General features: G+C 50.3%; 1 protein-coding gene across 1 annotated transcript; it reads right to left on the bottom strand.

Moving 5' to 3' along the window:
• Positions 1-47211: 47211 nt before the first annotated feature.
• LOC144817672 (uncharacterized) lies at positions 47212-254600 on the bottom strand. The gene is made up of 11 exons (XM_078674402.1): positions 254533-254600; positions 216737-216822; positions 180999-181154; positions 174834-175074; positions 135703-136424; positions 120581-126045; positions 114969-115188; positions 112654-112925; positions 81009-81245; positions 58245-58351; positions 47212-51822 (listed from the first exon to the last, which is right to left on the bottom strand). The coding sequence occupies exons 3-11, from the start codon at positions 181086-181088 to the stop codon at positions 51593-51595; spliced, it is 7584 nt and encodes a 2527-aa protein (XP_078530528.1). The 5' UTR covers positions 181089-181154; positions 216737-216822; positions 254533-254600; the 3' UTR covers positions 47212-51592.
• Positions 254601-288358: the final 33758 nt, after the last annotated feature.

The following is a 288358-nucleotide window of genomic DNA, read 5'->3' as shown; positions in this document are numbered from 1 at the left end:
TAACGTGCACACTGTAAAATGTGGCAACATAGGTTTACATAGGCCTAATACTCGTTGCTTTCACGAGAACTGGAAACTGGCATACTAGAGTTGGACACAACTATAATTGTGTCTTTAATCGATCACAGGGGGATACATGCATATCGATCATGCACATATAGCATAATATGGGGAACACGTAGGCACATATAACATGGCAAAATTTACTTTTCCACAGGACCAGGAGCGGTGTAGTCCGGATGCGGGCTTTGGTGCTCCCCGATTGGTATGAGCAAACAAAGAGTAACTGTGGGTCAAAAAACAATCTGTCGGCTAACCATGTATCTAACACAAAACAGGAAGAAAAAAGAGACTGTATCTAAAGATGTAATACAGGGTCAACAGGATACTTTCCAGATGTGAAATATACCCATCAGTTATCGACCGATACCGCCCTTGTCATCATCTGGGACCCTTCACACCAGGAAGAGTAAACTTTGCAACCACTTGTGAGTTTGGTCAGAATGTGGGTGCCCCTAGTGGGCTATGGGTATGTTGGCGTGTACTGATAACTGAAAAGCAGTGCGTGAATATAAGTGAGGGTGAAAAAAGGTGCGAAAAGGACTAAAATTGGAGAGACAGGAGGAAAGTAAGTTTAATGAGTACCTCTCAGCTTCCAAAAGATAAAATCAGTGCGAGAATATAGTAGTTTCAACAAATAGCTACTATATATATCAAAAGGTCAACATGTTTCTGCAGTCTGTGGACCCAAGTAGGTGTCCGCTGATTTCATCAGGACCAGAGGTCGCTACTGCTTAAAAAATGGTGAATAACAAATAAAGTGGTAAAATATATCACCTGGGTATCCTAGGTGTAATCATTGTCCTAGCTGCTGGTGTTTGTCCAAAAATAGGAGAGCAGTTGAGTTAGATACATAGAGAGACAAACAGAAACAAAGCAGATAAATAAATATTGGCGTTAGACAAATAAAGTGTCAAGCATAGCCAATACTAGGAGTCAAAGAATATTCATAGCACCTCTCGTGTCAAACAAATGTACTCCAGATAACTCATCGTGAGTCAAACATCCTGCTTACCCATTTGGTAGGAGAAAAATGCTCCGCCTCACCTGGCTGCGGCTCAGGTAAACAGAGCACCGCTCTAATAAGAGAGTACAAGAAAGAGAGAGTTAAAAGGACCGGTCAGTAATCTAGTGTTTGTTTATTGTTTCAATTAATTAAAATTGTTAACAAATGAAAAAAGGCTGGTTGGAGAACACTCCGTCCAGACACTGTTTGAGCATAGATAAAACAGGATCATTTCATTTAACGGAACTGTTAGTAATATATAAGACATAATCATTTCTTTAAAACATCTGGTAGTTACTAATTTAAGAAAAAAAGAAAAAAAGGAATCGCAAGTTTACAACAACAGTTTGTCTCTAGTCTTTGACTGAGTCATTGTGTAATAGTTCTTTCACCTTGTGGGCAAATTTCACTAATCTTGCTAGTACCATTGGGATCTCCAGCTTAAAGAGAAGTTTCATGGCATCAAAACAGGTGTGTATCCCATATTTTAAAAACAAGGGTTTCAGTAAAGTGCGATGTGCATAATTCATACGGTGACATATACAGACCATGTGGGCCATGGATTCCTCATACTGGTGTCACAATCTGCAAGTAGTGACAACCTCTAATGTTTTCCAATGGCTGTTGATGTCTTTTATCGGTAGTACCATCAATCTCACTGACAGAATTTGCTTTAAAATTGACTTATTCAGGGCAGAATCAAGGTAAGGCTGGCTCAGTTTATCGTGGAAGGAACTGGCTAATAGCCTGATGTTGCTGCTGGAGGACTCCAGTTCCTTCAGGTCCTCTTCCTTGGATAGCAATCTAACTTGTTTCTTTAGAATGTTTTTTAAGGTTCCGGGTTGATAAATAAAATCCTGCCAGTTGGACAAGTCTAGGTGCAATTCAGTGCAAGCAGTTAGAAGGCCGTTGGCCCACGAGTTGTTACTTTTCACAAAGATTTCCTTCAAGATTGCCTTCATTGTGCTTGAGGGGGCACCACAAACCCATCTGTTGTACCGAACAAACGATCCCCAATGTTCATAGCGCTGTTTGTTTAGCCCAAATTCAAGGCGTACCAAGGTGTTCCGGGCATGGGCATGTATATGGAAGATCTGTTTAAATGCCCAGCAATTGGCGCGTTCCATGATGTTGATTGATGCCGCGGGAAATGCTAGTTGGCCGTATGTAATCGAGGGGAGTAACTTGGCTCTTATAACTTTTCTAATGGGTCCCGTTGTCGAACTGCTTAGTTAGGAATTGTTGGACAGGCCACATGAAGGGCTCGCTCCCTCCCCGCAGGACAGGGCCCGGGCCACCGTCAGCACCATTGCCCGGCCCAGCCGCCATCTTGGACACGGCACCACGCGGCCGCGCGGCCTCAGTCCGACCCCAACCCTGGGCCTGGCCAGGCCCCGACATCCCGGCACCACCCGCCACCCAGGAGGTGAACGGACCACTTGGCAGGTCAATGGGAGTAAGAAGTGTCGATGGCTCTCCCCCGCCAGGTGCCGAGCACCCCAAGCCCCCTCGGGCGCTGGCTCCACCCCCCTGCTGGGTGTCTGGACTCCCTCATCCCAGACCTCCCGACCTCCAAGAGCGAGGGTCCGGACATCAAAGGGGGCCAGACCTATAACTGAGGCCGCCCCAGGACAGGAAGGCAGTTGTATCCTGGAGTCGAGAGACACCGCGACGAACTCATCCTTGACGGACTGCTGGCGCTGCCACAGCCCTGCCTTGCGAACTATTGTCCTGCCTGCTGGCGCTGCCGCGGCCCTCTGCAACCTTCATCCCCGTGGGACCTGCTGGCGCTGCCGCGGTCCGTTGTAACCTTCATCCTCGTGGGACCTGCTGGCGCTGCCGCGGCCCGTTGCAACCTGCATTCTTGTGGGACCTGCTGGCGCTGCCGCGGCCCGTTGTAACCTTCATCCTCGTGGGACCTGCTGGCGCTGCCGCGGCCCGTTGCAACCTGCATCCTCGTGGGACCTGCTGGCGCTGCCGCGGCCCGTTGTAACCTTCATCCTCGTTGGGTCCTGCTGGCGCTGCCGCGGCCCGTTGCCGCCTACGACCTCTTCGGGACCTGCCGGCGCTGCCGCGGTCTGACCCATCCGAACACCGAGCTCGAGGATTGTGAGCTATCACCGTTACACCTCCGTACCCGTGGGTACCAAGACTGTCCCGCTACCCCCTTCCCTTACTAGAGACTAGAATTGAGAGGACCATCGTGTCCCGTTCGCCTTGTATCATACCCCTCTACTACAAGAATTGCCTATAAAAGGTGTTACCCTGATCTTTGTGTGGTGTCCATCTGTGGGGGGGAAGTTACCTGTCTGTGCGATCACTGTGCTCGGCCGACCCTCCAGGTCCCCGTCTAACATTGGTGGCTAGCGGCACGATCCGAACCGACGCGTACCGTACAGACAGTAACTCACCCTACGACTAAAACCACAATGACGACCAAAGAGAGCGGATCGGCGGAGAAGTTCCAGATGGAAAGGCTGGAAGAATACAACCACCGAGAGCTCAAACAATTTTGCATGGACTTAGGCATTGCTACCACCGGGCTAAGCACAAAAGAAGACTTCAAAAACGCCCTAGAGGCCTGGACAGAGACAAATACCGCAACCCCCCGGGACCCCGCAGCCCCGGAAGTCAACACCACCCGGACGGAAGAACGGAGAACAGGCCCTTCCCGTGAAGAGATCCAAGAGCGGGAAAAAAATAGGTTACACGAGTTAGACTTGGCACGACTCAGATTAGACGGAGAGTTGAAACTGGCGGAACAAAAAATAAACTTAGAACACTTACGGCTCAGAGAAGAGCGAGAGGAAAAACAGAGACAGAGAGATCTCGAAGAAAAAAGACTGGCATACGAGCACGAGTGCAAACTAGCAGAGATAGAAATACGCAAACTGAACAAAAACCTAGGGGTGCCCGAGCAACCGCACTCCCCGGGTCCTACCGAGCAGAAGGTCCACATCCCCAAGGATGTGGTCCGAGAATATCACCGGAACGACGACATACAGCAGTGGTTCAAGGCCTATGAGATTGCCATGACCGCCCACCGGGTCGCTCGAAGTGACTGGGGAGCCGGTCTATGGGGGAGATTCATCAACGAGGGTCGTGATGCCCTGCTGCAGCTTCCGGACCATCAAATGACGTCCTATGACCATATGAAGGCCGCCCTCCTCAGTCGATATGGGCTTACACCCGAAATGTACCGCCAGAGGTTCCGCAACTGCACCCGGATCCCAGGTACAACGTGGTTGGAATACGTGAACTATTTCAGCCGAGCCTTCGAGGGGTGGATCAAGGGTAACAACGTAACCACTTACGAACAACTCTTCAATCTCATTGTGTGGGAGCACCTCTCCAACAACTGCTTCGTCGAGCTCAGGCAGCACCTCCTCGACAGTAAATTGACTGAACCCCGGCAGCTCGCCACCGAGGCTGACCGGTGGGAGAGCACCCGAGTGGCCCGGAGTGGGCCGAATGAGCAGAACAGAACCAACCAAGGTCATCATCGTCCCCGAGGAGGAGGAGGAGGCCCGGGCCGGGGCAGAGACGCCGTCCCGGCCGCGCCCACTAACGCCACCCCGGCCCCAGCAGGCCGGGGAAACCCCCCGATGCACCCGGGGTTCCGAGCCAACGTGACGTGTCATCGATGCCAACGAGTCGGCCACTATGCCAGTGACCCGACCTGCCCGAAGAACCAGGTCCCCGGGCCCCGCCAGATGGCGGCCGCCGCCCTGGGAGAAGAGCAAGTCTCCGAAGACACTGAGACCTATGAGTCGGAACAGTTCGAGTGGGAACCCGCCGCCATGACCCTGGCATGCCTGTGGGGAAGAGACATGGTCCCGCGGACTCCCCTGCCCGCCAACACTCGGAAGTACAGCCAATGGGTGAGCATCAATGGGCGCAAGGCCGAGGCCCTGCGTGACACCGGGGCCAGTGTGACGGCCGTCCGTTGTCACCTGGTGACCCCAGAACAAATCCTACCAAACGTACTTTGCCCCGTCCGATCGGCAGATAACTCGGAGAGCCTGTGTCGGATGGCCTGCGTCCCCTTCGAATGGGGAGGAGTGTCCGGCATGCTGAAAGTAACTGTCCGCGACGATGCCCCCGTGGACTGCCTCCTGGGGAACGATCTCGAGAGCTCCCCGTGGGCCGCTGTGGAAAGAAGAGAGCATCTGGGAATGTTGGGTCTCCCGGACTGGGCGTGCGTAACCACCCGGTCCATGGCCACCCCCACCATCCCTAGACCAGAAGAGCCAGAATGGGCAGCACCTCCGCCCTCGATCACTCCAGAAGAAGACTTCCTCCAGACCGACCACCCGGACCCCACCACAGAGGGGTCCACACAGCCCCCCGAGCTTCCCGACCTGGCTCAGTGGCGTCAAGAAGGGGGGCCCACCCAGGAACAATTCCGGCAGGAGCAAAAGACCTGCCCCTCCCTCGAGGGATTGCGACAGCAAGCGCTCGCCCAGAGCCAAGGAGACACCACCGGGGCCCACTGGGTTTATTGGGACAATGATCTCTTGTACAGCGAGCAGAAAATCGCAGAACTGGGGGCCGGGCGAGTGCTGGTGGTGCCCCTCAACTTCAGAGACTTCCTGTTGAACCTAGCCCATGATGTCCCCCTGGCTGGGCACCTGGGCCAAGACAAGACCTACCACCGCCTGGTGACTCACTTTTTTTGGCCCAAAATGAGAAATGACGTCTCCAACCATTGCCGGTCCTGCCCGACCTGCCAGGCCAGCGGGAAGAGCGGCCGCAAACTCAAGGCACCCCTACAACCATTCCCCGTGGTGACCACCCCGTTCGAAAGGGTGGGAATAGACATTGTGGTGCCCCTGGACCCCCGAACCGCACAGGGGCATCGCTTCATCCTGGTCCTGGTGGACCACGCTACCCGCTATCCTGAGGCGGTCCCCCTTCGTACTATAACAGCCCCAGTAGTGGGTCGAGCCTTGATGGGGATCTTCTCTCGAGTGGGCTTCCCCCGGGAAGTCGTCAGCGACAGGGGTACGAACTTTATTTCAAAGTATATGAAATCCCTCTGGCAGCAGTGCGGAGTCACTTACCGATTCACCACCCCCTATTACCCCCAGGGGAACGGACTGGTCGAGCGGTTCAACCGCACCCTCAAGGGGATGATCATGGGGCTGGAAGAACCCCTACGCCGCCAGTGGGACGTGCTACTACCGTGCCTCCTCTTCGCCTACCGAGAAGTCCCCCAGAAGTCCCTCGGCTTCAGCCCCTTCGAACTCCTGTACGGACACCCCGTTCGCGGGCCTCTCAGCCTAGTGAAGGAGGAATGGGAAATGGCCCCCCTAAAGACCCCTCCGGACGTCTACAAATACCTCCTGACCCTCCGCAACCAGACCCGGAAATTCAGGGAGATCGCTAAAGCCAATCTGGAGGCCAGTCAAGAGGACATGAAGAAGTGGTACGACCAACATGCCTCCTCCATCGAGTTTGAACCGGGTCAGCAGGTATGGGTGATGTCCCCCATCGAACCGTGTGCCTTGCAAGACAAATGGACGGGGCCCTTCAAGGTGATCGAGCGCAGGAGTCCCGTCACCTATCTCATCGACCTGGGGTCCCCCCGGAACCCCCTCCGGGTCCTCCACGCCAACAGGCTCAAACCCCACTTCATGCGCTCAGAGCTCAGCCTGCTGATGGCTACCGACAGTGGCACCGAAGGAGACTCCGAGCCCCTCCCTGACCTACTGAGGACTCGGGAAAGAGATGGCTCGGTGGACGGGGTCCGACTCTCCGAGGCCCTGACCCCAGAGCAGCGTCAAGATTGCCGGGCCCTCCTGCTGCCGTTCGCAAACCTGTTCTCCCTCGCACCCGGAGTCACCTCCTGGTGCCTGCACGACGTGGACACGGGGGACAGTCCTCCTGTCCGACACCGGGCGTACCGAGCACCGGATCGGGTACGTACATGCATCCAAGAAGAAGTCTCCAAGATGCTCGCCCTCGGGGTCATCGAGCCTTCGGACAGTCCCTGGGCCAGCCCGGTCGTCCTGGTCCCCAAGGCCGCGGCACCGGGCACCACGCCGGAGCTCCGATTCTGCATCGACTATCGGGGGCTGAACGCGGTCACCCGAACCGACGCTCACCCTATCCCCCGAGCAGATGAACTCGTCGACCGCATGGGGGCAGCCCGCTACCTAAGCATCTTTGACCTGACAGCGGGCTACTGGCAGATCGGCCTCACCCCCAGGGCCCAAGAACGTTCCGCTTTCTCTACCCCGGACGGGCACTACCATTTCAGAGTGATGCCCTTCGGCATGAAGAACGCTCCAGCCACCTTTCAGAGACTGGTGAACCAGGTATTGGCGGGCCTCGAAGAATTTAGCGCTGCCTACCTGGACGACATCGCGGTATACAGCCGCCACTGGGCAGACCACCTCCACCACCTCAGAGCGGTCCTGCAGGCCCTCCAACAGGCCGGCCTCACCATAAAGGCCAGCAAGTGCCAAATCGGCCAGGGGTCCGTGACCTACCTCGGACACCAAGTGGGGAGCGGTCTGGTGGCCTCCCTCCAACTCAAGGTAGCTGCCATCCAGTCCTGGCAACCCCCCGAAACACAAACAGAGGTCCGAGCCTTCCTGGGGCTCACCGGATACTACCGGCGGTTTGTGAGGGACTATGGCAGCATTGTGGGGCCCCTCACGGAACTCACGTCTAAGAACAACCCAAAACGAGTCAACTGGACTCCCGACTGTCAAGCGGCCTTCGAGACGCTGAAGACCGCCATGTGCACCGCTCCGGTGCTCCAGGCCCCCGACTACAGCCGCGAGTTCATCGTGCAGACCGATGCCTCCGACCATGGTATTGGGGCCGTTCTCTCCCAACTGAACCCCGAAGGAGTGGACCAACCAGTGGCCTTCATCAGCAGACGCCTACTGCCCCGAGAACAGCGCTGGAGCACCATTGAGCGAGAGGCCTTCGCAGTGGTATGGGCCCTCAAGAAGCTCCGGCCGTACCTCTTCGGAACCCATTTCCGGGTACAGACGGATCATCGGCCCCTGCAATGGCTCATGCAGATGCGGGGGGAGAACCCCAAACTATTGCGATGGTCCATCTCCCTGCAGGGGATGGACTTCACTGTGGAGCATCGCCCTGGCCAAGACCACGCCAACGCGGATGGCCTGTCCCGCTTTTTCCGCCTCGACGAGGACAGTCCCCAAGAAGATGGGTGACTCTCCCCGTCTTCAGCTGGGGGGGACGCATGTTGGACAGGCCACATGAAGGGCTCGCTCCCTCCCCGCAGGACAGGGCCCGGGCCACCGTCAGCACCATTGCCCGGCCCAGCCGCCATCTTGGACACGGCACCACGCGGCCGCGCGGCCTCAGTCCGACCCCAACCCTGGGCCTGGCCAGGCCCCGACATCCCGGCACCACCCGCCACCCAGGAGGTGAACGGACCACTTGGCAGGTCAATGGGAGTAAGAAGTGTCGATGGCTCTCCCCCGCCAGGTGCCGAGCACCCCCAGCCCCCTCGGGCGCTGGCTCCACCCCCCTGCTGGGTGTCTGGACTCCCTCATCCCAGACCTCCCGACCTCCAAGAGCGAGGGTCCGGACATCAAAGGGGGCCAGACCTATAACTGAGGCCGCCCCAGGACAGGAAGGCAGTTGTATCCTGGAGTCGAGAGACACCGCGACGAACTCATCCTTGACGGACTGCTGGCGCTGCCACAGCCCTGCCTTGCGAACTATTGTCCTGCCTGCTGGCGCTGCCGCGGCCCTCTGCAACCTTCATCCCCGTGGGACCTGCTGGCGCTGCCGCGGTCCGTTGTAACCTTCATCCTCGTGGGACCTGCTGGCGCTGCCGCGGCCCGTTGCAACCTGCATTCTCGTGGGACCTGCTGGCGCTGCCGCGGCCCGTTGTAACCTTCATCCTCGTGGGACCTGCTGGCGCTGCCGCGGCCCGTTGCAACCTGCATCCTCGTGGGACCTGCTGGCGCTGCCGCGGCCCGTTGTAACCTTCATCCTCGTTGGGTCCTGCTGGCGCTGCCGCGGCCCGTTGCCGCCTACGACCTCTTCGGGACCTGCCAGCGCTGCCGCGGTCTGACCCATCCGAACACCGAGCTCGAGGATTGTGAGCTATCACCGTTACACCTCCGTACCCGTGGGTACCAAGACTGTCCCGCTACCCCCTTCCCTTACTAGAGACTAGAATTGAGAGGACCATCGTGTCCCGTTCGCCTTGTATCATACCCCTCTACTACAAGAATTGCCTATAAAAGGTGTTACCCTGATCTTTGTGTGGTGTCCATCTGTGGGGGGGAAGTTACCTGTCTGTGCGATCACTGTGCTCGGCCGACCCTCCAGGTCCCCGTCTAACAGGAATTCAGTTTGCAGAGGGCATATGTCACTGCTTTGACATTTGCTTCAATCGATGCAGTGTGTGCTGCGGACTTCCCACTGCTCCTGATCCAAACCCCTAAGTAATTGTATTTAGTTGTTGTTTCTATTTTCAGGTTACCCATTCTCCACAGTTTTTTTTGTATATTTGTATACTTCCCAAAGATTACAACCTTTGATTTCCCTACATTTGCTCTTAGGTCCATTTCATTGTTATAGATGTTTAATGCATCCAGTATTCGTTGCATGCCTGTTTTGTTATGGTCCATAAGCACCATGTCGTCTGCATACTGCAGTAAAAACAGTCTGGTAGACCCAATTTTCGGAGATAACAAATTGCCTTTGGAAATTGTTTTGCCGAGGTACGCAGTATAGAGGTCAGTAATCACTGACTTCAAATAATCACTAAATCAAGAGAGCAACCCCGGGTTCATTGGAAAGAATGTAAACATATTCCTGGCTTATTTACTTGTTTCTATCGGGTCGAGAGTGTAGTATGACCCTGGTAGTCGCCTCATTAGCATACATAGTAGCTTCATTAGCATTCATAAAGAGCAAGGATCTTCTTATCACAATACCCGTGTGCTCCCATCTGCACGCAGTCTGTTTTGGCTGCCCGTTATAGAAAAAATCTCACATGGCGAAATTCTCCATTAGAATGACATCCTTGGTGTGCACTGACGTTAAGCCAAACTAAGCAAAACCTACTCGTGTGTTACAAAACTTGCCGTGCGACCCTTACTCTTGTTTAGAAGCCTGCGCTCATAGCGGCCAACCTCACCGGCCACCGGCTGCCGAAACCCACAGTGCTCGTACGTCTACAGAACGATTCTACCCAAACCAACCTACGCGTGTATGCTTACCTGACCGTCGGTACTCCGGGTGTCTCTCTGGGCCGTCTCGGGGAGGTACCGGGTCAGTCAATTGCGCCATTTTTGTTTGGATTTGAAAGCGGCTGTGCGTGTCGATTCTTGGAATCGTGGTCTTGAGATTCTCTACAGGTTGTATGTACCTAAAAAGATTAAAGTTTTAGGGCAATAAAATCACAGGAGGTACTCTCAGCAATGGCATCAAAATAGTTAGTATTGCCAAAAATTGCACGTGCGGCTACTATCTACGATCTGATAATTATCATGTAGTATTAGATAGGCCCTGCATTTGTACTGGCTGTGTGGAAAAGATGTATATGTGCACTCTTTCAGACACTTGACCCAGAGTCTGCTGGTCATCGGTTGCGAAAAAGAAGAAACATTACGACGGTGGCTACAGTCCATCGTATGGTTAGTGTGGCCGACAAAAAGCGACTCATATGCTTTAATGTAAATTCTTCGGTAGTCACAACCTTTTCCAAAATGGCACTTGCGACTACTATCTCCAATCTGATCTTTATAATATTAAGTGGGCACGGCATTTATAAAGGTTGTGTAGAGAAGATGCGTATGCACACTGTTCAAACACTTGGCACCGAGTCTGCTGGTCATCTACTGAAAAAATTAACATTGCGATGACTGCTACAGTACATCGCATAGTTACTGTGGCCGAAAAAAGCACGTGCAGTCACCACGTGTACTATGGTGTAAATTCTTTGGTAGTCACGATCTTTGCGATGGCTTTAAACAAATTTGTTACGCACTGCTCGGACATAGGCATACAGCATCTGTAGGCCATCTATTTACAAATGATCATCCTTATGAATGTTGAATGCCTCTATATTTAGCTTAATGTAAACAAGGGTCCCCACCAATATATGTCAACTTCAAGACAAGTCAATAATGCCCGGAGATGCAGGTGTCATACTCTAAAAGGGCCTTCATGGATATCTATAGCTAGTCAATGAGATGTATTTTGCTACACAGTGATGATGCCCGATCAAATGAAACAGGTCCCTCATGGATTGAGGAACATCCATTTCAATGTTAAGTGTAGGGCTAGTGTGATAGACGCCCCTACTGTTAAATGTTGAGTTTATTGGGAATTCTGGGATAAGAACAAAAGGGACCCATATTGCTCTATGTCTCATGGACGGGAGAGTTCTCAAACTGGAAGTGTTCTACAGACTGATTCTCATGTAGGGGTCTCTATAAGGACATCCAAGGAATGACCTCATTTAGACCATCCTTGTCTGTGTTTAATTTGTAGACCCATTTTTGTTCTTTCTTTAATAGATATTTGCCGACGTCTACTATCTGCGCAGGAATCAAGGGTTGCTCGATCACGGTCCAAGTGAAGTCCGTAGGTGCATGACCCACCTCTAGAAAGTGGTTCGTGAGGCGGGTCGCCTGTTTCCGGCACCTGATGGTACTTTTGTGCTCGGAAATGCGAATTTTCACCTTTCTTGTCGTCATGCCTACGTACTTGAGATGGCACGGGCAGGTTATCAAGTATATGAAATTTTGGCTATTACAGTTGGTGAAACGTCTCTGTTGCCACGGACGATCACTGCCAATATCGATACTCATGGAGTGGGAAGTCTGTGGGCAAGCCGCACATCTACCACAGGGATGGTGCCCCTCCACTGCTGGCAAATCCTAGAGTATTTCAACTGTGCGTGCAACCCTAGACTTTGGTCTCGTATGTACAAGCTGATCTTTGAGATTCGGGCCGCGCTTGAAAGCAAATAGCGGCAAAGGTAAGCTGTCAGTTCTTGTATTCAAAATAGCCCAATGTTTCTTTATAATCTTTTGTATACTGTTGGATTGAGTACAAAAGGTATTGACACAGGTGATCAGCTCATTCTTCTCTTTAGGGATTGGTTGTTCCAATAGGCACTCCCGGTTGTTGTTGGATGCTCTCTTTAAGGACCGTTGGATCAATTTCTTCGGGTATTTCCTCGCTCCCCTATTGGCCCCATCACTTATACACTTTGATCAAGTGAAGAATCAATACTAAGATGCTCGTCAAGATTGACAGAAGCCTGATAATAAGTTTAAGACTTTATATAAGAAATCGATGAGCCGAGGACATGGGATCTGCCATCAATGGTTAGCAGCCAAGTGGACAATCCATAAGTACAAAGAACTCAGTAAAGTTCTATATGCAATCCGGCATAGGTTCGACTTCTAAACGTTGTGAATAAGAACATCCGGGTGCGGAGAAATACCCGTCCTTTTACAGGACTTTAGACAGACGTTCATACCTTCGACACAAGTAGATGGTTCACAGGATACGCACCAATGAAGAAACAATTACTACAGAATGCATTTGTGGATTCCCTCATGGCGGCATTGTGTTGGGTTTTAGTGGTTCACACAGTTTATTGAAACATACCAATGGATTAATTCCTGGTGCAATAGCCTGGCAGAGCTGGAAAGTCCTGGGTTAAGTGCAGCTCGGGAAAGTTCTCTGGAAACGCTTTCTGTCAATCAGAGTAAAGCACCCAATGTATTTATTTAGAACGAAAAACAACAGCAGTAGCAGTCACGTGGTGTGGTGTTCATGATAGATACATTAGAGATTTAAATAGATTGTCGTGAAATGTAGTAAATGAGAACTTGGTCTATTTGCATGCACTTAACCGATGTTTTATTATTTTCATTATCTCTGCTAAATATTTGATAAAGTTTGTGAATGGCTATAAAAGAACCTCACCAGAATGCATAGAAACCTTTTCAAATCCAATTTATGAGCAGAATCTTTAGAAAGGACATAGGCCTTGTTTCGTTGTGGCAGTGATGATAGGTCTTGGATGCGCCTTTTACCAGCCATTTTTCTTGCCTTTACTTACACAGATGGGAAGGAATCTGACCAGAGCGGGCTCGGGGCTGCTCTGATTTTTCCAGCTAGTTGTAGCAGACGCCTCAGGGAGCTTAAGAAAGCCTGCAATCCGTGGAGCAGCCATGTTTTAGTCAGGCCAGCCAGGGGTGTAAAGAGGAGGAGGCCATCTTAAGGTCAGGCCTGCACTTCAACATGGCACATGCATTTAAAGGCCTGTGATGTTTTGCACTGTGCACAAATCTATTCATTTGAATCTAGAATCGACAAAGCATTAAATCTGACACAAAAAATGATTATTCTTGGAGATTTGAGATATCAATAAACCCTCACGCAGTGCAGTGGAATAACTGCTAATAGGTAAAAGATACACCCAACAGCTGTCAAGCCAGACCTAAAACAGTAGAAAACGCATGAGACAAGCAAAGGTACACCTGGAAGCCATATAGAGCTTTGTGAATCCAAAGTACAGAGGCAGCATAGTGGGTCCAGGTGCCTGTGCGAGGTGCACGCATTAAATAAATACATAAAATAAATAAATATCAGGGCAGTAAAACATGACATCCACTCACACTGCTAGGTGAGGAGTTGGGGTCAGCACCCACCATGGTACAGGCCTAGGGCCAGGGTCTGTCTCCCAGCTTTCTGTTTATAATTCAGACAGCTAGGCGCGGCCTGGTTATCTGTCCCGGGCTCGACTGAAACCAGGACACATTCCTCCTGGCCTCCAGGACAGCAGGGCTTTGCTCCCAGGGCCACTAACCTTTATATGGCTTTAGAGAGGCTCTTGTTTCCTGCTCAGTGTGGCTGTAGTGAAATGAAATGAAATGAAAAGGAGACTTATAGAGAGCAAAACATTCACCCAAAGGTATCAAGGCGCTAGCTCAGCACAAAACAGATAAGACCAGTAGAGACAGCCTCAAAGATTAAAAAGCCACGTCTTTAATGCCTTCCTAAATGGCAACAAGTGAGTTTCATTCTTAAGATGCACGAGAATAGTGTACCAAAGTCTGGTTGTACTGCCCAGAAAACTCCTCACCAACCCCAGACGCACTTTTTAAACCTGGAAACCACCAAGTTGTGAGAGTGAGCCGAGCGGAGCTGGCGGGCAGAACATAAGGCTGCAAATTATTTTTAAAAACTGCTGGCCCAATATCGTGAGTGGCTTTGAACGCAGTGCAGAGAGCCTTAACCTCAATCCGCCTTTTCACTGGCAGCCAGTGAAGCTTTGTTAGCGCCGTAGAGACCGATTTAAGTTTTTGGATATTCAACAGGAGGCGCGCTGCAGCATTTTGCACAATCTGTAACTTATTGAGGCAATTTTTGCGGAGGTTCATAAAGAGCCTGTTAGAATAGTCGGCTCTGGATAAAACAAGTGCCGAAACCACACATTTTCTCAAGTCAACTGGAATGAATAGGAGAATCCTTCTCAGTATTTTTAAAGTGTAGAAGGAAGCAGAAGTGACCTGATTGACATGTCCTTCAAAGGAGAGCATAGAGTCAAACGTAACACCCACGTTTTTGACCTTATTTCTTGGGTTGGGGAGCGGACCCAGTGCACACCTGTAGAGGCTGGAAGAGTAGACAGGCTTGAAGCCAAGACCAGCAGGCCCCTTCTAGCAGCTTCTTGGCAGATAAAACTCCCTACATCGTTCCCTGAAATTATACAAAAGGTAGAGAGTGCAGAGAAGAAAGAGCCGGTCAGCGGACCCTCAGCCAAAAATCTGCACGCAAAACAGGCTCATCATTGGAAGGCCTGGGCTTCACCTGGAAGCCGACCATAAACTCCACACGACAAACCACAGCTCCCTTGAACATCAACACATCAGGCCCTTCAGAGATCCCAAATCCCCCTTCAGATGCCAGAGAGCTAGAAAGTGGTGAATCACCTGGTACTTAAATGAAATGCGTCACCCGCCCCTCTGGCCTTCCTTGCACTCACCGTTGTGAGAGCAGATTTTTTCACATGTAATGCATATAGTGTGAGAATGTGGGCTTTTAGCTAAAGTAAGGACAATTCAGGTCCATTTTACGATGACGCTGCAGTTTAACACGCGACTCTAGCTTCCAATTTCTTCTGTGTCGTAATAAAGACTTGTGGACTTTCACAAGCTGTGAAAATATTTCCAGTAACTGCAGGAGAGTAGGATCTGCCTCTTTTGGTTACTCCCACCTTTTTGCTGATGTTTCAGTTTTCGACTTAGACTGACTGGGATCCTGCCATCCAGGACCCCAGCCTATCTATTTTCTCCTCTAAATTGATTGCACGTACTTTAGGTACACTCCAGATTGGATACTAAAAGTATTTAGTTACATATAATACATCAAAATTGAAGGAGTAAGTCCTACTGAACTTGCAGTTGGGTAAGTCAAGGGTGTAGGACACTCTTTCTCAAACTCAAGAGAGTTTAGTCTCCACTAGGTTAGGTAGGTGCCCACACCACATAACACTAGTACGTCTTCTAGAGAAGATGCCAGTGGCTCTTTGTCAACCAGATATGATAGTCTCTCATTTCAAGAATTGAGAAATATGAGCTTAATTCACAGAACTAACTTAAGACAAAATCCTAAACTTACTACTTTTGGTATTCTCAGAAGTTAGGATTTTGTCTTAAGTTTGTCTTAAGACAGACTTAAGACAGACTTAAGACAAAATCCTAACTTAAGAATGTCTTAAGTCTGTCTTAAGACAAACTTAAGACAACATCCTAACTTCTGTGAATACCAAAAGTAGTAAGTTTAGGATTTTGTCTTAAGTTAGTTCTGTGAATCGGGCCCTTAGTGCACATCTAGGAAACTGAAGACAGGGAGAAGTGCCAGCACTCAACGCCTCATGGAGATACTGATGCTAGATGACCTCAGAAAGACCCCCGGGTCCGATGAGGTAGGTTGAGGGGCTGGAGCAGTGGATGAGGATAGAGCAGGAAGTGAACACTTCTTTGATCTAGAATCAAACACTGGCCAGGGGGACCAAGATGATTCCAACCTGGAAAATCCAACTTTTTCTTTAGGTGGAGGAGAAGGCCCCATTGACCCTCTCTTTTCCCCACCAGGAAGAGTACAACGTTTGCCTAGAAAATCAAGATCTCCCTCTGAGGAGTCTAATCATTCAGGTACTTCTGAAGGGACCTCTGTCTCGCATAAAAGGGACTCCTCTTATGATGAGAAGTGCCAATTACTAGAGATTGAGAGAATCAAACTCAGGCTCAAGAAAGAGCAATTGGCTTTAGACAGGGAATCCCTAGAACTCCAGAGAGTTTCCAGAAGGTTGGGACTAGAGTCCCACGGTGGCAGCAACAGTGTCCCTAGAACTAGAGAGTATTCTCATGATCATTGGAACCTGAACCAGATAGTCCCTCCCTATCAGAGTGGGGATGACATCCAAAAATGGATGACTGCACGAGAGAGGGCCTGTAAAGTACAGAGGGTCCCTCAGGAGCAATGGGCAGCCATCTTGTGGCTCTATATTTGCTGACAAAGGTAGAGACAAGCTCCTCACTGTAAGAGAAGAGGATGCTTATACAGTACTGAAGAGTGCTCTGATAGATGGGTTTGCCCGAACCACTGAACAATACAGAATTAAGTTCAGAGACACCCAAAAGACACAGACTCAAGACTGGGCTGACTTTGTAGATTGTGCTACTAAGGCTCTGGAAGGCTGCTTACTTGGCAGTAAGGTGTGTGGTTTTAAAGGATTATACAATTTAATTATGAGAGAGCAGATCCTTAATAGTTGTCAAAAATCAGCCGTTGCATCGGTACCTGGTGGACTCTGATCTGACCTCTCCCCAAGAATTGGGAAAGAAGGCAGACAAATGGGTCAGAACCAGGGTGAGGCAGATATCTCAGAACCAAGGTGGTGACTCCAAGAAGCAAGATTCTAAAACCTCAGATAAGGGTGAGGAAAAGGGTAAAGACCAAAAGTCTTCACAAGGACCCCGCAAGTCTTCATCTGGGGGGAATCACAATCCAACAAGGCTAAAGGAAAAAAGAAATCTTGGTGTTATGTCTGTAAAGAGAACACCCATTGGACAAAAGATGCTGATTGTCCAAGGGCCAAGGAACCTACTCCAGCCACCACTGCCCCTAAGGCAACTGTTCCCCCTAGTTCAGTTCATAGTGGTGGTACACAGAATAAGGGTGTAGTAGGGTTAACCCTTAGGATCTGAGATAGACTCTGGCCTAGTCAGAATTCCAACTCCGACTGTGATAGTCTGTGATGGAGGCATGGATATTGCCTCCTTATTTGTCAGTCCCCGTAATCTGGGCAAATACAGACCGCAGCCTTTGATCAATGGTAAGGAGGCCTTGGTATTCAGGGACACAGGAGCAAGTGTCACAATGGTGACAAAAGATCTTGTGGCTCCTGAACAGATCATGCTTGGTGAGATGAACCAAGTGACCAATGCTCGCAATGTCAGAACAAACCATTCCTTGGCAGCTGTGAATTTCTCCTGGTTAGGGGTAACTGGCCCTAAGAAGGTTGTGTTAAGTGCAGACCTCCCTGTAGAATGCTTATTGGGCAATGATTTGGAAACTTCAGCTTGGGCTGAAGTGGAACTCAGGACACATGCAGACATGCTGAGCATCACTGCAGATGTGTTTGCCATCACTAGGTCACAGGCAAAAATGTCTTCCACTGAACAGGCCCTGGATCCTGGAAGAATGGACCAGGTGCCCTCCAAGAAAAAGAGCAGTAGGGGTAAGGCAGTGTCTCCCCTGCCTCAGAATGCAGACCAGTCTCTTGTGGGAGATGATCTTAGTTCTGAAGAAGGAACTGTCCCAGATGAGCTTGAGCCTGATCAGGTTGAGTTCTTGGGGACCGGTGGCTCTTCCAGGGCAGATCTGAGCCAGGAGCAGCTGAGCTGCCTCTCTCTTGAACCCCTCAGACAGCAAGCTGCTGCTGAGACTGATGGGAGTGCCAGTGGGTATACCACAGGATCTACTGGGATGATGGACTCTTATACTCAGAGGGTAGAGATCCCACACCTGGTGCCACCAGGAGGTTGGTCATACCTCTGAAGGAAGTTTAGGGGCTTCCTATTGACACTGGCACATGATATCCCATTAGCAGGACACTTAGGCCAAAACAAGACCTAGGACAGACTTGTTCCTCACTTTCATTGGCCATACATGCCAGAGGACACAAAGGAGCTGTGTCGCCCCTGTATCACCTGTCAAGCAAGTGGCAAGGCAGGTGGTACTACAAAGGCCCCCCTGATACCATTACCTATGGTGGGGGTTCCCTTTGAGAGAGTTGGGATTGACATTATTGGTCCCACGGATCCTCAAACTGCATCTGGGCACAGAATTATACTAGTGGTGGTGGACCATGCCACTAGGCATACAGAAGCAATTCCACTTAGGACTACCACAGCTCCTGTTGGAGCTAGAGCCCTTCTGGGAATATTTTCCAGAGTAGGTTTCCCTAAGGAGGTAGTATCCGATAAAGATGCAAACTTCATGTCTGGTTACTTGACTGCTATGTGGAAGGAGTGTGGAGTAAATTACAAATGTACAAAGAAGAGCAAACCGCTGCACTCCAATACAGGTAAATTAATGTTCCAATATTAATCAAGGTAAAATAATTTCTAGGTGCTCAGAAAAACACCTTCCGGTTCCATAAGGTGTGAACACAAATAGTACATGAGAAGTCTTACTGAGAGTAAGAAACTGTCCTGAGCACTCTTAAGGCACCAAAGCGTACGTAGTTGTAAAGGTAAATCACATGAAGCTCATAGATTTTTAGGAAATGCTTTATTCCTTTGATAAATCCAAAGAGATGTTCAAAGTAACAAAAGACTCGTTGTGACGTATTTTAAATCCATTTTTCAAGCTGATCCATTGTAAATTCATGGAGTAACATTAACACAAGGTAAAATGGAAGACCCCAATGCATTTCGTGCTATATCAGCACTTCTTCAGGGGGATATAATTCTAAAAAGAAAAGAAAAGACAGAACACTTTGTAGGTCGCTGTAATAGCAGGAACTCTTGAGAATACACAAATGTGCCAAGTAAAAAGAAAAAGAAAAGAAAAGGAACCTCAATATCAAAAACACTCCATGTGAAAACGCGGTGAAAAGTGGACCAAAATAAATGCTAGTGTAAACAAGGAAAATAATAGGTGAAAGGTGTAGACAACAAGACCAAAGTTTGATCAAGATTCTTCAATATAACCGAAAAAATTTTGTGCAAAATAGTGATGAAAAAGAACCAGAAGTGCGCCGATATGCGAGTAAAAACAAGCCCCAAGAATAACACCCAGTGACATAAGTAATCCGTCACCGTAGACCAACGAGACAATATGAGTAAAGCTTACCCATCACCGAAGAAACGAGCGTGTACGAGGGAACATGTCTGGTAGCTCGGGACACAACCCGGAAGACGCCAGTGAAGAACTGACACCCGTTATCAAGAAAAAAGGTAAAAATAGAAGTAGGACCAAAAGCGGATCCGACAAACAGCAAGTCACACAGGATAGCGAGAGGGAGAAAATAGACAGAGGACTAAGATGAAAAAGCGGGCCCTGGAGGTGAAAGAAAATAGACAGAGAAAAACACCACGACAAGCAAAGCTGAAAGAAAAAAAGAAACCCACCCAAAACACGAGGAAAAAACGAACGAAAATGAATAAGATAAATGTACCACCCCTTATCACCCACAATGCAACGGGTTATTTGAGAGATCCAACAAAACTCTCAAGGGCATGATTAAAGGTCTCCCTGAAAAGCTCAGGCGTAAATGGGACATCCTTTTGCCCTGCCTTCTCTTTACCTACAGAGAGGTTCCTCAGAAGAGGGTTGGGTACAGCCCATTGGAACTTCTGTTTGGACATCCAGTTAGGGATCCTTTATGTCTAGTGAAGGAGGGATGGGAGTTACCTCTCAACCCCCCTGAACAGGATAGTGTGCACTTTGTACTTGGTCTCCGCTCCAGGATGGCTGAGTACATGAAGAAGGCATCCAAAAACCTTAAGGCTAGCCAGGAATTGCAAAAGGCTTGGCATGACCAAAAGGCTGTTGTGACTGTTTATCAGCCAGGACAGAAAGTATGGGTGTTGGAGCCTGTGGCCCCAGCAGCCCTCCAAGACAAGTGGAGTAGCCCTCATACAATCACTGAGCCAAAGGGAGAGTATACCCATCTGGTGGACCTTGGAACTCCCAGGAGCCCCCCATAGGGTGCTTCATGTAAACAGGTTCAAACCATATGTTGACAGAGCAGACATGGGCTTGGTCATGGCTACTGATGAGGGACAGGCGGAAGAGTCCCTACTCTGGGCCCTCTGCGTGCATGCTTGGCCGCACTGTACCCCCATAGAGGCCCTATGGAATGAGTCCTTTGCTACTCACAGTGTTTCTCTGTAGCGTGGTCCCTGCATGCATATAGTGAACATTCCATGTGCATCCCCAGGCCTGGAATATCTGGCTGAGCTCAGAGTCCCTTCTCTGGGCCCTCTGCGTGCATGCTTGGCCCCACTATAGCCCCATAGAGGCCCTTGGAATGAGTCCATCCCCACTCACAGTGTTTCTCTGTAGCGTGGTCCCTGCATGCATACAGTGAACATTCCATGTGCATCCACAGGCCTGGCACGTCTGGCTGAGCTCAGAGTCCCTTCTCTGGGCCCTCTGCGTGCATGCTTGCTCTCACAGAACCCTGATGATTGTTCAGTTGATGGAGTTACCTTGGCAGGCAGCCTTACTGTCCAGCAACAAACTGATTACAGACAAGTTTTCCAACAGTTCAGACATATGTTTTCTCTGACTCCAAGTCAGACCACCTGGTGCAATCATGAAGTGGACACTGGGGACAGTCTGCCTGTTAAAGATAAGATTTAGAGGCAACTTGACCTGGTCAGGAACTGTATCAGGACTGAAGTCCAGAAGATGTTGGATTTGGTAGTCATTGAACCCTCAGATAGCCCTTAGGCTAGTCCAGTAGTCTTGGTGGCTAAACCTCACACCCATAATGGTAAGAGAGAGATGAGGTTTTGTGTTGACTACAGGGGTCTCAATGCAGTCACTAGGACGGATGCCCATCCAATCCCAAGGGCAGATGTACAGATTGACACTTTGGCCTCTGTCAAATATCTCAGTACATTTGGCCTGACTGCTGGCTACTGGCAAATCAGACTAGCTGAGGATGCCAAGCCGAAAACAGCATTTTAAACTCCCAGTGGTCATTATCAATTTCTTTGTGATGCCCTTTGTTTTGAAGAATGCACCTGCCACATTTTAGAGGCTGGTGAATGAAGTTGTAACAGGCCTGGAAGCCCATAGTGAAGCATATCTAGATGATATTGCTATCTTTAGCTCCACCTGGGAGGATCACCTGGTCCACCTCAGAAATGTACTTGTGGCCCTGGAGAAGGTAGGTCTCACTATTACGGCCACAAAGTGCCAGATAGGGCAGAGCCAAGTTGTATACCTGTGCCATCTTGTAGGTGGAGGCCAAGTTCAACCACTGGAGAGCAAAACAATTTGCTCCTGCTCTGGTGTGAAATTGGACAAAGGACATGGGTGTAGCCACCCCCCTGTCCTGACCCACCCATAGGTTGGGTCCTCAGAGTTTGTCCAACCCCTTCCTTGGGTATAAAGCAGGAAACCTGACTACAGGACTTTAGATTTTACCTGGACTGAACTCTGCTACAGAAACCAAGTGCTTCGACGATCTACACTATGCCTGATGACTGAAGAATCTCCCTTGGAGTAAAGGAGTTACTACCCTGCAGCAGCCCACACCTTAATGCATCTGACCAATTTGCATCTCCTAAGCTTCTGAGGACTCTGAAGATTTCTGCAACACAGGAGGTGGGTTTCCGAGCATCTCTGAGGCTGATCTGCTCTCTCAGTAATCCTGAGACCAGTATCCCTCGTGGGGACCGTGCAACACGAACTCCTGTGCACCGTGTACTTTTGCAGCAGCATATGCTTTTTGAAGACCCCTGAGGCTGTGCTTTGGGCTACGTGTAGTCCTGACCCGAGCAGTATTTCCACTAAAGATTTACGGCCTCCACTCCATGAGTGCTCCGTGGGCCTGTACTTCATGATTCAGCTCGAGGTCCCTTCGCGATCCCTGGTCCGTTGGCCTCTGGGTCCTACCGAGGGTAACTTTGATTTCCCGTGGGCTGCCCTGGTTGCTCCAGATGTGCCCTGACACCCCATAGCTTGGGGAGTCTCCTGGACCATGCTTGCCCTTACCGTAGCTTGTTGCCTCTGCCCACGTGGGTTACATTTGCCAAGGCTTGTTGGTGTTCCATCCATACACTGACCACTCACCACTCGACATCCTTTGTGGGATAGCTCACCTCCGTTGGTCATCACCGACGTCTCCTGCTTCCTGTGGCTGCAGAGTCATGCATTGTTAGAATTGGGGGTCTCTGGTTGGCACAGGTATGCACTTGTGACAAGCAGGGACCCTCTCCTCTAAGTCAGGGCAAAGGACTTACTCTCTGAAATAACCCCTGCTCACCCTCTAGGCGGCGTGGCGTGAGCAGACAAGGCTAAACTCCAGAGCACATACGGTTAAGCACTTAGTGTAACACACACAATAGATCATCAACCCACCACACAGGGACACAAGACTGTAGATTTGTAAAAATATATTCCTTTATATATATACTCTCAAGCAGGCTTGTAAATACAGTGTTTAACAGTTTCAGTAGGATTCCAGTTACTCTTAAAATGCCACAGTTCTTGAATATAATGGACAGTACTTAGAATGCTTTCAATCACTCTCAAAAACGGCTTCCTCGTATTTCAAAATGGTTCAAGTTATTTTTAAACGATGCCACAGTAGTTAACAGTACTTAAAATTGGCCCCACAATGATCTGGGCAATGTGTGCAGCGTGCCGACTCCGTTCATTGGAGCTGGTATGCCGTGTAGCGCTGTAGTACGTCCCGTAGTGTAACTGGCAGAAGGGCCTGGCTAACCCTCACGCGTCTCGCATATCACACGTACGGCGTGGGTGAGGGAACGAGGCGTACGGGTGGCTGTGCGGCTCGTACTGTGCTGTGAGACGGGTTTGAGGAGTCTCACAGTATGGCACAGACAGCGTTGGGGCAAACAGCGGACACAAGAGGGGCGTGACTCATGGACTCCGTGTCCAGAGCGCGGCGCACCTCACACGCACACAGTACCTTTGTCCTTGGGGGTAGTGCGAGGCGAACGGCTGCGGGGGTCAATCCTCTGATGTCACGGTGCCGTCCCGGGGGCGAGGCGAGCGGCGGCTCGGGCTCCTGGGTTGGCGATGCGTTGTGGGGGGGGTCGATGAGCATGCGGCGTACGCTTCTACCCTGGAGGGGGAGCGGCCAGCTGTGTTACGGCGGTACAAGCAGGGCACTGATCAGGAGGCTTTAGAGAACCCAGGCAGAGTCCATCATTGCTGTGTGCGCTACGGCGCAGGCCAGTAGATCACGGTGCTTGGGAGGACAGGTCTCTTCCGACGTTGCGAGCTTCGACACGGATCATGCCACAGACACGGTGCTCAGGCCGGCGGGGGGCTGGTCCTTACTGTGCGAGTGTGGCGGGGCTGGGCTGAAGACGCGCTTTCAGCGAGGACGGAGGGGCACAGGTTCTCAGGGTACGAGGTGCCAATTCACCACGCACTTCGCTCCTTGTTGATCAGGGCTGCAGGGATAAGCAGTACAGCTAGCAGTTCTTCCTTCAAGGGGGTAGCGCCCACTGGTCCTGGGGCGCAGTTCAGGGGGCAAGTTCACCAGCAAGCCCTTGGAGATTGTTTCAAATGCACTAGTTGAATTTCAAAAGTCTCTCAGTCTTTTCTTCCTCTCTCCTTCTTGCAGCAAGGCAACCACCACAGGCCAGTCTCTCAGGATTAGAGACAGTAATCCTCCATGCAGCTTTTCCAGGTCCTTCTCTTCAGGCAGAGCTTCTTCTTGGCAAAACAGGATCTAGTTTCTTAGGAGCAGGGCTCCTTCTTTTATACACCATTTCTTTTGTTCTTGCAGGCCAGGGGGGCCTTTGCCTAATCCAGTCAGTCTCTGAGCACTTTGTTTTCCAGGCTCTGGTTTCTTCTTTCAGAGTGTGGGGCAGGGACAGCAGACGCTCCGCTGGAGGTGGAGCCAGCATTGTGATGACTAGTACAGTCAGGAGCACTTTGTTTACAGTCTTCCCTCTTCCTGGACCAGGTGTCGGGCAGAGTCATCAGTCGCTCCCCAGGGGGCGGAGCCAGCATTGTGGTGGCAGAGCACAGCCCTATTCAGAGTCAAGGGGCACTCCCACCACTCTGGTGTAATCCCTCTATTCACCACCTGTCATCCTCAGCCCTGTCACTCACAGAACCCAGACAGCAGATACACATCCTGGCAGAGGCGGGCTGAAATGGTCAGGCAAGCAAATGCTAACTTTCTAAAAGTAGCATTTGCAAACACAGGATATTAAAATAAACTTTACTACCATAAGTATTTTATTATATTGAGTTCAGGCATACTAAACTTGACCTTCTACCATCGTCCCTGAGCCTGCTGGGATTATAGTGTGTAATAATTCCAGCAGCCCATTCTGGCCTATGAGAACAGGTAGCCTTACAATAGTGAAAAACGAAAATGGCTGCAATTCACTACTAGGACATGCCACACACATCAGGGCATGTCCTACCTTATGTTTACAAAGCACCCTGCCCCTGGGCCTGCCATAGGGGTGACTCACATGAAGTAAAGGGAAGGTTTAGGGGCTGGCAAGTGGGTGCACTTGCCCAGCCAGCATGGCATTACCAGACTGCACGCAGGTTCTGCAGTGGCAGACCCTAGACACATTTTACCAGGCTGCTTCTGTGGGTGGTGCAACCAGCGCTGCAGTCCCACTAGCAGTATTGGTATTTACAAGCCCTGGCACTCCTGGTGCACTTTACTGGGGACTGACAATAAATCCAATGAGCCAATCATGGAAATCAATTACAGGTACACTGTATATTGGGAGCACTTGCCCTGCGGCATGGATTAGCCGTGGCGCAGTGCCCTGAGCAGCGAACACCAGCAAAACATCTGAGGCGCATCAGCAAAAAGTGGAAGGGAGACTCACGCCAAGGTGCCAGGTCTAACATGCATCCTATCCTCACACCTGTAGCCATCGGTGGGCATTCGTCTACCGAGCCCCTGGTCACCCTGAAGTGACCCAGACTCTGTCCCCTCTGCTTTCAGGCTCTTCTCCCCTCGGATCCAGGCTTGTATTCCACCGGAAGGGTTTCCAACACCACTTGACACCTATGCACCCAGCTCCTCTGGGATAGGTAACACGGGTACCTCGGTGCTCACAAGGGTGCTGGCCTTAGAACCTTCTATGTGCCAAAGAGTTTGCTTGAAGTCCTCTCCGAAGTGTCCTTAAACTGTTATTTTCCAGCCGCGACTTTCCCATAGAGTTGTACGGAGCTCGAGTCTGTGGTCTCACAATGCACCCGTTCTCCGTGGTCTCCCTGTGTCACTACTTTGGGTGGTTACTTGAGGTCCCAGCGATTCTACGTGCTCTAGGTGTATATTGAAGTCGTTGTTGTTATACCATTTTTTTAGTATATGGTTCAGCCTCCCCCTGGAGCCCGCTGTGAATTGTGCTATTTACTGTTGTTTTATTGATTAAGTATTGTGTGCCTTGTGCTCTAATCTCATAAAGAGGTTAGTAGAGAGTATTTAGAAATAAATACTTATATATTATATAGACCTGGTGTGGTTCTCCTTTCATTTGATTATGCAGGAGGTTCTGATCTGGTAAAACAAGCTGCTTTACATTCCTTCAAGACTTAGCCTGAAGGCTGCTTTCCACAGCTACCACTAGGATAGCTTTCTATATAGGTTCTCTTTAAACCTAATCACTATAATGGTTGTTTGGACTGGTACAGGGTGCCCACTTGAACTAGTGAATAGCATATACCAGACCAACTTCTCACAGTAACTATCTGAGCAGAGTGAACCTTCTCAAAGACAGAACACCTATCACCACCTGAGTAACATACTATTGAACATTTCACGACAAGAGCAAATGCTGTGAACACTAGAACGTCATGTATTAGTGTTAAAATCTAGATTGCGGCGTAAACATTATCGGCGCCATCTTGCCCCCTTTTCAGGCTCATCTGTGCGCGTAAGTAGCAGCCATTTTGAATGCCATGGCCTCTCTGCCCACTGCCGATAGCCAGCGCGTCTCTCTCTCTCCCTCTCTGACCTCGCAAGCATCCCCCGCGCACTGACAGCCCCCGCTCTCACATGCTTGGGCCATAAACCACCCCTTCAGCTCGGCCCTGCCTCAGAACCACATACCGTACCCGGCTAACACCTCCCTCCGTCCCTTTCATGATCCCACATCCTTTGATGAACCACCTTCCTCTGTGCCCGATTGTATCGGCCTGATCCCAGGCCATCACCTAGCCCTGCGGATACAGTTTATTGCCCCTTACAGTAGGAAGCTGTCCCTCTTCAAAGGATCTATGTATGATCAAAGCCCCCACCCCATGAGATCCGATCAGCCGCACACATTCCGGGAATCGGCGGAATATCCAGCTGCGCGATAGTCATCACCTACTGAGATCGGGGTGGGGACTTCTACAAATGTGTGTGGAAACGGGCTTGAAGCGGGGATTCCGAGGATATCTTTCCGTACTTCAAAGTATTGACAAGAACATGTTTCATACAATAAAACCATAAACCTGTGTATAAGAGGCCAGGCCTCAGAGTTGCGGTTAGAGCACCTCGAGAAGATACCCTGTTGTCTGTTTTGATGTGTTCTGCTCCGTCGGAATAAACCTCTGTTTCCTGCCTTCCAGTGTCCAGCGTCTGCCTCTTTGTTTGATAATTTCGAGTGGTATGAGAGGCGACTAACGCCAGGCAATACTTAAATATTATCAGTTGAAATCTGCCTACCCTTTTACAATTGGCGTCCCAAACGTGGGGCCCATCAGCGACACGTGGATCCAGTGGGGGAGGTCCTGACGACAGAGTGAACGACTGCAACGATCGGGAAGTGCACCTGCCCGATAGACCCTCGTCTGGCAGCCGATCATCCGAACTTCACCAGTTCCGAGCAGACCTCTCTCGAGTGCTCTACGGTCCTGACTGGGAACCATCAGGAGTGCCGCGGCAATTACGGAGAATAGAGGACGATCGGGCGCTGGAAGCGGAAGACGAGAAACTGTCCTTGCGGTCCGGGTAAGGTCGTGTAACACGACAAATTGCGAAACGATTGTTTGATTGTTTGAAAATACTAGTATTGCTCATTGATTGTTTTTGAGATATTCTCTGCCTGCAAACGGGGAAGAATAGAAATATTCTCTCTTCCTTTGCAGATAGTGAAGGATAGGTAACGCGGACCTTTGTCCCCCTTTGTAATCTGTCGTACCTATTTTTCTCCCCACTGATTGATTGATTGTCCGAACATTGATTGTTCGAAGTTGGTTCTTTTTGAGATATTCTCTGTTTGCAAATAACGTAGAATAGAAATATTCTGTCTAGTCTTTGCAAGTAGTGAAAGGATAGGTAGTGCGGACCTTTGTCCCCCTTTGTGATCTGTCATGCCTATCTTCTCCCCACTGATTGGTAGTTGGTTCAGCCGGACCGCTTATTAGAGATGAACCATCCAGCTCCACTGGAAGGCACCCCTAATAAGGACATGTTCACTAAATATGGACTAGTCGCCATAGCCTATAGTAAGCTATGGCATAAATATACAAGAAAGGATCAGGAAAGTCAGTGGCCACTGATAGGATCATTTGATGACGATAAAATAAACGTGCTGGAAACCGCCCTTCGTAACAATAAGACAACGCCCACTATGCTTGACAGCCTCGGCATGTGGCGCAAAGAAGCAGAGCAACGGAAAAAGAGAAACAAAGTCAGATTAGAGAAAGAGCTACGAAAAGCAGCTCACCTAGCTGCTAGAAGGTTAGAGGAAGAGATAAAGGAGAGAGAGGAAGCCAAACAGAAGCAAGAGTCCGAAACATCGGGCCAATGTCCCGTTAGAACACCCTCTACGCTCTACCCTGAGTTACCCTCGAAACAACGAGCGAACGATGATTTATTACTAGGCCCCCCAATCATCTATATGCCTCCTCCATACGCCCCTTCCCAAACCTTAGTACAACACCCGCAGCCCCCAAGTACAGGTGAAAATAGTGCCAGGACCTCGGTCCTCACGACCTCCGCGCCGGCCGGGCCCCTTGTACTCAACAAAGCGCAAACAGTAACACTAGATGACCCTGAAACTAGAAGGAAAGATTCCACTAGAATGAACCGATTAAGCAAAGATGAACGAGTAGGGATCGATAAGATAGTGAAGACACTGGTGGAACGAAAAGAGAGTGAGGAATACGTAACGGATATGTACAATTCGTATGCCAATAGCCACAGACGACACTTTGTTGTGCGATTTTGTTATCACACCCTCAATGCCTATGAGGATCGATACCAAGACAAAGGTCCTGAGAGCTTAACGACTCTGTATAGGAAAGTTGACATTGGGGATGAAGGCGAGTGTGATGTGGCGAACCTCTTCACGCGTACGCTTGAAGTCTTCCGCCACCTCACTGAACAGAGACTAGAAACTAGCGATACGACTCCTGTAGCGACCGAACCCCAAACAGAAAAAGCTAACACAATGATGCCTATAAAGGAGGCCGCCCCCTACTGGGTTCCCCCAAGAGGACAGGGAAACGCATGATGACATTAACCACCAAGATGCGAGAGGGAGAGTAGTTTATAACTGGGTCTACCAACCATGGGATCGGCAAGACATCCTGACTTTCCGAAAATACTTGCCTGATTTACGAAAGAACCCCACTGCCTTTTATACTGAATTAGGCACTGCCTTGGGTTCGACGATTATGAACCTAGCAGACATCGATTTGTTTTTCGGGCTATGTCTGCCAGCTGAGATTTGAAAGCAAATCCGGAAAGTCGACCACCTTGAGCTGTTCGGACATCCCTGGTCACAACTCAATGGCATAGATAGACAACGAGAGCCCGGACAGAAACCTTTAAAAACCATTCTAGACCTCCCGGACAAGATCGTCCAGAAATTGAAAACCCTGATCCCAGAAAAGAAGGTGGACTGGTCGATAGTAACAGCCTGCCGCCAGAAACCCCAGGAAGACGTATCAGAATACTTCTCCCGGTTTGAGACGGTGTTCTCAGATTACAGTGGCCAGGACATGACCACTGCAACCGGACATCATCTGTTTGTCCAGAATTATGTCAAAGGTCTGTCGCAGGAAGTCTCACAGAAACTACAGACTAGTGAGAGTAGTTGGGCGGCCTCCAAACCTGCGGCTATCCTTCAGATGGCCCAGTACTACGAACATCAAAAGAATGAGAACGATAGGGTGACTGAGAAAAAGAAAAAGGACCTAAAAGAAAGGGTGATGATTGCACAGTTGCAAGGGGTGACAATAGGAAGGGAACAGTACAAAGGTAGTTACCAATCCGATTCTCCTAGAAACCCACCCCCTAGAGACCGTACATCCGCACCCTACGCTGGGCGTAAAGACATCGATGAGAACCAGTGTGCGTTTTGCAAAGGATTTGGTCATTGGAAATCCCAGTGCCCGGTTCTGCAAGAAGCGAACAAAAATAGGGACACAAGAGACGTAGCGGGTGGGCCAAGAAATAGAGGACAGGGACGAGGGTACACGAACAACACCAATACCGACAGGCCTGGCAGACCGAACACGTTCGACCGTCCCCGACAGAACAAGTACCAACAGTCTGACTGCGACGACACCCGCGACTTCGCATAGGACTGCCAAGGGCAAGGGAGGGATCCAGTCGAGCTCCATGTTGACCAGCAAGGTCCTTATGTCACCGCTAAGGTCCTGGGTACGAAGTCTCCATTTCTGGTAGACACTGGCGCAACACGTAGCGCGTTATCTGAACGACTGATTCCAAGGGCACCCTTGTCTGGCTCACATGTAACATCAATAGGTTTTGATGGAACGCCCTCCACTAACCCCTTGTCCACACTGATCTCCTTTGACTTGGAAAATAACACCACTGACACAACGTTTTTGCTCTCATCCAACACCCCCGATGCCATTATGGGACTTGACTTATTGAAACATTTCCGAGCTACTATTAGGTGTTCACAAGATGGGGTTCGAGTCATTCTGTACGACAACCCGACTCTGCTCAGATCCTGTCCCACTCCATGCATGTTTTCCATCACTGATGCTGACTTGTCCCTACTCGACACTCTACCTCTGTACCTGTGGGCAAAAACTGACTCGGACGTAGGACGCATGATGATTGACCCTGTGCATATAACTGTTCGACAGAACGCAGTGCTCCCAATACTTCCACAATATCGGATATCGCCCGAGGGCGAGAAGGCATTGGTAAAGATCATCCAGTCCCTGATAGATGCAGGAGTGGTAGAGGAAGTAGTTAGCAATGTGTGCAACCGCCCTATCCTACCCATTGTAAAGAAGCAGGGTGAGGGAGATGAGAAAGCGTACCGCTTTATCATCGACCTACGAGAGGTCAACAAAGTAGTTGTACCTCAGTACCCCGTAGTCTCAGACATCACCACCATTCTGACTCTGATTCCTTCCACTGCCACCACCTTCACGGTAATCGACCTCAAGAACGCATTCTTCTCCACCCCGATCCACCCAGACAGCCGCTACCTTTTCGGCTTCACCTTAAAATCCCGCTCATATAGATTTTGTAGAGCACCCCAAGGCTACACTGAAAGTCCCAGCATCTACAGCAAGGCCCTCAAGAGACAGCTGGACGCAGTCCAGTTACCGGATGGAGTGGTGTTGATACAGTACGTCGATGATATCCTTTTGGCGGCCGACACCACTCCACTTGCAGTCACAGCCACCATCCAACTCCTGCACTTCCTCGCGGAAAATGGCCACAAGGTCTCCAAAAAGAAGTTGCAATTCTGCCAACCCCAGGTCACTTACCTAGGCCATCTCTTGTCCAAAGACGGGAGGAAACTTACACCAGATCGAATTCAGACCATCCTAGAAACCCCTGTCCCTAAGACACAGAAACAAGTCCGCTCCCTAGTAGACCTCACCTCCTTCTGTCGACAGTGGTTACCAAATTTCTGCCTCATTGTGAAACCACTACTTTCCCTGCTGGCCAAAGATGTCCCCTTCCCGCTCCCTTGGACCCCCGAATGCCAGTCCTCCTTCAAAGAACTACGAGACGCCCTTTGTTCTGCACCAGTCCTAGGAACCCCTGATTACACAAAGCCCTTCTCCCTCTACACTCACGAAAGGGAGGGGTGCGCTTTGTCTGTCCTGACTCAGTCCATTGGCCCCAAGCAACGCTCATGTGCCTACTTCTCTGCCACTCTTGACCCCGTAGCCAGAGCTTTGCCTGCCTGCCTTCGAGCTGTAGCTGCCGCTGCTATCTCTATCCGACAGAGTGAGGGGATCGTGCTCTCGAACTCCCTTATGGTGTTAGTGCCCCATGCGGTTGATACCCTCCTAAACCAGACTAAGACGCAGCATCTGACTAGTGCATGACTGACTGGGTACGAACTGACTCTGCTTGCACCCCACATCACACTGAAAAGATGTACCACGCTGAATCCAGCCACTTTGTTGCCCCTACCTGAGAACGACCCCAATGTGTCCCCTATACATGACTGTGTGACCCTCACGGACGAACAGACCAGGAGTAGGGTTGACCTCGGGGACACTGCTTTTCCAGATCCTGACGGAGAGCTATGGGTAGATGGCTCCTGTATCAAACTCCCCGATGGCACCACCTCAGCTGCTTATGCAGTTACCACAGCCCGAACTGTAGTTGAGACCGCCCGCATCACACAACGATCTGCACAGGCAGCGGAACTGATTTCCCTCACACGAGCATGTATCCTAGCAGCCGGGACGACAGCGAATATTTACACAGACAGCCAGTATGCCTTCGGGGTGGTTCATCATTTCGGGCTCTTGTGGAAGGAGAGGGGATTCCTGACCTCACACGGCACACCCATCCTACACGGAGATCTAGTCTCCGCTCTGACTGAAGCGGTCCTCCTTCCCAAACAACTTGCTGTAATCAAATGCCAGGCACACAAAAAGGTGACGGACATCATTGGGCAGGGGAAAGCACTGGCCGACATCACTGACCGGACCACAGCTGAGAATAGGACAACAACACGCATGTATGTGACCAGGTCACAAGCAGAAAAATGGAAGGACGCTAGGGAAACTATTAGGGACATCCAGATGGCCAGCTCACCCCACGAACTGACTGAATGGGCACGGGTGGGACTGAAAGACGATGAAGGCTGCTGGCGGACAAAAGACACGAACAAATGGTTGCTACCCAACTCATACCTGATCCCCATACTGACCATGACACACTCCCCTGCACACATAGGATCTGCCCCTATGGCCGAACTTGTCTCCGAGGTTTGGCACAATGACAAGATCACAGACTCGGCTAAACGCCTAGTCCAACAATGTCTGATATGCCTGCAACACAACCCTGGGAAAGGAACTGTTGTACCCCGGGGAGGGTTTGGGGTCCCCAATCATCCATTTGAAGTCCTACAAATGGACTACATCCAACTAGAAAGATGCCAAGGTCTGAAATATGTACTTGTTGTCGTGTGCACATTTAGCAAGTGGGTGGAAGCCTATCCAACTTGCGACAACACTGCCATTGCTACTGCAAAAGTATTACTGAAGGAATTCTTCCCTCGCTACGGCCTTTGTCGAATTTTATGGAGCGACAATGGCCCCCACTTCATAGCCGAAGTCATCCAACTCATCTTGAAGGGGTTCGGTGTCAAACAAAGATTTCATGCAGTCTTCCACCCCCAATCTGCCGGACTGGTTGAGCGACATAATGCCACGTTGAAGCTCAAACTAGCTAAGATAGGGGCTACTACAGGACTGAAATGGCCAGACGCTCTCCCACTGGCATTGCTATCAATGCGTTCCACCCCCACCAAACACCATTTGACCCCTTACAAGGTCGTTTTCGGCCGACCTATGAGCGTCTGGTCTGCACCGAAACCAACATCCATTCACGACGTCCCGGACGTCCTAATGTCTGACTATTTGTACAATCTGACTAAGACGCTGTCTGTTATCCATCAACAGGTGCTGCAGGCCATCCCCGATGCTTCCAGGGGTCCCGGACACGACCTCCAACCTGGAGATGTCGTGCTAGTCCGAAACTTCCAGTGTGCAAAGTCTGGAACCTCGGTGGACGGGCCCCTGGCAAGTCTTGATCACCACCCGAACAGCTCTTCGAGTGGAAGGGAAGAAACACTGGCTGCATGCACATCATTGTAAGAAGATCTCCTCAACCCTGACGACAACCGAAGACGTGGCCACCCAAAAAGAGCTCCTGAACAAAGACCGACCATCCCTGAGCTGTTACCCTGATACAGAGACACTTGAACTGGCGGAATTCCCCGATCCCACTGTGCCATCGAGAGAAGGGTATAACCTGCGACGAAAGGAGGGAGCTTCGGCTAAGCAGACCACTGCCTAAGTTACAATTCTCAGAGCGGCGGCCTAACACTACTAAGGCTGCCAGGAGAGAAGCCAAACGAAGTCTGTGGTTCTGCCCGCTACCGAGCCCCTTGAAGATGATGGAAGCACCCGACACGAAGGTGATGGAAGCAACCGGACATCCGAAGACCCACTACAGAAGCCCAAAGACTGACAGGTTACACAGCTCAAAGACTATTGCCCTCTTTATCGCCCTTCTCTTTTGCCTCCTCCTCATGACTACCCTCTGGATCGTGGAAGAGAGCGCACCAGCTCATAAGACATTTCTAACTACTGTGCAGCCTACCACCATGAAAGAACACTACCTGGTCTCTCTTTCACCTCAACTCCGAGAAAGACGTAAGGAGTTCTGGAACAACTCCTTCGTGCAGTTGCTGCACCAACACAACCTTGCTGCCAATGCCACAAATTGCTGGATCTGTGGGTTGATACCACATGCCACTGGACATTCCATCCCCTTCATCCCTTCACCTTTCTCTGTCCATTGTTCCTGCCTTGCTTGGCTGATCCTCTTGCAAGAGAGTTACAGGGATAATGCCACTTCCAGAAAAACTACGTCGCACTTTTATCATGGGGTCTGGCTAAACAAAACAGGAAGAACTGCTGCTCCCTTTTGCCCTCTGACATCCAATGCCTCTGTTCACATGGACATCCCTGCCAAAGAACGGATTGAAATGCAGGTGTTCAACAACCCAGCCAGACCCACCTTCTCTTACCTCCAAAAACGAGCAGCTGCCACCCTGACTGTAGCCCTGTCTGTCGTCAACATCTCGGGCCTTGTATGCATCGAAGGCCTTGGGACACAGTTGGTGGGCCACAGCACTTGCCGCATCACCAGAACTTTGGACTCAACTGATCCACGCTCTTTTGTCACCTCTCCGAACATGTACTTTGTCTGTGGTACAAAAGCCTACACTTGGCTCCCAAAGGGCTGGGGAAGTACCTGCTACATTGCCTTCATCCTTCCTCCAACCTATGAGGCCCCAGCAAACCATCACCGACAAAAGCGAGCGAGAGACATTGAGCAAGCTGACTCCACCGGAGCACAGTTCCTGGATGAAATAAAGGGACTTGTTCCACTCTGGGGTCCGATGGCGAACAGCCGTGCCATCCGACATTTGACCCAGGCAGTCGAAACGACAATGAACATTACAGCTGGTATCCTCACAAACAATACAGCCGAGATTCAGGCAGTCCGCCTGGTGGCCCTTCAGAACCGTCTTGTCCTAGACGTTGTTCTAGCGGATCGTGGAGGAGCATGCCGTATCATTGGGTCCAGCTGCTGCACCTACATACCAGACAATTCGCCCTCAGTCTACAAAGCCATTGAACACCTCCACAGACTTTCCTCAGAAGTTCATCAGGAACAAGAAGAATGGTCGCTTGGGAGTTGGTTCTGGAGTACTGTAAAGGACTGGGGGTGGAGGTTGTTTATGATCATATTGATACCGATTGTCGTAATATGTGGATTCTGCCTGGGTGTTCAATGCTTGCCACCCCTGTGCTCACTTTTTGCTAACTGTATCTGCCCTAAGACTCTGAACTTTGAAGCTGAACGCATGAAAGCTTTGTATGATGTATAGATCCATAACATGATGGGGATAGACATAGATTGACAAGCTGGCTAGATATGTTGAAAAGGGAGGACTGTTAAAATCTAGATTGCGGCGTAAACATTATCGGCGCCATCTTGCCCCCTTTTCAGGCTCATCTGTGCGCGTAAGTAGCAGCCATTTTGAATGCCACGGCCTCTCTGCCCACTGCCGATAGCCAGCGCGTCTCTCTCTCTCCCTCTCTGACCTCGCAAGCATCCCCCGCGCACTGACAGCCCCGCTCTCACATGCTTGGGCCATAAACCACCCCTTCAGCTCGGCCCAGCCTCAGAACCACATCCCGTACCCGGCTAACACCTCACTCCGTCCCTTTCATGATCCCACATCCTTTGATGAACCACCTTCCTCTGTGCCCGATTGTTCGGCCCGATCCCAGGCCATCACCTAGCCCTGCGGATACAGTTTATTGCCCCTTACAGTAGGAAGCTGTCCCTCTTCAAAGGATCTATGTATGATCAAAGCCCCCACCCCATGAGATCCGATCAGCCACACACATTCCGGGAATCGGCGGAATATCCAGCTGTGCGATAGTCATCACCTACTGAGATCGGGGTGGGGACTTCTACTAATGTGTGTGGGAAAGGGGCTTGAAGCGGGGATTCCGAGGATATCTTTCCGTACTTAAAAGTATTGACAAGAACATGTTTCATACAATAAAGCCATAAACCTGTGTATAAGAGGCTAGGCCTCAGAGATGCGGTTAGAGCACCTCGAGAAGATACCCTGTTGTCTGTTTTGATGTGTTCTGCTCCGTCGGAATAAACCTCTGTTTCCTGCCTTCCAGTGTCCAGCGCCTGCCTCTTTGTTTGATAATTTCGAGTGGTATGAGAGGCGACTAACGCCGGGCAATACTTAAATATTGTCAGTTGAAATCTGCCTACCCTTTTACATTAGAACAGTGAGAAAATGTTCAAATGCTTTTCTTCACCAGTTGTTTCTCTTTGCTTTATTTCTCCTGGTTGTGAGAGTCTGAACCATGTACTAATCCAGTGAATGTATGAAGCTTTTGTCTAAAGCCTACAAAAGTGTGGAATTTCTCTATGTTGGAGGGAAACCCTTCCCACTCTCTGAAGGCGAATCTATGCTTTGCATTGCCTAAAATCTGCTGAGTTTTATTGTATGTCCTATTGAATCTAGTGCATATATATTTCGCTTTGATGGCCCAGCTTGAGCATGTCTGAATTTTAATTCATTTAAGTAAATCTTAAAACTAAGATCCTTGTCCGTTAGTGTTTACCAGAAATGCTTTATTATTGATATAGCCACAGAAAGGCGGGTCCAGCTGGTAGCATCAAAGCCCGGAGGGATTCCACCGCTCCCATTCCAGAGTCAGAAGTGCTTACTTTGAACCGGTGCATTCCAGTGTTCGGCACTGACACCAGCTTCTCATCACTGGTGTAGGAGAGTAGGGTCTGCTTCATATGGTCACCTCCACTTTTTGCTGTGATTTTCTTTTTTTTCGACTTTAGATAGGCTGTGGTCCGGATTAGCAGGGCCACCGCCAATGTGTTCTCTCTCTAAATTGATACCATGTACTTTAGGTACATAGCAGATTGGGTATTGGGTCACCTTGGTGAGCCCCTGTAGAGTGTACCCTAGTTACCCAGGGCAAAGGTGCATCCAAGGCCTACCAGCATGTATTATGCCACTCCTGGCTGGCCATCCAAACTGACACCACAGGCTGATCACTCAGCTTGGGTAAGGTGGCGTAATCACTCCTTACTTAGATGTAGTATATCTATATCTACCTTATATATAGACACATATACACCTATAAGTCACTCCTATGGCAGGCCTTGACAATCCTGAAGGCAGAGTGCTTGGTTTTATGTATGAGGGTGCCCTAGCATGAGCTGAGCCCCTCTGCAGCTTTCTGAACCATGTCCTTATAGCTGTTCTATGATATAGCCATACAATATACTCTTAAGTGCATTATAATTCTCGCGGTTAATGCTACCTTTCGTTTGACTTTATCAAAACATGTTGTGTAAGGTGTCATACGCTTTGGAATACTACCTCCTTCCCACGAGTTCCGGTGAAGGGGGTAGCATTCCACCCTTCTAGGACACAAGACATGTATGTTACTGCTTTACCCGGTTAAAGCTAAACAGAGCCTCAGCATCACAAAATGGATGCTGCTGCCACAGACACGAGTCTGACCACCTGCAGCTGGGGGAAACTCCAGCAAGGGAGGCCTGGACAATAGGTTTCCTGTCGAGGGAGGTGCCAGCACCTCCCCAGACAGCCTGTAGTGTATTGGGGCAGGGTGGGTTGAATGGAAAGATGCTTTTCCAGACACTGCCTGGGGCACACAAGCTGCTCCATGCATAGCCCGGTTCAAACCAGTTGCCGGGGCACTCCAGCCCTGCTCTGGCACGAAACTGGACAAAGGGAATGGGGTTTAACCATCACCTTGCCAGTTTGTTTGTCGATGATCCTGCCGGAACCCTAAGACTCAGCGACTCAGGACTGGACTTCTATACTTCTCAGATCCCGACGCACACCTCCAGCAAAGCTGAGACCCGTGGCGGACACGAGAGACGTGGGACTGGACTCCCTGCAAATCCTGCATTTTCCTAGCTGCTCGACTTCTGAGGTACCCTTGCAGTTGTGCATTGGGGTATGAGAAGCGCCAGACCGGAGCGCTATTTGCATCAAAGCTCAGCCCTCAACACTTCGCGAGTGCTGCATGGGGCCTGCTTCTGCATTTCGCGTCGTCCCGATTGTTAGCCCTCTGAAGACTTCTTTTTGAATTTACACCACTGACCTGGTTGCTCCAGGCCTGCCCTAGCTTCCCTGCAAAGGAGAAGCTCCCCAGACCTTGTTGGTCTGACTCAAAACCAATCTTCAAATCCTGCATGGGTTGCGTTTGCCAAGGCTTGTTGGGTCCAATCCAAATATTGACACCGCTGTCAACCAGATCTGTTGTGGGGCAGCTCGAATCCAGCTCCTGGTTGTTGTCGACACTACCTTATCCTCGTGGCTGCAGAGACAAGCTTCACCTTTTTCCCCTGAAATCACTCAACATCGCCTGCTTCCTTCCTGGTTCCTTCCTGGTCACTGGCTAGTGACCCAGACTTTGTCCCCTCTGCTTTCAGGTTCTTCAGATCTCCGATCCACCCTTGGATTCACCCAGACACTTTTCCTCTGGTCGCCTGCAGCACTTCTTTGCAGATCTCCACAGAAAACATCAACGAAACCCAACACAAAAAGACACCTATGCACCCGGCTTCCCTGGGTGAGGTAACACGAGTACTCCGGTGCTCCCGTGGGAATTGACTATCCAAGTGTCCTAGTCTAAAGTGGTTTTGTCGTAGTCCATCTGGAAGTGCCCTAAATCTATAACTTTGTAACTTTTACGTTCCCATTGTAACTCAATGACAACTCACGACTGTGTTTGGACACTGCACACGTCTCCCGTGGGCCTCCTACTTCCTAACCCTTGGTTGTTTAGTGTAGCCCCAGTGATTCCATAGGCTCTAGGCCTATTCCCTCTTTCTGTAGTGGCTCTTATACCACTATTATAATATATGGTTTGTGAGGCCCCTCGGGCAAAACTGTATTCGTGCAACTTATCGTATGCTATTTAAGTAACTTGTGATGTACTTTGACCTCTGACCTCATAAAGAGTGGAGAGGGGTTGTGTTAGAAATAAATACATATATATTTGATATATACCTTGTGTGGTGTCCTTTCATTTGGTATTCAAGGTATTATAATTGATCAAAACAAACAGCTTCACATGCCACTAGGATAGCTTGTCTATAAGGTTGCCTTTAAAACCACCATCAATAAGGGTCGTTTAGACTGGTGCAAGGTGCCACTAGAATAGTGGACATCATATGCCAGGCTAAATTCTCACAAAAATTACCTAGTGACCAATGCAAGCAATGTCACTACCATCTATATTATGGCAATGGAGGCTTTCTCCTGGAGAGGGGTAGCTGGCCTCAAAAGGGTTGTTGTTAGCTCAGACCTCCCTGTAGAATGTTTGCTTGGCAATGACCTGGAGTCTTCAGTCTGGTCTGAAGTGGAGTATAGGACTCATGCAGAGATGTTAGGTATATCAGCACATGTCCTTGCTGTGACCAGGTCACAGGTCAAACATTGCAACACTGAACAGACTCTGGATCCTGAAATTGTGGACCAGTTGCCTACCAGGAGGAGAAGCAGTAGGGTTAAGGCAGTGCCTTCCCCCTTGCCTCAGAACGAGGATCAGCCTTCCAAGGAAGCTGAATGTAATATCCAATAAGGAACTGTCCTAGAAGAGCTTGAGCCTGATCAGGTTGAGTTTTTTGGGACAGGGGTAACTTCAAGGGCAGATCTGAGGCAGGCACAGCTGGACTGCCTTCTCTTGAACCCCTCAGACAGCAAGCTGCTGCTGAGGCCGCTGGGAATGCTAATGGAACCCATAGAGTCTACTGGGATGAAGGGCTCCTGTATGAGGCTAGAGACCCCAAGCCTGGTGCTTCCAGGAGGTTGGCCATACCTCTTGCATTCAGGGGCTTCCTTTTGACACTAGCCCATGATATTCCCCTAGCAGAACATCTTGGCCAGAACAAGTCTTGGGACCGGCTTGTCCCTCACTTTCACTGGCCCCACATGAGAGAAGACACAAAGGAGTTTTGTCGCTCCTGTGTCACCTGCCAAGCTAGTGGCAAATCAGGTGGCACCACTAAGGCCCCCCTTATACCACTACCTGTGGTGGGGGGGTCCCTTTGAAAGAGTAGGGATTGACATTGTTGGACCAATGGATCCCCAAACAGCATCTGTGCACAGGTTTATTCTGGTGGTAGTGGATCATGCCACCAGGTACCCAGAAGCTATTCCCCTAAGGACCACAAAAGCACCTTTTGTGGCAAGAGCCCTCCTGGGAGTTTTCTCAAGAGTGGGTTTTCTGAAGGAGGTTGTCTCAGACAGATGTGCAAACTTTATGTCTGGATATCTGACTGCTATGTGGAAGGAGTGTGGAGTGAACTACAAGTTCACCACACCCTATAATCCACAATGCAATGGTCTAGTTGAGAGATTTAACAAGACCTTAAAGGGCATGTTTGAGGGTCTCCCTGAAAAGCTCAGGCGAAGATGGGACATCCTTTTACCCTGCCTTCTGTTTGCTTACAGAGAGGTCCCACAAAAGGGGGTTGGTTACAGCCCTTTTGAAATTCTTTTTGGGCACTGTTAGGATTAGATGTTGCTTTAAGGAATATGGAGTGTATGACATCACAGTTGGTGATGTAGCAATCCAATGTACAAGGATTCAGTTGAACTGGTTTCCTGTTGATGGTTGTACTAAATAAATCTTCTCTTCACAACATTTGATATTCCTTGAATTCTATCACTGGCAACGATGGAAGCTTGATTGGGGACAAGCTCTTTAACCATCAACTCCCCTGTGATCTCACATCGGGATTATATTGGATTTGGATTACTTTACATTTACAACGACTTCATGAATGGATTTGAAACCTTTGAATAATATGGTGAATCTCAACTTTTATCATATTTAACTGTCTCTATAATGGACTTCGGATTTATTATTCATCTTAAGTGGAATGGTTCTGCCATTGCGCTACTAAGTGGAAGCTGACGGCGTTGTAGCGAGAGTACATTTTTCGTGTATGCCTTGGATCGGATGTTCCATGTATGTACTTTCATTTTTCTATCCAATTTGTGTATTGTGTCACCATTCAGAACATCACTCAACTGCATGGATAGTGGTTTGGTCTTAACCCACACATTGTTGTCATTTGAACTTACCGCGTGCAGGATTCATACAACGCCACGACTTCTTCGTCTCGCTCCGTCTCTCGAGCGAGTTCTCCACACTGGCACGACGCAGATTGCTTATCGCGCTTACCCATTGAATCTGAACATGATTTAGACATTGTGGCAAGTGTGAATTGGATTGTTGAACCATCAGTGTCCAGGGAAGAGTGGTTGTCGTGTGTCAAGAATGACAGCTTTTTTACTTCTCTCAAACGTTTTATTTCCAGGGGTTGGCCTGAGTATAAAGATCTTGATTGTGATTTGAAATCTTACTGGACAGTGAGAGATGACCTTACTTGTTGGCAGGACAACTTGATGAGAAGTGACAGAGTAGTTCCACCTTGTGATCTGAGAAGTAGGATTGTCAACCTGGCTCACGAGGGGCATTTAGGTAGAAGTCTTACCAAGGCACGAGTCAGGGAAAAATACTGGTGGCCTGGCCTGGACCATATGGTTGAGTCTGTAGTCAAAGATTGTCATCTATGCTCTGTCAATGATAAGTCCCGCACCATTAATCACTCTCCTCTTTCACCTGTTGAAATTCCTGATGCAGTTTGGACCAAAGTTGGTTTAGCTACAGCAGGTCCGTTTGAAGTGATGCCATATCATGAAAGATTTGTGTTACTTTTGGTGGATTACACATCAAAATGGGTTGTCTCGAAGTGCTTAGGAGTGGTCAACTCCAGAGGTGGGATTGAGTTTTTGAAGGATGTGTTTGTGTCAGAAGACAGTCCCAAGTATTTGGTCACAGATAACGGGGTGCAATTTACCAGTAATGAAATGGATGTTTTCTTAAAGTTCTTGGGATTGTTCATCAGAAGACAGCTTTGTATTCACCTCAGGCCAATGGGCTTTCAGAAAGGATGAATAGAGTAGTGAAAAGTTGTGCTCAACGAGCATTGGAATCCAGATCTACGTTTAGTAGTGTTTTGAGGGAAACTTGGTGGGCACATCGCACAGTTCCTAATGCAATCATGCAAAAGTCACCTTTTGAGGCTCTGAGAGGAAGGGTGGCAAATTCTAAACTTAATCCAGTTTGGCTTCCAGTGAACTACAGAGATGATAATGTGTGTGAAAAGGGGGTCAGGAGAGAGGTGTTGTCTCAATATCAAAATAAATACAAACAAAGGTATGATGAAAGGATGTCTGTCAGAGTAAATAAATGGAATTTAGGTGATCAAGTGTTGGTGAAAAAACCAAAACTGGGTCACAAAGGTGTTTCTAGTTTCTGTGGTCCTTTCATCATTGTTGCTATAAGAAAGAATGCTGTAACTTTAGATAATGGTTGCACCTGGAACATGTCTAGGTTAACCGAGTTCATGGAATCAAAAAATGATCCTACAGTCACTTCATCATATTTAGACTTGAATCCCAGCCTTGCTGATAAGAGATACAAACAACTGCCTAGAAAGTGCAAAGAATTTGGGCCAGATGTAGGACGGCAAATACCGGTCGGTAACGGACGATTTCGGCCGTTACCGACCGGTATTTGGAGTTTCAGACGTAGGGGGCACAAATATTACCGATTCTGTAAATTTGGGATGTAGGTGGCACTGAAAACAGTACCACAGGCCCTTAAGAATTTGTTATTTACCATCAAATACTATTTGATGTTAAATATCGAATTCCTGTGTACATGCACATCTGTGCATGTACACCTGTGCCATGTGACACACATACATGCCCTTAGGGGCACACAAGCCTGAATCCGGGGTGCAACAGGGTGTCAAAGTGACACCCTGTCCCCCTTGTGAAATCGGTAATTTTACCGAATCGGTATTTACCGATTCGGTAATAGCCATTGGTTCCTATGGGCCTCAAGGCCCTTAGGAATCAATGGCAATTACCGAATCGGTAAATACCGATTCGGTAATTACCGAATGTTACCGATTTGGTAATTATTTCGGTAAAATACCTACATAGCATTTACCGATTTGTAAATACCGAATCGGTAAAATTCGGTATTTACGAATCGGTAAATTCTAATTACCTACATCGGGCCCCTAGTTCTGTATTGATATGTATATTTTTCGTTTCAAATTGCTTTCTTTTCTCCTTAGTTATTGCGTAGTGTCTGAAGACTAAACATAGTTTATGTTAATAATTACTATGTGAGGGGGATGTGTTATGATTCGATGTTGCTTTACGGAATATGGAGTGCATGACATCACAGTTGGTGATGTAGCAATCCAATGTACAAGGATTCAGTTGAACTAATTTCCTGTTGATGGTTGTACTAAATAAATCTTCTTTTCACAACATTGGATATTTCTTGAATTCTATCAGGCACCCTGTAAGAGGACCCCTTTGTCTGGTGAAGGAAGGATGGGAGTTACCTCTCAAAGCTCTAAAGCAAGACATTGTGGACTATGTACTTGGTCTCCGCTCCAGGATGGCTGAGTATATGAAAAAGGCATCCACCAAAAACCTTGAGGCTAGCCAGGAATTACAAAAAGTCTGGCATGACCAAAAGGCTGTGCTGACTGTTTATCAGCCAGGGCAGAAAGTGTGGGTGCTGGAGCCAGTGTATGACATTGTTCTGCATTCTGTCCATCAATTGTTGTTTTTGCATTTGTCACCCCAAGTGGGATGGGTATGCTCAGACGTGAGTCCCATGCTCTCCACACCACTTTAGTCAAGATATCCAGGCTGATGACGGCTGATAGCCAGAAACCGGTCCTTGGATGCTTGATACCGGTCCAGGAAAGACATGGCTTGGCAGTTCGGGCTGGACTGTTCCCTTGAGGCACAGGGTCAGAGCTGATTTGCATATGGCCATGTCTGACCTGGGGTGGTGTAGAGTGCAAAAAACGATGGATTTAGGCCCAGATCTCTGTACTGGGGTGAATGTATGACATTGTTCTGCATTCTGTCCATCAATTGGTGTTTTTGCATTTGTCACCCCAAGTGGGATGGGTATGCTCAGACAGAGTCCCATGCTCTCCACACCACTGGAGTCAACCTATCCAGGCTGATGACAGCTGATAGCCAGAAACCGGTCCTTGGATGCTTGATTCCGGTCCAGGAAAGACATGGCTTGGCAGTTCGGGCTGGACTGTTCCCATGAGGCACAGGGTCAAGGCTGATTTGCATATGGCCATGTCGGACCTGGGGTGGTGTGGAGTGCAAAAACGATGGATTTAGGCCCAGATCTCTGTACTGGGGTGAATGTATGACGTTGTTCTGCATTCTGTCCGTCAATTGTTGTTTTTGCAGGAGCCAGTGGCCCCAGCAGCTCTCCAAGACAAGTGGTCTGGACCCCACACTATTGTTGAAAAGAAGGGAGAGGTAACCTACTTGATTGATCTTGGAACTCCCAGGAGCCCCCACAGGGTGCTTCATGTCAACAGACTGAAACCATATGTTGACATGGCTGACATGGGCTTGCTCATGGCTACTGATGAAGGACATAAGGAAGAGAGTGACCCTCTCCCAGACCTGCTCTCTCAGAACCGTGATGATGGGTCAGTTGATGGTGTAGCCTTGGCAGGCAGCCTCAGCAGCAAGCAAAGGGACTGCAGACAAGTTCTGCAGTCCTACAGACATATGTTTTCACTGACTCCAAGTCAGACTACCTGGTGCACCCATGAGGTGGACACTGGGGACAGTCTACCAGTTAAAAGTACGATTTACCGGCAACCTGACCATGTCAGGGACTGTATCAGGACAGAGGTCCAAAAGATGTTGGAGCTGGGAGTTATTGAGCCCTCAGAGAGCCTTTGGGCCAGTCCAGTAGTCCTAGTGCCTAAACCTCACACCCAAGCTGGTAAGAGAGAGATGAGATTTTGCGTGGATTACAGAGTTCTCAATGCTGTCACTAGGACAGATGCCCACCCAATACCTAGGGCAGATGAGCTCATTGACAGATTGGCATCTGCCAAGTTTTTGAGTACATTTGACCTGACAGCTGGCTACTGGCAGATCAGACTAGCTGATGATGCAAAAGCCAAAACAGCATTTTCAACCCCAGGAGGACATTATCAGTTTGTGGTAATGCCCTTTGGTCTGAAAAAATGCACCTGCCACATTTTCAAAGGTTGGTGAACCAAGTCCTCACAGGCCTGGGTGACTACTGTGCAGCATATCTAGATGATATTGCTGTCTTTAGCTCCACCTGGGAAGATCACCTGATCCACCTGAAAAATATTTTGGAGGCCCTGCAAAAGGCAGGCCTAACTATCAAGGCTACCAAGTGCCAGATAGGGCAGAGTAAGGTTGTGTAACTGGGCCACCTTGTAGGTGGGGTCAGGTTCAACCATTGGAGAGCAAGATCCAGACCATAAAGGACTGGACTGCTCCCACCACCCAGACACAGGTCAGAGCTTTCTTGGGCCTGACTGGGTACTACAGAAATTTTGTCAAGAGCTATGGGTCCATTGTGACTCCCCTTAATTACTTAACTTCCAAGAAAATGCAAAAGAAAGTTCAGTGGACAGTAAGCTGTCAAAAGGCATTTGATGACCTGAAGCAGGCCATGTGCACTGCACCTATTCTGCAAAGTCCAGACTACTCCAAGGAATTCATTGTTCAAACAGATGCTTCTGAGTTGGGGGTAGGTGCTGTTCTTTCACAACTGAATGAAGATGGTCAAGACCAGCCAATAGCTTTTATTAGCAGAAGGCTGTCTCCTAGAGAGAAACGTTGGTCAGCTATTGAGAGGGAGGCCTTTGCTGTGGTTTGGGCCCTGAAGAAGCTGAGGCCATATGTGTTTGGTACTCACTTCAAGATTCAGACAGACCATAAGCCCCTCTTGTGGCTAAATCAGATGAAGGGTGAAAATCCCAAACTACTCAGGTGGTCCATTTCCCTACAGGGGATGGACTTTACAGTGGAACATAGACTTGGGAGTGACCATGCCAATGCAGATGGACTCTCCAGATACTTTCACTTAGAACATCAAGACTCAACTGGTTAAGGTTAGTTTAATGTCCCTGCGTTTGGGGGGGAGGGGTTGTGTAGGAGAATAGGGTCTGCTTCCTATGTTCACCCCCACTTTTTGCTGTGATTTTCTGTTTTTCGACTTTAGACTGGCTGGGGCCCTGCTAATCAGGACCACAGCCAGCTGTTCTCTCTCTAAATTGATACCATGCACTTTAGGTATATACCAGATTGATTACTGGGTCACCCTTGTGAGCCCCTGTACAGTGTAGCATAGGTACCCAGGGCATGGGTGCATCCAAGGCTTACCAGGGACTGCAGCATGTATTATGCCACCCCTGGCTGGCCCTCCAATCTGACACCACAGGCTGATCACTCAGCTTGGGTAAGGTGGTGTAATCACCCCTTACTTAGATAAAGTATATCTATATCTACCTTATATATTGACACATTTGCACCTATAAGTCACTCCTATGGCAGGGCTTGACAATCCTGAAGGCAGAGTGCTTGGTTTTATGTGAGATGGTGCTCTAGCATGAGCTGAGCCCTTCTACAGCTTTCGGAACCATCTCCTTATAACTGTTCTATGATATAGCCATACCATAACCTCTTAAGTGCATTATAATCCTCGAGGTTAATGCTAACGTTGGTTTGGCTTTATCAAAACATGTCATGTAAGGTGTCAAACACTTTGGATTACTACCCACCCGCCAGTTCTAGTGGCGGGGGTAGCATTCCACCCTTCTAGAGGGAGAAGACATGTAGTTACTGCTAACCCCGGTTAAAGTAAAACAGAACCTCCGCATCACAAAATGGATGCTGCTGCCACAGACACGAGTCTGACCTCCTGCGGCTGGACGAAACTCTGGCAGAGGAGGCCTGGACAATAGGTTTCCTGTCAAGGGAGGATCACTAGCCAATTTTTTGTAGCTGATCCCATCTCCAAGTTGTTTCATGATCTCCTCTTTATATTTAATCACATCTTGGACAATGATGGCGCCCCCCTTGTCCGCCGGTTTAATGATTACATCTCGGTAGTTTTTGGGATATGTTTTGTATAAACAATGATAAGGTTTTCAGTACTTTGTGAATAAAAACATCGTACTTTGGATTCATTTCTGTTTTTTATCTGTGTTGTAATTTTTCTATCTTTCCTATATTCCTTCCTTCTCCCAGTCCGGGACCCCTCTATTTATAACAAGTATCTACCCAGGTCCCAGTGACTTTGTCTGGGTTAAAGTGTTAGAAGTGCATTCAATTAGAAATTGGTTGCATCGCTTGAGGCACACTGAAGATTATGTTCAATAAGTTAAAAAATACATTTCTTGTGCAAGATTTCAAATTGTCAAGTTCATTTATTTCTTTTTCTTTTTCACTTTTTTCAAATAATCATTCCATATTTATCGATACGAGTATTCGTTACACAACTGATTAATGTAAACTCCTATGCATTTCGGGCAATGGACCTTCATCCGGGAGCATGTCTACAAATGAAAAAACAATAAGGCTCATTCAGTCTGTTTTGTTCATAAATGTGTACATAAAACAATAGTATCAACAATGGTGATAGAAAGGTGAAAGCATAACAAAGTGTGATAAACGTGCATGGGGATGTGACACTCGTGCTGTGCAAAGTTACAACGGGTTCCGATCCGGAAAAAAACTTACTGGTTCGACGAATCAGGGTGTCGAATATCTAAACGTAAAATGGAGGTAAGGTTAATCTAATGTTCGGGCAAGCTGGAGAACAGCTGTGGGAACTGTCAAGGTATGGTACTCATGGATAAAGGTGAAGCGTGAAAACGCGGGTTATTTCGGTTTGGTCTGCTCGCGATCAGCTGAGCTACCTGATAATCGGTGCAGCAGTGGAGTCTAGACTGTAATTCAAATAAGATAGTGTTCCAGCTGGAAGTCATAGGGTATTCGCGAAGCCCCAAGTCGTCTTTGCTGGTCCGCGCCACACTCTCTGCCCGCGCCCAAAGAATGAGAGAAGCAGACCAGGCCCACATGGGTGGAGACTCATGAGATTTCCACCTCCTGGTGATAGGACTTTTGGCCGTTATAAAGCCTGGCTCCAGGAACCTTGACATAGCTGTGCTGTTTCTACTCTGCTGATACAAGCCCAGTATGCATATCTCCCAGGTATGTATGCCCTGGCGTCCGTACAAGCAGTGAGGTGAGATGTTTAATATTTAGTAGCACTACTCTACCAGGTATTGTCACAGGCAGTGTGCGCCATACCCACCAGGTAACATTAATACTACACGTTGAATACATTGCTTTCTCTCACTACCCAGTTGGTCATTTTCTTCCCACTTGTAGTATCCAACAGCCTGCAGTCAGCGAGCATCTGACAGGGACCTTACTAACGATAGGATTGGACCCCAGACATTAACTCAAAGCATTTTCAACACTGGGACCGTTAGCTGTGTTCCCTTGTAATGTTGTTATTATAGGGTGTGTGTTCATCCTGTGCCCTGGGCATCCCCACATTTTGGAGACTGCTACTGGTGGTAACTGACTCTGACTGACCCTGGTCTCTGCCTAACCTGGCCTAGGGCCAGTGCTATGTTGAAAACACACTTAGAATACAGTGGAAGAGGTGTGGCGCCGCGGCCAGGGCGACTGACGCTGGAATCTGGGGATCACGGTTCGATCCCCGGCTCCGGTGGCAGGTTAGCCCAGCACCATGTGACTCTGGGCAATAGCTTGCTTAATCTTCCCGACGGCCCCCAGCGCCTAGAGACCCTTACGGGTGATTGTGCGCCTTACAAATGTGGATTTATTTAAAAATACCTACATACACTAGGGTATACTATAAGTTAGGGAACCCATATGATTGGCATGCCCTCCCCAATATGCCCTAGCACATAATAGGGGAGGGGGGTAAAAACAAGTTTTAAGTCCCCGGTTTATATAGGGCATGGCAGTTTAGAGGCCAGCAGCACGGCTGAGGCCTGAGGCCAGCTTAAAAGCAGCCCAGGGTGGCAGGACTGCTTTTAACATGCAAATTATGCCCAATCTCAACTTTGGTGTTTAAGGCACTTCACAATTAATAAACTACAATGTGTTTGTGTATTAGATACCCCCGGGTCTCCCCTAGGTGTCCCAGGGGTGGGGGGTCCGATATTTATAAGGAGGGTCCTTATAAAATGTTTTTATATGCCCTGCCGTTAGTGATATTCCACATGTCGTTTCCCCGATTGCAGTACAGTGCTTCCCAAAATCAACTTTTGTGCTCGGAGCACTGAGAAATGAGGATCTGCAATATTTCCGGATATTCAGAACCCCTAAAGTCTCTCCTAGGTGTTTCAAGGGCGGGAGTCCTGTGGACATAGGTAGCGTCCTTAAAAAGAGGTTTTATAAGGCCTGAGTTTGGAGAAATTGGCCAGTTCATTTTCCCCATTGAAGATCCCCAGCTACATTGGTTAAAATGGCAAGAAGTTATTAGCTAATAATTCCTGCTGGCAGAATCATAAACTATAGTTTAAGGACTTCCTGGAAGGGTATTGATCAATCTCGCAATAATCTATTCTTGAATTTCTCCTAAAATGTACAGACAAGAAGTAATAAGACTTTCTTGCCTGTCATCCAAAATTCAGCCTTCCAGCGAGCTGTCCTGATTGGTCAGAATAAAGGCGATTAGCCAGACTGCTTTGATGAGATGATGAGTAGCCTAGGGGGTCAGGGGTCAGGGAGCCATACTGGGTTCTGCTGCATAGGAATGCCAGAGCAATGGGAAGGGGTCGTAAAGCATCCTCTTCAAAGAGGGGAGGGGACCGACAGTGTAAGTCGGGTCCAGTAACAGCCCCACCCTTTGAACCCAGCCAGATGGTCAGATTAAGAAAGGAATGAGCAGATTTAATGGGGTGGGGCAGTACGGAGATGGACAATCCGGAAGGAGGGCTTAGCCAGCTCTGGTCTCTCTGCTGGAAAATCAGCCATTTTGAATTTTGGAGAAATGGTGCTCTCTGGGAGAAAATAGTGCCACACTTTGGGGGATGTGGTCAAACCCTGGGGTGTTGCCCGAAACCTCATTGGACAGGAGTGGCCTCCTGCTTGACCCAGAGAACTTATAATACGTATCTGAGAGGGGTAGAGCCTCTCAGGTCTGCTGCTTGAAACTCAAGGAAGAAGAAGGGTCCATGCTGAGAAGTTTGATTTGCACCAACCAGGCGCTGCTCTCTGAAGACTGCTCCAGCTGCATAATCTGGAACTACAGCCCTGTGGACTACCTTGCTTCAACAGGACTAACGAGTGGACTCCCTGCAAGCTACAGGTCAAAAGAGCTCACCTGGAACATCACCACCAAGAATCCTCAGCCTGGAGTACTACCAGTTGATTTGTCAGTGTTTTATCCAAGTGGATTGTGGGAACTGAAGTCCCAAACTTTCAAGGACAATCTTGGAGCTTTTAGACACTTGGAGTACGTTTTGGACACTTTGGAACCCTTTGGATAACTTTAGGAAGAAGTTACAGAAGCTTGGAGAACTTTAGAGCAACTTTGGAAAAGCGCTACATAAGTGGACCGCCTCAACCTGGCCAGCCAAGCCAGCGACCCCAACCTTGAGCCACTTGTCCAGGTTTGTCCCACTGAAAAGCTCTGGTGGTCCAACTTCCAAAGTTTGACTGGGAGTAAGCTGCAACCCAAGCTGGTGAACCATCACTGAAGCCGGCCTGGAGAAGAGCATTGAGGGACCCCTGAAGGAAAAGCTCTGTAAAAGTTTTTAAGTCCAAACATAGGAGAGGTGACCAGGACCAACCGCGAGAGTCAAGCAGCCCACCTTCAACAGCGCACCCGCCTGGATCTCTGATTTATCCTTCTGGAAAGCCCCAAAGATCTGACTTCCATAAGTTTGACCATGTAGCTCGTCGCAAGGCAAGCCAGGAAACACTCACCAATTCGGGACTGGCTGAGAGCCTTGAGGAACTCTGGGAAGAAAATCTCCAGAAAAGTTTCTAAGTCAGAAGGTAAAAAGTTTGACCGAAAACTACTGCGAGGGACAGCCACACAGGGCTCCATCAAGATCAACCTGAAACTTTTACTTTGTACTGGGGTAGCGCAACCAAAAGTCTCAATATGCGCTATAGGTTTCTATGTGCTATATAGTGCCAAATATTTAAAAACTCATATATTTGGTTTCCTTTAATAGATTGTTTTCATTTTTGTGTCATTTTAAAGATAAACATATTTCCTGTTTCTATAAATTTGTGTTGGAATTTTATTGTGTGTTGTGTCTTAATTATTTACTGAATTGGTGTATTTAAATGCTTTACATACCTGTCTTTGAAGTTAAGCTTGCCTGCTCGCAGCCAAGCTACCAAGGGTTGAGCATGGGAGTCATTTTCTAAGACCTATTATGAGCCATAGACAGTGTTTGTGACCCTGTTGCCAGTGGCTGATAGACATCTGCTACTATTATTAATCCACTTTCCAACAGTGTGTGAACGATCATACATGTCTTCTCACTCTGCCCTACTTCATGCTCCCCTGGTTCCCACACATCTTACAGCAACTCTTGGTCTCATAAGGTTCACATCACCTACACCACCTCTGCTCTATCACCTTGTTGATGGTGAAGAATACACAGGTCGAAACAAGAACACCAGTAAAGGCCACCTCTACCTTCCTGGATACCTTGCAGAGGAAAGTGTTCTAGATCTGTGCCACATCCCCAAGCAGTCTCTCCTGAGATGGGGTTTCGGGGAGACAGTCTTACTCCTGGCGGAGACACTCCAGGATCTGCTGGTATTCAGGCGTGCCGTTCTGCAAGTACGACTCTTGCGCGATCCAGGATTCGAGTGCCTGCCGCTGCGTATCCTGAAGGACATTCAGCTCCCAGTAGATGTTCAGTAGCTGGTAGAAGCCCATCTGGTAGTAGGCTTTGGTGCCTTCATCCGACATGGATCTTGCAGATGAGAGCTTTACACCTGGAAACTTCAGGGCTGTGAATAAAAAAACACAGAAGCTATTGCTTGATGTCCCATAAGCTTCAACATCTGCATCAATGCTATTCCTTCATGTAATGCACTTTAGCATCAGCACTTGCGACCCTCTAACACATGAGTAGATACGGGATAGTTAATGATTCGTTAATGATTCACATATGATGTCATCGCAAACCAGGGGCTCCACTACACAAATGAACAAATGCATCAGTATTGGTGCTAAACACATCACATGCTTCGATATCTGGAGAACCTACCTTTGAAACCAATCAATGAAAGGGTTGAGACAGCAGAGCTAATGCTTCCTGTGTCATGGGTTGTGGTATCTGCATCCAGAAAGCAACCCAGGGGACATCACAGGCACCGACTGTTAAAGATTGCAGGAATCGCTGCTAGCATGAGCTTAAATCCATTTTGCTCTTGGCAGTCATCTTAGTTATCCATGTGCTCGCCATGTGCTTTCTCCCTCTTCCAGAGCCCTGCACATGCTCAGAGAGGCCTAGCTGATAGAATGCACGTGCCTCTAATGTAGAACTGTCAGGCTATTCTTACTGATGTATTCAGTTTAGTCTCCCCTCCCACTTTGTTGAGCAAGCAAATTTTGTATACCCATATTAGTCAATAACCATTATTGTATGTGCCACGACCTACCCTTGGTTTTATGCTGACTATGTAACAAAATGCATATTTAAGACCCCAGTTCTCTGTCCTCCTTAGACTGTCTCAAACAGCGGCCTGAATGTACTGTGTGACGCAATCTCCCTCATCTGAGGTTAATACATGAATTATTTTTATATTACAGCTTCTGTGCCAATTTCTTCTGTGTCGGTTTAAAGGACCAGGTGTTTCAGTGAACCCCTAAGAAGGTTTCTATTTCTTCAAATGGCGCTCAACGTGGACCTCATCAGTGAAGCGGCAATCCAAGGGAGTGGTCTTGATGGGAGACATGAATGTACTGAGGAGGACAGAACAGGACTCTACTGAGGAGGTACCCTGGGCACGGAGATTCTCTGTCTCTGCAACTCATTATATTTATGGTCTCCCTGAATTGATTCTCCAAGTGTTTTGCCGCTCCCGACTGAGAACTTCTTTGTATTCTAAAACGACCGTAGGTCACTCAGAACTTGGCAGTGAGAGCCTGGAAATTTGTGCTTGGTAAAGTCATCGACATTTGATTTACTTGTATTGTTTGTCCAAACTCTTGGACTTGTTTGGATATATGTAAATTGCAATTTTTGTAGGCAGGTAATGAGGAGATTTTTCTCTAAATCTTGATAACTTGAAGGGCACACATTGTGTTAAGTGCCACTTTGTGTATAATATTGTATATGCTGCAATATTCTTGCCATGCCTGTTCTTAGCACACTTCGTAGAATGTGTTGCTTTCTTGGAAGGTACCAATGTGAATCTCGAATGAACTCAGCCGGTTCCCCTAGAGGGGATACCTAAAAAGGTTTAGGTATATTAAAAAAGATATTTCTTCCTTGGTGACTAAATATGTCCATAAAAAGGATCCTGGTCTGTGCACTTAGTAACATTCATAAGTTGTGATATGCAGAGCATTTTTTTTTGTGTTCTGCCAGCCAAAACTAGCAAACTTGGTGTATTTTGGCTTCTTGAACATGGAACAGTCTATCAGCTGTTTTTGCGCAGTCTTTTGCACTTTTTGAGAGCTTTTTTTGTAAATATGACATACAATTAGTATTTACAAACTGTTTGGTTTGAGTACAGTCTGTGGAAAGTCTCTTGGTTTTGTTCTAAGTGTTGATTTGTGGGTTAATTATGTGTTTCAATGTCTATGTGGTTTGTGGTTTGACACTGGTGATACTTGTGTGAGTGAGTAGCGATTGTGTTCTTTATGTCAGAATGGCTAGCCTTAAGCACGCTGTGTTGTGTGTTATGAATGTGTGGCCCCTTGTTGGAAATGTTTGGAATGAGCTCAATGTGGTTTGTTGTCGTCATTTGTGTTCTGTAGATGTCATTGGGGAAATTACACTTTCACATTTTTTTTTACTATATGGAAAACATGTTTATTAAAAAATATTCCACTAAAATCAATTTTTGGTCTCTATAATGTCTAATAATCATACTGTGAACTCCTAGCATCAAAATTGAATTTAAGCAGCACTTTACCACAATGGGGAATAAAATGTGAAATTTCACTTTACCCTGGCGTACAAAAACTCATTTTATAAGGGTATACCTTACACATTTCTGATCCCCCATCCCTGGGATATCTAGAGGACACCCTGATGGTCTCTAATATGCCAAAACATTGTAGGTTATTCATTTTTAAGTGCCCCTAGTACCAAAGTCAAATTTGGGTAAAAGTTACTTTTCAAAAGCTGTCTTCTCACTCTTTTGAGCTTGTCTAAACTACTTAGGAAATGGCCATGAGCAATGTAATTGGCTATTCAGTAGTACTGTTTCAAAATTGTTAGCATTATTAAAAAATACACCATGTTACTGCCCATCCTGTCTCATGAAATTATGAAAGGATGAGTAGTCTAGATTGCTGTTCCCTTACTTGACCTTTAAGGGGAACTATATGTTATTCTCATGCTACATACAGTTTTGCAAGGGCATTGTTAGTGTTTTATTAGTTAGTCTGTGTAAATGAGCTGACAGCCCTTATTAGAGCTGGTGAATAGGGTTTTTTACTTTGAAAATGATGTTGCATAGTCCAGATTGTGAAAAGTAGAATGCACAAGGTTCATAATGTCAGGAAAGACGCCCATGTGAGCCTCAGCCAACCTTTTTGAAGGAAAATATTCTTTTATAGGAGTTTGTTTGTCACAACATATTCTTCTGAAACAATGTATGTACCCACTATTTCGAAGTTTTAAAAAAAGTTCTTTAGGTAATAAGAAAACCTGTTAATTAGCAGTTTTAGATTTTCCTGATGTGCCTATAACATGAAAGCATGACCCTAAGTGTAAAATGTAGGTGCCTTTATGAAGAGAAATAATTTTAGAAGTGTCTGCAGTCCTGTACAAGTAGTGAAAGGTTATAACTTATGAAACACAAGTACTAATATATGGGGCGCCCCAAGACTAGGACGTATTCTGAGACTATCCTCTCTGTTGATAGACCATTTCTGTGCCTTGTCTAAAGACCTTTTGGCATGTCCATCAATTGATATTTGCTGCCTTACAACCATTGCCAGAGGGGCCCGGACATCAGATTCAGCCTGGGTAGTCAGCACCAGTCCAGCGTGAAGCCAAGGTGAAGGTAACCAGCACAGGCGTTGCTGGCAACTAGGACCTCAGTGAAGGCGGAAGCACTGGGATGTGAAGTGTGTACCCCTGCCAGTGTCTTCGGCGAAAGACGGCGTCACAAAATCAGAAAGGAGAAATCGTGGCTCAAGTTTTTATTGCCCAGCTGAGAGTCACAGACAGACCAGAACGGCAATGAGGCTTTGCTTGAGGTGACCCCTTTTGAAACAAGGGTTGCTTCAGAGATCCTAGCATCAGGCCTCTGAATCCTGGTCCCAAAGTAAATGCAAGTCTACGCCTTTGTTTATTGATCAAGAGATACCTGGGCATACAGAGTATAATCTGTGGTAAGCATGGGCCAAAAATTCGTTCCGCTAGCGGAATTTGCGGATTTTTTTTTCTTGTTCGCGCTTCAAAAATACAATCTCGCTTGCGCACCATTGACTTACCATGATTCTGCGTTCGCTGATGAGTTTACCTCCCTGTTTGCGTGCGCTGTGAGATTTTGTTAGCTGACCGAACGACGCCGCAATTGCGAACACGTCATTGCGACCCGATACATGAAATTGCGAACGCGGACACGTCATTGAGACCCGAAACAGGAAATTGCAAACGCGAACACGACATTGCGACCTGAAACAGGAAAAAGGCATCGCGAGCAGGCTGGTTAAGTGGAAACATTAATTCGAGAAAAAGGGGTGACCCTGTGTCCCTCAGAACCTTGGTAATTAATGATTAATCTAAGAATGGTTCTGTCGGGTGAGAAACGTGACTAATTCAGATTACTGTTATTGTAATAGAAATGAAGAACCCCCTATTAGACAACACAGTTTTGGGGCCTCGCAATTAATGAAAAAAGGCCCAGCGTCTTATGCGTTGTATTTTTGTATTTATCAGAATTGGATTCATTAAATAAATATTTCAAACAATTCATACAACGACTGTCAGAGTGAATATAAAGTGCAAAAATAGTGACAATAGTGAATAGTGGTCACATAGTGAAGTAATATGTGCAATGAAGAGTCAAAATCTGTACAATAAATCTATACATATATACACAATTCTCTTGTCTTTGTTAGCGGCCATGTATTGATGAGTGTCTAGAGATTCACAAAGTTTCTTTAAGTTTGTGCGGAATCTTAGAGGTAATGGGCCTTTGCAGGATGTTGACGTTTCGTGGTAAATCGCCTGTTAGGATGGGGCACACAGTGGCCTTGTAATCCGCTTCCTAGTATTGAAGGGAAAGTATCACCGGCACGTAGTTCCTTGGATACGCTGCCATCTGCCAGCTGATCGGGCTCTGTCTGAAAGTGACTTTGTTTCTATTACAGTAACAGTAATCTGAATTAGTCATGTTTCTCACCCGACAGAACCATTCTTCGGTTAAATGGAAACAACATGTTCGCGACCGTTGCGACCGCATGCGCTAGTTCCCGTTCCCGAACAAGTAAAAAAATCTCGTGAACTCGCAAAAAATAATAATTTGCAAGCTCACGGAATTTGGCGGATTTTGCGAATTGCGATTATGAATTTGCGCTAATTCCCGTATCACAAATTCGCAAATTCCGCCCATGCTTAATATGTGGCCCCAACAAAAGAGCAGTGCGCCAGCGGAGCAATGCAGGAGTTAGGGAAAGACTTGAGTTCAGGGTACAGGTGCTGTGTCTCTGGTGCCTGTTAGATTGAAGTGAAGAAAACTGGTGCACTGCCTGAGACACTGGACAGGATACCTTAGGGCATTTGCCCCAGAAGGTGATTGCCCTATCCTGAATGAAAGACTTTTTCTTCTCAAACTGGGCCGTGTTTTCCTGAGGGACGAGTTGTGCAGTTCCACCATGGGAACAACAAGAGCCTGCCTGTGAGGCTCAAAACGGACACAGGGAGAAGACTCCCCTCTGGCTGGTTGTACAGCGGCTTAAATTTTCCAAGGACTTCTGTTGGTTAGTAATGTACCCCTTTGGTCGTCCCTTTTTTGAGGAAGAACAGCCCTTTGCCGCTCCTCGTCCTAATTCCTATGGTTCCGTTTGGTCTCCTGGATCCCTGGAGTGAGGATTGTTTTTGTAATAATCATTGTATTTTTTAAAATATTTTCCTTAAGGACAAGAGAAACATTTTGCTAAACAATTGATAAATTCTTCTTTGCCCTCCTTCTAAAGTATATTAATTGATATTCTAGCCCTTTGCTTTTTTGCTTGGGGTTGAGAAATATTGATGGTTATGTTCATAATAATAGCCATTATTCTCTCCTGCTATCTGTATGTTAATGATGACCCAATGCTCTGTACCCTTTGTACTCCTGCTTATACCTTATATATACCTGCTTAATGAAATGTTAAAATGTAAATGCCCACCTAGCAATGGATTAGGATATTGATGAATTTATGAGAACAATTGTGCAAAATATTTTCTATGTTCCTTCCAGATCATAGGAATGTCTTTAGCTCATGCTAAAAGGAGCGACTGTTAAAGATTGCAGGAATCGCTGCTAGCATGAGCTTAAAGTCATTTTGTTCTTGGCAGCCATCTTAGTTATCCAAGGTCTTTGCCATGTGCTTTCTCCCTCTTCCAGAGCCTTGCACCTGCTCAGAAAGGCCTAGATGGTAGAATGCCCCTGCTCCTAGTGTAGAACTGTCAGGCTATTCTTACTGATGTGTTCAGTTTAGTCTCCCCTCCCACTTTGTTGAGCAAGCAAATTTTGTATACCCATATTAGTCAATAACCATGATTGTATGTGCCACGACCTACCCTTGGTTTTATGCTGACTATGTAACCGTAAGCATATATAAGGCCCCCGTTCTCTGTGATCCTTACACTGTCTCATACAGCGGCCTGAGAGTACTGTGTGACGCAACCTCCCTCATTTGAGGTTAATAAATGCATTGTTTTTATATTACAGATTCCGTGCCAATTTCTTCTTTGTTGGTTCCATCCTTAGCGCCCCTCACTGTTGCTACCTGTGGGTGAATCTCTCCATCACATACCTGCATCCTGCCTGAGTTTCCATCTTTAACGTCCATCACTGATGCTACCTGTGTGTGATTCTCTCCATCACCTACCTGCATCCTGCCTGAGGTTCCATCCTTAGCGTCCATCACTGATGCTACCTGTGTGTGAATCTCTCCATCACATACCTGCCTCCTGCCTGAGGCTCCATCTTTAGTGTCCATCACTGACGCTACCTGTGTGATTCTCTCCATCACATACCTGCATCCTGACTGAGGTTCTCCGATGCCAGTGGATGAGCAGCGATCATGGACAGCTTCAGAACCTTCTCCCAGTCTCCACTCAAGATCTCCTTTGTAATCATCTCTCTGTAAATCACAAGGACACATTGTGAGATCAGGCTTCCTTCTTTTAATATTCTTGTTCCATGGTATTCATTTTTTTTTATATTATTATTTTTATTGATGAGACCATACATTGACAATAGAGATTCAATTTTGACAGCAAATTTGGTCAATGATAAAAAATTGATAAACAGAAATTATTTCAATACATAGTCCTTCGGTACCACAAAACATTCCTAGAGATTGAAAGTATTTGGAAATCGAACATGAAACAAGAAAGATAAGCGCAAAAACAAGAAATTACAAACAGAACAGAAATATGTAAGCAGATGGCTGTTTTCCCATTAACCAACCCATTCCAGGACCGGTGCCCAAATCCTAGTTGCCAATTGTCGCCACCTCCCCCCTTTACAGGAGAAAACGGAAAATTCAAGCTTATGGATAGCTAGCAATCTTGCTCGCCACTGCATAAAGGTTGGAGCTTCCGAGGAGAGCCACTGAGATGTTATGCACAGGCGAACCTGCGACATGGCTATAAATGTAAGGGCTGATTTACATAGAGAATTCCTGCCTGTTGAAATATTACCAACATCTACCCAAAAATATCACTAATGCCGGGGTCAATACCACAGTGATCTTAAGTATAGAATTAATAAAACGCTCAATGTCTGCTAAGAACCCGGCAAGGGATGGGCAGGAATAGAACATGTGTATTATATCGGCAGCCAACCATCCGCAGCGAGCACAGGCATTGCCCTTTGTAGCCCCCCACTTTGCAATCTTAGCGGGCGTATAGTATAAATCTAACATAGCCATATAGCTTTGCATCTTGAGTGAACCTGATATCATGGCCTGACTGGCAAGTTCTAGCACAGGGGTTAAATCAATACCTGTCCTTCCAAGTTTCGATTCCCCCTTAGCACTTTGGATGTTCAGATCGTCCGGCAGGGTGGATAATATATATTGATAAAGCGTCCCTATTTTACTTTTCTTCATAATCAGTTCAATAATAGGTACTTTATCCAAAATGCCTGGTGTTTTCTTTTGATATTTATAAATAAAACTTTGAATCTGTAAATATTTAAAGAAATCGCGTGGGGATAGCTTAAATTTATTCCTGATTTCACTATAAGGTAAGACTTGTCCGTCCACCACTATATCAACCAGCCCATGAACACGCTGCCTTTGCCAACATTACATTATATGGTTTTGGAAAATACTAGGAAACACTCGGGTAGCTTTAAAAGACGTATACAGATTTAAATTTGAAATAGACAGTTTCCTCTTCATTATCCGCCATATAGCAGATGCAGCAATCATAACTTTGAAACGCGTTCGCTTATAATAGCTGGGCTCCAAGACCTCAAGTAGAATACCCTTTGCAGCAGATCCCAGCCCTAACTCAAAAATAGTAGGGCGATTACATAATGGGACATTCGCTTTATCGCCACAAATCAGCACACCCATTACTTGTAGCATTGCTGCCCAGTAATACATAACCAGACTGGGAACCGGCCAGCCCCCACGATCACGAGGAAGACACATCCATTTAGCTGTGCGACGTGAGCGTCTGTATCCCCATATAAACCTGTAGCACACCCTATCTGCCTTAGTCAAGCTCTTTTGCGAGAATAACAAAGGGATAGTCCTAAATAAATATAAAACGTAGGAAGAATTAGCATTTTAATAACATTACAGCGTCCATATAAAGATAAATGTAGACTATCAAGTCGCTCTAATTTAGTGTTCACTGAATCCATTGCTGATAGGATGTTTAGATCTGGAATAGTATCCACTGCGGGGGTTATACGCACTCCTAAGTACGTAGCTTCAGAGACAACTGGGGCGTCAGAAGTTAACATATCAGGCGTCTGAACCACCTGCGTCTTTGAAACGTTGAGCTTATAGCCCGATACTGCTCCGAAATGGCCAGCGAGCACCTTAAGTTCCCTAAGTGCAGAAGCGGCATCCGCTGTTATCACGACTATATCATCTGCATAGGCTAATAACTTATATGAAATATTACCAGCTCTTATCGGTAGAATATTCTGATTAGCCTCAATTTTAGAAAGAAAAGGGTCAATATACAAGGCAAACAGCAGGGGTGAACAAGGGCATCCCTGCCGCGTGCCCCTAGTAATAGCAAAAAAATCAGTCTGCTGTCCGGAGATGCGTAGTTGTGCTCTTGGAGAGATATACATTGCGCGAATTGCCTGTACAAATTCAGCCGGAAATCCCTTCCATTTAAGTATGTCCCAGAGAAACCCCCAGGAGACCCTGTCGAACGCCATCTCGGCATCCAACAGGATCAACCCGAGGGGGAAGTTCGTGACATTGGCCCAATCTAATAAAGCAATGGAACGCCTGACATGATCTGCTGTGTCCCATCCCGGAATAAAGCCATTCTGATGTATGGAGACCAACGGGGTAATCACTTGCGCGAGTCGATTTGCCATTATTTTTTAGAATATTTTTGAATCATTATTAATTAGCGAGATCGGCCTGAATGACGATGGTAATAACTCAGGTTTACCTTTTTTTTTAAAACAAAACTATAGTTGCATTTTGCCATGACTCAGGTACTATACCCTGCTGGGCAGCTCTTAGTACCACAAGAAAAAACTGACCAATTTCAGTTAAAAAAACGTATAGAATTCTAATGGAACAGCGTCTGGGCCACTGGCCTTACCATTAGCCAAAGATTTTACAGCAAGCTCGACCTCCTCCCATTGAATGGGTGCGGCCAGTAACCCAGCCTGTTCATCAGTAATAGTGGCAGACTCAGTGACTACTAAAAAGTCTTCCACAACCCTATCTATATTTGAACTAGAGATATCTTCCCTATAAAGAGAAGAGAAAAAATCCAAAAACACCTCATTGACCTTCTCCTGGGTATCATATATTGTTCCTTGTTCATCTTGTATTTTTACAACCTGACTCTGTATGCTGCGCTGACGAAGTCTCTTAGCAAGGACCCTGCCAGAATTCTCCCCGAACTCGTATAGCTCTGTACGATGCTGAAGATACTTTAATGCTAGGTCCTGACCAAGAGACTCGAGCAGCCGAGCTTTCAAGATTGCTACTTTTTGTTGACTGAGCTCTATGGCACGTCGATTCTTAATATTTAGGATAAGATCAATTTCAGCCTCCCTGAGCTCTTTCATGCGAGTGCGCATGCGTTCTTGCTCTAACTTCCACCTATAGGAGGAGAAGCTTTTAGTCTCACCCCGTAATCCGGATTTCAGAGTATCCCAAACTGTTTGATCTGTAGTCGTCCCCCTATTAATATTCAGAAATTGGACAACCCATTTTTTAATATGTAGACAATATTCCTCCTCAAATAATAGATTCCTCTCAAACGTCCATTCCCTGGGAGGTTTTCTAATTCGAGGCCAAGGACATTCGGCAATCAAGGGATTATGATCGGAAAGAAGCCGCGGCGGGCAAAAAATTACAGAAGAAGCTGCCAGCAGTTTTGAGAGAAAAACAAAATCTAATCTAACATTTTTTTAATGAGGTATAGAATAAAACGTAAATCCATCTTCAGTTTTATTGTGTAAAAACCATAGATCCTCAAGGCCATGTTCCTGTAGAAGAGCCTGAAGAGCTTTAAATACTTTTGGCTTTCTCCCAAAATAATTATAACCTCTAGCTAAATCAAAATCGCTTAAGATATTAATATTTATGTCTCCACAGAAGAAAAGTGGGCTGGGCCATGCTGCCAATTCTACATCTAAGTATTTGAATACGTCAGGATCGTCTAAATTCGATCCATAAACATTACAAATCGTTTAAGGTTTGCCACCTATACACAGTTCAGCTATGGCCCACCTTCCCATTCTATCCCCGAGCACCCTTTTACATATGCCTACACCACGCCTTATAAATATGGCTACCCCTCTAATCATAGAGGTCTGTTTAGAGCAGACTAAGGTCTCGAACCCAAAGAGCCTGAGACATTCCCGCTTCCCCCATGGTACATGTGTCTCCTGTATACATAATATGTCCAGTCGCATAGAGTTAACAATTTTGGAGAACAATGACTGCTTTTTAGGGTCATTGAGGCCACATACATTCCAAGTACCTATAGCAAGTTTATCCTGCCCTATCTAATTTTAGAAAAATCAAACGAAGATTAGCTTTCCTCAGCCTTAATAATGTGCTGTGATACCTACAGACCGTCAAAGAAGGAAAATGACCTGCCAATATTGCAATGTTAGTCTCAAATTTTTCTGATTTTAGAAATTCCAAACCCTCCCACCCCCCCACCCTGTCCTTCCCTACAACGCCCACCCCCCCCCCATATCCCCACCACCCAAAATGAGGCTTAAGGACACTGTCCTCAGCGATGTCGAGGTGCTACAACCGTTCCCCCACCCCATCAAATTCCCTACCAGACTCATGTGTTACTCTCTTTCCTCTCTATAAAACAGATTATCTTTAGCAAGTTTACCTTAAATATTTAGGCACCCTGTTCATAGACCATGTCAGTGAAGCTGGAAATTAGAGAGCTACATGATTACAGGGACGCAAAACCAATAGATTGCCTGAGACATAAATCATAAAGCAGAAAAAAGACGAAGCTTCCCTTAGAGTGCCTATAAATCCCCTGCACTACCTATACAAAGCTAAATATACATTGAATTACGTTGTCATCTTCATTAGAACAAAATAAAGACCAACAAATAAACAAGAGAGCAAAGTGCCTTATTGTGGCATTGTGCGTTCGTAAAGGAATACTTATCCTTAGGTAAAAATATGCACCTATTAATGCTTCAATGAATAACCATAACAGTGAATTAGTCATTCCCACCACCCTATTAACCTGGTGCAATTAAGCCAAGCTTTACGAAATCCCTATATCAGGACCCAAAAGAATGTAGCTTATTTCTTAACATCTTTCTCAAGGTCCTTTAAATAATCCTGCGCCATCCTAGCAGATGTAAAGAACCGTGTTTGACCATTTCTAGTGACTTTTGGTTTAGAGGGATTCAGCAAGAAAACCTGGGCACCAGTTGATTGAAAGGGAGCGATTCATTTCTGCATTTGCCATCGTTCATTAACAGTCCTTGGACAAAAATCCGGGCAGACAAAGAAGTCGCACCCCATACCAGATCGTTTTTTCTCCGGCCTTGCCAGATCGTAAAGAGCCTCTCGCAGCAAATAGTTATTCAGACAGATTAGTATTGCCCTTGGGTATAAGTTCTGGTCACCTTGTCTCCCACGCTGTCGCAACACAAACGGAAACCCATGGGCTCGAATTACCTCCTTTTTTCCAGTTCCACAAGGCCAGCTCTGGAAAAGCTTCCTTAAACAACTGGACCACAAACTTGCGAGGATCTGTCCCCTCCTTCGATTCTGCAATTCCTAACACGCGTAAATTGTTACAACGTGCTCTATTTTCTAGGTCCGTCAGCTTCCAGTCCACATCGGCCCTAGATTTTTGTATAGACTCTACAACTGTTTGTTGTTTCGCTAAAGTATCTTCCACAGAGGACACTCTCTCCTCTACTTCAACCACACGTGACGTTACTTCAGAGCAAGTTTTTAGTAGGCGCCGTACAGTATTCTGCAATTTTTTTACAGCTCCTTGCGTTCGCTGACCCTCAGTTTTTGTTTCACTACGGTGAGTTATTACAGTCTTGTAGATCAGGCCAAGCATAATTGAGTCCTCATCGAGCTTTTCCTCCAGATTGATCTGTGTCAGAGGCTGGATTCGCGCACGCTGTGCTCCTTCACTATTATCCGTTATTTTCTTCACCGTGTCCTGAGAAGGAGAAAGTTCGAATTCATCTCCTTCCTCATCATCTGGGAGGTCCCCCCAGTCTCCAAGATTGCTGGCACTGTCCAGTTCAAGTTCCTTATCAGAAAGGGTCGTTAGGTCTGACATTGAATAGAATTTGCCATCCGACTCAGATTCAAGGCCTTTATCGGTTCCCTGAACCGGTAGTTCACAATTAATTCTAGGCTGAGGGGCGGTAACATCGATTGCCCTTGCTGATGTGACTACTCCTAGAGGAGCCGAGTTGACCTTTGTAGCTTCAAAAACCTCTTTCCTGCCAGTACCCGCTGTAGGAGTACTGCTGAGGGTTTCCACATTATTTTTCTCCATACATTCCACTGTCTCTTTTCGACTTGGCGCCCAGTCTTTTGTCAAAGATAGCTGCGACAGTCTTTTGCTTAACCGGTGTCTCTTGGCTCTGGTGGACTGCTGAGTCTCGATACTGAGACTATATGGCTCCCATGGCCCCTTGCCCCCCCTTGCACTAATATCTGTGAATCAGCGACTAATCCGGGCTGATGTTTCTCAGTCTGTGCGCTAACATTTTCAATGCCAGCCGCTCCACTACCGGAATTGCCAATGTTATACGTAATAGCCTCCTTACTGGTTGCCCCTAAGGTTTTGGAGCCCGCATCAGAAACATTCTGTTCACCGCCCGTTGTAGTCACGACCAATGTTTCAACGTTCACACCGCCTTTATTCCTCGCACCGCCCCTTCCCTTCGGCGCCATCCTTGCCACAAGGAAAAACAGAGTCTAATTCGAGTTTTTGCAGGTTTTAAAACAGTTGAAAAGGGGAGTACTTTCAAGCGAGAGTCAATAAATGTTTTTCCCCCAATAGAAGCAGGCTCTCTTTTTCTCCCTTTACCTGAGACGTCTTCGGGAAGAACAATACAGTCGCACCACAGGTCCGTTGTAAAGGATCTTTCCAGTAAATCGAGGAGCTATACCGTGCTGCGCCGGTACCACTTCCGAAATGAGCCGCCCAGAGCTTCAGCCCGCCTCACAACCCGCAACTCAGGAACTGAGCCAGGCACCGGCTTGGATGACTCTCAAGCAGCCAGGGTAACAAAGAGGGGCTGCGGCAGGAGAAAGATGAGAAAAAGCGAGAAAGGCGAGTAAATATCCACCTCGCTCGATCCTGCGCGGTCACAGGCTCAATGCTCCGCTCCACTCCCGCTCCGACAATTACTCTCAGCTGGATCCGATGCCGTGAAACCACGGCCGCCAAGCTGGTCTCCTTCACCGCAGACGTATTCTCGAACGTATTCTCCGAAGCTGCCACAGGTCTTCGGCTAGACGGAGAAATAGCACCACTGTAGCGTCTAAAACAGGTCAGTTGCCACAAATTAGACACTGCTCTCGTTCTGTTGTTCGGCGGGGGAATCACCGATGGTAGGAATTTTGATCGGGGTCATCAGAGGAGCACCTCACTCGGCCAGAGTAGCGGCCGCCATCGTGCCTCGGCATCCATGGTATTCAAAGGTGGATGTTTGCCACATTCAAGCACTAAAGAGACTATGAGCAAAGTGCAGGTCACTGTAAAGTGACGTGAATATGGGGTGCATTTAACATGACTGCAGTGTTTGTGCTTTACAAATAGCAGTATGCCTTGGAGTAGAAATGCAAGCTCGAGAGATTTGGTGACCAGCTGGGGGACACATTCCTAGCTCAAATCCATAATGGCAGAGAATCAAAAAATGATGTCATGGAATGCAGCGTAGGGTAATGACCAGTAGTTCTGATCAATTCAAACATTTCCAGGGATCATATTTTGCTTTCCTGCAGTCAGTGAGGGAGACTGGCCCTCTGTACAGTGTACTCAAGCCAAGCTCACTGTGTAGAGACCAAGAATCCCCTGGAAGCGGTACAGTGGTAAAACAGAGAGTACGAACGCTTTATTTTGTGGTAGTGCGGGCGAGCAGTTATGCTTATCACAGGGTCATGCGAAGCATTGTTGTCACACACAGAGGCAGGAAGCAGGACACACACAAGAATAAATCTGAGACCAATGTTGTATAAAAATAACACACATGCTTAAATGTTTTTGAGAAGCTAGACTTCAGATCGAAGATATACACTCAGCGGTCAACACCGTCAAATATTTACCATCGCAGACAGTGCAGGAAGCAATGGAGCGGGGTTCTATATATTGTGTTCATTGGACCACCAACGCGTCACTGTCGCGGTCAGCAGCAGCAGGTCACTGTAATTTTATGTGAGCACCACCAACCCAGCGGCCGCAGTTGCTGGGATGAAGGTGCACGCTTGGTTAGGGGAGTACCACCTATGCAGTAGCCCATGTGGTCTCTGGAAGGAGGATTCCACTGAGGAGTTTCGAATGACCACGCTACCTGAAGTGGTTGGAGGTCTTGTTCACTGGCAAGATGAAGACCTTAAAGGGTCCATTGTTCGGGTACAGCAGGAGTCGATGTACCCCTGTAGAAGGAGTAGTAGAAGCCTTGGGTGTTAAAGGTCAGAGTTGATCAACATTGGTCAGGCCCCAGGTGAGTTGCAGAGCAGACCGTCGCGGAGGGGAGGCGGTTGTGCCAAGGTTGTTGCTTCCACCCTTGAAGCCACCATCAGGAGGGTACGGGCTCTCAGGAGCGGGGCTGTTGGCACCACCATTCGCTGTGGTGAGAGGATCCCTTGAGGTGATGGAGGCACGCTACAAGTTCCTTTACAGTATTGATTCACCACGACACAAGTACTGGTCCTCAACCACCGTGGTTCTTTAACCGGCGGTTGCCGGGGACTAGACCCTGTAGCTCAAAGGAAGGTTTCTTGGCAATTGGAGAAGGCTCGAAGGTCGATGGGGTTTCTTGGATGCCTCGCAGTTTGTGGGAAGGGCAGCCGGCCCAGTTGTAGAGTCTTGGTTGCAGCTGGCAGGATTTCGCCGGTTTCTTGCCACAGCAAGGCTCAGTTGCCTTTTTCCACGATGATTGAAAAATACCTTCAGTTATGGCCCGGTTCATCACTTCGAGGAAATGGGGCATCAGGACTTCCCTACAGTCTTTCAGGGTCTTGAGGGGGCAGGGGTCCAAGGGAGATCCAGAATTAATCTTATTCAGAAGCAAATCGGCCTGCTGGAAAGTAAGAAGGGGGAAGTTGGACAGCCTACTTTGGGGTTCCTTTGGTATCCATTCTGTAGGAGACGAGGCCAGAGTAAGAGGAGATCCCAGCAGATCCCTTTGTGATTCAAGAGTGGCATGGATATCAGCTATTTTAGAGTGAAAGAATAGCGAGATCTTATAACACAACTCTTGGGAGCCTACAATAGGGTCAGGTGTTTGCAAAGTACAAAGGGAATCAACAATCCTGAACAATTCTCTGGGGGATGTAAGGGAGGCCGTTAGATTAGAAAAATGGGCCTGCTTTTCCTTAATTATCTTTGCTTTATATTCTCTAAGGAGAAGTTTATGTTTTTCCCTTTCCCTGATGTCCCAACTCGTTCGCCAAAGTCTCTCCTGTTTCCTACAGCCCTGCCAAAGGAGCCTGAGTGTTTCTGAAAACCAGGGGGCCGAGGGTCTCTTTCTAGCGGAATAACGAGACGTGGCCGGGGCCAGAGAATCCACTGCTCTAGCAATGGCGTTGGAAAGCTCCAGCGCAGCGGCACTGACGTCCCCTGTAGGAGAAATCCTTGTGTTAGCCATAAGGGGGGGCCAGGGAGTCATTGGAAATGCTCCTGAAATTCCGCTTGAGCTCCCTTTTCCCGGTGTGATGGGGCTTAATGGGGAAGGAAGGGGATTTTAATACTAGGGGGACAGCCAGGTGATCAGACCACACAAGAGAGATGGGGGGGCCTGTTGTTAGTCTGGGGTCGTTGGAGAAAACCCCATCCAGAGTGTGACCAGCTAGATGGGTAGGGCTGTCCACCAGTTGTAGAAGACCGCATGCTGCCAGAAAGTCCACCAGGGGGAGAGTATCACTAGACCCTAGATCCTCTAAGTGGAAGTTCAAATCTCCCATAACGGTCAGTTGGGATCTACCAAAATAGGGTTCTAATATTTTAAGTAAATTATGACAGAAACCAGCTCTGGGGCCCGGAGGTCTATAAATCAGAAGACCCGAAAAAGAGACAGCGGGAGAAGAGGTTATAGAGAAATAGATGGCCTGAAAGAATCCGAGGGGGAGGAAAGAGTTGAGACACGACAGATGGAAGAGGCCCTGTACAGAATACCCAGACCTCCTCCTCTGCGACCAACTCTATTCATCCTAGCTAACGCGTAGCCTTGTGGGATGGTGTTGACGAGCTCAGGGCCAGAAGAGTCAGAGGCCCATGTTTCTGTGATGAAGACCCATGTGGGCTTCCTAGCAGAGACAAAATCACTGAAAGCAATGTTGTTCTTAACCAATGATCTGGAATTAATAAGGAACCCCCGCTCCAAGATTGCATTGGGCGCGATAGAAGTTTTAGCGGGCGGCCGCAGTGCGAAAATGTCATGGATTTTGGACTCAGTATAAGCGGTGTAGCAACAGCAGCCCAGAGATCCAAGGAAAGCCTCTGGGGGGAGCTTATGATGGTAGGTGAGTTTGGAAGGCTTAAGTGCAGCTAAGTCCTGGTGAGAAAAAGTCAGACTTACTGGAAGACCAGCAGTAAATACAGTATCCTCCCTAGCCCCCATCGCGTCCTCAGCGCGGACAGGAGCAGACGGGCTGGACTTAGGCGCGACTTCGGCGCGCGCCCGCTGTTCGCGACCGCTGTTCGCGGAGAACGACATCCGGGTTAAATAGCGGTGGACCTATGAGCCAAAGCCCGCGTGACCCCATGCAGCCAGTCAGGGCAGGGGAAGCAGATTTTTGCCGGCGCCCTCCACAACAAGCGGGAGGTCCCGTGGTGGAACGGGGCGCTGGCAGAGGCGGCGTAGGGGAGGTAAGGAGCAGCTTTTCGTAAAATAAAGAACAAGGTTTTAACAGTTTTTAGCAGTTAGTTAAAATTCCTTGCAAACATATTAATCATGCAGCAAGGATGTTTAAAAGCGTCTCAGCCTTACAACACAAAAGCATTAAATACGGGGCTTCTTAATCATGCACCCGGCACCATCAACTAAAAGTGTGTGAAACCTTTTGCTGACTGACTGTGTACAACAAATGCTTAACACTGTCCTCTGATACTGCCTTACTGCCCGACCAAGCTACCACAGATAGAGAGTAAGGTATTGTCTACTTGTACCTCTGCCTACCTTTTGGGTTCCACTGGACTCTGCACACTGTGCCTCACTTTGGTATAGTAAATACAGAGCCAGCTTCCTACACAGTGCAGGATTACAAGGATCGCTGCGTGGATCCTTCGTTCTGCCTCAGCCCCGGGTGAGGTCTCCAAATCGATACCAAGCAAACATTCAACTGGGAGTTTCAGAGAGACTGCTACTTTTTTCTTACCAGCAATCCTCCCAGTCAAAATACACCATCGTCATGTGATAGTTTGTCATCACATTGTCAGCGTTGGTGACTGTTTAGGACCTTCCAGGCATGTATTGATCGGGGAACACTAAATTCTGACCCACCATGGTGACGCTGGCAGCAGTTTCTCTCAACCCTTCCATGCTAACCCTGTTAACAAAAGGCTGCAGTCTGTATTTTTGCTTGTGTTTGGGCTAGACAGCAAGAGTGCTAAGTCCACTTTCGTACTAAAGTCACCTCTTCGGGTTCTCTAGCATCGCCAGTTGTTCCCAAGGTCCCATTAGCAGATTGGCAACTGCAGGTGGGCTAGAGGTTTGCCGGGATCTCCAGTTTGATGCCCTTCTGACCTACAGTCACATTTAAACATGGGTGTGCATTTTTCAACAACTAAACCTATTTAATGTGAACAAACAAAATGGGTACAAATCAATATAACAACACACAATGACCGAGGTAGATAGATGATGTACAAAAGTTAAGACCTCAGGGTCAAATGTGTGAACATCTATTCCAAAATACTTTTGTGATGGAAAATGAGTCTGAAATAACATAAAACAATTCCTAAGGAAATGAATCACTGTGGAAGTAGATGAGCCGGTTGACGTTTCGGCCTTGGTGGCATAAATGTCCGTTAGACCATCGTCAGGACGTTGAGTAAAGAGTTATAATTGACCCTTATGTCTGGTCAAACAATACGTTTGTTGAACCAGGCGAATCACAAAGATTAAAAACTTCCAGGTAACTAACACCGGAATAATGGCTGAGACTCCAAGCCAAATGAAGTAATATTGCTAACGCAATCCGTAAGGATTTGCTGAAGGTGACAATCACTATAATCGAGCGATATTCAAAGGGCGTTGCTCCTCTCCCGAACAGCTGTCGCTGCAGACAGCGTCAGTGTCTTAACTTTTGTACATCATCTATCTACCTCAATCATTGTGTGTTGTTATATTGCTTTGTATCCTTTTTGTTTGTTCATGTTAAAAAGGTTATTTTTTGGAAAATGCACACACTTGTTTAAATTGTTCATCTTAGATTCATCATGATATGAAAGAGCCAATTTGAGTATTGATTGTTCATCAGTCAACCACCTTTAGGGGCCTGACAATAGAGTTATCCAGTTAATTGGTGCCTATTTAGTTTTTTAAATCAAATCCATATATCAGACGTCTCCTCCTCCTAGCACTGCTCCATATATCAGACGTCTCCTCCTCCTAGCACTGCTCCATATATCAGACGTCTCCTCCTCTATGGACTGTTCCTATTATAAGATGTCTACTTGCCTGAGCCTGTTCCTAACTGTAGATGTTTCCTCTACCTAGCAGTGTAACTAATATCAGATGTCTCCTACTCCCCTCAGCCTCTTTCTAATATTAGACGTCTCCTCCTCATACCACTGTGCATCTCCTAATATAAGATAACATCTCCTCATCCTTGCACTGGTCCTAATATCAGACGTCTCCTCCCCTGAGACTGATCATAATAAAAGGCTCTTCCTCCTAGCACTGTTCCGTATACCAGACGTCTCCTCCTCATAGCACTGGTCTTAATATCAGACATCTCCTCTACCCAGCACTGTTCCATATATCAGACATCTTCTCTTCCCAGCACTGTTCCATATACCAGATCTCCTCTTCCTATCACTGTTCCATATACCAGACGTCTCCTCTTCCCAGCACTGTTCCATATACCAGACGCCTCCTCTTCCTAGCACTGTTCCATATGCCAGACGTCTCCTCTTCCTAGCACTGTTCCATATACCAGACGTCTCCTCCTCATAGCACTGCTCCTAGTATCAAACGCCTCCTCCTCATAGCACTGATCCTAATATCAGACGTTTCCTCGTCATAGCACTGTTCCATATACCAGACGTCTCCTCTTCCTATCACTGTTCCATATACCAGACGTCTCCTCTTCCTATCACTGTTCCATATACCAGACGTCTCCTCTTCCCAGCACTGTTCCATATACCAGACGTCTCCTCTTCCTAGCACTGTTCCATATACCAGACGTCTCCTCTTCCCAGCACTGTTCCATATACCAGACGTCTCCTCTTCCTATCACTGTTCCATATACCAGACGTCTCCTTTTCCTATCACTGTTCCATATACCAGACGTCTCCTCTTCCTATCACTGTTCCATATACCAGACGTCTCCTCTTCCCAGCACTGTTCCATATACCAGACGTCTCCTCTTCCTAGCACTGTTCCATATACCAGACATCTCCTCTTCCCAGCACTGTTCCATATACCAGACGTCTCCTCTTCCTATCACTGTTCCATATACCAGACGTCTCCTCTTCCTATCACTGTTCCATATACCAGACGTCTCCTCTTCCCAGCACTGTTCCATATACCAGACGTCTCCTCTTCCTAGCACTGTTCCATATACCAGACGTCTCCTCTTCCCAGCACTGTTCCATATACCAGACGTCTCCTCTTCCTATCACTGTTCCATATACCAGACGTCTCCTTTTCCTATCACTGTTCCATATACCAGACGTCTCCTCTTCCTATCACTGTTCCATATAACAGACGTCTCCTCTTCCCAGCACTGTTCCATATACCAGACGTCTCCTCTTCCTAGCACTGTTCCATATACCAGACGTCTCCTCTTCCTAGCACTGTTCCATATACCAGACGTCTCCTCTTCACAGCACTGTTCCATATACCAGACGTCTCCTCTTCCTAGCACTGTTCCATATACCAGACGTCTCCTCTTCACAGCACTGTTCCATATACCAGACGTCTCCTCTTCCTAGCACTGTTCCATATACCAGACGTCTCCTCTTCACAGCACTGTTCCATATACCAGACGTCTCCTCTTCCTAGCACTGTTCCATATACCAGACGTCTCCTCCTCATAGCACTGTTCCTAATGTCAGACGTCTCCTCCCCATAGCAATGCTCCTAGTATCAGACGTCTCCTCCTCGCACTGTTCCTAATATCAGACGTGTCCTCCTCCTAGTACTGTTTATAGTATCAGATGTCTCCTCACCCGAGCCTATTCCTAATATTAAAACACACAAGATGATGGACGGAATGTTGCACAATGGCAAAACATTCACCCCCACTCACAGATCTGGGTTTAATCCATCACCGTTCTTTAGCCCACTCTGCCACCCCAGTTCAGACATGGCCATGTGCAAATCAGTCTTGACCCTGTGCCTCACGGGAACAGTCCAGACCGAACTGCCAAGCCATGTCTTCCCTGATGGATTTAGGCCCAGATCTCTGTACTGGGGTGAATGAATGACAATGTTCTGCATTCTGTCCATCAACTGTTGTTTTTGCATTTGTCACCCCGAGTGGGATGGGTATGCTCAGACGTGAGTCTCGTGTTCTCCATGCCACTGGAATTAAGCTATCCAGGCTGATGAGGGCTGATAGCCAGAAACCGGCCGTAGGATGCTTTTTTCCAGTCCAGTTCGGGCTGGACTGTTCCCATGGGGCAAAGGGTCAAGACTGATTTGCATATGGCTGGGTTCAAACTGGAATGGCATGGTGAGCATAAAACGATGGATTTAGGACCAAATATTTGTACTGGGGTGAATGAATGACATTGTTCTGCATTCTGTCCATCAACTGTTGCTTTTGCATTTGGTCCTAATAGTAGACGTCTCCTCCTCATAGCATCATTCCTAATTTCAGATGTCTCCTCCTCATAGCACTGTTCCTAATATTAGACGTTTCCTCCTCATAACACTGTTCCTAATATCAGACGTCTCCTCTTCCTAGCACTGCTCCATATATCAGACATCTCCTCCTCGCAGTGTTCTTTTTTTTAAAATATATTTCTATTAATACCTGGTACAATACAATAAACAAATCAATACAATAGAAATTCATATGCTTAATAAATCAATTATGCACAGATTTAAGCAATGTAAAATCAGCAGAAATACATGTTATAAGGATTACTGGCTTTTTGTACTAGACTCAAGGGGAAAATTCATATTTGAACAATAGAGTAAGCTAACGACAAGTCTCCCTCCAGTCCTTAAGGGGGGCCCAGGTGTTTAGTCCCAGCTCCCTCACCCTCCTACCTCTCCGAATATACAGAGAGGATTCGATGTTATGAATTCCCAGGAGCCTGGCTAACCACAGCTGGAAGGAAGGTGCCAGGCTATCCTTCCATCCTGCCGCCAGCAACATACGTGGGACTGCCACACATATAAACACAAAGGCTTCCTCCTCCTTCTTAAGGCCCAGATTGCTATCAATTCCAGTTATCCTGAGGGTAGGGGATAGGTGGATCTTAACACCTAGCAGCCCCTGCCAAAACTTCTCGATCTCAACACAGATTCCCTTTAGTTTTTCAAATTGATAAAACATATGCACCAAGTTGACCGGCCCTTCCTGACACCTTGGCCATTTGTCATCCTCCCTTTTGACCCATTGAAAAAACTTGGCAGGTGTATAATACAGATTAAAAAGGGTTTTGTAATGTTGTGCTCGTAAATTCGTGGACCAAAACAATTTGCCCGCTAGTTGCATTGCTTTATCTAAATCGACATCCGGATCCCCTAATTTCGCCATCCACGAGGTCTCACATTTATCCATATCATCATGAATCGATTCCATTAGTGACCTATAAATCATTTTAATTCCAGTTCCGCCTCCTAGTAGGTAATCAATCATATTTATTCTGCCCCCTGGGTGGATGCGAGTCTAATTCCCATAAGCGTTTGGCAGATTTGTAAATACTTAAAACCATGATTGGGAGGGACTTCAAATTTGCGTTGGATACCATCAAAACTCATCAGGTTATCTGCATCGAAGATATCCCCAATTCTTTTGGCTCCTTGTTGCTCCCACACTCTTCCCTTCCTATCATTGCTATATTGCGGAAATATGCTAGAGTTCTAGAGGGGCGTATAATAGTTAATTTTCGGGATTGCCATTGTTTTCTGTACAGCTTTCCACACTCTCCAGATACCATCCATTACCTTATATCGAGTTTTACTATAGTAATGTCTATCCGTCCTAAGTAGCAAAAGGCCATAAGCCTCTTTACCCAGGAGCAATTCAAAGATAGATGGGGGATTGGCACTGTTCCATGTACCACACGTCTCCTCCTAGCACTGTTGCTAATACCAGACGTCTCCTCCTGCTGCATATAACAGACATCTACTCCTCGTATCCTGCTCCATATATCAAGCGTCTCCTCCTCATAGCACTGTTCCTAATATCAGACGTCTTCTCCTCCTCAGACTGTTCCTAATATCAGACGTGTCCTCCTCCTAGCACTGTTCCTAATACCAGACGTGTCCTCCTCCTTGCACTGTTCCTAATACCAGACGTGTCCTCCTCCTTGCACTGTTCCTAATACCAGACGCCTCCTCCTCCTCGCACTGTTCCTAATACCAGACGCCTCCTCCTCCTCGCACTGTTCCTAATACCAGACGCCTCCTCCTCCTCGCACTGTTCCTAATACCAGACGCCTCCTCCTCCTCGCACTGTTCCTAATACCAGACGCCTCCTCCTCCATGCACTGATCCTAATATCAGACGTCTCCTCCTCCTCGCACTGTTCCTAATATCAGACGTCTCCTCCTCCTTGCACTGTTCCTAATACCAGACGTGTCCTCCTCCTAGCACTGCTCCTAGTATCAGGCGTCTCCTCCTCCTTGCACTGTTTCTAATATCAGACGTCTCCTCCTCCTCGCACTGTTCCTAATATCAGACGTCTCCTCCACGACTGTTGCTAATACCAGACGTCTCCTCCTCCTCGCACTGTTTCTAATACCAGACGCCTCCTCCTCCTCACACTGTTCCTAATACCAGACGCCTCCTCCTCCTCGCACTGTTCCTAATACCAGACGCCTCCTCCTCCTCGCACTGTTCCTAATACCAGACGCCTCCTCCTCCATGCACTGTTCCTAATATCAGACGTCTCCTCCTCCTTGCACTGTTCCTAATACCAGACGTGTCCTCCTCCTAGCACTGCTCCTAGTATCAGGCGTCTCCTCCTCCTTGCACTGTTTCTAATATCAGACGTCTCCTCCTCCTCGCACTGTTCCTAATATCAGACGTTTCCTCCACGACTGTTGCTAATACCAGACGTCTCCTCCTCCTCGCACTGTTTCTAATATCAGACGTCTCCTCCTCCTTGCACTGTTCCTAATATCAGACGTCTCCTCCTCCTCGCACTGTTTCTAATATCAGACGTCTCCTCCTCCTCGCACTGTTTCTAATATCAGACGTCTCCTCCTCCTTGCACTGTTCTTAATATCAGACGTCTCCTCCTGCTCGCCTGCTCCATATATCAGACGTCTCCTCCTCCTGGCACTGTTTCTAATATCAGACGTCTCCTCCTCCTTGCACTGTTCTTAATATCAGACGTCTCCTCCTCCTTGCACTGTTCCTAATATCAGACGTCTCCTCCTCCTCGCACTGTTTCTAATATCAGACGTCTCCTCCTCCTCGCACTGTTTCTAATATCAGACGTCTCCTCCTCCTTGCACTGTTCCTAATATCAGACGTCTCCTCCTCCTCGCACTGTTTCTAATATCAGACGTCTCCTCCTCCTTGCACTGTTCTTAATATCAGACGTCTCCTCCTGCTCGCCTGCTCCATATATCAGACGTCTCCTCCTCCTCGCACTGTTTCTAATATCAGACGTCTCCTCCTCCTTGCACTGTTCTTAATATCAGACGTCTCCTCCTGCTCGCCTGCTCCATATATCAGACGTCTCCTCCTCCTTGCACTGTTTCTAATATCAGACGTCTCCTCCTCCTCGCACTGTTCCTAATATCAGACGTCTCCTCCTCCTCGCACTGTTCCTAATATCAGACGTCTCCTCCTCCTCGCACTGTTTCTAATATCAGACGTCTCCTCCTCCATGCACTGTTCTTAATACCAGACGTGTCCTCCTCCTAGCACTGCTCCTAGTATCAGGCGTCTCCTCCTCCTTGCACTGTTTCTAATATCAGACGTCTCCTCCTCCTCGCACTGTTTCTAATATCAGACGTCTCCTCCTCCTAGCACTGTTTCTAATACCAGACGTCTCCTCCTCCTTGCACTGTTTCTAATATCAGACGTCTCCTCCTCCTTGCACTGTTCCTAATACCAGACGCCTCCTCCTCCTCGCACTGTTCCTAATACCAGACGCCTCCTCCTCCTCGCACTGTTCCTAATACCAGACGCCTCCTCCTCCTCGCACTGTTCCTAATACCAGACGTCTCCTCCTCCATGCACTGTTCCTAATATCAGACGTCTCCTCCTCCTTGCACTGTTCCTAATACCAGACGTGTCCTCCTCCTAGCACTGCTCCTAGTATCAGGCGTCTCCTCCTCCTTGCACTGTTTCTAATATCAGGCGTCTCCTCCTCCTTGCACTGTTCTTAATATCAGACGTCTCCTCCTGCTCGCCTGCTCCATATATCAGACGTCTCCTCCTCCTCGCACTGTTTCTAATATCAGACGTCTCCTCCTCCTTGCACTGTTCTTAATATCAGACGTCTCCTCCTGCTCGCCTGCTCCATATATCAGACGTCTCCTCCTCCTTGCACTGTTTCTAATATCAGACGTCTCCTCCTCCTCGCACTGTTCCTAATATCAGACGTCTCCTCCTCCTCGCACTGTTCCTAATATCAGACGTCTCCTCCTCCTCGCACTGTTCCTAATATCAGACGTCTCCTCCTCCTCGCACTGTTCCTAATATCAGACGTCTCCTCCTCCTCGCACTGTTCCTAATATCAGACGTCTCCTCCTCCTCGCACTGTTTCTAATATCAGACGTCTCCTCCTCCTCGCACTGTTCCTAATATCAGACGTCTCCTCCTCCTCGCACTGTTTCTAATATCAGACGTCTTCTCCTCCTCAGACTGTTCCTAATATCAGACGTGTCCTCCTCCTAGCACTGTTCCTAATACCAGACGTGTCCTCCTCCTTGCACTGTTCCTAATACCAGACGCCTCCTCCTCCTCGCACTGTTCCTAATACCAGACGCCTCCTCCTCCTCGCACTGTTCCTAATACCAGACGCCTCCTCCTCCTCGCACTGTTCCTAATACCAGACGCCTCCTCCTCCATGCACTGTTCCTAATATCAGACGTCTCCTCCTCCTTGCACTGTTCCTAATACCAGACGTGTCCTCCTCCTAGCACTGCTCCTAGTATCAGGCGTCTCCTCCTCCTTGCACTGTTTCTAATATCAGACGTCTCCTCCTCCTCGCACTGTTCCTAATATCAGACGTCTCCTCCACGACTGTTGCTAATACCAGACGTCTCCTACTCCATGCACTGTTCTTAATACCAGACGTGTCCTCCTCCTCGCACTGTTTCTAATATCAGACGTCTCCTCCTCCTCGCACTGTTTCTAATATCAGACGTCTCCTCCTCCTCGCACTGTTTCTAATATCAGACGTCTCCTCCTCCTTGCACTGTTCTTAATATCAGACGTCTCCTCCTGCTCGCCTGCTCCATATATCAGACGTCTCCTCCTCCTGGCACTGTTTCTAATATCAGACGTCTCCTCCTCCTTGCACTGTTCTTAATATCAGACGTCTCCTCCTCCTTGCACTGTTCCTAATATCAGACGTCTCCTCCTCCTCGCACTGTTTCTAATATCAGACGTCTCCTCCTCCTTGCACTGTTCTTAATATCAGACGTCTCCTCCTGCTCGCCTGCTCCATATATCAGACATCTCCTCCTCCTCGCACTGTGTCTAATATCAGACGTCTCCTCCTCCTTGCACTGTTCTTAATATCAGACGTCTCCTCCTGCTCGCCTGCTCCATATATCAGACGTCTCCTCCTCCTTGCACTGTTTCTAATATCAGACGTCTCCTCCTCCTCGCACTGTTCCTAATATCAGACGTCTCCTCCTCCTCGCACTGTTCCTAATATCAGACGTCTCCTCCTCCTCGCACTGTTCCTAATATCAGACGTCTCCTCCTCCTCGCACTGTTTCTAATATCAGACGTCTCCTCCTCCATGCACTGTTCTTAATATCAGACGTCTCCTCCTCTATGCACTGTTCCTAATATCAGACGTCTCCTCCTCCATGCACTGTTCCTAATACCAGACGTCTCCTCCTCTATGCACTGTTCCTAATATCAGACGTCTCCTCCTCCTCGCACTGTTTCTAATACCAGACGTCTCCTCCTCCTTGCACTGTTCTTAATATCAGACGTCTCCTCCTGCTCGCCTGCTCCATATATCAGACGTCTCCTCCTCCTTGCACTGTTCCTAATACCAGACGCCTCCTCCTCCTCGCACTGTTCCTAATACCAGACGCCTCCTCCTCCATGCACTGTTCCTAATACCAGACGCCTCCTCCTCCTCGCACTGTTCCTAATACCAGACGCCTCCTCCTCCTCGCACTGTTCCTAATACCAGACGTCTCCTCCTCCATGCACTGTTCCTAATATCAGACGTCTCCTCCTCCTTGCACTGTTCCTAATACCAGACGTGTCCTCCTCCTAGCACTGCTCCTAGTATCAGGCGTCTCCTCCTCCTTGCACTGTTTCTAATATCAGACGTCTCCTCCTCCTCGCACTGTTCCTAATATCAGACGTCTCCTCCACGACTGTTGCTAATACCAGACGTGTCCTCCTCCTCGCACTGCTCCTAGTATCAGGCGTCTCCTCCTCCTTGCACTGTTTCTAATATCAGACGTCTCCTCCTCCTCGCACTGTTCCTAATATCAGACGTCTCCTCCACGACTGTTGCTAATACCAGACGTCTCCTCCTCCTCGCACTGTTTCTAATATCAGACGTCTCCTCCTCCTCGCACTGTTCTTAATATCAGACGTCTCCTCCTCCTTGCACTGTTCCTAATATCAGACGTCTCCTCCTCCTCGCACTGTTTCTAATATCAGACGTCTCCTCCTCCTCGCACTGTTTCTAATATCAGACGTCTCCTCCTCCTTGCACTGTTCTTAATATCAGACGTCTCCTCCTGCTCGCCTGCTCCATATATCAGACGTCTCCTCCTCCTGGCACTGTTTCTAATATCAGACGTCTCCTCCTCCTTGCACTGTTCTTAATATCAGACGTCTCCTCCTCCTTGCACTGTTCCTAATATCAGACGTCTCCTCCTCCTCGCACTGTTTCTAATATCAGACGTCTCCTCCTCCTCGCACTGTTTCTAATATCAGACGTCTCCTCCTCCTTGCACTGTTCTTAATATCAGACGTCTCCTCCTGCTCGCCTGCTCCATATATCAGACGTCTCCTCCTCCTCGCACTGTTTCTAATATCAGACGTCTCCTCCTCCTTGCACTGTTCTTAATATCAGACGTCTCCTCCTGCTCGCCTGCTCCATATATCAGACGTCTCCTCCTCCTTGCACTGTTTCTAATATCAGACGTCTCCTCCTCCTCGCACTGTTCCTAATATCAGACGTCTCCTCCTCCTCGCACTGTTCCTAATATCAGACGTCTCCTCCTCCTCGCACTGTTTCTAATATCAGACGTCTCCTCCTCCTCGCACTGTTTCTAATACCAGACGTCTCCTCCTCCTCGCACTGTTCCTAATATCAGACGTCTCCTCCTCCTCGCACTGTTTCTAATATCAGACGCCTCCTCCTCCTCGCACTGTTTCTAATACCAGACGTCTCCTCCTCCTCGCACTGTTCCTAATATCAGACGTCTCCTCCTCCTCGCACTGTTCCTAGTATCAGACGTCTCCTCCTCCTCCTCGCACTGTCCCTAATACCAGACGTGTCCTCCTCCACGACTGTTGCTAATACCAGACGTCTCCTCCTCCTCGCACTGTTCCTAATACCAGACGTCTCCTCCTCCTTGCACTGTTTCTAATACCAGACGTCTCCTCCTCCTCGCACTGTTCTTAATACCAGACGTCTCCTCCTCCTTGCACTGTTCCTAATATCAGACGTCTCCTCCTCCTCGGACTGTTCCTAATATCAGACGTCTCCTCCTCCTCCTCGCACTGTCCCTAATACCAGACGTGTCCTCCTCCACGACTGTTGCTAATACCAGACGTCTCCTCCTCCTCGCACTGTTCCTAATATCAGACGTCTCCTCCTCCTCGCACTGTTTCTAATATCAGACGTCTCCTCCTCCTTGCACTGTTCCTAATATCAGACGTCTCCTCCTCCTCGCACTGTTTCTAATATCAGACGTCTCCTCCTCCTCGCACTGTTTCTAATATCAGACGTCTCCTCCTCCTCGCACTGTTTCTAATATCAGACGTCTCCTCCTCCTTGCACTGTTCTTAATATCAGACGTCTCCTCCTGCTCGCCTGCTCCATATATCAGACGTCTCTTCCTCCTAGCACTGCCCATATACCCCACATCTCCTCCTAATCTCACTGCTCCACATATCCGGCGTCACCTCCTCCTATGCTGCTCCATATACCAGAAGTCTCTTCCTCCTAGCACTGCTCCCAATAGTAGGCTTGTTTGTTAAAGTTCCAAACATACACAGAATTCCTTCCTTACAGTTCAGCACACTCATAACTGCGCCCTCTTTGAGTGAGACATTGCAAGCGTTGGTGCTCCACGTTTGTTAAAAGGTGGAAGATAAACACTCACCTGGTCCTAGCAGCTGGTCTGCTGTAAGCGTTGGCCAGCGATGCCCAGCAATGGTCATACAACACGTTGACCGCTAGCAGTGTGCTTCCAGTGCTGTCCTGCAGAGCGCGCACTATCAGAGGGTTCTGACTGCTGGTTGAACGCTGTGCTGCCTGCAGTATCGAAGCCTTTGGAGGGATGTACTGGGCTTCCACCAGGAGCTGGTCATTGTCCCCTTGGACGGTGGATGCTGGTAATCTGTATCGGGCATAGAAATATTCAGCTTATTTCAAGTTCTGGAGAGTTCATGAAGCTGTAGAGAAGGTAAGCAAGCACAGCTGTAAGGAAGAACAGCAGGGGTTCAGCACCAATGCAAGCACTGTCGTAAGGAAGAACAGCAGGGGTTCAGCACTAATGCAAGCACAGCTCTAAGGAAGAACAGCAGGGGTACAGCACCAATGCAAGCACAGCCGTAAGGAAGAACAGCAGGGGTTCAGCACCAATGCAAGCACTGTCGTAAGGAAGAACAGCAGGGGTACAGCACCAATGCAAGCACAGCTGTAAGGAAGAACAGCAGGGGTTCAGCACCAATGCAAGCACAGCTGTAATGAAGAACAGCCGGGGTTCAGCACAAATGCAAGCACAGCTGTAATGAAGAACAGCAGGGGTTCAGCACCAATGCAAGCACAGCTGCAAGGAAGAACAGAAGGGGTTTAGCACCAATGCAAGCACAGCTGTAAGGAAGAACAGCAGGGGTTCAGCGCCAATGCAAGCACAGCTGTAAGGAAGAACAGCAGGGGTACAGCAACAATGCAAGCACAGGCGTAAGGAAGAGCAGCAGGGGTTCAGCACCAATGCAAGCACAGCTGTAAGGAAGAACAGCAGGGGTTCAGCAACAATGCAAGCACAGGCGTAAGGAAGAGCAGCAGGGGTTCAGCACCAATGCAAGCACAGCTGTAAGGAAGAACAGCAGGGGTACAGCACCAATGCAAGCACAGGCGTAAGGAAGAGCAGCAGGGGCTCAGCACCAATGCAAGCACAGCTGTAAGGAAGAAAAGCAGGGGTTCAGCACCAATGCAATCACAGCCGTAAGGAAGAACAGCAGGGGTAAGCACCAATGCAAGCACAGCTGTAAGGAAGAACAGCAGGGGTTCAGCACCAATGCAAGCACAGCTCTAAGGAAGAACAGCAGGGGTACAGCACCAATGCAAGCACAGCTGTAAGGAAGAACAGCAGGGTTTCAGCACCAATGCAAGCACTGTCGTAAGGAAGAACAGCAGGGGTACAGCACCAATGCAAGCACAGCTGTAAGGAAGAACAGCAGGGGTTCAGCACCAATGAAAGCACAGCTGTAAGGAAGAACAGCAGGGTTTCAGCACCAATTCAAGCACTGTCGTAAGGAAGAACAGCAGGGGTACAGCACCAATGCAAGCACAGCTGTAAGGAAGAACAGCAGGGGTTCAGCACCAATGCAAGCACAGCTGTAATGAAGAACAGCCGGGGTTCAGCACAAATGCAAGCACAGCTGTAATGAAGAACAGCAGGGGTTCAGCACCAATGCAAGCACAGCTGCAAGGAAGAACAGAAGGGGTTTAGCGCCAATGCAAGCACAGCTGTAAGGAAGAACAGCAGGGGTACAGCAACAATGCAAGCACAGGCGTAAGGAAGAGCAGCAGGGGTTCAGCACCAATGCAAGCACAGCTGTAAGGAAGAACAGCAGGGGTTCAGCAACAATGCAAGCACAGGCGTAAGGAAGAGCAGCAGGGGTTCAGCACCAATGCAAGTACAGCTGTAAGGAAGAACAGCAGGGGTACAGCACCAATGCAAGCACAGGTGTAAGGAAGAGCAGCAGGGGCTCAGCACCAATGCAAGCACAGCTGTAAGGAAGAAAAGCAGGGGTTCAGCACCAATGCAATCACAGCCGTAAGGAAGAACAGCAGGGGTAAGCACCAATGCAAGCACAGCTGTAAGGAAGAACAGCAGGGGTTCAGCACCAATGCAAGCACAGCTCTAAGGAAGAACAGCAGGGGTACAGCACCAATGCAAGCACAGCTGTAAGGAAGAACAGCAGGGGTACAGCACCAATGCAAGCACAGGAGTAAGGAAGAGCAGCAGGGGCTCAGCACCAATGCAAGCACAGCTGTAAGGAATAAAAGCAGGGGTTCAGCACCAATGCAAGCACAGCCGTAAGGAAGAACAGCAGGGGTTAGCACCAATGCAAGCACAGCCGTAAGGAAGAAGAGCAGGGGTTCAGCACCAATGCAAGCACAGCCGTAAGGAAGAACAGCAGGGGTTAGCACCAATGCAAGCACAGGCTGTAAGGAAGAACAGCAGGGGCTCAGCACCAATGCAAGCACAGCTGTAAGGAAGAAAAGCAGTGGTTCAGCACCAATGCAAGCACAGCCGTAAGGAAGAACAGCAGGGGTTAGCACCGATGCAAGCACAGCTGTAAGGAAGAACAGCAGGGGTTCAGCACCAATGCAAGCACAGCTCTAAGGAAGAACAGCAGGGGTACAGCACCAATGCAAGCACAGCTGTAAGGAAGAACAGCAGGGGTACAGCACCAATGCAAGCACAGGCGTAAGGAAGAGCAGCAGGGGCTCAGCACCAATGCAAGCACAGCCGTAAGGAAGAACAGCAGGGGTTAGCACCAATGCAAGCACAGCCATAAGGAAGAACAGCAGGGGTTAGCACCAATTCAAGCACAGCCGGTAGGAAGAGCAGCAGGGGTTCAGCAACAATGCAAGCACAGCCGTAAGGAAGAACAGCAGGGGTTAGCACCAATGCAAGCACAGCCGTAAGGAAGAACAGCAGGGGCTCAGCACCAATGCAAGCACAGCTGTAAGGAAGAAAAGCAGGGGTTCAGCACCAATGCAAGCACAGCCGTAAGGAAGAACAGCAGGGGTTAGCACTGATGCAAGCACAGCTGTAAGGAAGAACAGCAGGGGTTCAGCACCAATGCAAGCACAGCTCTAAGGAAGAACAGCAGGGGTACAGCACAAATGCAAGCACAGCCGTAAGGAAGAACAGCAGGGGTTCAGCACCAATGCATGCACAGCCGTAAGGAAGAACAGCAGGGGTTAGCACCAATGCAAGCACAGCCGTAAGGAAGAACAGCAGGGGTACAGCACCAATGCAAGCACAGGCGTAAGGAAGAGCAGCAGGGGCTCAGCACCAATGCAAGCACAGCTGTAAGGAAGAAAAGCAGGGGTTCAGCACCAATGCAATCACAGCCGTGAGGAAGAACAGCAGGGGTAAGCACCAATGCAAGCACAGCTGTAAGGAAGAACAGCAGGGGTTCAGCACCAATGCAAGCACAGCTCTAAGGAAGAACAGCAGGGGTACAGCACCAATGCAAGCACAGCTGTAAGGAAGAACAGCAGGGGTACAGCACCAATGCAAGCACAGGCGTAAGGAAGAGCAGCAGGGGCTCAGCACCAATGCAAGCACAGCTGTAAGGAATAAAAGCAGGGGTTCAGCACCAATGCAAGCACAGCCGTAAGGAAGAACAGCAGGGGTTAGCACCAATGCAAGCACAGCCGTAAGGAAGAAGAGCAGGGGTTCAGCACCAATGCAAACACAGCCGTAAGGAAGAACAGCAGGGGTTAGCACCAATGCAAGCACAGCTGTAAGGAAGAAAAGCAGGGGTTCAGCACCAATGCAAGCACAGCCGTAAGGAAGAACAGCAGGGGTTAGCACCAATGCAAGCACAGCCGTAAGGAAGAACAGCAGGGGTTCAGCACCAATGCATGCACAGTCGTAAGGAAGAACAGCAGGGGTTAGCACCAATGCAAGCACAGCCGTAAGGAAGAACAGCAGGGGTACAGCACCAATGCAAGCACAGGCGTAAGGAAGAGCAGCAGGGGTACAGCACCAATGCAAGCACAGGCGTAAGGAAGAGCAGCAGGGGTTCAGCACCAATGCAAGCACAGCCGTAAGGAAGAAGAGCAGGGGTTCAGCACCAATGCAAGCACAGCCGTAAGGAGGAACAGCAGGGGTTAGCACCAATACAAGCACAGCCGTAAGGAAGAACAGCAGGGGCTCAGCACCAATGCAAGCACAGCTGTAAGGAAGAAAAGCAGGGGTTCAGCACCAATGCAAGCACAGCCGTAAGGAAGAACAGCAGGGGTTAGCACCGATGCAAGCACAGCTGTAAGGAAGAACAGCAGGGGTTCAGCACCAATGCAAGCACAGCTCTAAGGAAGAACAGCAGGGGTACAGCACCAATGCAAGCACAGCTGTAAGGAAGAACAGCAGGGGTACAGCACCAATGCAAGCACAGGCGTAAGGAAGAGCAGCAGGGGCTCAGCACCAATGCAAGCACAGCCGTAAGGAAGAACAGCAGGGATTAGCACCAATGCAAGCACAGCCGTAAGGAAGAACAGCAGGGGTTAGCACCAATTCAAGCACAGCCGGTAGGAAGAGCAGCAGGGGTTCAGCAACAATGCAAGCACAGCCGTAAGGAAGAACAGCAGGGGTTAGCACCAATGCAAGCACAGCCGTAAGGAAGAACAGCAGGGGCTCAGCACCAATGCAAGCACAGCTGTAAGGAAGAAAAGCAGGGGTTCAGCACCAATGCAAGCACAGCCGTAAGGAAGAACAGCAGGGGTTAGCACCGATGCAAGCACAGCTGTAAGGAAGAACAGCAGGGGTTCAGCACCAATGCAAGCACAGCTCTAAGGTAGAACAGCAGGGGTACAGCACCAATGCAAGCACAGCTGTAAGGAAGAACAGCAGGGGCTCAGCACCAACGCAAGCACAGCCGTAAGGAAGAACAGCAGGGGTTAGCACCAATGCAAGCACAGCCGTAAGGAAGAACAGCAGGGGTACAGCACCAATGCAAGCACAGGCGTAAGGAAGAGCAGCAGGGGCTCAGCACCAATGCAAGCACAGCTGTAAGGAAGAAAAGCAGGGGTTCAGCACCAATGCAATCACAGCCGTAAGGAAGAACAGCAGGGGTAAGCACCAATGCAAGCACAGCTGTAAGGAAGAACAGCAGGGGTTCAGCACCAATGCAAGCACAGCTCTAAGGAAGAACAGCAGGGGTACAGCACCAATGCAAGCACAGCTGTAAGGAAGAACAGCAGGGGTACAGCACCAATGCAAGCACAGGCGTAAGGAAGAGCAGCAGGGGCTCAGCACCAATGCAAGCACAGCTGTAAGGAATAAAAGCAGGGGTTCAGCACCAATGCAAGCACAGCCGTAAGGAAGAACAGCAGGGGTTAGCACCAATGCAAGCACAGCCGTAAGGAAGAAGAGCAGGGGTTCAGCACCAATGCAAGCACAGCCGTAAGGAAGAACAGCAGGGGTTAGCACCAATGCAAGCACAGCCGTAAGAAAGAAAAGCAGGGGTTCAGCACCAATGCAAGCACAGCCGTAAGGAAGAACAGCAGGGGTTAGCACCAATGCAAGCACAGCCGTAAGGAAGAACTGCAGGGGTTCAGCACCAATGCATGCACAGCCGTAAGGAAGAACAGCAGGGGTTAGCACCAATGCAAGCACAGCCGTAAGGAAGAACAGCAGGGGTACAGCACCAATGCAAGCACAGGCGTAAGGAAGAGCAGCAGGGGCTCAGCACCAATGCAAGCACAGCTGTAAGGAAGAAAAGCAGGGGTTCAGCACCAATGCAATCACAGCCGTAAGGAAGAACAGCAGGGGTATGCACCAATGCAAGCACAGCTGTAAGGAAGAACAGCAGGGGTTCAGCACCAATGCAAGCACAGCTCTAAGGAAGAACAGCAGGGGTACAGCACCAATGCAAGCACAGGCGTAAGGAAGAGCAGCAGGGGCTCAGCACCAATGCAAGCACAGCTGTAAGGAATAAAAGCAGGGGTTCAGCACCAATGCAAGCACAGCCGTAAGGAAGAACAGCAGGGGTTAGCACCAATGCAAGCACAGCCGTAAGGAAGAAGAGCAGGGGTTCAGCACCAATGCAAGCACAGCCGTAAGGAAGAACAGCAGGGGTTAGCACCAATGCAAGCACAGCCGTAAGGAAGAACAGCAGGGGTTCAGCACCAATGCATGCACAGCCGTAAGGAAGAACAGCAGGGGCTCAGCACCAATGCAAGCACAGCTGTAAGGAAGAACAGCAGGGGTTAGCACCAATGCAAGCACAGCCGTAAGGAAGAACAGCAGGGGTTCAGCACCAATGCAAGCACAGCCGTAAGGAAGAACAGCAGGGGTTCAGCACCAATGCAAGCAAGAAAAAAGGTTCCACTCCCCTCCAGTCGAGTAGTAAAGTACAGTCATATTAGGGATGCAGTGGGCCCCTCACAGCTGAAGGCCCTGGTGCCACTGCACCAGCTGCACTAGTGTTAGCCATGCCACTGCACAAGAGGCATCAGAAGAACAAAGCAGGTATTTACCTTTTGCAAGGTGTTGGTAGACTACTGATAGTGTTAAGATCTGGGGTGCCCTCTCCGGAGACGTAGAGGTTTGGAATCTCTAACTCCCCGGTGCAAGTATTAGTAATCCAGTTGGACTGTGACTCACACTCATCCCACTGATCAATACTATGCGGACGGTGTTTTCTGGTCAATTATCCCACTAGATTAGTTCAGGGACACAGTGGAACTCCAAGCCCTCTTTAATAAATGAATAACACACTCAAAATAGTACTATGAAACGAGGTGAACTTCAAAAAGTCCATTGCATTAAATATGAACATTACCCACTCAGAATGAGAAAATAAATGTAGTAATGTCTGAGAAGGACATCAAAAACAATATGAACATTTCTAACATGGTTAGCAACTTCCTAGCTTCTTACCACCCTATGGCTACTATTAAAATGTATGCTACATTTTAGGAGATGCAGAAAATATATATAGAGTATAAGGTGGTTCCCGCAGCATCCCTTCTCAGTAGGAAATAAGTGTTTAGATGTTCTCTATCACAGCCCCTGCCACAGAAGGACAGGCAGTGCAAGGCTGAAGGTTACTTCTCTGCAGCAATCCAGGAGCAGCGCCCGACTAAGGCTGACTGTCACAGCAAACCGGTGTGACCTCTGGATCAATATCACTGTCGCAAAGCCTCGATAATTAATGATTAATACCAAGGTTGTTATACTATCTGATTGCTGATTTTATCTCATAAAACAGTATTTTAGAGATGCCAAAGTCTCAACAGCACAAACCAAATATGGTGATAGAATTCACACCCTGAGGACACTAGACAGAGTAAGATACCTTCCCCCAACATAGTGCAGACTACTCTCTCTGATTCGACTAGCAAGATGAAGTGTGCACTCATCAACTGCAGATCCGCTACCACACATGCTCCTGACATTTACGACCTCATCCTCGCGAATGATCTAGACATTATTGTCCTTACCGAAACATGGCTAAATAGTTCCTCCTCTCCCACCCTAGACCTACAGGTCCCTCCCAGTCACAACGGAATCCGCCTTGATAGAAACGTGAAACACGGTGGCGGGCTAGCTTGCATCTATCGAAACACAATCTCAGTCAATCAAGCATACTCCATCTCTTTATCCTCCTGCGAATATCTCTGTTTCAACATCTCCGATGACAAGCGCCTCACCAGCAAACTACACATAATTTACCACCCCACGGGTGATAATCAGACGTTCATCGATGAGTTAATGGATGTCATTGATGAAGCAAAGCTTTGCATATTTTGCGGCTTGCCGAAATCAAGAACCTCGTTTATGTGTAACAAGGTAACCCGTGTATGTTTTACTAACATTTATATTTAGTTTGGAGAAAGACCGTGAAGCTTGCACATGTGTTTTACTAAAATAATTACTCGTGTCCCCTAAAATGGCCGCCGCTTGTATTTTAGTTACTGCGCATGCGTCAGCCACACTCACGTGCCCTGACGCGTCTGCAGAAGTGGAGGGAAAGTTATGCGCATGCGTAATTCATAGCTGTGCTTATCATGTGGTACTGCTCGTGCCACTGCTCTTGTGTCCGTCTCAATGTAGCTAACATTTAATTGCATAAGTTTATTTCTTGATGATGAGTTAAAAGTACCAACCCTGTGATGTGTTTTCCATAATGACATTATTATGTATTAATTTGTTTTCGCTTACTTTTCATGTACCGCGGGAAATGGGGGTCTGAATGAGAGGAGAGCCATATTGGAGGTCCCTTCTGCGCCTGTGCGACATTCGGCAGCACGAGGGACCTTGGCTGATGGAACATAGCCAGCTGGCAGTGATGGGCGAGATGCTCCTGAGAAAGTCACCTCTGCCCTGCGAGAACAGCGAATGTGGCTCCTTATATGATACATTGTAATGTTGCGCTACTGTTAGCTCATGGGAACCCCAAATCTGCTAGGCGGTACCCAAATATGTAAATGAAGGCTTCAAATCGTGTATTGTGATTGGTGTGTTACCCAAATCCTACCTTAGGACCAATCGAAATTGAGGGATTCTGACACTTTGCAACATTGGGGGGTGGTACACTGTCCCAAAACTGTATATCTACCCTGGGTTCACCTAGTGAACCGTCCGACTTGTCTGGTTTAGCTGACCTGTCACTGACCCAACGCACTCAATAGGTGACTGAAGATACAGAGCGCTGCGGAGCACTCTGTCCGAATTTGACCATAGACTAAGGTTCTACTGAACCTTAAAGTGCTGGCAAAGCACTTAGCTGGGAGTTCGCTGACTCAATCGGGGTCTTGATCGATAGCTGCAGAGCGGGTGGAGCGCAGGCGTTGCTTCCGAACTGTGGGTTCCGGTCCTGTCCTGAAGAGGGTCCTGTCCTGAGGGTTTGCTGTCCTGTCCTGAGGGTCCTGTCCTGATTCCTATTCCGAGGGTATCCTGTCCTGTCCTGGGTGTCCATTCTGCACCTGCTGTCCTTTGAGGGGTATCCTTCCTTGAGGGTTTCCTGTCCTTAACTGACCCGTGGCCAGGGTTTGGTTTCCACACCTTTTCTAGGTAAATATCACTCTGAACCTCTTGAAATTCTTGCACCTTCTGAATTTCTAACTTTTGCTTAAATAAAGTCAACATTGCATATGTTATATTTCCATGCCTTTCCGCAACTATTGAACAGTCATTTATAATTTTGCAAAGTTATTCCTATGTCTTCTCAATTGTTAGAAATTATATTTTGCATAGCAGTGTGTCATTTCCTGATATGGTCTAGAACTTCGTTGCCTAGGTTGTTCAAAGGCCCTTTCACCTTAAGTGAAGCGTGTTATTCATTATAAGTTCTTCTATAGTCACACACACTTAGTCTATCACTGTCTAGATAATACTGACTTATATAGTATCTTTTCTCGTTACATTTTATTAGTACCTTGATGATTACTCTGTCATTATTTCTTTCTGCCTATGTGATTTACGTTATCTTGGTTATTGATTGCCTTATTTTGCTGTATCTCATGCAAGAAAATATTGAACTTTAGATAAACATTTTAAAACTTCCAGTTGTCCGTGGTCATTTAAACAGTATTTGAATGTTATTGGTTGGGTTTGTATTTTGCTGCCTTTCCTTTACAGCTAGCTCCCTGATTCATTGTGGTCATTAGGCACCCGCATCGGTGGATGGTAAGTCGGGTGCACCGAAATTTGGTAGCAGGGAACACACACACACCAACTTGATAGAGCTCGTGAAGTCACCTGATCGATGTATATGGTGGTTTGAAAAGTATATGGGCCCTGAAGCCGGAAACGGCGAAAACTGTTGGTCGGGTGGCCTCGCGCGCTCTGTCAGTTTTCTGGTAGCTAGAGGATGGTTAGGGACTAGCTAAAGGTTAGGCAGGATTAGTTGGACTAGTTAAGTCGGAAGCTGCTATTATATTAATGCTGCTAAAAGAGCGGCTGTTCTGAGGGAACTGATCACTCTCTTGTGAATACGCTGCTGAAATTTATGAATTACTGTATTACCATTATTCTTGTTCTTATATTGTTATATGTACTAATCCATGCAATTGTCAATCGTCTAGTTTCTTGTTGTCCGAACTCCCCGGGGAATTGAAAGGGCAAGTGGTGAATAGAATCCATTGTCCTGAGGTCACAGGTTCGAGGAAAGTTAGGTGCAGGTTAGGATAACCGGGAAGCACTAACTAGGGTTTTCTGAATACATGTGTGAATAAATGACAGTAACGGGGTTCATTGGCAAAATTCCCATAGTGGCGTAACCTAGTAAGGGTCACATCGGAAGAGTAGCAGGTTCCTCGGAGCTAGCGTGAAAGCAGAGGGGTCCGCTGAGAAACCTTAAACTCGGAACATATCCCGGAAAGAAGTGGATGAGTTTAGGGGAATAACAGGTTCACCGATGCTAGAGTGAAGGGTAGGCGGAAGAGATCTGCCCGCAGCGCGTGAAAAGTAAATGGAAGTAGTTTACTTGCTGTAAAAGAATTCTTACTCTATCTAGACACTTGAGCACTGTGGCGAATGTGTATTCGTTGTAAAATAACCAAGCACTGAGCACTTTAAAAGAAAGAAAGTTTCCGTTACCTTGTGAAGGGAGGGAGTCAGTCGCGAAGCGCCTCTGACGTCACTCTGTGCCGCGCTGGGATTGGTAGAAGCAGCGGGCGGGTAGCGGAGCTGAAAATTGTAAAGGAGGGGTGAGCGCCAGAGCGTGGGAACTGTCTCACGAAGGGGCCGCGCACCCATTGGCGGAGCTTATTTTGTGTCGCGCACCCATTGGTTGCACGAATTTTCTGAAGAGTATTCTGATTGGAGGTAGTTTGTAAACAAAGTTAGCGCAGAAGTCGTATGTGGCACTCGCGGACTACAGAGACGCGACCTGATCCAAGGCATCTAGGGTTTGAAAGGGATCAGTGGAAGGCTAACAGATACGATATTATGTACGGAACCAAGAGAAAAATGTCCCTTGTAAGTAAGGTGAAAAATTATTTTAAAACGGACAAACCGATTAAATCTAGGGAAGGTGTTCTTGTCCCAGCACCCAATACTCCCGCCTCATTCATGATGTTTGACAGAGGGTACAATACCTGTGTGTGGCTGGAGAATTGGGTGAAGTACACAAAAGATGACGGAGTATTGGCTTTTCCGTTAGATGGTACTTTCAATGGTAGGATCTTATTTAATTTAAGAACCCGAATGAATGAACTGCATCCCAGACCGAGACTAACGCAGTATGAGGCATTAGAGGAATGGGAGATTGAGGCTTTTGAAAGAGAAAGACCCCGAATGGACAAGGGTTTGACCAAGTGGTACCCCAGGCAGAAACAGGAATCCAGGGATAAAAGGATGAAACAGTGGAGGCAGAGCATGATTGTTGAGGGTCTGTTTCCCATGATGCCGGCATGTCATAACATTGGAGCGGGTGAGAAAAGCACTGAAAAATGTAAGCATTGGGGGGCCCTGGGGGATTCAGATGATGAACTAATAGATGACATCTGTACCAGAAGTCCGCCACCTTACAATGAGGGAACCCGACCTTCCAGTGTAGGAGATGTTCCCCGACGCCACTTCCTAAAGGAAGAAGACAGGTCCCTGGGACTGGGAGGGGGTGGTCAAGTATTACCCTATCCTGAGAAACCCGAACTGGCGGAAACAAGGGATATATATCCCAAAGTGCCCGCAAGTCAGGAAGAAAAATATCCACGTACGAAAACTTTTTTCCCCAGACCCTTGTATGAAAGCGAAGAGAAACCCTCGAATTCAGGACTGCCTTTTGTTCAACCTCCATATAGGGAAGAGCGCAGGTCCTTTAATACTGGAACTTTATTCCCGAAACCAAATTATGGGGGAGGACCAAGTGAAACGCATCCTACTGCCCCGAGTTTTACTCCTCCATTGACCCCACAGATATTACATGACACAACTTTAAGAAGGGTACTAGTGGAAAAAGAGCAAGAGGCTCTAGCTAGACAAAGAACAGAGATAATTCAGAAAATTTCTCAGATAAATACCAGTCCTGAGGCATTGACTATTCCAGTAACTATTGGACCGGTGGTCCCGTTATACGGAAATGGTAAGGGAAATCCGATTACTCCAGTCATGACCCCAGTCATGGCAACCCCGAGACAGGAACCGATCATCATAGATGATCAGTCCAGTGAATGCGAGTCTGAAGTTGCGTTTTTGGAATTGCCAAACAAACAGACTGGAAAGGGAATACAGCAGAGGTATAACCCTTTTAATACAAAGGAAATTAAATTAGAGACAGCAACCGGTACTAGGAATGTCTCTCTGGTAACTCCGGATGAAATTGAGAGTTGGAGCCGTGAATTAGAGAAGCAGACTCCGCAAACAAAGCCTTTAGACCTCTACAAGCTGAGGGTTGAAATAGAAGAATTAATGGCAGGAAATGTGGGGTTGGATCGTTTGAATACCTACTCTGAGGAAGAATTGTCGTTCATATGCAAAAGCTTTACTAGGAACACCAGAGTGCTCCATGAAAAACTGACCGAAACAGCAGTTAGTATGGGGGTAGATATCTCAAAATCCAAGCCCTTACAGAAACCGTACAGAGCAGACTTCTCAGACAAAGATATAGAACACCTGAATGTGGCAGGGAAGAAGTTGCAGATTAAAGAATTAATGGGGGTACTGCAGAAATGGGGAGATGTGGAAAAATGGAGAAGCAGGTGGGCGAAAAAGAGGGAAGAGGTCCGCTCCCGACAAGTGACTCCCGAGTTTGCTTTAAGAGAGGTAGAAAAACCTGAGCAGTTATGCCCCATGCGCGAAGTTCCAGGGGGGAAATATGTGCATGTCCCCTGGTCTAGGCAGGATATTGTGTCCTTCACGAACGATTTTCCAAAATTACGAGAGAAACCAGTTGACTGGTACCGGCAGGTGGAGAGGTTCGTGAAGGTACAGAAATGTCTGTGGAAAGACCTGGATGGGTTTTTCGACATTGTGGTTCCAGTAGATTTATGGACCCAGTGTAAAATAAACATAAATTGGCCCAGTGAAGAGTATCCCAGAAACAAGGAAACAGGGGAGCCATCAAAGGAAGTCATGCGAAAATATGAGCAGGTAATTCAGCACTTGAAAGAAAAGGTGCCCGCAAAGGAAACTGATTGGACAAAAATAGATAGAACAACACAGGAAAGGGACGAGACAGTGCACTCCTTCTATGAGAGGTTATTGCAGGTATTTAAAACATACAGTGGTATTGACAACATCGACCTGAAGGATATGACGCACTTTATTTACAGGTTTGTAAATGGTTTAAGACCTGAAATTTGTCAGTGGATAAAAGATAATAAAATCTGTTGGCATACTAAGAAAATGGATGAGGTCCTGCGGTACGCTAAGTACTGCGAGGATGAGATGGCAGAAAAGAAAAAGGCCCTTAAGGAAAAGGTTATGTGGGCTCAGGTGAAGCTCGCAGAACAGCAGGAAAAACAATTGAGTAACATGGTTAAAAATGCTGAGAACAAAGGTCCTGGGGGAGGGGGTGGAGGAAAGCCCCGGCCCAAATTTAGCAGGGAAGAGGCTATGAAAAAATTTCCCTGCCATCAGTGCGGCGAAATTGGACACTGGCGAAACGAGTGTCCCCAATTAGTCGATGTTAATGAGACAACTCCTGATTTAATTCCACAGACGCAGAAAGAAAGACCAAGAAAGACTCAACCCCAGGTAAAAACAGTTCAGGTGCCTCGAGCACCCAAACAGGTATACAGGGGAAGACAGGCAGAAAATGAAGAGATAGAGGTTTGGGAAAGCGGGGAGAACAGAAATACAGCAACTTCGCAGTATCTGCTGAATGATACCTTCCTTTGTAATGATCGGGACTGACGGGGCCTGAGAGGGGAGGACGAGGAGTGCGTACTTGGCGCTTCCTTGCCGGTAGACCAGTCTGGACCATATATTGAAGGAAAGGTTGACGGAAATGATGTCACCTTTCTGTTGGACACTGGCGCTACCCGTTCTACTGTAAGAACAGTGGACGTTCCAAACCTACCCCTCTCGGGAGAAAATATCCAAGTAGTAGGTGTATCTAATCAATTGATTAGTACTCCTGTTACCGAACCAATGGAGATTTCAATTGGAAATTTTAAACAGATGCATAGATTTGTCGTCTGTGACACCAGTCCAGTAAATTTACTGGGACGTGATTTGCTGTGCAAAATGAACTGTACCATCTTTTGCACACCAAAAGGTGTTGAAATACAGACCCCAGATGAAGACGGCATTTATAAATTATTGTTGCTTAGACCTGACTCAGAAATTAAAAGATTGACCCTGCAGGACTTGCCCCAAGAACTACAGGAAGCCGTAAAGCCAGAGGTGTGGGATTTCACTGGAAAGGATGTGGGGTTGATGAAAGATGTGGACCCCATACAAATAGCCATCAAAGACAATGCAGTATATCCTAACACTAGGCCCTACCGAATGAATGCTGAGGTGAAAGCAGGTGTCACTCTGGAAATACAAAAATTATTGGAAGGAAACATCATACAGGAAGTGATGAGCAGCCCATGCAACTCACCGATTATGGGCATCAAAAAGCCTAGTGGCAAGTATAGGGTAGTGCAGGACCTGAGAAAGGTTAACAAAATTGTAGTTCCTTGTTGCCCTATTGTCCCGAACCCTGCAGTAATTCTGTACCAGATTCCTTGGGATGCTGAGTGGTTCACTGTGATTGATTTGTGTCATGCATTCTTTTCGATACCCCTGCACCCCGACAGCAAATTTCTTTTCTCATTTGCTTTCGAGGGTCACGTGTATTGTTGGAACAGGGTCCCTCAAGGGTATACAGAGAGCCCCTCTATCTTTAATCAGATCTTGAAAAAATGTCTAGAGACTTTAATCTTACCTGGGAACTCTGTGTTAGTGCAGTACATAGACGACCTTCTAGTGGCGTCTAAAAGTCACCGGGACTGTGTGGTTGACACCATTGCCCTCCTAAATCATCTGTGTGAAAAAGGGCATAAAGTGGCCCCTGACAAACTACAGTTCTGTGCAAAATCAGTGAAATATCTAGGACACCAGATAGAAAAGGGTGTCAGAAAAGTCACATCAGAAAGAGTGAGAATAATTCAAAAGATGCAGTTGCCCCGTACTCAAAAAGAAGTCAGAATGTTCCTGGGTGTATTAGGGTACTGCAGGCAGTGGATTCTGGGATTTGCAGCCTTAGCCAGGCCCTTGATAAAAATGACCACGAGAGGAATGCCAGATGTTGTACAGTGGGACGATGAAAGTCTAATGGCTTTCACAAGATTGAAAAACTGTCTGTGTACAGCCCCTGCGTTGGGAATGCCAGATTATTCCAAAGAGTTTGCACTATTCTGTGACACTCGCGATAATTGCGCATTGTCAGTCCTGACTCAAGAACATGGCACAATCAGGAGGCCTGTGGCCTATTTCTCTGCCACACTGGACCCAGTAGCTGCTGGGTTACCAGGCTGTCTGAAAGCAGTAGCTGCTACCTGTGCAAGTTTGGAACAGAGTGAGTCCATTGTCATGGGACATCCTGTGACCGTGTATGTTTCACATGGAGTGGTAATCTTATTGACCAGAACTAAAACACAGTATCTCACCCCTAGTCGGCTGACTAAATACGAGAGGATTCTTGTGGGTGCAGCAAATGTGAGCATTGTTAGGTGCGGTATTCTGAACCCTGCCACCTTACTCCCTGACCCCTTGGAAATGGAAGGTGGCGATGATGATGAACATGATTGTATTGATCTGACAGAGTTCAGTACCAAGCCACGCCCAGACATAAAAGAAGTACCATTGCCTGAGCATGATAAAGAACTATTTGTGGATGGTTCCTGCCTAAGACATGAATTAGGAGGCTTGAGTGCTGCTTATGCAGTAGTGTCTTTCACAAAAATTGAACAAGCAGGTTACCTATATAACATCAAGTCTGCACAAGTAGCCGAATTGATAGCCATGATAATGGCTTGCAAAATTGGGAAGGACTTACGCATAACAGTGTATACTGACAGCCAGTACTGTTATGGCGTTGTGCATGACTTTGGCCAATTATGGCTGCAGAGGGAATTCATGACTTCCTCAGGTACTCCCATTCGGAATGCAAAAGTTGTTCATGACCTTTTAGAGGCCATCCAGTTACCCAAAGAACTGGCAGTGGTAAAATGTACTGCTCATCAAAGGAGCATGGACAGAGTATCTCTGGGAAACGATTATGCTGATCGAGTGGCTCAATGGTGTGCCAAAGATCGGTATATTGTAAATCCAAAACGAGGGGGGCCAGGAACCAGCTGCCATCTTCAGGTGTTTGAGGAAGTGCCTACATGGGATGAGGTGAGAGAGTGGCAGGAGTCGGCTCCTTGGCAAGAAAGAGAAAAATGGAAGGAGGATGGCTGTAGACCGAGGCGTGTGGATGGTGTGATTTTGGGCCCAACTGGTATGCCGGTGTTACCCCGACACTTGCTTGGCACAATGGCAAGATTAATACATGAAGGATCACACATTGGTAGGGATGCCATGATTCTGGTATTTCAACAGACTTGGTACAGCAAGAAGTTCAGGAAGGTAGCAGAGTCCCTCTGCCAGAGGTGCCTGTCATGTCAACAGATGAACCCAGGCAAGAGGACAATGGTTGAACTGAGCAAGATTGGGAGGTCAGGGGGTCCCTTTATAAAAATACAGATTGATTTCATCACCATGCCCCATTGTGAAGGAAAGCGATATGTCCTTGTCATTGTGTGCGTATTTTCGAAATGGGTAGAAGCTTACCCTACTCCCAAAAGTGACGCACTGACAGTAGCGAAGTGTTTACTAAAAGAACTGATACCTAGGTTCGGAATACCATGCATTGTTGAATCAGATAAGGGTGGACATTTCCAGAATGACATACTGGCTGAACTCTGTAAGGCCTTTGGAATAAGGCAGAAACTCCATTGTGCATACCACCCAGAGGCTTCTGGAATAGTGGAACAAGTAAATGGAACTATCAAAAACAGACTAGCAAAGCTGACAGATGCTACTGGCATGAACTGGGTGAAGGCCCTGCCCCTGGTCCTGATGGGACTGAGAAGTGTTCCAGACCGCAAGACAGGCCTAAGTCCCCATGAAATCATTATGGGAAGAGTGATGAGACAAGCATGGGTGCCAGGAAGCAAACTGTTGAGTATTACTGATGATTTGGTGCTTGAATACTGCAGAAGATTGGGTGACCAAGTGCGTTCTATCTCTCGCCAGATTGGAGACGACGGCATCCTCAATCCAACGACTCCTCTCCACAACTTGGTTCCAGGAGACTGGGTCAAAATAAAGAAGCACACTCGATCAAGCTGTCTGGCACCAAGGTGGGGAAAGAAACGCCAAGTAATCCTGGTGACAACCACTGCAGTGAAAGTCGCAGGTGTTCCCCAGTGGATCCACGCCGGACACACCCAGAAGGTATTGCCAGACAAAGGATTTGAAGAACCAGGGCAACCAGCAGAGGACCCTGAAGAAGTCAGACCAGTAGCAACTGACAACGAGCAGCCCAGCACCAGTCAGGTTGCAGGAACAGCAGACGTTGGCCCAGGAGTAGTTGACTGCGAACTGCCAAGAAACCAGCCTGCTGAAGAGGTCCAGGAAACTGAGCCAGGAGTAGCTGAAGACGAGCTGCCAAGCATATGGCCAGAAGAATGGATACCGATGATTGATCTGACCGAAGATCCTATCAGAACAAGAGAACGACTTAGTGAAGGTAGAGAGTGGACTAGTCAGGAAAAGCAAGGCACAGGTGAAGAACCTCAGCCACTTGAGATTCAAATCAAAACTGAGGAAGGAGAAGGTCAGACAGGGACAGAGCACGTGATTGATACAGATCCAGTGAATAAGACTGAACAAATACCCGATACTGAACAAGTACCCGATACTGAACAAGTACCCGATACTGAACAAGTGCAGGATACAGAGCAAGTGTTTGATACTCCTCCGCTAACTCCTGATGTGGATAAGGGACAGACTAGACATAGAGTAATAGTTCGAGCAGAAGAAAATCAAGAGATCGAAGTGCTTGAACAGGATCAGATAGGGTTAGAAAAACGGGTTCAGGAAACAGAAACAGAAACAGAAACAGAGACAATTGAAAGCCAAAAACAAAATATTCCTGAACAAGGCCAGATTAGCAACCAGGCAGAAAAATTTGATGCTAGCCCTGGAACTAGTCAGATAAGGGAAGTAGAAGAAGAAAGTGGAGAAGAATTACCACAAGATAAAGAGAACAAGAGAATAAGAAAAGAAAGTGAAGTCAAAGTACCGACTAAGAGACTAAAGAAAAGAAACAACCTTGAGCCTAGGTTTGTAAAAAGACTGAGACTAAGGATAAAGACAGTGGAAGAAAAACGTGCAGAAGCAAGAAGAAGTGCTCGAATAGCAGAACAAGAAGAAGACTCTTCCAAAAGAAGGAGTGAGCGAATAAAAAGACAAAACAAAAAGTACAAGTCTCCTGAATGGACACTGGTTTTGGAAGAACTTGAAGATCTTGATATAACTGACGTGAGCGACGGAGAACCTGTCCCAGAGTACTCAGCTGAAGAGGAAGACGAACCACCGTGAATTTGCACAAAGTAAGCTAGTTGTGTAAAAAAAAAGTAAAAAAGAGGGGTGAGAACACTCCTACTGAGCTAAAATGTCTGATTCAACAGTGAATGGTAGTCCTAGTTGCAGCCGTTTTAAGACGTGTTGCAAGGTGTGTATATGTAGTGTAGTAGTACTGATAGTTATCTGGATAGGATTAACAATTTTCATTCCCTTTGCTGTAAGTAAAGATACTAACATTGTCCCTACTGAAGTTGTAAATACTGACAATGAGGAGCTGACAACACAGAGTGTAGAAAGACATGAGAGAGCATTGAGACAAACTAAACGAGACTTAGAAGCATCAGATGAGAAAGGACTACATTACCATGGAATGAAAAACAGGACACATTTGAATGTTTTCGCAAACTTGTTAATACACTATGTAGAAACTATGGAAATTGAAGATTGCTATGTCTGCATGAAGCTACCTACTTCGGTGGCTGAAGGCGTGACATACCATCATCTGCCATTGACATATGGAATTTCCTGTAGCATTTTAGCTAGTTTATTTTACAAAAGGGGACCGTTACAGTATTATTACTCTAACAATGACGTGATCTTTTCTGAACTTCCTATACGTGGGAACTTGAATCCTGTACATACCAAAACTGACACCATAAGATATATGGGAGACTATTTTCTGACTATAGGTAACATTGACATAGCAGACGCACACAGAGATAACTTGACTTGTTCTTTGCGTGAGCAGGAAAAGATGTTCCTGAACATGGCAGAGAAAAGGAGAATTAAAATTCAGAAGAAGGCTAATGACGAAAGTCAGAAAAAGCCAAAGTGGGCAGAAAACATGGAAGGCACCTCATCTGGTGGAGCGGGTCCTGCTCTGTTGCTGGATTTTGAAAAGAAAGGCAAGCTATGTCTTCACCGCGAGAAGACTAGCTATTATAATAATGTTTTCATTGGTTCCAGTGAATGCGAACATAATTACAAGGTAATTGGAGGTTGGGGTTTTAAAAATGGGTCAGAGCCTGTGTTTCCTGGAATTTATTATATTTGTGGGGACAAGGCTTATTTCAAATTGCCGGATCACTGGTATGGGAGCTGCTACTTTGGCATTGTTTTCCCGAAAATATACCATGTGAATGGAAAAGCTGGAAGCAATGAAGATACTAATGGCTTAGTGCGTAGTAAAAGAGAAAGTATAGGTGAAATTATGGGTAGTATTTTCAGTGCACTGATACCTGGAGTGGGAGTGGTTCTGAACACTCACAGAATTTGCAAATTGTCTACTATAGTAGATGTGCTGTCTACTGAAACAGCTCATGGATTTCTGCTGGTCAATACCGAAATGGTTGCGATCAGATCAATGGTTTTACAAAATCGACTTGCTCTTGACACCTTATTAGCGAAAGAGGGCGGAGTCTGCCGGATGTTGAAGGCGCAACATTGTTGCACTTATATTCCAGATAAAAGTGTACAGATCAAAAGATATGTGAAAAACATTACTAATTTGGCAAAGGAACTCAAACCACTCGAGGTTGATAGTGCCTGGAAGAGACTGGTAGATGGTCTCTCAAATGTAGGTCATTGGCTTGCTAGCATAGGTAAAAGCTTATTATTCAAAATTCTGATGCCAATTGGTATTATAGGTCTTATTATACTTTCCATTTTCTTATGCTGTAAATACCGCAAGCGCACCAAAAAGCACGAGGTAAATGCAAGAGGAGTGAAACGAAGTGTGGATGAGATTGAATTAGAAGAAGTGAATGATCAGATATACAAAAAGGTGAAAACTTCTCACCCTGCTAAAACTGAAAGAGAAAAGTTAGAGCGGTTGCTGGAAGAAATAGAACTTTATAAAGTGTGAAAGAAAGTTGGCATCTGGTTCCAGTATAATTTGTGATGATAGTAGATATCATCAAAGAGGGGATTGATGAAGCAAAGCTTTGCATATTTTGCGGCTTGCCGAAATCAAGAACCTCGTTTATGTGTAACAAGGTAACCCGTGTATGTTTTACTAACATTTATATTTAGTTTGGAGAAAGACCGTGAAGCTTGCACATGTGTTTTACTAAAATAATTACTCGTGTCCCCTAAAATGGCCGCCGCTTGTATTTTAGTTACTGCGCATGCGTCAGCCACACTCACGTGCCCTGACGCGTCTGCAGAAGTGGAGGGAAAGTTATGCGCATGCGTAATTCATAGCTGTGCTTATCATGTGGTACTGCTCGTGCCACTGCTCTTGTGTCCGTCTCAATGTAGCTAACATTTAATTGCATAAGTTTATTTCTTGATGATGAGTTAAAAGTACCAACCCTGTGATGTGTTTTCCATAATGACATTATTATGTATTAATTTGTTTTCGCTTACTTTTCATGTACCGCGGGAAATGGGGGTCTGAATGAGAGGAGAGCCATATTGGAGGTCCCTTCTGCGCCTGTGCGACATTCGGCAGCACGAGGGACCTTGGCTGATGGAACATAGCCAGCTGGCAGTGATGGGCGAGATGCTCCTGAGAAAGTCACCTCTGCCCTGCGAGAACAGCGAATGTGGCTCCTTATATGATACATTGTAATGTTGCGCTACTGTTAGCTCATGGGAACCCCAAATCTGCTAGGCGGTACCCAAATATGTAAATGAAGGCTTCAAATCGTGTATTGTGATTGGTGTGTTACCCAAATCCTACCTTAGGACCAATCGAAATTGAGGGATTCTGACACTTTGCAACATTGGGGGGTGGTACACTGTCCCAAAACTGTATATCTACCCTGGGTTCACCTAGTGAACCGTCCGACTTGTCTGGTTTAGCTGACCTGTCACTGACCCAACGCACTCAATAGGTGACTGAAGATACAGAGCGCTGCGGAGCACTCTGTCCGAATTTGACCATAGACTAAGGTTCTACTGAACCTTAAAGTCCTGGCAAAGCACTTAGCTGGGAGTTCGCTGACTCAATCGGGGTCTTGATCGATAGCTGCAGAGCGGGTGGAGCGCAGGCGTTGCTTCCGAACTGTGGGTTCCGGTCCTGTCCTGAAGAGGGTCCTGTCCTGAGGGTTTGCTGTCCTGTCCTGAGGGTCCTGTCCTGATTCCTATTCCGAGGGTATCCTGTCCTGTCCTGGGTGTCCATTCTGCACCTGCTGTCCTTTGAGGGGTATCCTTCCTTGAGGGTTTCCTGTCCTTAACTGACCCGTGGCCAGGGTTTGGTTTCCACACCTTTTCTAGGTAAATATCACTCTGAACCTCTTGAAATTCTTGCACCTTCTGAATTTCTAACTTTTGCTTAAATAAAGTCAACATTGCATATGTTATATTTCCATGCCTTTCCGCAACTATTGAACAGTCATTTATAATTTTGCAAAGTTATTCCTATGTCTTCTCAATTGTTAGAAATTATATTTTGCATAGCAGTGTGTCATTTCCTGATATGGTCTAGAACTTCGTTGCCTAGGTTGTTCAAAGGCCCTTTCACCTTAAGTGAAGCGTGTTATTCATTATAAGTTCTTCTATAGTCACACACACTTAGTCTATCACTGTCTAGATAATACTGACTTATATAGTATCTTTTCTCGTTACATTTTATTAGTACCTTGATGATTACTCTGTCATTATTTCTTTCTGCCTATGTGATTTACGTTATCTTGGTTATTGATTGCCTTATTTTGCTGTATCTCATGCAAGAAAATATTGAACTTTAGATAAACATTTTAAAACTTCCAGTTGTCCGTGGTCATTTAAACAGTATTTGAATGTTATTGGTTGGGTTTGTATTTTGCTGCCTTTCCTTTACAGCTAGCTCCCTGATTCATTGTGGTCATTAGGCACCCGCATCGGTGGATGGTAAGTCGGGTGCACCGAAATTTGGTAGCAGGGAACACACACACACCAACTTGATAGAGCTCGTGAAGTCACCTGATCGATGTATATGGTGGTTTGAAAAGTATATGGGCCCTGAAGCCGGAAACGGCGAAAACTGTTGGTCGGGTGGCCTCGCGCGCTCTATCATCATTACAGCCAACGACAACTCACAAGTGCCACAGATTTTCCCGGGAGACTTCAATCTCCATTGGAACAACTCAAGTGATCATGGTGTAAGCTGTCTTAAATCTTTTCTGTCAGATCAGGATAAGTCCCAATTCTGGGACTGTCGAACCCACAACAAGGGAGAGACATTAGACCTCGTCACAGCGAAAACTAACACTGTATCATTAGAATCCATCACCCCATATGGCTGGACGGACCATTACAGCATTTTCTTCTCCATCAGTATTGAGGTAATTCCAAAAAAGGGCCAACCCACAAAAACAAAACAATGGAAAATGGATATAAAAAATATCAACCCCATCTCCCTGCTAAACCGATGCAACTCCTCCCTGATCCCCACAACAGACATGGTTGACGTCCATGACCTCACAGTCTTTTACAATTCCACTATGCTTCAAATTCTTTACTTTACAGCACCCCTTCAAGAAAAAAATGTTTCCTCCAAAATCTCCAAACCATGGTTCAATGAGAACCTGAACTCTGATCGGCGCAAGCTAAGCTCAGCTGAGTGACTTTGGAAATCAGCACCCTCCACTGATCACCTATATCACCTTAGAGTGCTGAGGAGCCCATACAACAGGTAGATCCTAAAGGCTAAGGCAGACTTTTTCAAAACCCAGCTGAATCAAGCCATTAACCACCCCATGAAATTATTCGAAATCGTCAAACAACATGCAAGCAACACGCCTAATTCTATGGAACTAAGCGATTCGGCTACACCTAACTGCGATGAGCTTGCCAATTTCATCCTAGAAAAGACAAAATCCATTGAACTCGACATCCAGTCTAGAAGGTCCTTACACAAACTATTGCTCATGATACTAAATTTAACTTCTCAGATCAAGGTCCATTTTGGTACTCCGATGGAAATCCCATAAAACAATGCCTTTTGGCACACCTTCTCGCCCATCCCTGAACAAGAAATGTATAACACTCTTCTAGCGATTGACCCCTCCAATCACTTCTCTGACCCCTTACCTCCTTCTTTATTCAAAATGGTAAATACCTCTATTCTACCCCTATGGTCAAAGATTGTAAACACCTGTCTGATATAAGGCTCCATAGCGGACAGTCTTAAATTAGGGCAGGTGACACCTATACTAAAGGAATCCGACTCCCTCTCCTCAGATCTCAACGACTACCGCCCTATATCCAACATCCCCACTTTGGTGAAATTGCTGGAAAAATGTCTACGAATTCAGTTACGGAACCACATCGAGAATTACAACCTCCTACAAAAACACCGTTCCGGCTTCCGTCAAGGTCACAGCACTGAATCTGCACTCACCCACATAATGGACGACATACTAAAAATGCTAGACCACAACGAATCATGCCTATTGATACTTCTTGACTTATCCTCTTCTATCGATACGGTTAAGTACGACAACCTATTGTCCCTACTGGAACGAAGGATGGACCTTACGGGTCCAGTGTTATGTTGGTTTACCTCATTCCTAAATAACAGAACACAAAGAATCAAGATGAAGCATTCACTCTCTCAGCCCCCCAGGGTCACCGTAGGGGTTCCACAGGGCTCCGCACTCTCGCCCATTCTTTTTAATGTACTCATGGAGCTCCTGGCAAACGCGTTGAACTCTGCGAACATTCTATATCACCTGTATGCCGACGACACCCAACTGTACATGAAAATCTCCCCACCAACTCCGCCCAGGCTTAATGAGGACAAGGGTGGCATGAGGGGGGTGATTCCTGCCTAAAAGAAATCCAGGGTATGAGGAGAGATTCCCGCTGGTACATGTATAAGCACTGGCCTGGGACAGCACTGCTGGTACCCAGGGAGGGAAGGAAGGGTTCACCACGGGCTGTCTAGATAAGGGGAGTCAACTGCAACGTAGCATATATCAAACACAGAGTAGTGTGCCCATTTCAATGCCTCATGGTGAGCAGAACCTCCACGGCGAAGGCATGCCACAGGCCAAATTAGAAGGGGCTGGAGCAAAATGAGCCAATTCGACCCCATTATTATTTTGTTTTTTTCTGGTGTTTAAATACTACTGTTCATTCCACTGTTTAGTCTCCTTATTCCAGTATTAGTTTTTATTGTACACTGCGTATTGCCCGCTTTTCACACAGCGAAGGGGTTAATGAAAGGCACAGCAGGGCCATGCCGTCAACACACTGAAGTCACACAAAAAGCAAGCCCGTCTGCACTCGCTCGCGCCTGGACTGCCCTCAGCGCTAGAACCACTGGCTCTTCCATCACTCAAAGATACACCATAGCTGAGCTCTGGAGCATGGACTCCGCAGCAACAACTGCAGCAGCACCTCACCGAAATCTAAGGTAGGACCTTCTATCTTTTATCACTGTCTCTTCTCTTTTTGAGTTCCTAAAAGATGTAATGAAGAAACTGCAAAGCCTCGAGAGGGGTATGAGGCACTAAATGAATGATACGATTCTAGCACAGAATTTCTTCTCCATGCCTCTTTGCTCCCACTGTCCTTACTCTGACGGCAGTGTGCATGCCCATGGAGTAGGAAGGGTGCTTGGTAAGGTTGGTACATCCCTGGGATTGTGTTGAGACGGTGGATGCTGCAGCCTTTCCAGGTGGGAATCAAAACCTACTGTGTATGATAAACTCCTTACAGATCTGAATCAAGATCTGTTTTAAATCCTTCTGCTCGTCCAAAAGAAACCAGGAGGAGGCCCTCCTAGCCTCAGGGCAATGACCATCGAGCGTGAGAGGGATCCCCGCATGCGTGACTCTTACCAGAGAGTCTGTACTCCTAACTTGGGGCGGAGACCATGTCTGCCCTGTTCTCTGTGGATGACACAGTGTGATGAGATCTGAAGCCGGCTGGTCTGCAGAGGCTTCTGGATGCTTCCTCACATGACTGATAGGAGATGACCTGAAGATGAATCAATCAATCAATCAATCAATCAGCCATTTGTATAGCGCACTACTCACCCGGGAGGGTCTCAAGGCGCTTGGGGGGAGGGGTATGCTACTGCTCGAACAGCCAGGTCTTGAGTTGTTTCCTGAAGGCGAGATGGTCCTGGGTCAGCCGAAGGTGGATGGGGAGGGAATCCGGCCCACGTTAAGGTCATGGCTTGTTCCAAATGAAGAAGGTGGCCCATGAAGTTTAAGTGGTGGTTGGGAGGCGTTCAAGTGGAGGTGGCAAATGAATACAGATACCTAGCCTTACTATTTAGGCATCATTTAAATGTTAAATCTCATGTCACCCTTCAGGAACCGCAGACGTCTAGTTCCGGTGTGCCTTAAAGACTTAATGTCAGGGTCAGTGAATAGCGCCTTGAGGCTTGAGTTGGGCCTGTAGGAAGGTGGATATCTGACTATGGTTACCCCCAACCTTTTTGCCTAGTGTTTTGCTGGTTTTTGACTTAGTTGGCCTGGGATCCTGCTATTCAGGACCCCAGGCTTCCTGCTCTCTCTGTTAAAATGGACTCCATGTACCCTAGGTACATATCTAATTGAATACTGGGTCACCTTATCAGTCCCTGTACAGTGTACCTTAGGTACCCAGGGCATAGGTGTACCCAGGGCCTACCAGGGGCTGCAGCATGTATTATGCCACCCCTGGCTGGCCACCCAAATCTGACACAACTGGCTGCTAAGACAGCTGGGGCAAGGTGGTGTAATCAGCCTTTGCTGTAGATATAGTATACCTATATCTAACCCCAAAATGGACACATATACTCCTATAAGTCACTCCTATGGCGGCCTTATCAATCCTGAAGGCAGAGTGCTTGGAATTATGTGAGATGGTGCTCTAGCATGAGCTGAGCCTGTCTGCAGCTTCGGAACCAAGTCCTTTAGCTGTTTCCATGATAACGCTATACCATATACTCTTAGGTGCATTATAATCCTCGCGGTTAAATGCTAACTCTGGTATAACATTATCAAAACATGTGGAGTAAGGTGTCATACGAATTGGAATACTACCCCCTCGCCAGTTTTGGCGACGGGGGTAGCATTCCACCCTTTTAGAGGGACACGACATGTATGTAACTGTGAACCCCGGTTATAGTTAACTCGAGCCTCAGCATCACAAAATGGATGCTGCCACCACAGACACATGTCTGACCTCCTGCTGCTGGGAGTCCTTCCAGAGTGGGATGCCTGGACAAAGGGTTTCCTGCCTTGGGAGGTGCTAGCACCACCCCAGACAGGATTTTGTGTATTGGGTAGGACAGGCCTGAAAGGAATGAGACATGCCTGGGGCACACAAGGTGCCCTGTGCATACACCGGTTCAAACCAGTTGCTGGGGCACTCCAGCCCCAGGTCTGGCGCGAAACCGGACAAAGGATAGGGGGTGTAACCACCCCCCTTCCTAGTCCCACCCATGGGAGGCACCTAGTCACTAGTGCAGCCCCCTTTAGGAGAATAAAGGTAGGAGCTGGTCCCATTCCAAATTAGATTAATCCTGACAACTTTACAAGAAGAAACTCTGGACTTCGACGTTCTGCTCCACAGAAGACTGAAGAATCTCTCTTGTGGGCAAGGAGTGTCCACCCTGCAACTGCAGGCACCATCAAGCGTCCTAGCGGTTCACTTTGTCGTCCTTCCTGCCGGATCCAGACTTCAGAGCCCGACGAGACCCGGACTTCCAGACCTCTCCGACCTCTACCTACATCTGCAGCACAGCTGAGATCCATGGATGCGACGAGTCACGTGGGACCGGCCATCTTGAAGAAACTGCACTTCGCTTCCAGCACGGCTTCAGAGGCATCCTCGAGAAAGTGCTTTGGGGATTGAGAAGCCCCAGCCCCGAGCAGCTCCTGCACCGAAGACCAGCCCTCCAGCATCCACGAGATCTGCGTGGGGCCCTTTTGCTTGATTGCTGCTCGACGCATTGTCTGGTCACTTGCCGGCTGGCTAGTGGCCTCCTAGACGACGATCCTTGAAATCTTCACTGCTGGTCTGGTTGCTCCAGACTTGCCCTTGCTTCCTTCCAAAAGAGGAGCACCCCGGACTCTCCTGGTCCGCACCAGACGCCTTTTCCACCCACCGGGATCTAATGAAAATGACAAAGGACTGAAACGAAGATCACTAAAAGTCTGATACTAAATTTACTAAAAAAATAAAGGGGGAACAAACGCGAAAATTCCGTTTTAGACTAATACACACAAAAATAAGATGCAGACTATCACATAATTACCTATAGAAATATATATTGCCTACACAACCATGTGAGAGTCCCTAATATGAACCCTGGTTGATATGGACATCAAGGTGATAAAGATGTGTTATAAAACCAAAGGAACAGATAGGCAGTTTATGGAAACTATGTCTGACCAATGGTCATGGCATTGAAACAAACAGTTACAGTGACTAATGCAAAGACCAGAGAAATGTATGATTGTGGGAGTGGAGCCCAAGGGCCATTTATCTGGTGTTATATTTGATTGTATTCTCCCACGGGATTTCATTGTTTAGTCCTTTGGTATTTGCTGCCAGAGTGAAGATCCCAAAAACTTCCTGTTTTTTTCGATAATCCTGTTTTGTTATAGATATCATTATCCAGGTTTTTCATGATGAACCAGCGTATATCATTAGGTTTGTGTTGACAATCCAGGTAGTGTTTCACTAGCGGTGCGTTAATTTTAGAGGTATGAATGGCTGACCGGTGTTCAGTAAGGCGGATACAAAATGATCTAGCAGTCTCGCCAACATAACCTAGCCCGCAAGGGCATACCAAAAGATAAATAACGTTTTTGGTTTTACAGTTTGAAAACTTGCGGGACGGATGGTGTATCCCTGATATATGAAACTCGTGCCGACAATAGCCATATCACAGGCTTTACAGGTGTTACATTTGTATGTGCCTGTGATAGGTGAAATGCCATCAATGGTTTTTTGTACGAAAGGGGTACCCTCAATGCATCTGGAGTGAGTTACATGGTTTTTAACGTTCTTATTCCTTCTATGAGCAAAAATCGGTTTAGGCATTTTTTGATTTTGCTCTAGATTGCTATTCAGAATGTGCCAGTTTGAATTAACAATCCGGTGCACCGTGTTGTTCATAGTAGAATGCCTGGTTATGCAAACTAATTGGTTTTTGCTCACCTTTAATTTAGGTTGAAGAAGGGATTCACGGTCGTAGAATCGAGCGCGTTTCAGCGATTCGCGAACAAGTCTATGAGCGTAGCCTCGTGCAAGGAATTTGGCTTTTAAAATGCCTGCTTGATTGTCAAAATCCCGGATACTCGAACGGTTCTGTCGAAGACGGAGGAATTGGCTAAAGGGAATACCTTCTTTTTGTGTCCTAGGGTGATAGCTGTCGAAATGAAGTAGAGTGTTCCGTGCTGTAGATTTAACAAACAAATCTACTTGAAGGGCTCCTTCTTTGTGTCTAATTAACCGCATGCGTGCTGCGGTCATTTTTGCGCTGTGCGGCTGTTTTCGATTTACCGCGTTACATGACGAGCTGAGCTCGTCATGAGTATGCGAGCTGCGCAACTCATGACGAGCTCAGCTCGTCATGAGCATCGAAGGGGTTAAAATGTCTAGGAACTCTACTTGATCTCTACTGGTGTGCGAGGTGAAGTGAAGATTGCTATCGCACACAGCATACACGAACAGATGGCTGTGTGAAAATTGCGCAGGGTAGTAATTAGTAGGATAATTTACAGTTTCCAAGCTCAAATGATAAGGTGATGGCCATCTACCATCAACCAAATAGCGTGAAAGAAATCCACCACTATAAGCAACAACAATCTGGTATATCCTGAGCTAAATCCCACAACAATCAATATTCTTAATAAATCAAAGTCGACGCAGTCTTCTTGTATTCTTCATTTATTTTTCTTATTCAATGATGATCTTCACACTCGAGCCTAGCCAACACATGTTTCGTCTTTTGTGGTAACAACCACAGACTTCGTCAGGGCTAATTCTTTCAAGAAGTAAAGTTAAGCCAATAGGCAGACTTTAAAATCATTAAATAGGGAGCATTCCAGTTGTCGCGATTTTGCACTATGTCGAATTAACGGAGAAGGTGGATGGCCTTTCCTAGTCTCGTTCTATCAATAGAGAGTCAACATCGAACTGGTAAATATAGTGTATCCAGCGCGCACGTGTGAATCGGCGACGCCGATTCACACGTACACGCTGGATACACTATATTCACCGGTTCGATGCTATCGCACACATTGAACCAGTCTAGAAATTCAGTGATTTCCTGTTCTGTATCAGTCCAGATGAAAAAAATATAATCGATATAGCGTGACCACATATGGATGGATTAAAAAAATGCGGCCACTTCATTATGCATGTGTATCTTCTCAAATTGTGCCATGAAAATGTTCACTACAGAGGGAGCCACAGAGGCTCCCATGCTAACGCCCTTCGTCTGCTTGTATAAGCTTTTACCAAATTGAAAAGTATTCTCCAGTAAAACTAATTGTATACATTGCAGAAGAAAGGTTTTAGGGCAGGGAAGCTGGTATTCGTCAATGAACCAGTCATTGTGTTATGTATGCACTCACGCTCACTGTTTTTAAACAAAATTTTATTTTCTTGTATTAAATAAATATATTTTTTATATTCTTTTTGTCTGTCAGTATATTGAGGCTCTTTGTTTATCGATCTCCTTTGCGTAACCTAATTTTTGACAGGTATGTTGTTTCCTAGGAATTATTATTATTAAAATACTCCTCGTTTTGGGACAGTGAATTACTTTGTTACATGACCTAATTGAAGAGGGAAAGAAGGAGCCACATATCACCGAGCTGTCAAGAGTACACACCTCTACATCCACCGTCGCCTTGAGTGCATTGAAGGCTGGTGGGGCTGGGAAGGAAACCACTGTTAGAGGTCTCTTTGTGACCACAGAGTCAAGGAAGGAGATTTTGCATCACTACTTAAACATCTGGCAGCGAGAAGCTCCATGTTACTCGTTACCAGTGAAAAGATACAGCTGTTTCTGGGATGTGATAGTATGGACGGGGTCTGGACACCGCAGGCAGGTCCTGGACAGCTGGGCTGCAAGCTCCCTTAGAGCCTAGATGCAGCCTCAACTTGCTGGCACTAGTCCTTTGCCTCACACCACACTGAGGATTCCCCTTGGAACGAAAATACCTACCCTTCCAGACCATACGCAAACTGGGCAAAAAAATAATAAATTATACAAAATGACCACAATTATACAAAACTATATAATTTACTTAAATATAAACAATATTTTGAATGCCTAGATCCACAATGCAAATGACTTTCAGATGGTGATGTCAGTGGAGGTACCTATAAACTCACTTTCAGACCCAGACATGAAGACAAGGTTATTTCCACTGCCCACTAACACCCTACACATGTGAAAAGTCACACGCGTGTTCTCAATGTTCTATGAAGGATCTATTTGATAAATCATTCTTTCATCACCCACCTTGAATACTCATCAGCGGTGCCCACCACTGCCCACTAACACCCTACACATGTGAAAAGTCACACGCGTGTTTTCAATAGTCTATGAAGGATCTATTTGATAAATCATTCTTTTATCACCCACCTTGAATACTCATCAGCAGTGCCCACCACTGCCCCGTAACACCCTACACATGTGAAAAGTCACACGCGTGTTTTCAATATTCTATGAAGGATCTATTTGATAAATCATTCTTTCATCACCCACCTTGAATACTCATCAGCGGTGCCCACCAATGCCCACTAACACCCTACACATGTGAAAAGTCACACGCGTGTTTTCAATATTCTATGAAGGATCTATTTGATAAATCATTCTTTCATCACACACCTTGAATACTCATCAGCGGTGCCCACCACTGCCCACTAACACCCTACACCTGTGAAAAGTCACACGCGTGTTTTCAATATTCTATGAAGGATCTGTCTGATCAATCATTCTTTCATCACCCACCTTGAATACTCATCAGCGGTGCCCACCACTGCCCACTAACACCCTACACATGTGAAAAGTCACACGCGTGTTCTCAATCTTCTATGAAGGATCTATTTGATAAATCATTCTTTCATCACCCACCTTGAATACTCATCAGCGGTGCCCACCACTGCCCACTAACACCCTACACATGTGAAAAGTCACACGCGTGTTCTCAATCTTCTATGAAGGATCTATTTGATAAATCATTCTTTCATCACCCACCTTGAATACTCATCAGCGGTGCACACCAATGCCCACTAACACCCTACACATGTGAAAAGTCACACGCGTGTTCTCAATCTTCTATGAAGGATCTATTTGATAAATCATTCTTTCATCACCCACCTTGAATACTCATCAGCGGTGCCCAGCATGTGCATCAACACGATGTCTTGTTCATCTGAGCTCATCCTGCTCAGGCAGTTCTTGCTCTTTTCTTGGGATATGGCGCTATTCTTTCGGTTGCCACCGGAAGTGCCTTGTCCGATGTCTTCCACCATGCCCCCAGCAGGTGCGTCTGCTGCCTGGATTGTGTACCTCCCTGCGGTGGTGTAGAGCTTCTCAAACTCCAGCTGCTGCTTCACCAGGCGTCCATATCGATCCAGGTTCTCAGACACCTGCCACAAGTTGGAACAAGTAGGAGACAGGAGTCAAGTGACATGTAGAACTTGACCTCCGCCAGATCTAGGTGAGAGTAGATACATAGCTTCAATCTCTTATTCTAACCTTCCTGGGGGCATCAAGGTTTTGAGCTCCCTCATCAGTGGAGCATAAGGAAAGGCAGCACGACTGTGGCACGCCCTTCGCGTCAGAGGCTTGTAGCTTGTACTGTACACCCAGCCCAGCAACAGCCTCATTTCCAGGTACCTAGCCTCTGCTGTACAGCCTGACACATGTGTGAAGAAACTACTTCGGAATGCTATCCTTCTAACACTTCATCCCAGACCTGGCACATCTGAAGACTTAGGCACAGGTTCCTCAATCTAAGGAGTCTGGACCCTGGATCCACTCGCGGATCGCGGACTAAAGGAACAAGGACGATGTACATGTCCGGCAGGTCTAGCTCAATAGAGACTGGTAGGAAGTGCTCTCCAGACTGACCGAACCATCACCCTGAAGGAGAAATACAGAATAAAACCAAACAGGTACAAAAGAGACGAGGACAAAAGCAATAGGAGATCTGGGCTGGGTAAACAGAAGAGGTGAGGGGGGGCTGGGTCAACAGAAGATAAAGGGGGAGCTATGTCAAAAGAAGAGGTGACTGGAGAGCGAGGAGAACAGAAGAGGTGAGAGTAGAGGGTGGCTAGATCAACAGATGAGGTGACAGGAGGAGAGGCTGGATCAACAGAAGAGGTGAACAGAGGGGGGGTAGGACCACAGAAGAGGTGACAGGAGAGGGGGGCTAGGACCACAGAAGAGGTGACAGGAGAGGGGGCTAGATCAACAGATGAGGTGACAGAAGGAGAGGCTGGATCAACAGAAGATGGCAGGCTGAGTCAACAGAAGAGGTGAACAGAGGGGGGCTAGGACAACAGAAGAGGTGACAGGAGAGGGGGGCTAGGTCAACAGAAGAGGTGAGAGTAGAGGGTGGCTAGGTCAACAGATGAGGTGACAGGAGGAGAGGCTGGATCAACAGAAGATGGCAGGCTGAGTCAACAGAAGAGGTGAACAGAGGGGGGCTAGGACAACAGAAGAGGTGACAGGAGAGGGGGGCTAGGTCAACAGAAGAGGTGACAGGAGAGGGGGCTAGGTCAACAGAAGAGGTGATGGGAAAGGGAGGGCTGGAGTCAATAAAAGATGACAGGAGAGCTAGATCAACAAAGGAGTTGACAGGAGAGGGGGGCTCGGCCTAAACTCCTCTTGCAGAAAAGTTTCTCATCCATGGCATCAGACGATCTAATGGTTGCCTATAGAAGATGATGGGGGACATCTAAATCCTGTCCACTTTTCACTCATTCATTAGGAGAAGTAATGATGATATGGAATGAGCGCCTAGAAGGAAATGGGAGCTCACATTGCTGCGTGAACTGTAGCGAATGAATTACAGTCGCCAGTATTCATCTTGTGGGCAAAACTGCCTGCTTCTTTGTGTACCCCTAGAAGATAATATCATTAGTATGCATGAGCAGGAGGCTATTCATTCTGATTTTTAAACTGATGAGAAAATAAATGATACTGTAAAACTACCTAAAATAATTGATGAATATTAGTGGAGATAGAGAGGATTGATTCAATAGGACGTCTGGTTGTTACCAAAGTCGAAAGATCGTGGGACACTCCAAACGGGGTCACAGTCCTTCTGCTGAGGCACTCCCTAATAAAAGATTGCCCTACACACATATATCTGAAAGAAGACTGTGGTGCTCATAGGGGTGGGTGGAAACTTTAACTTCCCCTAGGCTCACTCACACTCTGACACCAGAAGGGCCAGGTACTTTGCCTGTAGCAGAACATGCAGAACTGTAACTCATGCTCACCATATAACATTGGGAATAAGCATTTCAGAGAATGGTGAGACCACAAAGTCCACTAAAGGAACAGTTAATTAGACACTGACATAGAAGGAAATCATTAAACGTTTAACACTCTAAGGCCACAACCCAATCCTGTTTCTGAGAAGATAGATCAATACTATTAAATACTTTTTGAAGTTACATTACCTCCTTGTGCACCTTCTTTTTCAACTCTTCAGCTGCCTTTGTGATATCCTGTTCTCCCTGGATCCCTTTGGCCAGTGTCAGAGCATGGTAAAGGGAGTTCCTCACTTTAGACTGGTCTGGAATCACAGACCCATCAGCAGGTACCAAGCTGAATTGTCCTCTGTATAAAGCTTCTTTTCCTTTGACACGATTCTTGATTTTGTCTGTCCAACTTGACCCACTGGAAAAATATAAACTTATTAGAGCACTTGTACAAGAATATCTGTGAACAGTGGAATCTTGGCTGAAGTGCCATGATTCTGCACCTCTCTTGCTTTTTTCTGTACTTTTCTTCTTTCTTACTGTGCCTTTCTTCCTCTTTCTGCATCTTTCTTCCTCTTTATGCATTTCTCTTGCTTGTTTCTGTACTTCTCTTGCCTCTTTCTGCAACTCTCTTTATTATTTCTGCCACTTTCTTCCTCTTTCTGTACTTCTTTTGTCTCTTTCTGTATCTTTCTTCCTCTTTCTGTACCTCTCTTACTTCTTTCTGCACTTCTCTTGCTTCTTTCTGTACTTCCCTTGATGCTTTCTGCACTTCCCTTGCCTATTTCTGCACTTCTATTCCCTCTTTCTGGACTTCTCTTTCTTCTTTCTGCACATCTATTGTCTCTATCTGTACTTCTCTTGCCTTTTTCCACACTTCTCTTGCCTCTTTCTGCACTTCTGTTGCCTCTTTCTGCATCTCTCTTGCTTCTGTCCGTAGCTCTCTTGCCTCTTTCTGCACCTCACTTGCTTCTGTCTGTACCTCTCTTGCCTCTTTCTGCACCTCTCTTGCTTCTTTCTATACGTCTATAGCCTCTTTCTGAACTTCTCTTGCTTCTTTCATGCACCTTTCATCCTCTTTCTGTACTTCTGCCTCTTTCTGCATTTCTCTTGCTTCTTTCTGTACCTCAATTGTTTCTTTCTGTACCCCACTCTCTTCATTCTGCATCTCATGCTTCTTTCTGCATCTCTCTTGTTTCTTTCTGTATCTCTCTTGCTTCTTTCTATAATTCCCTTGCTTCTTTTTGCACATCTCTTGCTTTTTCTGAACTTCTGCTTCTTTCTGCATCTTTCTTCCTCTTTCTGGCCTTCTCTGCCTCTTTGTGCACCTCTCTTGCTTCTTTATGTACTTCTCTTGCCTCTTTCTGTACTTCTCTTGCCTCTTTCTGTACTTCTATTGCCTCTTTCTGTACTTCTATTGCCTCTGTCTGTACTTCTATTGCTTCTTTCTGCACTTCTCCTTCTTCTTTCTGTACCAGTCATCCTCTTTGCACACTTCTCTTGCTTCTTTAGGCACCCTTCTTGCCTTTTTCTGCACCTCACCTGTTTCTTTCTGTAACTCTTTTGCTTCTTTCTACAACTCTCTGGCTTCTTTCTGCAACTCTCTGGCTTATTTCTGCACCTCTCTTTCTCTTTCTGCACCTCTCTTCCTCTTTCTGCACCTCTCTTGCCTCTTTCTACATCTATCTTGCTTCTTTCTGCACTTTAATTGTTTCTTTCTACACCTCAATTGCTTATTTCCGCACCTTTCATGTCTCTTTCTGCACCTCACTCTTCTTTCTGCACCTCTTTTGCTTCTTTCTGTACTTTTCTTGTTTCTTTCTGCACTTCTGCTTCTTTCTGCGCCTCTATTCCTCTTTCTGCACCTTTCTTCTTTTGGCACATTTTCTTCTCATTTCTGCACTTCTCTCACTTTTTTCTGTACTTCCATTGCCTCTCTCTGTACCTCTCTTGCTTCTTTATGCACCTCAATTGTTTCTTTCTGCACCCCTTTCACTCCTTTCTGTACTTTTCTTGTTTCTTTCTGTACTTTTCTTGCTTCTTTCTGTGCCTTTCTTCCTCTTTCTGCACATTTCTTCCTATTTCTACATCTTTCTTCCTTGTTTCTGCAGTTCTCTTGCCTCTTTCTGTACCTCACATGCTTCTTTCTGCACCTCACTCTCTTCTTTCTGCAATTCCCTTGCTTCTTTCTGCACCTCTTTTGTTTCTTTCTGTCATTTTCTTGCTTCTTTCTGCACCTTTTGTCTTCTTACTGTACTTTACTTTCCTCTTTCTACATTTCTCTTGCTTCTTTCTGTAGCTTTCTTCTTTTTGTGCTTCTCTTGCCTCTTTCTGCACTTCTCTTGCCTCTTTCTGCACCTCTCTTGCCTCTTTCTGTGCTTCTCTTTCCTCTTTCTGTACTTCTCTTGCCTCTTTCTTCACTTCTATTGTCTCTTTCTGCACTTCTCTTTCTTCTTTTCTGCAACAACCTTCCTCTTTTTACACTTCCTTCTCGATCACCCCCTCACAGGACCTCAACAACAATCTCTCTCAATTCCTCAACAACAAAATCACCACCATTTATAGCAACTTCAACCTACAACCAGACCAGACTGACTTCAACAAATGCCTCTTGATCACCTATAATAATGAAGGGGAATAGCTGAAAGCAGTATTGTTGGCAAGATTTATTTCTGCTTAAGTATTTTGATTTTATGGTGCACTGTAAAATAAAACAAATTAATTTAAGTTGCTGGTATCATAGTGAGTGCTTGGAGGGAAAGGATTGATATGGGTTGTTTGGCTGTCACCTTGGAGCAAACGAGTAATGACATTGCTACTATATAATAAATGTTATGTTATACTGTTTTGTAAAGCGCACAGCTACTCTGCAGAGTGTCCCAGCCCTAGGCAGTGGGAGACAAACCAGGCAACTGGATTAGCTGTTAAAGAGCAAGGGTTTTAGTTTCCTCTTGAAGATATCCAGGCTGCGTGCTAGATGAAGGTCTAGTTGGAGTTTATTCCAATAGAGTGGTCCCAGATAGCAAAAGGACCTCCCACTTCTTCTGAGGCAATTGATGCGGGGCACTCTTGCAAGGTACGCTGAGGCAGAGCGAAGGGTGCGTGGTGGAATATATGCGCTGATCCTCTGTCTGAGATATGACATGGCTGTCTTGTGCTAGGCCTTGTGCATATGGACCATAGCCTTAAAGACCACCCTCTTTTTTACCGGGAGCCAATGAAGGGCCCTCAAGTGAGGGGTCATGTGGGACCTAGGTGGCAGTCTCACCACTTGAGTTCTGCACCAATCGCAGTCTGTTAAGAAGATAGTCTGAGAGACCAAGGTACAAAGCATTCCCAAAGTCGAGTCTCAACGTAATCAGGGCCTGCACTACCGTTCTACCATCAGACTCAGATAGAAAGGTAGACATTTTTTTAACATGCGAAGCACGTTGAACCAGGATCCAACTCGGGATTGAGTCTGAGGTTGGAAGTAGAGGCAGCTGTCAATTTTGATCCCTAAGTTCTTTACGCAGTTTTGTGGGGAATCAGGGTGCGGCACATCGCTCGGCCAGCAGGTTTCCATAAAATTGTGAGGGACATCTCCGATGGACACGAGCTCTGTTTTATCTGAGTTGCACCTCAGATGGTGCAAATCCAGCCAGTGAAACAGCTTGGTGAGACATCGTGAGATCAGATTCCCATCTAAGTTCTTACCCTTCTCACAAGCAAAAAAAAGGTGCGTGCCATCTGCATAACAGATGACTTTTGTGCCTAAGGACTCTGCGAGAGTTGCTAAGTGCATCAGATATAAATTGAACAGGGTGGGACTGAGAGCTGAGCCCTGTGGAACGCCCACAGACAGGGGGTTGGCTTGTGAGGTGTGGGGCGGCAGCCATACTTCCTGAGTCCATTTGTCCAGAAATTATGATAACCAGTTTAAGGCCGAATGTCTGATCCCTATCTTATAAAGGTGCTCACGCAGCTTAAGGTGGGGCACGGTGTCAAAAGCAGCTGTAAGGAACAGCAATATAAGCATGGCTATGCCCCCAGTGCCTAGAGTGCTCCGAACATGCTCCACCACTTCAAGAAGTGCAGTCTCCATGCTAAAGTGAGGGCGGAAACCGGATTGGCTGGGGTGGAGTATTTCATTGTCTTCCAGGTAACTGGAAAGTTGGCAATGAACTTCCTTCTCCAGGATCTTGGAGAGAGCAGGAAGAAGGGAACTGGGCCTATAGTTTACTGCTTGCTTAGGGTCCACTGCTGTTTTTTATGCATCGGGAGCACTTTAATCTTTTTCTAAGCTAGTGGGACCACACCTGTTGCCATCAAGGTGTTAAATATGTAGTTCACAGTAGCATTGATGGAAGGTGCCACCATCTTTAACACTGTAATTGTACAGGGGTCAAGGGGAAGCTCTTTAGTGCAGAGAGAGAAAGAGAGAGAGACAGGAGAGAATGCGTCTTAGGATAAATACCTGAGAGGAGACGCAGGTTCCCTACACTCTGGGCTCTGTAGGTAGGGAGTATGTGCACTATTTTGAAGCTATTTAGAATGGTCTTAATTTTTTCACGGAATAAAGTATCTAGTTTGTCACACCAGTCAGCCGTAGGGGTGCAAACTCTAGATGTGACAATGGTGCGAAGGAATAAATCGACAATTTTAAAGATTTCCTTTCCTTTATTGTCAGCTTGCTGAATCCTAGTGTCATAGAAGCTCTTTTTAGCTAGGTGCACCTTCCCCTGATACTGCTTCAGTGCGCACTTGTATTGAGCGTTATCATCAGGGTGATACTTGCGTCTCCATGCTCTCTCAAGCTGCTTGCAATGTTTCTTCCATGCGCTAGGCTTGCCATTGAACTAAGGAGCCGACGGGTACAATCTGGCCTGAGATTTCATTTTAATGAGGACCAGTGAGTTAACAGTCTCACAAATCCAGCTGTCTAGGTGTGCGGTATCCTCTTCCACGCCATCAGTCAGGACTGGAATGTACATAGTAAGAGCATGATTAATAGCGTCTATCTGTGACTTACGGAAAGCCCGGCAGGAGGATGAAGCATTGTCTTTCGACAGTGACTTAAGGCTGGTCTGGAGCCGTGCAAGGTAAGTGGTCCATCCATGGAAGAGAGGTAGGTTGTGATACCGCCAGGTCCAAATTAGAAAAAAACCTGGTCAAGAGTATGTCCGGCTTGGCGAGTAGGGCCGAAGACCAGTTTTTCCAATGTCAGAGAGTTCATGATTTCTAAGAGAACATTGTCTTCTTGTCCTGATGCGTGGTCCAAATGGACATTCAAATCTCCAAGCACCACTAATTGTTTAAGCCCTAAAGTTTAGCTTTCAAAATCCACCCACATAAAATCTTCATTAATTTACGATCTGTTCTCTATCTCCTTAATGAGAGAGACTTGGACCACATCTTTCAGAATGTCGGGGTATGATACTGAAAAGACTTGGCTTTTCAATTAACCAAACTATCATAGGCAGGGCAATGCACACACACCTGCCCAGAGTCAGGATACATTGCGGGTGATAGTGCGCTTTACAAATACACATAACATATCCCTATGGAGAATCCCACAGGATGTGTTGCAATGGAGGGGGTGGTGGGTATGTCTGCATCCACCTCCAGGAGGGAGACAGTTGGATTCTGGGAGACCCCTGAGGCGTCGCATAAACCAGGATCACTGGGGCGGTCTATGGGACATCTCAAACTGATTCATGAAATATGACCTTTGCCACAGTCTCATTTCGAGACCTTTTTGTATCAATTGTGAAAAAATAATCCCAACACCGAAATATGAATGAATAAATTACAGATGTTTGGTGCCTTACCTTTCATCACTGTCCTTTACTCTCTGCAGCTGGAGGGTGATGACGCCAGCTGTGGAGTCCTTGCCCGGGTAGACCTCCGTGGAGATGTTCTTCTGATTCTCGTCCACCATGATGACCTTGATGCCTTTTCCTTCCAGAAGGTCACTCTTTGTCAGGATGTTCAGGTCCAGCTCTGTGGCCGGGCAGCTTGTGTCCTCCATTTTCTTCACATAGTCGTTCACCTCCTTCTGCTCCGCCTCCGTTAGTTTAAGCTTTTCTCCATCGTCTGGCGTCTTCTTCATCTTTCTTTTGTGCTTTTGTTCTATGAAGAAGCGCTCAGTCTTGTTTCTCCCCAGGATATTGTCGATGGTTTTACCAACATGTTGATTAATTTCTCTGCGGATAGGATTGTTTATCAAAGTTGTTAATCGATTTGTGAATACACTAAGCAATTCATCATTTAATAATTGGGCTACCGTATCTAATAATTCAGTTTTCACTGTCTGTACATCAGGGAAATTGTGGCGTCCATCTTCCTTATATTCAGCTACAGATGAAAGCTCACCACACTTCTTAACCATAAAAGGTATGACTCTTGTTTCAATCATGCCTTGAGTCGGGGCAGAATTTATCATCTGCACAAACTCAACAGTGCTTTTACCAATCTCAACACTGAGCTTGAAGCCTTTCTGGATGGCTCCTTTCACCTTGGCTTTCTCCAGAATTTCGAGAATACCATTTTCCATGGTCTGGAGGTAAGTAAACATCTTACTCATTGCGTCGAAGTCATCGTTAACATCGGCGACTGCAGATTGGCAAACCCCTGCCATTACATTCTTCATGATCTCTCTGTGGGCTGCTCTCACCTGGAAGGTAGTTGGGGTTTCGGTCTGAAGAGCTTTTTCTGGAACCCCATTGACTATTACAAACTTGACCATCATCTCGTTCAAAGATTGATCTCCCTTGACTGATTTTGAGATCATGTCTTTGAATGCTTTCTCAAAGATAGCTTTGAAGACGGCTTCAAGCCCTTTGTCCATGCCGTATTCCAGGCCTTTTAGGGACCCTTGTTTGGCGATCTCTTGACCAGCATACTTTGCTGCGTGCACAAAATTTTTTTTCAAAGCAGAATTGGAGGCGAGCGTCTTGATGGACCTTGCTAGAGACTCTTTAGTCACGGCAGAGGCTGTTGATTTTGCTGAAGTAGCAACCGTAGAAATTAGAGCTTTACCTGAACGAATTATATCATCAGCGACAGATGCAAAGGTTTTGGCTCCAGTTATCAGGCTTTTTGAGACTTTGATGACAGTTTCAGCTACTTTTTTGATGGTGCTGAATCCTGCAGTTATGAGTGATAGCCCAATACTAATGGCTTTGGATATTGCCCATTCTGCCCAGTCAAAGGTGCCTTTTATCATCCCTTCGATCCCTGATATCATGTCCGACACACCCTCAGAAATCAGACCCATTCCGAACTGACTAGCCGTCCCACAGGTGAGAACACAGACAAGAATCCCAGCGAGAACCTGCAGAGCTCCAAGAATAAAGCAGATCAGAGCATCAATGCAGAATTCTGGCTTCTTCTCCACTTCAAACACAAAGGACAGGCCGTAGTCATACAGCACAGTCATCTCATCAGTGGTGATGAGGCCACAATCCGTTGACAAAGAGAAGACAGCCTGGTCCTTGGTGATAGCGTTGCTTTTGCTCTTTTGAAGCTCAGTTAGCTTTGCTACAGTCTTATCAATGTAATCGATCCAGGACTTGAATAGACTCTTGCGCGTCTGCATTTGTTTTGTGAAGTTGGGATCGTCTTTGTTGTGAGGTTCAAACTTGGCTAAGCAGGACATCTGGCAGTAAACAATGGTGTTTGACACTTCCGATACATAGATTTCAATCATTTTCTTTGATTCTTTCAAGAGATCCATTGCCTTCTGCATGTAGCCTGCCTGTCCCAAATTGATTGTAATGTAGGCCTGATTGTATAGCGAGACGGCACGGTACACTCGATCCGTCTTCTCAGCTTTCTGCCAGAATGATAGCGCCCCATAATCCGATCCTTTATTCTGAGTGTGGAGGTACATGCGATCCATAGCCTGTTTGATGAAGTCGTAGAAGTTATCTGATTCCCCTCGCAGGAGGCTGTCTGCCCTTTTCTGAATCACTTGGCCAAGGTCTGTCTTTAGCTGATTGATATCTTTATGGTCTTCAATGTCTTTTTCATGTAGTGTGAGCCAAAGGGCCCAGCTCTCCTTTAACGCATTCAGAGCCGGGCGGTAGTCTAACTTTGTCTTTGAGTAGTCAATGGTGTCATCACGCATCAGCAAATCGGAAGCCATATAGATATCTCGTTTTTCCTCCTTATTATAATGACCTTGGAAAAGATTTAGATTTCCACAAAAGTTCTCAAAGAGTTCCTCTCGCATCTGTACTTCCAAGAGCTCATCGTTTTCCATGTCTGCAATTCGCTTCTTTTCATAATCTGCTCTGAGCTGTCTCATCACCTCGATGGGTTGACCCTGATACGATGGTGACAGATCTGTGTAGTTTAATATCATCTGGACCATCCCTGGGTTTCCTTTGCGAGAGGTTCTACCGAATATTTGTTTTTCGACTCTCATGTTCGTAGGGAAATGGGTGAGAATCACAAAGAGCCCTCCACTTTCATTGACGTCTTTAGTGATTTTTACATCCGTGCCTCTTCCTCCGAGGTTTGTGGCAATGATGACATCTCCTGGAGCAAAGATTCTCTTTTCAATATTGTGCTTATCACTTCTGGTGTACATAGTTATTTTATCTGGATTGCAAACCTTAAATTCTATCAAATCTTTTTGCAGCCTTTCTGATATTATCATATCTTCACAGACAACTAAAGTCGCTTGACCTCTGCCCCACGGATTTGAACTTGTGCGCTCCTTTACGTGCTCACAAATGCTTTTGATCCATGGATCACGTCCTCCTTCGACCTGGAGAATGGGCAGTTCCGTTTTTTTCGTATGGCGGTGAGTAGGCATAATATAGCAAGACACCTTGTAGTGTTTTTTAAGAAACTCAACCTCTGCCTCATCCCCTAGGGTTCCCGAGACCCCGAACATGCCTGTACCTTTAGTGTATCGCTGAAGGAAATGGAAATTTGACATGAAGTTGGTGACATTTGACAGTGGTGAGATCGCCAGCTGGTGCTTCATCTCCAGGAACTGCTGTAAGCCGTCACCCCAGCGCTTGTTCTTCTCAAGCACACCGGTGGCTTTGAAGTCCACTGGGATGATGTTGTGGTATTCGTGGATGGGTGTGGTGGGCTTCACATGTCCTGTGTCTGTGGCTGATTCTATCATGTACTCTCGATCCTTTACCATTGTGAGCGCCTTCAATGCATTTTCCACCAGGGTCTTCACCCTGTTCTGTGTGTATTCCTTCAGGTAGGCTGGCAGGAGAATAAAGTTCTCATCCTTATTCTCTTGTTTATCTGGTGGCTGGTAGGTATCGGAGTACCTGACTCTGGATTCCAGTTCACTGACGGCTCCTGCCACCAAAGCCTTTTGGCTCATCAACTCACAGGCACGGCCATTTTTCAGGAGAAGAATTTGGACCTTGTCATGATCAGATGTGGCTATTTTGTCCAATGAGGAGTTATCCAATGTGCAACTCATCTCAAATGCAGATGCTTTACCATCCTTCATCTCATAATATTCAAAAACAACAGCATCTTCAAAGACTTTCTGAAATATAGATAAGAGATTTCTTTGCTGCTCAGGTTCAAGTTTATCCATGAGTTCTTTGATTGAAGAGTCTTGTGGTTGTTCCGTGTCTGGCTGATCAGACTTATCCAGAGTGGACTGAATCTTCTTTACATCCTCTTCAGTGAAGAACCCCAGCTGCAGTCCCGGCAATAGAATGTCGAGAGGGGAGAAATGCTCGGATGTGTTTGGCCCCATGACTGCTGTTGCAGCAACTTTGTGAAAGTATTGTGTTCCTGTGGCCCAAAGAATGTCACCAGTTTTGGCCTCCTGGATACGTTGGCAAGTGCACATCTTTGCCCAGATGGCTGCCAGCAGTTGTTCTAAGTGCCGCATTCCTGTTGCAGCATGTGAAAGGTATGTGACTTGGACGCCGCTGTCTAAGGTCATATAGTCCACTTCATCCACAATGGATATGTCAAAGGTCCGGTCTCCTCTGGTTTTGCGTTTTTCAAACTCTTGTTTTAGAATGTCAGCAGCAAAGTTTCCGACAGTGCCGTACACAATATCAGCTGCATACGCCTTTTTAATTGCCTTATCAATTTCTCTTGAGTCAGTACATTCATCTAACCCTGGTGGTGGCACAACGCTACAAGACACATCAAACATCTTGTAGAGCTTGCTCCATTCCTCTTGATCTCGACGGGCAAGTACTGGTGAACTTGTGATAACATCAACCTTCTTCCCTCGGATGGCATGAACAAGGGCGAGCATGGCCACGATGGAAGATTTACCCTCTCCAGTAAAGATCTCCAAAAGACAACCATTGCATGCAGGGTCTTTAGAAATGAGAAGAGTCAACAGAGATGCGAGTTGAGTCATGCGTGGAAAATATCCCTCAATCTTTTCCCCCGACTGATTTACAATAGTTGTAGTGTCCTGAACAGCCACACACAAACCAATCAACATTTTCACAAGTGTCTCAATATCAGGATTTTCAAAGTCCATTGATCTGGTCATGGCTATACCTTCTTTCTTCATATTTTCATCCAGATCTAGGGTTTGATATGCTGGAAGTCGATTGCCAACTTCACTGAGCACTTGTTCGAGGATAGAAAGAACCTTTTCAGGATAATGGTTTTTCCTCATTTCCGCTAGTATGGTTTTGAGGTCCTTGTCTTTCTCATTCTTTACATGTTTCTGTAGATGCAGCTCAGGATCCTGCTCCTTCAATGATGCAATGGTCATATTTATATCAATCTGGTACGTCTGTACGCGTTGGAGGATTGATTTCACTTTCTCTAATGAAACTTTGCTCTCCTGCACCTTGAGAGCAAATAGAACTGACTGGATTGGGGTCCATGTTCCACTGAATAATATGTGTCCAAGTAGGTCTTGGCTGTCGCTGGAAAGCTTGGCAAACACTACTCTTGATAGTTTCCCAGCTAAGGTTTTGTTTGTTTTGTAGAGTATATCCAGGATGCGTATAAGGTAGCTGGATTTACCATCTAGTTCCTCCTTATGCTGCAGAATGTTCATCATCTCTAGTCCAGCACCCTTCAGTGTCACTTGGACTGTTGCCTGAAGGAGATTCAGGTGTTCAGTCAGCGACAAGTTGTCATAGTCAAAGGCCTTATCCAAGCTCGCATGACACCAGATGGGTATGTCCTTTTCCAAGAAGTATTGAGCAATGAGCTGCTGCTGTAGTCTTTTCATCCGTTCGCCAATGTCCTGTGGTGCGGGACCTTCCTCTTCTTTCATCTTGATATCAAGTAGGAGCTGGTTAAATTTCTTCAGAGTATCCTCCTCCTGAAATAAAGGTAAAAAGGACAGGTTACTTCCTTTGACTCTACAACTTTAAAGTTCTATCAGAGAGGAAACCACCCCTCCCTGCACCATGACAGAAGAAGCACTTTAATCATCACTTGGTGCCTAAGCTCCTTCTGGTTCCCTTGAGTATTTGCGTTTGTCCCAAAGCTTGAGGGCTGAGGGTTGCGCTACAGTGTACTATCATAGGTATGCTGAAGTATGTCAAGTGTTGTTTCTCATGGAATGTGTTAGCATGGAAACCTGTCTGAAGAAGTACAGACAGTGCCCCAGAAGTTTCCCAACATCCCTCCAAATGGGGGTGATTGGAAGAGCAGTCTCAAGAGAACTCAGTTGCGTTGGGTGCACTTCACACGTTTTTTTCCAATCACACTTCGTCATAGCACTAATAGGTATGTTTCTTTCTACATCTTCCTTTTAGACCATTCCATCTTGCTCACACCAGCTCAGGTACTTTACGTGCACTACCTTTATCTTTATTTGTTGCCACTTTCCACTCTACCAGCCCCTACTATGGGATCTCATAATGTCCAGTAACCTTACTACTAGTAGGCTCCTGGTCGGTTATAATTACTTTCATCGGTCTCAAAAATAAGACAGACACATATCATATTACATTAACTCCCCCCTTGTTTAAGCCTGGTGACCATTTCAACAATGTCTTTAAGTTTTCTGTGTATTAATTTGCATTTTATCACTACAAGTCACCACATACGTCACCACTTTGATATAGATACCTTCACTGAATAGTTCAAAATATCACCAAACACACCAATTTTTAGATATCGGCATCTCTACAGGTCAGATTTAAGTTTACGCACAGATGTCTCCTCTGTGTTTCTGTTTCACCTACACCTTTTCACATATTGCTGGTTTTGATAATGTGTTTAGGGTTTCCACGTTTAATGGGTGATATGCACAAATGTCACCATACGAAAGGAGTCCGATTCCACTGTGAGTTGGTCCCCTTCAAGGTTGCTCATGTTTACTTTTGTATCTGTTCCAGCCCTGAAGAGTCAATGGTTGATTAACACCCTGACGAAACACGTGTCGGCAGGTTGCTCTATGCTGACTAAATCACAACACAAAGAAAAGTAAAAGAAATTTGGATCAACTCCTCTGGAATTGTTATTTAATGGACCCTTGTCTATGGACTTACACTTAAGGATATAAGTTCCTGTATTGACTATTGTTTTGAGTGCCCAGGACTTGGTTGTACTTTGTTATAGAGTCTGATGTTACATACAGAGTTTAAAAAGTGAATCTGAATTCCACCTGAAATTAAATACTTTACGATCCTCCTAGATGTTACCCACAGACAGATCTGGATCAATTCTATACCTACTATTGCCCCTTCCTTCTCTCTTTAATCACCTCTAACATTTACTATATGTCAGACAGTTCCACTGAAGGGCCTGTCGAGACATCATATGTTGCTTTTCTTTCGCATGTCAACTGTTACCAACCATCCGGGTCTCTACGCTGCAGATATGTATATCTCAGAATGGACCCGTGTGTTATTAGACTCTTTCTAATTTGTTTGCTCTTTATTGTTTATGAAAAATGCTCAATAAAATAATCCTGAAAAAAAAAGTGTGAATTCACAGAGACTTACAGTCAGCAATGTATGCACATCATTAAGGTGCATGAGGGGGTGGTTTAGGGGTACTTCCCTTGCTGGTTAGAAACAGGACGGAACAACAGCATAGCATTCTGTATCAAACAACAACTTATGATTCTCCTGTGGTCTGCACCAAGATGTAGCCTATCACTCAGTCCAGGGGTTACAGCGCTTCGATACCCGCTTGGGTGATAAGCTGTGCTATACAAGTCAGACTTGATTGATTGGCCACTCCCAAACATTGATTTGTCGGTCTACACCAATACATAGCCTATCAATCAATCCTGAGGTTATCAATCACACACAGAGCATTCGCTGGTGGTCTACACCAGGGTGTAGTCCATCAGTCAATCCTGGGATTATCAATTCCACACTGAGCATTCATTCTCTCAAGATCTACACCAGGGTGTCGTCTATCAATCAATCATAGGGTTATCAATCCAACACAGATCATTCTCTGGTGGTCTACACCAGGGTTTAGAGTATCAGTCAATCCTGGGGCTATCAATCACACACAGGGAGTTCTCTGATGGTTTACACCAGGGTGTCGTCTGTCAATCAATCCTGGGGCTATCAATCACACACAGGGCAATCTCTGGTGGTCTACATCAGGGTGTCGTCTATTAATCAATCCTTGGGTTATCAATCCCACACAGAGCATTCTACTTTGTATTTCACTATCAATCGGTCCTTGGGTTTTCAATCCCAATCAGAGCATTCTCTGGTCGTCTACACCAGTGTGACGTCTATCAATTATTCCTGGGGCTATCAATCACACATAGGGATTTCTCTGGTGGGCTACACCAGGGTGTCGTCTATCAATCAATCCTGGGGTTATCAAATCTAAGAGCCTATGCGCAGAAGTGATACCCCAGGTCAGTGTCCATAGAATAACACGGGGAAGTCGCGGTTGGTGTTTTACTGTTTCAGGACCCTTCCCAGAGGACCCTGAGGACACCTGTTGGAATAAGGGAGGTTGGAGGACACCCCCAGTCATACAACTGACCCGCCACCTCGAAGACAACAACATCCTGGACCCGTCCCAATCCGGATTCAGACGAAACCACAGCACCGAAACAACCCTCATCCCCGCCACAGACGACATCAGGCACCAACTAGACAACGGTGAGACATCAGCCCTCATCCTCCTGGACCTATCGGCCACCTTCGACACGGTCTGCCATCACACTCTAAATACACGCCTCCAAGAATCCGGTATCCAAGAGAAGGCCCTTGACAGGACCACGTCCTTCCTCTCCAGCAAATCCCAGAGCGTCCGCCTCCCACCCTTCCGATCCGAAGCCACAAATATCATCTGCGGCGTCCCCCAGGACGCTGTTCAACATCTACATGGCCCCTCTCGCACAAGTGGCCCGCCACCACAACCTCAACATCATCCCCTACGCTGATGACACTCAGCTCATCCTCACCAAGGACCCATACCCCGCCAAAACCAACATACACGACTGAATGAAGGCCATCGCCAACTGGATGAGGAGCAGCCGTCTGAAATTAAACTCAGACAAGACGGAGGTCCTCATCCTCGGACCCAACCCCGTGGCCTGGGATGACTCCTTGTGGCCGACCACTCTGGGAACAGCACCGACACCCACCGACCACGCACACAACCTAGGATTCATCCTCGACTCCTCCCTCTCCATGTCCAAACAGGTCAACGCCGTCTCCTCCTCCTGCTACAACACCCTACGCATGCTCCGTAGGATCTACAAGTGGATTCCGACCGAAACAAGAAGATCAGTGACACAGGCCCTCCTCAGCAGCAGACTGGACTCCGGCAACGCACTCTACGCCGGAATCCCAGCCAAACACCTATGACGACTACAGCGCATCCAAAATGCCTCCGCCCGACTGATCGTCAACGTCCCTCGCCGCAGCCACATCACCCCCCACCTGAAAAACCTACACTGGCTCCCCGTCAATAAGAGGATCACCTTCAAACTCCTCACCCACACACACAAAGCACTCCACAGCGCCGGACCAGCCTACCTGAACAGCAGACTCAGCATCCACACCCCCACCCGCCAGCACTGCTCCGCCAGCCTAGCCATCGCCGCCCTCCCCCGCATCCAACGAACAACCTCAGGTGGTAGATCCCTCTCCTACCTTGCCGCCAAGACCTGGAACACCCTACCTACCTACCTACGGCAGACCGAAGACCTACTCGCCTTCAGAAGACTCCTCAAGACCTGGCTCTTCGTGCAGTAGCGCAGCTCCTCCTCCCTCTTAGCGCCTTGAGACCCTCACGGGTAAGTAGTGCGCTTTACAAATTCCTGAATGATTGATTGATTGATTAACTGGGGTGGTGGAGTGAGCTAAAGAATGATGATGGATTAAACCCAGATCAGTTGACTGGGGGTGAGCGTTTGATTTGCTCCAATTCACAATTAGGGGAATGCGTCCTTAGGCGGCAATGGGCCGCGATGAAATCCCAGTCTCTGTTATAAAACAAATTGGACCCCTTGGGACTAAGATTATGTGCCCAGTTTTTAAAAGCTGCTATTAACCCCCCTCTCCCCCTCCTGGATGGGGAGTGTCATTGTCTCATTTTTTAAAAGCTGCGCGAGCGGAGCGTTTGCGTTTGGCACTACATTGATGCAGTCTCGTCCGGAAGCCTTGCAAGTGGGCAGCCTGAGATTATTGTGGTTTGAGCTTTTGAGCGCCATAATAAATTGCAAGCTCATGAACGGAAAAAAAGTTTGCTTCTCTCCAGAGAAGACGGAATTCACGAACTTCATGCTGCGCGGGGTATCAGGATTCCGCAAACTCTGCGCGTGGAGGGGAGTTTACCACCTGGGCCTAGATTTGATCCCGGAACAAACACATCTCACAATACAATATCTGCATGTGATGGGGGCACCCAGAAGCCTAATCCACTGGCTCACTAACTCATTGCGCACACACGCGGTGCAACTCGTCATGCCTCTAAACTGACGTTGAAAGACAGATCTGACTCACCCCTGCACAGACAACGAATGGTCCGCAATACTAGAAAGCCCGGTCAGTTTCCCACGGCATGCCCATTTCCTACTCATCCAATTTTGCATCATCCACAAAGCCTATCTAACCCCTGATAAGATTAACCGCTACTTTCACTGTACAGAAGCCACCTGTCCCTGTTGCACCCTAGTAGACACTAACCTCCTACACATGTTGTGGGCCTGCTCGTCCTTACATCAGTACTGGTAAGGGGTCACCTCACAATTGTTCGATTGCACAGGGTGCCCCTTGCGGCACACATGGGAAATATGCCTCCTAGGCTTACACCACTGGGGCCAGAAACACAGGGCTACCTCCTGCTTCATCGACCTGGGGTTGCCAATGGCCAAACATTGCAGTATTAGGAAATGGAAATCGCCCATGCCCGGCTCTCACCGCCTGGGCAAAATCCACTATTACATGGGCTCATGCAGGAAGTGTGGCCCTGCACAGAGAGGCACCGAGGGCTTGCGAAAATATCTCATTGTGGGGAAACAACCTTTACAACGCAACTTTTACCACTCAGTGCCTTTATGATTCAACTTTTACAACACAAACCATTACAACGCATTGCGCTGGGGGGCGCTCTAGGATAGGGAATAGGTTTAATTTATTGTCCAACACCTTCCCTACTATCCACGGGGACTGGAGTTGGAATAGTAAATTAAACTATTCACTATCCAGCACCCCAAAGCGCTATGCGTTGTAAAGGCATGCGTTGTAAAACTAGCGATGTAAAAGCATGATTGGTAAAAGCATGCGTTGTAATGTCATACATCCCTCATTGTGACCAACTGGGACACCATACTGATTGAGAACCCCCTATCGACACCCTAGACCACTTACCCGAGACCAGAGTGGGGGCAGCAGGCATACAGGAGGAACCCCTGCTCCACAAAACCTGTGAGATACCCACTCCCCACAACAACCGACCCCATAAACCGTCGCCATACAATATCACATGCACATGGGTGGAGGGGTTGCGGATACGGGTTCCACAAATTAAAGTTTAAATGGTTACTAACTCAACTCTTTTCTTTTAACTGAGTACTGCTGAGTCCTCCCTTTGCTATGAATACTGGAAGCAAATCTCAGCTCTGCTGCACTTGTTTATGACTTAGATAAGAGTTATGGGCTCATGCACCAGATGTCATCTTTCACAGATTGATTGAAACTGACGAGCTCTTTTGTTGGATAACACTGTAAGTTGCGCATGATGAGATAATGTGTAAATGTAATGTAAATGTAATGTAATGTGTAAATGTGTAAATGTGTTGGACTTGTAAAGCGCACAGCTGCCCGTGAGCGTCCCGGCGCTGAAGACCGCTGGGGAACCCATCCTGGCTTTCCCTGTGAGATGGTCCCTTCTGGGTATCTCCAAGGTGGAGCCAGGCATCCCCGGCGTCTGTGGGGGGCCGTTGTAGAGATGAAATGAAATGAAAATGTGTTTTATAAAGCGCAGATGGCTGCCCAAAGGCGTCCAAGGGCTATGACTGACGGTGTACAGACAGCTGGGCAAATAACAGAAACAGGGGAAAACAAGTCTATTTATTAAACAAAAAAGTTTTCAAGTGCTTCCTAAAGGAAGTGAGATCTGGGTTGGACCTTAAATACAGGGGTATGCTATTCCATAGCCTAGCAGCATTCAGAGAAAAGGAACGACCTCCCGTTCTGGACCGTTTGACCTTTGTCACGACAGCACGGAAAGCATTGGTAGACCGTAGCTGTCTGCTAGGGAGGTAAGGGGTGATTAAGGAGCGACTGATCGCTGGGCCAGTTTCCCAGAATGACTGATGGGCAACACAGAGGGATTTAAAACTAATCCTATCCCTAACAGGAAGCCAGTGCAGTCTTTTTAATCCGGGTTTAACAGAAGTCCTACGGGGGATTTGAAGCAGGGTCCGGGCTGCACAGTTTTGGATCACCTGTAGTCTCCTCAATGTGAAGTCAGGGGCTCCAAGGTAGAGTGCATTTCCAAAGTCTAATCTGGAGAGAATCAATCCCTGTACAACAGTTTGTTTAGCCTCAAATGGTAGTAGGGGGAGAATCTTCCTCAGCATTCTAATGAGGCCGAAGCAGGTGGCGGATAGCACGACAGCTTGATGGTCAAACGTTAAGAACTTGTCCAGCCAAATGCCTAGGCTCCTAATAGCATCCTTGGGGACTGGAGGAGGGCCCAGGCAGGCTGGCCAAATCGGGCCAACAGCAGATGGAGCCGAGCGTCCCAACAGCATAACCTCTGTCTTGTCCCCATTAAGTTTGAGACAAGACAGGGTCATCCAGCTGCTGACTTTACTCAGACAGCCCACTAGGTCCACCGTGCCCGCAGGGTCCTCGGCCCGCGTCAAAGAGACCACCAGCTGGGTATCGTCCGCATAGGTAACGATCTTAATACCATATGGATGGACGATCCCAGCCAGCGGCCTCATGTATGCGTTAAACAACGCGGGCTAAGCGAGGAACCCTGCGGAACTCCACAGTCTAGGGGTCTGCTAGTGGAGGTGATGTTTCCCTCAAAAACCTGAAAATTTCTATTGGTCAAGAATGACTATGCCATTTCAACGCTCCTCCTTGAATCCCAATATCCTGGAGACGCTGCAATAGGATTTCATGGTTCACAGTGTCAAAAGCGGCACTCAGATCGAGGAGGATGACTGCCACCGATCCTCCCCGATCCAAGATGCCACTTGTTTCCTCCAGGACCGCCAATAAGGCGTATTCTGTCCCATGCTTGGGGCGGAAACCAGTTTGTGAGGGATCAAGAAGAAGGTTCTTCTCTAAAAAATTGGTCAGAAGGCTGTTAATGTATTTTTCTAGTATCTTACTGACTCAAGGGAGCAGGGAAATGGGGCGATAGTTACTGAAGTTGTTAATATCTATATTAGGTTTCTTAACGAGTGCTCTCACCCTAGCCTCTTTCCATGCAGATGGAACTGTGTTGGTAGAAATTGAGGCATTAAGTACCTCCAGTATGACAGGAAGGATGGTATGGCTAACAGCCTTTGAAAAGCTCGGAGGGCGGGATCACTGGGAGAGCCCGATTTAACCTGGGCCATTAAGGTGGCTAGTAAGTACAAGTGCAACAAAAGGAACTTCTCCAGCACAGGTGACAAATTATCTATGGTGTCGTGTTTAGGGTGCACCAGAGTGGCTACTGAGATGTTTGAATGGGTGGTTGGGAAAGAAGAATAGATAAGATCTACTTTATTATAGAAGAAGTCAGCCATATCATTACAACGGGTTTGTAAGTCATCACTATTTATAGGGGGCTGGGGGAGAGCAGTGAGACTTTTTACAATCCGGTAGATCTCCTTGGAGTTAGATCTAGCTTCAGAGATCTTTTGTGTGTAATACCGAGATTGAGCTTTCTTAATCTCCAGCTTATAGTCCCTGATGGAATTCCTATATAAAGTTTTATCTGGGTCGGTGTAGCCCAGACGCCATTTCAGCTCTAGCCTTTTGCACTTACGTTTAATCTCACTAAGCTCCTCAGAATACCAAGGTGCCGAGATCCTGGATCTTTTAGCCCGAGTTGTCTTGACTGGGAGTATGGTGTTCAACGATTTGGTTATCCAATTATTAAATGCATCATTAGCTACCGAGGGATCTGTAATAGTGGGAGGTATTGTAGCTTGTAGTTCATCGGCCCACTTATCTATTGGAAGTTTAGACCAATTTCTTGCGTCCCGTAGTCCTGTCATAAGGGCAGGAGGTTTGTAAATGTGCCAGGTTAGCGGGACTAATCGATGGTCAGTCCACGGGAGCGCAATAGGGGGCTCTGCCACCAGATCAAGGCAATTACTAAATACAGGGTCCAGCAAATGCCCTTTTATATGTGTAGGTAATAGAACAAGCTGGGTTAGCTGTAATGCAGACAGACCAGCGATTAGTTCTTGGGCTGCGTGGTCGCCAATGTCCTCAAAGTGCATATTTAAACCGCCCAGCAGTGTGAAATTGGCAGAGATGGCAGCAAGGTCTGCAACTGCTGAGGGCAGAGAATCTATGAACTGTCTAACCGAGCCAGGAGGGCGGTAGACCAAATCTCAGGAAAATTTAAAATTTGGTGACAGCTCCAGACTAAACGACATGCTTTCACAGTCCAGGAAGGGGGTGGGGACGCAGCGGCAGATATAGCTATCTTTGAACACTATTGCTAAACCGCCGCCTTTCCCAGATGAGCGGTCTGCCCTAGCTATTTGGTAACCCTGCGGCAATGCTTGTATAAGATAGGGCTCCGAGGACGGGGTCAACCATGTCTCAGTAAAAAAAACTACATCCGGGTTGAGCTCATCAAATAATAGGGATACTTCTGTTTGGTGCTTAGACAAGGACCGACAATTAACAAGAAACATCCTAAAAGAATGCTGGGGTCCAACAGTTGTGGTAACTTTAAGATGAGAGTGGCAATGTTGACAGTGGGGGGGCAGATTTAGAGGGTGATACAGGTGGTCACATAGTTCCTTTACAGGAGGTCTCAAACTAAGCAGCTCACTGGAGTTGTATCCCCTAAAAAGGCCTTGAAAATGGGCAGGGCTCGTGGCCCCTGGTCCCGTCCGGTCGCCTTTGGCGCGCCCGCTGCGCCCGCCCGCTTCGCGGACGGGATGACAACATCCTTTTATTCAGTGTAGAGGCGGGTGGGAGGCGTCCAACAGCTCGAGCGCAAACCCTGAATCCCCCCAATATGGCCTCCTAGAGCCCTGCCTCGCAGATGAGGCAAGCTTAATGCCCAGAGTTGCCGAGTGTGATCCCTGGTTAGACCAGGCACCGAGGCGAGAATTGTCGAGTCCGCTGACCCTGGTCCACGACCCTGCCGCGTCGGGAATTGAACCCTGGTCCCGGGCCGTTCTCTGCTTTCGGGTCTGCCGCCTCTAACCAGTGAGCCACACCTCTCCATAATGTCACATGTATTGTGTACCGGAGTTGTGAGATGTGTTTTTAAGGAAAACAAAAAACAAAAACAATAAACAGATTCAAACAAAAAAACATGATAGGTTTGGGATGATGTGTGGGGTGTACAGTACCTCATGCGTTTCGATGTCGTCAGCGTCATCTTCCACGGCGTACTGCATGATGTGCGAGCGCTCTTGGAAGTTGGTTCGTCCTCGCTGGTGGCTCATTTGTTTTAATTTTTCTGATGTTTTTGTCAACTTTTCCTCCAGGGATTTGCTTTCTTTCTCAATCTCTTCAGCAATCCTTTTCTCCCTTTCCAGGCGTTCATGTTGTCGCTTCTCTTCTTCCTGCTGCTTTCGCTCTGCCTCCGCTCGGCGTCTTTGTTCTTCTTCTCTCTGCTGTTGTTCTTCTCGCTGCCTTCTCTCCTCTTCTTCTCGCTTCCTTCTCTCCTCTTCTTCTCGCTTCCTTCTCTCCTCTTCTTCTTGCTTCCTTCTCTCCTCTTCTTCCCGCTTCCTTCTCTCCTCTTCTTCTCGCTTCCTTCTCTCCTCTTCTTCTCGCTTCCTTCTCTCCTCTTCTTCTCGCTGCTTTCGCTCTTCTTCTCTCTTCTGTTGTTCTTCTTGCTGCCTTCTATTCTCTTCTTCCGTCTTCTGTTGTTGTTCTCGTTGCCTCCTCTCCTCTTCTTCTCTCTGCTGTTGTTCTCGCTGCCTCCTCTCCTCTTCTTCTCGCTTCCTCCTCTCCTCTTCTTCTTGCTTCCTTCTCTCCTCTTCTTCTCGCTGCCTTCTCGCCTCTTCTTCTCGCTGCCGCCTCTCTGCCTCCTCGCGTTCCTTTGCTATCCGGTCTTCCTCCAGTTTTACTTAAAATGGAGTGAGAAAAAAACATATAAGCCAAGAGTCTTATTGCAGTCAGCACGTAAACAAAATGGCCAACCTGTAGCATTTACTAACAGAGACATTTATTACCATTTAATGATGCTGTAATCACTGCATGAATTGTGAGTTTAACTATAAAGCTAGCAGGAGGACCACAATGCTGGCCACTGCACTTACACCTCTTAAGGAATACAAGGTTCATGCCTTATAAAGTAAATGCATGTAGACTGTTGTGTAAACATTGTACGATTTCTGCTTCCCTGAGGAACAACGTCTATACATTTTGGGGATTTCATTTAAGAAATCATTGTATTCTGAGGGGCTTATTTATGAGAGGCCTGCATCACTTTTGCACCACGTAAAGTGGTACATGCGTGACGCAGGGCTCTCATTTCAATTTATGAAGCCGCACAGAGCCACTCTGCGTGGCTTTTAGTGGCCTCGTAAATCATGAGGAAGACGGCACAGCGGTAATTGCTGTGTTGCCTTACTCTGCATGGCTTTCAGTGGCCTCGTAAATCATGAGGAAGACGACGCAGCGGTAATTGCTGCGTTGCCTTACTCTGCATGGCTTTCAGTGGCCTCGTAAATCATGAGGAAGACGGCACAGCGGTAATTGCTGCGTTGCCTTACTCTGCATGGCTTTCAGTGGCCTCGTAAATCATGAGGAAGACGGCACAGCGGTAATTGCTGCGTTGCCTTACTCTGCATGGCTTTTAGTGGCCTCGTAAATCATGAGGAAGACGGCACAGCGGTAATTGCTGCGTTGCCTTACTCTGCATGGCTTTTAGTGGCCTCGTAAATCATGAGGAAGACGGCACAGCGGTAATTGCTGCGTTGCCTTACTCTGCATGGCTTTCAGTGGCCTCGTAAATCATGAGGAAGACGACACAGCGGTAATTGCTGCGTTGCCTTACTCTGCATGGCTTTCAGTGGCCTCGTAAATCATGAGGAAGACGGCACAGCGGTAATTGCTGCGTTGCCTTACTCTGCATGGCTTTTAGTGGCCTCGTAAATCATGAGGAAGACGGCACAGCGGTAATTGCTGCGTTGCCTTACTCTGCACTGTGATGCTTTCCATGGGTCCATTGCAGTGGATTTTCCCACGCAGCACCCATGGATTTTGACACTTTCCCCGCCTTACGAGTACCTGTAAGCCTGGGAATGCGTCAAAATACTATGCCTCTTTACATGAGGCATAATAAGGAGAAATAGCTTCATTTCTCCTCCTTTTTTACTCTTTTCATGTGGACTGCTTTCTGCAGCACACATGAAAATAGGAATACTCTTGTAGGGATTCTTTTTTGTGCAGGAAGGTGCTTGCTCCTTCCTGCACAAAAATAGTCCAGCCTACAGCACAGGCACCCTTGCACCAAGATGCAAGGCAGTGCCGGCTGGTGGATTTTGAAAGTTGTGGGGCGAAAAATGTGCACCCTAATGTAATAAGCGAACGAGCGCAGGGAGTGAGCCAGAACTGCAAAAGAAGGAGGTGGTGGGAGGGGGTGGGTCTCCCCCGCAAGAAAAGTTTGAAAAAATGTATTGAAATGGTGGGTTTTACACCACATATTTACTGCAAATTGTTGAAAAAAAGAAGGACCCAAATATAGTAATTATAAAGAAAGGAAGCGATAGTAAGAGGAGGGGGCAATAGGGAAGAGGAGCAAAGTGAATGAAGAAGTAAGAAGGGAGAGAGAAGGAAGGCTGGAGGTGGCAAGAAAAGGGAGGAGGATGGTTATGTGAATGATGCAAATTGATAAATATATGAAAAATATCAAGCCAGGCTTATTGACTAAATGTTTTATTTGCATCAACACCCAACTAAAAGCTGAGGACAGTACTGAATAGTAAGTTCTCAGAAAATGTGCTTGACAGACCCGTAAAGCTTACAATGTTTTTGAAGTCTCTTGATGAAGGCAGCGAACATGATGTATCTTGGGCTCACAGCGCTTAAAATTTAGTGGTGTGCAAATTCACGTAATTTGCTTTCGGTTAATTACGTGAAACTTCAGAAAAAATATACTGAATCATGTTCCCCTATCCTTTTACCTATAGTCCGTCCTCAAGTCAATTTTGATACAAGGGCACTTTCCAGACTATAAAATACAGCGAAAAACATAACTGCTGTGAACAACAACTGCTTGTCCTAACGTCATAGCAGAATCCCGTGAGCCACAAGCCAAAAGGATATCCAGAAACCAAAGTATTTGTAATCACACAGCAAGCCATAGAATGAACAACTCCCTCAGGACCTATATTGTTTTTCTATCTAGAAAAGAAATATAGGTTCTGAGGGAGTTGTTCATTATATGGATGTCTTTTCCCCTCTTCTCCCTGACCTCAAATTCACTTTAGAGGGGGTCCCCATCTATGCATTAGCAATCACACAGCAAGATTGATATGACCATGTGTGTGGGAGGTGTCTGTGCATGAGTGAGTTTGGTGCATGCTGTATGTGTGGTGTAGGATATGTGTGTTTTTTTTCGGGTGTGAGATTTGTGAGGGGTGTGTATGTATGACGCTTTGTTGTGTGGTCTGTCTCTGAGGTAGGTTTGCTTGTGTGCTGGAACGTATGTGGATTATGTGTGGATTTCTGGTGTCTGTGTGTGTGTGTGTGGTGCAGGTGGTGTGCATGGTATTTCTGTGGGGCTGTGGCAGCCCGGGACTTTGTTTGAAGTGTGTATGTTGATGGAGTGCATTTGTCGAGTACAGGTGATGTGTGTGGTATGTGAGGTGCATGAGGTGTGTACAGAGGTTGTCTGTGCGGTGGTGAAAGTGGTGTGTTGGCTTTGTGATTGCATTGGGTGACGCATGTGGTGCGGTTGTCAGAGGCATTTCATTTCCTTGATTGATGAACATACACAAGTGTCTAGTAATCAATACGCCACAACAACTGCACTATAGAATGACTGGCAGGGATGTGCCTTCAGTACCTCCATCCCTCACACACCACCCCAAGAAAAGCAGCACGTGAAGCCCAGGCGGAAACCAAAACTGCTCCAGCAGCGGAAATATACAAGTGAGAGGGACCCTGTCAGTTTTTAGGTCTCGTCTCTCAATGCGCATGCGCATTGAGCGAGACTATAGGGGCTTAAATAAGGTTTACCTAGACTGGCGATTTGAGGCGATTTAATGCTGTGCCCGTGCGCTTTTAGGTCAATGCGGAAGCGCATTGACCTAAAATGCACGTGCACATCATCAAATCGCCATCTGTTCCCCAGCAGCACTCCTCCCACTCCTTTGAAGTGAAGCTTAGCTTCACTTCAAAGGCCCCTGCTGCTTCACATCCTCATCGCCGCTCTCCCCGCTCCGCCCCGTATCGCATTTCTCCTCCCCCCTCCCCACAGCAATGCCCTCCGTCTTGTTTCCCTTTGCTGTTTTATCTAGCATAAACTCGATACAGAGGTGGGCGCTTTACATAAGCATCAGTTACATTACAGGAAGGCACATTCAGCCACATATAAGCTTGGCATGCATTCCTTACATTCTACAGAGGTAGAGTTTGGAAAGTGAGTGTAGGTTTGTTATGCAAGTATGTCTCATGTAGTTGCACGGTCCATACATTACAACGGGAGCATGAACTTGTGGTCAGGTATAAATTGCATGCATAGTCTTGTATTTTTTTTGTTTATTTACATAGACATTATTAGTCTGTTCAGATCCCTGCAATCTGCAGGGCTTGCTTTGCAACCACGCCACCACCGAGGAATGCTTGTTTCTTCTACTAGTTTGTTTGACTCGAATGTTTCTTAAAACTGGGCACGATGTAGCGCCATCTGGTGGTCAAGTTGATGCTCCACGTGTTTTACTCGTACCTGTTTTCTACAAGATTTTTGCTCGTCATAAATCCGATTTGCTTCTTCTACTATCAAATTCACCCGATTACTTTGGCAGCGTGTAGTGTAATAACATATGCGCCCATTGCCATATTAGAAATAATTGCACTGGTGCAAAATATAGAGTAACGCCATTATTTTTCTCTTTGTAATATGATAGAAAACTGCACATACTCAAGACCATAGTACAATAATATATTTTGTACCAGGTCAAAGGGAAGGCTATTGACAGAGTAGGTAGCCACCACATCCACCACCAACAAGTCCACGACAACCACCACCGCGTCCACCACCACCACATCCACCACCACTACGTCCACCACCACCACATCCACCATCACCTCCAAATCCACCTCCTGATCCACCACCACATCCAACACCACATCCACCACCACATCCACCATCACATGCACCATCACATCCACCATCACATCCACCGCCACATCCACCGCCACATCCACCGCCACATCCTTCACACCCACCACACCCACCACCACCACATCCACCACACCCACCACCACTACATCCACCACCCCATCCACCACCACCACCACCCCATCCACCACCGCATCCACCACCGGATCCACCACCACATCCACCATCACCACATCCACCGCATCCACCACCACCACCACATCCACTGCATCCACCACCACATCCACCACCACATCCACCATCACCACCACATCCACATCCACCACCACATCCACCATCACCTCCACATCCACCATGACATCCACCGCCACATCCACCACCACATCCACCACCACCACATCCACAACATGCACCACCACCAAATCCACCACCACATCCACCACCAACACATCCACCGCATCCACCACCACCATATCCACCGCATCCACCACCAACACATCCACCACCACATCCACCACATCCACCACCACTTCCACCACATCCACCACCACATCCAACACATCCACCACCTCCGCATCCACCACTACCACTGCATCCAACACCACCACATCCACCGCATCCACCACCACCACCACATCCACCACATCCACCACCACATCCACCACCACATCCACCATCACCTCCACATCCACCATGACATCCACCACCACATCCACCACCACTTCTACCACCACCGCATCCACCACCACCACCGCATCCACCACCACCGCATCCACCACCACCACATCCACCGCATCCACCACCACCACATCCACCGCATCCACCACCACATCCACCACCACATCCACCATCACCTCCACATCCACCATGACATCCACCGCCACACCCACCACCACATCCACCACATCCACCACCACCACATCCACCACATGCACCACCACCGCATCCACCACCACATCCACCACACCCACCACCACCACATCCACCACCACATCCACCGCATTCACCACCACCACATCCACCACATCCACCACCACATCCACAACATCCACCACCACATCCACCACCACTTCCACCACCACATCCACCACCACCACATCCACCACATGCACTACCACCGCATCCACCACCACATCCACCACCACATCCACCACCACTTCCACCACCACATCCACCACCACCACATCCACTGCATCCATCACCACCACCACATTCACCATCACCTCCACATCCACCTCCACATCCACCACCACATCCACCACCACATCCACCACCACATCCACCATCACATCCACCATCACCTCCACATCCACCATGACATCCACCACCACATCCACCACCACATCCACCACCACTTCCACCACCACCGCATCCACCACCACCACCGCATCCACCACCACCACCGCATCCACCACCACTGCATCCACCACCACCACATCCACCGCATCCTACACCACCACATCCACCGCATCCACCACCACATCCACCACATCCACCATCACCTCCACATCCACCATGACATCCACCGCCACATCCACCACCACATCCACCAAATCCACCACCGCCACATCCACCACATGCACCACCACCGCATCCACCACCACATCCACCACACCGACCACCACCACATCCACCACCACATCCACCACATCCACCACCACCACATCCACCACATCCACCACATCCACCACATCCACCACCACATCCGCATCCACCACCTCTTCCACCACCACATCCACCACCACCACATCCACCACCACTTCCACCACCACATCCACCACCACCACATCCACCGCATCCACCACCACCACCACCACCACATCCACCATCACCTCCACATCCACCACCACATCCACCACCACATCCACCACCACATCCACCATCACATCCACCATCACATCCACCATCACATCCACCGCCACATCCACTGCCACATCCACCGCCACATCCACCACACCCACCACCACCACATCCACCTCACCCACCACCACTACATCCACCACCCCATCCACCACCACCACCACCCCATCCACCACCGCATCCACCACCACATCCACCATCACCACATCCACCGCATCCACCACCACCACATCCACCGCATCCACCACCACATCCACCACCACATCCACCATCACCTCCACATCCACCATGACATCCACTGCCACATCCACCACCACATCCACCACCACCACATCCACCACATGCACCACCACCGCATCCACCACCACATCCACCACAGCCACCACCACCACATCCACCGCCACATCCACCGCCACATCCACCACCACATCCTTCACACCCACCACACCCACCACCACCACATCCACCACACCCACCACCACTACATCCACCACCCCATCCACCACCACCACCACCCCATCCACCACCGCATCCACCACCGGATCCACCACCACATCCACCATCACCACATCCACCGCATCCACCACCACCACCACATCCACTGCATCCACCACCACATCCACCACCACATCCACCATCACCACCACATCCACATCCACCACCACATCCACCATCACCTCCACATCCACCATGACATCCACCGCCACATCCACCACCACATCCACCACCACCACATCCACAACATGCACCACCACCACATCCACCACCACATCCACCACCAACACATCCACCGCATCCACCACCACCATATCCACCGCATCCACCACCAACACATCCACCACCACATCCACCACATCCACCACCACTTCCACCACATCCACCACCACATCCAACACATCCACCACCTCCGCATCCACCACTACCACCGCATCCAACACCACCACATCCACCGCCTCCACCACCACCACCACATCCACCACATCCACCACCACATCCACCACCACATCCACCATCACCTCCACATCCACCATGACATCCACCACCACATCCACCACCACTTCTACCACCACCGCATCCACCACCACCACCGCATCCACCACCACCGCATCCACCACCACCACATCCACCGCATCCACCACCACCACATCCACCGCATCCACCACCACATCCACCACCACATCCACCATCACCTCCACATCCACCATGACAACCACCGCCACACCCACCACCACATCCACCACATCCACCACCACCACATCCACCACATGCACCACCACCGCATCCACCACCACATCCACCACACCCACCACCACCACATCCACCACCACATCCACCGCATTCACCACCACCACATCCACCACATCCACCACATCCACCACCACATCCACAACATCCACCACCACATACACCACCACTTCCACCACCACATCCACCACCACATCCACCACCACCACATCCACCACATGCACTACCACCGCATCCACCACCACATCCACCACCACATCCACCACCACTTCCACCACCACATCCACCACCACCACATCCACTGCATCCATCACCACCACCACATTCACCATCACCTCCACATCCACCTCCACATCCACCACCACATCCACCACCACATCCACCACCACATCCACCATCACATCCACCATCACCTCCACATCCACCATGACATCCACCACCACATCCACCACCACATCCACCACCACTTCCACCACCACCGCATCCACCACCACCACCGCATCCACCACCACTGCATCCACCACCACCACATCCACCGCATCCTACACCAGCACATCCACCGCATCCACCACCACATCCACCACATCCACCATCACCTCCACATCCACCATGACATCCACCACCACATCCACCACCACATCCACCAAATCCACCACCGCCACATCTACCACATGCACCACCACCGCATCCACCACCACATCCACCACACCGACCACCACCACATCCACCACCACATCCACCACATCCACCACCACCACATCCACCACATCCACCACATCCACCACATCCACCACCACATCCGCATCCACCACCTCTTCCACCACCACATCCACCACCACCACATCCACCGCATCCACCACCACCACCACCACCACATCCACCATCACCTCCACATCCACCACCACATCCACCACCACATCCACCACCACATCCACCATCACATCCACCATCACATCCACCATCACATCCACCGCCACATCCACTGCCACATCCACCGCCACATCCACCACACCCACCACCACCACATCCACCTCACCCACCACCACTACATCCACCACCCCATCCACCACCACCACCACCCCATCCACCACCGCATCCACCACCACATCCACCATCACCACATCCACCGCATCCACCACCACCACATCCACCGCATCCACCACCACATCCACCACCACATCAACCATCACCTCCACATCCACCATGACATCCACTGCCACATCCACCACCACATCCACCACCACCACATCCACCACATGCACCACCACCGCATCCACCACCACATCCACCACACCCACCACCACCACATCCACCGCCACATCCACCGCATCCACCACCACCACATCCACCACATCCACCACATCCACCACATCCACCACCACATCCACATCCACCACCACTTCCACCACCACATCCACCACCACCACATCCACCACCATTTCCACCACCACATCCACCACCACCACATCCACCGCATCCACCACCACCACCACATCCACCATCACCTCCACATCCACCTCCACATCCACCACCACATCCACCACCACATCCACCACCACATCCACCATCACATCCACCATCACATCCACCACCACATCCACCGCCACATCCACCGCCACATCCACCACTCCCACCACCACCACATCCACCTCACCCACCACCACTACATCCACCACCCCATCCACCACCACCACCACCCCATCCACCACCGCATCCACCACCACATCCACCATCACCACATCCACCACCACCACATCCACCGCATCCACCACCACATCCACCACCACATCCACCATCACCTCCACATCTACCATGACATCCACCGCCACATCCACCACCACATCCACCACCACCACATCCACCACATGCACCACCACCGCATCCACCACCACACCCACCACACCCACCACCACCACCACATCCACCGCATCCACCACCACCACATCCACCACATCCACCACCACTTCCACCACCACATCCACCACCACCACATCCACCGCATCCACCACCACCACATACACCATCACCTCCACATCCACCTCCACATCCACCACCACATCCACCACCACATCCACCACCACATCCACCGCCACATCCACCACCACATCCACCACACCCACCACCACTACATCCACCACCACCCCATCCAGCACCACCACCGCATCCACCACCACCACCGCATCCACCATCACCACATCCACCACCACCACATCCACCGCATCCACCACCACATCCACCACCACATCCACCATCACCACCACATCCACCACCACATCCACCACCACATCCACCATCACCTCCACATCCACCATGACATCCACCACCACATCCACCACCACATCCACCACCACCACATCCACCACATGCACCACCACCGCATCCACCACCACATCCACCACCACATCCACCACACCCACCACCACCACATCCACCACCACCACCACCACATCCACCACATCCACCACATTCACCGCATGCACCACTACCGCATCCACCACCACATCCACCACCACATCCACCACACCCACCACCACCACATCCACCACATCCATCAACACTTCCACCACCACATCCACCACCACCACATCCACCGCATCCACCACCACCACATCCACCATCACTTCCACATCCACCTCCATATCCACCACCACCTCCACCACCACATCCACCATCACATCCACCGCCACATCCACTGCCACATCCACCACCACATCCACCACACCCACCACCACCACATCCACCACACCCACCACCACTACATCCACCACCACCACCACCCCATCCACCACAACCACCGCATTCACCACCACCACCGCATCCACCATCACCACATCCACCGCATCCACCACCACCACATCCACTGCATCCACCACCACATCCACCATCACCACCACATCCACCACCACATCCACCATCACCTCCACATCCACCATGACATCCACCGCCACATCCACCACATGCACCACATGCACCACCACCGCATCCACCACCACATCCACCACCACATCCACCACATCCACCACACCCACCACCACCACATCCACCACCACATCCACCACCACCACATCCACCACATCCACCACCACATCTACCACATCCACCACCACATCCAACACATCCAACACATCCACCACCACTTCCACTACCACCGCATCCACCACCACCACATCCACCACCACATCCACCACCACATCCACCACCCCATCCACTACCACATCCCCACATCCACCACCACATCCAACACATCCACCACCACTTCCACCACCACCGCATGCACCACCACCACCGCATCCATCACCACCACATCCACCACCACCACCTCATCCACCACCACCACATCCACCACCACCACTGCATCCACCACCACCAAATCCACCACCACATCCATCACCACATCCACCATCACCTCCACATCCACCATGACATCCACCGCCACATCCACCACATCCACCACCACCACATCCACCACATCCACCACCACATCCACCACACCCACCACCACCACATCCACCACCACATCCACCGCATCCACCACATCCACCACCACATCCACCACATCCACCACCACATCCACCACCACATCCAACACATCCACCACCACTTCTACCACCACCGCATCCTCCACCACCACCGCATCCACCATCACCACATCCACCGCATCCACCACCACCACATCCACCGCATCCACCACCACATCCACCATCACCACAACATCCACCATCACCTCCACATCCACCATGACATCCACCGCCACATCCACCACCACATCCACCACCACCACATCCACCACATGCTCTACCACCACATCCACCACCACATCCACCCCCACATCCACCACCACATCCACCACCACCACATCCACCACCACATCCACCGCATCCACCACCACCACATCCACCACCACATCCACCACCACATCCAACACATCCACCACCACTTCCACCACCACCGCATCCACCACCACCACCGCATCCACCACCACCACATCCACCACATCCACCACCACCACATCCACCGCATCCACCACCACCACCACATCCACCGTATCCACCACCACATCCACCACCACATCCACCATCACCTCAACATCCACTGCCACATCCACCACCACATCCACCACAACCACATCCACCACATGCACCACCACCACATCCACCACCGCATCCACCACCACATCCACCACCACATCCACCACACTCACCACATCCACCACCACATCCACCGCATCCACCACCACCACATCCACCACCACATCCCCCACATCCACCACCACATCCAACACATCCACCACCACTTCCACCACCACCGCATGCACCACCACCGCATCCACCACCACCACATCCACCACCACCACCGCATCCACCACACCCACCATCACTTCCACCACCACATCCACCACCACATCCACCACCACTTTCACCACATCCCCCACCACCACATCCACCATCACCACCACCACCACATCCACCACCACATCCACCACATCCACCACCACCACATCTATATGTGTGTGTGTGTGGCTCTGTGTGTGTGTAGGTGCAAATGCAATGTTCTTGGATTTTCGTCACAATAAAATACACTGAACATAATCTTCACAAAAGTTATTTACAAACGTTTAAGCTATTGCCATTATAAATTACAATACATTTTATTTAAGTATTAATTATTTACAAAATTAAAAGCCATTGTTATTTGTAATATCAATACATCTAAGTCACGTAAATACAACACACATTGCATTACAAATGCTATAGGTGTCACATTTGCGAAAGTTAAAAATATTGACATTGTAACTGACAAAGCTATTAATTTTGCTATTTTCAAAACCAACACATAAATAAAAAAAGTGTAATTTACAATACCAATCGCTCAAACTTTCCTAATGCGAGACCTATTGCATTTCCAATGCTTGCTTTTGCTTGTGGCTATGGTGATTGGGAGGAGGGGGAGAAACGGGAGGAGTATTCCTGAACAGAAAGACAGCAAGGCGCATGCAGAGAGCTGATGCCGCTTTTGGGAAATGCTCTGATGGAATTCACGGTCCCCAAAGCATGCAGAGGGCAGAGCTATTCTCACGAGGGCAGCAGGCATGCACTTACTGCAGTAGGTGATGGGCAGGCTCGCCAGAATCATATTTGCTCAGAAAGTTGAAGACATGCTCGGCAGGGCGAATGCATCTTTCGAAACGTACTCAGATTGGGAGCGGGCAAGAATTCACAATCTTGATTCCAGCTGGATCAATACATTCTTATTCCATTTCACTTCACTTACAAGTTCAGACCTTAGAAATTTTTGTGTTAACTGAAATATTACAGTTTCTATCAAGCCTCTTCCCCACAACTTCCCATCCAAATCAGATTACACTACTTGTCTTAATATTTTAAAAAATCACACAACAGTGGGCCAGCCACTCCCCACCCTGCCCTCGAGCAGGACCGCCCACCCCCAACCAGGCACTTCTGCTTTCTCGCCGTGCGAGAAGACAGAAACATAAAATGGTAGTTATTACCATTTATGTTTCTGTATTCTCGCACTGCAAGTAAGCAGTGGGGCAACGCCCCGACGCCCCAATGGGGGACCCGCCACTGGTGCAAGGGTGTCTGCATTGGTGCTAGGCTGCCAGAACGGTTCCAGCACAGGCAGAAAGGACAGGAATGCACATATTGGATAAATACAGTTTATTCCTGCCCTTTCCCTTTTACGTAGGCCAGAGCACCGAGGTTCCTTGTTGCGCTGACCCATGCCAAAATGCCATAAAGAGGGCCTAGGAGTTTCACCTTTCTTTACTGCCATTGAACCAAATGGATTAATTCACCCTAACATTTTGTAGAGATGTGCTTAGGACTGGATACGGTCTGTAAGGCACAAACTGTGTGAGCAATCAGCTCATAGGGGCTGATTTACTTACTGGCGCACAAAGCAATTACCCTTGCCATGACGCAGTACTGGCGGAGTACTTTGGCAGAGCCACAGTGGAGCACTTTACTCCTGCCACAGAGAGGGCACTCTACCCATATTTAGAGATGTCAGCTGCCCCTGTGGACATCTCTAGCATTTCCACGAGCTGTCGTCGTGGTACTTCCTGGAAACGCATTTTAAGTTTGACAGACGGCTCTGTCAACATGGCGGAGCGCACGTCAAAGATACAACTTTTTTTTTATTGCCAGAAAGAAAATCCCAAAGCAGTGTTTTCTTTTTGAAAATAAAGAGAATGAGAATGTGTTGTAAATGAAGTTGGGAGAGAGATATCAAAGTAATAATAGATAATGGATATTTATTAAGCACTACAGAGAATAACTGGTGTTCCCATCAGAAAGCTAGGGAGCTAACTGACAAGAAAGAATTCAGACAAAGCAAAGCACAATATGACATCAGAAGCATAGAATGTGAGTCTTAAAGCGATACAACAAAATACAAGTAAAGGGAATACAACAGAATGTCACTGCCCCTTTCCACATCATTTTTCTATGTAGGTAGCTCGGTGTGACCGTCTCCAAAAAGGTCACCTGCTGTTATAATAGGACAGATGTAGCATATTTGCTATGGTTTTGTTCTTATATATTACGTATGTAATATTGAAAGAGGAGATGTATAACCTTTTGCTATTTGTTAGCCCGTATAAGTACTTATGTACTATGTTTATTTAGGGAATATGTATTAAGTCTCCTTTTTTTTATTTATAATAATTGTATCCATTATTAATTTTTACTCCTTCACAGGGGAGGGTCGTATGTGACTCTGGAAGAGCCTAGGCTGCAAAACTATTCTTACAGGTAAGTAACTAGTTTTGTTTTACAGCATAGACGTCGTCTAGAATCACATACTGTGCATAGATTGTGTAGAGGTATTTCGCGATTGTGAAGGAGGGAGTGAAGTGTAGCTAATCTGCACAGGATAATAAAAACAAAAATGGTGTAGTGTGCCACTTGTTCTTTTTGAGAGAATCTGTGTTCTCCTGCTGTGTGTACAAAGTAGGTATCCATATAGCTGTCTTTTAGGGAAGTATATAAATATATACACCGTTATGCATATTTGCATTTGCAAGAGTGCTAAATATTTACAGACGTGACCTAGAAACACCCCTTGGATGTATATTGAAATACTTATATTTTATAGGCTCATTCATCTTTCTGTAGGCTAACGCCTGATTTATTTCTTTTATTTTTTGAGTGCTATTTTAATATGGTGTTTACCAACCTCTAGCTCTTTGTATATTGCCAGAATTATTTTTTTTGTATGCAATGGGCAGGCTTCAATGCCTTGTGTAGATATGGCTTAAGGGTTTTTGTCGTGCATGGTTGCTTTAGGTGTGTTTGATGCACGATTTTGGTAGCGACACAAAACGCTATGTGTATGCTGCTGACGTGTTGAAGTCAGCTTTTCCCTTTCCCTGTTTATGGTATTGCAGAACGTGGACGGTATCACATGATTACGTGTTCTGTCCAGGTCCTTATGAGCAAAATGAGGGGAGAGGAAAGAAGGATTTACCTTGTTATATGCAGAGTGCATTTGTATAGTTAGACACTTTAGATTGTGCATATAAACATACCTATAACTATACCAAATATATATAAAATATATATCTATACATATCTACAAGCATACACATGCATGTATATTTTTCTTGATGGAGAGTACTCAATCCACCTTGTACACCAAAGATGTTGACATGTACATGTATAGGCCTGTACATATGTATGTGTGCTGCGGGTTTGCTTACATATGGTGTCTCCTCCATGCTATTCCTTGTGGTCCCAATAATACCCTGTCATGCAGGACCTACGACGTTTACGGATAACATATACTGTGGGTCTGGTGGCAGACCGACTCTGTACACCCCGCTGCATATATCAGCCTATGGTTTGCATTAGCTAGCTCGCAGTGCTACTAGAGTCTCCTGTTATCAGAGAGATTCGTTTATGCGACCTCAGAGCACAATAATCTCAGACTCGTGGAAACAATAGATTACTTTTCACCCAGTCACTCGTGCATGCTTCTTTCTGCTCTCAGAGAGATACAGCGAACAAACAGTCAAACGTGTTTACAATAAGAATTTATTGTACCGTTGTTCTTCTCATGTAGAATACGTGCGTGGTTATGACTGTAACACAGTAGCAGAGATATAGAACCAGAAGAACACTGAATAAGACGAAATAGTATTGTTCTACCATTTTGTAACGGTCATGAACCTATACATGAATATAAACTGCATTTATAAAATAAAGTGTGTACTCCTAAGATGCCTGACTAGATGTGCCTGAGTGTACCTAGCATGTGAATAGGTGCTAGAGAGCCTAAGCCTAAGAGCCAAGAATCCCGCTAGGCTTTAGTCAAACCCCCATGCCTGAATAGTGAGAATGTGGGACTTCGTCCTGGACTTGAGCTGGACATCCCGCATGGGATAGTCAGACCACTGTGAGCTGGAGCGATGTCATGCCGTAGCCGCAGCGTCTCTGGTCAGTGTGTCAGCCTTGAAGTCTCGGTTTCCTCCTGCTTTCTGATAGCAAGAGGTGCTGTATTGTTACAGTCTATGTACCTGCGTTCCCCATTGTTCAGTATGAGGATGACGTTTGGGTATTAAACAGTGTGCGTCAATGGGAGATGTGAAGTGTACCTCCCGGAGAGTGTACTCATCAATTATTCATATGTACTAAGGATGACGTCTTAGCAAATATCGATCGGGAAGGGCCACCCTCGTCATAGAACTAGGTGAAAGGTTTAGTCCATAAAAGGCTGCAGTCCTTATAAGGCGTGATGTCCATATGAGGCATTCTGTCATTATTTGGAGTTGAGTCCTTATAAGGCTTGTTCATATGAAATGACGGGAGCTGATGTAGGGAAAGTGTACAATGTTCCCTGGACCTATGTTAGGGTATCGATATGAAATATACCAGTGGGTTTGGAGGTATTTTGTTGATATGAGGATTGACCTGGGTTCTGGATGAAGGGTGTGCCCCTTCGGTATGCATGGGACATTATTGGCCCCTGGCTTTTGAATATGGGTTCCGACCCTTATTGTTTACTATGCACCGTGGGCCTTTGGCCAACTATTTGTGAATGGGTTCACATCTTCTAGTAGGCTAACGCCTGCTGTTACTGGCATTGAGCTTCCTTGTGATGAAGTGTAAGGGAGAGATACAGTAACATTTGAGTGTGCTGTGTGCAGACTTTGTGCACTCTTTATAACTTAGTACGGAAGCCTGAAAAAACGGCACCTTGTTTTGTTTTGTCCACTCTGGTCCTACAGCTATGAAGCATCCCCATTGGCCCATGTAACATATATTAACTTCCTCCCTGATCCAGTCGGTACCTCCCCCTCGGCTCAGGATCAGTCCAGGGGTACCTACGGACAGGTGAGGAAGCGACGCCAGCCAAGCTCATGCAGCTCTCTAAAGCGAAGCGGTTTCCTACTTTATACTTAGGAGAGCGCTCATTTTCCAGCTTTACACAGCGAAGCGTTTCTCTATTTTTATTCTTAGGAGAGCGCTCTGGATATCAGCATACGTTGGATTACAATTACAAAGCGGGGTTTGATGAGCTCCCTATGTATTATTGTTACTAAATGAACTAGGTTCGCTACCAGCCAGCCTTGAAGAGCCTTTTTCACTGCTCTCACATTGATATATTGTTAGAATCAGAGATCTGTTACTAACTGTGTCTCACTCTCACGGCAGCCCTTGCAGTTGCTGTCTGTCATGTACTCAGAAACAATGCCTAGGTTTTTGGCACTTTGTGCCAGTGAATCATTAGTATGGATGTGATCTAAACAGACACCCACTATTTTATTTCACGAATTAGAGCGGGCCTCCAACCCTGAGCAGTGGCCAGGATGAGGTGAGGCTTTCTCCCAAGCATTTTTGGGTGAGTAAAAATAAATAAAAAAAACATATCTCTATTGTTTTGGAGAATGACCTATTGGCATAAAGAAACATTTGGCGCAAAAATAATAGAAATGTGTGTCTGTGTTCTACCTATTATTTGTCCCTTGTTGTGTATCTTCCTTTCTAGGAAAGAATCCTAAATACTTTATGAAACAGACATCCCCCGTCTGGAAAATCCAATGTACGGTAGGATGTTTGGTATCATTATTTTGTGTTAATTTTAGTTTTTTTTCACTAAGCTTAGGTCAAGCTTAATTGCAGTAGTGTTCAAGAGGTCCTGACGAAAGGCCGGTAGGCTTAACTTTCCTACAATGGCTGAAACATGTTGACCAAATACCATCCTTAATAGACAGTTATTGTGTCAAACTGTCTCACACTCATTTTAATTTTGACACCATGAATTTCTCTAATAAAGTTTTCTTTAAATCATGGTAGCCAATTTTACATCTCACTTTTTGATTCTTTTTGCACACATTTTTTTTTTCTCACTGCAATTTAACATCCCACACCACACACACACTGGTGGTTCCTTGGGTTTGGAGAAGCAAATAATTACAACAGGTGTGTGGCTCCCTCACCAGACCATCTTTGGTTCTATCCCAGATGATGAAGCTCTGCCATATGGGTGGGCGGATGGGATTCATTTCCTTTTTGTTGTACACACTTTACAGGTAGACACAGAGTCTGTCTGTCAGTCAGTCAGTCAAATTAACTTTATTCGATTTGATAAAATCATACAAAGTACATAAAAACAGTATTATTTACAGTTAAAAAGGAATTAAACAATTTCATTTATCAGCAAGTTAATTTGATTAAATAAATGCATTTAAAATATTTATGAGACCCGTTATGTACATCAGTTTTCCAAATTCATGCTCCTTCTGGCTCTGGTTGCTGCCACCAGGAAATTGGCCATGGCGAAGGTGATACAAATGTTGCCCAATGATAATAAATATAGCATTGCTGGTCTCACCTGGGAGAAGCCAGCTTCTCTTAGGACTGGTAGCAGGTATTTTTTTCTTTGGACGGAGAAGAAATCACAAAACATAACAAAATGTAAACTGTCTTGAACAGAAAAATTGTCACAGGTGCAAGGTGGTGCTAACTCAGGTTTCGTCCATTTGTTAAAATTGCCCAAATAAAAATGAATAATGTTGAATCTGAATCTTGTTAACAAAAATCTGTGGAAGGGGTTTGTGACAAAGCATAAATACGGCTCAATTGCAAGCGACTGAAGTGTTAAGTAGTGCATTCGAACAGAGGGTTTAGATAGTTCAACTTCTTCTCGCAACATGTACGCCCTAGACATAAACTGTTTTTTTGTAAAACACACATCCTGCTTTGTGATACATGAGGGAGAGGTGAATAAATCTGGGCGTCCTAATTCAATGAAACATTTGTGCAAATACGCCAGCCATGGTATCATGTGTCTATATTCCAGACTCATCACATCCCTCATGATCATGTGGTTTAACGATAATTCAGGGTTTAGCCAGGTCTTGAGCCAATATATTAGTGGAGCCAGTCTCAGTTTGTCCTGGATATAATCCATACCAAGTTCTGAATGCATGGAAAAAACCGGGGAGGATTGGGGGAGGGACAGGACTGAGCGTAAAAAGCTATTCTCAGCTACCTGGATTTTGTCTAGGCGTACGTAGCCCCATAAGGAAGCACCATACAAAGCCATGGGAAGGGATTTGCTGTTATAAACCTGGATAATGGCCTTCATAGGTCTATGGCCCAGCCTTTTAGCGAAACTTAAGATGGCCATGGATGTTCTAGTGACCGCTAGGGTTTTAGCCCTTATCTGTGGGCCCCAGGTACCCCTGCTGTCAAAAAGGACTCCCAGATAGGGGAACACGGGGACTCCCAAGACTATCTCCCCTTTACAAAAAAAGGTTTTTATTCCTCTCTTGGCCCTTTTCCCTTGTCTACCTACGACCATAGTGTGCGATTTGGAGGCATTCACCCTCAGGTCCAACCGGTCCATGAAGGTCCCAAATGCATCTAGCAGTTTTTGAAGACATACCCCTGTGCGTGCTATTAGTACAGCGTCGTCCGCGTATAGGAGAGCAGGGATCTTAACTTCTCCTACACGCGGAACGTCACTTGCTGCCCCAGTTAAGTGTATGCCTAGGTCATTTATGTAGATGGTGAACAACAGGGGGGCCAGTATGCATCCTTGCCTAACACCACGTAGGGATCTAAAACGTGACGTGCATCTTCCCTCTTTGGTCACTCTTACAGCAGCAAATAAGTCCTGGTGCATAGATGCTATAAATGCCACCAGGTCTGCATCAATTCCCATGTTAATTAGAATTTCCCATAGCTTAGACCTATTGACCATATCGAAGGCCGAGGAGAGGTCCATAAATGCTAGATATAAGGACCCCTCCTTGGCCACCGTGTACTTGGCAATCAAGAGGTGGAGATTTGAACACTGTTCTATCGTGCCCCTTTTTTCCCTGAAGCCATACTGTATGTCAGCCAGGCCCCCACACTCCTCCAGGCTATCTCTTAGTCTGTCTAGAAGGACTCTGCCCAAGATCTTAATGGCAGAGTCCAACAGAGAGATAGGTCGATAGCACCCTGGATCGTCCCTTCGGCCCTTTTTGAATATAGGCACTATGGTGGAAGTAGCCCACGTGTTTGGGGGGGTCGAAGTATTAGCGGCTGTGAACACGTTGGCCAGGATGCCAGCCCAGAGTTTGGGGGAATGTAAATAAAAGTCAGCTGGCACCCCGTCTGGGCCCGGGGCTTTGTTCCTAGTTGTGGCACAGATTGCTTTTTCCACTTCCCCGCTGTTAAACTGTAGAGGTGTGGCCACCAAGCTTGCACAGTTTTGTGAATGCGGCCGGACCCCCGACTCACCATAAACAGAACTGAAATGGGCTAGCCACTTCTCATCTGGTATTACGCAGTCCGTGTCTGCATTGGGAGAATCTGAGAAATAAGGGTGGTTTACTACAGCCCAGAATTGCCTGCTGTCCCGCAAGATGTTAATGTCGGTTAATTGCTCCCAAGCCTCCTGCTTAATGCTGTCCCTTCTCAATTTAGTGGCAATCCTGTACTCTTTTCTCATCGTTGAGACCAAAGCCCTGTCCCTAGGTTGAGCTTTAAGGGCAGCTTTTAGAGCTCTAAGGGCCTTGCTGCATGCCGAATCAAACCATTTGTGTGGCTTTGATTCTCCCCTGCCCCTTGGTGCCGTAAGGTTCTCAGCCACAGTGTGGCAAATTGATTGAAATGCGGCCATGATGCCATTGCCTGGGAAGGTCGGATCTTGGCAGATTTTAATCTGCTCTTCAATCTCTTGACCGATGTTTCGGTAAAAGTCATCTGCCACCACATTCCCCCACTTCAAACGCCTGCCTTGATCTGTTGGGCGAAGAATATATCCCTGTTTAGGCTGTCCTGGCTTAGGTCCCAAGGCTCCCCCCCAGCGGATCGACAGAAAAACAGGGTTATGGTCGCTAAAAGGGGAGAACACAGTGCGATAAGAAATGATACAATCAAGAATGGCAGGGGTCACAAAAATATAATCAATAACAGAACCCATGGGCGAGCCCTTGAAAGTCGGTGCTCTAGATACCCCCTCTCCTGCAGTAAATTCAAGGAGGTTATAGTTAGCCAGGAAGTCCTCCAAGTCCTCTCCAGGCCTGGTGTGTTCAAAGTGTGGGCCCTCCTGGTCCCAAGTCTCCACAGCACCCGGCCTGGGACAACCAAAGTTACAGGGGTGAATGTTAAAATCTCCCATTAACACTATTTCATAACTGGTAGGGGAATTTTGGGTGAATATGTTTAGAAATGTGTTCAGTTGGGAGATATTATTGCCCCCAAATTCCTTGTTGGCAGAGTTGTAGAAATTGATAAACAGGATACTTTTTGATGAACTGATTTGCCTTTCTACAATTAGACAGTTTTGGGAGTCGTACTCAATTTGTATTAGTGGACCAGTGAGGTCAAGGGAAAAAAGGGTCAAAAGGCCTCCTCTCGCTCTGCCTGCAGTGCTGGGACAGGCCGCGACTGAGAAGCCTACAAAACCATCCAACCACAGACTAGATGACAAGTCCCATGTTTCTTGCAGAGCAATGACATCATGTTCTGATACAAAGGTGACCCATTCGATGTCGCTCATTTTTTATCTGATTCCAGCAATGTTCCAGCTAATAATTTTGCAACCATTTTCATCATTCGGTACTGCCATGGAGGCCCTTGCGACCTCACTGGGTGTAATGGCTTCAACTTGTGATAGTCAGTCCATATCATCCAGGCCCGACAAGGGAGAAAACTGGTTTGTCAAGCTTATACTTGTCCCCTCGACCAGAGATATTGCCTGGGTGGCCTGTTGAGACAAAGTGGGAGGGATCGGGATGGGCGCTGCTGAGTGGCTTGAGAGAGGGGCGTGTGTGTTTATGCGGGCCGATGCTAACCTTTTACCCTGCCATCTGGCCTGGTAATTGATGTTGAGTTTGCGTAGAGACGGAGGTTGGTAGAAAAAACCCAAAGGGACCGGTCTAAGACGATCCCAACGAGAAATTTTTGAGCCGTCCCAAAAGAGTCTGTCAGCCACATCCACCCTGCAGAAGTTAACTACCACACAGTCGCCATACGTTGATTTGGGTTGTTTCCCAATCCATCCCACCCTTCTTGCGTGGATGATCAACTCCGCTATATTCTCACCGCTGCATGTGTTACCACTCCAGTTCTTAACTTTGGTGATCAGATCCTCCGTAGATTCCCTATCCCCCTCTCCAAGTGGGTCTACTCCAACAAACACTGCAACAAAAGGTGAAGCTTCTGGAGGGAGGTGGAGTTTATATGTACTTGGCACTGTCTTTTTTCTGCATGATTGGCTGTTATCTGATGGGACTAGTGTGGCTGTGGCCCCGCTTGGGTTGCTCGTCGGTGCTGACTGGGGGGGTATATTGTGGTCACGTATCCTGTTGTCATTGGTTAGATTACCGCCTGGATGGTCCGTCAGCACTATTGCCCCCTCAGTAACCCTGGTTGTGCTCATTTGTTCAGGACTACCCCCGTTAATTGGGATGTGATTAGTGGGAAGTGCTTGCGTAATTCTGTCCAGAAGTAAACATTTCTTCAGGAGACCTTCCAGACAGGTATTGAGGGTATCGACGATGTCCTTTGCGATCCCCACCAGCAAGGGTTCAATCCTCGCCACAAATAATTCTTCTAGTTTGTCATCCAGCATAGTTGATCTATCTTCAGAGGGGGGCAGACTATTTACTTGCTTCCCTCTATTACATGAGCTAGGACTGGTGGCCAACGGGATTAAAGCACTGGGTGAAGTAGCAGATGGGCCCGGTTGAGGATCCACGGATGGTTGTACACTGGGGGGGCAGTTAGCTATTACCACATGCGGTTCTAGTGGGACGCTGGCAGGGGCACCGGAAAGGTGGGATGTTACAACATCTGCCAGCGAAGTAGGTGAAGTGTTCGGTACAAATAACGCAGTGGCCAGCTCTTGCTCCACATCCGCTATCTCCTTTGTTAATGCCCCCACAGCCGAGGAGAGGTATGACATAATAGAGTTGGAGTGCTTAGGGATTTTGGCGTTTTTACCCCCCTCCTCCGCATTCGTATGATTCTTTCTCTTACCCATCTTGGCTTGCCGATGTTAGCGACGAGGCCCTGCCCGGCCTCCTTCGGCCCCGGACGGCCACAGACGGCCCGCCCTCCGCGCGCGTCCCGCGACGCGGAGGTAGCGTCTGCTGTTTTGTAGCGCCACCAGGCGCGCTTGCTCCGTGTACCCGGAAGTTGGTGCTATGCTCGCTGGGGGCTGTAGTCTCCAGCCGCTTGATGGCGCTGAGGCGGCGAGACTGCAGCGTTCCCAACCCAGGAGCTGGCGCGGTGACCGGTGTAAGTACTGGCGGTGGTGAGGTAAGCTTCTCACTGTCCTTGGCCCCAGACAGAGTCTGTCACATTTTTCTTCGCCCCCATAAGTTGTACAGACCATTGACAGTCCTTTTGTGTTGTTACAGTAATTTTTACCCCTACGCTATCTAACGCTTTCCCTACTGTTGCACACACAGGAGTGGGAATAGTAATTTTTACCCTTACGCTATCCAACGCTTTCCCTACTTTTGCACTCTTTGGAGTGGGAATAGTAATTTTTACCCCTACGCTATCCAACGCTTTCCCTACTTTTGCACTCTCTGGAGTGGAAATAGTAATTTTTACCCCTACGCTATCCAACGCTTTCCCTACTGTTGCACACACAGGAGAGGGAATAGTAATTTTTACCCCTACGCTATCCAACGCTTTCCCTACTGTTGCACTCTTTGGAGTGGGAATAGTAATTTTTACCCCTACGCTATCCAACGCTTTCCCTACTGTTGCACTCTCTGGAGTTGTAATAGTAATTTTTACCCCTACGCTATCCAACGCTTTCCCTACTGTTGCACACACAGGAGTGGGAATAGTAATTTGTACCCCTATGCTATCCAACGCTTTCCCTACTGTTGCACACACAGGAGTGGGAATAGTAATTTTTACCCCTACGCTATCCAACGCTTTCCCTACTGTTGCACTCTTTGGAGTGGGAATAGTAATTTTTACCCCTATGCTATCCAACACTTTCCCTACTGTTGCACTCACTGGAGTGGGAATAGTAATTTTAACCCCCACGCTATCCAACGCTTTCCCTACTGTAGCACTCATTGGAGTGGGAATAGTAATTTTAACACTCTTGCTATGCTACGGTAATTATATTGTATATTTTTTAATAATATTATGTTAATATATATATGTTTTAGCAAATAAAATTGTATTATTTTTTTATAACAAATTAATTATTTAATAATTTTAAGGTTATTTAAGTATTTTTAAGTATATTTTAGTTATTTATTTTTAATATTTTTTTAATTTTAAAATAATTTTAATAAATGCGATATTTTTACAAAGTACATATTTTTAAACAATATTTTTGATTCGATATTTTGTACTTACCTGTTTGTAGATAGGACTTCGATATTTTGGTAGTCGATATTTTGGAGTCAATATTTTAAATGCCTATATTTTTGTAGTCGATATTATGTCAGTGATCCGTAGCCCAGGCAGGGAAAAGATTAGCGTTTGGTCTTCAACAACAGTGTTTGGTGTCAGATGGAGTTTTTTTTTAAATGTATGGACTCTATGTTTTCTTCTGCTCCTGCTTCCATAGGGAACAATTGCTGGCTTGAAATAAATAAGTCTACTTATGCTGTTAAATGGAGATCTCATATTTCGACTCGCCTAAGGGATATTGGTCTGCAAATAGCGCTCCAAGAATTAAAAATACATGATTATATGTTAATTCTAATAAAACAAATCAAAGCTGAATCCCATATGTTGGATAAAAACTGAACTGAACTGATTACTATTTATTGCATGATAGATTTTATAACTTCCTTTTTGAGATGTATAATGTATGGTGAACTGGATTAGTTTTATGATATAACTATGAATGTATTGGTGAATTGGTAATAATATTCTTGTACAGTTTTTTTCATACATTGTGTGATTTGGAAGACGTCTTGTTTGCAATGATTTCTATTAATCAAGCAATAAAGAGCTTCCGATTATAAACATCAATTGCAATGCTACAATCTTTAACCCTGACATGCAATGTGGCACCTCCAGTCTAATGAATTAATAATGGAACTGCGGTAAATGCTTGTATGAGTGACTCCCTTCATTTTGGGGTCTCCTCTGTTCTCTCGTCACTGTGCACACCCCCTCCCTGGTGATTCCAGGAGTGGACATCTCCAAGCTACATGACCATCCCATAAGACATCCCAAGACCTTGCTGCTTCATCATCGGAGGAAGAGAGCTGCAGAGTATTTTGTTTATTTTAGCCTGGAGAGGCATCCCACGGGAGCACATGCTCTTCAATGATGCACAATACTTTTTTCAGTAGCATCCGTCTGTTCGATCAAGCAAAAGCCACTGCACATTGGCTCCAGAAGAATTGAGAGCTATGAGAGTAATGCTTATGCAGCATAGATGGACTCAAGCAACTGGTGAACACCCCCACCCACTACGCCGGCCACACGCTTGACCCCGTCTTTTCCTCCAGCAAGCACATCTCCTTCAGCCACTCCGCCGGACTTCATTGGACTGATCACAGCTGCGTCCACTTCAACTTCAGGAGAAGCACGACCCACCACCACCACCCGCAACAGGCTCCCCGCAGGAGCTGGAACAAGATCACCGCCGACCAACTCACCACCTCCCTCAGCCAGAACCCTCCCGTCAGCGCAATGGACCCCAACGAAGCAGCCCGCAACTTCACACAGTGGCTCACCAACTGCGCCGATGACCTCGCACCACTGAAGAACCCTCCCAGCAGACCCGGCAGCAAGAAAGCCTCGCGGTTCACCAACGAACTCAAATCATCCAAGAAAAACTGCCGCACCCTCGAAAAAGCCTGGCGCCACGACCAGACTACAGAAAATATGACAGCCCTCAAGAGCACCACCTGCATACACCACCAGCTGATCCGCACCACCAAAAGAACAACATTCAAAGAACGACTGGACAACAACACCCACAACAGCAAGGAACTCTTCAGCATCGTCAAAGAGATCTCCAACCCCAGCGCCGGAAACAACGACATCACACCTTCGCAAGACCTCTGCGACTCACTCGCCTCATTCTTCCACCGCAAGATCGCTGACATACACACCAGCTTCGGCGCACAGACCACGCACCCAACCACCGAACCAATGCCCCCCACCACCACCCTCTGCAACTGGACCCCGGTCAACACCGAAGCCACCACCCGCACGATGAACACCATCCACTCCGGATCCCCTATCGACCCCTGCCCCCACCACATCTTCAACAAGGCCGACTCCATCATCGCACCCCAACTCCGGGACATCATCAACATCTCCTTCACCACCGCCACCTTCCCGGAGAGCTTGAAGCATGCCGAGCTCAGTGCCCTCCTGAAGAAACCGACAGCGGACCCCACCGACCTCAAGAACTTCCGCCCCATCTCGCTCCTCCCTTTTCCTGCCAAAGTCATCGAGAAGACCATCAACAAACAGCTCGCCGCCTTCCTCGAGACAAACGGATCCCTCGACCCCTCACAGTCTGGTATCCGAGCCAACCACAGCACCGAGACCGCACTCATCGCAGCCACCGACGACATCAGATCCCTGCTCGACAACGGGGAAACAGCTGCCCTCATCCTCCTGGACCTCTCTGCAGCATTCGACAGTTTGCCACCGCACACTAATACAACGCCTCAGCAACACCGGAATCCAAGAGAAGGCTCTGGAGTGGATCATCTCGTTCCTCGCCGGAAGAACCCAGAGAGTCCGCCTCCCCCCGATCCGCATCCACCGACGTCATCTGCGGTGTACCTCAAGGATCTTCGCTCAGCCCCACCCTCTTCAACGTCTACATGATCCCCTCGCGGCCTTCGCACACCAACACAACCTTAACATCATTTCCTACGCTGACGACACCCAGCTGATCCTCTCCCTCACCAATGACCCCGCCACCGCCAGAGCCAGCCTACACGAAGGAATGAAAGACGTCGCTGAGTGGATGAAGAACAGCCGCCTGAAACTGAACTCAGACAAGACGAAGTCCTCATCGTGGGGTCATCCCCCTCCACCTGGGACGACTCCTGGTGGCCCCCTGCCCTGGGCACCACCCCCAAGCCAACGGACCACGCACGAAACCTGGGCTTCATCCTGGACGAGATGATCCTTCATCCTGGACTCCTCCCTCTCGATGACCAAACAAGTCAACGCCGTCTCGTCGTCCTGTTTCAACACCATGCGCATGCTCCGAAAGATCTTTCAATGGATCCCCACCGAAACCAGGAAGACGGTCCCCCAGGCACTCGTCACCAGCCGACTGGACTACGGGAACACCCTCTACGCAGGAACCACAGACAAACTACAGAAAAGACTCCAGCGCATACAGAACGCCTCCGCACGACTCGTCCTGGACATCCCCCGCCACAACCACACCTCCGCCCACCTGAAAGACCTGCACTGACTCACCGTCAGCAAGAGGATCACATTCAGACTCCTCATACACGCACACAAGGCTCTCCACGACCTGGGCCCCAAGTACCTCAACAACCGCCTCACTTTCTACACGCCCGCCAGCTGCGATCGACCAGCCTCACCCTCGCCACCGTACCACACATTCGCAGGGCCACCACCGGAGGAAGATCCTTCTCCTACCTGGCCAAGACATGGAACTCCCTCCCCATCCACCTACGGCTGACCCAGGACCATCTCTCCTTCAGGAAGCAACTCAAGATCTGGCTTTTCGAGCAGTAACGGACCCCTCCCCCCAGCGCCTTGAGACCCTAGCGGGTGAGTAGCGCGCTCTATAAATTGACTAATTGAATGGATTGAATATTTGTTGGACTTAATCATGGCCATGGAGGGGGGAGTATGTGCCAATATTGAAACCACCTGCAGTACGTACATTTTAGCCAATGATGCAGATTATGGAACACTAACAGAAGACATCCAAACTCTGCATACCTTGCAAAAGAAGATTGTGGGTGAGGGGGGTTCCCCCAACGAATGGTATTCAGGGCGGGTCACTTGGATACCATCCAGGATGTCAGGACTACTTGAGGGCTTATTGGCTATCATTGTAGTACTGCTATTGACGTTATGTGTCCTCCAAATAGTGATAGGATGTTGCAAAAGCATTTGTCAGCAGTTTGGGAGGGATGTTCACTACAAGACTGGTCAGTAAAATGCAGGACATTGGAGAGCATATTAATGACTACAATCAAAAGAGAAAGTGAGGAAATTGTTGAGAATTCAGCTAAAGGGGGGAATGGTATAATGAATGCAGAGACTGGAGAAGGCCTGCTCATGTCAATCCACCGCTGTTTTGCCGCCTGTGTGCCGCTCTGCTCCTGAGGTCTGCTCCGCCGCTGTTTTTGCCGATATGCCTGGTTTGTTTGACCCCCTGCCCGGTTCTGTATGACTCTGCCCCTTTTTCTTCTGTACCCCTGCCCGGTTGTGTGACTGTGCCCCTGTTTCCTTCTGTACCCTTGCCCGGTTGTGTGACTGTGCCCCTGTTTCCTTCTGTACCCCTGCCAGGTTGTGTGACTGTGCCAGTTATCCCCGGTGATCTTTGCCCCCGCTCCCCCCTCCCTCGCGCCCCACGCTTCACCAGTTCCCACCGCTGCCTCCCCTGCGGCCCCGACCCCTGGGGCTCATTCGCTGCCCGTCCCTCCACCTTCCGCCTCCCAGCTGAGCCTCTCTCCCCACCTCCCCATAAATGGTGGCTGATGCAAGGCCGGGCTGCAAGGCCGCGCAGTGGATGCACGCAGCGGATGCGCGCATCGGGCGCGCCTAAGGCAAGCCCGTCTGTGCCCGTCCGCGACTGGACCACGCCCAGCACCAGAACCCCTGGATCGCGCACCATCCACGAAGCCCGCATCCGGTAGGCTGCCAACACACTCATCGCACTCAACCACGGACGGCACCTCAGCTGCTACATGGCCGCCCCTAAGCGCACCCACGGCCCCTTCATCTGCCAGAACTGCAGCTTCTCCTCCATCAAAGATGCTGAGACACCCGCTACGACGAAACCCACCCAGCTCCGATGTATCCTGCTCAACACCCGCTCTGCACGCAAACATGCCATCGAGCTCTGGGACCTACTCGACACCACATCACCAGACATCGCCTTCCTGACCGAAACCTGTATGAACGAATCCTCCACTCCGGACATCGCAGTGGCCATCCCCAACGGATACAAGATCACCCGCAGAGACCGTACCAACGGAGTCGGAGGAGGAATCGCCATCATCCACAAGAACACCATCAAGGTCTCTACAAACACCGTCGACACCCTCAACATCGCCAAACACATGCACTTCCAGATCCATACGGACCCTAAGACCACCCTAAGAGGCACCATGGTCTACAGACCACCCGGACCCCGTCCCCAATTCTGCAACTCCATCGCTGACATCATCAGCACGCACGCACTGACCTCCACCGACTACATCCTCCTCAGCGACCTGAACTACCACCTGGAAAACAACGACGACAGCAACTCCTCCACCCTGATTGACAACCTCGCCACCCTCGGACTGAAACAGATCATCACAACATCGACCCACATCGCCATCCACACACTCGATGCCATCTTCTCCTCCAGCCCCCACGTTGCCTTCAGCCATGCTTCCGAACTCACCTGGACCGACCACCACTGCATACACTTCACCTTACGGAAACCCGTCACACATCACCGCACACTACAGATCCCCCGACGTCGCTGGGGCAAAGTCACCAAGGAACTACTACAAACACACCTCGCACTCAACCCACCGACCACCCCACCAACCCCGAGGAGGGGGTCCGCACCCTCAGACTCCGGATGGAAGACTGCGCCAACACCTTAGCCCCAATGAGACAGCACACCAACAGAGACATCAGCCAGAGAGCCAGATGGTTCACTCCGGAACTCCTAGCCTCCAAGCGCACCTGTCGGAAACTGGAAAACATCTGGCACAATGAGAAAACGCCCGACAGCCACGCAGTCCACAAAGATGCCATCCACAACCATCACCACCTCATCAGGACTACCAAGAGGGCCTCCTTCAAAGACCGCCTCGACAACAACGCACACAACAGCAAGGAGCTTTTCAACATCATGAAGGTACTCTCAAACCCCAGCTCCTGCACCAACGACATCCCGCCGTCACAAGCCCTGTGCGAAGCCCTCTCTGCCTTCTTCCACCGCAAGATCACCGACTTCCACGACAGCTTCAACCCTCGGATAAACCCTGCTGTCCCCACCACACTGGACCCACCAATCCCCGCTGACCACGACCTCCTCACGACTTGGACCAACGTGAACACCGAGGACACTATTAAAACAATGAGCACCATCCACTCAGGCGCCCCATCCGACTCTCTTCCCCACCACATCATCAACAAAACCGTTAAAGTAAATCAACTAGAGCTTCCGGGGACCGGTTTCTGGCATTGCAGCCGTCTTTGGCCCGGCTTGCTTGAATCTTGCTCTTGCTTGAATCTTGCCCTTGCTCACTGCACCATCAGGATTCAAGCAAGCCGGGCCGAAGACGGCTGCAATGCCAGAAACCGGTCCCCGGAAGCTTGTTTCCTTTCCAGTAAAGAATTGGCTTGGTAGTTTGGTCTGCCCTGTTCCCATGATGCACTGGGCCAGGGACAGACTAATTTGCATGTAGCCAGGTTCTGAACTGGGATGGTGCAGTGAGCTAAAAAACGGTGATGGATCAAGCCCTGATCTTTTGACTGGGTAGGAGTGTTCTGCTTAATTCAGATGCTCTGTCCATCACCACCCCCTTTTATGAATCGTTTTGGCCACTATAGGAGTGGAAGGGTATGCTCAGACATGAGTCCCTTGCTCACTGCACCATCAGGATTCAAGCAAGCCGGGCCGAAGACGGCTGCAATGCCAGAAACTGGTCCCCGGACGCTTGTTTCCTTTCTAGTAAAGAATTGGCTTGGTAGTTTGGTCTGCCCTGTTCCCATGATGCACTGGGCCAGGGAGAGACTAATTTGCATGTAGCCAGGTTCTGAACTGGGATGGTGCAGTGAGCTAAAAAACGGTGATGGATCAAGCCCTGATCTTTTGACTGGGTAGGAGTGTTCTGCTTAATTCAGATGCTCTGTCCATCACCACCCCCTTTTATGAATCGTTTTGGCCACTATAGGAGTGGAAGGGTATGCTCAGACATGAGTCCCTTGCTCACTGCACCATCAGGATTCAAGCAAGCCGGGCCGAAGACGGCTGCAATGCCAGAAACTGGTCCCCGGACGCTTGTTTCCTTTCCAGTAAAGAATTGGCTTGGTAGTTTGGTCTGCCCTGTTCCCATGATGCACTGGGCCAGGGACAGACTAATTTGCATGTAGCCAGGTTCTGAACTGAGATGGTGCAGTGAGCTAAAAAACGGTGATGGATCAAGCCATTTAGACACTTTAACAGCAGAGCCCTCCACTAATGCTAACATACCCCACCTCCCCGCCCCAAATTCGCCCACTAACTCCCCTCTCAACGCCTCGCCCATGGCCCACATCACGAACACTAACACCAAGACACCTCTCGACCTGATTCTATCCACCCTCCTACAACTCAAAGATGAGCTCCGCACCATCAAAGAGTTTCTTCACACACCTTCCAGACAACATCAACCCACAACGACCACCACCATATCCAACAAACGACGCACTCTCCCCACAGTCCCTCGCACTCAACGCTCTCCACACTAGCCCTCTATCCCCGTCCGCAACAACACCCACCGTCCCCGGCGTGCCCTTAACTCCCTGTCGGACCACGACTTATGCACCCTCCTCCGCTCTTTTGGCCCAGGACCGGTAAACACATAACCCCCACTCACCTCCCCATACCTACTATTCTCTCAAATCCCCTTAGGCACCCAACACTAAACATCAGAAGTTCTGTCCCAAACAACCTCAGAAGAGTCCCCCTATCGCTAGAACACTCGACCTCCCTTCTCACCCCCAGACTCAAATGCATCCTTCTCAACTGCAGATCGGCCCAGAGACACTCCTCCGACATTGCAGATCTCGTCACATCAATGGATCTTGACCTAGCCATATTGACGGAAACTTGGCTAACTGAAGCCTCCACGCCCATTATGGATATACTAGTTCCCCCCAATTACCACATCATCAGACTCGACAGGACCGTAAAGACGGGCGGGGGAATAGCATGCATTTTCAGGAGCAATCTATCCGTCACCAAAGTCACCTCCCCCTCCCTCACTTCCTGTGAACTCTTCTGCCTCGATATCTCCAGTGAGGGCAAACCAGTATGTGCTCTACACCTCATCTATCACCCGCCGGGGGACAACCTCATCTTCTCTCAAAAACTCATGGACACTATTACTTCCAACGCCGGTCGGCAGATCACTCAAATCTGCCTGGGTGACTTTAATCTCCACTGGAATGATCAGAAAGACGCAGTGGTGAATAGTCTTAAATCTTTCCTTAATGCGCTTGACCTCACCCAAATATGCAACAGCCCAACACATGATAAAGGTTCGATACTCGATCTTATCATCGCCAAAGAGGACTCTACCCAACTGGGGTCAATCCGACCCTGTGATTGGTCAGATCACCACATCATCACCTTCTTTATCAATGAAAAAATCAAACCCTCCCCGGCTCAACCCACCAAATGCAAGATCTGGAAAAGGGACATGAAGAATCTCAACCCTAACTCCCTACCTCCCCACATCTACAGGCTCCTCCTTCCCCCTGCTGGCGTCTCTGATGTTCAAACACTGACCGACCTCTACCTCGACTCTATGACCTCTATAATCAACGAAGCCGCCGCACTGCAACTAAAGAGAGTCTCCACCAAGAGCTCGAACCCCTGGTATGACGGCAGACTCAACGAAGACAGGCGCGCTATGCGATCGGCAGAGTGCACTTGGAGAACTGACCCCTCATCACTACATCGCAAAAAGCTTAAGAACAAGAGAAATGACTACTTTAGGAAAATCAAGCGTGCGAAATCTGACTTCTTTCGCCTCCAGCTTGACCAAGCGAAAAACCGACCAAGAAAATTGTTCGAACTAGTCAAAAGTCAAACAAAGCCGCAACCCTTGCAATCAAACAACCCAACAAGCGATATCCCACACAGTGAAGACTTTTCCGCCTTCTTCAAGCTAAAGACCGACAACATAAGAAATGATCTCCTCAATGACGTAAGCCAACACCCTTTTCACATCAGAATGTCTTACATTCAGCCAAAAAACAGCGCATCGTGGGCTTCCTTCGACATCTACTCTGAAGATGCAATACTCAGACTGCTCGGTACCTTGAAGCCCTCTAATCACCTCACAGACCCCCTGCCTGCTAACGCGGTAAAAGACTTCACCACCATGCTCCTCCCACTCTGGACTAAAATCATTAACAGCTCCCTTCAACAAGGTCTCATCCCTGACTCACTCAAGGTGGGGCAAGTCACGCCCATACTCAAGAAACCTACAGCTGACCCGTCTGACCTAAACAATTACCGTCCCATCACAAACATCCCCACCTTGGCCAAACTGCTGGAAAAATTTGTTCAACTTCAACTAACAAAACACATTGACAAGTTTGATCTCCTCAACCCTCATCAATCAGGCTTCCGAGCGAAACACAGCACGGAAACGGGCATGACTCACATAATTGATGACGCCCTCCAAATCCTTGATCGCAATGATTCATGCCTCCTCATCCTCCTCGACCTTTCATCAGCTTTTGACACGGTCAAACATGAGAACCTCCTTGAGCTGCTAAACACTAGAATGGGTTTGTCCGGGACTGTTCTCAAATGGTTCACTTCCTTCCTACATAACCGGTCTCAGAAGTTCAAGATCAACAATGTGTTGTCCTCGCCTGTGCCAGTCGACTTAGGCGTTCCACAAGGATCCTCCCTTTCACCCACACTGTTCAACCTCATCATGGAACCACTTGCCTCCTTGCTCCAAGCATCCAATGTATACTTCCATATGTATGCCAATGACACTCAACTCTACCTAAAGGTACAATCCCCGGATGATATCAAACTCCTGAACTACACTCTCATAAAGACCCAATCGTGGTTGGCCGACAACCACCTCAAACTAAATGCTCTGAAAACTGACCACCACCCAACTTTGGCTCAACCACTTAACAGCACTCAATGTCCGGCCCACCATCGTAGACTCCGCGAAATCCTTAGGTATCACACTTGACGCAAAGCTCAACATGCAACAGCACATTAGCAAAGCAACGAAAGGAGCTAATTTCCAAATCAACACATTGAGGAAGTTGAAACCCTTCCTCCCAGCCAAAGACTTCCAAAATGCAGTACAAGCCCTCGTCATCCCCCGCATAGACTATGGAATTGTGACCCTCAGTGGTCTCCCTCTAGCAACAACTGCACCCCTAAGAGCCTCCTTGAACGCGGCCGCGAGACTCATTACGGGCTCAAGAAAACACTCTCATATAACCCCTGACTTGAAATCTCTGAAATGGCTGCCCTTTGAAGCCAGAATACAACTGAAAATTGCTGTGATGACGCACGCGGCTGTACACCACAATGCACCTAACTACCTCACTCAAAAGCTAACTATATCAGGAGGGTCGAGATCCAATAGAAGTACAAAAAATCTACTCTTGAAACCTCGCAGATTCCGGAAGGAAAAAACATACAAACGCTCCTTCTCAGGAATGGCACCGAGGATCTGGAACGCACTCCCTCCCGAAACCAGGCTTATCTCCTCCACGGCCTTCTTTAAGAAAGAGGTGAAAGCCATCCTCATGGCTAAGTTCACCTGAACTTTAATGTCTGTTCCTCAGAGACTTTCGCGCCGCTTGGGTATTACTGGTTTCATGTTTGTCTAACGTTAAATAATGTCATATTTGCATGATCTAGATTTGTTTATTCCTCTTGTTTGCCACAAGTACATGATGGTCAGTCGATCCTGTTATGCTAGTCACTAAATATCTATTATTGGACTACTCATGTTAGCCTACTTTGTATCGAGGCCCCTTCCCCTTGCTCCCTGTAACTTTTAGATACTGGCATAAGCCATCCCTTTAGCATAAGTTCTCCTGATTTTTATCGTAGTTGTATGAAAGACTCAGTATCGTCTTATATTTTCGCTTATCTGATTGTTTACTGACATTTTATTAGAACATGACTGCTATCCGATCATGCTACTGAAGTTTATATTGCACCCAATATTATGTCGCGTCACCCTCATGCTATCGTCACCCCCTGTTTCTGTGAAGCGCTCTGATATCTGTAAAGATCTTGTTCACGCTATATAAAACTCTGAATAAAGCCCTGATCTTTTGACTGGTTAGGAGTGTTCTGCTTAATTCAGATGCTCTGTCCATCACCACCCCCTTTTATGAATCGTTTTGGCCACTATAGGAGTGGAAGGGTATGCTCAGACATGAGTCCCTTGCTCACTGCACCATCAGGATTCAAGCAAGCCGGGCCGAAGACGGCTGCAATGCCAGAAACCGGTCCCCGGAACCTTGTTTCCTTTCCAGTAAAGAATTGGCTTGGTAGTTTGGTCTGCCCTGTTCCCATGATGCACTGGGCCAGGGACAGACTAATTTGCATGTAGCCAGGTTCTGAACTGGGATGGTGCAGTGAGCTAAAAAACGGTGATGGATCAAGCCCTGATGTTTTGACTGGGTAGGAGTGTTCTGCTTAATTCAGATGCTCTGTCCATCACCACCCCCTTTTATGAATCGTTTTGGCCACTAAAGGAGTGGAAGGGTATGCTCAGACATGAGTCCCTTGCTCACTGCACCATCAGGATTCAAGCAAGCCGGGCCGAAGACGGCTGCAAAGCCAGAAACCGGTCCCCAGAAGCTTGTTTCCTTTCCAGTAAAGAATTGGCTTGGTAGTTTGGTCTGCCCTGTTCCCATGATGCACTGGGCCAGGGACAGACTAATTTGCATGTAGCCAGGTTCTGAACTGGGATGGTGCAGTGAGCTAAAAAACGGTGATGGATCAAGCCCTGATCTTTTGACTGGGTAGGAGTGTTCTGCTTAATTCAGATGCTCTGTCCATCACCACCCCCTTTTATGAATCGTTTTGGCCACTATAGGAGTGGAAGGGTATGCTCAGACATGAGTCCCTTGCTCACTGCACCATCAGGATTCAAGCAAGCCGGGCCGAAGACGGCTGCAATGCCAGAAACCTGTCCCCGGAAGCTTGTTTCCTTTCCAGTAAAGAATTGGCTTGGTAGTTTGGTCTGCCCTGTTCCCATGATGCACTGGGCCCGGACAGACTAATTTGCATGTAGCCAGGTTCTGAACTGGGATGGTGCAGTGAGCTAAAAAAACGGTGATGGATCAAGCCCTGATCTTTTGACTGGGTAGGAGTGTTCTGCTTAATTCAGATGCTCTGTCCATCACCACCCCCTTTTATGAATCGTTTTGGCCACTATAGGAGTGGAAGGGTATGCTCAGACATGAGTCCCTTGCTCAGTGCACCATCAGGATTCAAGCAAGCCGGGCCGAAGACGGCTGCAATGCCAGAAACCGGTCCCCGGAAGCTTGTTTCCTTTCCAGTAAAGAATTGGCTTGGTAGTTTGGTCTGCCTTGTTCCCATGATGCACTGGGCCAGGGACAGATTAATTTGCATGTAGCCAGGTTCTGAACTGGGATGGTGCAGTGAGCTAAAAACGGTGATGGATCAAGCCCTGATCTTTTGACTGGGTAGGAGTGTTCTGCTTAATTCAGATGCTCTGTCCATCACCACCCCCTTTTATGAATCGTTTTGGCCACTAAAGGAGTGGAAGGGTATGCTCAGACATGAGTCCCTTGCTCACTGCACCATCAGGATTCAAGCAAGCCGGGCCGAAGACGGCTGCAATGCCAGAAACCGGTCCCCGGAAGCTTGTTTCCTTTCCAGTAAAGAATTGGCTTGGTAGTTTGGTCTGCCCTGTTCCCATGATGCACTGGGCCAGGGACAGACTAATTTGCATGTAGCCAGGTTCTGAACTGGGATGGTGCAGTGAGCTAAAAAACGGTGATGGATCAAGCCCTGATCTTTTGACTGGGTGGAGTGTTCTGCTTAATTCAGATGCTCTGTCCATCACCACCCCCTTTTATGAATCGTTTTGGCCACTATAGGAGTGGAAGGGTATGCTCAGACATGAGTCCCTCACTGCACCATCAGGATTCAAGCAAGCCGGGCCGAAGACGGCTGCAATGCCAGAAACCGGTCCACGGAAGCTTCTTTCCTTTCCAGTAAAGAATTGGCTTGGTAGTTTGGTCTGCCCTGTTCCCATGATGCACTGGGCCAGGGACAGACTAATTTGCATGTAGCCAGGTTCTGAACTGGGATGGTGCAGTGAGCTAAAAAACGGTGATGGATCAAGCCCTGATCTTTTGACTGGGTAGGAGTGTTCTGCTTAATTCAGATGCTCGGTCCATCACCACCCCTTTTTATTAATCGTTTTGGCCACTATAGGAGTGGAAGGGTATGCTCAGACATGAGTCCCTTGCTCAATGCACTATCAGGATTCAAGCAAGCCGGGCCGAAGACGGCTGCAATGCTAGAAACCGGTCCCCGGAAGCTTGTTTCCTTTCCAGTAAAGAATTGGGTTGGTAGTTTGGTCTGCCCTGCTCCCATGATGCACTGGGCCAGGGACAGACTAAATTGCATGTAGCCAGGTTCTGAACTGGGATAGTGCAGTGAGCTAAAAAACGGTGATGGATCAAGCCCTGATCTTTTGACTGGGTAGGAGTGTTCTGCTTAACTCAGATGCTCGGTCCATCACCACCCCCTTTTATGAATCGTTTTGGCCACTATAGGAGTGGAAGGGTATGCTCAGACATGAGTCCCTTGCTCACTGCACCATCAGGATTCAAGCAAGCCGGGCCGAAGACGGCTGCAATGCTAGAAACCGGTCCCCGGAAGCTTGTTTCCTTTCCAGTAAAGAATTGGCTTGGTAGTTTGGTCTGCCCTGTTCCCATGATGCACTGGGCCAGCGACAGACTAATTTGCATGTAGCCAGGTTCTGAACTGGGATGGTGCAGTGAGCTAAAAAACGGTGATGGATCAAGCCCTGATCTTTTGACTGGGCAGAAGTGTTCTGCTTAATTCAGATGCTCTGTCCATCACCACCCCCTTTTATGAATCGTTTTGGCCACTATAGGAGTGGAAGGGTATGCTCAGACACGAGTCCCTTGCTCACTGCACCATCAGGATTCAAGCAAGCCGGGCTGAAGACGGCTGCAATGCCAGAAACCGGTCCCCGGAAGCTTGTTTCCTTTCCAGTAAAGAATTGGCTTGGTAGTTTGGTCTGCCCTGTTCCCATGATGCACTGGGCCAGGGACAGACTAATTTGCATATAGCCAGGTTCTGAACTGGGATGGTGCAGTGAGCTAAAAAACGGTGATGGATCAAGCCCTGATCTTTTGACTGGTTAGGAGTGTTCTGCTTAATTCAGATGCTCTGTCCATCACCACCCCCTTTTATGAACAATGTTTAATTAGGCAAAACTGTTCCTGTTGTTTCAAAAAGCCTCTTGTTTTTCAAAGGCATTTCATGTTAAAGCAACAATGTGGACAGGGAGAATTATTCAATACTGTCTACATTTTTATGGCATGAGGATTCTGGGAATTGTGTTAAGCTTTACAACACTGACATGTGGCTGTGTTCAATCACAGATACTATGTATAAACTTACCATAGTTGGGGCAGACGGGTGCCTCTCCTCCACGATTACACACCAGTTGTATCTGCGACCGATCCCAGTTGATCACACGGATATAGAATGTTGGATTGTCAATGCCGGTGTATTGGCGCCATAGATCTGGATTCGCGTAACAAGTACCTCCATCATGGCATCCAAATTTTACATACATGCGACTTATAATCTCTCGCTGCCCAGTCACAATGGTCTGACCGGGTCCAAGGACAGATTGACCCTAGGAGAGAAAGAGGAGGGTCAAGTACTGAATACTGATGCCTGTCACTGGTAGACAACATCGTTAGCACATCTCTTCCATCATGAAGTACACTTTGAATTCTGTTACTGCAGCACTTGTTACTGCAGTCTCTATCCATACCATGAATTTCTATTACCGTCATTGTAACATCTCCCCATCACTGAAGTCATTGACAAAATAGGTATTACGCTAACCTCTCCCCAACGCTGCTTTGGCTCGGTGTCTTAACAAATGACGACTTACAATTTAATGAGGAGCTCATGTAGCGTCTTTGTTTGCTTCACACTAGATCTTGTCAAGAGGACACATGAAGGAGTCTCCAGACAAGTGAGGTACTTGCAAAGAGCAGGAGTGTGAGGGAATTTTAGGTGAAACTGGGCTGATCTCCCTGATATGTAAATACAAAGTATGTGCCAGGATAGACCACCAGTATAAACATCCTGTTTCCAAAAGTCAGAGAGTTCAAGATGTCCACAATGGCTGTTCTAGGCCTGGTTCTGCAAAGGTCATGACCCTAGTATTACAATTGGAACAAATACCGAAAGATAGAACAAGGGCGCTCAAAGAAAGTTAGGGACACAGTAAAAATAGAGTGAACACCAAACAATGTGTAATGTAACCAAGAGTATTTCTCATCTAAGGTGTTCAAAATAGTGACAGCAAGAGATACATGTCCTACTTCCCCCAATGCATTGCTCCTCTTGCCTCTACACTCACTCCTTCACTGTCTCAGCCTAGCTGGAGTCTAGTGGTGTTGTCGCCATATACCATCGGTCATGTCCTCTATTGTTGGCATGCCTTCAACTCCAGTAACGGCTCGTGGAGAGAGTGCCGTGGGGGGCGGGGGGCGGCGGGGCGGAGGAGGAGGCAGGGTGGGGGTAGTAAACTCTGGCTCACGTCCGACCGGAGGAATGTAAGTAAATAAATCAAATGAATGCCATTGCGCGTGCTGAAACGCCAAATGCGTCCCCCACCGTGCAAATTTTTGGCTTCCTGAGTGGGATGCATTTGCCAAGGCTTGTTGGTGCTCTCTCCGGACACCGACCCCTCAGCACTCAACATCCTTTGTGGTACAGCTGGTATCCGGCTCCTGGTCATCCTCAGAGTCGTCTGGTCTCTGCAGCTGCAGAGTCAAGGTCATCGACATCATTCCTGAGGCCCCCGACATCGGAGGGCATTCATCTTCCAAGTCTCCTGGTCACTCCCGAGTGACAGACTCTGTCCCCTATGCATTCAGGTACTCTCCTCCAAGAATCCACATTTGGATTCCCAGGGACACTTCCTCCGCCACTTTCCTGAACTCCTCCATTAGTTTCGACTGCAGTTTCCCACATCAGTTCACCCCATGCACCCGGCTTCCCTGGTATAGGTAACGTGCATAGTAAGGTACCCATGAGTAGGGTGGCTCTCCAACCTTCTTTATTCCACGGAGTTTCTTCAGGTTCCACTGGGAAGGTTCCTTAATCTTTAAAAATCCAATGCAACTTACACATACAGTTGTACGTAGCTCGCGGTCGTGTTCCCACACTGCACGCCATGGGGTCCCTATCTACTTACCCTGGGTGGTTCCTTGTGTCCCCAGCGATTCTACGTCCTCTGGACATTGTCTTAACACAAGCTGTGGTTCTTATACTACTTTCTTAGTATATGGTTTGGTCCACCCCGGGTCCCCCTGTGTGTTAGTGCTACTTACTGTGATTTTTCTGTGCTTTGTGTTATATAAATACATATCTTTTATAAATACTTTGAGTTTTTTTTTTCACTTAATCTATACTATTAGATTGCATTCTGGTGAAACAAGCAGCTTTACACTCCGTCAAGACTAAGCCTTAAGGCTGCTCTCCACAGGCTACCACTTAGAGAGCTTTCTAAGGTTGCCTAAGACCTCTTAAATCACCATAAGGAATGTTTGGACTGGTGCAAGGAGCCCACTTACATTAGTGGACATCATATGCCAGGCCAGCTTCTCACACCTCCTCTATAGAAGCCTCTAGAGGGGGAGGATTGATTGTTGCCTTTAAAAGAGGAAGCATTTGGACCCTACTCTGTAAAATGAGCCTCTATTGGATGGGGACTGGAGCGCTCCCAAGGATTTTGCTACTTCAGTGTCCTTCTTCATTTTCTCGAAGGACTGGTGGACTAGAGGACCAAACAGATGTTCCTCGTCAAAGGGGGTGTTCATAATGGACTGTTGAACTTCCGGCTTTAACCCCGAGATTCTATGCCATGCATGCCTCCTAAGGAGAATGCTGGCATTGATCTCCCGAGCTGCGGTGTCAGCTGCATCTAAAGCACATCTGATTGAGAAGTTAGAGATGAGTTTCCCTTCTGCGACTAACTGCTGCATCTGGGAGATATTGGAGCAGTTGCTCCATCGCATCACAGTGTGCTAGCTAGTCGGCCCTGTGTGTTTGCAATGTGCCAGTGGCTAGCAGCTTGAACAGCTACTCGTTTTCCTGAGGCATCTATAAGTTTAGATTCTTTATCTGGGGGAGGTGCATACCCAGAATTTTGTGAATTCGCTTTTACGAGAAGTGGAAACTACTAGGGAGTCGAGAGGAAATTGTCCTTTAATGAATACAGAATCTGAAGGTGTAGGTTTATATTATTTATCTACTATTGGAGTTAAAATACGTGCTCTGACGGGGTCTTTAAAGATATCACTTGCATGCCACATGACGCCTTTAAGCATAGGGTGTGTTTGACTTGACATGTGTGTGGACTCGAGTGTTTCAAATAAAAAGTCCTCCTCTAATGACTCTTTATGTAAGGCCGTCCCATGATACTCTGCTGCTCTAGCAATAAGGAGTTGGTAAGCCATACTGTTGTCTGGTGGTGATGGCTTTGCAGGATAACGGTCGGGGTTATTGTCTACCGTAGGGTCAATGGTGTGGTCATTCCATGGGTCTACAGTCAAATGAGTGTCATCATCACCATGGTCTCTATCTCTAGCAGAAATGTGTCCAGTATAAGGATTAGTATAAATGTTTTTCTGCTTAGGATCCAATTTGGCCTTAAGAACATCTGAAATTGGTTCCGGAGGTTCGGAAACACAATCTATATATTTTGGCATCAAAAGGAACTTGTCTTTGGAATTAGAAGGTTTCGACTCTGAAGCGTGTTTTTGTTTCGGAGTGGAGAATTTGTCAGTGGAGCCTGAAGGTTTCGGATCCGAAAGTTGTTTCGTCGACTCGGTCCTGAGCTGGAAGACTTGACAGTTTATTACGGTGCCGAGCCGATAGGCGGGGTGTCAGAAATAGTGTCTCAATGCCGACCTTGGCCAGAAGGCAGAGGTGGTGCTGTAGTCGTATGTATTTTGGAAGAGGATTTAGGGGCAAGGGGTCTTCGGTACTCACGGCACCCTGTCCCAGAGACACATCTTCAAGCTCCAGATTGATCTCGAGCTCGTATTCAGACTCTGGAACGGAGAGTGCTTCTTCTTGTTCTCTGGCAGACGATTCGATCACCTCTTGCTCGGATTCTTCCTCGAAGATATCCGGAGTGTGTTGGATTCTTTGATGTTGCATCTCTCGACGTCCAGCCCGACGATCGCATAGAGTCTTCTTGGACAAACGAATTTCAAGCGTTGCAGTCTCCCTACTTGTGCTCCGGGGACAGGCACAAGTTACAAACTTGATGTAGGTCTGTCGAGGGCACTTGGGGTGGCACCCAGGACAGAATTGGAATGGAGTCCATTCCATCGGCAGTAGGGTGGGCCAACACGGCTAGGCGCAACAGCCGCCCATGAGGTTTTCGATCAAAAATGAAGAATTTGTTGACCGATCCAATACGCGGAGAATAGGGAAACGTGTACAGAAACAATACAGTTGAGGGTAGAGTGGATTGCACACCGAGGGGAACTCGAAGAGCAGTTTTGAACCGGAGTGCAACAATACACGTCCAAACCAGATGGCGGAAAAAAACAATCTAACAATGAAGTCGATACCCATGTGCACTATCACCGAAAGGAGGAGTCACCTTACCACGTGACTGGGAAGACTTCTTCGAAGAAAAACAACTTGCAAACATACGACCCAAAACTAGATGGCAGGAGTATGCAAAGCATGTGTATCTACAGCACATATGCCTTGAACATATGTTTTTGGAGCTTGCCTGTTCACACTGATGAGGTCAACTTACCTTCTAATGGGTTTTTATTTTTAACTATCTGCAGGTTTTGAAAATCCACCACAAGAGACCATTTAAGTGTATTCTTCGTCTTTAATGATGATTACAGCAGAATGTGGTGAGAAAGACAATGCACACATGAGGTGGAGGCTATGTGTTGTCAATTTGACAAAGTATTCTGGGAAAATTACTGTAGTATAACGCTTGACAGCCCAGGCAAGACAGAAAACACATACATGCAATGAATCTGAGAAGACACTCAAACAAAAGTGTCTTCTATCATCAGATGAGAGAAGTCACACTGGGAGAAGCCATATAAATGTTCTGAATATCACAAGTCTTTCCTTACAAGGAAAACATTGACGCTGCAACAGACTTCCCACCACAGGAAAAACCTTACAAATGTGTACAATGTGGCAGGGCATGCATTAGAAAGGGTGTATATTAAAAAGGCAGAGCTAAGAAGACACCAGACAGGTCCACACTGGGGAGGGGCCTCCGGAAGGTGACAAAGCATTGATTACAAACTGATGTCAGGGCTGATCTAGGTACTCACCACAATATCACCACTCTCGAGGGTCATAGTCACCCAATCAGATCCCTGGGGGTGCCTCCAAACTCAATGACAGGTTGGGGTGTATAGGTACCTAGTAGTAGTCAGAAGTTTGAGCACTTGTAACTAATGCATAGATTGGCTCTTAACCTGGTCCAAGATTGTGGCATCTGAATACAAGGCAATCCACTTCCTCCCAAACCAAGATGGCACCACTCCCAAACTGATGCACCTAATGACTACCTTTGCTCCATAAATACGTAGATGACGGGTAGAGACTTAAAGCTCAACACCACAACAACAGATCATGGCTGGTGGACAGTGGCAAAAATACCAGCCCACCGCCATATGTCCCACTGAGCTCAAGGCCTCTCCACGGACATCAAGAGAAGATGGAAACCTAGGGGTAAACATGGACTTAGAACTATCTTTCATACCATGTCAACAATGTCATAAAAAGCATCTTCTACACAATGAAAACAGTGCTACGCATCTGCGCATAGCTTGGATACCAACTCATCACACACAACATGGGAACACTTCTCACATGGGATCCAAATTAAAGAAACTCTCCTGCCACCACACACCCTAGAAAGGGTAGCATGTTTTCCCATGTAAGCAAGCGCTTCAGTGCCCCACATAGAGGTGCTAAGAGCGCTATACAAATGTAGGAAACCAAACAATACAATACTGGATGCATACCTTGGCCTTCTTGTATTCCATGCCTCCCTTCTCCCTGTTCCAGGCTGCACCCCCTCCACTGTTGAAAGCCTTCTACCTGCCACTCTCCCATCCCAAGCCTAACATGGTACTTCTGACACTTGTATGGAGTGGAGTGGTGTGGCTCACTGGTTAGAGCGGCAGACCCGGAAGCAAAGGACGGCACGGGACCAGGGTTCAATTCCCGACGCGGCAGGGTCGTGGACCAGGGTCAGCGGACTTGATAATTCTTGCTTCGGTGCCTACTCTAACCAGGGATCACACTCGGCAACTCTGGGCATTAGCTTGCCTCATCTCCACAACGGCCCCATCAACGCCGGGGATGCCTGGTTTCACCTTGGAGATACCCAACAGGGATCATCTCACAGGGAAAGCCAGGACGGGTTCCCCAGTGGTCTACAGCGCTGGGACGCCCCATTGCTGGGGTAGCCATGCGCTTTACAAGACAACCTAACATAACATAACATAACATTCCTGAACGGCATGCCCAGCTGATACTCACCTGAATGACCCACTCGCTGCCCAGATACGAGAACCCGTAGCTGAACTGGTAAGGGGTCTCGTTGACCATGGTCACGCAGTAGTTCCCCATGGTGGGCGCCCAGCTTCACGCCTCTGGTGCTCCGAGGATGCTGTGGCTGCTACAGGCCAGGTATCCCTGTGGTATCAAGACATGTGCATATGACACAAAGGAAGAAGAGTGGGAGGGCAGAAAGAGACAATGATTGACAACACAACCTGCACAACGGTCTATAACAACTTAACTTCAGAAACTCTGGGAAGCAGCAAAGGCACTTGTATGAAAACTAGAATAGAGAGGAATGTAAGAGACTAAAGCAGGTGCCCCCAGGTGTGAAAGCTGCACAGAGAGCCCCGCAGTAGAAGAATAAAAGAAATTGTGTGACAGCATGCACACAACATACAACAGCACCTTAATAACCTGCACAACCAGCAGTAACAGTGACAAGACGTACAAATCACCCACAAACTTGTAAGACCACCTCACCTGATAGCAAAGGGGCCAGAAGACTAAAGTAAACACTCCCAGCAGCAAACCCAAGTCCAGCACCCCGGCACCAGAGACATTCCTACTCGACAGTCCAAGTACCGAAGAAACCTGCAGCATTGCACTATGCTGTTATAGCATATATGTAGCGCTTACTACTCCTGAAGAGGCATTGAAGCGCTTTAACCCAGGCAGCATGGTGCCCCGAAGCTGAAGGTTACTGGTTCATTCCATGGTTATGGATCATTGTAGGATCCTGGGACTGGTTTTGTGCAGTTTCTTTGTGGTACCTTAAATGGATGAGTCAAGAGTGCTCAGTCAAAGGCAGTGTGGATTCACGGTGCTAGTGGCTGGCACTGAGAGATGTACTGGAGGTGATGAGGTGGGTGTGGTAAGCTGTGAGTTACAAAGAAGAGAGGTTGTGGTTTGTGAAATGAAGTGCACCCAGTACAGGAAAAGAGGTTTGCTTCTGGAAACTTACAGTCTGAGGACGTAAAACTAGAGAAATAAACAACATTATTGACCCCTGAGATAGTGCTATATTAGGTACTTTTGACAGGCGCTAGGATCAGTCTAACAGTGCGTCTGCTGCTAGACCACCACTTCATCCAGGTCAACTAATGAGCCCAGGGGCAGAAAGGTTAGAGTACGGGGGTCCGTCGTGCCAGTATCAAATGGGTTCTGCAAATGCTGTCTGGACATCTTTACAGCCTTAACGCTGGGCTCAAAGTAGAGATTGCAAAAGCAAAGTGTGATCCCCTTTGAATGCCTCTGAATTAGCCTGGCACAGAATGGGGATGAGGGCAGGCACCTTGGACGGTGGATGTGTATTGCCTGGGAGGGGGTGGACAGGCAGTCTTTGCCTGGGAGGGGATGAGCAGGCAGTCTTTGCCTGGGAGGGGATGGGCAGGCAGTCTTTGCCTGGGAGGGGATGGAAAGGCAGTCTTTGCCAGGGAGGGGGTGGACAGGCAGTCTTTGCCTGGGAGGGGATGGGCAGGCAGTCTTTGCCAGGGAGGGGATGGGCAGACAGTCTTTGCCTCGGAGTGGATGGGCAGGCAGTCTTTGCCTGGGAGGGGATGGACAGGCAGTCTTTGCCTGGGAGGGGATGGACAGGCAGTCTTTGCCTGGGAGGGGATGGGCAGGCATTCTTTGCCTGGGAGGGGATGGGCAGGCAGTCTTTGCCTGGGAGGGGGTGGACAGGCAGTCTTTGCCAGGGAGGGGGTGGACAGGCAGTCTTTGCCTGAGAGGGGGTGGACAGGCAGTCTTTGCCAGGGAGGGGGTGGACAGGCAGTCTTTGCCTGAGAGGGGGTGGGCAGGCAGTCTTTGCCTGGGAGGGGATGGAAAGGCAGTCTTTGCCAGGGAGGGGGTGGACAGGCAGTCTTTGCCTGGGAGGGGATGGGCAGGCAGTCTTTGCCAGGGAGGGGATGGGCAGACAGTCTTTGCCTGGGAGTGGATGGACAGGCAGTCATTGCCTGGGAGGGGATGGACAGGCAGTCTTTGCCTGGGAGGGGATGGGCAGGCAGTCTTTGCCTGGGAGGGGGTGGACAGGCAGTCTTTGCCTGGGAGGGGATGGACAGGCAGTCTTTGCCTGGGAGGGGTGGGCAGGCAGTCTTTGCCTGGGAGGGGTGGGCAGGCAGTCTTTGCCTGGGAGGGGATGGAAAGGCAGTCTTTGCCAGGGAGGGGGTGGACAGGCAGTCTTTGCCAGGGAGGGGATGGACAGGCAGTCTTTGTCTGAGAGGGGGTGGGCAGGCAGTCTTTGCCTGGGAGGGGATGGAAAGGCAGTCTTTGCCAGGGAGGGGGTGGACAGGCAGTCTTTGCCAGGGAGGGGGTGGACAGGCAGTCTTTGCCAGGGAGGGGATGGGCAGACAGTCTTTGCCTGGGAGTGGATGGGCAGGCAGTCTTTGCCTGGGAGGGGATGGACAGGCAGTCTTTGCCTGGGAGGGGATGGGCAGGCAGTCTTTGCCTGGGAGGGGATGGGCAGGCAGTCTTTGCCTGGGAGGGGATGGACAGGCAGTCTTTGCCTGGGAGGGGTGGGCAGGCAGTCTTTGCCTGGGAGGGGTGGGCAGGCAGTCTTTGCATAGGAGGGGGTGGGCAGGCAGTCTTTGCCTGGGAGGGGATGGGCAGGGAGTCTTTGCCTGGGAGGGGATGGGCAGGCAGTCTTTGCCAGGGAGGGGATGGGCAGGCAGTCTTTGCCAGGGAGGGGATGGGCAGGCAGTCTTTGCCTGGGAGGGGACGGGCAGGCAGTCTTTGCCTGGGAGAGGATAGACAGGCAGTATTTGCCAGGGAGGGGACGGGCAGGCAGTCTTTGCCTGGGAGAGGATAGACAGGCAGTCTTTGCCTGGGAGAGGATAGTCAGGCAGTATTTGCCAGGGAGTGGATGGGCAGGCAGTCTTTGCCAGGGAGGGGATGGGCAGGCAGTCTTTGACTAAGAACAAACACGCTTCTGAAGGACACGTACACCTTTGCTGACTTCCCTGTGACCTGGGCAAGCTGACTCCAGTGCCCAAGGCCAAACCTGTTCAGTCAGTCCCTCTCCCAATGGCCGAACAAGATAGTATCAAGGCACAACATGCCATAAACCTTTCATCGCACACAAACCACGCCTAATCTTGCACACACCTGTCCCTGTTTCCTACTTTATGACTTGCTTTACGATGAGGAGGTGCCCGATTTTATTGGAGGTCCGTCGATATCTGATGAGAAAACTGGGCCTTGCCGGATAATTTATTGTGGGCTGGACAAACTGAAATATGGGCTTGTCATCATGACTCTGCTTTTTCCTTTGTAGGGAAAACATGTGAATGGTCAACCGAAATGTAAAGAATGTTTGCCTAAAGCTTAATATTTTGTATAAGAAGAGAAGGCTGGCTTTGTAAGATTGAGTAGTCTCCTGAGAATATACACCGTGTTGTACTTCTAGGACGCCTGTTACTTGGTTGCAGCCAATAAACTCGATCTTTGACTTCACCTAGAAGAGAGGGCCCGATGTAGGTAAAAGGGAATTTCCGATTTCAAAATACCGAGGCGGGCCGAATCGGTATTCTGAAATCGGAAAACGAGATGTAGCAAACAAACAGCGAAATAATAGTGAATCGGTCGGCATCGGTAATGTGAATCGGTACGTACCGAATCGGCATGGACCGAATCGGAACTAGCCGAATCGGCTACCACCGAATCGGAAATAGCCGAATCGGCTACCACCGAATCGGAAATAGCCGAGTCGGTAAAATCAGAATCGGCAATTACCGAATCGGAGGTATGAAAACACACCCATGGCCAAAAAGCCCATAGGAATGCATTGAAGAAACCGAATCGGTAAAATCCGAATCGGATGATACCGATTCGGATTACACCGAATCGGTAAAATCCGAATCGGATACAGCCGATTCGGTAAAAGCCGCTTCAGCCAATGAGGTGGCTCCCCCTCCCCCACCCAAACAGGGAGTGGCAACCCTGGCAGGTGCAGCCAATTAAGAACTTTCTGGAGAGCCAGCCTGAGCTGAGCAGTCACAGTTAGCAGCAGTGGGAGTAGGAGTTAGTGAACTGTTCAGAGCAAGATGGAAAACCAGAGTGAGAGCCAGAAGTCCAGCCAGAAGAGGAAGCCTAAGTTCAGCAGCACCGAGCTGCAGGTGTTGGTTGAGGAGGTGGTGAGGGTGCACCGGCAGCTATTCGGAAAGCTGTCCCTCAATGTGCCAGACAGCACCAAGAGGAGGCTCTGGAGCGTAATCGCCCAAAAGGTCAACGCTGTGGGTGTCACCCCCAGGTCCCTGGATGAGCTGAAGAAGCGCTTTTACGACATCCGCAGCCTGACCAAACGGAAGATGGCAGAGATCCAGAAGCAGGCTGGAGTCACTGGTGGTGGCAGGAACCCGGCGCCACCCCTCACCGAGCTGGAGGAACTGGTCTCCAGCACCATTGAGAGGGAGAGCGTGACCGGAATTGGGACCCTGGACAGCTCAGCCAGAGCTACAGCTACAGGTAAGAGGCATGCGCATCAGGACACACCCTACCAGACACCTCCCCATTAGACACAATGCATGGCCAAACCCCAGCACAGTACTGTAACCAACATACAAGAGACAAGCATCATGGTACATCCAGTCAGCAGAAGGTATCAAAATATGGCAGTGCAGAATCACAAGACATGAAACAGTGGAACACATTCTACGGAGATGCTAGGACATGTGGAATGCTTTAATTGTACTGACTGTAATACATTGGCACACTATTTACAAATGCTTCTTTGTACCTAGGGGCACCATCAGGCGGACAACCACTGCCAAAGGAGGCAGCAGCACCATCTACCACTGCACTCGCAGGGCCAAGCACGAGTCAGGCTGCCAAGGAGGAGGAGGAGGAAAACACCATAGGGCTGGGTATTGAGGGAGACCTGGAAATTGACTTTGATGCACTTCACTCCCCACTAATGCAAAGCACACCCCCCTTGCAGTTCTCCCCAGGGAACTCCCCGACAAGGGAGCTCTTTCCACCTACACCAGCTCCTGCCACTGTGGCTCCAGTACACCCTGTCCTGGGAGCAGGGGCTCAGGCCCCGGCCAGCACCACACCCCCACCAGTGGCACCCCAGCCCACTCAGCAGGCGGGCAGCAGCAGTACCCGGCGCCGTGCCATTCCCACCACTGCAGAACCAGCACGGGAGGCCAGTGTGTTCCGGGGCCTCGAAGGTAATATGGTGAAGATCCAAAGGCAGCAGGCGAAATCCATCATGGCATGCCAACGCCAGCTCCTGCAGCACAACCTGCAGATGGGGGAAATGGTGAAAGGATTTCAGGCCTTTGTGGCTTCCAACAAGGAGGCAGTAGCAGGTTTAGGCAGGCTAACCACTGCCATCACACAGTTATGTGGCAGACTGGAGGAGCAAGAGGTGATGCGCAGGCGGGATGCCCGGGTGCAGAACCGCTCCATAAGCCGCCTTGCTGCAGCAACGGCACGACTCTGTCAGCGCAGTGCCAACATGGAGTCTAGTCTGGCACAAAATACCGCAGAGTTGACAAGGGGAATGGCCCGCATCACAACAGCAATGGAGGCCTTGATCATCTCTACCACTGCCGCAAATCCTGCCCTGGACCTGGGGGATGCTGGGGACAGCAGCAGCCGCAGCAGCCCGGCCAGCGCTGCGTCAGAGCCACGCAGGAGCACCAGGCGCTCCGCAGATGCCGCTGGTCATTCTGAAGGGGGTGAGGGACACCACAGTGGGGCTGTAAAGCGCTCAAAGAAATAGCCTAGCAAGGGCGGGTGAGGCAACCTGGACCCTAGACTTTTGTTTTCATTGCTATTACACCTTTTTTTAGTTGCACATCAGTGCAGTAACTGTGTAGCAACAGTATTAAAAATTGCTTATTCAACACAACCATTCACCTGTCTGTGCATTTGTACTCACTCAGAAATAGTTTGCTGTTATCTCCTCACGTCTATATCTGCCATCATTTGGCGTACACACCCCAGCTGGCTGTGTTAGTGGCACAGCTTCGTCGTCATCATGGTCCTCGTAGTCACTCAACTCCACCTCAGTGCCCTTCTTCACCGCAAGGTTGTGTAACATTGCAGAGACAGCTATGATTTTGCAACAGGTGATGGGGGTGTACTGCCTTGCACCTCCACTCTTGTGCAGGCATCTAAACCTGCTTTTCCAGATGCCGAATGTCCTTTCCACAACATTCCTGGTGCTTTTGTGGGCACGGTTATACCTCCTTTGGCTGGGTGTAGAGGGGTTGAGGTAGGGGGTGAGAATGAATGAGCGGAGGGCATATGCACTGTCGCCTAGAAGGAAAAGGGGTAAAATTACTTACATGCATACATGTATTTCACTTTGCTGTTTTTGGTTATGGGGGGCTGATGATGTGTCTCACCTAGGAGGTATCCTTCTCCAAATTCCCCAGCCATCAGCCGTGCATAGATGCCGCTCTGTTGGAAAATGTAGGAGTCGTGGGTACTACCCGGAAATTTTGCTACCAGGTCTGTGATGGTGCTTTTCGCATTGCAGATCACCTGTAAGTTGATGGTGTGAGTGGACTTCCGATTGCGGTAGATGTATTCTGTGTCAGATGGTGGGCAAATCGGAATGTGTGTGCCGTCTATGCAGCCAATGATGTGGGGGAATCTTGCCATCTGGTAGAAGTCTGCTTTGGTCTGTACCAGTTCTGCCTGGGTTGCAGGGAAGGAAATGTAGTGGGCCATCCTCTGGATCATGGCATCAAGGAACTTGTGGAAGAACCTTGACAGGCTGCTCTGGGTCACCCCTCCTGCCACAGCGACTACACTTTGATAGCTGCCAGATGCCAGCAGGTGTAGGCAGCATAGCACCTGCACCTGCACAGGGATTGCGTGTGCCCTTGGGGTGGGGTGCTGCAACAGGGGTTGGAGGTCCCTAATGAGGTCTGTGATGGTCTCTGAGTCCAGCCTGTACCGCTGTAGGATCTCTGCATCTGTCAGCATGACCAGGGTGATACGCTGTCTGTATACCAGCTCCTCTCTTTGCCATTCCCTCTCTCCTTGCTGCTGTAGCCGTAGCCGCCTCGCTATGACATAAAAAGCTGCCATCCTGCAAGTTGCAATGCATTTTGGGGCTGTTTTTATGGGTTGGAGTTGGTTACCACCTGATCGTAATCCATGGTAATTACCGAGTGGATTCTACCGATTTTGAGCCAAAATCAGTGTTTCTGTGCCTCCCTACATCTCCCCTTCTGTCCGAAGCGGGGATTTTCCCGATCGGTGATTCTACCGAATTGGTAGGTTCTCCGATTTGGCTTCTGTCCGATTCGGTGTCTCTACCGAATCGGTACATGGACCGATTCGGCTTATGTCCGAATCGGTGTCTCTACCGAATCGGTACATGGACCGATTCGGCTTATGTCCGAATCGGTGTCACTACCGATTCGGTACATGCACCGAATCGGCTTATGTCCGAATCGGTGTCACTACCGATTCGGTACATGCACCGAATCGGCTTATGTTCGATTCGGTGTCACTACCGATTCGGTACATGCACCGATTCGGTGTTTGCATCCGATTCGGTGTGTTACCGATTCGTACAGTATCCGATTTTCGGTATGTACGTATCGGATTCTTTTACATTCGGTAATCATTCCGATTGGGTTTTGGGTCCGATTTGTACTTATTTTTTGAGCCCTACATCTCGATGCCAGTGTACCGATCGGTAAGGGCCCTAAATCGGTATTTTCGGCCGTTACCGATCGGTAACGGCCTACCTACATCGGGCCCTCTGTGTTTCTGTAGTCTGAGCAGGAAGAACCCGAAGTCTTTGGGTGTTGTCCCTGGCACCGCTGGGTTACCGGTTCGGTACCGGTTCTGAAAAACCCAGTACTTCAGTTGGCGCCCCATGTGGGGCGATATCAGCGGTACCGGTCCAAGCCAGAGGTTCGTGAGGAGCTTCGTGTGAAAATTCTGGAGGAAGGCCGCCACTTCATCGACCCCTGCATGTCAACGTGGTCCGAAAGTCTTTGCTGCGAGGTTCCCCGCTTCCCGACGGCTACGAAGGACTGCTGCCCTGACTATCGCCCTGCTTTGGACCCTTGACGTTTGGTAGAGCGAAACGATAGACGAGTCTTCTGGTGACGTCATCGATACCTCAGTTAAGTATAAGTGGAACGTCTCCCAGTCCTTAGTTTGCTTCTTAGTTTGGGTATCCCTTTGGGATCTTTGATTTGGAACTTGCAATTACCAAAGCCGAAGGACTCGTGTATTCACGAGAATATCGTATTCGATAATCCTTTGAAGTTTTGAAGCTAGACTAGAGAGCGAAGATGCCTGGTCTTAGCAGACTGGAAATTTGTTTTGTCTTGGTTGTAATAATAGGGATTCCCGATTGGAGGACTCGTGTCCGGTTCCTCCGATTGGAACTCCGACCTATGAATTATATGTGAAACATGGAGTAGGCCCCATCACATACAATGAAGTGTGGATCCGATACACCAGAAAGGATAGTGTTTTAAAATGGCCCCAATATGGTAGCTTTGACACGGAAATTTTAGACAATCTAGAAGTTAAACTTTTTAAGAAGAAAGCCCGGCCGGCAATGTTTGACTCTTTCCGCCTATGGCGTAAGGAGGCCAAACAAAAGGAAATTAAATTAGAGAAGAAAAATAAGAGAGAAAGGGGTATTTCGATAATGCAGGCTGCTATGCAGTTTAAAGATAACGAAGAGGAACAAATGAGCGAGCAGTTCACAGGCAACGTAAAATGGTAATCGATAAATGCTATCCAGTTTTGCCGCCTCTTCAGCAAGATGCAGCAAATGAACTTGAGAAAGATCCCCTAATGTCGCATTTGTTGAGTTCGCCACCCCCTTATGCGCAAAATGCTACGGCACCTCCGCAACCTTTAGCTGCGCAGCAACCTTTGGTTGCATTGCCTCCTGCTCCTCCACAGCCACCAGCTGCTCTCCAGTTGGCTCCTATTCCTCCGGTGCAGCCTCCTCAAGGGCCACCGGCTTTAACATCTGCTTTGCCTTTACTTCCTACAACTTTGACCACTATATCAACTCCCTCTCCTGGTGTTCATCCTGACACTGCCTCTGCGTCTGCCTTGCCTCACCCTGCTTTTCCGCTTGTCTTTTCATCATCTTCTCCCTCTGTTCGACAAAGAGTGACTAGCACTGTCTCAAGTCTTCTATATCCGTTCTTTGGGGCGACAAGTACGACCCCTATCTCAGAGCGTACACAGTTGCGTAGTCAACTGCCTGATTCTAGGGAGAAGGAAACATTGAATTACTTGGCACGTAAATGGGTTACTGATTCAACGGGTTATGACCTAGAGTCTGTTATGGATGTCTTCCATCAGTGGGAAGCACCAAAGCAGAGATACGTCTTTGAGAAAATGTGTACTTTCCTTTTCTGAGGATTTAGAAGAAAATGATTTGGAGCCTAATCCATCCGAGTTGAGTCGTGTACGGTTCGAGTTTTCAAAAGGCACGATTGTAGGTTCAGATGTTGAAAAAGCGGTTGCGACGTTATTATCCTTCAGGAGTGAAGGCGTTTCTCGTTCATTGTTTGATTCCTCTGTTAAAAAGAAGGTGAGACAGTATCCCATGAGAGAAGTTCCTCCGGTATGGAAGGAAGCAGTGCAGGTGGATGCCGCTCTTCATATTGATGCTGTACCAGCACATTTTCAGCGTGTTTGGGTACATGTTCCATGGAAGCGAGCTGAAGTCTAGGCCCTTAAACAGACATTGCCTGATCCCCATAAGAATCCTGCAGGGTATTACAAAGAGTTGTCACAGACTGCAGGTTCATGCATCATGAATTTAGCCGATATAGACATGTTGTTTGGAAATGTTGTTCCGCAGCCTTTATGGGGAAAGATTCGTCATGCAGATCATGATCAAGAGTTAGGTGACTCATGGGCCAATATTACTGCTGCAGATGGCCGACAAGTTGGTGGTGCTAAACCCGAGCCTTTAGTAGCAGATCTCTCTGGTAGGATCATTAATTACATGAAAACTTTATTGCCTGCGATGCGTGTAAATTGGGATAAATTGTCTCCGTGTAAGCAGAAGAAAGATGAAACAGTGTCTGATTTCTTCACCAGGTTTGAAGAAACGTTTGTCGATCACAGTGGTCAAGATATGAGTACAGAAGGTGGTCAACGGTTGTTCGTTGACAAGTTTGTGCATAATTTGCTTCCCGAGCTGTGTAAGAAATTAAAAGACTCAGAAAGTTCTTTGGCCGTTTCCTCTTCAGCACAGATATTGGCTACTGCACAGTATTATGAAAATCGAGATAAAGATGAGAAAGATAGGACAGAGAAGAAAACTAAAGAGTTAAAAACGAAGGTTCTGCTACAGCAAGCGTATCCGCCACGTGGTGGTCAGAACAACTATCAGCAACCTCAGCAGTACCAGAGAAACTCGCAAAGGGTCGAGTTTTCTCAACAACGTGTTCCTGTAGGTCCCAATCAGTGTTCATATTGTAAGGAAGAGGGTCATTTCAAGTATAGTTGTCCTATCTTGTTACAGCGTATGAATGGTGCTTCTGGTGCACGAGGTCGAGGTGTTCAACAAGCGCCTAGAGGTAGAGGACGTGGAAATTTCCCCCAGAACGCACGTTCCTTTCCACCGCAAAGTTCAATGAATAGGTTTGATCAGCAGGATAACGCGTCTGGTAGGACAGCTCAGTACTATGCTGATGACTACTATGCAGAAGATGAACATATGGAAGGTAATGATTGCTAGGACAGCCATAGACAAAGAGAGGGAGTTGTTTCAGTTCCAGTAGATCAGAGTGGACCTTATGTTGAGGTGATTACATCAGGTGTGTCAGAGCCTTTTCTGTTGGATACTGGTGTTACAAAGAGTTCTATTATGTGACTCCTGTTGCGGTGAATCTTGGCTGCTGACCCTTCTGGAAGCATTTTTCGCTGCCTGCTCTGCCTCTTGGGATCCTGACCTCCCGCCTCCCGCCGCCCGACCCTATATCCAGCTCAGGGTGAGGCCGCCCTGCGGAGCGCGGAGGGGAGAAAAACTACATTTCCCAAGAGCCTCCACGACGCTACTCGCGTCAGTTGCGCGCCAGGAGGCGCATAAATTACCAGTCACCCCGGTCGAGTGGGTGACTCCTGTTGCGGTGAATCTTGGCTGCTGACCCTTCTGGAAGCATTTTTCGCTGCCTGCTCTGCCTCTTGGGATCCTGACCTCCCGCCTCCCGCCGCCCGACCCTATATCCAGCTCAGGGTGAGGCCGCCCTGCGGAGCGCGGAGGGGAGAAAAACTACATTTCCCAAGAGCCTCCACGACGCTACTCGCGTCAGTTGCGCGCCAGGAGGCGCATAAATTACCAGTCACCCCGGTCGAGTGGGTGACTCCTGTTGCGGTGAATCTTGGCAGCTGACCCTTCTGGAAGCATTTTTCGCTGCCTGCTCTGCCTCTTGGGATCCTGACCTCCCGCCTCCCGCCGCCCGACCCTATATCCAGCTCAGGGTGAGGCCGCCCTGCGGAGCGCGGAGGGGAGAAAAACTACATTTCCCAAGAGCCTCCACGACGCTACTCGCGTCAGTTGCGCGCCAGGAGGCGCATAAATTACCAGTCACCCCCGTCTCGCGGGACGCGAGCGGGACGCCCGGAGCGAAGCCCGGGCAAAGGGCGGGCCCTCTGTGGCCGAGGTAGGCCGGGCTGGGCCCTGTTATTGTAGATTTATTCGTTATTTTTATTTTCGCTGCTCTGATATTGCAGCAAACTTACAAACATTAATATACGGATGATCTCTTGACTATATTCCTGCTATCTGTTTATTGTGATCTCCTCGGCTACCCTCTGTAACCGACTATTTATATTTTTATATTTGGTGTCCGAATATTTGTGATTGCCTATTAAACGGAAGGACTATATCTTAAAGATTAATCATGTCTACCAAGAAACTACGTTCCGGGAAAGTATTAAAGGATAAAGAAGAGGTGATATCTGAACCTACACGCCTGAGGAAAAAATCAGAAAATAGTGCGTTAATAAAAGGTCAGATGCAACTGGAACATATTTGGGAAAAATCAGGAAATAAACTTGCAAAAGACCCAATAATTTCTAAGTCTGGTCTATCGCCTCACTCCCAATCACAAATTAAGTCAGAAATAGATTCAAACACTGGTGTACCGATTGAATTAAAACAATCTATTTCCCCTCAAAAGATGGACAGTATTTTCTTGGCACATGATCATAATATTTTTACTGAAAGAGAAAAGGAAGGTGAAGACTTTGCTGCTACATCCATCTCCACTAGTATTGATCTTGAACTTTGTGGTCGATACATGGATAAGAAACCCTCTGCCCAGGTTGTGGACAGTAAAATTCCAATTAGAGCAACACCATCTGGAATGCTTCTATATAGTAGCACTCCATCAAACAAATCTCAAGATGACTATTTAACACACAGTGATTTGAAATCTCCTCACCTTAACATATCAGGGATTTGTTCTTTTGTTCAATCTAGCTACCCAAAAAATGAGAAACCGATATCAGAATCGTTGATAGCGCTTGAACAAATATTGTCATCTATACTGTTGCTCCTTGGTAAATTTGCTGTGAGTTCTGATTGTATTCTATCTTCTGTGTCTGAGATTTTGAAGGAAATGTTGGCGAAAAAGGGTGCTAATGTTCAAGCACCGACCTCTGAACCTGTAGTAGAAAAGATTATATTACCCTCTACTGAATCCGCAGCTCAGAGCCTGTCAATTTGTACTAATCTTTTGCAGGGCAATATTCCTTTGAAATTAACTGTCAAAGCAGACACCCATCCACCCCCGAAGAGCTCTGTCCTATCTCCCATTGGAGAGAGTAAATCTATAAAACTCACTGACAAAGATGATAGTTTAATAGAGATGGTGCAAACGACGGGAAATGATCTTTTTCCAATCTTTGTCAATGAAAAAAAGGGCCAGGATGGAGTGCAGGCTCAGACTAAAACTAGAAAAGAAAGAATAAAAGGAAAAAATAGGAAGTTATTACGTAAATATAAGAAAAAAAGACCAAGGCAAATTATTTTCCAAAGCATATGTGCTGATGCACGAGAGGAGTCAGGAAATGGGGAAAATCCACTATTGAATATAACCAAAAATAAAGCAGTGGGTGATGCACTTAATGATGTATTAGAAGATAGAACGATTAGGAGCTGTACAAATGAGCTGTCTCCTGCTCATGTGGTACTAGTCCCGGAACCTTTATCTGTGTTGACTGATGTTATAGACATTCCGCCACAAATAGTAAAAGTACTAAATCCAACTGCATTTACTTTCCGACCCCAACTTAATACTATTAGTGGCCCAACTCCTCAACCAATAAAATGTGCAATGAAAACAGTAGATACATTAATACTGGATTTTCTTCCGTTGTTTGATCAAGATGTAAAAATGAATAGATCTTGGCTTCTTAACTGCTTTAAAGAAACTGAAAACTTAAAACTGATTCTGTCGAATGATATTGACCTGGTTTTCCCAGTAAAATCAAGCATTGGACAGCGAACAAGAGTAATTTTTTATTCAAAAATAATTACTAATCTTGTTTTACAACAGGCAGAATTTTTCCAATGTAGAGGAATTGATGTACTGCCACATTATAATAGATCCACATCTACTGCCCCTAGAGATAGTATTAATAATCCAGCATCTATATATGATGACGGTTATTCTGGTAATAAAGATCTGAAAATCTGGATCTCAAAGGGCAAAAGAATGGTATCTCAGGCCTTGCCATTGCCTGAACATGCAGATGTTCCTTTAACAGAAGACAATCAGATGTGGAACTGGCTGCCGGGGGTTCTTTCTACTAATTGTGTGAACAACCCAAGACTTTTCCAACATCTTTAACAATAATTTAAAAATTGTCTCTTGGAATGCTGCTGGCATGTTTAATTCCCCTGAGAAATTTGACTTTCTATCTAAATTAAATGTCGATGTAATATGTTTGCAGGAGACGTGGTGTAAAAGGCTCCCCTATGTAGGGAATGAGTTTTTTGTCCTAGAGGCCCCTGCAAAATCTTCAAAAAAAGGCCATGCGAAAGGAGGAATCGCTTGTTTGCTATCTACCTCTTTTCAATGGCATTACACGCATTATTCTGATTCTAGTAATCTTTTTCAATCTATAACTATCACTAACCTGGGCAAAGTTGGTACGCGGTCTTCGTTTGTTATTTTAAATGCATATATTCCCCCTGAGGAATGTTTTAATTGTGTCATGAAGCGAATGTTTTCCTATGTAGCGAAGCTAATGAATGCTGAATATCCCCCCTATATACTAATGGTTGGAGATCTAAACAGTAAAATATCCAACTCTACTCTAGTTAAGTTTAGAAATAAACTGAAGGAAGAAGTATATAATATACCTCAAATGTCCTGGCCTCCTAATATAAAAACTAGTAAAAGAGGTAAGATCCTGTTGGAGGAACTAAGCCTCTTAGAAGGGCTTATTATTAATGGCAGAATGCCCTCTGATAGTCCTGCCCATTTCACACATGGTTCGTATAGGGGTGAGTCTATTTTGGACTATGCCATTACGGATTTTGAGTCATTCCACTTGATTGAGGATATGGAGGTCACTCAATCTATACTGAGTGATCACAAAATAATAAATCTGACTCTTTTATTAACCCCTTCTGAAACTAATGCTTGGTCCTTAAAGCATAGAGATCTCTCTATTGATCGAAGATCGGGTAGATGTTTTTGGGGTTCCTCTCCCATGAAGGATGTACAAAGCCTTCTGGCTCAAACCCTATTAGAACTTGACCAGTGGGAGGGAACAGAATTCCTGCAATTTGAAACTCTTATTAAAAAAGTCATTGGATTCGCCAAGAAAAAGGGAGGCCCAAAAAAACCTCACTTTTCACCTAGTCCACTATTTTTCCTGAATAGGGAGATAAATGCACTAATCAGGAATCAGTATCTTAATAGAACGGTAGAAAATGAGTCTCTACTAGCATTATTAAAACGCAGAAGAGTTAGATTGAGACTCAAACTGAAAAAAGAAAAAGAGGATCTTCTTTGGATTAGCCTGAGGGAGGCAATAACCTTTAATCGAACCAGAGAATTCTGGTCTATAATAAGAAAAGGTTGTGGTACCATAGTAACTCCCCGTCCTATATCCATAAGCGAAAAAGTCTGGACAGTATTTGTAACCGCATTATATGCCCCAAATGAAGTATTGGAGGATACTGGTATGATGGAATCAAATGATTTGCAAAAATGCAATTTACCTACAGAAAAAATAATAGTGTCGGCAATAAAGAGTATGCGCTCTACTGGAGCCATGGGCCCAGACGAACTCCCCATGACAATCATTAAGCAGGATATTTCTACTTGGAGCCGGATTCTTCTCCCCTTATTTCAGGCCTGCTTTTTAACTAGAACTGTCCCTGACTCCTGGAGGGGCAGTATATTAATTCCTATATTTAAAAAGGGGGATCGGGAGCTGCCATCTAATTATCGCCTAATAGCGTTATTGGATGCCATAGGGAAAATTTTCGCTAAATGCGTATTAATGTTAATTGTGGAATGGGCAGAAACTAATAAGATTTTACCAATGGAACAAACTGGTTTCCGTGAAGATCACGGAACGCTTGATAATTTGACGATGCTACAGGTGATCAGTGACAAGTATGTACGTATCCGTGATGGTGGCTTATATGCCGCATTTATTGATTTCTCCGCGGCGTTTGACAGAGTGGACCGTCCAACGCTGTGGAGAAAACTGGCGACATTGGGTATGCCAGGATACTTACTTGCGTTGGTCCGTTCTTTGCACATGAATACATGGTGTAAGGTACTACAAGGTGGTGAAGAGGGTCTTACAACATCTATTCCCTCTCAGAACGGCCTCAAACAAGGGTGCATGTTAACACCTATATTGTTCTCTTTGTATATAGCCGACCTCCCAATTTTTATTTCATCTTGTGAGGGTGCTGCTCCGAAAATTGGAGGATCTGCTATATCTATTCTAATGTACGCAGACGATATTCTTATTTTGGATTTGACCCCGAAGGGTCTATCCAATCGCCTGCTTGCATTGCATGAATTTGCTGTAGCACACCATATGAAAATTAATTCGTCAAAAAGTAAAATCATGTGCATTTTTGGTAAAAGAAAATGTAGATCGAGCAATTATAGGTGGTCTATAGGGGGGCAAAGGCTAGACGTGGTTAAAACATATCCGTTCTTGGGTAAAATAATATCATCTAATCTTAGTGAGACACCTCATATCGAACATAACTCTCGTAAAGCATTGACCCATGGAAGGGGGTTATGTTCGTTATATAATGCTACGGGGAAGAGACATTTCTCTCTTTTTTTGGAAGTCTTTAAAGCAAAAGTGCCAGCTACTCTCTTATATGGAATAGAATTAGTGGAAATGAAATATTGGGGATTCCTTCAAAAAATGGAAGGACGGGTGCTTCGGAAAATTATGTCCCTTAGTAATGCATGTTCTACTTCTTCATGCAGACTAGAATTTGGACTCCGCAGCTGTTGGACACAGGGATTGGTGGCACTAGTAAGATGGGTAGCATGCTTGGCTAGAGGAAAACCAGGTACACTAAGAGAGCTTGTTAAAAAGGAATTACTGGGTAATCTTAATGATTTTTCCTCTCTACTAAAAAATTTTAGGAAAGCTGTGGCCCTGTTGGAGTTGGATGAGGGTACCCTATTTTCACTTTCTCCTTCTGAGCTTAAAATTTCACTAAAAAGAGCCTCGTGGGAGTTATGTTATAGGTTGGATACCCTTGCCCAACCCAGATTATATAATAGGGAACCTCTGCTGGAGACATACTCCCCCAAGCTGACCCAACAATATTTGACTTGGAATATTCCTCATGGAGTGCGTAGGTTATGGTATCTCCTACGACATGATTTACTCCCACTTAATTCACTCTTAGCAAAATGGCACGGGAGCTCCCCGATATGTAATTTTTGTGATGTCGCTGTTCAAGATCGTAACCACGTCTTGTTTGTTTGCCCTGCCTTACGTTCTTTGCGATTTAAGTGGATTAAACCCATTTGTCTACAATTGGGAATCTTAAATGTTAAACGGTTTATACATGCACTTTACTGCCCTCCTAATGAATTGTTTTGTTGTAGAATTTTTAGATTTTTTAAAGGGTTCTTAAATATTTATTAGGTTGCTGTAACGATGCCGTGGTTCACTTTAAAAACTGATAACTGTTATGTTTTGTCCTGTATTACTAATTATGTAAGTTTATATATTTATATTATTTGTCATTATTGTATTATGTAATGTCTATTTTTTATGTGGCCCTCATTGAGAGCCAAAACATAATAAATAAAACTTGAACTTGAAACTTATGCACTCTAAACTCCCTGGCGCACCTTTGTCTGGTGAAACGAATGTTTCAGTAGGTTTTTCTGGCGCCCCGGTTAGGAACCCAGTTTCTAGTCCTATGTCCCTTTCTGTTGGACCTTGCGAATTGGAAGCACCCCTTATTTTAACAACAGGTTGTGGTGAAAACTTGTTAGGATTGGATTTGTTGAAGAGATTGTATGCGACTTTGTATTGTTCTCCTTCGGGAGTACAACTTACACTGGGTAAGAAAGTGATCTCTCCAATGTATTTGTCAAAGGACAAACTTCCGACAGAATTGTCGTTTCTTCCCGATATTCTTTGGGCAACTGGTCCTAACGATGTGGGTCTTTTGGAAATACCGCCATATGTCGTTACATTGAAAACCAATGTTAAAATGCCACGCATTTCCCAATACAAGATTTCCAGTGAAGGTGAGAAAGCGTTGCTAGCGATCATTTACGATTTGATTGAAAAAGATGTAATTGAAGAGACAAGAGGAAACGTTTGCAATAGTCCTGTTCTGCCTGTTTTGAAACATACTGATCCTTCTCAGCCACCTGTGTACAGGTTTGTGATTGACCTTAGAGAGGTGAATAAAATCGTTGTGCCACAATTTCCAGTTGTTCCTGATATCACTGCCCTTCTGACTATGATTCCAGCTTCCGCGACTTGGTTTTCGGTGATTGACTTGAAGAATGCTTTCTTCAGCATCCCGATAGCTGAGGAGAGTAAGGATATCTTTGGATTCAGTTTAGGAGGACGAAGCTTCCGCTTTAAACGCGCTCCCCAGGACTACTGTGAAAGTCCATCGATATACAGTCAGGCTTTAAAAACACAGCTAGATACGATTGTTTTACCTGATGGCGCTACCCTTATTAAGTATGTTGATGATTTGCTTGTTGCTGCAGATACTGAGGAAATCTGTATAGAAGCCACGTTGTCATTGTTGCGTCATTTGTGTGATTTGCATCACAAAGTGTCTCTTTCGAAATTGCAATATTGTCGACAAGAAGTGACCTACCTAGGTAGTCTCTTATCGAAGGAGGGAAGGAAACTGACCCCAGAAAGAATTCAGGCAATAGCGAAATTGAGCGTGCCAAGGACACAGAGAGAAGTGCGTGCTTTCTTGGGCATTACATCATATTGCAGACAATGGATACCAAATTTTTCTTTGTTGGCCAAACCTTTGGTAGCGTTAACTTGTAAAGATACACCGAATCCCCTTCCGTGGTCTGAAGAGTGTCAGAAAAGTTTTTCCGAATTGCGCAATGCATTATGTTCGGCTCCTGTGTTGGTTACCCCCGACTACAGTAAGCCCTTTACATTGTATGTCCATGAGAAAGAAGGTTGTGCATTGTCAGTGTTGACACAGTTGTTTGGGGACAAGCAGCGTCCATGTGCGTATTTTTCGTCAACGTTGGATCCGGTAGCTAAAGCATTGCCGAGTTGTTTAAGAGCAACAGCGGCAGCAGCTGTTTCTATTCGACAGTCTGCTGGTTTAGTAATGAATAATACATTGATTGTGATGGTTCCACATGCAGTAGACACGTTGTTAAACAGGAACAAGACACAGCACTTAACTAGTGCTCGGCTGTCAGGTTACGAGTTGACACTGTTAGAGAGTCATGTTCACATAAAAAGATGTAACACGCTTAATCCAGCTACGTTGTTGCCGATTGTAGCAGAGTTAGATGCTTCAGAACAGCATGATTGTTTTCTCAGGACAGAAGAAGAGACGAAAGGGAGAATAGACCTTCAGGACAATCCGCTTGTGAGGTGTGATGGTACATTATGGGTGGATGGTGACTTTGCATACGATTGTTGAGGCTGCACGTATCCCACATAATTCAGCTCAAGCAGCAGAATTGATTGCACTTGCGAGAGTGTGTGTGTTGTCGAAAGGAATGAAAGTGACCATCTATACCGACAGCCAGTATGCGTCTGGTGTGGCTCACATTTTTGGATGATTGTGGAAAGAACGTGGATTTCTGACTTCGCATGGAACCAAGATACAGCATGGCCAGTTGGTGAATGAGCTCCTGGAATCACTTACTTTGCCGTTGCAAGTTGCGATTGTGAAAGGCAGTGCACACAAAAAGGTGACGGATGTTGTTGGTCGTGGAAATGCATTTGCTGATGAAGTCACCAAAGAAACAGCAAGGGATGTTATGAGTCGAATGTATGTTGAGGGCCCTGCGAGATGGATTGGTGACGTTGGAATGTGTGAAGACACGATAGAGAGTGTGAAGTCGATTCAAGCTGAAGCCACAGAGAAAGAATTGAGAGTGTGGAGAGAAAGTACGGGTAAAATGGATGCCAATGGTTGTTGGGTTGAATTGTCAGAGCATCAGCGATGGTTGTTACCCGATGCGTATCTGCTTGCAGTGGTTACAATGGCCCATGGAATGGCTCGTATGAGTGTGAAAGGGATTTGCAAGTTGTTGGCTCCAGTATGGCAAAATGCTGGAAATCCTAAGTGTGCAGAGAATGTTGTCAAGAATTGCATGGTGTGTCTGAAGTACAATCCTGGTAGGGGAACCCCAACTCCAGCTGGTCATTTTGCGCCTCCTACGTATCCGTTCGAGGTTTTGCAGCTAGATTTCATCCACATGGAAAGGTGCAACAATTTGAAATACGTACTCGTTGTTGTTTGTGCCTTTTCAAGATGGGTAGAAGCATATCCCCTGAAAGACAACACTGCCTTATCCACAGCTAAAGCCCTTGTGAAAGAATTCTTCCCTAGATTTGGAATGCCGAAAATGGTCTGGAGTGACAATGGGAGTGAATTTGTGGGTCAAGTGATGAAGAAAGTATGCGAAGGGCTAGGCATCCAACAGAAATTTCACACTGCAAATCACCCCCAATCAGCTGGACTAGTAGAATGCTACAACGGCACGTTAAAACTTAAACTGGCCAAAATCCAAGCGAGCTCTGGTCTTAAATGGCCTGACGCTCTGCCTTTAGCACTCCTATCAACAAGAATGACTGTGCATTCTCGAGTGGGACTTAGTCCTTATGAGATTGTGTTCGGCCGTCCGGCCAACATATGGGGAGTGCCAAGGCCGAAAAAATTCAGTGAGATCGAACACCCTGTTTTGCTTGACTACTTGTATGAATTGATGGCTAAATTGCATGTTTTACACCAACAGATTCACAATACTCTGCCTCAGGTCTCTGACGCTCCAGGACACCCAATCAATCCTGGATCCTGGGTGCTGGTAAAAACGCGAACGAAGAACGACCAGCCCGGGTGGACCGGCCCTCACCTCGTCCTTCTGTCGAGTGGAAGGAAAGAAGCACTGGATCCACGGTGTACACTGCAAGAGGGTACCTTTGCCTCTGCCGTACGACCAGTGGGTCCAGGAGGGCGTCGCTGACTCAGAGACTGAAACTATGCCTCGATTTCTGCCTTTCAGTGATGCACGTATAAAAGAAACAATTACCGAGAAAGAAAGTGACAATCTTGCAAGCAGCTGTGCCGCCGTCAATTCGATTGGACACTACAGAGCCTGAACTTCTTTTCCAAGATCAGACAATACCTAGTAAGAAAAGATATAATCTGAGGCCGAGAACTATGGAGAAATAAAAAGATACTTTTCCTTGCTATTTTTGAAAGTGCAGCCCTCCCATCTGAGAAACTTTTTTATTTTTGTTTTTCGAACCACCATCCGGGTTCCGCTGTAGGGTCGCGGTTGCCCAAAGTCTTTGGGCTGCAGCTGAAGACGTTAGGTCGACAGTTCTGGTTGTTCTAAGGGAGTTGCCCTGGACTGACAGAAGCAATCCTTAGCATAGAACACCCTACCATCGCGAGCAGCATTTTAGAGAGGATGGAGTTTTTCGAGATGGAGAGACCTGCCAAAGAAGTGAACTCTAAAGCCAGGATATGTAAAATGATGACCACAAAACGCTTTTTGATATTGTGCATTTTCATGTTGTTCAGTGTAATGGTGTTTTTAATAGAATATGTTTTATTCTCTTTTCGAGTGACATTTGCACCCACTACATCGCCCATACCTCCTTCTTCTACTGTTTCCTCACATTCTTTTCAACCTCTTCCTGAACATGAATCCGCTAGGAGATTAGAGTTTATTAATAACTCCTTTGTTCAGCTTTTGCACCAACACCAACTAGTAATGAACACGACTAACTGTTGGGTGTGTGTTCTTATGCCTCACACCACGGATAAAGGTATTCCTTATTTGGTCGTGCCATTCAGCCACAATGGTTCTGTGTGGGCATACAGAACGATGTTCATCTATGCACATGAAGTCTACCCCCTACGTTCTGTAACAGACAATCCTAAGAATAGTGCTCTAGTTAAGGGTATAGTAGACATGATTAAGGAAGATATTTCCTACGAAACTATCCCGAGAGATGAGACGCTAGTATATATAGGATGGAACGTAACCGGATATGGAGCTACTTTGAGTGAGAAACAGCAAGCTAAGAGATCTTCCCCGATTTGGATTGTACCCCATCAGGGTCACCTATGTCTGCAAGGTACTGGCAAGAATCCCAGAGCTCAGCTAGGGAAGAGTATCTGTACTGAAACATATGTGTTTGCGTCTCAGACTTCCCCTTCGTTTTTAGCAGCTAAGGGTACCTATTTCATCTGCCATGATAGAGCCTATACATGGTTGCCCCCTGACTTCTCGGGCACATGTTTTGTTTCGTTCCTGTTGCCTCCCACCTACACAGCTGCGGCAGATTACCATAAGACAAGGATAGTTAGAGGTGTCTTCAGTAAAGAAGACACTGCAGGACAAGAATTTGGGGACTTCGTAAAGGGGTTTCTGCCGTTCTGGGGACCAATGGTTAACAGCAGGAACATAAGGCAATTGACAAGGGTGGTTGAATCCACCGTAATTGAAACTGCTGGTGCCCCTAGTAACTTGACTGCTGAACTCCAGTCGGATCGTCTTATGACCCTTCAAAACAGGGTCGCGTTAGACGTCATCCTTGCAGACCGAGGTGGGGTATGTAAATTGATCCAATCGAGTTGCTGTGTTTTCATTCCAGATAACGCTCCAACAGTGTACCAGGCCATCTCCAAACTGCATAAGATTTCCGAATCTATTCATGTGGATAAAGGAGATTGATCGTTGATGGGATGCTTCTGGGAACTGGTATCCGCCTGGGGATGGAAAATTCTGATGGTCGTTGGGATGATCTTAGCCATTCTTTTCCTGTTCTGTCTGTGTGTACAGTGTGCTCCTGCACTATGTGGCCTCTGTGCTACATCGTGTGTAAGGAAACCTGTATCGAGGGACGAGCTAAGTAATAGGATGATGCTACAGCAACATCTCTTTAGGGATATAGACCTGGACTCAGATTAGCATGACTATAGGTTATTGCCTATGCAAGGGCAAAAGGAGGGTCTGTAGTACTGAAAATTCTGCACCCGTGTTCTTCACGTCATCATAGCATGACGATTTTGATACCAGAAGACCGAGAATGGCTAGTAGTCTATACACAAGCATTTTCGTCATGCTCGAGTGACGATTTCACTCTGAAACCGTAGTTTTCGTCCTGAACCCTCGGCTTCCATTTTGTGTACGGCAGCCATTTTGTGAGTTGCCCTCACATAGGCCAATGACTAAGAACAAACACGCTACTGAAGGACACGTACACCTTTGCTGACTTCCCTGTGACCTGGGCAAGCTGACTCCACTGCCCAAGGCCAAACCTGTTCGGTCAGTCCCTCTCCCAGTGGCCGAACAAGATAGTATCAGGCACAACATGCCATAAACCTTTCATCGCACACAAACCACGCCTAATCTTGCACACACCTGTCCCTGTTTCCTACTTTATGACTTGCTTTACGATGAGGAGGTGCCCGATTTTATTGGGGGTCCGTCGATATCTGATGAGAAAACTGGGCCTTGCCGGATAATTTATTGTGGGCTGGACAAACTGAAATATGGGCTTGTCATCATGACTCTGCTTTTTCCTTTGTAGTGAAAACATGTGAATGGTCAACCGAAATGTAAAGAATGTGTGCCTAAAGCTTAATATTTTGTATAAAAAGAGAAGGCTGGCTTTGTAAGATTGAGCAGTCTCCTGAGAATATACACCGTGTTGTACTTCTAGGACGCCTGTTACTTGGTTCAGTACCGGTTCTGAAAAACCCAGTACTTCACAGCTCACTGGGCCCTCCAGGCAGGAAGGCAGTCCGGTTCCTCCTGGCACCAGCATCAGCAGCCCCCTCAGGATCCTGGAACAGAACAACTTCTGTGGGGACCCAGCCCCATTTTTATACAGTAAATCCTTTGTCTGTAGGTGCAGGGTGGGGGCAGAACCTGTCGCAGCTGGTCTGTGAGCACTGCTGATGGGCTCAACCACCCTCTCTATTCACTGGCAGGGCTAGGGTCGTTAGTCGCACCACAGGGGGGCGGAGCCAGCATTGTCAGGAGAAAACCCAGCCTCATTCAGGACACAGGTACACTCCTCCCCAGCCATCAGCATGCTAATCTCCCACTCACCACCGGGCAGACCCACCCAGCCTTCCTGGAGCCAGGCTCACCAGCCAGCTCCAGCCAATCACACGCCAGGCATATTTTACACTAATATGCCAACTCCTAGAAGTGGCATTTGTACACAAGACACAATCATGCCACATGCACCATTGCGAAGCATTCACTCTCACGAGTTCGCACATACCAGACTCGAGCCTGTACACCCCACGCATCAGGAACTACCAGGGACACATACATTCCACATGCATTCCTATGGGAGGGCAGGCCTAGCTCATCACATGCACTCAAAGTGCGCACGCACTTTCCACTGGGACACAGTGAAAGTGCGCATAACCCAAAGATCACCATCACCAGGTCACCATTACAAGCAAAAAGTTTAGGGGTGAACCTGCCATAAGGGCCAAGTCCAACACAACCCCCCTTCCAGCCAAAACGCAGGGGAGAACAATCACCACCGTGATGGACTTCCCTGCTTGGGGCGATAGAACACGGACGCGGGCCCGCAACTGCAGGGACACCCTCCTGTTCTATGCCATGGTGAACCCATGGGATTCCTTCTCAACACACTGTCTGGACCAACTGGGCTACCCCACTGGTACTCCCGAGCTGTCCGCGGCCAGGACCAGGCCCTGGGCCACCCAGGTGCCACCGGTCCTTGCCTATTCGCAGAGCGGGGGGTAGTAACCCCTGGCATATAGGAGCCATTCTCCACTCTTCCTGTCTGCAAGACAGGACTAGACTGCCACTGGTTCTCCAGCCTAGGGCCTACAACCTCAGGTGGACCAGGAGTCTCGGGGAAGGCTCTCCTCCCCCTACCTCTTCTTCTAGGGTTCCTCCACCTCCGACGAGGGGTACACCTAGAACGCCATTCCAACCCAGGGCTAATCCACTCAGGTTGCACCGGGGTCAGAGGCGGGCTCTCCCAACCTCTGCACCCCCTTCCAGAGGTCTGCCCTCTCCCAACTGGAGAGGTTCCTCTGGAAGAAGAACCGGTCAGGACCCTGGTTACAGTCGTCCTACCCTTCAGGTCAGGCTGATCCTGAACCTGGCCTTCCAACCTCTGGTCTAAAACCTTCGGTGGAACAATTGCCTGGCACTCCAGGACTTCTGGGGATTCACACACAATCCCCCTGAGGCTAACAAATGACACATCTGTTGTGTGACTGTCTGTCTGGCGCAGATCTCCCGTCCCCTGTCCACCTGACAGTGGGCGGAGATCCCCCAGACCAGAAGTGGCACCACCCGGGTCCCCCCAAGAAGATCTAGCCCAACTGGCTAGTCCCTGGTCCACTGGTGCATCCACTGGGAAACTCATCCCCCAATCACTCCTCACGCTGGACTCCTGTACCCTCCCTACCGGAGCGGTACTGCCAGCCTCTAGAACCACAGGAGCTCTGTTTACAGACGCTCCAGGTCCTCTACTCACTAGGAGATCCTCCTCAAATGGACTAACAGGACAGCCTAGGTCCCCATCCTGGTGTTCCCTCAAGAAACCACCCAGGTTCTGAGACAGGGCTTCGGGCCTCTGGGGACTCTCAGCCACCCACTGACTCCTGCTCCACTGAGCCAGGTAGTCAGCCTCTCCACCCTTCTCACTATACTGGGACCTAGCTGGGCTACACTGCGCCTCTTCCACCTTGCTGGGCTGGAAGATCCCTGAACCACTACTTTTGGAGTCACTCACCAATGACTCTAGAGAACCTCTGGCCTTCACCCAACGGTCTGCTTCCGCGGCAAGCTGCTCTGAACAAGGAGACCCATATTCCAACAGGTGTTGGCGCAACTCTGGACAACAAACACTGAGCACCTGCTCTTTGACAATCATATCAAACAGTTTCTCAAAATCAGAGTCAGTGTGAACCTCTACCCAAGCCCACAGTGCTCCATGACATTCATCCTCAAACTTTTCCCAAGACTGGTGAGACAGTTTCCTACTGCCCCTGAATTTGAACCTATACTCCTCTTCCTGGGAAACAGGTACCAGACTAGGGGAACTGGGACTGGGATTTCCTACACTGAAATCTATAACGCTGCCACCACTGGACTCAACCCTCCCTGGGGAGCCCAGAAAATTAAAACTGCGCGCAGGGGATAGTCTACCCTCCAGAGCTACTTTGCCTCTGGTGGAGGCCCTCTCAGCCTCCTCTATCCTTTCCTGCACTAAGACCCTCTGAGTCTTAGCTGTTGCTTTCTAACGCCCAGCTGTGCCATAGCCTGGGCATGCTCTAACCTGAGCTTCTCTAAAGCCAGCTGGTGCTCCCTTTCTCTCCTCCTATCTTCCAGCTCCTCTGGGGACAGGAAAAGGGCTGAGGCGCTGCCTCCTACGCTGGACCCAGCAAGGGACTCCCTATCTATGGGGTCCTCACTATCTGCTGGCGTCCCTGTGCTATAATTTTCTTCCTCCTCCTCAGACTCTTCAGGGCTCCCCTCAGACCCACCACCCTCATGGTGTGAGACCCGGGCCCTCTCCTCACTGTGCTCACGCTCCCAGTCCTCCTTCTGCCATTGGATTAGGTTACCCCTAAGTTGGGACTGGTGGCTGACTCATTCACTGCAATGTCTCTCTCTTCACAAAACTCTCTCAGTTCATGCATAAACAGACCCCAGACATTAAAAGCAGACTCCATCCTGGCAGGATGCTCTCAGACACGTGCAACACAGGGGACTTAACTGTCAGAGCTGAAGCAAGACTACAAATTACAAAGGCATTCAGCAAGCTCTCTACCCCAGAGAACTCACACTCACTTGTTTAGTGCCACACACCATTCATCCACACACAACCCTCCCCTCGGACTGGTAAGGCAGTTTCTACCACCCCTGATTCCTCAACCTGACCACACGTGACACAGGTACTGACTCTGGGCGCAGGGTGGGGGACAAATGTACTGGACACAATTGCACAATGATACCTTCAGGAGAAGAAAATAATGGAACTTCATAAACAACAATCCCCTAAAATGTGGTCATCTAAAATGCAGAGTTTTGTAGTGTGGCCAGTTGCCACTGTGGTACAACGCAAACACAAATCCTTATCCTCACCGCTTGCCGCCAATGTTAGAAATGGGATCCCCGGCTGGCCAGGGCTTGCGCCAAAGTCAGTCAGAGACCACCACTCCTAAGTCAGGGCAAGGGAGTTACACGCCAAGATAACCCCTGCTCACCCTCTAGGTAACGTGGCGCGAGCAGCAAGGCTAAACTTGGAGGCGATGTGAGTTAAGTATTTGCGCACGCACCCCAGCAACAACAACCAAAGGCCCACCACAAAGGAAACTCCACACAAGGTTATATAAAAATAGCCTTTGTATTACACCAAAACACATTAGATAAAAACACACACTTTACAATGTGCCAAACTCACATAAGTCACCACCTGTGACTGTCCCTAGGTCAACTGGCCTTGTGGGGGCTAGGACGCCCTGTGTCCCAGTGTCAGGGGGCCTAAATGTGGCAGCTGCCCACGAAGTGCTGGGCAGCTGAAACAATGATGGGGCCAAAGGCGGGAGCCTCGCAGGCTCTGAAGAAATAAATTGTCCCCCTGAGCCTCTCAGGGCTCTAGACACAACTGTGGCGCTTTTGAGCCTCTCTGGGCTCGTGAAATAAATAGCGCCTGGAGCCTTCTGTGGAGTCCCCCCTCTGGGGACTCAAGAGAAACAACTGCCCCTGGAGATGCTGGAGCGGCCCTCTGCCAACTGGGGCCGCTCAACAGGGAAAGGAAACTGCCCCCGGAGCCTAGTGGCTCCAACAAACAAATGCCGCCTTGGATCGTGGAGCCTCGACAAGCTCTGGCAGCAACTGCGGTGGGGGTGGGGCCCCTCCCTCTGGGGGGCTCAACTCGAAATTGCCCCACGAGCCTCAGGGCTCGAAATCACAGCACTGCACCAAGGGGGTGGCGGGCACCGGCAATGTGCCCCGACGCCTCCCCCTCTTCCCAGTGTAGCACGGGGCCCTCCACTCACCGTGTCTGTGGCGGGGCTCCTCTCTTTCGTGCTCCGCCCGGGGCACACGTCCAGTCTCCTTGGTAGGCACCTCAGCGGGACACACCGGGGCTCTCTCTCTTCATCGGGAGCCCCGGAGGAGACGGCCCCTTCCTGTTTCTGGCTGCGGGGGTGGGACTTCGGGGTTGCTACAGGCCTGGCCACGTCCTGCTGCAGCTTGCCTGACTTCCGGTCTGGCAGCCAATGGCAGCGCAACCTCTTGGTCGAGCCTCCAGGCTCCGGGGCGCGCTGCTAAGACGAACACGATGAATTTCGAGGGGCAATGCCGGGTGGGCACCGGCTCCCTTCAAAATACACGAGGAATCGAGGTGGGCACTCGATTGGGGCAGCAACACAGCACGCAGGCAAAAGATGCCGGGTGGGCACCGGCCAAAGCACCCAGAGCGCTCCCAAGCGCTAAATGAAATTTAAAGCGCTCCCTGCGCTAAAATGGTAAATAAAGCGCTATTAAGCGCTGGGTCACAACAAAGCGCTCTCAAGCGCTTGAAGGCAATCAGAAGCGCTCCCAGGCGCTAGGGGCCAGCCCAAGTCCAGGAGAAGGTCCCTCTGCAGAGCAAGGCAAGGGTGGGCCAGGGGCCAGCTCACTGGGCCCTCCAGGCAGGAAGGCAGTCCCAAGTGGCGGTTCCTCCTGGCACCAGCAGCAGCAGCCCCCCTCAAGTAGGATCCAGGAACAGAACAACTTCTGTGGGGACACAGCCCCATTTTTATACAGTAAATCCTTTGTCTGTAGGTGCAGGGTGGGGGCAGAACCAGTTGCAGCTGGTCTGTGAGCACTGCTGATGGGCTCAACCACCCTCTCTATTCACTGGCAGGGCTAGGGTCGTTAGTCGCACCACAGGGGGGCTGAGCCAGCATTGTCAAGGGAAAACCCAGCCTCATTCAGGGCACAGGTACACTCCTCCCCAGCCATCAGCATGCTAATCTCCCACTCACCACCGGGCAGACCCATCCAGCCTTCCTGGAGCCAGGCTCACCAGCCAGCTCCAGCCAATCACACGCCAGGCATATTTTACACTAATATGCCAACTCCTAGAAGTGGCATTTGTACACAAGACACAATCATGCCACATACACCATTGCGAAGCATTCACTCTCACGAGTTCGAACATACCAGAATCGAGCCTGTATACCCCACGCATCAGGAACTACCAGGGACACATACATTCCACATGCATTCCTATGGGAGGGCAGGCCTAGCTCATCACATGCACTCAAAGTGCGCACTCACTTTCCACTGGGACACAGTGAAAGTGCGCAAAGACCAAAAATCACCATCACCAGGTCACCATTAAAAGCAAAAAGTTTAGGGGTGAACCTGCCATAAGGGTCAAGTCCAACAGACAGGCAGTCTTTGCCTGGGAGGGGATGGACAGGCAGTCTTTGCCTGGGCGGGGATGGGCAGGCAGTCTTTGCCTGGGAGGGGGTGGACAGACAGTCTTTGCCTTGGGAGGGGGGGGGGATGGACAGGCAGTCTTTGCCAGGGAGGGGATGGGCAGGAAGTCTTTGCCTGGGAGGGGATAGACAGGCAGTCTTTGCCTGGGAGGGGATTGACAGGCAGTCTTTCCCAGGGAGTAGATGTTCAGGCAGTCTTTGCCTGGGAGGGGATGGACAGGCAGTCTTTGCCACGGAGGGGATGGGCAGGCAGTCTTTGCCTGGGAGGGGATGGACAGACAGTCTTTGCCTTGGGGGGGAGGGATGGACAGGCAGTCTTTGCCAGGGAGGGGATGGGCAGTGCAGTCTTTGCCTGGGAGGGGATAGACAGGCAGTCTTTGCCTGGGAGGGGATTTACAGGCAGTCTTTCCCAGGGAGTGGATGTTCAGGCAGTCTTTGCCTGGGAGGGGATGGACAGGCAGTCTTTGCCTGGAAGGGGATGGGCAGGCAGTCTTTGCCAGGGAGGGGATGGGCAGGCAGTCTTTGCCTGGGAGGGGATGGGCAGGCAGTTTTGGACTTGCAGGGGATGGGCAGGCAGTCTTTGCCAGGGAGGGGGTGGACAGGCAGTCTTTGCCAGGGAGGGGGTGGACAGGCAGTCTTTGCCTGGAAGGGGATGGTCAGGCAGTCTTTGCCAGGGAGTGGATGGGCAGGCAGTCTTTGCCTGGGGAGGGGATGGGCAGGCAGTCTTTGCCTGGGAGGGGGTGGGCAGGCAGTCTTTGCCTGGGAGGAGATGGCCAGATAGTCTTTGCCAGGGTGGGGATGGGCAGGCAGTCTTTGCATGGGTTGGGATGGGCAGGCAGGCTTTGCCCGGGAGGGGATGGGCAGGCAGTCTTTGCCTTGGGGGGGGGGGGGGGTTGGACAGGCAGTCTTTGCCAGGGAGGGGATGGGCAGGCAGTCTTTGCCTGGGAGGGGATGGACAGGCAGTCTTTGCCTGGGAGGGGATGGACAGGCAGTCTTTGCCAGGGAGTGGATGGGCAGGCAGTCTTTGCCTGGGAGGGGATGGACAGGCAGTCTTTGCTTGGGAGGGGATGGGCAGGCAGTCTTTGCCAGGGAGGGGATGGGCAGGCAGTCTTTGCCTGGGAGGGGATGGGCAGGCAGTTCTTGCCTTGCAGGGGATGGGCAGGCAGTCTTTGCCAGGGAGGGGGTGGACAGGCAGTCTTTGCCAGGGAGGGGGTGGACAGGCAGTCTTTGCCTGGGAAGGGATGGGCAGGCAGTCTTTGCCTGGGAGGGGATGGGCAGGCAGTCTTTGCCTAGGAGGGGGTGGGCAGGCAGTCTTTGCATGGGTTGGGATGGGCAGGCAGTCTTTGCCCGGGAGGGGATGGGCAGGCAGTCTTTGCCTGGGAGGGGATGGGCAGGCAGTCTTTGCCCGGGAGGGGATGCACAGGCAGTCTTTGCATGGGAGGGGATGGACAGGCAGTCTTTGCCTGGGAGGGGATGGACAGGCAGTCTTTGCCTGGGAGGGGATGGACAGGCAGTCTTTGCCTGGGAGGGGATGGACAGGCAGTCTTTGACTGGGAGGGGATGGACAGGCAGTCTTTGCCAGGGAGGGGGTGGGCTGGCAGTCTTTGCCTGGGAGGGGATGGACAGGCAGTCTTTGCCAGGGAGGGGGTGGACAGGCAGTCTTTGACTGGGAGGGGATGGACAGGCAGTCTTTGCCAGGGAGGGGATGGACAGGCAGTCTTTGCCTGGGAGGGGATGGACAGGCAGTCTTTGACTGGGAGGGGCTGGACAGGCAGTCTTTGCCAGGGAGGGGGTGGTCTGGCAGTCTTTGCCTGGGAGGGGATGGACAGGCAGTCTTTGCCAGGGAGGGGGTGGACAGGCAGTCTTTGCCTGGGAGGGGATGGACAGGCAGTCTTTGCCTGGGAGGGGATGGACAGGCAGTCTTTGACTGGGAGGGGATGGACAGGCAGTCTTTGCCAGGGAGGGGGTGGGCTGGCAGTCTTTGCCTGGGAGGGGATGGACAGGCAGTCTTTGCCTGGGAGGGGATGGACAGGCAGTCTTTGCCAGGGAGGGGGTGGGCTGGCAGTCTTTGCCTGGGAGGGGATGGGAAGGCAGTCTTTGACTGGGAGGGGATGGACAGGCAGTCTTTGTCTGGGAGGGGATGGGAAGGCAGTCTTTGACTGGGAGGGGATGGACAGGCAGTCTTTGCCAGGGAGGGGGTGGGCTGGCAGTCTTTGCCTGGGAGGGGATGGACAGGCAGTCTTTGCCTGGGAGGGGATGGGCAGGCAGTCTTTGCCAGGGAGGGGGTGGACAAGCAGTCTTTGCCAGGGAGGTGGTGGACAGGCAGTCTTTGCCTGGGAGGGGATGGGCAGGCAGTCTTTGCCAGGGAGGGGATGGACAGGCAGTCTTTGCCTTGGGAGGGGAAGGACAGCCAGTCTTTGCCTGGGAGTGGATGGACAGGCAGTCTTTGCCTTGGGAGGGGATGGACAGGCAGTCTTTGCCTGGGAGGGGATGGACAGGCAGTCTTTGCCTATGGAGGGGAAGGACAGCCAGTCTTTGCCTTGGGGCTGGGGGGGATATAATGCATACTTTGCACAATATCTGGATAGATTCAAAACTGAAATACATGGTCAAGATGTATTTATTAACTTTTTTTTTAATGAAATTTTTCGCGAGGCTCAAATCCCCTCCCCCTTCAAGTGCCTAAATCACCAAAACGTGTTCGATATAAGATTATGAATTGGTTTTTCAAAAGACGGGATGCCATGCTCAAAAGATACTCTCTCCAGCAGTTTGATTTAATGACTCCCTTAATGTATGTCTTCGTCTATATAGGGATTAAAATTGGATCAGAAATCGTTGTAAATTGGTATCGCGCTGGGTTTAATACATTATGAGATTTCTTAAGGGATGGATCGTGGATAACTCAGGGAGAGATGCTACGATTAATTCAGGGACATTTTTTGTTAATAGGCTCTTACATTTTGATTTATAAAATTTTGGAACAATTGGACCTAAGGTATATCAGCACCCCCACTCAGTTATGGAATGATCTTTTTTTGATTCCACGGGATAGAAAAACCGCGGAATGGAAACGTTGCCTGGCACAGAGTATCGAGGAGGATATGAGCTTAAAAGCAATTAAAAAATGGCAGGAACAAGAGAACCATGGCTTACCCCTTAAAACCTGGAAGACCATAAATAAATTCAATTTTAGTGTATTGAGAGGTTCTAACTGGCGTAGAATGCTATTTTTTAGTAAATGGCTTTTATATCGCACTCTGGCTGTCATTGCCAAAATGTATGTTAACACTTCAGCTAACTGTTTTCAGATGCCAGCAATTTGCTCCAGCCAATTGGTCTCATATAACTGCATATTGTCCCAAAATGATTCCATTCTGGAATGAGATTTTCGCTTTTCTTCAAACTTACTATAAGATTAGGATTATTTACAATGTTAAATTAATGTTGTATGGTTATGATTCCGATCTCGAACTAGTAGACCACTTGGTAAAATTGGTGTATATAGTAACGGCAGTGGCAAGGTCCTTGATATTACAGAATTGGCAGTCAATACAAGTTCCTTTTGTTCCCGGAATGGCTTCAAAAAATGAAGAAAGTTAGAAAGAGTGAATCTTTGTATGCACAACGAATAGGGGGGATGAGAAAGTTTGATAAAATTTGGAGATTATTTTGATTAATTATGGACAAATGTACTAAGACTAAAAAGTATGCTTTTCCTGCTTTTGTGTTTGTAATTTTCGTATATTTTGCTATTTGCTTTTAATTCTTTTCTGTATATTCGGTTTCTATGACCCTAAAAAATATATAAATATAAAAAAAAAAAAAAATTGGGGCTGTGCGCAGTTCTATTCACTGGGAGCTACGACTCCCATAAAGCGCGAGTAATGTCTTTTCCGCGATCCGATTTGGACAAAACACTGGGAGTGGGATCCCAATCTCCAGCGCACCTTGACCCACAATTTCGAAGGTAACTTTTGTCACTACGTAGTCTTCTTCAAAACATGTTTTTTAAACACTTGGTCTATTCCTAAGCCGGCTCTGTTCCATTCCGGGTCGATAGAACTCCGACGGGGACGTCATCTCTATTGGTGAGGTGGAAGCACGGCGTGCGTACAATTAAAGGTAGGGACTACATGTTCCAGGTACAAGTGGGACGGCAGTGCCGTTTTATGCGTAGAAACGTCAACACACGTTTGATGTTTGAAATCAGTCAATATGATGAGACGCGCAAGAAGGGAATTCTGCCTCTTTAATGGTGAGCGGGTAGGGGGCCTTTTGACCACTCCATTCCTTGAATTACTTTACGAAATGGGCCTTAAACTAAAAAGATTTGTATGTTTTTTCATACAGAAGTAATTACGGACTAAAGGTGCTCGGCCCCGACTGTTTAGCTTAACGGAGCCTTTTCAGACAAACGCCGGAGGGCGTCGAAGGTATGTGCTTGTGTTACGTGTCCTATAATAGCAGTATTAGGGAATCAGTTACGTGGAGTTAAACTTGCGTTTTGGGTTATCCAACTGGATGCAGGGGCGGCCTTAGGCATGTGCAAGCTGTGCACCTGTACAGGGCCACCAAACCCCAGGGGCCACCATGCCAATATATATCCTTAATATAATAATCCTCTGAGGATGGATACATATTTGTGTGGCGGCCCCTGGCAGGGATTTGGCGGCTCTGTTCCACTTCCAAACACCCTGACCTCCCCCCAACCCCTTTCTTCACTGGCCTCCACGCTCCACCCTGCCCGGACCCCCTCTTCCGGGGCCCCCTACCCACGCTCCCTGCCCTGGGCCGCCATGATCCTAGAGCTGCCTCTGCTGGACGCCGCTGATCTGTACATTTCCGCCATTAGAGGAAACCAATTAATGAATCTCTCAACTTAGGGCTCTTCAAGTAAGTCCAGAGAGCATGTGGGGTTCCACCAGACGTAAAACTAATGGACTGTTTAAAATTATTGGTGTGGGATTATTTCCTTCTTTTTTCTGTTTAGAATCATTCTTCACAACCCCGCGTCTTGGATTGTTCGACCATTGGATGTATTCTAATTAGGTAAGAGATAGCAGAGGTGGCTATTGGCGTGTGAGCTCGCTAGTGACTTGGTTAAGGCAATAGTTATATCCTTTTCAGTGTTTGTTTTTTTGCAGATATGTTTGGTCCTGATGAGAACCCCAAGAACAAGGGGGTTCGAAACGCATAGACCACGTTGTTGTATGTGTTTTTGACCCCATTGTGAATAGTGTGTATGTTGCCTGTTTAGAGTGAATGTTTGTGTTGAAGTGTTTGAATGAAAGTGGAAGTTATTTACCCCTCTTTTTTTATTCATTGAACTTTGTGCACTCACAATTAATTTAAGCCCATCACATGTACTAAGTGTTTCTTTTGAGATATAAATTTAAAAAAGTTTGCTATTCAAATAAAAGCTATTAATGAGCGTAAGGAATGGATGTATTGATTGATGGTTCTTGCATCCCTTGATTGAAATGTCTTAAAGTTTAGAGCAGTATTGGCATTTTCCTTGGTTGTTGGTTTTAAGACCTAAAACATGCTTCTAACCCCTGCATCATTAGACAAAAGATCACAATATTGAAAAAAACAAAAGGAAAACAATATTTTAGTGACATCCCTAAACAACAAAACTCAAGCAGTATGTTAGCCCAGACTTTCATGCTGCTGCCTTATGTAACAAAGATACATTGTATTGACCCCTTCAGGAAGAAATAAAAATGACTCTTTCACTCACCTTTTCCTTTCTTTGAATGGCATTTAGTTTGTGGTTACAAATGTGTTTTTTCAGTGTTTATATGTTTACACTGGGGATGGCTATTTTCCTTCCGGTGGGGTTTTATCAGTTATTATAGCTTTAAACCTAAAACCGGACAGTCTAACTATACTATTTAGTAGACTGGAAAGGTTACGGCCCAGAAGAACGAACATGGGAACCTCTAGCTAATCTACAAAATGCACCTAGAATAGTGAAATCCTTTCATGCACGCTATCCTGATAAACCTAAACCCATTCCTTTGGTCTAAGGGGGGGGGGGGTTTGAGAGGGGGTACTGTCATGATTCTGACACAACATCCTTAATTGCTTTTCATAGGCAGTAGGAGTACGGCGGCGACTTCATTACCCCAAATAAAACCCACTCCTGTCCCGTGCAACCTGCACTCCATAATGTTACTTGGGATTTATGTTTATAATGTATTGTTATGATTTAATGTAAAACACACTGTGTGCTATTGTTCGTTTGATTGCTTATGTATGCAGGAATACAGGAAGTTATTAAACAATGCGGTGTGTCAAATGTTTGAACATTCACTGAACTTTGTAATATTGTAAAAACTTTAGAATTGCTAGGTTTTGAAATTGCCATCCAAGAAAAAACACTCGCGATCTGTCTAGCATTCCGAACAGTTCCGCAGCCTAGAAACAAAGACGCTGCACACAGAAGACGTGCAATGTGCGCGCTAGAGATCGGGTGTAGCCAGACTATAAATAGCCACACCCGTCTTCCAGAAATTGCTTAGCCTTCCAACGGAGCAGAAAGAAGACATCGTCTTACCTGTTCTTCGCTGTTTCTTCTCGTCTTCACCTTGTTCAGAAAACGACTTCACAAGATTTATTTTCTGAATTCCTTGATCTCCGACCCTGGGAAAGACAAAAAGACAACAGGAAAGCTAAGTGAACAGTTTCTTTATTTTTCATGGCGCCCATCGCAAGACAGCATAAATAAGAAACGTAAAGACTAATTTTTGGAACGTTTTCTTCAAGGAAGCCTAAAGAATTTAGCACATTATTTAACTTGATAGTTTTGGTTATGTCTACATTATTGTAATTTCTTTAAAGCATCACATGGCGGATATCTACATGATTGGGACAAAACAGTGCAGTAAGTTTATTTGTTAGAATTCTAATTTAAAAGACAACAAGTAAGTAAAGAAAGTCAGTAACTAATACATGATTTTTTGTTATAGCCTCAAGAAATAACCCATCACAAGATTCTTGACTGAGGCGCATTTACCAGGTGTTAGAAATGGCGATTTCCAGTTGGCTAAGGCTTGCGCCAAAGCCAGGCAGAAACCACCATTCTACGTCAGGGTAAGGAAGTCACTTGCCAAGATAACCACTGCTCACCCTCTTGGTAGCTTGGCATGAGCAGTCAGGCTTATATCAGAGGCGATGTGTAAAGCTTTTGCGCGTGCACCCAGCAACAACACCCAAGGCCCACCACAAAGGAAACTCCACACAAGGTTATATGTAAAAATAGCCTTTGTATTATACCAAACACATTAGATAATAAACACACACTTTACAATGTGCCAGCGGCACGGGCAGAATTTACAGGGGATTATATACACAGGACAGGGCCACAGGGACCACTGTCAGGAATAAGCACTTTTAAAACTAGCACTTGGTAAAATTAGCACTTTGTAGGAATAATGCTTAGCACATAGAACATATAATAACTGTAGCACCAAATAACAAATGTAGCACACAACCAGTAACCACTGGTAAAAGGTAAGTACCACCTACGCAACCCTAACCACCTTAGGAAAATATCACGCAGGGAACCATGTACTCACTAATATAACTATACTAGGTAAAACAACCTTCTAAGTATGGAAACACATTCAGAGGTATAGGCAAGCAGCTTGGCACATGATGCATAAAAACACAAGTAATCACAAGTTGCGCAAAGATCACATAAGGCACGTGTAACGGGGTGGTACGACCCTCTACACCGGACATGGACAACGGGACTCCCCCGGGAGCTCTTACCATCCCCACCCTGTTTGTTCCCTGTTACAGAACGAACTTCCCTCTGTTGATTTCAATATCGGAACCTCCGAAGAACAGGAGGAACCATGGCCCTTTAACTGGAGATCTGAAGAAGAGTGGGCGGGGCTACCAGTGGAAGAGGCAGCGTTAAATGCGGAAGCCGGAAGGGAGAAGGTATTCTTGTACACCAGGAGGGCGAGAGTTGGAGAGTAGAGTTGGAAGAAGAGCGTGGTGAAGAGAGGAGGAAAAGACCGGAGGAAGAATCGAGGAGAGCGGAAGCCGTACCATCACCGGAGGAAACGCCAGGAGGCCAACGTCCCCACGAGCCGCCATGCCACACGCCCAGGGGAGGTGTGAGAAGTTGGCCTGATGTGCAGTGTTCACTATTCTAGTGATCACTATATATCAGTCCAAACAACCCTTATTGATGATTGGTTGTAAGTCAACCTTATAGACCAGCTATCCTAGTAGCATGGATACGAGCAGTCTAAGGCTAAGACTCTAGAGGGCGTGTTAAGCCAGCTGTTTTACCATCACATTACCCCTTGAACACCCAGTGAAAGGACACCACACAAGTGTTATGAAAATAAACAGTGTATTTATTAGAATCACAACAACCCTGTACTCTTTATGAGGACAGGGTGCTAGGCACACAACAAAACTCTTACGAAAATACTTAAGTTAGCACGTTATCCACAAATGCCCGAGGGGCACGAAAAACCATATACTTTAAAAGTGGAATGCGAAATTACTAGCAGGTAAGTACAGTACTAATAGGCTTTGGAATCGCTAGGACTTGACTAGGGAATCGTTAGATTACTTCTAGGAGACCTAGGGGACTCGGGTGCATAGTGTGCACTCTCACGCGGGATGCGGGACAAAGTCTATGGAAGCTAGTAAAGGCAAAGTTAGTGTTCACGGGCGAACCCGACCTGGTAGGGAGAAAACGACAGTGGATCCTGACCCTTGGATAGTGAGGCTATGCTGGGACACCGAAGTGCCGAAGTTACCTAGCCCAGGGGCTGCAGCTGCATAGGTCTGAAAAGACGTCGGGGATCTCGTTGCCGGACCAGGAGCCTGGAAGAAGGAAGTTGCTGGCAGGCGACCAGTGAAGGAAAGTTCAATGGATCCCAGCCTGGATCAAGGAAGAAGAAAACCTGAAAGCAGAGGGGACCAAGTTCTTGAATCACTAGCCAGTGATTAAGTGGGCACCAGGATGGCACCGGGCGAAGTCACCGCAGTCAGGTGAGTGGGCGCTGCTGGGCTCTGCAGTCTCTCGGACCAGGAGGCGTTGTCGGCGACCAGGATGGAGGTGTGAGCTGTCCCACGAAGGTTCATGCTGTCGACGTCGCTGGACCCAGGATTGGGCAACAAGTCTTGGCAAATGCAAGGCCCACGCGGTGGACCTAAAATGGCGTCTTGGGCGGACCAGGAGGGTCCAGGGTACTTCTCCGATGGAGGGAAGCAAGGGCCAGTCTGGAGCAACCAGACCAGCAGCAGTGATGTCGTCGGGCGTCGTTCAGGAGGCCACAAGCCAGCGGGCTAGTAGCCAAACAACGCGGTGAGCAGCAAAAAGCAGAAGGGCCCCACGCCGATCGTGGAGATGCTGGGGGGCTGCTCTTCGGTGCTGGAGCTGCTCAGGGTGGGGGCTTCTCGGACCCCAAAGCACTCACCAGGAAATTACTCGGCGGGCTTGCTGGAAAGAAGTCGTGCAGTCTTGCAGATAGCCGGTCCCTCGAGGTCTCGTCGCACCCACGGTTCTCAGCTGGGCTGTAGAGGTGGGTAGAGGTCAGAGGTGCCAGGGAAGCCGGTTCTCGTCGAGCTGGGCAGTCGGATTCGGGAGGAAGGACTTGCAGCAGACCGCAGTGTTCTTTAGATGGTGCCTGCGGATGCAGGGTGACTACTCCTTAGTCACAAGGGAGAAATCTTAGGAAGAAGTCTTGAGTTCCTTTCGTAGAAAGTAGTTTCAGGATTCAAAGATGATCTGATTTGGAAGGGGGCCAGTTCCTACCTTTATCCTGTAAAAAGGGGCTGGCACGCGACTAAGTCCTGCCCTATGGGTGGGACTAGGAGGGGGGGTGGTTACACCCACTTCCTTGGTGGGCTTTTCCCCAGCACAGGGTCTGGAGTGACCCTGGAACTGGTTCCAGCCAGCCTATGCACAGTGAGCACCGGGGTGCCACGTGCAGTCACCTTCCTCTAAAGCCCTGCCTACCTACAATACACAAAACCCTGTCTGGGACGGTGCTGGCACCGCCCCTGGCAGGAAACCCTTTGTCCTTATCTCCTGCTCTGGGAGGACTCCCAGCAGCAGGAGGGCAGACTTGTGTCTCGGTGGCAGCATCCATTTTGTGGAGCTGAGGCTCTGTTTGACTTTAACCGGGGTTAGGGGTTACATACATGTCGTGTCCCTCTAGAAGGGTGGAATGCTAACCCCGTCGCCAGAATTGGCGAGGGGTTAGTATTCCAATTCGTATGACACCTTACTCGACATGTTTTGATAAAGCGATACCAGAGTTGGCATATAACCGCGAGGATTATAATGCACTTAAGAGTATATGGTATGCGATATCATGGAAACGGCTAAGGGATGGATCCCGAAAGCCGCAGACAGGCTCATGTCATGCCAGAGCACCATCTCACACGATTCGAAGCACTCTGCCTTCAGGATTGTTAAGGCCTGCCATAGGAGTGACTGATAGGAGATCTGTGTGTCCATTTTAGGGTTAGATATAGGTATACTATATCTAAAGCAAAGGGTGAGTACACCACCTTGCCCCAGCTGTCGTGCAGCCAGTTGTGTCAGTTTAGTTAGTCAGCCCAGGGGTGGCATAATACATGCTTCAGCCCCTGGGAGACTTCTGGGTACACCTCAGCCCTGGGTACAGGGACTTGGAGAGGGCCCAGTGCCAATTCAGTACCTGAGTACAATTTGGATAGAGAGAACAGCTAGGCTGTGGGTCTGATTAGCAGGCCCACAGCCAGGGAAAGTCGTAAACCAGTGCAGCAAAAAGCAAAAATCTGGGTGATCATAGGATTGCAGACCCTACTCTCCTACAGGAGGTGTGTGGCTAATTCAGGTACGGAGGCGAGTGGCGGGTTGGGTCGGGAGGAAGGGCAGTTCTGCCGAGTGATTGGGATCCCCCCGTCCCGGTGTACCCTTACCCCTGAGCACTAAACCCCTCGACGCACGAGAGCATTGAGTTTTGCACTTCGGGAACGTCCTCACTCCTTTTCCCGTCAACATCACGAGTACCAGACCTTCCCCTGACCCCCTTCCTTCTTTGTGTTTTCCTTTGCGAGTGGCGCCCCGGACGAGGATCAGCCCCTAACGAGGAGGAGCCCCGAGGGACTGCGCAGAACAGATCCATCTAAACAGAAAGCCCGTCCGAGGAGCCGAAGCCGATCCCCCAGACGGGATCTGTGGGAAGACCCAATGATTTGTTGTATAGACAAGGTCAGAAAGACGGCCCCTCTCAGCTCCTGGTGCCACTCTCTTTCCAAGAGCAAGTGCTGTTTTTCTCACATAGCCACTTGGTGGCCGGACATACGGGTGCTGAGAAGACCACCCAGAGCCTGCTAAGGCATTTCTATTGGCCCGGAATATACAAAGACGCCTCTGTGTACTGCCGGGAGTGCGAAATATGTCAACAGAAAAATATGATAAAACCTCCGTTGGTCCCTTTACAACCATTACCAATCATCGGGAAACCGTTCGAGAGAGTCGGGAAGGACCTCATCGGGCCCTTACCCAAGACCAAGAAGGGGTACCAACACATCTTGGTAGTGGTCGACTAGGCCACCAGGTTCCCAGAGGCCTTCCCGCTAACAGCAACCACCTCCATGCAAGTCTCGGACAGAATGATTGAACTATTCAGTCGGGTCGGATTCCCTAAAGAGATCCTGACGGACCAAGGAACCCCATTCGTGTCCCGCCTTATGAAAGAAGTTTGCACCAACTTGGGGATACAGCAGATCCGCACATCGGTATACCATCCACAGACGGACGGTCTGGTGGAACGGTATAACAGGACGTTAAAAACCACCCTTAGAAAAATGTTAGAAGTCAGCGGTATGGATTGGGACCAGTTATTGCCTCTAGCTCTATATGCCATAAGGGGTCAGACGCAGAGCAGCCAGGGCGTCTCTTCATTTGAATTATTATACGGCAGACAGCCTCGTTCCCTTTTAGAAATGACACGGGAAGCATGGGAGCGGGAGATTCTAGAAGAAACAACCAAAACCTTGGAATACGCCCAGAATCTGAAATCAAAACTGGGAAGACTGCGGGATCTTGCCTACACCCACCTTGAAAAGAGCCAAACCCGACAGAAAAACGCCTACGATAAAGGGAAGAAATGGAGACATCTGAAAGAGGGTGATTGGACCCTGGTGCTGCTCCTATCGTCTACCCAGAAGTTTAGAGCGGAATGGGTCGGTCTTTACAGGGTGCTGTTGACTATCGGGCGGACCAGTTATAAGCTGAAAATGGGTCCCAACAAGACCCAGATATACCACATCAATCTGTTGAAAAAATGGCTTGGACCCCTTCCATCGGGAGTGAACCTGACGAACCGTTCCCCGACAACGTCCCCAGTGTGCTCCATATTCCAGTTGGTGATTAACGATGAGCTGGATGAACAAAAGAACCAAGAACTACAAAAAACTCTCTGTTGGACTTGGCCCTTCTGCCAGGTTCACCCCTAAGCTTTTTGCTTTTAATGGTGACCTGCTGATGGTGATTTTTGGGTTCTGCGCACTTTCACTGTGTCCCAGTGGAAAGTGAGTGCGTGGAGTAAGGTTTGCCTGCCCTCCCATAGGAATGCATGGGGAATGTATGTGTCCCTGGTAGTTCCTGATGCGTGGGGTGTGCAGGCTCGAGTCTGGTATGTGCTGACTTGTGTGATTGAATGCTGCGAGATGATCTATGCGGCGTGTATGTGTCTAGTGTGGAAGTGCCACTTCTAGACAATGGTGTGCGTGTGCAGTAAGTATGCTGGCGCGTGATTGGCTGAAGCTGGCTGGGGAGCCTGGCTCCAAGAGTCTGTGTGGGTCTGCCCCGGTGGTGAATGGAGAGATTAGCATGCTGATGTGAGGGAGGGGCTGTACCTGGGTCCTGAATAGGGCTGGGCTTTACCCACACAATGCTGGCTCCACCCCCTGTGGTGCGTCTAACGACCCTAGCCCTGCCAGTGAATAGAGTGAGGGGCTGAGCACATCAAGAGTGCTCACCAACCAGCTGCGACTGCTTTTACCCCTCTTCCTGTGCCAGAACAAAGGATTAAGTGGTATAAGAAGGGGCTGTGTCCCCTAACAAAATGTTCTTTCCTGATCCTACTTGAGGGGGGCTGCTGCTGCTGCTGGTGCCAGGAGGAACCGCCACTTGGACTGCCTCCCTGCCTGGAGGGCCAGTGAGCTGGCCCATGGCCCAGCCTTTCCCCCCCCTGCCTTGCTGCATTCCATGAGGACTATTTGCTGGACCTGTGTGTTGTCTTCTGTAGCGCTGGGGAGCGCTTTATTTCCTTCTAGCGCTTAGGAGCGCTTTATTTTGTTCCTGTCTGGAAGCGCTTTATTTGTGCTTGGGGCGCTGGAAGCGCTTGATTTCCCTTGGGCGCTTGAGAACGCTTTGTTTAAGTTCGCTAGCGCCTGGAAGCGCTTGATTTGGCACGTAAGCGCGTGGTAGCGCTTTTGTTCCATGTCCGAGGGTGCCCGCTTTGTATTTAATTACCGGGTTTCCTTGCCTGAGAATCGCCGCCGCCCGGCCGGAAGTCAGGCAGGCCGGGGGCGGAACTGCGGGACAGCAGGAAGAGGCCAGGAGCCCACCCTGCCCCTCTGGAAGCTGCCGAGGAGTCCAAGCCGGAGGAAGAGACCGGGTGGAGCCGTCCTGGGAACGGCAGGGAGAGCCCTGCACAGAGGAGAAGAACAGCGCCGGAGACGAGACCGGAGAGTGTTTCCCAGAAGAGGGGGGGCGTCCGGGCACATTGCCGGTGCCGCTCCGCCCCTCCAGTGCAAGGGCCTTACCGCAATTACGAGTCCCCCAGGGAGGGACTCCACCGGCCCCCCCTTGACTCAGAGTCCACGAGGGACTCCAGCAAAAGGGGCAGTTAGTAGTTCAGAGCCCAGTGGGGCTCAGGGGAGTCTCGCAGCATTCAGGATAGAGCGGCCCCGGCAGACAGCGGGCCGCTCCGCTATCCAGGGGCATACCTTGTTCAAGAGCCACGGAGGCTCTAGGGTCTCATTTGTCTTCCGGGTCCCCCGTGAGGGACCCCAACAATCCGCAGGCGCACAGGGTCGAGCGGTCCCAGCTGGTAGCAGGGCCGCTTTCCCCCCCACGCGGAGGCATTCACTCTGCAGAGCCCAGAGGGGCTCGAGGGGCATTGTTTTGGTTAGAGCCCAGAGAGGCTCACAGCCCCCATTGTTGTTTCAGAGCCACGGAGGCTCGAGGGGGCATTTGTTTGTTTAGAGCCCAGCGAGGCTCCCACGTTGGTCCCATCCTTGTCTTCACAGCTGCCCAGCACTTCGTGGGCAGCTGCCACATTTAGGCACCCCTGACATTTGGGACACAGGGCGTCCTAGCCCCCACAAGGCCAGTTGGCCTAGGGACAGTCACAGGTGGTGACTTATGTGAGTTTGGCGCAATTGTTCTTACACCTCTGAATGTTTTTAGGCATCATGTGCTTTTCTTCCCTGCACCTCTGAATGTGTTGTTATGCGTCATGTGCCTTGTTCTTACACCTCTGAATGTGTTGTTTATGCATCATGTGTTCTCCTGTGCTGCACCTCTGAATGTGTTTTGATGCATCATGTGCTTTGTTCTCACACCGCTGAATGTATGTTTATGCATCATGTGTTTTGTTCCCAGGCCTATACCCCTAAATGTATTGTGATGCTTAGGTGTTTGTTTTTCTCCTAGTACAGGTGGTGCTAGGGAGGTCCTGGTTCCCTGCGCAATATTTTCCTAAGGTGGTTAGGGTTGCGTAGGAGGTACTTACCTGTTACCAGTAGTTACTGGTTGTGTGCTACAGTAATTTTACATTCTATGTTCTATGTTCTAAGTGATATTCTAAGTGCTAAGTTCTAAAAGTGCTGATTCCTGACAGTGGTCCAGGAGGCCCTGTCTTGTACATATCCCCTGTAAATTCTACCCGTGCCTATTGGCACATTGTAAAGTGTGTGTTTTTATCTAATGTGTTTTGGTGTAATACAAAGGCTATTTTTATAAATAACCTTGTGTGGAGTTTCCTTTGTGGTGGGCTTTGGGTGTTGTTGCTGGGGGTGCGTGCGCAATTAGTTAACTCACATCGCCTCCAAGTTTAGCCTTGCTGCTCGCGCCATGTTACCTAGAGGGTGAGCAGGGGTTATCTTGGCGTGTAACTCCCTTGCCCTGACATAGGAGTGGTGGTCTCTGACTGACTTTGGCGCAAGCCCTGGCCAGCCAGGGATCCCATTTCTAACACTCTCAAACCATACCACTCACTGTTTTCTAACACACCCGGCCGAACCTCCCTGGCCGAACATTGTATAGAGACTCCGCCAGGCAAAGTCATAAAAATAAGACCCTATAGGGTACCAGAGGCCCGAAGGAACGACATCAGAAAAGAAGTATAGGATATGCTAGACCTAGGAGTCATACGCCCCTCAAGGAGTAATTGGTCTAGTCCTATTGTTTTGATCCCTAAACCGGATGGAACCCGAAGGTTCTGCATGGACTTTCGGGCCCTGAATGAAATATCATCTTTCGACGCCTACCCCATACCCCGTGTGGACGAGCTCGTCGAGAAGCTAGGAGACGCAAAATACATAACGACCCTCGATTTGACAAAAGGCTATTGGCAGGTGCCCCTAAGGGAGGACGACTGTAAGAAGACAGCCTTTTCCAAAGACGATGGACACTACGAGTTCACAGTCCTCCCTTTTGGCCTTCATGGGACACCTGCCACCTCCAGCGATTGATGAATAACGTGTTGAAGGATCTGACCGGGTTTGCCACAGCCTACCTCGACGAAATCGTCATATACAGCCCAGATTGGAACACCCACCTGACCCACCTACAGGCCGTGTTTACAGCCTTGGAACAGGCCGGCCTGAGGATCAATTCCAAGAAGTCATGCATGGCCTACCAGAAGGTGAAATACCTCGGATACGTATTAGGGCATGGACTCATAGAGCCCCAAATCGAGAAAATTTAAACTATTACAGACAGCCCCTTCCCCGGTACTAGAAGAGAAATGAGAGCCTTCCTTGGACTTGTGGAATATTAGCGGCGGTTCATCCCCCAATTCGCCCATATAGCCACCCCCCTCACTGACTCCCTTCGTAGTTCAGGGAAGTCCTCCTCTCCTATCGTCCCCACCGAACCGAAGCAGAACGCCTTCCACACCCTGAAACACCTCATCACCTCTACCCCTGTCTTATCCTCCCCAGACTTCACAAAGCTGTTTTCCCTACATACCGATGCCTCAGTCTACGGAATAGGGGGCAGTCCTTTCACTGGTTAGGGAGGATGGGTTAGACCACCCCATCCTGTACATAAGCGCAAACTGTTCCCTAGAGAGTTAAAGTATGCAACCATAGAGAAGGAATGCCTGGCTATTAAGTGGGCGGTGGAGAAGCTGGCCTATTACCTTGAGGGACACCCATTTACGCTTTATACCGACCACGCCCCCTTGCTCTGGATGGCCTGTGCTAAGTCCAAGAATGCGAGAGTATTAAGATGGTTTTTGACTCTACAGCCGTACACGTTCCAGGTACTACACAAAAAAGGGACCGACAACGTGGGGGCTGATTACCTCCCTCGCTATCCCCTCCCCGATCGGGAGTTTCCTAGGGGGAGGTGTGTAACGGGGTGGTACGACCCTCTACACCGGACATGGACAACGGGACTCGCCCCAGGAGCTCTAACCATCCCCACCCTGTTTGTTCCCTGTTACAGAACGAATTTCCCTCTGTTGATTTCAATATCGGAACCTCCGAAAAACAGGAGGAACCATGGCCCTTTAACTGGAGATCTGAAGAAGAGTGGGCGGGGCAACCAGTGGAAGAGGCAGCGTTAAATGCGGAAGCCGGAAGGGAGACGGTGTGCTTGTACACCAGGAGGGCGAGAGTTGGAGAGTAGAGTCGGAAGAAGAGCGTGGTGAAGAGAGGAGGAAAAGACCGGAGGAAGAATCGAGGAGAGCGGAAGCCGTACCATCACCAGAGGAAACGCCAGGAGGCCATCGTCCCCACGAGCCGCCCTGCCACACTCCGGTGGAGGTGTGTGGCTAACTCAGGTACGAAGGCGAGTGGCGGGTTGGGTCGGGAGGAAGGGCAGTTCTGCCGAGTGATGGGGATCCCCCAGTTCCCGGTGTACCCCTACCTCTGAGCACTAAACCCCTCAACGCACGAGAGCATTGAGTGTTGCACTTCGGGAACTTCCTCACTCCTTTTCCCCTCAACATCACGAGTACCGGACCTTACCCTGACCCCCTTCCTTCTTTGTGTTTTCCTTTGCGAGAGGCGCCACGGACGAGGATCAGCCCCTAACGAGGAGGAGCCCCAAGGGACTACGCAGAACAGATCCATCTAAACAGAAAGCCCGTCGGAGGAGCCAAAGCCGATCCCCCAGACGGACCTTGTACACTAGGAAGACCTGTACAGACTATTTGTATGCTGCAATAAAGCCCTCTTTGACAAAAACCCGTTTCCCACCCATTCCTCGCTCTCCCCGGCATAGCGGATCCCGTAACAGCACGTAATCACACATTTGCGCCAAAAAGCACATAGAACTGACCCCAGGCCTATCTGGGCTCTCAGGGGCTGAAACGCCCTGTGTCCAGCAAAGTCAGGGCAGGCTGCGCAGGCAGCCAAAGAAGATTCAAAAGGGCCTAAACGTAGCAGCTGCCCACTAAGTGCTGGGCAGCTGTAGGACCTGAGCCTGGCACCAGCGTGCCTCCTGGCTCTCTTCTGGGGCGCTCAATAAACAATGGGGCCCAAATTAACATGGGAGCCTCGCAGGCTCTAGAAACAAAATGCCCCCCTTGAGCCTTGTGGGCTCGGGAAACAATGCTGCCCGCTGGGGGAGCGTCCCGCTGCCAACCGGGGCCACTCTACCCTCAGTAATGCCCCCAAACTGGTGGAGCCTCTCGTGGGCTTGGAAGAAATGCCCCTGTCGTTGGGGTCTTGGGGCTCTAAATACAAAAATGCGGCCTAAGAACGTTGGAGCCTCTCGGGCTCTGAAAAGAAAAATGTCCCACTTTGGAGTCCCACTTGGGGGACTCCAAGCCCCTCACAGGGGTTTTTAAAACGAATTGCCCCCAAAGATGTTGGAAATTACCCTGCAACTCGAAGGGCACTACCCTGGGCAGGAACAGGAGACTTGTAAATACCTCTGTCCCCAATGTTGGAGCCACGGGCGCTCTAAATGGAAATATGCCCGAGGTTGGAGCGGGCATCGCTACTATGTCCGGATGTGCCCCTTTGAGTGTTGTGGCGGCCCGGCCGCCCAAGAATGCTGGAGTAGCGCGGAGCCTCCAACGGGCACCACCAACATGGAGACCCCATGGCGGGAATTTAGATCTTTACGCGGAGGGCCAAGACGATGTGTACGTTGGATTTCAAGCATGGGTTCAAATCGAATACCAACCAATTTTGGAATAATTTCACACAAGAAGACTCCAGTATTCTGACCTTCAATTTTCTCTGGAAAGCCAAAAAAACGGATGTTATCTCTCCTGCTGCGATCTTCCAAATCCACCACTTTGCTTCGGAGAAATATTAATTCTTGATCTCTGCTTTGTAATGTGTTGAATTTATTTTCAATAGCAGTCTGGCGTTGACGCAAGTCTTCTGTTTTAGTTTGAAATTGCACAGTATCTGCTCTTATTGATTTGGTTTCTAATGCAAGGGAAGAAATGCTAATGTTCATTTCTGTTAGGCGGCTACTATAGCCTTATAGCCCGCCGTAGAGGGCTATACCGGCTATTAAAGGCCCTCTCCAGCGTTAAAGGCCCCGAGCCGAAGGCGAGGGCCTTTAACAAGGGAGAGGGACTTTAATAGCGGTATAGCCCATCTACGAAGGGCTATAAGGCTATTAGAACATTCTGTTACTAGAGGACAGAATGTTCTAACAAAAAAAAACAAAGCCTTTTGGGAGCGTGAGGGGATTGGAATCCCCTCAGGCTCCCTGAAGCCCTTGTTCACAGCCAGAGCTGTGAACTAAGAAACATTGGAATGTTGCATCTCCGGGCTTATACCAGCCATGATAAGCCCGAAGCACGCCATTGTTTTCAATGGAGCTCCCAACATTCCAATGCTCTAATAATGGTTGAAATTTCCTGAAAGAGACGGCCCATAGTGTCACCTGATATTACCTTGGAACTAATGCGAGGTTGAGCAGGTGGTGATGAGGCAGAGCTCTTCGCAGACATATTACTTGATTGTTTTACTGCGTCAGCGAAATGTAACTGCTCAGTAGGCTTGTTTTCGTTCTTGTTATGAGGCATTACCTCGGATACTTGAAGCAGTAAAGAAGAATGAATGAACGCTTGCCAATAAGAATGACGTGAATTTAAGTTATGTAGCTTGTTTCGACATAACATGAAAAATATACATATTTATTGGGTTTTGTTGTTTATTTTTAAAAATAACCCAGTACAGTGGCTCAGGCAGCTGATGTTGTGAGGTAACACAGACACGTTGAGAGGTGGTGATTATGCATTGATGAAGCAAGTTGGGCCAAAAGGTTTAAAACTCCAAGGAAACTCGATTTGCTCTTTTTTCCTATTCAAAGGCAGTTTACACAGAAATTCCAGCAGTCTGTCTATTGTTGAAAGGAAGACGTAAGGCTTGAACTTGCCCCAGAGACAAGTTGACAGGATTTAGAGCCAGGTTAGCCCAAAAAACAGCCTCAGAGACAAATAGGTGACACATGAACCAGCAAATATTTAGAAATGAAATGTTGCAGTCCAGAGGTGCTGAGCGCAGACACGACTCTGGGGTGATTCAATGTGTGTGGAAACTCCCAGCTTTACTCTGAAAATACCTCCATTGCAAGGACTTTCATGTATAAACTTCCAGCAGCGGTTGTTGCCTGAAATAATGGTAGCGCTGTGAGGGTGAGAGCGGGACGAGCGCCGGCCTCATGAACATGCGAGGCCCGGGGCATCGAAGCGGGCCTCACAAGGCCCGAGCTGTGCACTTTCTCTGAATGAAATGAGATGAAAATGGGGTTTGTAAAGCGCATTACTACCCAAAGGCCTCGTAGCGCTAAAATTGCATACATCTGGGGGATCTGCTGGTTTATTTGGAGAAAAGGAAAGCTTTAAGGATTTTACGGAATTTTGAAAGATTGGACTCGTTCCGGATCGTGGAAGGTAAAGAGTTCCAAGTCACAGCCGCATTCAGGGAGAAGGAGCGTCCGCCCCACCTGGCCCGTTTGATTTTGTGTGTAGTTGCCAAAAAGGCCGTGCTTGAACGCAGTGATCTTTGAGGATAGTAGGGTGTGGCTAAGGAACAGATCATTGCGGGGGCGTTTTTCCACATGGCCTTATGCATTATGCACATCGCCTTGAATTTTACTCTGGCTTGAATGGGCAGCCAGTGTAAATTTCTCAAGGCGGCGGTGCCTGAGTGACTGCGGGACAGGCCTAGCAGTAGGCGTGCTGCTGCGTTCTGGGTGACTTGCAGCTTTTTAAGTGTGCTGGTCGGAGCGCCCAGATATAGAGCATTCCCATAATCGAGACGGGACAGGATGATGGCCTGGACCATTCTCCTGCGGGACCAGCACCCCCCCTCCAGACCCCAGGGCTCCAGGCCCGGTCACACCAGTGCTGCAGGTGCCCCAACCCCTGCAGCTTTATGGGGGGCAGAGCTCTCCCCAGACAGACACAGGCCCCTCTGCCCACCCCCTGCCGCAGCCCCCGTCTCCCGCTGACACTTTGCGTTTGAAGCGTCCCAGTGATGCGCCGGTAGGTGGGGGTAGATCCCGGCCCCGGTGCGACTGCACCAACGTCCCTCCAGTTCATACGGAGCGCCTCAGGGGCGGTCACTTCATCAAGCATTTATAAACTCAGTGCTCTCCAGGATCCACGTGGCCCCGCCCGCAGCACGGACTGAGCCTGCTGAGCTGCCGTTCAATGACCATGCGGGGCACCTACGCTGCGCCCCTGAGCCCCGGGGTGAGGGGCGCCCACGCTGCCCCCCTGAGCCCCGGGGTGAGGGGCGCCCACGCTGCCCCCTGAGCCCCGGGGTGAGGGGCGCCCACGCTGCGCCTCTGAGCCCCGGGGTGAGGGGCGCCCACGCTGCGCCCCTGAGCCCCGGGGGTGAGGGGCGCCCACGCTGCGCCCCTGAGCCCCGGGGGTGAGGGGCACCCACGCTGCGCCCCTGAGCCCCGGGGGTGAGGGGCGCCCATGCTGCACCCCTGAGCTCCGGGGGTGAGGGGCGCCCACGCTGCCCCCCTGAGCCCCGGGGTGAGGGGCGCCCACGCTGCGCCCCTGAGCCCCGGGGTGAGGGGCACCCACGCTGCCCCCCTGAGCTCCGGGGGTGAGGGGCGCCCATGCTGCGCCCCTGAGCCCCGGGGTGAGGGGCGCCCACGCTGCGCTCCTGAGCCCCGGGGGTGAGGGGCGCCCATGCTGCACCCCTGAGCTCCGGGGGTGAGGGGCGCCCATGCTGCGCCCCTGAGCCCCGGGGTGAGGGGCGCCCACGCTGCGCCCCTGAGCCCCGGGGTGAGGGGCACCCACGTTGCCCCCCTGAGCCCCGGGGTGAGGGGCGCCCACGCTGCCCCCCTGAGCCCCGGGGGTGAGGGGCGCCCACGCTGCGCTCCTGAGCCCCGGGGGTGAGGGGCGCCCACGCTGCGCCCCTGAGCCCGGGGGTGAGCGGCGCCCATGCTGCGCCCCTGAGCCCCGGGGGTGAGGGGCGCACACGCTGCGCCCCTGAGCCCCGGGGGTGAGGGGCGCACACACTGCGCCCCTGAGCCCCGGGGTGAGGGGCGCCCACGCTGCCCCCCTGAGCCCCAGGGTGAGGGGCGCCCACGCTGCGCCCCTGAGCCCCGGGGTGAGGGGCACCCACGCTGCCCCCCTGAGCTCCGGGGGTGAGGGGCGCCCATGCTGCGCCCCTGAGCCCCGGGGTGAGGGGCGCCCACGCTGCGCTCCTGAGCCCCGGGGGTGAGGGGCGCCCACGCTGCGCCCCTGAGCCCGGGGGTGAGCGGCGCCCATGCTGCGCCCCTGAGCCCCGGGGGTGAGGGGCGCACACGCTGCGCCCCTGAGCCCCGGGGGTGAGGGGCGCACACGCTGCGCCCCTGAGCCCCGGGGTGAGGGGCGCCCACGCTGCCCCCCTGAGCCCCGGGGTGAGGGGCGCCCACGCTGCGCCCCTGAGCCCCGGGGTGAGGGGCACCCACGCTGCCCCCCTGAGCTCCGGGGGTGAGGGGCGCCCATGCTGCGCCCCTGAGCCCCGGGGTGAGGGGCGCCCACGCTGCGCTCCTGAGCCCCGGGGGTGAGGGGCGCCCATGCTGCACCCCTGAGCTCCGGGGGTGAGGGGCGCCCATGCTGCGCCCCTGAGCCCCGGGGTGAGGGGCACCCACGCTGCCCCCCTGAGCCCCGGGGTGAGGGGCGCCCACGCTGCCCCCCTGAGCCCCGGGGGTGAGGGGCGCCCACGCTTCGCTCCTGAGCCCCGGGGGTGAGGGGCGCCCACGCTGCGCCCCTGAGCCCGGGGGTGAGCGGCGCCCATGCTGCGCCCCTGAGCCCCGGGGTGAGGGGCGCCCACACTGCGCCCCTGAGCCCCGGGGGTGAGGGGCGCCCACGCTGCGCCCCTGAGCCCCGGGGGTGAGGGGCGCCCACGCTGCGCCTCTGAGCCCCGGGGGTGAGGGGTGCCCACGCTGCGCCTCTGAGCCCCGGGGGTGAGGGGCACCCACGCTGCGCCCCTGAGCCCCGGGGGTGAGGGGCGCCCATGCTGCGCCCCTGAGCTCCGGGGGTGAGGGGCGCCCACGCTGCCCCCCTGAGCCCCGGGGTGAGGGGCGCCCACGCTGCGCCCCTGAGCCCCGGGGTGAGGGGCACCCACGCTGCCCCCCTGAGCTCCGGGGGTGAGGGGCGCCCATGCTGCGCCCCTGAGCCCCGGGGTGAGGGGCGCCCACGCTGCGCTCCTGAGCCCCGGGGGTGAGGGGCGCCCATGCTGCACCCCTGAGCTCCGGGGGTGAGGGGCGCCCATGCTGCGCCCCTGAGCCCCGGGGTGAGGGGCGCCCACGCTGCGCCCCTGAGCCCCGGGGTGAGGGGCACCCACGCTGCCCCCCTGAGCCCCGGGGTGAGGGGCGCCCACGCTGCCCCCCTGAGCCCCGGGGGTGAGGGGCGCCCACGCTGCGCTCCTGAGCCCCGGGGGTGAGGGGCGCCCACGCTGCGCCCCTGAGCCCGGGGGTGAGCGGCGCCCATGCTGCGCCCCTGAGCCCCGGGGGTGAGGGGCGCACACGCTGCGCCCCTGAGCCCCGGGGGTGAGGGGCGCACACACTGCGCCCCTGAGCCCCGGGGTGAGGGGCGCCCACGCTGCCCCCCTGAGCCCCAGGGTGAGGGGCGCCCACGCTGCGCCCCTGAGCCCCGGGGTGAGGGGCACCCACGCTGCCCCCCTGAGCTCCGGGGGTGAGGGGCGCCCATGCTGCGCCCCTGAGCCCCGGGGTGAGGGGCGCCCACGCTGCGCTCCTGAGCCCCGGGGGTGAGGGGCGCCCACGCTGCGCCCCTGAGCCCGGGGGTGAGCGGCGCCCATGCTGCGCCCCTGAGCCCCGGGGGTGAGGGGCGCACACGCTGCGCCCCTGAGCCCCGGGGGTGAGGGGCGCACACGCTGCGCCCCTGAGCCCCGGGGTGAGGGGCGCCCACGCTGCCCCCCTGAGCCCCGGGGTGAGGGGCGCCCACGCTGCGCCCCTGAGCCCCGGGGTGAGGGGCACCCACGCTGCCCCCCTGAGCTCCGGGGGTGAGGGGCGCTCATGCTGCGCCCCTGAGCCCCGGGGTGAGGGGCGCCCACGCTGCGCTCCTGAGCCCCGGGGGTGAGGGGCGCCCATGCTGCACCCCTGAGCTCCGGGGGTGAGGGGCGCCCATGCTGCGCCCCTGAGCCCCGGGGTGAGGGGCACCCACGCTGCCCCCCTGAGCCCCGGGGTGAGGGGCGCCCACGCTGCCCCCCTGAGCCCCGGGGGTGAGGGGCGCCCACGCTTCGCTCCTGAGCCCCGGGGGTGAGGGGCGCCCACGCTGCGCCCCTGAGCCCGGGGGTGAGCGGCGCCCACGCTGCGCCCCTGAGCCCCGGGGTGAGGGGCGCCCACACTGCGCCCCTGAGCCCCGGGGGTGAGGGGCGCCCACGCTGCGCCCCTGAGCCCCGGGGGTGAGGGGCGCCCACGCTGCGCCTCTGAGCCCCGGGGGTGAGGGGTGCCCACGCTGCGCCTCTGAGCCCCGGGGGTGAGGGGCGCCCACGCTGCGCCCCTGAGCCCCGGGGGTGAGGGGCGCACACGCTGCGCCTCTGAGCCCCGGGGGTGAGGGGCGCCCACGCTGCGCCCCTGAGCCCCGGGGGTGAGGGGCGCACACGCTGCGCCTCTGAGCCCCGGGGGTGAGGGGTGCCCACGCTGCGCCCCTGAGCCCCGGGGTGAGGGGCTCCCACGCTGTGCCCCTGAGCCCCGGGGGTGAGGGGCGCCCACGCTGCGCCCCTGAGCCCCGGGGGTGAGGGGCGCACATGCTGCGCCTCTGAGCCCCGGGGGTGAGGGGCACCCATGCTGCGCCTCTGAGCCCCGGGGGTGAGGGGCACCCACGCTGCACCCCTGAGCCCCGGGGGTGAGGGGCGCCCACGCTGCGCCCCTGAGCCCCGGGGGTGAGGGGCGCACACGCTGCGCCTCTGAGCCCCGGGGGTGAGGGACGCTCACGCTGCGCCCCTGAGCCCCGGGGGTGAGGGGCGCCCATGCTACGCCCCTGAGCCGAGGGGCGTTGTTAGACGGACCGGGAGGGTCGGCCGAGGATACGGGGAGAGGTCTCCGGGGAGAGCCGTCTCCAGTGAATCGTACAGACAAGTAACTTCCCCCCCCACAGACGGACACCACACAATGATAAAGTTCACGATACTTTATAGATAATTCTTCAAGTACGGTAGAATGGTACAAGGAGGTCTGGACTCAGGGGTCCCCTCTATTCTGGTCTCTGTTTGGGAAAAGGGTAGCGGGACAGTCTTGTTACCAAAAGATGGAAAATAGCTCTCAATCCTCGAGCTCGGTGGTGTAGATGAACGGGCCGCGGCGGAGCCAGCAGGTCCCGAGATGGATGAAGGAAGACGACGGTCCGCGGCAGAGCCAGCAGGTCCCGATGAAGGTGGTGGTTACAAACGGTCCGCGGCCACGCCAGCAGGTCCCGACGATGATGAAGGATAGGGTGGTTCCCAAAGCCGCGGCAGCGCCAGCAGGCAAGACGAGGGTGCACAAGACAGAGCTACGGCAGCGCCAGTAGTCCGTCAAGGATGAGTTCTTCTTTGCGTCTCTCGACTCCAAGATACAACTCCCGTCCTGCTCTGGAGCTGCCCCAGTTATAGGGCTGGTGTGCTTTGATGTCCGGACCCTCGCACTTGGAGGTCGGGAGGTCCGGGATGAGGGGGTTCAGACACCCAGCAGGGGGGTGGAGCCAGCGCCCGGGGAGGCGATGGGCGAGCGGCACTTGGCGGGGGAGAGCCATCGACACCTCCTGCTCCCATTGACTGACCAAGTAGCCCGCTCACCTCCTGGGTGGATGTTGGTGCCGGAATGTCGGAGGCCTGGCCGGGCCCAGGGTTGAGGTCGATCGGGGGCCAGGCGGCCTCGTGGTGGAGTGTCCAAGATGGCGCCCAGGATGGGCGCGCAGGCCGGTAGTGGGTCGGCCTACGCGGTCAACAGGTTCGAGTGTAGGGGTCCCTGCGGGGACGGTGGACGTGCAATGGTGGTGTGTGGTACTTGCGTGGCTGGTTCGGGCCTGGTTGGGCCGGGGGGGAGCGGCCCTTCATGTGGCCTGTCCAACATGCGTCCCCCCCAGCTGAAGGCGGGGAGAGCTACCCATTCTCTTGGGGACTCTTCTCGTCGAGGCGGAAGAACCGGGACAGGCCATCTGCGTTGGCGTGATCGGGCCCAGGCCGATGTTCAACTGTGAAGTCCATCCCTTGTAGGGAGATGGACCAGCGTAGTAACTTCGGGTTTTCCCCCCGCATCTGCATCAGCCACTGCAGGGGTCGGTGGTCGGTCTGTACCCGAAAGGGGGTGCCAAAAAGGTAGGGCCGGAGCTTCTTGAGGGCCCATACCACCGCGAAGGCCTCCCTCTCTATGGTGCTCCAGCGTTGTTCCCGTGGTAGGAGTCGCCGGCTGATGAAGGCCACCGGCTGGTCATGGCCTTCGGTGTTCACTTGGGACAGGACTGCCCCAATGCCATGGTCGGAGGCATCCGTCTGGACGATGAACTCCCGGCTGTAGTCGGGGGCCTGGAGCACAGGGGCGGAGCACATGGCGGCTTTCAATTGTTCAAATGCAGCTTGACACTCTGGGGTCCAGTTGACTTTCTGGGGCTGATTTTTTGACGTGAGCTCTGTGAGGGGCCTCACGATAGTACCATAGTCTTTCACGAACCTTCGGTAATAGCCCGTGAGGCCCAGGAAGGCTCGTACCTCGGTCGGGGTAGTGGGGGGCTGCCAGGACTGGATGGCGGTAATTTTTAGCTGCAGAGGGGCCACCAGGCCGCTTCCCACCTGGTGCCCGAGGTAGGTTACAGACCCTTGCCCAATTTGACATTTGCTGGCCTTGATCGTGAGGCCAGCTTGCTGAAGGGCGTGCAGTACTGCTCGGAGGTGGTGGAGGTGCTCGGACCACTGGTTGCTGTACACAGCGATGTCGTCTAAGTAGGCGGCGCTGAATCCTTCGAGCCCCGCCAGGACCTGATTGACGAGCCGTTGGAACGTTGCTGGGGCATTCTTCATGCCGAAGGGCATGACTGTGAAATGGTAATGGCCATCGGGCGTGGAAAAGGCAGAACGTTCTTGTGCCCGGGGTGTGAGGCCGATTTGCCAGTAGCCCGCCGTCAGGTCGAAGATACTGAGGTAGCGGGCAGCTCCCATGCGGTCGATTAGTTCATCTGCCCGGGGGATGGGATGTGCGTCTGTCCTGGTGACCGCATTCAAGCCCCGGTAGTCGACACAGAACCGGAGTTCTGGTGTGGTGCCGGGGGCAGCTGCTTTGGGGACCAGTACTACAGGGCTGGCCCAGGGGCTGTCTGAGGGCTCGATGACCCCGAGCGTGAGCATTTTGGCTACTTCCTCCTGGATGCAGGCCCGTACCCGATCTGGCACGCGGTAGGCCCGGTGGCGGATAGGGGGACTGTCCCCCGTGTCCACATCGTGCGTACACCAGGAAGTGACACCTGGGGTGAGGGAGAACAGGCTGGCGAATTGTGACAGGAGAACTTGGCACTCCTGGTGTTGCTCTCGGGTGAGGGCCTCTGAGAGTCGGACCCCATCTACGGAACCGTCTTTCTCCCGCGTTCGTAGGAGGTCCGGGAGGGGCTCGGAGTCCTCTTCAGCCCCATTGTCTGTGGCCATCAGGAGGCTGAGTTCTGTCCGTACAAAGTGCGGTTTCAGTCTGTTAGCGTGGAGGACCCGGAGGGGGTTCCGGGAGGATTCCAAGTCGATGAGATAGGTAGCCGGACCCTTGCGCTCGACCACTTTGAAGGGCCCTGTCCACTTGTCTTGTAGGGCGCAGGGCTCGGTGGGGGACATCACCCATACCTGTTGCCCAGGTTCAAATTCGATGGAGGAGGCATTCCGGTCATACCACCTTTTCATGTCCTCCTGACTGGCCTCTAGGTTGGCTTTTGCTAGTTCTCGGAATCGCCGGGTCTGGTTGCGGAGTGTTAGGAGGTAGCGGAAAACATCTGGTGGGTTCTTTAGAGGGGGCATCTCCCAGCCTTCCTTAACTAGGCTGAGCGGCCCGCGCACGGGGTGTCCATATAGCAGTTCAAATGGGCTGAAGCCCAGGGACTTCTGGGGAACCTCTCGATATGCGAAGAGAAGGCACGGCAACAGTACATCCCACTGGCGACGGAGGGGCTCTTCCAACCCCCCGATCATCCCTTTGAGCGTGCGGTTGAACCGCTCAACGAGTCCGTTTCCTTGAGGGTGATAGGGGGTCGTGAACCGGTAGGTAACCCCGCACTGTTGCCAGAGAGATTTCATATATTTCGAAATAAAGTTCGTGCCTCTGTCACTGACGACCTCCCGGGGGAAGCCCACCCGGGAGAAGATCCCCATCAGAGCCCGGCCGACTACCGGGGCTGTCACAGTCCGCAGGGGAACAGCCTCCGGGTAGCGGGTGGCGTGGTCCACTAGCACCAGGATGAATCGATGGCCTTGTTTTGTGCGCGGGTCCAGGGGCCCCACGATATCGATTCCGACCCTCTCGAACGGGGTGGTGACCACGGGAAAAGGTTGCAGGGGGGCTTTCAGTTTGCGGCCGCTCTTCCCACTGGCTTGGCACGTGGGGCAAGATCGGCAATGCTGGTGTACATTGTCCCTCATCTTGGGCCAGAAGAAGTGGGTCACCAGGCGGCTATAGGTTTTGTCTTGACCCAAGTGTCCTGCCAGGGGGACATCGTGGGCCAGGTTTAGCAGAAAGTCTCTAAAACGGAGGGGCACCACTAGGACTCGGCTGGCCCCCAGCTCCGCGATTCTTTGCTCACTGTACAGCAGATCATTGTCCCAGTAGACCCAGTGAGTTCCGGAGGTATCCCCTGCGCTTTGGGCTAGCGCTTGCTGGCGGAGTCCCTCGAGGGAGGGACAGGTCTTTTGTTCTTGGCGAAATTGTTCTTGCGTGGGCCCCCCCTCTTGAGGCCACTGGTCGAGGTTAGCGAGGTCTGGAGGTTGAGCTGGTTCGGGGGGGACGTCACGGTCGGTGGTTTCGGCGGGGGCGACCGGAGGCGGTGGCGCCGGCCATTCGAGTTCCTCTGGGCGGGTGTTGGCACGGGCGGTCATGGACCGGGTGGTGACGCACGCCCAGTCCGGGACGCCCAGCATCCCCAGGTGCTCTTTTCGCTCGACTGCTGCCCATGGAGAGCTTTCCAGGTCATTACCCAGGAGGCAGTCTACGGGGGCATCATCTCGGACCGTCACCTTCAACATGCCGGAGACCCCTCCCCATTCGAAGGGGACGCAGGCCATCCGACACAGACTTTCTGAGTTATCGGCTGAACGTACAGGGCAGAGAATGTTTGGTAAGTATTGTTCGGGGGTCACCAGGTGACAGCGGACGGCTGTTACACTGGCCCCAGTGTCACGAAGGGCTTCAGCCCGGCGTCCATTGATGCCCACCCATTGGCTGTACTTCTGGGTATTAGCGGGTAGGGGGACCCGCGGGACCATGTCTCTCCCCCCTAGGCAGGCGAGAGCCATGGCGGCTGGCTCCCATTCTTGGTGTTCCTGTTCATATTCTTCTTGTTCCTCTGAGATCCGTTCCTCCCCCAGAGCAGCAGCGGCTACTTGGCGGGGTCTTGGGCTCTGGTACTGGGGGCAGTTTGGGTCGTTTGCATAGTGTCCGACTCGTTGACATCGATGGCAGGTAACATTGGTTCGATGTCCCGGTCGCGCTGGGGTGCTGCCCCGGTTGGCCGGGGGGGTGGGGCTGGTAGTGGGGGTGACCGGAGCGTTGCTTCTTCCGCGTCCTTGGCCTCCACCTCCTCGGGGACGGTGCTGACCATTGTTGTTCCGGTTCTGTTCGCAGGACCCATTTCGGCTCACTCTGGTGATCTCCCACCGGTCTGCTTCGGCTGCGAGCTGCCGGGGATCCGTTAACTTGCTGTCGAGGAGGTGCTGGCGGAGTTCAATGAAGCAATTGTTCGACAGATGCTCCCATACCATAAGATTGAACAGTTGTTCGTAGGTTGTGACCTTGCTTCCTTTGATCCAGCCCTCGAAGGCTCGGCTAAAGTAATTGACATAGTCCACCCAAGTTGTACCTGGGATGCGGGTGCAGTCTCGGAACCTCTGACGGTACATCTCGGGTGTGAGGCCATAGCGGGTGAGGAGTGCAGCTTTCATATGGTCATAGGAGGTCATCTGCTGGTCCGGGAGTTGCAGCAGGGCGTCGCGGCCCTCATTGAGGAATCTCCCCCACAGACCGGCCCCCCAATCGCTTCTATCGATCCGGTGTGCAGTCATAGCGATTTCATAGGCCTTAAACCATTGCTGGATGTCGTCCTCTCGGAAGTATTCTCGAACGACATCCTTGGGGATGTGTACCTTCTTCTCTGTTGCCCCTGGAGTGTGGGGTTGCTCGGGCACCCCTGTTTCTTTATTCTGTTTGCGTAGGTCGATTTCAGCTAATTTCCGCTCATGTTCATATGCCAGTTTCTTTTCCTCGAGCTCCCTTTGTCTCTGTTTCTCCTCTCTTTCTTCTCGGAGACGCAGGTGCTCTAAGTTGATTTTCTGTTCGGCCAACTTTAGTTCAACGTCCATTTTGAGCCGGGCCATTTCCAGCTCGTGTAGTCGGGTTCTTTCTCGTTCCTGGATCTCGTCTGGCGAGAGACCCGTTCTTCGTTCTTCAGGGGCCATGGGGGTTTGTGCTGCGATGTCTTGATCGGGGGTTCCGGCAGCCCCGGTTTCCGCCCAAGATTCCAGGGCCTGCTTAAAGTCATCTTTGGTATTTAGTCCGGTGGTAGCGATACCTAATTCGATACAGAACTGTTTAAGTTCACGATGGCTGTACTCGCCCAATTTCTCCATCTGGAATTTCTCCGTTGATCCGCTGTCTTTAGTTGACATCGTGATTCGTCGTGGGGTGAGCTACTCTCTGTACGGTTTATGCGGTGATTCGGATCCCGTCGCTGGCCACCAATGTTAGACGGACCGGGAGGGTCGGCCGAGGATACGGGGAGAGGTCTCCGGGGAGAGCCGTCTCCAGTGAATCGTACAGACAAGTAACTTCCCCCCCCACAGACGGACACCACACAATGATAAAGTTCACGATACTTTATAGATAATTCTTCAAGTACGGTAGAATGGTACAAGGAGGTCTGGACTCAGGGGTCCCCTCTATTCTGGTCTCTGTTTGGGAAAAGGGTAGCGGGACAGTCTTGTTACCAAAAGATGGAAAATAGCTCTCAATCCTCGAGCTCGGTGGTGTAGATGAACGGGCCGCGGCGGAGCCAGCAGGTCCCGAGATGGATGAAGGAAGACGACGGTCCGCGGCAGAGCCAGCAGGTCCCGATGAAGGTGGTGGTTACAAACGGTCCGCGGCCACGCCAGCAGGTCCCGACGATGATGAAGGATAGGGTGGTTCCCAAAGCCGCGGCAGCGCCAGCAGGCAAGACGAGGGTGCACAAGACAGAGCTACGGCAGCGCCAGTAGTCCGTCAAGGATGAGTTCTTCTTTGCGTCTCTCGACTCCAAGATACAACTCCCGTCCTGCTCTGGAGCTGCCCCAGTTATAGGGCTGGTGTGCTTTGATGTCCGGACCCTCGCACTTGGAGGTCGGGAGGTCCGGGATGAGGGGGTTCAGACACCCAGCAGGGGGGTGGAGCCAGCGCCCGGGGAGGCGATGGGCGAGCGGCACTTGGCGGGGGAGAGCCATCGACACCTCCTGCTCCCATTGACTGACCAAGTAGCCCGCTCACCTCCTGGGTGGATGTTGGTGCCGGAATGTCGGAGGCCTGGCCGGGCCCAGGGTTGAGGTCGATCGGGGGCCAGGCGGCCTCGTGGTGGAGTGTCCAAGATGGCGCCCAGGATGGGCGCGCAGGCCGGTAGTGGGTCGGCCTACGCGGTCAACAGGTTCGAGTGTAGGGGTCCCTGCGGGGACGGTGGACGTGCAATGGTGGTGTGTGGTACTTGCGTGGCTGGTTCGGGCCTGGTTGGGCCGGGGGGGAGCGGCCCTTCATGTGGCCTGTCCAACAGGCGTCCACGCTGCGCCTCTGAGCCCCGGGGGTGAGGGGCGCCCACGCTGCGCCCCTGAGCCCGGGGGTGAGGGGCGGTGTTGGACCCGGCCTCGTACCCCGAGTCCCCTGCGCAGCCTCCCCCTTAGTGTAGCCTGCACCCCGAGCCTGGTCGTCCTACTCCCGTTAAGCCCCGATCCCCCTAGAACCTCGACCAGGCCTGCCTTTCCCGCTCCACGTCCGGCTCCGAGCGCCTAACCTGGCATGCCCCACAAGGCCTGGACGCCATCTTTCCTTCCCGACTTCCCTGTCTCCCTGGGCCTAGCGTGACCCCGGCCCCAGCGAAACCCAGACTCCAAAGGCGTGCCAGTCCCAGATGGGGGGTAAGGGCTCCCCGAGTGAGATAAGCCAGGGAGTTTCGATGGCACCTCCGGCCTCCCCTGAGGGGCTGGTATCTGTCACATCTTTGGCCCTCCCCTGTGGGCCAGTTTCGATCACCCCTCTGGCCTCCCCGAGGGCTGGCTCCAGACCCTCTGGGCGTCTGGGAATTCCCGGACCCATCTTTCAAAGGGATCAAAGAGCTGACCGGCGGACCCCGCCAATGACCAGCCCCCCGGGCAGGAGACCTCTGCCTGCGAGGGTCCGGAGATCAAAGAGCAAAAGGACTATAACTGTGCCCGCCCGACAACTAGCGGGCAGTTGTATCTTGGACCTGAAGCCTGCTGATCTAATCGCGGCTGACGCTAAGAAGAACTCATCTTGAACCTCTGAGCCCTGCTGACGCTGTCGCGGCTCCTTCTTCGCCTCAAGGAACTGAACCACCTGAGCCCTGCTGACGCTGTCGCGGCTCGAGCTGAACTCGTAACCCTCGGAGCCCTGCTGACGCTGTCGCGGCTCGACCTCAAAGACCTCGGAGCCCTGCTGACGCTGTCGCGGCTCAAGCTTGCACCTACAACCATCCGAGCCCTGCTGACGCTGTCGCGGCTCCTCACGAACTTCTCCAGATCGAGCCCTGCTGACCTCGTCGCGGCTCGAGGAGTACTCTGGTCCGGCTGGACCATCGAGACTACCATCACGACTGAGCCGACCTGACCGAGGTGAAGCAGTCGGTATGACCATCATCCCGTACCCCCCGGCTTGAGGATTGAGAGCTGTGCGCAGGGTACACCTCGTACTGCCCCAGAGTCTAAAAAAAACTGTCCCGCTTCCCCCTTCCCGAATCCACAAAGACTTTGTGGTCCCTCGATCACCGTGTACATAAGAGTGCTTTCTTCATTTATTGCTTATATAAAGATCTTGTTACTAGAATCCAACGGTGTGGTGTCTGTTCGTAGTGTGGTGTGAGCTCAGTGTGTACGATCCTCGACTCGAAGTCCTCCCCGGTGAAGGACCTTACAATTAAGACTCGGCAAGTTCTGTGGAAGAGGTGGGTCTTGGGGTGACCGGGTGAGCATAACCTGGCCCCTTGAGATCGGCCCTTCTAACATTGGTGGCAGCGTCGCGATAAGAACCTACGTCTAGGGATCGTACAGCACTGACACACTACCCGAACGAAGAGCAACCATGAGCATCACGAACGACGAGACCGCCTTCCAGATGGAACTTCTGGGAGATTATACACACCGGCAGCTGAAGCAGTTTTGCATAAATCGCCAAATCCCGACAACGGGACTAAACACCAAAGAAGACTTTCAACAAGCCCTAACAGCCTGGGTGGAGGCCGGAGCCCAACCTCCAGCACCGACAGAAGTCGATGGAGAGGGAGCCCCCCTGACCGAAACCCACGCTACAGAGCGAGAAAGGACAGAGTCCCCGACGCGGACTCTCAGTACAGAGAGAGGTCTGTCTCGAGAAGAGATGACCGACCGAGAACGCAACCGAAACCACGAGCTGGAACTAGCCCGTCTGAAAATGGAAGGAGAACTCAAACTGGCCGAGAAAAAGCTAGCAATCGAGCAGCTGCGGCTGCAGGGAGAACTGGAGGAGAAGAAACTCCAGAGAGAACTGGAGGAGAAGAAACTCCAGAGAGAACACGAAGGGAAGAGACTCCAGCTGGAGCACGAGCGCAGCATGAAGGAGAACGAACTAAAAGCCCGGACCGAAGACAACCGAACAGCGGCGACCCGAGAATCCGTTCCCCCAGTGGAACCCACGGTCCACATCCCCAAGGATGTGGTCAAAGAATATTATAAAAACGATGATATCCAGCAATGGTTCAAGGCCTACGAGGTCGCTATGACCTCACACGAGTTCCGCAGAAAGATTGGGGAGCCGGGTTGTGGGGTCGATTCCTGAGCGAGGGGAGAGACACCCTACTCGACCTACCGTCTGCCGAGCAGACCTCCTACAGCCACATGAAGGAGGCCCTCCTCACAAGGTACGGGCTCACTCCAGAAATGTACCGCCAACGCTTCAGAGAATGCAAGAAGATCCCCGGCACCACATGGGTGGAATATGTCAATTTCTACAGCCGGGCCCTGGAAGGGTGGATCAAGGGCAGCAAAGTATCCACCATCGAGGGGCTCATCGACCTCATTGCCTACGAACATTTGTCCCTGAACTGCTTTGTGGAACTCCGACAGCACCTCCTGGACAGCAAGTTGGCCGACCCCCGGAAGCTGGCCGTCGAGGCCGATCGCTGGGTGAGCACCAGAGTACCCCGGGGGCCCGGGGGAGACTCTGGCCGAAACGAACAAGGACCATCCCGCCCGAGGGGAGGAGGGGGTCAGAATAGACAGAGGGGATCCCAGGTAGGGTCCCCGCGCAGTCCCCCCAGAAACCAGCTTGGCACCTCGCCTCCCACAGCGCGCGCAGGGTTCCCCCCAGCTAAGCCAGGGCCCCGAATCAGCCAAGCCTGCTTCCATTGCCAGCAACCAGGGCACTATGCCAATGACCCCCGCTGCCCTTTGTTCAAAAAGCCTGCCGTGGCAGGGCCCCCAGTGCGCCACATCACCTCAGTAGCCCTAGAAGAGGAGGGGGAGGAAGAGTTCGAGGGAACTGATCCCGCAGCTATGATGTTAGTCTCCCTGGGGGATAGGGAGATGGTCCCAGGAGCCCCCCTACCCGACAACACAGAGAAATACCGACAGCAGGTGACTGTCAATGGCCACCACATAGGGGCGCTCAGAGACACTGGGGCCAGTATCACCGCCGTCAAACGGCACCTAGTCACCGAAGCCCAGATTGTTCCCCACATCTCCTGCAGGGTGATCACAGCTGATAACTCCGTCCGCACCTGCCGGATAGCTCAAGTTCCATTCGAATGGGGGGGCGTCTCCGGAGAGTTACGAGTGGCGGTCTGCTCAGACATGCCCGTGGACTGCCTGCTCGGAAACGATCTGGAGAGCTCCCCATGGCAGCGGGTTGAGAAAAGGACCCACTTGGAGATGGTGGGCCTGCCCGAGTGGGCCTGTGTGAGCACCCGGTCGATGACCGCCCGAGGGGCCACCCCCGCAGGGGCGACCCTAGAGGCAGCACCGGCTACCCCCGAGGACCCCGAGGTCCCTGAATCCCCTGGGACCCCTGAGCTATTCCCCGGGGAGAGCTCCCCCCCGACGCAGGGCCCCTCGGCCCCGACGTCGAACCGACCCCGAGCTTGGACGACCTTCCGGAGCTGGCCCAGTGGCGCCAGGAAGGAGGGCCGTCCCGGGAAGAATTCTGCCTGGAGCAGACCTCCTGTCCATCCTTGGTTGGGCCGCGGCAGCAGGCCGCCGCCCAGGCCGCCGGTGACCAGTCCGGCTCCCACTTTGTCTATTGGGAAAGCGGCCTCTTGTACAGCGAACAAAAGTCTGCCGAGCTAGGGTCAGCCCGAGTGCTGGTGGTACCCCTACGCTTCCGCGGCTTTCTCCTGAACCTGGCCCACGATGTGCCCCTGGCGGGACACTTGGGCCAAGACAAAACATATCACCGCCTAGTCACCCACTTCTACTGGCCGGGCATGCGCTCCGATGTGGAAGCCCATTGTAAGTCCTGCCCCACGTGTCAGTCCAGCGGAAAGAGCGGAGGGAAGCGCAAGGCCCCCCTCCAAACCTTCCCCGTGGTCAGTACCCCCTTTGAAAGGGTGGGAATCGACATCGTGGGCCCCCTCGACCCCCGGACCTCCTTGGGTCACCGCTTTATCCTGGTCTTGGTGGACCATGCCACCCGATACCCTGAAGCCATTCCCCTCCGAACGGTGACCGCCCCCGTAGTGGGGCGGGCCCTTATGGCCATCTTCTCCCGGGTGGGATTCCCCCGAGAAGTCATCAGCGACCGAGGGACCAACTTCATCTCCAAGTACATGAAATCCCTTTGGCATCAATGTGGGGTGACATACAAATTTACCACCCCATATCACCCCCAGGGTAACGGTCTGGTGGAGCGATTCAACCGGACCCTTAAGGGGATGATCATGGGTCTCGAAGAGCCCCTGAGGCATAAGTGGGACGTCCTCCTCCCCTGTCTCCTCTTCGAATACCGCGAAGTCCCCCAGAAGTCCCTGGGGTTCAGCCCCTTCGAGCTCCTCTACGGGCACCCCGTCAGGGGACCCCTCACCCTGGTCAAGGAAGGGTGGGAGACGGCGGCCCCAGAGCCCCCTCCCGATGTGTTTCGATACATTCTGGCCCTCCGGAACCAGACGAGGAAGTTCAGAGAACTGGCCGAGGCCAACCTCGAGGCTAGTCAAGAGGAAATGAAACGGTGGTATGACCAGAATGCCACTCTGGTCGAGTTTCAGCCCGGACAGCGGGTCTGGGTGATGGCCCCCGTGGAGCCCTCTGCCCTGCAAGACCAGTGGACAGGGCCCTTCAAGGTGGTGGAACGTAAGAGTCAGGTGACCTACCTCATCGATGTAGAGTCCCCCAGGAACCCCTTGCGGGTCCTTCACATGAACCGCCTCAAGCCCCACTTCGCCCGGTCCGAGTTGAGCTTGCTCCTCGCCACGGACAATGGAGAAGAAGAAGAAACGGAGCCTCTCCCCGATCTCCTGTGCGTGAAAGAAAAAGATGGCTCCGTAGAGGGGGTGAGTCTCTCCTCCTCCCTCTCTCCCGAGCAGCGCGAGGACTGTCGCCAGTTGTTGGGACAGTTCTCGGACCTCTTCTCCCTCACCCCCGGCATCACCAACTGGTGCGTCCACGACGTGGACACCGGGGACAGCCCACCGGTACGGCACAGAGCCTACCGCGTCCCTGACCGAGTCCGGGCCTGTATCAAGGCCGAGGTATCAAAGATGCTAGCTCTCGGGGTGGTCGAAGCCTCTGACAGCCCATGGGCTAGCCCCGTGGTTCTGGTTCCGAAGGCAGCCGCCCCCGGTGCTGTTCCCGAGCTGAGGTTCTGCGTTGACTACCGCGGGCTCAAGGCAGTCACCAGAACCGATGCTCATCCCATCCCCCGAGCCGACGAGCTTATCGATCGCCTCGGGGCTGCTCGCTTCCTTAGCACGTTCGACCTGACCAGTGGCTACTGGCAGATCGCCCTCACTGAGGGAGCCAAGGAAAGATCCGCGTTTTCCACCCCGGATGGTCACTACCATTTTCGGGTGATGCCCTTCGGGATGAAAAACGCCCCCGCCACCTTCCAGAGGCTGGTGAACCAGGTACTGGCGGGGTTGGAGGCGTTCAGCCCTGCGTATCTGGACGATATCGCAGTATACAGTTCCCACTGGCCCGAGCACCTCCAGCACCTCTGGGCGGTGCTGACGGCCCTGAGAAGGGCCGGTCTCACCATTAAGGCAAGCAAGTGCCAGATCGGACAAGGGTCCGTAGTCTACCTCGGGCACCAGGTCGGAAGCGGCCTCGTAGCCCCCCTCCAGCCCAAGATCGATGCAATCGTGGCCTGGGAGGCCCCCACGACCCAGACGGAAGTGCGGGCATTCCTAGGGCTCACGGGGTACTACCGACGGTTCATCAAGGGGTACGGCAGCATTGTAGCCCCCCTCACGAAGTTAACCTCCAAAAACCAGCCGAAGAAAGTCAGCTGGACCTCCGCCTGCCCAGAGGCGTTCGAAACTTTAAAAGACGCCATGTGAACTGCCCCAGTCCTCCAGGCGCCCGACTACTCCTGAGAGTTTGTAGTTCAGACGGACGCGTCCGAGCATGGCATCGGAGCAGACCTGTCCCAAGTGAACGAGAGCGGCCTAGACCAACCAGTAGCATTCATTAGCCGGAGGCTACTCCCTCGAGAACAACGATGGAGCACCATCGAGCGGGAGGCCTTCGCGGTGGTTTGGGCCCTGAAGAAGCTGAGGCCCTACCTGTTCGGTACTCACTTCTGGGTCCCGACCGACCACCGACCTCTCCGGTGGCTAATGCAGATGAGAGGGGAGAATCCCAAGTTGCTGCGCTGGTCCATCTCCCTCCAGGGGATGGACTTCACTGTTGAGCACCGGCCTGGCTCTGACCACGCCAACGCCGACGGCCTGTCCCGATTCTTCCGCCTCAGCGAAGAGAACCCCCAAGAGGATGGGTAGTTCTCCCCGCCTTCAGCTGGGGGGGACGCGTGTTGGACCCGGCCTCGTGGCGTGGTTCACCTCTGTCCCTCCACGCCCTGTGTGCGTAGGCCTGTACCCCGAGTCCCCTGCGCAGCCTCCCCCTTAGTGTAGCCTGCACCCCGAGCCTGGTCGTCCTACTCCCGTTAAGCCCCAATCCCCCTAGAACCTCGACCAGGCCTGCCTTTCCCGCTCCACATCCGGCTCCGAGCGCCTAACCTGGCATGCCCCACAAGGCCCGGACGCCATCTTTCCTTCCCGACTTCCCTGTCTCCCTGGGCCTAGCGTGACCCCGGCCCCAGCGAAACCCAGACTCCAAAGGCGTGCCAGTCCCAGATGGGGGGTAAGGGCTCCCCGAGTGAGATAAGCCAGGGAGTTTCGATGGCACCTCCGGCCTCCCCTGAGGGGCTGGTATCTGTCACATCTTTGGCCCTCCCCTGTGGGCCAGTTTCGATCACCCCTCTGGCCTCCCCGAGGGCTGGCTCCAGACCCGCTGGGCGTCTGGGAATTCCCGGACCCATCTTTCAAAGGGATCAAAGAGCTGACCGCCGGACCCCATCAACGACCAGCCCCCCGGGCGGGAGACCTCTGCCTGCGAGGGTCCGGAGATCAAAGAGCAAAAGGACTATAACTGGGCCTACCCGACAACTAGCGGGCAGTTGTATCTTGGACCTGAAGCCTGCTGATCTAATCGCGGCTGACGCTAAGAAGAACTCATCTTGAACCTCTGAGCCCTGCTGACGCTGTCGCGGCTCCTTCTTCGCCTCAAGGAACTGAACCACCTGAGCCCTGCTGACGCTGTCGCGGCTCGAGCTGAACTCGTAACCCTCGGAGCCCTGCTGACGCTGCCGCGGCTTGTTGGACCCGGCCTTGTGGCGTGGCTCGCCTCTGTCCCTCCACACCCTGTGAGCGTAGGCCTGTACAACGGGTTCCCTGCGCAGCATCCCCGTAAGAGTGGCCTGCACCCCAAAGCCTGGTCGCCTCACCCCCGATAAGCCCGAACCCTCCGTAAGCCACGACCAGGCCTGCCTTCCCCGCTCCACTCCCGGCTCCGAGCGCCTAACCTTGCATGCCCCACAAGGCCTGGACGCCATCTTCCCTTCCCGACATCCCTGTCTCCCTGGGCCTAGCGTGACCCCGGCCCCAGCGAAACCCAGACTCCAAAGGCACGCCAGTCCCGGCTGGGGGGTAAAGCGCTCCCGAGTTAGATAAGCCAGGGAGTTTCGATGGCACCTCCGGCCTCCCCTGCGGGGCTGGTTTCTGTCACACCTTTGGCCCTCCCCTGTGGGCCAGTTTCGATCACCCTTCTGGCCTCCCCGAGGGCTGGCTCCAGACCCGCTGGGCGTCTGGGAATCCCCGGACCCATCTTTCAAAGGGATCAAAGAGACAACCGCCGGACTTCGCCAACGACCAGCCCCCAGGGCCTGAGACCTCCGCCTGCGAGGGTCCGGAGATCAAAGAGCAGAAGGACTATAACTGGGCCCGCCCGACAACTAGCGGGCAGTTGTATCTTGGACCTGAAGCCCTGCTGATCTGATCGCGGCTGACCCTAAGAAGACTCATCTGGAACTATCGGAGCCCTGCTGACGCTGTCGCGGCTCGACCTCTACGAGACCATCCGAGCCCTGCTGACGCTGTCGCGGCTCGAGCTGAACTTGCACCATTGGAGCCCTGCTGACGTTGTCGCGGCTCAACCTCTACGAGACCATCCGAGCCCTGCTGACGCTGTCGCGGCTCGAGCTGAACTTGCACCATCGGAGCCCTGCTGACGCTGTCGCGGCTCAACCTCTACGAGACCATCCGAGCCCTGCTGACGCTGTCGCGGCTCGAGCTGAACTTGCACCCTCGGAGCCCTGCTGACGCTGTCGCGGCTCGAGCTGAACTGAACCACCCGAGCCCTGACGACCTCGTCGCGGCTCGAGGAATACTCTGGTCCGGCTGGACCATCGAGACCTCCATCACGACCGAGCCACCTCAACGGAGGTGAGGCAGCCAGTACGACCATCATCCCGTATCCCCCGGCTCGAGGATTGAGAGCTGTGCGTGGGGTACGCCTCGTACTGACCCAGAGACTAAAAGACTGTCCCGCTTCCCCCTTCCTGAACCCTCCAAGACTTTGTGGTCCCCTGACCGCTGTGTATATAAGAGTGCTTCTTTCGTTATCTGCTATATAAAGATCTTGTTACTAAAATCCACCGGTGTGGTGTCTGTTCGTAGTGTGGTGTGAGCTCAGTGTGTACGATCCTAGACCCGAAGTCCTCCCCGGTGAGGACCTCACAATCAAGACTCGGCAAGTTCTGTGGGAGAGGTGGGTCCTGGGGTGGTCGGGTGAGCACAACCGGGCCCTCGGGGATCGCCCCTTCTAACACGGCTCGACCTCAAAGACCTCGGAGCCCTGCTGACGCTGTCGCGGCTCAAGCTTGCACCTGCAACCATCCGAGCCCTTCTGACGCTGTCGCGGCTCCTCACGAACTTCTCCAGATCGAACCCTGCTGACCTCGTCGCGGCTCGAGGAGTACTCTGGTCCGGCTGGACCATCGAGACTACCATCACGACCGAGCCGACCTGACCGAGGTGAAGCAGTCAGTACGACCATCATCCCGTACCCCCCGGCTCAAGGATTGAGAGCTGTGCGCAGGGTACGCCTCGTACTGCCCCAGAGACTAAAAAAAACTGTCCCGCTTCCCCCTTCCCGAATCCACAAAGACTTTGTGGTCCCTCGATCACCGTGTACATAAGAGTGCTTTCTTCATTTATTGCTTATATAAAGATCTTGTTACTAGAATCCAACGGTGTGGTGTCTGTTCGTAGTGTGGTGTGAGCTCAGTGTGTACGATCCTCGACTCGAAGTCCTCCCCGGTGAAGGACCTCACAATCAAGACTCGGCAAGTTCTGTGGAAGAGGTGGGTCTTGGGGTGACCGGGTGAGCATAACCTGGCCCCCTGAGATCGGCCCTTCTAACAGGCGCCCACGCTGCGCCCCTGAGCCCGGGGGTGAGGGGCGCCCATGCTGCGCCCCTGAGCCCCGGGGGTGCCCACGCTGCGCCCCTGAGCCCCGGGGGGGAGGGGCGCCCACGCAGCGCCCCTGAGCCCGGGGGTGAGGGGCGCCCATGCTGCGCCCCTGAGCCCCGGGGGTGCCCACGCTGCGCCCCTGAGCCCCAGGGGGGAGGGGCGCCCACGCTGCGCCCCTGAGCCCGGGGGTGAGGGGCGCCCATGCTGCACCCCTGAGCCCCGGGGTGAGGGGCGCCCACGCTGCGCCCCTGAGCCCAGGGGGTGCAGTCTGCCTGTCATCATAGCGGAACTCTCCAAACATGTCCTCATGTCACGCATTTCATTCAACTCGCCCGCAGTGTCCCGCTCAGCAGCATGACACATTCATGTACTCAGCATGATCCCTTATTGCACTCCTCACGCCTGCTACGGACGCGCTGAGCAGCAGGCATGCTGAGCACAGCTCCGAGCTCATGCGACCCGGGGGGGCTGCGGATGCCCATGTGGAGCAGAGGGGGGCTCATGGAGCAGAGGGGGGCTCATGGAGCCGAGGGGGGCTCATGGAGCAGAGGGGGGCTCATGGAGCAGAGGGGGGCTCATGGGCAGCAGAGGGGGGCTCATGGGGCAGAGGGGGGCTCATGGGGCAGAGGGGGGCTCATGGAGCAGAGGGGGGCTCATGGAGCAGAGGGTGGCTCATGGGGCAGAGGGTGGCTCATGGGGAGCAGAGGGGGGCTCATGGGGAGCAGAGGGGGGCTCATGGAGCAGAGGGGGGCTCATGGGGAGCAGAGGGGGGCTCATGGAGCAGAGGGGGGCTCATGGGCAGCAGAGGGGGGCTCATGGGGAGCAGAGGGGGGCTCATGGGCAGCAGAGGGGGGCTCATGGGGAGCAGAGGGGGGCTCATGGGGCAGAGGGGGGCTCATGGGGAGCAGAGGGGGGCTCATGGGGAGCAGAGGGGGGCTCATGGGGCAGAGGGGGGCTCATGGGCAGCAGAGGGGGCTCATGGGGAGCAGAGGGGGGCTCATGGGCAGCAGAGGGGGGCTCATGGGGCAGAGGGGGGGCTCATGGGGCAGAGGGTGGCTCATGGGGAGCAGAGGGGGGCTCATGGGGAGCAGAGGGGGGCTCATGGAGCAGAGGGGGGCTCATGGGGAGCAGAGGGGGGCTCATGGGGAGCAGAGGGGGGCTCATGGGGAGCAGAGGGGGGCTCATGAAGCAGAGGGGGGCTCATGGGGAGCAGAGCGGGGCTCATGGGGCAGAGGGGGGCTCATGGGGCAGAGGGGGGCTCATGGGTAGCAGAGGGGGGCTCATGGGCAGCAGAGGGGGGCTCATAGAGCAGAGGGGGGCTCATGGGGCAGAGGGGGGCTCATGGAGCAGAGGGGGGCTCATGGAGCAGAGGGGGGCTCATGGGGAGCAGAGGGGGGCTCATGGGGAGCAGAGGGGGGCTCATGGGGCAGAGGGGGGCTCATGGGGCAGAGGGGGGCTCGTGGGAGCAGAGGGGGGCTCATGGGGAGCAGTTGGGGGCTCATGGAGCAGAGGGGGGCTCGTGGGAGCAGAGGGGGGCTCATGGAGCAGAGGGGGGCTCATGGGGCAGAGGGGGGCTCATGGGGCAGAGGGGGGCTCATGGGGAGCAGAGCGGGGCTCATGGGGCAGAGGGGGGCTCATGGGGCAGAGGGGGGCTCATGGGGAGCAGAGGGGGGCTCATGGGCAGCAGAGGGGGGCTCATGGAGCAGAGGGGGGCTCATGGGGCAGAGGGCGGCTCATGGAGCAGAGGGGGGCTCATGGGGCAGAGGGGGGCTCATGGGGAGCAGAGGGGGGCTCATGGGGAGCAGAGGGGGGCTCATGGGGCAGAGGGTGGCTCATGGGAGCAGAGGGGGGCTCATGGGCAGCAGAGGGGGGCTCATGGGGAGCAGAGGGGGGCTCATGGGGAGCAGAGGGGGGCTCATGGAGCAGAGGGGGGCTCATGGAGCAGAGGGGGGCTCATGGGCAGCAGAGGGGGGCTCATGGGGAGCAGAGGGGGGCTCATGGAGCAGAGGGGGGCTCATGGGGAGCAGAGGGGGGCTCATGGGGCAGAGGGTGGCTCATGGGAGCAGAGGGGGGCTCATGGGCAGCAGAGGGGGGCTCATGGGGAGCAGAGGGGGGCTCATGGAGCAGAGGGGGGCTCATGGGGCAGAGGGGGGCTCATGGGGAGCAGAGGGGGCTCATGGGTCAGTAGAGGGGGGCTCATGGGTCAGTAGAGGGGGCTCATGGGTCAGTAGAGGGGGCTCATGGGTCAGTAGAGGGGGCTCATTGGTCAGTAGAGGGGGCTCATGGGGCAGTAGAGGGGGCCCTGCGTCTTACCTCAGCTGAAGGACGAGGCAGCCTGGGTTTGCAGAGGGCCAGAGGGTGGCGTCGTCGTCCTGCCCCAAGGGCCCTTTATATGGTCGGAGGGGGGGCTGGCCTGGCGAGCCCCCGGTCCACCCGCGCCCCGCCCGCTCCCGCTGAGCTACGCAACCCCACCTGGGCTCCTCATTTCACCTGAAGGAGGAAAGGCCGAGCCAGCCAAAGTGGGATTCCAACAGGAGGCAGCTCCAACTCTGAAGAGCAACTCCTGTGCTGGGGGCAGCTAGCCCCGTGGGGGCACGGTCATGGCCAGCCGCCGCCCACCCCTTACTGTGCTCTTATGCCCCCCCCCCCACACACACACACACTCACGCGCCGTCTGCAGTGCTTTAAATGGGCCGGTGCTGCCCCGGGCGGAGTACCGGCACTTCTCAGACTCAAGCAGGGACTTTGCTGCAAAGTGCCGGCACTTCTCAGTTTCCACCCTGGCCGTCGCTCGTAGCAGTGCAGCGAGCAGTGGCCCCGCTCCCTCCCTCGGCACGCTGCAGGGTGGGACTGGGATTCAACATCGGCCCGGGCACGCCAAAAAAAAAAAGTGGCCCATATTTGCATATTGCTTTTCTGCAAAACAACATTTTATTGAACAAAGGGGCGGAGAAGGCAGGGATTAGTACAGACGGTGAAACTCACCTGGAAACCAGTGAGGCCGCTTCTGTTCAGCCCCCCCCCCCTCAATACACATATATTAACGGGACGGCCCGAGAGAGAAAAGGAGTGACCCCTCCGCCCATCTGCATCCAGAAGGGCCCCTCGGGCCCCCACGGGCCGCATCCGAAGGCACCAGACCCCCCCAGATCTGCCCCCAGCTGGAGCTCGGACACCGGCCCCTCGCCCTGGACAGGGGCCCCCAACCCCAGGGGACAACCCCCACTGCCCCAGGGGCCCAGACTCACCACAGCCCGCCGACTCTGCGCTGAGGAGGGGACGCGTCCTGGAGCCAGGGGGACACCCACGGACGGCGTGACCCGGAGGAGAAGAGGAGGCCAGCCTGTTTCTTGTCTTCTCCTGTCAGATACCTTCTGACAGTGGTGAGTTTTTGGATACCGAGGCAATAGCCTCATTACTCCATATTCGTTTGGAATTTTGTAGTCGCTGTTTAGGTTGTCTTATTGGTGTGTGACGCTTTGTCACAGTTGAGGTTGCATCACATGGTCAGCTCAGTGATGGGCCGCGGGTAGCGGTCAGTAGTGTTTGCAGAATTGTCAGCATGTTTCCTTCGAGAGTCTCGTCTTTGTCCGTGTAGATCCTTCTGTTAGTGTTGAGGTTTGGGTGCCTGCCGCGGCTAATGCCAGCCGGCAGTGAGCGGGTTTTAGGTGCTTGCCGAGGCTGTTATGCCATCAGGGCAGCGGTGAGTTTTGCGTATCTGCCGGCGTTTGCCTTCAGGCAGTAATGAGTTTTTGGATGCTGCGTTGCTGTTTCAGCTTCGCAAGGTTAGCGCTTCAATGGGACGCGGATAGCGGTCAAATGGGTTTGTAGCGATATCTGCAAGTTTCCGGATCAGTGGGTTTTCTTTTTGATCCAGTCCTTTGTAGAATGTCCTGTTGAGTTTGAGGAGATGGTCGTCCAGCATCTCGATGCCTAGGTCTCTGTGGAGGTCTGCTGTTCGTGTGAACATGGGAGCACCTGCTGCAATCCGTAAGGCCTTGCTCTGAAGTATTTGTAGGTCCTTCCGCAGCTGTGGGCGGCAGCCACTCCAAACTGGTGAAGCGTATGTCATAAGGAGGCCAGGAGGGCGGGCCGGGTATAAGTACCTCGCCCGACCCTCGGGGCGGCGGCAGTGACGCGGGGATGAGCCTAATATGACACTGAGGGGCCGCCCCTAAACCCCAGAGCCAGGAAGGGGATGGGGCCGGCCGGAGCGCCATACCCCAGGCCCAGGGCGAGCAGGCAGTGCCGGGGGTCTGGTCTGACAGTTAGAGTGGGCGGGGTTCCGGCCAGGCTTGTGGTCTAGGGTTGATTGATCCATCATTGCCCGCAGCAAGGTCAAGACCACGCAGGCTCTCATGCTCGCAGGGCCCACGGACACTCTCATCCTCGCAGGGCCCACGGACACTCTCATGCTCGCAGGGCCAACGCAGACTCTCATGCTCGCAGGGCCCACGGACACTCTCATGCTCGCAGGGCCCACGCAGACTCTCATGCTCGCAGGGCCCACGGACACTCTCATGCTCGCAGGGCCCACGCAGACTCTCATGCTCGCAGGGCCCACGGACACTCTCATGCTCGCACGGCCCACGCAGACTCTCATGCTTGCAGGGCCCACGGGCACTCATGCTTGCAGGGCCCACGCAGACTCTCATGCTTGCAGGGCCCACGGACACTCCCATGCTCGCAGGGCCCACGGACACTCTCATGCTTGCAGGGCCCACGGACACTCTCAAGCTTGCAGGGCCCACGGACGCTCTCATGCTTGCAGGGCCCACGGACACTCTCATGCTCGCAGGGCCCACGCAGACTCTCATGCTTGCAGGGCCCACGGACACTCCCATGCTCGCAGGGCCCACGGACACTCTCATGCTTGCAGGGCCCACGGACACTCTCAAGCTTGCAGGGCCCACGGACGCTCTCATGCTCGCAGGGCCCACGGACACTCTCATGCTCGCAGGGCCCACGCAGACTCTCATGCTTTCAGGGCCCACGGACACTCTCATGCTTGCAGGGCCCACGAACACTCTCAAGCTCGAGGGGCCCACGCGGACTCTCATGCTCGCAAGGCCCACTGACACTCTCATCCTCGCAGGGCCCAGGGACAATCTCATGCTCGCAGGGCCCACGGACACTCTCATGCTTGCAGGGCCCACGGACACTCTCATGCTCGCAGGGCCAACGCAGACTCTCATGCTCGCAGGGCCCACGGACACTCTCATCCTCGCAGGGCCCACGGACACTCTCATGCTCGCAGGGCCAACGCAGACTCTCATGCTCGCAGGGCCCACGGACACTCTCATGCTCGCAGGGCCCACGCAGACTCTCATGCTCGCAGGGCCCACGGACACTCTCATGCTCGCAGGGCCCACGCAGACTCTCATGCTCGCAGGGCCCACGGACACTCTCATGCTCGCACGGCCCACGCAGACTCTCATGCTTGCAGGGCCCACGGGCACTCATGCTTGTAGGGCCCACGCAGACTCTCATGCTTGCAGGGCCCACGGACACTCCCATGCTCGCAGGGCCCACGGACACTCTCATGCTTGCAGGGCCCACGGACACTCTCAAGCTTGCAGGGCCCACGGACGCTCTCATGCTTGCAGGGCCCACGGACACTCTCATGCTCGCAGGGCCCACGCAGACTCTCATGCTTGCAGGGCCCACGGACACTCCCATGCTCGCAGGGCCCACGGACACTCTCATGCTTGCAGGGCCCACGGACACTCTCAAGCTTGCAGGGCCTGTGGTAAATAAATAAATAATACCCTATTTTTGACTAGACTTATAGCATAACAGATAGCTCAATAAATAAGAGTCAAGATTCGAGGTAGTAGGAGTTTCTGCAGGTTTATTACAGCATAAGGACAGGATCAGGACAACCTGCATAGGAACAGAATGACAGGGCCCAGCAGGACAACTGGGGCCCAGCAGGGGAAAAGAGGCCCAGCAGCTGCTGGGGCTAGGTCTGGGATGAGCGCGCTAACTTTCAATAACAAAACACAGGCATATATACATAGCGCGAACACATAGCATTACATTGCAGTAGGCGTAGCAGTGGGTGGAGCAGAAGGCGTGACGCGTAGCAGTCGCGAAAGATAACAGTAAAAGTGGGTGTAACTGGGAGTATACATAGACATGTGATGCAAACGTAACAGAATATGTCATGAATGGGCGGAAACATAGGAGGGGGCTACCTAAGGAGCCGGGACCTCTAACCTAATGGTGCGCGAAAACTGGCAATGACGTGTTACTAGGAGAAGCTGGGGCTATGAACTCTGTGCTAGGAGCAGAGACTAAAGTCTGGAGGGTCGGAGCGACATGTACCTAAACCCTATCTGGTATCTAATGTTTAGGGAACATGTTGATATAAACTAGAAGTCATGAGGGGAAAAGCTAACTTGATTCTAAGACTGGACCATGCATTATTCTACATGTAGTGCGTGATGAAGAATACTAAATGACCATTAAATACAGTATTTCTCTAACGTGGAGCCGAGTAGGCTAGACAATGACGGAAACTATTGATGCAGTTCAGTAGCTTAGGAATGCAGAAGAGGAGGACTGAACTGATAACTGGAACTATAACATACTTTTGGCAGACTCAGAGGCAGAGCCAAGCTGCACCGGGCACTGCGAGGCAGGAAGTAAGTGAAGGGTCGAGGATACAGGTGGGGGCTGTATCGCTCCTCAGCGAGGCTTTCAGGAGACAGGAGCTGAATCCAGGGTCCGGGCCCTTTTGAGGCCTGGAAACGGGGATTTTATAATGGAATAACGTGCACACTGAGAAACGTGGCAACATAACTTTACATAGGCCTGATATTCGTAGTATTCACGAGGACTGGAAAATAACATACCAGAGGTGGACACAACTGTAATTGCGTCATTAATCGGACATGGGGAATAACATATGCATATTGGTCATGCACACATAACATATGATGGATGAGGCGTAGGGACACAGAACATGGCAAAATTTACTTTTCCACATTCCCTCCTTGTCACTACGTTTCCATCAGGAAACATCAATTTTCATGATACCGTCTATCATTTCATACAGTACCATTTGCTCGTCTCGAATTGTCTTGGAACGGGATTTAGAACGGGGCTTGGGACTAGGAATACAAGAGGTAGCACACATGCTGCAAATCGCAGGGCCACATTGTATACAGAGGCAGCAGCTGAATATAATCGCTACTGCAATACCTAGAAAGGACAGGACTTTCCATCCCCAGACGGAAATTATATTCCAGAACCAACCGGACCATGTCCAGGTGCCTGGATCTTGGTGTAACAGATGGGCAATTTTATGGAGTCTGGTTATAGCTGAATAAACAGACGGCGCGTTATTTGGAATGAAAATGCAGCAACTAGATCCGATGACTCTACAGGCCCCGCCCCTATCGGCCAGTATGACGTCAAGGACGAGACGATTTTGTAAAACGACAAATCTCATAGCAGATTGTTCTTCGGTTAGGTTGCCTAGAGCAGAGGCAGTCTCATTTACTACAGCTTCAAGGGTTCTTGTTAACCTACGGATCAGTTTACTATTCTGGACAGGTCCTACGAAGAAGAAGAAACCTTTATTGAAATCTGTATACTGTTCTAGAGTAGTTTCAGTATAATCGACAATTGGGGACTCCCTTCTATGTCTAATGTGTGCTAGATGTGTGTTTCTATGATAATCAGATGGGGCTAGGAAAACAGGTGGCAGTAGGAAAGCAATGTAACAGGTTCCCTCCCAATCGAGGGGCAGACGAACATATGCAGTTTGACCACAAATGAAATAAGAATGACGTGAAGCTTTGAAAATAGATTTCCCACTGTCACTATACTGAATAACAGTAGTACATTCACTATGACCTATGTGTACGGAACCATAACTACGGACACATAATTCGCCTTTGACTGGTAGTACTGAAATAGCAGGTAAGTCTGGAGTAGTATCAGACTGAACATTCAGGACCATGAAATTCGACGAATAATTACCTAAATTATATACTTCATTTTCTAGATCTAAACCTGTTCTGTGGGGGAGACCTTGCTTGTCTGGAAAACATGTACTGTTAAGAGAAGACGTATCTGTTGAGGATGACGTTAACGTGGACCATGCTCCACACGAACCATTGTGTGAGAATGGATAAGGAAAGAGTGGCAGAACTCCCTTTGATGTCTGGAAAGGGGGGAGTCGACCACACACCCAACAATTAGTGGCATTGCTGGTCTGGTGTGAATAATGTAACATACGGATAAATGTGTTGTTGCGCATAGCGAGGCGGTAAGAATATTCGTGAGGAGGCAGATCACTAAACGTGTGCTCTACTGTAGCATTAGCAGACATATTTACATGAGGAACTAGACAATACAGATAGAACGCATAGCTGGTGCAGGAAATCAAAATGCTGAGAAATAATATGAAACTCAGAAAAACGATACATTTGATTGAACTTTGACTGACTCTCTCACTATGGGGGTCTATTTTATACATGTCAGAAACAGTCTAACCGTTTCACCTAGGGGAGGACTTATACAATCAAACTGACTGACTTATTTTACTAGACCTTAATTTGAGCTTATACTCCTGCTGCGGAGTTTTCTCTAACAAGGGAGGGGTTGTAATAATGTCTTGTGCGGGACAGTCCTTTAAAACAATGTTTTGGCAGTCCTTCGAATCCTGGAAATCCTTGGAAATGTTTTTGGAGACTGATTTCAATGGATTGAAAAGTTTTACATGAGAAAGGTGGACCCACCCTTTCCTGCCTTCCAACTTGACGGCAGTACGGGTGGTCAAGAGGACCTGGCGTGGCTCCTTCCAACGTGGTTCCAGCGGACTTGATCTGTCGAAATTTCGGACCATCACAAGGGAGCCTGGAACGATCTCGTGCGGTGCCACCTCGGTATTGTCTGGAAATGCGGCGGCAACCTGTGAACGACATGAGTTGAGGGCAGACATCAAGGAAGCTAGGTAATCTGTCAGCATATTACATGAAACATCGGTAATACTTCGGGGTCTAGGAGTACCCCACATGTTAGGGGGGCGGCCGAATACGACCTCATACGGGGACAGACCTGATCTGGAATGCGCGACCATGCGCATATAAAACAAAGCGACTGGCAGAGCTACTAGCCAGTCCACACCTTTGTCTTTACAGACTTTTGCAATGCGGATTTTCAGAGTCTGATTATGTCTCTCTACGAGACCGGCTGCTTCAGGATGGCGTACACAATGGAACTTCCACTGGTACCCTAACAAAAGGGAAACGTGTTTCATGAGTTCAGATGAGAATGGCTGGCCGTTATCAGAATATACGACTCTAGGGAGTCCGTATCTAGGGAAAAATTCACGAACCAACTGCTTGGCAGTGGTCGCGGCTGTGTAATCTGGGACTGGATATGCTTCTGTCCACCTGGACAAAGCGCATACAACTACAAGGACATACTTGAAACCTCGACATCGCTCCATTTGAATATAATCCATCTGGAGGACCTCAAAAGGGTGGTCAGGGGGCTGGAAACCACCTTGTTCCACCGGGACACTTTTACCTGGATTAAACTGACAACATATCATACAGGTACGGACTTTCTGCTTGGCTGCAGCTCGTAAATGCTTGTTGAACCAAATGTTCTGGATACTGTCTAACATAGCTTTTTCTCCTAAATGTGCTGGACTATGTGCGGTATTGATAATGACTTGAACCATAGAGTCAGGGAGAAACCATGTGGCTCTACCCTTCGTTAACCATCCTTGATCTGTCTGGACCCCTCCTTGTTCAGACCATTTCTTGATTTCATCGGGAGTAGCATGTAACTGTATATCTATGACGTCTTGTGTAGGGTCCTTAACTGTCATACATGTAATCGAATCTGGAGTATGTGTCTGATTAACTGGAATGTCTGGAGTCTGTGCTGTAAGCTTAGCTGTGCGGTCCGCTAGATCATTACCTTGGGAAATAATGTCTGTGACTTTCGTATGTGCTTTGCATTTCATGATAGCAATAGATGTCGGTAAATGTATGGCATCTAACAGGGCTTGAATAAGGAGACCATGCTGAATCTTGGTTCCATGAGAAGTCATGAAACCTCTCTCCTGCCAGAGTACTCCGAAGTCGTGTACAACTCCGAATGCGTAACGTGAATCTGTGTAAACATTAACTTTCAGGTTCTTGGCGTGTATACAGGCTTGTGTCAGAGCAACTAGCTCTGCTGCTTGAGCGGACAGGGTATCAATACGGTGTGTCTTGATAACTTCAGTGTCAGTAGTCACTGCATACGCGGCGACTAGTTCTCCTGTACTAGTTTTCATACATGAACCATCCACATAAAGTGTCAGGTCAGGATCTGGTAACGGAATATCTGTCAGGTCTTGTCTTGGCTTCGTCGTAATGTTAACTACTTCCACACAATCATGTGGGTCTGGATTTGAATTAACTGATGGTAACAGTGTAGCAGGATTCAGAACGTTGCAGCGTCTAATTTCTATGTGTGGCTGGAACAGTGTCAATTCATAACCTGTTAAACGTGCAATTGTCAAGTGCTGAGTTTGTGTTCGGTTTAAAAGAACTTCTACTGAATGTGGGACTTGTACTGTCAGGGAGTGTCCTAAAACTATGGAATCACTTTGTCTGATAGCTAGTGCTGTGGCTGCAACTGACTTGAGGCACGCAGGCAACGCCTGGGCGACTGGATCTAGTGTGCTCGAAAAATAAGCACAGGGCTTGTATTGACCTGCTTGATCTTGTGTGAGAACAGATAATGCTGTACCTTCCCGTTCAGTAACGAAAAGTGTAAAAGGCTTACTGTAGTTCGGTGTAGCTAAAACTGGAGCTTGACATAGGGCTTTCTTTAACTCGTTAAAACTAAGTGTATGTTCAGATGTCCAAGGGAGGACAGTCGATACGGCTGCCTCCTGTGTCGTTAACTGTATCAGTGGCTTGGCTAGAAATGCATACTGGGGAATCCATTGTCTACAATAAGAAGTAAGGCCGATAAAAGCACGTACCTCCTTCTGGGTTCTGGGCTGGGGAAGACTCGCTATTAACTGGATACGGTCGGGTGTCAACTGCCTACCCCTCTTGGACAGCAAGTGTCCTAAGTATACCACTTGCTGGACACAGAATTGAAGCTTCGAAGGTGACACCTTGTGCCCCATCTCGGCAAGGAAATACAAGACTGTAAGTGACGCTCGTTCGCAGTCACGTTCAGAACGGGCTGTGATCAGTAGATCATCGACATACTGGAGCAGGGCAGTGTCAGTTGGCATATGAATGTTGTCTAGTTGTCTCTTAAGTGCTTGACTATAAATACTAGGACTTTCTGTGAAACCTTGAGGAGCGCGTGTAAACATATAGCTCCTTCCATTTAAACAAAATCCGAAAAGAAACTGGCTGTCTGGATGAATTGGAACACTGAAAAATGCATTCTTGAGGTCTATGACAGTGAAAAACATGGCTTCGGAATCAATGGCTGTTAACAGGGAAGAAATATCTGGGACAACTGGGTACTGAGGAATAATACATTTGTTAAGCTCTCGTAAATCAATCACTAATCGATATACTGGGGGTGCATTTGGATCAGTACGTTTCATGACTGGAATGATCGGAGAATTACATACATTGGAGTCAGTTTCTACAACTACTCCTTGAGCCATGAGCTCGTCAATAATTTTGGATAAGGCTGCTACAGCCTCAGTTGGCAATCTATACTGCCTCATTCGTGGTAACACTACACCTGGTTTGAGAGTCACACGATGAGGTGTGATTTGCATGTAACCTACATCAGTTGGACCTTGTGCCCATAGATGCTGCGGAACTTTAGACAGTCTTGAATCAAAATCTCGTAATACATAGTGACCCTTGAAGTCACGTAGGAACAATCGTATTCCCTCTGGGGAACAGCATATAACTGCACCTAACTCTTTCAGTGTCTTAATGCCTAATAGATTTTCTGGACATGACTTAGTAAGTAACAGATCAGTAATACGGGACAATGGACCTACTTCTAGAGTGACTGGCTTTGATATCTCATTAACTATTGGCTTTCCTGAAAATCCAAGGGAAACATTTCTTGAGCCTGAGAGCGGAGCCCCTGGAACTTCGGCATGACTAATTGTGGTCCTACTTGCCCCTGTATCGATCAAAAATTTTCTGTCTTTCCCTAATACTTGACTGTGAACATAAGGACCTTCTTGATCTACAGGTATCTCGATGAGAGGCAAGCCTACCTCCCTCTCTAGGCTGTTTCATGAATATGACTGGTACTCTGGATACTCGGACTGTGCATACTGGTACATCTGCGATGTAACATGCTGTGTTGCAGCTATAGGCTGCGGTGCGGAAACTGTCTGTTGTGCATTCTGTGGCTGAGGAATCTGTGAAACTTGTTCTTGTCTAGGCGGACGTGGTCTTTCTTTAGTCTTACCAGTAGCTATGTTATGTTTCAGAACTGCACACTCGTTTATAAAATGACCTGGCTGTTTACAATAATTGCAGTTCCCTTTAACGGGAGCTGCAGGATGACTGGCTTGATTCGGACCCCTCTTCTGACTGTCTTGAGGAACAGATTGTGCAACTAGCACTTTCATTTTCGTGTCTTTCATACGTTTTCTCTCGTGTTCTTGCTCTTCTCTGATTCTATTCTGGTGGTACTGAAGCATCTGGAGCATCTGGGACGGAGTATTTGCTTGCCAGGTGCTTTCGACTTTCAAAACTCGATTTTTAATTTGTGGACTTGAATTCTCGACTAATTTGGTAACGAAAAGATGAGGGTATGACTCACTACTTGTCTTGAGACCACTGTTGATACTAAAACATTTCTCAAATCTAGAATAAAAATCACTAATATCCTCATCTTGTTTCTGTTTACAGGCTGAGATTGCATCCCAGTCTTCTTTTCTCGTTGTCAATAATCTGGGTAAAACTTGAATCAATAATTCTGGTAATTCTTTACATTTATCTCCAAGACCGGTACCTGGTACTCGTGCCTTGTCTTCAGCTTCTAGAGCTGTCCAATCGATCTTTTTCTCTCCCACCTCCCATTCTTTTTCCTTTAACTTTTCATACACCCCTGCGGGTAACAGGACCTTTAACATTTTAATGATATCTGGGTAAGTGTATTCTCCCATACGGAGCATGTCTTTTAATTCTCTATGGAACCCTGCTGGATCTTTGTCATGACAGGGAATTAATTTCTTCATTTCAAGAAGTTCCATCTTTGAAATTGGAGTGTATACAAACACTCGTTGCATTACGCCACCCACCCCTTGGACTGGGTGGACTTCTCGTAACGGATTCTGTCTGTCTATGTAGAATGGCTTACTTTCTGGGGGTGAGACATGAACAAAATGCGGGTTCAGGAACGTTCTATATTTGTGGCGCTGTTCTAGAATGACACTAATTAAATCGGTACCTAGACCTCTCCACCTATACTGGAGTAACTCGTTCAGGATATCGTGTAACGGGCCTGGATCAGAATGTTGACCCTCATACAGAGTAATGAGGTACTGGATCATATACATACCCACCAGTCGTTGCTCGGCTGGGGGCAGTTTCAGAAACATTTGTGCCACTATTTCGTCTGGAAAAGTGGTAGAATCAGTAATCCATCGGACTGCTGATCGGGCTAGTTCTTGTTCATGCATGGTACTTAATTCACTGTAACCGATTCGTGATTTCAGAATGTGATCGGTAGCTTGAAATACTTGTTCTAGAGAACCTTGTTCTGGTGCTGGATGATGAAAAACAGACTTGGGTTCTAGGCGTAAATGGCGATCTGGGAATCTAGATTTTCCTACATACGCTATTCTGGCGGGATTCTCGTCTTCCTCTTCAGGATCAGAGATACTTTCTTTCTCGCTTACTTGTGCTGCTTTACGCTGTTCGTGTAACCTTATTATTTCTTTACGAATTTTCTTGTACATACTCTCCATGGCACTGACGGTCTTGTGCTTACCCTCGGCTATATTATCACTCCACCTTGTCAGGATTCTCATTTCGGCGGGATCTTTAGACGGGTAATCTTGTTCTCTTATTAGGCAATTGATCAGGAACTTTAATATCATGAGCTGAATCTCGGCTTTCCTTTGAGACATAATCTCGCCAATACTTTCTGGATCATCCCCTGTACGGATGAAACGATATATTCTGTCTAGATCTTCTTTCATATTCGGTAAGGTGACTAGATACTCGGTCACTCTCCTTACACGTAAGGAATATAAAACCATAGTATATTCGCCTGGAACTGGATCATAGACACATTCGTTAAGGGCTTGCCTGATTTCTGTGACAGACTTATTACTTTTAGGAGTACGCTGTGATGCTTGAGCATGTAATTCGAGTGCCGATAAACGCTTGTGTGGCGGCGGGGTATGAGGAGGACCTCCTCCTGCGGTCCCTAGACTAGAATCGTCGACTGACATTCTTCGTCCTGGCGGGGTCGGTAATGGAACTGTAGGCTGGACCGGGGGTACCGTAACAGGTACTCCGGTGTCTGGAGGAGCGGGAAGTGCCTGATTTACAGGGACTAGCGGAGCGCGAACAGGATTTGCATATTCGGGAACTGTGTCGTCCAAATAGGACGAAATAAAAATATCAGCTGCGGTCGGTTTGTGACGTAGCTTGGTCGGAACTAATGGTGGCGGGAAATTACTGGATGCCTCTGGGGTCGCTTTTGGCACACCTTCGGCAAGAAGAGGATACATACCCTTAATAAGGGCATGCCTCTGTCTGTCTGACTGTTCGGCTTTGACTTGTTCACCTATCTCGATTAATTCTCTTTCTTGGGCTCGTTCTTGGGATTCTCTACTTAACTCTGACTTTCTGACTTCTTTCTCGGTTCTTCTATGCGCTTCTTTACGCCATAACTCGATGGCATCTTTCTGTGACTGTCTGGCTTTCTTTCTCCATAATGCTTCTTCTACTCGCATGATACATTCGGCATCCCATGTACCCGATACGGGCCATCTATACTTTTCTTCTAACTGTTTGGTATACTCTACCCATAAATCTAGATACATTATGGCGCTTATGCCATGTTTCTGATACATAAAGTGACCTGGACTGTCCCTAGGCGGGACAGGAACCGCTTCCTCTAACAGACCCTTTCTAGTTTTTAACTGACGTAACTTGGAAAAGAGCGGCATGACTGAACTGTAATCTGGACACAATACAATACACAATAAAAACACGAAATCACATCGCACTCATACCACAACAGGAAAATACATGAAGAACATTTATAAATAACAGTTCGAGCAGAATATTACCTGAAATACTGAGAACAGAAATACAAGAATTTTCTCGAACGGAACAGACTAGAGTTACTGGATGCACTGCTATCACAGTACGGAACATACCGGTCCCATAAAGGGACACATCAAGACCCGTATCCACCTAGGTGAACACTTCGTTTGTGAGTCTGGGCACCACCAACCCACGGACCAGGAGTCAATTTAGATTGGTCCTGTCTAGATACTACCCCAGCAATGGTACTCACCGGGCAGCACGGAACGGAAGGCCTTGAACTGGACTGGACTGCTACGACGACGAACTTCGGACTTCGGACTTCAGTTACGGGTGGGCCTCCGGATACCTCGGACCTTGAACTCTCGGCTTGGGCTCTGGTCGGGACTCGCCGCGTTCCTCCACCGTCTCGTTCGGATGCTGGACCGCCTCCTCCGTCTCCTCCGTGGGCCTGAGGGATACTTGAGCAGAAATATCTGCCACTGCGCAGAAGAGTTCCGTCACGACTGCAGAGGGTCAGGGGGTCGGCGTGGCTTCACCGACGCGTGGGGAAAGGGCAAGTCCCTATTCGGGCGCCATTATGTGGTAAATAAATAAATAATACCCTATTTTTGACTAGACTTATAGCATAACAGATAGCTCAATAAATAAGAGTCAAGATTCGAGGTAGTAGGAGTTTCTGCAGGTTTATTACAGCATAAGGACAGGATCAGGACAACCTGCATAGGAACAGAATGACAGGGCCCAGCAGGACAACTGGGGCCCAGCAGGGGAAAAGAGGCCCAGCAGCTGCTGGGGCTAGGTCTGGGATGAGCGCGCTAACTTTCAATAACAAAACACAGGCATATATACATAGCGCGAACACATAGCATTACATTGCAGTAGGCGTAGCAGTGGGTGGAGCAGAAGGCGTGACGCGTAGCAGTCGCGAAAGATAACAGTAAAAGTGGGTGTAACTGGGAGTATACATAGACATGTGATGCAAACGTAACAGAATATGTCATGAATGGGCGGAAACATAGGAGGGGGCTACCTAAGGAGCCGGGACCTCTAACCTAATGGTGCGCGAAAACTGGCAATGACGTGTTACTAGGAGAAGCTGGGGCTATGAACTCTGTGCTAGGAGCAGAGACTAAAGTCTGGAGGGTCGGAGCGACATGTACCTAAACCCTATCTGGTATCTAATGTTTAGGGAACATGTTGATATAAACTAGAAGTCATGAGGGGAAAAGCTAACTTGATTCTAAGACTGGACCATGCATTATTCTACATGTAGTGCGTGATGAAGAATACTAAATGACCATTAAATACAGTATTTCTCTAACGTGGAGCCGAGTAGGCTAGACAATGACGGAAACTATTGATGCAGTTCAGTAGCTTAGGAATGCAGAAGAGGAGGACTGAACTGATAACTGGAACTATAACATACTTTTGGCAGACTCAGAGGCAGAGCCAAGCTGCACCGGGCACTGCGAGGCAGGAAGTAAGTGAAGGGTCGAGGATACAGGTGGGGGCTGTATCGCTCCTCAGCGAGGCTTTCAGGAGAGAGGAGCTGAATCCAGGGTCCGGGCCCTTTTGAGGCCTGGAAACGGGGATTTTATAATGGAATAACGTGCACACTGAGAAACGTGGCAACATAACTTTACATAGGCCTGATATTCGTAGTATTCACGAGGACTGGAAAATAACATACCAGAGGTGGACACAACTGTAATTGCGTCATTAATCGGACATGGGGAATAACATATGCATATTGGTCATGCACACATAACATATGATGGATGAGGCGTAGGGACACAGAACATGGCAAAATTTACTTTTCCACAGGCCCACGGACGCTCTCATGCTCGCAGGGCCCACGGACACTCTCATGCTCGCAGGGCCCACGCAGACTCTCATGCTTTCAGGGCCCACGGACACTCTCATGCTTGCAGGGCCCACGAACACTCTCAAGCTCGAGGGGCCCACGCGGACTCTCATGCTCGCAAGGCCCACTGACACTCTCATCCTCGCAGGGCCCAGGGACAATCTCATGCTCGCAGGGCCCACGGACACTCTCATGCTTGCAGGGCCCACGGACACTCTCATGCTTGCCGGGCCCACGCTGTCTCTCATGCTCGCAGGGCCCACGGACACTCTCATGCTTGCAGGGCCACGGACACTCTCATGCTCGCAGGGCCCATGGACACTCTCATGCTCGCATGGCCCACGGACACTCTCATGCTCGCAGGATCCACGTGCACTCTCATGCTGGCAGGGCCCACGCAGACTCTCACGCTCGCATGGCCCACGGACACTCTCATGCTCGAGGGGCCCACGGACACTCTCATGCTCGCAGGGCCCATGGACACTCATGCTTGCAGGGCCCACGCAGACTCTCATGCTTGCAGGGCCCACGGACACTCCCATGCTCGCAGGGCCCACGGACACTCTCATGCTTGCAGGGCCCACGGACACTCTCAAGCTTGCAAGGCCCTTGGACGCTCTCATGCTCGCAGGGCCCACGGACACTCTTATGCTCGCAGGGCCCACGCAGACTCTCATGCTTGCAGGGCCCACGGACACTCTCATGCTTGCAGGGCCCAAGAACACTCTCAAGCTTGCAGGGCCCACGCAGACTCTCATGCTTGCAGGGCCCACTGACACTCCCATGCTCGCAGGGCCCACGGACACTCTCATGTTCGCAGGGCCCACGCAGACTCTCATGCTTGCAGGGCCCACGGACACTCTCATGCTTGCAGGGCCCACGAACACTCTCAAGCTTGCAGGGCCCACGGACGCTCTCATGCTCACAGGGCCCACGGACACTCTCATGCTCACAGGGCCCATGCAGACTCTCATGCTCGCAGGGCCCACGCAGACTGTCATACTGGCAGGGCCCACAGACACTCTCATGCTAGCTGGGCCCACAGACACTCTCATGCTCGCAGGTCCCACGGACACTCTCATGCTTGCAGGGCCCACAGACACTCACATGCTCGCATGGCCCACGGACACTCTCATGCTTGCAGGGCCCACAGACACTCACATGCTCGCATGGCCCACGGACACTCTCATGCTTGCAGGGCCCAAGGACACTCTCATGCTTGCAGGGCCCACAGACACTCTCATGCTCGCAGGGCCCACGGACACTCTCATGCTTGCAGAGCCCACGGACACTCTCATGCTAGCAGGGCCCACGGACACTCTCATGCTAGCAGGGCCCACAGACATCTCATGCTCGCAGGGCCCACGGACACTCTCATGCTTGCAGGGCCCACAGACACTCTCATGCTCGCAGGGCCCACGGACACTCTCATGCTTGTAGGGCCCACGGACGCTCTCATGCTTGCCGGGCCCACGCAGACTCTCATGCTCGCAGGGCCCACGGACACTCTCATGCTCGCACGGCCCACGCAGACTCTCATGCTTGCAGGGCCCACGGACACTCATGCTTGCAGGGCCCACGCAGACTCTCATGCTTGCAGGGCCCACGGACACTCCCATGCTCGCAGGGCCCACGGACACTCTCATGCTTGCAGGGCCCACGGACACTCTCAAGCTTGCAGGGCCCATGGACACTCTCAAGCTTGCAGGGCCCGCGGACACTCTCAAGCTTGCAGGGCCCGCAGACACTCTCATGCTCGCAGGGCCCATGGACACTCTCAAGCTTGCAGGGCCCACGGACACTCTCAAGCTTGCAGGGCCCACGGATGCTCTCATGCTCGCAGGGCCCACGGACACTCTCATGTTCGCAGGGCCCACGCAGACTCTCATGCTTGCAGGGCCCACGGACACTCTCATGCTTGCAGGGCCCACGAACACTCTCAAGCTTGCAGGGCCCACGGACGCTCTCATGCTCACAGGGCCCACGGACACTCTCATGCTCACAGGGCCCATGCAGACTCTCATGCTCGCAGGGCCCACGCAGACTGTCATACTGGCAGGGCCCACAGACACTCTCATGCTAGCTGGGCCCACAGACACTCTCATGCTCGCAGGTCCTACGGACACTCTCATGCTTGCAGGGCCCACAGACACTCACATGCTCGCATGGCCCACGGACACTCTCATGCTTGCAGGGCCCACAGACACTCACATGCTCGCATGGCCCACGGACACTCTCATGCTTGCAGGGCCCAAGGACACTCTCATGCTTGCAGGGCCCACAGACACTCTCATGCTCGCAGGGCCCACGGACACTCTCATGCTTGCAGGGCCCACGGACACTCTCATGCTAGCAGGGCCCACAGACATCTCATGCTCGCAGGGCCCACGGACACTCTCATGCTTGCAGGGCCCACAGACACTCTCATGCTCGCAGGGCCCACGGACACTCTCATGCTTGCAGGGCCCACGGACACTCTCATGCTTGTAGGGCCCACGGACGCTCTCATGCTTGCCGGGCCCACGCAGACTCTCATGCTCGCAGGGCCCACGGACACTCTCATGCTCGCACGGCCCACGCAGACTCTCATGCTTGCAGGGCCCACGGACACTCATGCTTGCAGGGCCCACAGACACTCACATGCTCGCAGGGCCCACGCAGACTCTCATGCTTGCAGGGCCCACGGACACTCCCATGCTCGCAGGGCCCACGGACACTCTCATGCTTGCAGGGCCCACGGACACTCTCAAGCTTGCAGGGCCCGCGGACACTCTCAAGCTTGCAGGGCCCGCGGACACTCTCATGCTCGCAGGGCCCATGGACACTCTCAAGCTTGCAGGGCCCACGGACACTCTCAAGCTTGCAGGGCCCACGGATGCTCTCATGCTCGCAGGGCCCACAGACACTCTCAAGCTTGCAGGGCCCACGGACGCTCTCATGCTCGCAGGGTTCACGGACACTTTAAAGCTTGCAGGGCCCACGGACACTCTCAAGCTTGCAGGGCCCACGGACACTCTCATGCTCGCAGGGCCCACAGAAACTCCCAAGCTTGCAGGGTCCACGCAGACTCTCATGCTTGGACCATGCAGGGCCACCCAACCCTTCTGCAGGGCCACCCAACCCTTCTGCAGGGTCACCTCAACCCTTCTGCAGGGTCACCTCAACCCTTCTGCAGGGTCACCCCAAACCTTCTGCAGGGTCACCTCAACCCTTCTGCAGGGTCACCCCAACCCTTCTGCAGGGTCACCTCAACCCTTCTGCAGGGTCACCTCAACCCTTCTGCAGGGTCACCCCAAACCTTCTGCAGGGTCACCTCAACCCTTCTGCAGGGTCACCCCAACCCTTCTGCAGGGTCACCCAAACCTTCTGCAGGATCACCCAAACCCTTCTGCAGGGTCACCCCAAACCTTCTGCAGGGTCACCTCAACCCTTCTGCAGGGTCACCTCAACCCTTCTGCAGGGTCACCTCAACCCTTCTGCAGGGTCACCCCAAACCTTCTGAGGGGTCACCCAACCCTTCTGCAGGGTCACCCAAACCCTTCTGCAGGGTCACCCCAACCCTTCTGCAGGGTCACCCCAACCCTTCTGCAGGGTCACCCCAACCCTTCTGCAGGGTCACCTCAACCCTTCTGCAGGGTCACCCCAACCCTTCTGCAGGGTCACCCCAAACCTTCTGCAGGGTCACCCAAACCCTTCTGCAGGGTCACCCCAAACCTTCTGCAGGGTCACCTCAAACCTTCTGCAGGGTCACCCCAACCCTTCTGCAGGGTCACCCCAACCCTTCTGCAGGGTCACCTCAACCCTTCTGCAGGGTCACCTCAACCCTTCTGCAGGGTCACCTCAACCCTTCTGCGGGGTCACCCCAAACCTTCTGCGGGGTCACCCAAACCCTTCTGCAGGGTCACCCCAAACCTTCTGCAGGGTCACCCCAACCCTTCTGCAGGGTCACCCCAACCCTTCTGCAGGGTCACCTCAACCCTGCTGCAGGGTCACCTCAACCCTTCTGCAGGGTCACCCAACCCTTCTGCAGGGTCACCCAAACCTTCTGCAGGGTCACCCCAACCCTTCTGCAGGGTCAACCAAACCCTTCCGCAGGGTCACAACAACCTTCTGCAGGGTCACCCCAACCCTTCTGCAGGGTCACCCCTACCCTTCTGCAGGGTCACCCCAAACTTTCTGCAGGGTCACCCCAACCCTTCTGCAGGGTCACCCCAAACTTTCTGCAGGGTCACCCCAACCCTTCTGCAGGGTCACCACAAACCGTTCTGCAGGGTCACCCCAACCCTTCTGCAGGGTCACTCCAACCCTTCTGCAGGGTCACCCAACCCTTCTGCAGGGTCACCCCAACCTTCTGCAGGGTCACCCCAAACCCTTCCGCAGGGTCACCTCAAACCTTCTGCAGGGTCACCCAAACCCTTCTGCAGGGTCACCCCAAACCTTCTGCAGGGTCACCCCAACCTTCTGCAGGGTCACCCAACCCTTCTGCAGGATCACCCCAACCCTTCTGCAGGGTCACCCAAACCCTTCTGCAGGGTCACCCCAAACCTTCTGCAGGGTCACCCAAACCCTTCTGCAGGGTCACCCCAAACATTCTACAGGGTCACCCCAACCCTTCTGCAGGGTCAACCAAGCCCTTCTGCAGGGTCACAACAACCTTCTGCAGGGTCACCTCAAACCTTCTGCAGGGTCACCCCAACCCTTCTGCAGGGTCACCCCAAACCCTTCTGCAGGGTCACACCAACCTTCTGCAGGGTCACCTCAAACCTTCTGCAGGGTCACCCCAACCCTTCTGCAGGGTCACCTCAAACCGTCTGCAGGGTCACCCCAACCCTTCTGCAGGGTCACAACAACCTTCTGCAGGGTCACCCCAACCCTTCTGCAGGGTCACCTCAACCCTTCTGCAGGGTCACCTCAACCCTTCTGCAGGGTCACCTCAACCCTTCTGCAGGGTCACCCCAAACCTTCTGTGGGGTCACCCAACCCTTCTGCAGGGTCACCCAAACCCTTCTGCAGGGTCACCCCAAACCTTCTGCAGGGTCACCCCAACCCTTCTGCAGGGTCACCCCAACCCTTCTGCAGGGTCACCTCAACCCTTCTGCAGGGTCACCTCAACCCTTCTGCAGGGTCACCCAACCCTTCTGCAGGGTCACCCCAACCCTTCTGCAGGGTCAACCAAACCCTTCCGCAGGGTCACAACAACCTTCTGCAGGGTCACCCCAACCCTTCTGCAGAGTCACCCCAAACTTTCTGCAGGGTCACCCCAAACTTTCTGCAGGGTCACCCCAACCCTTCTGTAGGGTCACCCCAACCCTTCTGCAGGGTCACCACAAACCGTTCTGCAGGGTCACCCCAACCCTTCTGCAGGGTCACTCCAACCCTTCTGCAGGGTCACCCAACCCTTCTGCAGGGTCACCCCAACCTTTTGCAGGGTCACCCCAAACCCTTCCGCAGGGTCACCTCAAACGTTCTGCAGGGTCACCCAAACCCTTCTGCAGGGTCACCCCAAACCTTCTGCAGGGTCACCCAAACCCTTCTGCAGGGTCACCCCAAACATTCTACAGGGTCACCCCAACCCTTCTGCAGGGTCAACCAAGCCCTTCTGCAGGGTCACAACAACCTTCTGCAGGGTCACCTCAAACCTTCTGCAGGGTCACCCCAACCCTTCTGCTGGGTCACCCCAAACCCTTCTGCAGGGTCACACCAACCTTCTGCAGGGTCACCTCAAACCTTCTGCAGGGTCACCCCAACCCTTCTGCAGGGTCACCTCAAACCGTCTGCAGGGTCACCCCAACCCTTCTGCAGGGTCACAACAACCTTCTGCAGGGTCACCTCAAACCTTCTGCAGGGTCACCCCTACCCTTCTGCAGGGTCACCCCAAACCCTTCTGCAGGGTCAACCAAACCTTCTGCAGGGTCACCCCAAACCGTTCTGCAGGGTCACCCAACCCTTCTGCAGGGTCACCCCAACCTTCTCCAGGGTCACCCCAACCCTTCTGCAGGGTCACCTCAACCCTTTTGCAGGGTCACCCCAAACCGTTCTGCAGCGTCACCCCAATCCTTCTGCAGGGTCACCCCAACCATTCTGCAGGGTCACCCAACCCTTCTGCAGGGTCACCCAACCCTTCTGCAGGGTCACCCCAACCTTCTGCAGGGTCACCCAAACCCTTCCGCAGGGTCACCTCAAACCTTCTGTAGGGTCACCCAAACCCTTCTGCAGGGTCACCCCAAACCTTCTGCAGGGTCACCCCAACCTTCTGCAGGGTCACCCCAAACACCGCTGCAGTCGTGTGTAAGTGCCTGCTGCAGCCGTGTGTCAATGCCTGCTGCAGTCATGTGTGTCAGTGCCTGCTGCAGTCGTGTGTGTCAGTGCCTGCTGCAGTCGTGTGTGTCAGTGCCTGCTGCAGTCGTGGGTCAGTGCCTGCTGCAGTCGTGGGTCAGTGCTTGCTGCAGTCGTGTGTCAGTGCTTGCTGCAGTCGTGTGTCAGTGCTTGCTGCAGTCGTGTGTGTCAGTGCCTGATGCAGTCGTGTGTGTCAGTGCCCGCTGCAGTCGTGTGTCAGTGCCCGCTGCAGTCGTGTGTAAGTGCCTGCTGCAGCCGTGTGTCAATGCCTGCTGCAGTCATGTGTGTCAGTGCCTGCTGCAGTCGTGTGTGTCAGTGCCTGCTGCAGTCGTGTGTGTCAGTGCCTGCTGCAGTCGTGGGTCAGTGCCTGCTGCAGTCGTGGGTCAGTGCTTGCTGCAGTCGTGTGTCAGTGCTTGCTGCAGTCGTGTGTCAGTGCTTGCTGCAGTCGTGTGTCAGTGCCTGCTGCAGTCGTGTGTCAGTGCCCGCTGCAGTTGTGTCAGTGCCCGCTGCAGTTGTGTGTCAGTGCTTGCTGCAGTCATGTGTCAATGCCTGCTGCAGTCGTGTGTGTCAGTGCCTGCTGCAGTCGTGTGTCAGTGCCTGCTGCAGTCGTGTGTCAGTGCCTGCTGCAGTCGTGTGTCAGTGCCTGCTGCAGTCGTGTGTCAGTGCTTGCTGCAGTCGTGTGTCAGTGCCTGCTGCAGTCGTGTGTCAGTGCCCGCTGCAGTTGTGTGTCAGTGCCCGCTGCAGTTTTGTGTCAGTGCTTGCTGCAGTCATGTGTCAATGCCTGCTGCAGTCGTGTGTGTCAGTGCCTGCTGCAGTCGTGTGTGTCAGTGCCTGCTGCAGTCGTGTGTCAGTGCCTGCTGCAGTCGTGTGTCAGTGCTTGCTGCAGTCGTGTGTCAGTGCTTGCTGCAGTCGTGTGTCAGTGCTTGCTGCAGTCGTGTGTCAGTGCCTGCTGCAGTCGTGTGTCAGTGCCCGCTGCAGTTGTGTGTCAGTGCCCGCTGCAGTCGTGTGTCAGTGCTTGCTGCAGTCATGTGTCAATGCCTGCTGCAGTCGTGTGTGTCAGTGCCTGCTGTAGTCGTGTGTCAGTGCCTGCTGCAGTCGTGTGTGTCAGTGCCTGCTGCAGTCGTGTGTGTCAGTGCCTACTGCAGTCTTGTGTCAGTGCCTGCTGCAGTCGGGTGTCAGTGCCTGCTGCGGTCGTGTGTCAGTGCCTGCTGCAGTCGTGTGTGTCAGTGCCTGCTGCAGTCGTGTGTCAGTGCCTGTTGCAGTCGTGTGTCAGTGCCTGCTGCAGTCGTGGGTCAGTGCCTGCTGCAGTCGTGTGTCAGTGCCTGCTGCGGTCGTGTGTCAGTGCCTGCTGCGGTCGTGTGTCAGTGCCTGCTGCGGTCGTGTGTCAGTGCCGGCTGCAGTCGTATGTCAGTGCGTGCTGAAGTCGTGTGTCAGTGCCTGCTGCGGTCGTGTGTCAGTGCCGGCTGCAGTCGTGTGTCAGTGCCTGCTGCAGTCATGTGTCAGTGCGTGCTGAAGTCGTGTGTCAGTTCCTGCCGTAGCCGTGTGTCAGTTCCTGCTGTGGTCGTGTGTCAGTGCCTGCTGCAGCCGTGTGTCAGTTCCTGCTGCGGTCGTGTGTCAGTGCTTGCTGCAGTCGTGTGTCAGTGCTTGCTGCAGTCGTGTGTCAGTGCCTGCTGCGGTCGTGTGTCAGTGCCTGCTGCAGTCGTGTGTCAGTGCCTGCTGTAGTCGTGTGTCAGTGCCTGCTGCAGTCGTGTGTCAATGCCTGCTGCAGTCATGTGTCAGTGCCTGCTGCAGTCGAGTGTCAGTTCATGCTGCGGTCGTGTGTCAGTGCCCGCTGCAGTCGTGTGTCAGTGCTCGCTGCCGTCGTGTGTCAGTGCTTGCTGCAGTCATGTGTCAATGCTTGCTGCAGTCATGTGTGTCAGTGCCTGCTGCAGTCGTGTGTGTCAGTGCCTGCTGCAGTCGTGTGTGTCAGTGCTTGCTGCAGTCGTGTGTCAGTGCCTGCTGCAGTCGTGGGTCAGTGCCTGCTGCAGTCGTGGGTCAGTGCCTGCTGCAGTCGTGTTTCAGTGCCCGTTGCAGCCGCGTGTCAGTCCCTGCTGCAGTCGTGTGTCAGTGCCTGCTGCAGTCGTGTGTCAGTGCCTGCTGCAGTCATGGGTCAGTGCCTGCTGCGGTCGTGTGTGTCAGTGCCTGCTGCGGTCGTGTGTCAGTGCCCGTTGCAGTCGTGTGTCAATGCCTGCTGCAGTCATGTGTCAGTGCCTGCTGCAGTCGAGTGTCAGTTCATGCTGCGGTCGTGTGTCAGTGCCCGCTGCAGTCGTGTGTCAGTGCTCGCTGCCGTCGTGTGTCAGTGCTTGCTGCAGTCATGTGTCAATGCTTGCCGCAGTCATGTGTGTCAGTGCCTGATGCAGTCGTGTGTGTCAGTGCCCGCTGCAGTCGTGTGTCAGTGCCCGCTGCAGTCGTGTGTAAGTGCCTGCTGCAGCCGTGTGTCAATGCCTGCTGCAGTCATGTGTGTCAGTGCCTGCTGCAGTCGTGTGTGTCAGTGCCTGCTGCAGTCGTGTGTGTCAGTGCCTGCTGCAGTCGTGGGTCAGTGCCTGCTGCAGTCGTGGGTCAGTGCTTGCTGCAGTCGTGTGTCAGTGCTTGCTGCAGTCGTGTGTCAGTGCTTGCTGCAGTCGTGTGTCAGTGCCTGCTGCAGTCGTGTGTCAGTGCCCGCTGCAGTTGTGTGTCAGTGCCCGCTGCAGTTGTGTGTCAGTGCTTGCTGCAGTCATGTGTCAATGCCTGCTGCAGTCGTGTGTGTCAGTGCCTGCTGCAGTCGTGTGTCAGTGCCTGCTGCAGTCGTGTGTCAGTGCCTGCTGCAGTCGTGTGTCAGTGCCTGCTGCAGTCGTGTGTCAGTGCTTGCTGCAGTCGTGTGTCAGTGCCTGCTGCAGTCGTGTGTCAGTGCCCGCTGCAGTTGTGTGTCAGTGCCCGCTGCAGTTTTGTGTCAGTGCTTGCTGCAGTCATGTGTCAATGCCTGCTGCAGTCGTGTGTGTCAGTGCCTGCTGCAGTCGTGTGTGTCAGTGCCTGCTGCAGTCGTGTGTCAGTGCCTGCTGCAGTCGTGTGTCAGTGCTTGCTGCAGTCGTGTGTCAGTGCTTGCTGCAGTCGTGTGTCAGTGCTTGCTGCAGTCGTGTGTCAGTGCCTGCTGCAGTCGTGTGTCAGTGCCCGCTGCAGTTGTGTGTCAGTGCCCGCTGCAGTCGTGTGTCAGTGCTTGCTGCAGTCATGTGTCAATGCCTGCTGCAGTCGTGTGTGTCAGTGCCTGCTGTAGTCGTGTGTCAGTGCCTGCTGCAGTCGTGTGTGTCAGTGCCTGCTGCAGTCGTGTGTGTCAGTGCCTACTGCAGTCGTGTGTCAGTGCCTGCTGCAGTCGGGTGTCAGTGCCTGCTGCGGTCGTGTGTCAGTGCCTGCTGCAGTCGTGTGTGTCAGTGCCTGCTGCAGTCGTGTGTCAGTGCCTGCTGCAGTCGTGTGTCAGTGCCTGCTGCAGTCATGGGTCAGTGCCTGCTGCAGTCGTGTGTCAGTGCCTGCTGCGGTCGTGTGTCAGTGCCTGCTGCGGTCGTGTGTCAGTGCCTGCTGCGGTCGTGTGTCAGTGCCTGCTGTGGTCGTGTGTCAGTGCCGGCTGCAGTCGTATGTCAGTGCCTGCTGCAGTCATGTGTCAGTGCGTGCTGAAGTCGTGTGTCAGTGCCTGCTGCGGTCGTGTGTCAGTTCCTGCTGTGGTCGTGTGTCAGTGCCTGCTGCAGCCGTGTGTCAGTTCCTGCTGCGGTCGTGTGTCAGTGCTTGCTGCAGTCATGTGTCAGTGCTTGCTGCAGTCGTGTGTCAGTGCCTGCTGCGGTCGTGTGTCAGTGCCTGCTGCAGTCGTGTGTCAGTGCCTGCTGTAGTCGTGTGTCAGTGCCTGCTGCAGTCGTGTGTTAATGCCTGCTGCAGTCATGTGTCAGTGCCTGCTGCAGTCGAGTGTCAGTTCATGCTGCGGTCGTGTGTCAGTGCCCGCTGCAGTCGTGTGTCAGTGCTCGCTGCCGTCGTGTGTCAGTGCTTGCTGCAGTCATGTGTCAATGCTTGCTGCAGTCATGTGTGTCAGTGCCTGCTGCAGTCGTGTGTGTCAGTGCCTGCTGCAGTCGTGTGTGTCAGTGCTTGCTGCAGTCGTGTGTCAGTGCCTGCTGCAGTCGTGGGTCAGTGCCTGCTGCAGTCGTGGGTCAGTGCCTGCTGCAGTCGTGTTTCTGTGCCCGTTGCAGCCGCGTGTCAGTCCCTGCTGCAGTCGTGTGTCAGTGCCTGCTGCAGTCGTGTGTCAGTGCCTGCTGCAGTCATGGGTCAGTGCCTGCTGCGGTCGTGTGTGTCAGTGCCTGCTGCGGTCGTGTGTCAGTGCCCGTTGCAGCCGTGTGTCAGTGCTTGCTGCGGTCGTGTGTCAGTGCCTGCTGCAGTCGTGTGTGTCAGTGCCTGCTGCAGTCGTGGGTCAGTGCCTGCTGCAGTCGTGGGTCAGTGCTTGCTGCAGTCGTGTGTCAGTGCTTGCTGCAGTCGTGTGTCAGTGCTTGCTGCAGTCGTGTGTCAGTGCCTGCTGCAGTCGTGTGTCAGTGCCCGCTGCAGTTGTGTGTCAGTGCCCGCTGCAGTTGTGTGTCAGTGCTTGCTGCAGTCATGTGTCAATGCCTGCTGCAGTCGTGTGTGTCAGTGCCTGCTGCAGTCGTGTGTCAGTGCCTGCTGCAGTCGTGTGTCAGTGCCTGCTGCAGTCGTGTGTCAGTGCCTGCTGCAGTCGTGTGTCAGTGCTTGCTGCAGTCGTGTGTCAGTGCCTGCTGCAGTCGTGTGTCAGTGCCCGCTGCAGTTGTGTGTCAGTGCCCGCTGCAGTTTTGTGTCAGTGCTTGCTGCAGTCATGTGTCAATGCCTGCTGCAGTCGTGTGTGTCAGTGCCTGCTGCAGTCGTGTGTGTCAGTGCCTGCTGCAGTCGTGTGTCAGTGCCTGCTGCAGTCGTGTGTCAGTGCTTGCTGCAGTCGTGTGTCAGTGCTTGCTGCAGTCGTGTGTCAGTGCTTGCTGCAGTCGTGTGTCAGTGCCTGCTGCAGTCGTGTGTCAGTGCCCGCTGCAGTTGTGTGTCAGTGCCCGCTGCAGTCGTGTGTCAGTGCTTGCTGCAGTCATGTGTCAATGCCTGCTGCAGTCGTGTGTGTCAGTGCCTGCTGTAGTCGTGTGTCAGTGCCTGCTGCAGTCGTGTGTGTCAGTGCCTGCTGCAGTCGTGTGTGTCAGTGCCTACTGCAGTCTTGTGTCAGTGCCTGCTGCAGTCGGGTGTCAGTGCCTGCTGCGGTCGTGTGTCAGTGCCTGCTGCAGTCGTGTGTGTCAGTGCCTGCTGCAGTCGTGTGTCAGTGCCTGCTGCAGTCGTGTGTCAGTGCCTGCTGCAGTCGTGGGTCAGTGCCTGCTGCAGTCGTGTGTCAGTGCCTGCTGCGGTCGTGTGTCAGTGCCTGCTGCGGTCGTGTGTCAGTGCCTGCTGCGGTCGTGTGTCAGTGCCGGCTGCAGTCGTATGTCAGTGCGTGCTGAAGTCGTGTGTCAGTGCCTGCTGCGGTCGTGTGTCAGTGCCGGCTGCAGTCGTGTGTCAGTGCCTGCTGCAGTCATGTGTCAGTGCGTGCTGAAGTCGTGTGTCAGTTCCTGCCGTAGCCGTGTGTCAGTTCCTGCTGTGGTCGTGTGTCAGTGCCTGCTGCAGCCGTGTGTCAGTTCCTGCTGCGGTCGTGTGTCAGTGCTTGCTGCAGTCGTGTGTCAGTGCTTGCTGCAGTCGTGTGTCAGTGCCTGCTGCGGTCGTGTGTCAGTGCCTGCTGCAGTCGTGTGTCAGTGCCTGCTGTAGTCGTGTGTCAGTGCCTGCTGCAGTCGTGTGTCAATGCCTGCTGCAGTCATGTGTCAGTGCCTGCTGCAGTCGAGTGTCAGTTCATGCTGCGGTCGTGTGTCAGTGCCCGCTGCAGTCGTGTGTCAGTGCTCGCTGCCGTCGTGTGTCAGTGCTTGCTGCAGTCATGTGTCAATGCTTGCTGCAGTCATGTGTGTCAGTGCCTGCTGCAGTCGTGTGTGTCAGTGCCTGCTGCAGTCGTGTGTGTCAGTGCTTGCTGCAGTCGTGTGTCAGTGCCTGCTGCAGTCGTGGGTCAGTGCCTGCTGCAGTCGTGGGTCAGTGCCTGCTGCAGTCGTGTTTCAGTGCCCGTTGCAGCCGCGTGTCAGTCCCTGCTGCAGTCGTGTGTCAGTGCCTGCTGCAGTCGTGTGTCAGTGCCTGCTGCAGTCATGGGTCAGTGCCTGCTGCGGTCGTGTGTGTCAGTGCCTGCTGCGGTCGTGTGTCAGTGCCCGTTGCAGTCGTGTGTCAATGCCTGCTGCAGTCATGTGTCAGTGCCTGCTGCAGTCGAGTGTCAGTTCATGCTGCGGTCGTGTGTCAGTGCCCGCTGCAGTCGTGTGTCAGTGCTCGCTGCCGTCGTGTGTCAGTGCTTGCTGCAGTCATGTGTCAATGCTTGCTGCAGTCATGTGTGTCAGTGCCTGATGCAGTCGTGTGTGTCAGTGCCCGCTGCAGTCGTGTGTCAGTGCCCGCTGCAGTCGTGTGTAAGTGCCTGCTGCAGCCGTGTGTCAATGCCTGCTGCAGTCATGTGTGTCAGTGCCTGCTGCAGTCGTGTGTGTCAGTGCCTGCTGCAGTCGTGTGTGTCAGTGCCTGCTGCAGTCGTGGGTCAGTGCCTGCTGCAGTCGTGGGTCAGTGCTTGCTGCAGTCGTGTGTCAGTGCTTGCTGCAGTCGTGTGTCAGTGCTTGCTGCAGTCGTGTGTCAGTGCCTGCTGCAGTCGTGTGTCAGTGCCCGCTGCAGTTGTGTGTCAGTGCCCGCTGCAGTTGTGTGTCAGTGCTTGCTGCAGTCATGTGTCAATGCCTGCTGCAGTCGTGTGTGTCAGTGCCTGCTGCAGTCGTGTGTCAGTGCCTGCTGCAGTCGTGTGTCAGTGCCTGCTGCAGTCGTGTGTCAGTGCCTGCTGCAGTCGTGTGTCAGTGCTTGCTGCAGTCGTGTGTCAGTGCCTGCTGCAGTCGTGTGTCAGTGCCCGCTGCAGTTGTGTGTCAGTGCCCGCTGCAGTTTTGTGTCAGTGCTTGCTGCAGTCATGTGTCAATGCCTGCTGCAGTCGTGTGTGTCAGTGCCTGCTGCAGTCGTGTGTGTCAGTGCCTGCTGCAGTCGTGTGTCAGTGCCTGCTGCAGTCGTGTGTCAGTGCTTGCTGCAGTCGTGTGTCAGTGCTTGCTGCAGTCGTGTGTCAGTGCTTGCTGCAGTCGTGTGTCAGTGCCTGCTGCAGTCGTGTGTCAGTGCCCGCTGCAGTTGTGTGTCAGTGCCCGCTGCAGTCGTGTGTCAGTGCTTGCTGCAGTCATGTGTCAATGCCTGCTGCAGTCGTGTGTGTCAGTGCCTGCTGTAGTCGTGTGTCAGTGCCTGCTGCAGTCGTGTGTGTCAGTGCCTGCTGCAGTCGTGTGTGTCAGTGCCTACTGCAGTCGTGTGTCAGTGCCTGCTGCAGTCGGGTGTCAGTGCCTGCTGCGGTCGTGTGTCAGTGCCTGCTGCAGTCGTGTGTGTCAGTGCCTGCTGCAGTCGTGTGTCAGTGCCTGCTGCAGTCGTGTGTCAGTGCCTGCTGCAGTCATGGGTCAGTGCCTGCTGCAGTCGTGTGTCAGTGCCTGCTGCGGTCGTGTGTCAGTGCCTGCTGCGGTCGTGTGTCAGTGCCTGCTGCGGTCGTGTGTCAGTGCCTGCTGTGGTCGTGTGTCAGTGCCGGCTGCAGTCGTATGTCAGTGCCTGCTGCAGTCATGTGTCAGTGCGTGCTGAAGTCGTGTGTCAGTGCCTGCTGCGGTCGTGTGTCAGTTCCTGCTGTGGTCGTGTGTCAGTGCCTGCTGCAGCCGTGTGTCAGTTCCTGCTGCGGTCGTGTGTCAGTGCTTGCTGCAGTCATGTGTCAGTGCTTGCTGCAGTCGTGTGTCAGTGCCTGCTGCGGTCGTGTGTCAGTGCCTGCTGCAGTCGTGTGTCAGTGCCTGCTGTAGTCGTGTGTCAGTGCCTGCTGCAGTCGTGTGTTAATGCCTGCTGCAGTCATGTGTCAGTGCCTGCTGCAGTCGAGTGTCAGTTCATGCTGCGGTCGTGTGTCAGTGCCCGCTGCAGTCGTGTGTCAGTGCTCGCTGCCGTCGTGTGTCAGTGCTTGCTGCAGTCATGTGTCAATGCTTGCTGCAGTCATGTGTGTCAGTGCCTGCTGCAGTCGTGTGTGTCAGTGCCTGCTGCAGTCGTGTGTGTCAGTGCTTGCTGCAGTCGTGTGTCAGTGCCTGCTGCAGTCGTGGGTCAGTGCCTGCTGCAGTCGTGGGTCAGTGCCTGCTGCAGTCGTGTTTCTGTGCCCGTTGCAGCCGCGTGTCAGTCCCTGCTGCAGTCGTGTGTCAGTGCCTGCTGCAGTCGTGTGTCAGTGCCTGCTGCAGTCATGGGTCAGTGCCTGCTGCGGTCGTGTGTGTCAGTGCCTGCTGCGGTCGTGTGTCAGTGCCCGTTGCAGCCGTGTGTCAGTGCTTGCTGCGGTCGTGTGTCAGTGCCTGCTGCGGTCGTGTGTCAGTGCCTGCTGCGGTCGTGTGTCAGTGCCTGCTGCAGTCGTGTGTCAGTGCTTGCTGCGGTCGTGTGTCAGTGCCTGCTGCAGTCGTGTGTCAGTGCCTGCTGCGGCTGTGTGTCAGTGCCTGCTGCAGTCGTGTGTCAGTGCCTGCTGCAGTCGTGTGTCAGTGCCTGCTGCAGTCGTGTGTCAGTGCTTGCTGCGGTCGTGTGTCAGTGCCTGCTGCAGTCGTGTGTCAGTGCCTGCTGCGGCTGTGTGTCAGTGCCTGCTGCAGTCGTGTGTCAGTGCCTGCTGCAGTCGTGTGTCAGTGCTTGCTGCAGTCATGTGTCAATGCTTGCTGCAGTCATGTGTGTCAGTGCCTGCTGCAGTCGTGTGTGTCAGTGCCTGCTGCAGTCGTGTGTGTCAGTGCTTGCTGCAGTCGTGTGTCAGTGCCTGCTGCAGTCGTGGGTCAGTGCCTGCTGCAGTCGTGTGTCAGTGCCTGCTGCAGTCGTGGGTCAGTGCCTGCTGCAGTCGTGGGTCAGTGCCTGCTGCAGTCGTGTTTCAGTGCCCGTTGCAGCCGCGTGTCAGTCCCTGCTGCAGTCGTGTGTCAGTGCCTGCTGCAGTCGTGTGTCAGTGCCTGCTGCAGTCATGGGTCAGTGCCTGCTGCGGTCGTGTGTGTCAGTGCCTGCTGCGGTCGTGTGTCAGTGCCCGTTGCAGCCGTGTGTCAGTGCTTGCTGCGGTCGTGTGTCAGTGCCTGCTGCGGTCGTGTGTCAGTGCCTGCTGCGGTCGTGTGTCAGTGCCTGCTGCAGTCGTGTGTCAGTGCTTGCTGCGGTCGTGTGTCAGTGCCTGCTGCAGTCGTGTGTCAGTGCCTGCTGCGGCTGTGTGTCAGTGCCTGCTGCAGTCGTGTGTCAGTTCCTGCTGCGTCAGTTCCTGCTACGGTCGTGTGTCAGTGCCTGCTGCGGTCGTGTGTCAGTGCCTGCTGCGGTCGTGTGTCAGTGCCTGCTGCAGTCGAGTGTCAGTGCCTGCTGTAGTCGTGTGTCAGTGCCTGCTGCAGCCGTGTGTCAGTGCCTGCTGCAGCCGTGTGTCAGTGCCTGCTGCAGTCGTGTGTGTCAGTTCATGCTGTGGTCGTGTGTCAGTGCCTGCTACGGTCGTGTGTCAGTGCCTGCTGCGGTCGTGTGTCAGTGCCTGCTGCAGTCGAGTGTCAGTGCCTGCTGTAGTCGTGTGTCAGTGCCTGCTGCAGTCGTGTGTCAGTGCCTGCTGCGGTCGTGTGTCAGTGCCTGCTGCAGTCGTGTGTCAGTGCCTGCTGTAGTCGTGTGTCAGTGCCTGCTGCAGTCATGTGTCAGTGCCTGCTGCAGTCGTGTGTCAGTGCCTGCTGCGGTCGTGTGTCAGTGCCTGCTGTAGTCGTGTGTCAGTGCCTGCTGCAGTCATGTGTCAGTGCCTGCTGCAGTCGTGTGTCAGTGCCTGCTGCAGTCGAGTGTCAGTTCACGCTGCAGTCGTGTGTCAGTGCCTGCTGCAGTCGGGTTCCAGTGCCCGCTGCAGTCGTGTGTCAGTGCTTGCTGCAGTCGTGTGTCAATGCCTGCTGCAGTCATGTGTGTCAGTGCCTGCTGCAGTCGTGTGTGTCAGTGCCTGCTGCAGTCATGTGTGTCAGTGCCTGCTGCAGTCGTGTGTGTCAGTGCCTGATGCAGTCGTGTGTCAGTGCCTGCTGCAGTCGTGGGTCAGTGCCTGCTGCAGTCGTGCGTCAGTGCTTTCTGCAGTCGTGTGTCAGTGCTTGCTGCAGTCGTGCGTCAGTGCTTGCTGCAGTCGTGTGTCAGTGCTTGCTGCAGTCGTGCGTCAGTGCTTGCTGCAGTCGTGTGTCAGTGCCTGCTGCAGTCGTGTGTCAGTGCCTGCTGCAGTCGTGTGTGTCAGTGCCTGATGCAGTCGTGTGTCAGTGCCTGATGCAGTCATGTGTCAGTGCCTGCTGCAGTCATGTGTCAGTGCCTGCTGCAGTCGTGCGTCAGTGCTTGCTGCAGTCGTGTGTCAGTGCTTGCTGCAGTCGTGCGTCAGTGCTTGCTGCAGTCGTGTGTCAGTGCCCGTTGCAGCCGTGTGTCAGTGCCTACTGCAGTTGTGTGTCAGTGCCTGCTGCAGTCGTGTGTCAGTGCCTGCTGCAGTCGTGTGTCAGTGCCTGCTGCAGTCGTGTGTCAGTGCCCGTTGCAGCCGTGTGTCAGTGCCTACTGCAGTCGTGTGTCAGTGCCTGCTGCAGTCGTGTCTCAGTGCCCGCTGCAGTAGTGTGTCAGTGCCTGCTGCAGTCGTGTGTCAGTGCCTGCTGCAGTCGTGTGTCAGTGCCCGCTGCAGTCGTGTGTCAGTGCCTGCTGCGGTCGGGTGTCAGTGCCTGCTACGGTCGTGTGTCAGTGCCTGCTGGGGCCGTGTGTCAGTGCCTGCTTCAGTCGTGTGTCAGTGCCTGCTGCAGTCGTATGTCAGTGCCCGCTGCAGTCGTGTGTCAGTGCCCGCTGCGGTCGTGTGTCAGTGCACGCTGCGGTCGTGTGTCAGTGCCCGCTGCAGTCGTGTGTCAGTGCCTGCTGCAGTCGTGTGTCAGTGCCCGCTGCAGTCGAGTGTCAGTGCCTGCTGCGGTCATGTGTCAGTGCCTGCTGTGGTCGTGTGTCAGTGCCTGCTGCGGTCATGTGTCAGTGCCTGCTGCGGTCGTGTGTCAGTGCCTGCTGCAGTCGTGTGTCAGTGCCTGCTGCAGTCGTGTGTCAGTGCCTGCTGCAGTCGTGTGTCAGTGCCTGCTGCAGTCGTGTGTCAGTGCCTGCTGCAGTCGTGTGTCAGTGCCTGCTTCAGTCGTGTGTCAGTGCTTGCTGCAGTCGTGTGTCAGTGACTGCTTCAGTCGTGTGTCAGTGCTTGCTGCAATCGTGTGTCAGTGCCTGCTGCAGTCGTGTGTCTGGGGGTTGGCCTGGCAGCTGAGGCCGGGCCGGGGCCGCTCTTTCGTAGTGTGTCAGTGCTGCTGCGGTCGTTTGTCAGTGCCCGCTGCAGTTGTGTGTCAGTGCCTGCTGCAGTCGTGTGTCAGTGCCTGCTGCAGTCATGTGTCAGTGCCTGCTGCAGTCGTGTGTCAGTGCCTGCTGCAGTCGTGTGTCAGTGCCTGCTGCAGTCATGTGTCAGTGCCTGCTGCAGTCGTGTGTCAGTGCCTGCTGCAGTCGTGTGTCAGTGCCTGCTGCAGCCGTGTGTCAGTGCCTGCTGCAGTCGTGTGTGTCAGTGCCTGCTGCAGTCGTGTGTGTCAGTGCCTGCTGCAGTCGTGTGTCAGTGCCTGCTGCAGTCGTGTGTCTAGGCTTGCTGCAGTCGTGTGTCAGTGCCTGCTGCAGTCGTGTGTCTAGGCTTGCTGCAGTCGTGTCAGTGCCTGCTGCAGTCGTGTGTCAGTGCCTGCTGCAGTCGTGTGTCAGTGCCTGCTTCAGTCGTGTGTCAGTGCTTGCTGCAGTCGTGTGTCAGTGCCTGCTTCAGTCGTGTGTCAGTGCTTGCTGCAGTCGTGTGTCAGTGCCTGCTGCAGTCGTGTGTCTGGGGGTTGGCCTGGCAGCTGAGGCCGGGCCGGTGCCGCTCTTTCGTAGTGTGTCAGTGCTGCTGCGGTCGTTTGTCAGTGCCCGCTGCAGTTGTGTGTCAGTGCCTGCTGCAGTCGTGTGTCAGTGCCTGCTGCAGTCGTGTGTCAGTGCCTGCTGCAGTCGTGTGTCAGTGCCTGCTGCAGTCGTGTGTCAGTGCCTGCTGCAGTCATGTGTCAGTGCCTGCTGCAGTCGTGTGTCAGTGCCTGCTGCAGTCGTGTGTCAGTGCCTGCTGCAGCCGTGTGTCAGTGCCTGCTGCAGTCGTGTGTGTCAGTGCCTGCTGCAGTCGTGTGTCAGTGCCTGCTGCAGTCATGTGTCAGTGCCTGCTGCAGTCGTGTGTCTAGGCTTGCTGCAGTCGTGTGTCAGTGCCTGCTGCAGTCGTGTGTCAGTGCCTGCTGCAGTCGTGTGTCAGTGCCTGCTTCAGTCGTGTGTCAGTGCTTGCTGCAGTCGTGTGTCAGTGCCTGCTTCAGTCGTGTGTCAGTGCTTGCTGCAGTCGTGTGTCAGTGCCTGCTGCAGTCGTGTGTCTGAGGGTTGGCCTGGCAGCTGAGGCCGGGCCGGTGCCGCTCTTTCGTAGTGTGTCAGTGCTGCTGCGGTCGTTTGTCAGTGCCCACTGCAGTTGTGTGTCAGTGCCTGCTGCAGTCGTGTGTCAGTGCCTGCTGCAGTCGTGTGTCAGTGCCTGCTGCAGTCGTGTGTCAGTGCCTGCTGCAGTCGTGTGTCAGTGCCTGCTGCAGTCATGTGTCAGTGCCTGCTGCAGTCGTGTGTCAGTGCCTGCTGCAGCCGTGTGTCAGTGCCTGCTGCAGTCGTGTGTGTCAGTGCCTGCTGCAGTCGTGTGTCTGTGCTTGTTGCAGTCGTGTGTCAGTGCCTGCTGCAGTCGTGTGTCAGTGCCTGCTGCAGTCGTGTGTCTGGGGGTTGGCCTGGCAGCTGAGGCCGGGCCGGGGCCGCTCTTTCGCAGTGTGTGCTGCTGCCAGCCATTGGCCTCCGCCAGCTTCCCGCGGGATGTGCAGCCGCCTCAGTCAGGGACACATTCGAAGGGACGGCTTGCTTTCTGCCCGGGGGTGGGCGGGCCTTGATCTTGGGCAGGACGCACTCTTTAATAAGGTTGCATCTCACCCCTACGTGCGTGGCGTGCAGTGGTGCAGGGTGTGCTCTGGTGATTGCTTGGGGGCCTTGGACTATATGCGCCTTGCTTGTGAACGGCATGATTCGTGCCATCGCTGGCACTGCCAGGCTCGGGAGATTGTGTCCACCACCACCTGCTCGGGGCATGCATCGCGGCCATAGGGCTGCGCTTGGGCTCATAGTGCCAATATCGGCACATACCCCGGACCGCTCCTCCTCCAACCTTCCCAAATAACAGACACCACACTATGATTTGTTGGAGAAAGTTGATGCAGCTTTATTAGCACATACGTTATGCCAACATGTTGGGTTATCTTACGGGCGATCCAAAAGCAGGCCGCCTCTCCGACCCGCCCACCTGATGAGCCATAACCCCCCGGGGTGTTAACCGCGGGGGCGTTGTCAGTTTCGGGGGAAGGTCTAACCCCTCTCCTCGGTGGA

Source organism: Lissotriton helveticus, chromosome 2_1, assembly GCF_964261635.1.
Source record: "Lissotriton helveticus chromosome 2_1, aLisHel1.1, whole genome shotgun sequence".
Taxonomy (NCBI): domain Eukaryota; kingdom Metazoa; phylum Chordata; class Amphibia; order Caudata; family Salamandridae; genus Lissotriton; species Lissotriton helveticus.
The sequence above is the reverse complement of the archived record's forward strand: the minus strand, read 5'-3'. Positions and strand labels throughout refer to the sequence as shown.

What these genes read in the sequence shown, in the direction of transcription:
- LOC144817672 (XM_078674402.1), bottom strand. Translation starts at nt 181,088, where the DNA reads ATGGGGAACTACTGCGTGACCATGGTCAACGAGACCCCTTACCAGTTC. An exon ending in ACGACATCGAAACGCATGAG is followed by an intron (nt 126,046 to 135,702) that starts GTACTGTACACC and finishes CCTTTATTTCAG; the next exon opens with GAGGAGGATACTCTGAAGAA. An exon ending in AAAAGAAGGTGCACAAGGAG is followed by an intron (nt 112,926 to 114,968) that starts GTAATGTAACTT and finishes AACTTGTGGCAG; the next exon opens with GTGTCTGAGAACCTGGATCG.